The sequence below is a fragment of the Microcaecilia unicolor genome, chromosome 2 (genome assembly GCF_901765095.1).
Source record: "Microcaecilia unicolor chromosome 2, aMicUni1.1, whole genome shotgun sequence".
Lineage (NCBI taxonomy): Eukaryota > Metazoa > Chordata > Amphibia > Gymnophiona > Siphonopidae > Microcaecilia > Microcaecilia unicolor.
In genome coordinates, this window is record NC_044032.1 from 204,535,769 (window position 1) to 204,824,126 (window position 288,358).

Here is a 288,358-nt window from a genome sequence, read left to right on the forward strand (position 1 = left end):
GTCGTGCAACAAAAATCAAACAGTAAAGTATAAAGATTCAAACTTATCTTCAATTGAAAGCGTCCTGGGTCCTGACATGGACCATGCTTCACAATAAGCTTTTCAAGAGACCCAATTCTCAAAGCAGCTGTTCAAGTCCCTGAAAATATACAAAACAACTTAAGCACAGTGTGAAACTGAAAACTAGTCATTAAAAACATCTAAAACTACCTTAAAAAGTAAGTAGGATGAGACATCCTTAAGTTGATTCTACCATGTAGTTAGAGGGACACCGGAGCAACCCGGAAGTGGAAACAGCCCCCTATTTGTACTTCTTCGGGCATGTGACCACAAAATGGGTGTAAAAATAACCAATCACAACCCATAAACGACTGCACTACTATAATTATAAAAATGCCCACTACTCTACCTCCCTATCAAGACCCTTTGGTTCTGTGATATCCCAATTGTAAATCCAATGTTGTTACCCCCCTCCCCCTTTTTCCTTTGTAAGCTTCCACCACCACAAATTTCAAATACGAGTGCAGTCATTTGTTGCTTGGGATTGGCTATTTTAAAATCCGTTTAGTGGTCACGTGCACCAAGAAGTACAAATAGGGGGGCTGTTTGCACTTACGGGTTGCTCCGGTGTCCCTCTAAATATATGGTAGAATCAACTTAAGGTACTGTCTCGTCCTACTTACTTTTTTAAAGGTATGTTTAGATGCTTTTAATGACTATTTTTCAGTTTCACACTGTGCTTAAGTTATTTTGTATGTTTTCAAGCACTCCAACAACTGTTTTGAGAATTGGGTCTCTTGAAAAAGCATATTGTGAAACATGGTCCATGATGGGACCCAGGCAGTGCATTTTTTCTAGCGAAAAAGGTGCCGGTACTCAAATGCCAGGCCACCCTTCAGGGGTGGGGTGATCACTGAGGGGACCCACCCCACAATAGCCAGACCCCCCTGCAACCAGTTACAGAATTTATGACAAGGCAACTTCGGTGTGTAGAGCCTGAGCTCTTTAACTAAAACTTGGGGACCATGGGTCAATTTTAGCAGACAATGGAAAAGGTGCCGGTACTCAGTACCCCCAAGTACCCCCTCAAAAAAGGCCCTGGACCCAGGACACTTTCAATTGAAGCTAAGTTTGAAGCTTTATACTTTATTGTTTGATTTTTGTTGCATGAGAACACAAATGGTTTGACAAAAAAAGATAAAAATTCTAACACAAAGAACTGCTATGATTAGACCTTATGGACTAAGGTCCAATCATGGCACTTAAGATCTTTTGGTCTGTGTCAGTCCGAGGAAAGTTTCGTGAGCAGTTTCTTCACTAATTTTTAGTACAGTTTATCTTATAAACTGCATTGGGTTTTGGGACATTGCTACATGACAGACAGTTTAGCACTGGCAGTTTGCTTTGTATCCTTACTCAGCAACCTGTAAAGTACATGAGAACAACAGCAGTGCTGTGTGTGAGTGTGAGAACCAAGGAGGTCTTTTACAAAGGCACGCTCACGGTCGTGGTGCACGCTAAAATTGTAGGCGTGCTAAACGTTAGAGACACCAATGCATTCCTATGGGCGTCTCTAACATTTAGCGCACCCACAATTTTAGCGTGCGTTAAAAATGTGAGCACGCCTTAGTAAAATACGCCCCTAATGATTAGGATCTGTGCAATAACCCTGACCCAGGTAGAGATATATCCCTCTGTTGAAAAATTCCCGGCTACTCCACTGCCTTAGAATGTAAAATCTTTAGGTACAAGAAAGTAAATTGCCTTAAACTGCTACTTAAAAAGGGTAAGATCAACTGAATTTAATGATTAGGATTCAATCAAATCTTTTAATGTTTTATTTTATATTTGGTTTATAAATTCCAGATGCACCTGGAGATGCCTACCGTCAAAACTAGACATCCACCATCGCCCCCCCCCCCCCCCCTTGCTCTGATGGATACAAAGGGCAGGGAGAGATGAGGATAGAAGGGGGTGTGTAATGAAAGCATACCCTGCCACTGTGCTCAATCACATGATTCCTTTAGTTGGAGTGGAGTAGGATCCACACCTCCTTCAGTCAGAGCTCAAAAGGAGAGCTGAGTAAGTTCACCAGGAGCCAAGCAGCAATAAGTGACAGCCGTCAGTCATCACAGCTGCCTCCTTCAGCTGGTCATGGCAGAGCTCTACCAGCAGTTCTTTGCCCTGCTTGGTGCTCTGGTTTGTTTGTCCTTTCTGATGAGATGCCTTAAGTTTCTGAAGTATATGTTTCCACCTGCTCTGCCTCAGTCCTTCTTTCGGTCAATGGGAGCATGGGCAGGTAAATGCAAGCTTTGATCTGTTTCTCCTGCAAGGACTTAAAGGTGCTGTTTGCAAGTTTTTTTTGTCCATCTATCACATGCGTTTCTATTTCAGAGGGTGAAAGATACAAAATTAAAACTGGAACTCTTACTACTGTAATCCGTGCCCAGATTTCTTGTACACAAAAGAGAGTCAAGATCAGTAAAGTGACAGCAGTATCATCTTTTATTTCTAGTTCTTTAATGATCTGTCTTTACTAATTTCAGCTCAGTCCCTCTGGCTTTCACTAGTCCTTACGTTCGGCACAGGAGCTGCTGTGCTGTTTGTTTGTGATAGCCTCGAAGTGTTCATAGCTTTCATGGAATTGAGGAATTGCTGTGATTCTGCCAGGATCCATTCATCTGCACGCGATATTTTGTTTTGTTTTCCAGTCCTATTAGTTAGGGGACTCGGTTCAGCATCCTGGGCCCAGCTTACAGGTAACAAAACGGAAACAATTACAGGGAATAAAATTTGTTGCTGCTGTTTTTTTCTTCTTTTTAAACTGGTATTATACAACCTTTGCGATGCCCAAAGAGTTATTTAGGGATAGTAGTACCAGCTCCAGTGTAAAGGAATCACTGTTTTTGTACTACAGTATACTAGTCAATATAGTTTTTTCAGCTGTGATAAATCTTTATTCTCTTCTTTAACCCCTTGAAGTCTGCAGCATAGTAGAGTTTCAAATCCGTTCTTAGGAGCCTGCAGTCAGTTACGTTTTCAGGATATCCACAATGTTAAGGCTAAGTTCACGCAAAGCTTTCACGTGCACAGTATATCCTGAAAACGCAATATTTTCTGAGGGGGAAACTCCAGATGAAAGCTTACGGCTTTCATATCCAGTAGTTTGCTATAGCGCACTTGGAAGTTTTCTTTGATATCTTTTGCAGTTAAATATAAAAAAATGCAAGCAATGTTGCTGACTGAATTCCATGGTCTATGCCCTTCTGCAAACGCATGGGAAGAGTACGGAGCCCTAACTAGAGAATTACCAGACTTTACGAATTGCTTTCAAACACTCTCTAAACAGGAGAGACGCTGCCGGCTATTTTCAAGCTGTTTTACAAAGTGACTTTTCGCTGGAAAAAAAAAAAAACAACTAGTGCAGTTTCAATTCAAAGGAATAGATCGGCGCCACATTTCCAGGACTCTGGGCATGCATTCTGTGACTTAACGGTTCATGTAAAGATTCCACAGGGCTGTGTTGAGAGAGAGCACCTTGTACCCCGTGTTATTGGGATACAATTTATTTGCACTGCACGGTGCCATTTGAAAGAGGACAAAGCATTTTTCAGAAGTAGGGGCTGAACTTAAGTAGTTAGAAAGAACGAGTGGTACCGTGCAAAGGCCAGTCTTAAATAGGAAGCTGACAGGAATGTGCATGCAGACTTAAAAAAAAATAGAATAAAAACTCTTTCTGTTTTGATAGTCTAGGGGAAATGGACAGAAGGTCTGGAGAGAGTGTTTGGCGGTTTCTTGAACAATGAAGTGTTGGTAGCATTTGCATTTGCCAAGAACTTTTTATGTGGAAGGGAATTTGGACTAGACAACCCATATGTTATTTTGGTGCTCGTTTTACAAGCCCTATTTTGTGTGTGTGTGTGGGTGTGGGGGGGGGGGGGGGGAGGGGGGGGGGGGGGGGGGGGGGGGGGGGGGGGGGGGGGGGTTTGGACACGCATAAACTGCCATTTAGACGTCTGTATTGCATACACATCTAAAAAAGTGATTTTAGAAATCCAAAGTATGACTAGTACTTATGGCAAGGAGGGTATGGTCTGGGGACTAGGGCAGGGCAAAAAGATATTCCAAAGAGGAATGCACATTTATATCTGAGATTTACAGGAATGTGTGTTACATAAAATTGCTTGTTTTTTATAGCACCTCCCTGGTGGACAGATTAGGGGAAGTTATCCTCTTCATCCTCCAGTGTTTTTTGTCTCTCCCAAACACCATACTGAAAACTGTTATGGGGTATTGCGACAGCTTGGTGAAACATAGATTTTAAATGGCTGACATATATGTTTATACTCCAGCACATACACATGTTCTGAAGTACAGATGCATGTGCTGGTCCATGCATCTTTATGTTGGCATGTTCAACCTATTGATATTTTAGACGCTGATGCTGTAAAATGGATGCTCCTGCCGCACATAGCTGGTGTAGACGTGTTCTTTCCCGGATAAATTGTTATTAACAGAGGTACAGGGTGAAATGTATTATTGCCTCTAATAAGAAATTTTGTCACCAAGCGAGCCTTTTACAAAGGCATCTTAGTGTTTTTAGCACACGCTTAAAATAAGCGTGCGCTATATGCTAGAGATGCCCGTATATTCCTATGGGCGTGTCTAGCATTTAGTGTGTGCTAATCATTAGCGCCTGCTAAAAATGCTACTGTGCTTTTGTATCAACTTTGGAAGATTATTCCAAAGAACAGGAACCAGAAAAAATCAGCAGAACGTATCAATTCTCAGCGAGCCCTAGAAATATGAGGCATTGCCATTCTAAAATCTTGCAAAGATCTAAGAGTCCTGGCTGGTGTATAGGGCAGGGCTAAATAAGAGGGAGGCTGCTCATAATAGACTGTATGAGCCAAAGTGAGAATTTTAAAGGAAATATTTACAAAATCCTCACAGCAGTATTCTGTACATCTGTAACCTTTTAATATTGTGCTTAAGTTATTTCACCATATACCATATTCTCATAGTCCAGACAAGAAATTAGTAGTGCATGTATTAAGGTATGATGTGCCGCCTCATTAAAGCAATGCCTCACTGCTTGGAGTTGATGCAGACCAAAAAAAAAAAACTCTTTGCAAGAAATGACACCTGATTCCGAAATGTTGACACACCCACACCCAGCAACACAACATAATCAAGGATCGCACTAGACAACTTACCGCCACCATTCCCCTTGACCCAATGACGCCTGACTCACACCTACCTCATCTGACCACAATACAATTTCGTATTTGTAATCAACCGTAACGGCAAATGTCTTTACGGTACTTAGATTTACCAACCAGGAACACAAAAAGATCAGCATACACATTCTTGAATCTCCATTACCCCAGTTGCAAAGGACTTAAATATAAATCAACTTATGCATCCAGCTTCTCCTACATCAGCACGCAACCATGGAATGCACTACCAAAGGCCTTAAAAACAAAGCATGACCTAACTACCTTCCGGAAATTACTAAAGACCAACCTGTTCAAAAAGACATACCATAATGAGACATCATAAATGACCTAACATCAAAACTCTACCAGAACCAGATAAAACCGAATTCTTTACACCTGATTGCTTCAATCAATTTGTCACCAATGAACATTAACGTCCTACCCCCCTATCTCTCATGCCTGAAACGAACTGTTTATCCAACTTACTTTATAATTTACTTCAACGTTTATGAACTTTAATGTAATAATACATTGGATTTCTCATTCCGGAAATAGCGATCGCCATTATGGCATACTGTAAGCCACATTGAGCCTGCAAATAGGTGGGAAAATGTGGGATACAAATGCAATAAATAAATAAATACTTGTAAGCCACATTGAGCCTGCAAACAGGTGGGAAAATGTGGAGTATAAATGTAACAAACAAACAGACAAAAACAAATAAATAAAAGACCCCTTCAGAGAGGTACATGGTGAAATGTATTATTGCCTCTATTGTATTATTGTGGATTAAAAACTGGTTGAAGGATAGGAAACAGAGAGTGGGGTTAAATGGGCAGTATTCACAACGGAGAAGGGTAGTTAGTGGGGTTCCTCAGGGATCTGTGCTGGGACCGCTGCTTTTTAATATATTTATAAATGATTTAGAGATGGGAGTAACTAGCGAGGTAATTAAATTTGCTGATGACACAAAGTTATTCAAAGTCGTTAACTTGCGACAGGATTGTGAAAAATTAAAGAAGGACCTTTCGAGACTGGGAGACTGGGCGGCTAAATAGCAGATGACGTTTAATGTGAGCAAGTGCAAGGTGATGCATGTGGGAAAAAAGAACCCGAATTATAGCTAAGTCATGCAAGGTTCCACGTTAGGAGTTACGGACCAAGAAAGGGATCTGGGTGTCATCAATAATACACTGAAACCTTCTGCTCAGTGTGCTGCTGTGGCTCGGAAAGCGAATAGAATGTTGGGTATTATTAGGAAAGGTATGGAAAACAGGTGTGAGGATGTTATAATGCTATTATATCGCTCCATGGTGCGACCGCACCTTGAGTATTGTGTTCAATTCTGGTCGCCGCATCTCAAGAAAGATATAGTGGAATTGGAAAAGGTGCAATGAAGGGTGACTAAAATGATAGCGGGGATGGGACGACTTCCCTATGAAGAAAGACTAAGGAGGCTAGGGCTTTTCAGCTTGGAGAAGAGACGGCTGAGGGGAGACATGATAGAGGTATATAAATAATGAGTGGAGTGGAACAGGTGGATGTGAAGCGTCTGTTCACGCTTTCCAAAAATACTAGACTAGGGGCATGCGATGAAACTACAGTGTAGTAAATTTAAAACAAATCGGAGAAAATATTTCTTCACCCAACGCATAATTAAACTCTGCAATTCGTTGCCGGAGAATGTGGTGAAGGCAGTTAGCTTGGCAGAGTTTAAAAGGGGGTTAGATGGTTTCCTAAAGGACAAGTCCATAAACCGCTACTAAATGGACTTGGGAAAAATCCACAATTCCAGGAATAACATGTACAGAATGTTTGTACGTTTGGGAAGCTTGCCAGATGCCCTTGGCCTGGATTGGCTGCTGTCGTGGACAGGATGCTGGGCTCGATGGACCCTTGGTTTTTTCCCAGTGTGGCATTACTTATGTACTAATGAGATTTATGTTACTAGCAGAAGTACACAGTGCTGCATGAGAAAGGGATTACTGCATCCAATAAGATTTCCAGATAGATGGACTGCTGGGCACAGCCCAGAAACCCTTGTGTTTGCTGACAATGTAGTTCTGTATTACTATCAAATGCCACAATTACATTGGACAGGTAGATAGAAGGTTGTTGCATTGACTTTACTGTGAGAGGATGGTCCCTGCAAAGCTTCATTACATTTGCTTGCACCATGTCTAAACTGTCTATATTTAGTATTAGGTTACTATGAACACACAGTTGTGCAACATAGTAATAAAACCTTTGTAGGTGATGGCAGACAAAGAGCAATGGGCGCATCTAGTTTGTCCAGTCATTCCTGTCTACATTTTCCGAATATATTAGGAAGGCGGTAGAACTAGAGGACATGAATTGAGGTTGAAGGGGGGCAGACTCACAAGTAATATCAGGAAGTATTTTTTTCACAGAGAGGGTGGTGGATACTGTAATCCCGTTACCCTCGGTGAGTGCTACTACTACTACTACTTATCATTTCTATAGCGCTACCGGACGTAAGCAGCGCTTCACACTTGAACATGGAGAGACAGTCCCTGCTCAATAGAGCTTACAATCTGGTGGATAACTTCCAGGCCCTGCCCTCTCTGGCGTGAGCTCCCTTCTTCCACACAGTCCAAAAGCAAGACACAAAACTCCCTTCAGGATCCACAGTTTTTAATTCAGAAACCTCTTGGACAAGCCTCTTAGCAGTCCAACATAAGGCTTACAGTTCCCTTTAGAGTTCCATTTAAAAAGGTTTTTCAGTCCTTTTTCTATCCATACAGTTCAAGGCTATTTAGTCATAGTCCATAACAAAGAAATCAAACAAGAAAAATCACCTGCTCTCTGACACCTTCTCTCTCAGAGAACTGCAGGTTGGGCAGTTCACCTCCCTCTTCACAGCTACTTCACTATTAGATTGTAAGCTCTTTGAGCAGGGACTGTCTTTCTTCTTTGTTTGTGCAGCGCTGCGTACGCTTTGTAGCACTATATAAATGCTAAATAGTAGTAGTAGTAGTAGTCTGTGTCCGCCCACACTGCCCCTTTATACTTGCAAACTTTGGTCATTTGTATTCTCATAGTCCATGGGCACTTGCTCCTCCAAACTGTTCTCTTCTGTAGGGGAGTCAAGTCCTTCTTCTATGCCTTCCATCCAATCAGGTGCTTCTGCACCCTTCTCTCTTAATTCATCACTCACATCAGCTGGCCTGTACTTTCCCTCCCCTCCCTCCCAGGTGGGTGGAATCCTATATTGATTTCTTATCCATGGAAAAGGGGTTTTAACATTGCTGCTCCCTCTACTGGCCACTCTCCGGTTTAACTTCTTTTCCCTCTGTGCCCTTCCTTTCCTTCCTAAAGAAGGAATCCATGTCGTGGTTTCGGGGTTACCTTCCCTCCCATCTCCTCCCTGGCATTGTGGGTAGGGTAGTTCTATACCCCATTGATCTTCAGCATGCCTAAGTTGTCCTTCCTCACTACAATACGTGGTGGAGATGAAAATGGTAATGGAATTCAAACATGCGTGGGATAAACACAAAGGAATCCTGTTTAGAAGGAATGGATCCGCGGAATCTTAGCGGAGATTGGGTGGCAACGCCGGTAATTGGGAAGCAAAACCGGTACTGGGCAGACTTGTAAGGTCTACGCCCTGATCGTGACTGAATAGATATGGATGGGCTTCAGTGTAAATTTTAAGGGGCCTCGACATTAGCTTCAGAACTTTTAGTACAAGAACAGTGCTGGGCAGACTTCTACGGTCTGTGCCCTAAGAAAGGCAGGGACAAATCAAACTCAGGTATAAATATAAAGTATCGCATACCATGTAAAATGAGTTTATCTTGTTGGGCAGACTGGAAACTCTTTTTATTGGAAAAAAAACTAAAAACAAATAACATACAAATCAAAAACAAGCCCCTAGCTATACACGGTCCTCCTATCTATGTACACCCCCTCCCCCCTCCTCAATAGTACAGTGGAAACTGTTTATTAGAAAGACCAAAGAAAAAAAAAACGGACATGCAAATCAAACCCCAGGTTCCTAGCTAGACATGGTCTGCCTATCTATGTACACCCCCTCCTCATAATACAATGGATCAACCCCCCCCCCCCGACCCCCCACAACCCCTTCAGACACTGGCACACAATCCCCTGGGAAGCATGTCCCCTCATGGCGGCTTAAGCCTCACGTGTCTCCACCACCTCGAAGCCACCCCCACCCCTTTTTCCACCCTTTCCCACTTCGCCGCTTCCTGCACCGCCCTTACCACATCCCAGCTGACTACCTCCGCCGGCCGGACCTCCTGGTACAGGGACACCCTGCAGCGCGCCATCCAGAGGCAGTACCGCAATATCACCGAAATCAGAAAGCGTGTTACCGGATCCCGCGTCCCTCTCCACCCTCTGGGCCGTACACCCAGTCCGCATAGCTGTAGTTGCGGAAACTGGGATCTGCAGCAACGAGGAAACCCGGTCAGAGACCCTGGACTGTAAATGGGCACCTCACCAGGAAATGCTCCATCGTCTCTTCAGTTCCAGCACATTCCTCCCGTGGGCACCCTCTATCCCGCACATTGCGATATTTCAAATTTCCTCGGACGTACAGTCTACCGTGAAAGGACAGCCACGCCAGGTCTTTATACTTCACCGGGATGCGGTTCGAAGCAATCAACCGTAACCCCTGCTGCATCCATGGGGCCGGCACGTCCCTCAGCGCCAGAGGAGCTGAGAACACCTGCGCCCGTACTCTGTCCATCCAGACCCCCCGTTGTCCTGCCTTCACCTCCCCCACCGTCAGCCCCCACACCCTCACCAATTTCACTAGGGTCTTGCAATAACTCACCCCCCCCGGAGCCCCCCTTCGCAGTGCCACTACCCTCCCCCCCTCCCGCCATAGGTCCCAATATCTCGGCCACCACTGCAGGACACTCCTAGCCCACCCCGGTGGCTCCTGCCCTACCGCCCTCCCCAGATTGAACTGCAGGAACAAAGCGCTGAAAAACAGGACTGGGTTTATCATGCCCACCCCCCCCCCCCCCTCCCTCCTAGGCAGATAGGTAACATTCCGTTTTACCGGATTCGTCCTGTTGCCCCAGAGCAGCCGGAAGAACACCCCATACAAGGCCGCGTACTGGCTCTCCGGCAGCAAGCAGATGTAACTGACGAACAGAAACAAGGAACTAGTGTGCCTTGATGAGCTGTACCCGCTCCCCCATGGTCATTTTCCACCCCTTCCATCTATCCACCCTCCCCTTCACTTCTTGAGACACCTATCCCAGTTGTAGAGCCTATAATCCCCCTTCTCGAAGTATATTCCCAAGACCCGTATACGTTCCACAGCTGTAGGAAACCTACCTCCCAACTCAAATTGCAGCCCCTGATCCCCAACCCACAGGCTATTGGACTTTTGAAAATTGACCTGCGACGCTGTTGCCTGCGAGTATTCCTGGATCAGGTTCTGCAATCTACCTCCCTCCCTCGGGTCCGCTACCCACACTGTAACGTCATCTGCATACGCCATGACCCTTAACTGGTTATTGTCCCCCACCTCCACCCCTTCCAGCCCCTCCGCCCCCCCCTTCTCCAGCCGTCTTATAAAAGGGTCGATGGCGTATGCATACAACAGCGGGCTGAGTGGGCCACCCCTGTCGGACCCCTGCCCCCACCTCAAACCCCCGCCCTCTCCACCGTTAACCAGGGAAAACACCCGCATGCCGATAGAGTAGCTGTATTGCTCTATCCAGCCCTTCGGAAACCCATAGCGCTCCAGAATGCTCCATAGGACACCACCACTGCACTCTATCAAACGCTTTTTTCCTGGTCGAGTGTTACCAACAGCCTACCATGCCCTCCCACTCTACTCTACGCTTCTACCCCTCCCGCACCCACGCTGCAGCTTCCAAGACCCTCTCCCTTTACCCCACATGCTTGCGAGGCTGCTAGCAAATCCCCAGACACCTGCCTCATTCTCTGGAATAGCATTCGCGCGAAAATTTTTCGATCCGTATTAAGCAGTGCTATAGGCCGCCAGTTGGCCAGCATCGCCGGTCCTTCCCCTTACTTAGTAGGATAAGAGCCGCCTCTGTCAAGGAACTAGGCAAGGAACCCTCCAACTGGGCTGCCCCCCATACCCTCACCAGATTGGCACCAGCTGCTCCTTAAAGGCCTGGTAGAAACTCAGTTGTTAGCCCATCCGGGCCCCCGGCGAGGTCTTCCTGTGGAGCGCCCCGATGGCTTCCCTCCACCATCCTGTTCTGTCCCGTGGTCAAGAGGGCCTGAAGCTGGGGTCCCCCGTGACCTATCCCCGGGGTTCCTTCCACATAACCCTCATCTGCTCCATCTGCTCCATATCAATCTGCTGGGCTGAAAGGAACGCCGAAAAGTGGTCCCTCACTGCCCCCAGAATCCCCTCCCTGGTGTCCTGCAGGACCCCCTGTGCATCCTGCACCCCCTCCATTCACCCTGCGCGCCCTCCGCTCCCGGCAGCATGCGAAAGGGGTCCGGCTAGCACAATTTCCCGAAGTCCCGCTCATACACCAAGAGTTGTAGCGGTTGTACTGTACCTGCTCCAGGAGGCTTGGAGATCATGTATTTCTTCCTCCCTCCCCCTTGTGAAATCAATGTGTCCCTCTTTTCCTTATCGCCATGCCCAACTTTGTCCTTTCCCTCCCCTCCCTTCTCGCCTGTCTGAGAAAGATCCCCGCGTTCGCTTTTCACTGTATCCCCACCACTCCCCCATGACTGAAATGCCCCTGCACTGACACCTGATCTTCCAAAAAACCGGCGGTAGCTCCTCCCGCACCTGCTCGCTACCTAACCACTTTAATTTAGTCGCCAAACCCCCTCCCTGGCCTCTGCACTGCCGCCCGCCGACCCACCTGAAGGAGGACCATGTGGTGGTCTGAAAAGTCCACGTCCCGGTTCGTGGACCCCCCAGACAAACCCCCTTCTTTACCAGGAATCATCGCTTCTACTTTTTACACTGCCCTCGAGAAGAACGTGAACCCCTCCTGTTCCTCACAGAAGGCCACATGCGCGTCTACCAGCTCCGCCTCCCGCATGATCCCTGCCAGCCTCACCCCGTCATAGCCCACCTGTACCGATCGTCCCCACTATCCTTTATCCGCAATATGGTGTTAAAATCTCCCCCCCAGACTACTTGGCGCGAAGTGTATAGGTAGGGCTTGATCTTCCCAAGAGGAGCACCCTTTCCTTCTTGCTTTGGGGGCCCGTACACATTCACCACCCTCAGTGCTCTATCCTCCCAAATCGCATCCACAACAAGACATCTCCCCACCCCCAGCTCCACCACTCGCTGAATATTCACCCGGTGGGCCTTAATAAGATCCCCACCCCCCCATACCTCTCCCCCGCCAACCCCCACACCGAGGACCCCACTTCCAGGCCCGCCTTGCCCGCCGTGATCACCTCAATGGACCGCAGCCGAGTCTCCTGGAGCAGGAAGCAATCTGCTTGGACCCTCGCGAACCAGTCATAACGCTAAACGCCTGCTTCTTCGGAGAGGCGATGCTGGCCACATTCAGCGTGGCAAATGTCAACACTAAGCCTGCCATCCTCATTGCGAGTCACGGGTCTGCTCACTCCCAACTTCTTTCCTTATCTCCTGGGATACCCCCTTCTTACCCTGAAGCAGGTCCTCTGCTATGCGGTCTACATCATCCCCTGCCAGATCCCCCTCCCCCCACCGCAGCCGTCCTGTCTGCACCTTACCCCCCCTCCCCCTTTCTTCCTTCCTTTCTTCTTTGCTCTATCCGGACCCACCCCCTGATCCCTCCCTCTCCCCTCTTCACCCCCACCCCCTACCTCCTCCTCCGAGTCCTCCACCTCCCCCAAGTCCTCCAGATCCTCCTCTAGCTCCACTCTGTCCCCCCAAGCCTGCACTTGGGCCTTCACCACCTGCCCGGCCCCCTCAGCTTTCCTCTTACTCCCCTTTCCCCTCCCTCCCTCCCTTCCCTCTTCCTCCTCCCTCACCCCTCCCCCTCCCCCCAGAGCCTTCCCGCCCTTCTTCCTACCACCAGTACCCTCTCCAGTGCTTCCTCATATTTCCATTTGCCCTCTCCAATCCCCCCTGCCGCCCCCTCTTCCTCCATTAACTCCACCTCTTCTCCTTCCCCCTGTTCTTCCTCCTCCCTCCCAACCTCCCTATCCTCCTCCTCCTCCTCCAACACCTGAAATCTGTTTCCCCCCCCTCGTCCCCTGCAGCGACCCCTCCCTACCCACCCCTAGTTCCCCCCCCTCCGAAACTTCCCTTTCCTCTGTGGCACTTGTACCCACTCCCCCTCTCCCCCCTGCTCCACTCCTGACCCAGCCCCCTGCCGCCCCCCCTCCTGCATCCCCTCCTTCTCCCCCCCTTGCCCCTCCCTGCCTATCACCCCCTGCCCTATCCCCTCCTCCATTACCCCCCCTCCCCGTCCCTTCCCCCACATATCCCACTCGTTATGGGCCGCCCTAGGGCAGTTCCGATATGCATGGCCTAACCCGCCGCAGAGGTTGCACCTGATCGCGGTGCAGTCCTCTCTGGCGTGCTGATCCCCGCATCTTCCACACTTTACCACTGGGCATGACATGCTGAAGTGCCTAAACGAACCACATCTGAAGCACTGCCGCGGCTGCCCCTTGTAAAGCACAGTATCCTGTCACGACCGATAAAGGCAGCCGAAGGAATGTGCTGGACCACAGTGGCTCCTGTCTCAATTTGACCAGGGCTCCCCACCTCCTGCCCAAACCCTGCTTGGATCAACGGTAACTTTGTAAGGGGGGAAATCTAGCTCCGCGTACCTCTGTAGCCAGTAGGCTAAATCTGCCCCAGAGATAGACTCATTTCTCACGAGCAGGGTGACCTGCACCAGTCCGGCTTGCTGATTGGAATGGCCCTGAGGTCCCGCCACTCCCCCTTTCCCCTCACCCCCTCGTACCTTTCCCAGAATATTTCCCTCCCCCTCTGGGTCATGAAGCTCCAGTCATATTCTGGGATGTTGTGGGGTGTATACACGCGTAAAAGTCCTTGGGTATAAACCCCATCCCCATCACAGCCTCAAGACCCGATCCGAGAGGGCATTGCCCCCTCCCCTATCCATTTGAGCTGTACCACATTTCGCCGCTTAGGCAGCTGTCCACCCCTGTCCCCGCCTCCCCCCCCAACCCCTCCCTGGGCCCTCAAAACCACCCGATCTCCCCCCCCTCCCTCCTTCCCCCTCCCCATAGGCGTAGACTGGGGGGGGCGAGGGGGGGCAATGCCCCCCCAAATGACACGAGGCGCCGCCGCGCCATTAGTTAAAGAAAAACAAAAAACCACATGCAAGCACGCGCTCCTCTCCATCCGCTTGGCTTCCCTGCCCTCTCTATCTGCATCCCGCCTTCCTCTGACGTCATTTCCTTTCGGGCGGGACGCAGATCGAGAGGGCAGGGAAGCCAAGCGGAGTGAGAGGAGCGTGTACGTCTACCCCTCTCCATAGGCCGCCCGGTATAAGAGGCTTGGGGAGGCTAAGCCTCCCCAGCCAGAAGTGCAGCAAGGGCAGGGCAGACTGGACCACCCCGGGTGCAGCTCCCGCTGCCTTGAACATCTCCCTCCCTCCCTCCCGTGGACCGCGCGATCATACCGCCACCCCCCCCCCCCCCCGACTACTGCAGGTATCGCTCTCCCCCTCCGCTCCTGTCCTGTCACGTCGTCTTTGAATGTCAAGGATTCCTTCCGGTAGCATCAAAATTGGCAATGATGTAAGCGCTGCTTTCAGCCTGCCCCGGAAGCACTCTCTGTACAGTTTCCCGCGTAGGAAGGACGCTGTCCAGAGAAGGCTTCTGGGGCAGGCTGAAAGCAGCGCTTACATCATTGCCAATTCTGCTGCTACCGGAAGGAATCCTCGACGTTCAAAGACATGACAGGAGCGGAGGGGGAAAGCGATACCGAACTAGTCCGGGGGGGGGGGGTTGAGCGATGCATCATGCCACCAGCTGCTAGACCAAAGGGAAAGGGGGTGGTGAGAGGAGGATGTGAGGTGCCACATCTAAGGGGAAGAGGGAGGAAGGAAAGCAATGGCATGGAATAGGAAAAGGGGGTGGAGAAAGGAGTGAGAGTGATGGGAGCAAGAAGGGGAGGGAAATAGAAAGGTGGGATGCATGAGGACGCTGGAGGAGAGAGAGAGAAAAGTGGAAAAGTGCAGGGGAGAGCCAGGGACATGCAAAGAGCAGGGGGAGAGTCAGAGAGAGATGGGGAGAGAAAGAGGGGGACATGGAAGAGAGCAGGGGACAGGCAGAGAGAGATGGGGAGCGAAAGAGGGACATGGAAGAGAGCAGGGGAGAGCCAGAGAGAGATGGGGAGAGAAAGAGGGGACATGGAAGAGAGCAGGGAGAGCCAGAGAGAGATGAGGAGAGAAAGAGGGGACATGGAAGAGAGCAGGGGAGAGCCAGAGAGAGATGGGGAGAGAAAGAGGGGACATGGAAGAGAGCAGGGGACAGCCAGAGAGAGATGGGCGCGAAAGAGGGGACATGGAAAGAGAGCAGGGACAGCCAGAGAGAGATGGGGAGGTGAAAGAGGGGACATGGAAGAGAGCACGGGAGAGCCAGAGAGAAGATGCTGGATGGAAGGAGGAGAGAGAGAGAGATTAGTGGAAAGATGGGGAGAGAGAGAGAGAAGCTGCTGGGAAGAAACTGGGGCAGACCCTAGCTGTCAGACGGAGAAATGCTGAATGAAAGGAGGGAGAAAGAGGGAAAATGCTGGAAGGAGGGGGCAGAAAGAGGGAAGACACTGGACGTAAGGGTAGGGAGGGAAAGAGGAAAGACACTGGAAGGATGGGGATAGAGATGACATGCTGAATGGAAAAGGGTCGAGAGAGAGAACTGTTTAGAAGGAAGGGGAGATAGAGGGAGACAATGGATGGAAGGAGAGGGAGACATAGACGGAAGGATTGGAGAGGGTAATGGGTAGAAGGATGGAGAGAGAAAGAGGGATGACACTGGATGGAAGGGTAGAAGAGAAAGACATGGATGGATGGAGGGGAGGGAAGAAGGAGATGCACACGGATGGAGTAGAAGGGAGAGAGGAGAAATGCCGGACATGGATGGAGGGGAGGAAAGACAGAGGAAGTTCATGCACATGGATGGAGGGGAGACATGCTGGATTTGGATGGAGGGGAAATTGCTGAATTTAAGGGCTGGATTGGAACACTTTGAGGGCAGATGCTGAAACTGGAGAAAGGATAGGGGCAGGGCTACAGATGATAGACAGGACGCATAAGGACACAGGAGGATGGTGGACATGTTGAGAGAAAAAATATCAAATGGAAAGAAGACACTGGGACCAAAGAATAGAAAAACTAAATGATCAGACAACAAAGGTAGAAAAAAGTATTTTATTCAGAATTTATTAACTGGAATATGTCAGCTTTTGGAAATGTGCATCTGTGATATTTTGCATGTAAGTTTCAATTTTTCTAGTATTGCTGCATGCTGAGTCTGACTTCTTGAGGTAACTTTCCAGTTTTGCCTTCATATCTGTTGTGTCATGTGTTTTTCATGTGTAATCAAGGTGCAGTATTCTACTAGTGTGTAGTATTTACAGCCCTTTTTTTTTTTTGTTTCAATAGGTTGTGTACTGGTGTTTTAGAGCCCGGTGTAATTACAGTGCTGCTTTTCCACGCATAAGGTTGTAGCTCATCCTGTCCTTGGAATTAGTGCTGTTATGGTTTGCTAAGGTTATGAGTGTGTTTTTGCACAAGTTTGTGTATAGTGTTTTGCAGTGGAGAGATTGTGTATTGGCATTACTGAGGTGGCACCAAAACATCGGAAAGGGTTTTAGAGCCTAAATCATGACACACTACCTCTTGAAGGATCTATATATAGTTGTTAATAAAAGGAGCTCATTGTGAACACTATCCACCCTAAAAGGGTGTTTTGTGGCGTTACATGAGAATTGTGATATTATGATCCCTTGTTTCATATTGTTGACGGTCTGCATTTTCTATATGGGTAGTATATTGGTGTATTAGGGTCTGCCTAGTGTTATGGTACAGTAAGGTTTGAGTATGTTTTTGCACAAATATGTGCATAGTGTTTTGCAGTTGAGCGATTGTGGTTAGTATATGCTTTGAGCAACCACTTTATTCTTTGACATATGATACATATCTAATATCTAAATTTAACAAAAGGTATTGTGACTATTTTATTTTTACTTATATTTTCTGTGTTAATTGTGGCTATAAGCTCCGCCCCTGGCTCCACCCCTAACCCCGCCCCTTTAGCCTCCCCAAACAGTTGGGCCACCGACCGCCTATGCCCCTCTCTCTTCCTCCCTCCCTCCGGCGCAGGCAGCAGTCTTTTCCAGCGTTCCTGGCAGCGGTAGCATTGTACACGCTGCCTTTGGCTCTGCCCCGAAGCCTTCTCTTCAAGTTCCTGTTCCCGCATAGGTGGGAACAGGAACTTGAAGAGAAGGCTTCCGGGGCAGACCGAAGGCAGCGTGTACATCGCTACCGCTGCCAGGAACGCTGAAAAAGCTGAAGATTGTTGCCTGCACCGGAGGGAGGGAGGGAGGAAGAGAGGGGGTAAACGGAGTCACCATCTTGGACCTCGCGGGGGGGGGAGCAGAGGGAAGATGGATGGGACTGGGAGGGGTGGGAAGCAGAGGGAAGGAGCAGGAGATGGATGGGTCTGGGTGGGGTGGGAAGCAGAGGGAAGGAGCAGGAGATGGATGGGACTGGGAGAGGAGGTGAGCAGAGGGAAGGAGCAAGAGATGGATGGGACTGCGAGGGGTGGGGAGCAGAGGGATGGACCAGGAGATGGATGGGATTGGGAGAGGTCAGGCACAGCAGAGGGAAGGAGCAGAAGATGGATGGGACGGAGGGATGGTGAGCAGAGGGAAGGAACAGAAGATGGATGGGACTGGGAGGGGTGGGGAGCAGAGGAAAGGAGCAAGAGATGGATGGGACTGCGAGGGGTGGGGAGCAGAGGGATGGACCAGGAGATGGATGGGATTGGGAGAGGTCAGGCACAGCAGAGGGAAGGAGCAGAAGATGGATGGGACGGAGGGATGGTGAGCAGAGGGAAGGAACAGAAGATGGATGGGACTGGGAGGGGTGGGGAGCAGAGGGAAGGAGCAAGAGATGGATGGGACTGGGAGGGTGGGGAGCAGAGGGAAGCCTACTAGAAAGAAGACACTGCATAAAACAGAAGACACTGGGATCAAAGCGAATAGAAAAACTAAATGATCAGACAACAAAGGTAAATAAAAGTATTTTATTCATAATTTATTAATTGAAATGTGTCAGCTTTTTGAAATGTGCATCTGTGATATTTTGCCTGTAAATTTCATTTCCTTCCTCCATATTAGCATATTCATTTGCATATGTATATATGCAAATGATATGCTAATATGCTCCACCCATTCTTTGCCCCCCCAAATGAAACAGTCAAACTACGCCTATGCCCCTCCCTGGACTACTGCCGCAAAGGAATTGGACCCCAGCCCCCACCGCCCCCCCCTCCACACTTGTTCCAGCCCTTCCCTCTGCCTCCCCCCCCTTCTGTCCCTCTGCCCCTCCCCTCATCCCTCTCCCTTCCTCAATATCCACCGCCCCCTCCCCCTGCCCCGTCCCCTTCCCTCTCAGACAACATCCAGCAACAGTCATAGTCAGTTCTGCGGCTTGGGCTGCCTCCACTGATTGTCCTGGCCCATCTCCACTTCCTGAACGTCCCTGCTCGTCCCTGCCACTGCAGGCTCCAGCCTCTGGGCTAATCGCCTCCCTCTCCTCTGTCTCCTGGCGATACTCTGGCACCTGCCCAGTCAGGTCTGCAGCTGGCGATACCAGACTCCCTGCTCGCTCCGCCCCCGAACTCCCTCCAACCTCCGGCACCAGGGGTGAAGCCTCCGGAACTCCGCCGCTCCCCTTGGCTCCTCGCTCCCAGCCGTCCTGCTGGCAGGTCCGCTCCACCACCCGCTGCACATCTGTTAGACTTGCCATGTCCACTTCTGTAGTCAACGAAAGTCTCTCAACAATCGGGTTACTTCTCCCTTGCTTCTGGTGCAGTCCCTCCTGCGTTCTCCCAATGGCTGGCGCTTCCCGGGGGCATGGCTTGTCTGTTCCTGATTCCGCCACAGGCTGGCTGTTAGCACCCCCCGATTTCACCTCTTGTAATGGACAGCTGGTCAAATGAGCTCCCAGCTGCTGCCCGCTCCTATTCCTCTCTCTCCGACCCCTCTCCTGTAAACCGCCAGCTACTCCATGCTCAGGGAAGACCTCCCCTGCTCCCGGACTTCGTGGGCGGGGCTTCTCCAGATGCCATGCTGCTTCGGTTTCCACTTCAGTCATTGCAGACCCGGCCAAAAATACCGGAGTCTGCCTCTGCTGACCCTTTTCCAACAGGGCCTCCTTCACGGCAACTGTCTCTGCTGTTTGCACAACTGCAGGTAAGCCCTCTGAGACTTCGACCACCACCTCTGTAGAAAACAGGCTGCTACCTGCATCTCCCTCTGCTGCCTCCATTATCTGGAGTTTTGAAAAGTTACTGAGTTCTGTCCTCCCCTCCACAGGTAGGATCTCTACTCCAGCCCCCACCTCAGAGCCATGTCCTGCCACTGCCTCCTTATCCTCTGGCTGCTGGGTAAGTGCTCTGGACTGTGTTGCCAACTGTCTCATGTATTTTAAAGTGGGGTCACCTCTGAACCCAGACAACTCTTTTGATTCTAATGCTGCTGAAGACACTGAAGCTTGCTGCAACTGTAGTGTTCCTGAACCCCCAGACTGTGGTATCGAAGCCATCCTTTCTCGGTTAACATAGAGCTCCCTCAAAGGATTCACAGAGCCCTTTTTTAAACAGTTCAACAAGTGTTCTTTTTTCCCCAACAACTTCGATATCCGGGCTTCCTCTTTAACATACATTTGTCTGTGCTCCGCTGGGGCAAATTTACACATAGTTCTTGCCATTTTCAGACGTTTTCCTAGCTCCACTACTTCTTTTTCCACCAGCTTAATTCGTCTTACAATATTTACCACACTACTTGCTGGATCATCAGGGTCATAGCTCACTTCAAGGAACTCCTCATCTGACGATCCACTCTCCTCACTCTCACTCTCAGCTGCCTCCAGCAAAGGCTTCTAGCAAACTTCCATTGCCTCTTCCTTCTCCCTTCCTTGGAAGCGCCCTTCTGGGGCCTGTACTATCTTCCTCCCCCCTCCACTGTCTTCTCGCTTACCTTCCGCAAGCTGGGCCATGGAGGGGGAAATGCTCTGGTGGCCTCCACTGGCTGCTTCTCCCTTCGGTCCACTGGACTCCTTTCCCTACTCCCGGTAGTCAAACCAGGGAGAGAGCCACTCCTTTCGGCCTTCTGGTCCCGGGCCCCAGGAGGCCCCATAGCCTGGGACTTTCCTGAGGCCTTCTCCCCAGGGACCCTCCTCATCTTTGGGGAGGGAGCTAGGTCTCACTCCCTTTCCACTGGAAGTCAGCAGAGCTCTCTAAAACACCTCCTTCCTCCTCAGCAGACTGGATGGACCGTACAGGTCTTTATCTGCCGTTATTTACTATGCTACTATATTCCAGTTGCCAGCGTTACCACTTTTAGTAAGATACCTCTATGTATCTGGAACGGCTTTTGCTAACTGCTGTATTAGTGCTACAATCCAGCTTATAATCGAAAGAGAAAAACGCCTATATTGCGACCCAAATCGGGAGATAGACGTTTATCTCCCCAAAACGAATAAATCGGTATAATTGAAAGCCGATTTTGGACGTTTTCAACTGCACTCCGTCGCGGATGCGGACAAAGTTGATGGGGGCGTGTCAGAGGTGTGGCGAAGGCGGAACTGGAGCGTGGTTATAGGCCGAACAGGGATGGGCGCATTTCACTGATAATGGAAAAAATGTATGCGTTTTTAGCTAGAATTTAGGACACTTTTCCTGGACCCTGTTTTTTCACGAATAAGGCCCCCAAAAGTGCCCTAAATGACCAGATGACCACCGGAAGGAATCGGGGATGACCTCCCCTGACTCCCCCAGTGGTCACTCACCCCCTCCCACCACAAAAAATGATGTTTCACAACTTTTTATTTTCACCCTCAAATGTCATACCCACCTCCCTGGCAGCAGTATGCAGGTCCCTGGAGCAGTTGTTAGAGGGTGCAGTGGACTTCAGGCAGGTGGACCCAGGCCCATCCCCCCCACCTGTTACAATTGTGCTGCTTAATGCTTAGTCGTCCAACCCCCCCAAACCCACTGTACCCACATGTAGGTGCCCCCCTTCACCCCTTAGGGCTATAGTAATGGTGTAGACTTGTGGGCAGTGGGTTTTGAGGGGGATTTGGGGGGCTCAACACACAAGGGAAGGGTGCTATGCACCTGGGAGCTCTTTTACCTTTTTTTTTTTTTTGTAAAAGTGCCCCCTAGGGTGCCCGGTTGGTGTCCTGGCATGTGAGGGGGACCAGTGCACTATGAATCCTGGCCCCTCCCACGAACAAATGCCTTGGATTTATTCGTTTTTGAGCTGGGGGCTTTCATTTTCCATTATCGCTGAAAAGCAAAAACGCCCAGCTCACAAATTGTCGAATAAAACATGGACGTCTATTTTTTTCGAAAATACGGTTCGGTCCGCCCCTTCACGGGCCCGTTCTCGGAGATAAACGCCCATGGAGATAGACGTTTTCATTCAATTATGCCCCTCAATGTATTCCTATCTTAACATAAAGCTTTTCATCCATTCCATTCCTCCTTTTCCCCACTCATGATGCATTAGGCTGCAAGACACCAGTGGCGTACCAAGGGGGGTGGGGGCGGTGGGGGCGGTCTGCCCCGGGTGCACACTGCGGGGGGGGGGGGGGTGCCGTGGCGTGCGCCTGCTCCGAGTTCACTAAACTTCGTTGCTCGTTCGCTGCAGCTCCCTCTGCCCTGGAACAGGTTACTTCCTGTTCCGGGGCAGAGGGAGCTGCAGCGAAGCGAAGTTTAGCGAACTCGGAGCAGGCGCACGCGGCAGCACCCCCCCCCCCAGCGGCGTGCACCTGGGCAGGGTGTCATTTCGCTGGAGGGGGGAAGGTGTCATTTAGCGGGGGGCGGGGGGGGGGGGGTGCTGCACCCGGGGGGGTGCATTGGCGCTCCGACCCGGGTGCCATCCAGGCCAGGAACGCCACTGCAAGACACTCCAGGTCCATTTTGGAGGAGGAAAGCATATATATTGAAATGTAATATATATTTCTCAATGTATTTTTTAATCGTATTATGCAGAAATTAAATTTCTTGTGCAATATTCTTCTATGTGGTATCCAGAAAAAAAGGGGACCCCTTATAGAATTGTTTAACCATTTACCCCCCCTGTTTACTAAGCCACACTCGCATGGCAATGCTGACGCAACTCATGCAAAGTGAATAAGCTGTGTCGGCATTAGCGCACAGCAGCCGCTAGCATGGCTTAGTAAATAAGGGGGAGGGGGGTTAGTTTGACCTAGTGGAGTGGAGGAGTGGTCTAGTGGTTAAAGCACCAGTCTTGCAATCCAGAGGTGGCCGGTTCAAACTCCACCACTGCTCCTTGTGATCTTGGGCAAGTCACTTAACCCTCCATTGCCTCAGGTACAAACTTAGATTGTGAGCCCCACTGGGACAGAGAAATATCCAGGGTACCTGAATGTAACTCACCTTGAGCTACTACTGGAAAAGGTGTGAGTAAAATCTAAATAAAATATTTTGGGAGTTTTTTCTTAGTTAATTCATAATTTGTGTTCAAAGTGTCCTTCTTCAAACTTGACATATTCACAAAGTTTTTGATGCCACTGAGCTGTTGGCTCAATGAATTCTGGGGTTTCATTAATTAAGAGATCAACTGTTTTGCAAGCTCAATGCACTGTCCTGTTGAAAAATGCTCAGAAATGTCTCAAATTTCAGGCAGAAGTTTCTGCTACAGTAGGACATTTTGGGGTTATTTAGAAAAATGCTGGGGTCCTATTTTTCCAGACACCATGTATAAAGAGAGCCCATACACTTAGCTATGGGCAGATAACATTGGCATTGCTACAGAAGTGATATTAATACTAATAGTAAGGGGTGGGGGGGTGGGAAAAGCTTAATTTATTTTCAAAGGTAAAAGTATTAACCTTTAAATAATCTATGTAAAGTCAATGTTGGAGTGAATTAATTTAAGTTGATGTTGGAAATTATACATTTATTTAATTTACTGCGGGAAATGAGGGGATATGTGAGGGAGGGGGGCAATGATTGAAGATATCGAATTGCATAGGCATTAAATTAATTGGGAAATTAATTTAATATTGGATGAGAAGTTTTGGTTGAGGGTTCAGCTGATTGGGTGTTTCTCTAGAGTTGGGGGCAGGGCAAAAGAGCACGAAGGACTTGGAGTTTTTGCCAGGCAGCAGGTTGTGGTAATTTTGCAGGCAGGTAGGACGTTAGCTGTAGGAAAGATTGAGGAATTGGGAATTTTACCCACCTAGTCCCTCTCATAAGTTGTCATAGAGTGGCGGGTTGGCAAGGGATAATATTTAGTTTGTGAGATTTGTATAATTGTATAATTTTGGTAATGGGAGATTGTCACAGCAGCAGAAAACTTGAATGGACATTTTTAAGTGACCTTCATTAAAGGACAATGAATTAAGTGGATATTTGGAGTATTGTGGTGTGATCTGCTTGTGGGTGAAACCGCCATAAGCAGAAGTAAGGCCTTGACGTTACCGCAGATCTCACTTGACAAGTGGGGTATGGAGTACAGTTCATTTAATGAAATAAGTATTTGCAGCTAAAGTCTGCACCGACTAGCTTGCTAAAGGTTAAAAGGGAGTGAAGGTTGTATTGCAATATTTACAAAGAGAATTGTTATCTGTGCTGGTTATAAAATGTTACTGATTTGTTAATAAAGCTGCAGCCAAAGTATTTATCCAACAAATGAAGTTGTTATGAATTTTATTATGCGTGATTTGAGAACGGATGTACGCAAACACCAATGTTATGATTTATAGAGAGAAACAAATTATTTCAACTTCATGTGTGCATGTCTCCTTGTAAGTTGTAAATTTATGTCAGGTTTTGTGGTATTAATGCAATCTGTCTGCTCCTGTTGCTCATGATACATTTTTTTTTTTTGCATAGCTAAAGTTTCCAGAGACCAAAAAGTACAGAATTAACTGAAAACTATGATCAGTGTTCAAAACAGCAACACAGAGAAATAGCAGAGAGTGGATACATACCAGGGTAGATGAATGAAAAGTGTTTGTTTTTCTTCTATATGGAAAAATACTTTTGGTAAAATTGATCGACAATAGACAATTCTGCATGTCTAGAAAATAATGATAGAACTAGTTGAAGGTACCAGCTTCCACAGTATAAACAAAACAGAAGTTAAGCAAATTAGGGCCAGTATAAGGATACTGGGCACCTTGGGCAAACTTTCAGCCTCTTGCCCTCTTTCAATTACCTTTTGGGCTGCTAGCTTCCCCCTGCCCCTGGGATTATGACGGCAGATAAAAACCTGAATGGACCATCCGGTGTGATTAATCTCAACAATCACAACCATCCTAATTTTTCCCTTCCCGCAAAATCCTTTCAAAATGCATAATTGCTCATTAAACCTTGCCATCATTTACTATGTTACTATATGTGTGCGTGCTGTCCCTGCAGGTAAAAGCATGTGCTAATGTTCCTTTAAGTTTGTGTGGCTGTCAGGATCTATTGTTCAGCTTTAATTGCTGCTCATGTTTGCCATCCCTATGAAGCTGCCACCCTAGGCACTCACCTAGTCCTGCCTAATGGTCACGCCGGCCCTGAAGCAAATTCTCAGCAGCATGTTAATGCCTACCAGCCATGGGATTGTATCTCCTGTCAAAATACACATTTTTTTGGCATATATATCGTTTGTGCTGAGGACTCATTTTCAAAGCACTTAGACTTACAAAGTTCCATAGGTTGCCCCGTAACTTTATAAGTCAAATTGCTTTGAAAATATGCATATAAGCACCAAAACTTGTTATCAAACTTTTAATTTTCAAAAATTTTTCAAGAAATCAAGAATGCTCCAGTTTGATTCTAAGAAGCCTCCTAGTAGATTTAGGAGAGAATTATTTAAGACCTTTTATTCACCTCCAGTCTTCAAGAGCCGCTGGGGTCATATTTTCAGGCTATCCCTAATGAATATGTATAAGAGAGATTTGCATGGCTTTAACCTCCACTGTATGCAAATCTCTGCCATGCATATTCATTAAAATCTGACCTGTTGGTCAATTGGAAATTATGGAGAATTCATTTTGATCTAGGAATCTGAGATTGTTAAATTTTGCTATTGCCCAGTATCTGGCACCCCTGAAATTGTTTGAGAAATATTTGAAAGAGGTACTGATATAGTAGAATCATTAATTGTACTTACATTTATTATTTAACTAGAGGGACCAGAGAGGATGATGGTGAGAAAAATGGCATAGATTAATATTCTTCAGTGGAGAGATTGAAATTGTCAGCATTCATAGAATCTTCACAGGGTAATATTCCAATACATTCTACTCTGCTAATGTTTTTATAATCTGATATGCAGAAGAAAACGACTTTGAAATTTGGTTTTGCTAAGAAATATGTTCTTTATTATGGCCAGAAAATCACTATTTTCCCAGATGTGGCCAGATCAGCTCAGTTATGTAACAAGGCGTTCTTTGGGCTGAGGCCTTTGGTCCTGACCCTGGGTGCCTCATTCTTTCTCAAGTTTCCTTGTGAGTGTCTAGACACATTGATTAATTTTTCCAGCTGATGGTGGTTTTCTCTCCATGAGATGGACTGGATACAACATTATGGAAGGTTTGTTTTCTTTATTTTTATGTTGGGGTTTTTTTTTCTTGCACTCTCTTGGGCTTGTATATCCTTTTAAAATTACGAAAAAGGAAAAAAAAGAGAGATTTATTTTGGTGAAATCACTACTACTACTTATCATTTCTATAGCGCTACTAGCCATACACAGCGCTAAACACTTGAACATGAACAGACAGTCCCTGCTTGACAGAGCTTACAATCTAATTAGGACAGACAAACAGAACAAATAAGAGATAAGGGAATTACTAAGGTGGGGATGACAAAATAAGGGTACTGAACAAATGAGTAAGGGTTAGGAGTTAAAAGCAGCATCAAAAAGGTGGGCATTTAGCCTAAATTTGAAGACAGCCAGAGATGGAGCTTGACGTACCGGCTCAGGAAGTCTATTCCAGGCATATGGTGCAGCAAGATAAAAGGAATGGAGTCTGGAGTTAGTGGTGGAAGAGAAGGGTGCAGATAAAAGAGATTTACCCAGTAAACGGAGATCCCGAGGAGGAGTGTAGGGAGAGATGAGAGTGGAGAGGTACTGAGGAGCTGCAGAGTGAATGCATTTATAGGTCAATAAGAGGAGTTTGAACTGTGTGTTAGTGTTCTCACAGTTGAACAGTGTAACCTTTGTGTACTATATGCCACTCACTATAGGAAAATTTGGGCCCTGTTTACTAAGCCGTGTTAGAGGCGTGCTAGCATTTATAGCTCATGCTAAGCATTAATGTGTGCTAACAGTATAGCTACTACTACTACTACTTATCACTTCTATAGCGCTACAAGGCATACGCAGCGCTGTACACCATACATGAAAAGACAGTCCCTGCTCAAAGAGCTCACAATCTAAATAGGACAGACAGACAGAGCAACTAAGAGGTAAGGGAATTAAAGAGGTGGGGATAAAAGGGTATAGGGCAAGTGAGTAGTGGTTAGGAGTCAAAAGCAGCATTAAAGATGTAGATGTAGATGCCCATAATATTCCTATGGGCGTCTATATGGTTAGCATGTGCTAATTTTTAGCACATGCTAAAAATGCTAGCACACCTTAGTAAACAGGGCCCTAAAGGGTACTTTTACAAAGGCACGCTACTGTTTTTAGTGCATTCTAAAAATGAGCATGTGCTAAATGCTAGAGATGTCCATATAGTCCTATGGGTGTCTCTAATGTTTAGTGTGCACTAAAAATGCCTTTGTAAAAGACCCTCTAAATATGTGGAGGGTTAATTTTATAACAAGGCACCTACAGAGGCACTGTTTTTATAAAGATAAGTAGGTGACTACTTGTATTTAAAGAATGGTACCATATGTGGCAGAGAACGTGCTTTGAATGTAGAGGCAATCATTGACACCTTCTCACGAGCTGATTTTTTGAAGGGTGCGTACTTTATGCATGTGTGCATTGATTAAAGTATTTCATAATCTATGCATGTTCTTGCTAACTCTGCCCACACTCCACCCAAACTCCATCTCCACATAAGTACATAAGTGGTGCCATACTGGGATAGACCAAAGGTCCATCAAGCCCTATATCCTGTTTCCAACAGTGGCCAATCCAGGTCACAAGTACCTGGCAAGATCCCAAACCAGTGCAATACATTTTATACTGCTTATTCTAGAAATAGAAAAATGGATAAGTAGGTGTCACACAGTACAATGTAACATGAATTTTGGGGATGTCTCATAGATAATAGTTTGGCTGTATGTTGTGACAAAATACTTTTGTCTGTCAGCCGTAGCAGTCTTTAATCATTGACTACCCCCTCCATCCAAATTTTAATGAAAAATGAATATCATGTGAAAAGTACTTAGGGCACATACTTATAATGGTAGGAAGAAAATTATTTGAACTACCACTGATCAATCAACAAAATAACTTATCTTGTGTATCTTGTGAATATAATGAGGAGCATCCAGGAACCTTCGTTATCCCAGGGATAACGAAGGTTCCTGGATGCTCCTCATTATATTCACAAGATACACAAGATAAGTTATTTTGTTGATTGATCAGTGGTAGTTCAAATAATTTTCTTCCTACCATTATAAGTATGTGCCCTAAGTACTTTTCACATGATATTCATTTTTCATTAAAATTTGGATGGAGGGGGTAGTCAATGATTAAAGACTGCTACGGCTGACAGACAAAAGTATTTTGTCACAACATACAGCCAAACTATTATCTATGAGACATCCCCAAAATTCATGTTACATTGTACTGTGTGACACCTACTTATCCATTTTTCTACTTTTTGTACTTGGTTGTTGAGTTTTGATAACTTAATAAGTAGAACGCCTAAATTCTTTTGACAGTATTCTAGAAATAAGCAGTGGATTTTCCCAAATTCATTTTAATAATGGCTTATGGACTTTTCTTTTAGGAAGCTATCCAAATGTTTTTTAAACCCCGCTAACTGCTTTTAACACGTTCTCAGGCAATGAATTCCAGAGTTTAATTACACATTGAGTGCACACTCATTGACAAAGTACACACTATCATATAATGGTGCATAATTTTATTCCAGTTGGTATTTTATAAGAGGTTGTTTACACACATAAGTGACAATATATGTGCATGAATGACTTTATGAAATTGCCTCCTTAGTGTCAGTCTTCTGAAAGGTTTTATGCTGGTGCTGGCTTCACTCAGCTCTTGTCTTTCCAAAGCTTCTTTCAGGCACTGTCTTCTGCGACTGGATTTTTAGATCTGGGTGAACTCACTCTTTATAGTATAGGTACCAACATTTCAAAATAATTGGGAGTGCCAAACATAATACAAATTACCTCTCCTCAGACACAGTGAAGGAGCGTGCCTGATATTGGGGATGCTTAGCACTCATTGGCACCCACAGAGCTGACTCCTTTGCTTCGCAGCCTCTTTCATTTAGTTCGTAAGTCCTCAGTTCATAAGACCCAGTATGGCTATTCTTAAGGACATAAGAATAGCCATACTGAGTCAGACCAGTGGTCCATTTAGCCCCGTATCCTGTTTTCCAAACGGTGGCCAAGCCAGGTCACAAGTACCTGGCAGAAACCCAAGTAGTAGCAACATTCTATGCTACCAATCCCAGGGCAAGCAGTGGCTTCCCCATGTCTGTCTCAATAGCAAACTATGGACTTTTCTTCCAGGAACTTGTCCAAACCCTTTGAAACCCAGATAAACTAACTGCTGTTAGTACAAGATACCAAGAAATGTAGGACTGTTAAAAGAAATGTATTAGCAATATTAGTGAAGTTTATTATTCTAAATGTAATATTTTTAAAGCTTAGTTTAGAAACTAAGGAGCCCTTTTACTAAAATGTGTAAATGGGCTTAACATGTCTTAATGTGGGAGTTTCCCCAAGTGCTAAGCCCAGATTTAGAGCTCCTTTTACTAACTGTTACCGTGTGTTAGCACACCTTAGTAAAAGGACCCCTATATGTGGTAGTATTTAGAAATGACTAAATATTTTTTGAAGTCCCATGCGGAAAAATATTTCTTTTTCAGGTCCATTAGTGCATGGGACTTGCAAAATAATTAAAATGGGAGCACTTAATGCCTCCTATTTAGGAGGCACTAATCTCCTAATTCTATGAAGTCACAAAAAATTGCACGCACAAATTTGGGCGCAAGTGCAATTTAATTGAATTACGAGCCATGTAGTGCTAATAATTGGCATTTTAACAAGCAATTATTGGCACTAATTAGATTTAATTGGAACTTACACACCTAAATTTTAGGCACGAGTAAAAAAAAGAAAAGGAGGGTCATGGGTGGAACAGGGGCGTCATAGTATCTACACGTGTTGTTATAGAATAACAGGGACAGGCGCCTAATTTAGGTGCATACATTTATACCATGTTTCAGTTGCTGCAAATGGCTGTGCCTAAAGTTAGGTGGGAGTCCTGGGCATAAGCACTATTCTATAAGCCATGCCTAACTTTAAGCATGGCTTTAGAATAGCGCTTTTTTCAGCACTGATGTTTTTAGGCGTCACATATAGAATTTAGCCCTAAGTGCTCTCGTGCGCTATCCAGTTTGTGTGCGCTAATGCAAATGCACTAGCTGGATAATGCTTTCACACCCATTCCCTGTCTATGACAACCCCCCCTTCCAAACTATTTTTTTTAAATAATGCATAATTAGCTATCGCAAACTGGCAAATTGCTGCAAAATGCTTTATTGCATTTTTCAGTAAGCCTTTTTCAAGCACTATAAATGTGTTAGCAATTAATATCCTTTAATAAAAGGGCCCCAAAGTATGTTTTCATTTTCAAACCCAAATGCATGAATTGTATTTTGTATTTGAAAGTCATATTACAGAAGAAAGCACAATGCTCACAAAGGCCAGAGGACACTCAATGAAATTACATGGAAATACTTTTAAAACAAACAGGAGGAAATATTTTTTTCACTCTAAGAATAGTTAAGCTCTGGAACTCGTTGCCAGAGGATGAAGTAACGGCGATTAGCATATTTGGGTTTTAAAAAGGCTTGGACAAATTCCTGGAGGAAAAGTCCATAGTCTGTTATTGAGATGTTCATGAGGGAAGCCACTGCTTGCCCTGGAATTGGTAGCATGGAATGTTGCTACTATTTGGGTTTCTGCCAGGTACTTGTGACCTGGATTGGCCACTGTTGGAAACAGGATATTGGGCTGGATGGACCATTGGTGTGACCCAGTATGGCTATTCTTATGTTTTTTATGTTCTAAAAGAACACTGTACCACCCTGCTTAGACACCAACCCATTTAAAACTATATTAGATTTGTTTCCACTTGGATTACAAAATTCAGAAATGAAGTTTTACTGGATTATATGATGTCCACATTTAAGTTTCACTATTTAAGCCCTACAGGGAGTTATACGCTGGAAGAGGCCCCTGGAGACTCTCAGGAGCCCTGTCTCAATTTTTCTGTGACAACAAAGGGGCCTGTTTACTAAAGTGTGTTAAAGTTATGCATTTACTGCACATTATCAGAACAATTCTATGAAGTGCTTACTAAGAGATACATACTGATTACATGCATAATTCATGAGAATAATGGCATAATCATGCATATGTGTGCACATACACATGTACATGCTAGAATTGCACCTAAGCTCTATTCTGTAAATACATGTGTATCTTACATAGTGTGTAATATACAGGTAGGCATACACACATAGAATCTGGGTGGAGTACAGGGCTTTTTTTGAGGGGGCACTTGGGGGTACTGAGTACCGGCACCTTTTCCACTGTCTGCAAACCTTGACCCATGGTTACATAAGTACATAAGTACATAAGTAATGCCATACTGGGAAAAGACCAAGGGTCCATCGAGCCCAGCATCCTGTCCACGACAGCGGCCAATCCAGGCCAAGGGCACCTGGCAAGCTTCCCAAACGTACAAACATTCTATACATGTTATTCCTGGAATTTTGGAGTTTTCCAAGTCCGTTTAGTAGCGGTTTATGGACTTGTCCTTTAGGAATCCGTCCAACCCCTTTTTAAACTCTGCTAAGCTAACCGCCTTCACCACTTTCTCCGGCAACGAATTCCAGAGTTTAATTACACGTTGGGTGAAGAAAAATTTTCTCCGATTTGTTTTAAATTTACTACATTATAGTTTCATCGCATGCCCCCTAGTCCTAGTATTTTTGGAAAGCGTGAACAGACGCTTCACATCCACCTGTTCCACTCCACTCATTATTTTATATACCTCTATCATGTCTCCCCTCAGCCGTCTCTTCTCCAAGCTGTATAGCCCTAGCCTCCTTAGTCTTTCTTCATTGGGAAGTCGTCCCATCCCCGCTATCATTTTAGTCGCCCTTCCCTGCACCTTTTCCAATTCTACTATATCTTTCTTGAGATGCGGCGACCAGAATTGAACACAATACTCAAGGTGCGGTCGCACCATGGAGCGATACAACGGCATTATAACATCCTCACACCTGTTTTCCATACCTTTCCTAATAATACCCAACATTCTATTCGCTTTCTTAGCCGCAGCAGCACACTGAGCAGAAGGTTTCAGTGTGTTATCGACGACGACACCCAGATCCCTTTCTTGGTCCGTAACTCCTAACGTGGAACCTTGCATGACGTAGCTATAATTTGGTTTCTTTTTTCCCACATGCATCACCTTGCACTTGCTCACATTAAACATCATCTGCCATTTAGTCGCCCAGTCTCCCAGTCTCGTAAGGTCCTCTTGTAATTTTTCACAATCCTGTCGCGATTTAACGACTTTGAATAACTTTGTGTCATCAGCAAATTTAATTACCTCGCTAGTTACTCCCATCTCTAAATCATTTATAAATATATTAAAAAGCAGCGGTCCTAGCACGGACCCCTGAGGAACCCCACTAACTACCCTTCTCCATTGTAAATACTGCCCATTTAATCCCACTCTCTGTTTCCTATCCTTCAACCAGTTTTTAATCCACAATAGGACATTTCCTCCTATCCCATGACCCTCCAATTTCCTCTGTAGCCTTTCATGAGGTACCTTGTCAAACGCCTTTTGAAAATCCAGATACACAATATCAACTGACTCCCCTTTGTCCACATGTTTGTTCAGTCCTTCAAAGAATTGAAGTAAATTGGTCAGGCAAGATTTCCCCACACAAAAGCCATGCTGACTCGGTCTAAGTAATCCATGTCCTCGGATGTGCTCTGTAATTTTGTTTTTAATAATAGCCTCTACCATTTTCCCCGGCACCGACGTCAGACTCACCGGTCTATAATTTCCCGGATCTCCCCTGGAGCATTTTTTAAAAATGGGCGTTACATTGGCCACCTTCCAATCAGTTTTTACTCTCTCAGTTGCCCTCCTAAGTTTTTTTTTTTACCGTTCTTCTCATTTTATCATAGTCTCCTTTTTTAAAGTTAAACGCTAACGTATTTTAATGAAAGAGCTCAGGTTCTACAGACAAATTCTGCTTTGTCATAGATTCTATGACTGGTTGCAGGGGTCCTGGCTATTGTGGGGTGAGTCCCTCAATGATCACTCCACCCCTGAACGGTGGCCTGGCATTTGAGTACCGGCACCTTTTTTGCTAGACAAAATGCACTGGTGGAGTATGGTAGGAGTGCAAAGTACTAAAAGTTCTCCCAGGACAAGCAGAACATAGTTTTCTCACATGTGGGTGCCGTTATCTATGGAGCCTTGGTGCGGAGGCTGCCCAGTGTACTGATGATTCCAGAAGCCATTTTCCCGACTTGCGTGGGACCTGCAGATTTTGTCTTCATCCGTGGAACAGTGCAGATTGTCAAACTGTTCGCTTCTGAGAGAGATTTTTTGCTGTTTGCTTTCTTGCTCACTTTATCATAAGTAGCATAGGATCATTTTCTTTTATTTTTCTTGTTTTTCCCTGCCTTGTATTTCTTTATTTTTGGGGCTCTTTTTAGGTTTTCTTAATTCTTTCTGTGGCTCACAGCCCCCTTAGGCCTGAGCTCCTGGCTGTAATTTGTTCTTCAAAAACAAACAAACATATTTTTGACATTTGAGCCATTTGATTTTGCCATGGCTATTATCGCTGTCATGTCCCTGAAACCTTCCAGTGAGTTCAAGCAGTGCCCAGACTGTTCTAGGACCATACCCAGTGTACCTGAATGGAACTTGAGCTACTACTGAAAAAGGTGTGATCAAAATCCAAATAAATGTCGGTGACTGACCCACATGACATGTGCCTAACTTGTGTGGGCTCTTATCACAAGTTCTCTCAGATTTGAGAAGCTGCAGCTTCCACACCATTCCATGGTGGTTGAATCTGCTCTCAAAAGAGCTAGAAGTTCAAGGACACATGCCTCGGATCCCCCAGACAGGAATGATCACACTCTGGAGTCTTTTAGAAGGAATGTTTTTTGAGGCTTAATGCTCATTTCCTGCATCCAGCCTTACCAGCTCTACACGAGCATTTACTTGAAGAACTTGGGAGGCAGTGTGCTGAAGTTTGTGGACACTCTCTCACCGGAGCAGGCTACAGAACTTTTCCAGATAGCCATGAAGCAGGAGTGTCGAAAGCACATTGCTTGGGCCATTTTTTATACTTTTGACATGGCATCCACACTTTCCGCCATAGGTATTGGTATGCACAGACTCTCATGGCTGTGTGTCTTTTGACCTGGAACCAGCAATTCAGGAAAAGGCAGCAGACATCCCTTGCTGATGCGACAATCTTTTTGTGGACAAGGTGGAGGAGATGGCAGATCTCATAAAGAAGAGAACTGATACCATCAGGTCTTCACTCTCAGCCCACTCCTTCTACAGCATCCACTTCTTGGAGGTTTTTGGTCGCAAGCAGAAAGTGTGCCTACTACTCTCAAAGCACCTCCTTCATCCCATCCTCAGCAATAGGCCCAGTCTCCTAACTCCAGTCCTCAGCAGCAACGACCTCTAAAGTCCCAACCAGAGCTAAGTCTAAGCTCCCGTCTAAGTAGGGGACAAGTTTTTGACTGGCTCCAGCAGAACATAGTTGACATAAAAGTGCCCCTCACAGACAGTCTACCTCAGACTAGTGGGTTCTGCAAATAGTCGGGAAGGGTTACACAGTCGACTGGATCAACCTCCTCCAAACTGTTCACCAAGAACGATAAAATTCAGCTCTCAAGATCAGGAAGTGCTCGCACTCAATGTGCTTCCAGTGGACCCCCCCCCCCCCCAAGGGGAAACAAGATATGAATATATATACAAGGCTAGAAGAATGTGATAAAATATGTGGGTGTTTTAAAATTTGGCAATAGGGCAATAGGAGATGTACGTGAAATTTATGAAAGGTAAATCTGACAAGTAGGTAGAGTTACAGTGTGAACCATAGCACGATCGCTTCTTGTACCTTACCTTCCTTACCTACCTTAACTTCCTCTGATCTATGATGAACTCTATCAACCTTATTTACTTCTGTTCTTCCTTTCCCTTTCAAACTACCTGTGTTCCTCTACTTGATATGTTGTGGTTCTTCATTGAATTTGGCAAATAAGCTGTAAGCCATACTATAGGAACATGCTTGCAGCCAAGACAGTAATGAACTTCAAAATGTATTCATATATTTATAGCATTTGATTATATGCTTCAACATCAATAAAGTTCACAGGAAGTTGCAACAAAACATTTTGCAATACCACACACAAACCCACACTCGTCATGTAAATTAAAATCCTACTCCAAAGCTGATCGATCCCCAGTCTCCAAATAACCATCCGTACCTCACCAATACAACCACTCCAACAACCTACAACACTTTATCCCTGACCAAAAGATTTTGCAGAACAGTCATGCTTTGTCTGCAGGTGAAATGTCCCTTTCTAACTGAAGACTCAGGAACTAAGTTCCACATTTTAGGGCTCCACATAGGCAAAAGCCCATTGACTTACACTTTACAACTGAATTGGTAAGATATACAATTGCTGTATATAAGTCTTACTAAAGACCACGTTGACAAGAGAGGTGATTTCACCCAGCATTCAAGTGGGATTCACACTGCTGAAGTCATCTGATTGGAATCTGTTTTGGCGAGAGAGAAGCATGAAGAGACCGAAAACATTTTTGGAAGTATATTTGTTTACATTGTTTTGAACTATTTGATGGGATTTTTCAAAATCTTGTCTAATGGAATCATCAAAGCAATGAAATGAAATGCATAAGGAAAAGAAATATAATCAGTGGATGTTCTGTCAGACACCTGTCCAGTAATATTGACATAAAGGGGGCTATGCATAAAAGCTTAGAGTGCATGCTAACTAACGTCTCGGAGCCCTCACAGAATAATATATTTACAGACTGTAGGGTTACCATATGGCTCCAGAAAAAAGAGGACAGATTAAGCAATGAAAGCAATAGAAGTAAAAGAGGCAAAATAGCTCATTTTCTCACACTGCCATTGGAGGAACAGCCTGATAGACCGATAGGCTGAGAACCAGGAGAATGTATTCAAATCTCAGTATAGCTCCTTGTGACTGGCAGGTGACTTGACCCTCCATTGCCTCGGATACACACTTGACTGAAAAAAAAATACCTAATGTACCTGAATGTACACTGCTTCCGTGGTTTTCAGGCAGTGTGTAAGAAATAAAATTTAAAACACGTATATAAAAAACTTCCATTTTTTTTGAATGAGTCTTTAACGGTTTAAAAAAAAACAGTTCCTGCTTTTTTTAAAATAAACAATTTGCTTTCGTAACCTAAGGGCAGCCTCTCGGCACTAGCAAAGCGAGCAGGTGCTTGGGGAAGCACATTTTCAGGAGTGGCATTTTCAGCCATCATTTTGACAAGTAAAGTCTAAGCATGTGTATTCATATTCGGTTCATTAATGTGTTTGAAAACTTTAGTTCATGTAAAATCAATTTATGCATGTTAACTTATGAATTAACATACACACAATCAAATGCCAATGCAGAAAGCTACCGCAGGCATGGTTAATGAGCAGACTGCACACTCGTTAAGGGTTGCATGATGCAGAAAAGATTTTAGCCTATGTTTCTTTAAAGAATAGGCTCCTCTAGGTACCTATGAGGGGCATTTTCGATATGACATCTAAGTCCGACTTTGGATGTTTTGCTCAAAATGTCTAGAATCCAAATAGCAAATATAGCGATATTCGAAACAACAAAACATCTATTTTGTTTTTGAAAATGGCCACTTGCTAGATGTTTTTGTGCTCTGTGTGTTTACCTTTTTGGTCCATTTTCACAAAAAAAAAAAAAAAGTCCAAGTGAAAAAGCATAAATTCAAGCCACTGGGATGTAGGAGAAGCCAGAATTCTTAGTAGACAGGCCACACAAACATCCCAGCAGTGCAGTGGGGCACCCAAGAGACACTGCAGTGGACTTCACATAAAACCTCCTGCGTACACATCTCACCATTGCTCCCTTATATCATGTGTTATGAGAAATCCTTAAGATTGTTGAAGGCTTTAACTTGATAGTTGGATGGCTTTATGTCTATGTTTATTTTTGGGGGTTTAATATATTGCAATTAGCTGTCTTTGCAGGTCAATGAAGTTTACAATTTAACAACAATCAGTTAGAAAGGAACACCATTGATCATAAAAAGAAAGTGTATGCATCCATACCTTAAAAGGAAAGGAATCTAAGGGATAGGTAAACTAAAAGCAGGATAAACATGCTTGTAATTCTCCAGGAAACAGCAGACACACACGATGCTAAAATAGGTGCCCACAATGCTGTTCAAAACAGAGGGTCTTAAGGAGAGATTTAAATTTAGTAAGGTATTGTTCTGAGTGAAGGCAGGTGGAAAGTTATTCCAGAGCATTGCGACAAGGAAGTAGCTGATTGTCTGGTGGTCGCATGCTGGACAACACAAGGCGGCGGAAGAATCATTCGGTTTGAATTGAGAGAACAAAGGGATCAAGTAGGTGTATAAGGTATTGTATGGGCCGATAAGTAGGGAGGGGTGCCTTGATGATGAGCCTCATGAGCTAAACAGAGGACTATATTCTGAGGTTGACAGGTAACCAGTGTAAGTGGAATAAAAGTGGAGGGATGTGGTATGACTGACGAACTTTGCATAAAAACAAGCTGCTGTGTTCTATAGTATCTGTAAGCACTTGATCTGTGATTCTGGCAAACCTGCATAAATAGTGTTACAGTAATCAATGTGGGATATCATAAGAGCATGTACAAGGGTGTGGAGGGCAGCAAAGTCTAAAACATTTCTAAGTGAATAGATGCAACGGAGAGCACAGAAACCAAATTGAAGAACTTTGGAGGTTTGTTACTGAAACGTGAGACCAGATTCAATAATAATTCCTGGATAATGGAAAGACTTGACTGGTGAAATCAGCTTACCAAGGAGAAAAAGGGATATTTGAGATTGGGAGAAGGCACCAGTAATTCAGCATGCAATGGTTTTGTCTAAATTAAATTTGTTAGTTTGTAGCTAGAAAGCCAGTTAGCCACTAAAGAGACCCTGTTTAGAGAGACCATGTTTAGAGAGACCATGTTTAGAGAGTTTACACCATGAGAAGGAAGAGGATCCAGAGCACAAGTTGTGATGTGAAGAGAAGGTAGCAGAGTAGAGAACAATGTGAGAGAAAATTGAGAATTTATTCCAGGTGGATACTGTAAACAGAAAATCATGGCAACTGGAGTTTGTGCCAGTATTGGCAGTGATCTCAAGAGAAAATGAAGTGGGAACGATGACCAATGTAAAGGAGCTGCATAGTAGTTTTATTTTACTTTGAAAGTAAGTGTCAAATATGTCAGCTGAAGGAGTTGCTGAACAAGTACTGGGGGGAGGGGAGATGGGTAAGTCTCTGTACAGTGTCAAAAGTTGTTTACTGGTATTGGTTGAAGTATGTATCATACGACTATAATACATTTTCTTAGCTGATAATTGTAGGATCTGTTTCAAGATTTGACCATGGCTAGGGTTTGAGATTTTTTTTTTTGCGCCCCAGGCACTCTGCACATCTCGGTTGTTGTTTGAGGAGGTGCAGCCCTCTATGGTACCATGGTTGATTGCGAGTGGAGGTACATTTTAAAGGCATGGGTGGAGCAAAAGTGTCGAATTAGGAATAAAACCGTAGAGAAACAAAGAGGTGTACCTCACAGATGGTGTCAAAAAACGTCTTTATTACAATAATCTTCAGAAACAATAAAGGATCTCCTTTGTTTCTGAAGATTACTGTAATAAAGAAGTTTTTGGACACCATCTGCGAGAGGTTCCTCTTTGTTTCTCTACTGTTTTATTCCTGGCTGGCGTCTTCCATCCGTGGCGTTTTTTCCTTCAGTTTGTGGCAAACATTATTCCAGCTAATAGCCTGTTCATTCAGGGAAAGTAATGCAAAATCTGTGGGGAAAAAAGAGGAAAGGGAAGGGTAATCTAGAGTGTTTAGGACATTTAGCCGTCTTGAGTAGAGAGTATAGTCAGAGATTTGTGGTACTAGGTTCATAGAGTGTAGGGAAAAGTGGAGAAATAAATGATCAAACCAAGAAACATTGTGAGAAGACAAATGGTGTAGGGAAAAAGTGTTTGAATGACTAGAAATACTGTACAGAAAAAATGTCTGAATTACTAGACAAGACCAGGTCAAGAGTGTGACCTGCTTGATGAGTAGGGAAATTGATATTGGTGGAGGCCTAAGTTAATAAAAGAGAGAAGAGAAGCAGCAAGGGCTGAGATAGCCTCATCAATATGAGCATTGAAGTCAACAACAATTAGTTCTGGGAATCTTGTAGCTGCATCTGCAAGAGATTGTTGTTATTTAGATGTTATTGTACACCTTATATCATCTTGTTTTACCCTGCCTTGAGCTAAAACAGTGGCTAAGTGAGTTATAAATGTTGTAATTAATTAAATCAAATGAATGTAAATTAAATAGAATTGACTTCAGCATTGATCTTGAGGCATTCTACTACTCACCTTTCTTTTCTCTGAGAAGATCCCATTTACCATCACCCTCTGTTGCTGGTCAGTCAACAAGTTTCTATTCCAGTTCAGCACTTTGGGTCCTAACTTTAGCCCATTCTGTTTACTCATGAACTTCCTATGAGGCACCATATTAAAGCTTTTGCTGAAATCCAAGTAGACTACATCTAGCGTGTATCCTCAATACAGTTCTCTGGTCAGTTAAAGAAATCAATCAGATTTGTTTTGTACAATTCTCATTTAGTATAATCATGTTGCCTCAGATCTTGCAACCTGTTGAATTCTAGATTGTTCACTATTCTTTACTTTTCCAGTCATTGAAGTGAGGCTTACCAGCTTGTAGTTTCCACTTCTCTGTCACCATTTTTGTGAAGAGGGACTATATCTACTCTTCTCCAATCTGTGGAACCTCTTCTGTTTCCAAGGATTTATTAAACAAATCCTTAAGTGGACCCTGCCAGAACTTCTCTGCACTCCCTCCATATCCTGTGATGTATTTCATTGGGCCCTAAGGCTTTGTCTACTTTCGGTTTTTCAAGTTGTTCATAAACACTTTCTTCCGTGAATGATGCTATATCTACTCTATATACCTTTGTCAACCTGGTCTTTCTCCAGGATTTCTTCTGTGAACATAGAATAGAACTATTTGTTTAGTATGTTCACTTTTTCCTCTTCACTCTCCTTTCCCCAACATCCCTGTAAATGCCCTGTCACCTATTTTTACATCTCTAGCCTTTTTTTATCTGCTTGTGCTTTTGCCAGCTGTATTTCTGTCTTTACTTCTGTGAGTTTTGTCTAGCATTCTTTTCTATGTTCCTTTTCTTGTGATCTCTGTATTTCATGAATGTTATCTCTTTTGCCTTTATTTTTTTTCAGCCAAATGTTTGGAAAACCGTATTGTGTGCCTTTTCCTCTTGCTTTTTATTATTTTCAATGGGGGGCATAATCGAAAGGGACGCCCAAGTTTTCCTGAGGACGTCCTCGCAGGACGTCCCCAGACAGGGGCGGGGAAACCCGTATTATCAAAACAAGATGGACACCCATCTTTCGTTTCGATAATACGGTCGGGGATGCCCAAATCGTGAAATTTAGGTCGACCTTGGAGATGGTCATCCTTAGAGATGGTCGTCCTTGATTTTCAGCGATAATGGAAACCGAGAACACCCATCTCAGAAACGACCAAATCCAAGCCATATGGTCGTGGGAAGAGCCAGCATTCATAGTGCACTGGTCCCCCTCACATGCCAGGACACCAACCAAGCACCCTAGGGGGTACTGCAGTGGACTTCAGAAATTGCTCCCAGGTACATAGCTCCCTTACCTTGTGTGCTGAGCTCCCCAACCCACTCCCCACAACTGTACACCACTACCATAGCCCTTAGGGGTGAAGGGGGGGCACCTACATGTGGGTACAGTGGGTTTCTGGTGGGTTTTGAAGGGCTCACATTTACCACCACAAGTGTAACAGGTGGGGGGGGGGGGGGGGGGGATGGGCCTGGGTCCGCCTTCCTAAAGGGCACTGCACCCACTAAAACTGCTCCAGGGACCTGCATACTGCTGTCATGGAGCTGGGTGTGATATTTGAGGCTGGCATAGAGGCTGGAAAAATATTAAAAAAAAAAATTTTTTTTGAGGGTGGGAGGGGGTTAGTGACCACTGGGGGAGTAAGGGGAGGTCATCCCCGATTCCCTCCGGTGGTCATCTGGTCATTTAGGGCACATTTTTGTGGCTTGGTTGTAAAAAAAAAAGGACTAAGTAAAGTCGTCCAAGTGTTCGTCAGGGACGCCCTTCTTTTTTCCATTATCGGCTAAGGACGCCCATGTTTTAGGCACACCCCAGTCCTGCCTTCGCCAAGCCTCAGACACGCCCCCGTGAACTTTGGTCATCCCCGCGACGGAAAGCAGTTGAGGATGCCCAAAATCGGCTTTCGATTATGCCGATTTGAGCGACCCTGTGAGAAGGACGCCCATCTTGCGATTTGTGTCGAAAGATGGGCATCCTTCTCTTTCGAAAGTAAGCCTGTATATTCCATTTTAGCTCTTAAACCATACCGTGTGATGATCACTACTGCCCAGGTGGGCACCCAACTGGAAATTAGAAACACTTTCTTCATTTTTGAGCACTTCTCCTTTTGGTTCTGTCACATTTGACTGAACAGAGCACTTTGAATGGCATCCACAATCACTCTATTGCTTTCTAACTCTACATATGGGAATAGGAGCCAATACAGATAAACAAGTCTATTGGGTGAAATCCAGACTGAGCTTAGTGTAGGTGGGAAAAACAATGTTAGTTTGTGGTGAAAGTACAGATGATATAGAATCAACAGAGACCGACACAGAAGTTCCGATGAGTCAGCCTACATATACATACACACATACACATCATACTAGAGCACGATTGTAAACAGCCATACTTTGCATAGCTTTTGAAATAAAACCTGATCTTAACTTTCATGTTTTGCTAGATGGCTGGGTCAGGGGCAAATAATACAGTTCCTCACCAAGGCCGAGAAACTGTATTTTTTTGCCCCTGACGCAGCCAGGGAGTTTTTAATGAGTTAATAATGACTGCTTTCTTAAAGATCTGCTTCTCTTTTGTTCTTCATATCACTAAATATGTTAAGTGTAACCAATATGATCTGTCCATAGAGCATACTGACAGTTGACTCAGATTTAAAATCAGGTATTTTGTGGATCATGTCTCCTTGCATATAAAGACGTGTTTCTATATTACAATGTTGTACACTCAGCATCCTTTATTTTTGTTAGAACAGATCCAAACCACAAAACAGCAAAGGAACTACAGATACTAAATTCTTTTTTTTGTTTGTTTTGCAGTAGTGACTGGAGCAGGGGATGGAATTGGAAAAGCATATGTACTTGAGGTAAGAAGATGATGGAAGATTGACATGGAGAGATAGATACTGTAAGAGATATAGAACAGACCACATATGCCAGATAAAAAAATAGTAAACAATTTATGCCCAACATGGCCACGTTTCGCCTATAAGGATGCACCAGGGGCGAATAACTGTAGAACAGACATAAATAAAATAAAAATCAAATAGTACATAGTTTTAAATCATAATAAATACACTAAAATTCATACATATATTATACAAAGGTAAAGGGCCCTGTTTACTAAGCCACACAAACATTTTAGCGTGTGCTAATGCTAGAGACACCCACAGGAATATATATTGGGTGTTTCTATTGTTAGCGTGCGCCAGGGGTGTATCTACGTGGGACCTGGCCCCCCCACCGCCAAACCCTTTGACCCCCCTCCCACCACCAACCCTCCCCTGCCGTTGGGTACCTTTGCTGGCAGGGGCCCCCAACCCCCACCACCCGAAGTCCTCTTCTTCAGCGCGACCGCGTTGCTGATCTGCAAGGCTTCTGTTTCTCTGAGTCTGACGTCCTGCACGTTGTGACACAAAAGCTATGGCAAACATGTGAATGGACTCTTTAGCCATTAAAAAGAAGATGACAGTGTGTACTGAGAACTTTACAGGTGAACTGAATTTAACTTATAATTCAATGCTAAGTGTTATGAAGCACAGTAGTATTCATTCACGCTCTGTGATAATAGTGGGTGAGAAAACCAGATATGACACTCCTAGAGGGAATGAATCAAAAGCATTTCCCTCAAGAATTATGAGTAATATTGGAAAATCTACAAAAATATATACATAAAGTATATTACATAAGTACAAAAGTATTGCCACATGGGGACAGACTAAAGGTCCCTCAAGCCTAGCATCCTGTTTCCAGCAGTGGCCAATCCAGGTCACAAATACCTGGCAAGATCCTGAAAAAGTGTGGAGTGGAGGAGTGGCCTAGTGGTTAGGGTGATGGACTTTGGTCCTGGGGAGCTGAGGTACTGAGTTTGATTCCCACTTCAGGCACAGGCAGCTCCTTGTGACTATGGGCAAGTCACTTAGCCTGCCATGAGTGGGAAAGCACAGGGTACAAATGTAACAAAAAAAAGTTCAATACATTTTATGCTGCTTATCCCAGAAATAGCAGTGGATTTTCCCCAAGTCAATTTAATAATGGTCTATGGTCTTTTCCTTTAGGAAGCCATTCAAACCTTTTTTAAACCCTGCTATGTTAACCGCCTTTACCATTCTCTGGCAACAAATTCCAGAGTTTAATTACACGTTGAGTGAAGAAAGATTTCTCTGATTCGTATTAAATTTACTACTTTGTAGCTTCATCGCATGCTCCCTAGTCCTAGTACTTTTGGAAGGAGTAAGCAAACGATTCACGTCTACCCGTTCCACTCCACTCTTTATTTTATAGATCTCTATCATATCTCCCCTCAGCTGTCTTTTCTCCAAACTGAAGAGCCCTAGATGCTTCAGCCTTTCCTCATAGGGAAGTCGTCCCATCCCCTTTATCATTTTCGTTGCACTTCTCTGTACCTTTTCTAATTCCACTATATCTTTTTTGGAGATGCAATGACTGATAAACTTTAAAAAGTCTCAGATTCAAAATTCAAATAATTGAAAAAGGAACAGACTAGAAAACAAACTACAGTTCTCACAGCCTCAACAATCCTCCGCATGAGTGTTCTGAAATGGTCAGCCAAGCTTGAGGCAATCAAGCTTTTTAACCGCTGAGCTGAGGTCAAAGCAGGGGCAGACTGACAGTGATCTGGGCCCCAGGGCAATAAGGATCATTGCCCCCCCAAACTCCCCCCCCCCATCCCATCCCATCTCACTCAGACTCTACTACTACTACTACTTGACATTTCTAAAGCGCTACTAGGGTTACGCAGCGCTGTACAATTTAACATAGAAGGACAGTCCCTGCTCAAAGGAGCTTACAATCTAAAGGACAAATTTACAGACTCTGGTTCTACATTTGTTCTTTTTGTTACTATGTGCTTGTAACTCACGCTATACTTGAGTTTGCATTTAGGAAAGTACATAGTAAAATCCATCTCAAATCCCCAACACCATATGTCTACACCTGGAGCAAAAACATTTTCCCAACAGGCATCACTATGGGGTTTGCATGTATAAGCCATTAATTACATATTTACAAGCAGTGGATTTTGCAAATGTGCACATCTATGGGCAGCTAATTAAGGATCTGAGGTCCAAAATTCAAACATTTAGAAAAAGGAGATGGTTTTCAGTGATGAACAGGAAAACACAGCTACCCCCTCAAGCACTTCTCCAAAGCCCAGGGAAAAGGATGTTAACTAGGAGCAATTCTCCAAACCTCAGATGAAACAGATAAGTTACTATGAGATATACAGGCTCAATTTCGAAAGAGAAGTACGCCCATCTTTCGACATAAATCGGAAGATGGACGTCTTTCTCCCAGAGACATCCAAATTGGTATATTCGAAACCCGATTTTGGACGTCTCCAACTGCAGTCCGTTGCAAGGACGTCCAAATTTCAAGGGGATGTGTCGGAGGCGTAGCGAAGGCATGACTTGGGCGTGCCTAACACTTGGACGTCTTTGAGCCATAATCAAAAAAAGCAAGGAAGTCCCTGACGAACACTTGGACGTTTTCACCCAGACCTGTTTTTTTTTTTTTACAAATAAGGCACAAAAAGGTGCCCAAAATGACCAGATGACCACCAGAGAGAATTGGGGATAACCTCCCGTTACTCCCCCAGTGGTCACTAACACCTCCTACCCTCAAAAAACATCTTTAAAAATATTTCGTGCCAGCTTCTATGCCAGCCTCAGATGTCATACTCAGGTCCTTGATAGCGCATGAAGGTCCCAGGAGCAGTTTTAGTGGGTACTGCAGTGCACTTCAGACAGGCAGAGCCAGCCCATACCCCCCCTAACTGTTACATTTGTGAAGGAAACAGCGAGCTCTCCAAAACCCACCACAAACCCACTGTACCCATATAGGTGCCCCCTTCACCCATAAGGGCTATGGTAGTGGTGTACAGTTGTGGGTAGTGGACTTTGGGAGGCTCAGCACACAAGGTAAGGGAGCTATGTACCTGGGAGCAATTTATGAAGTCCACTGCAGTGTCCCCTAGGGTGTCAGGTTGGTGTCCTGGCATGTCAGGGAGACCAGTGCACTACGAATGCTGGCTCCTCCCACATCCAAATGGCTTCCATTAGGACGTTTTTGACATGGACGTCTTTGGTTTCGAAAATCGCCAAAGTCAGAAACGTCCAAATCTAGGGACGTACAAATTTAAGGATTTGGACGTCTCTGACGGTATTTTCGAAACGAAAAATGGACGTCCATCTTTTTTCGAATATATGGTTTTCCCCGCCCCCAGATTTGGATGTTTTGCAAAGACGTCCAAATTGCAACTTGGACGTTTCTTTCGAAAATGCCCCTCATAAGTGACTTGCAGTTGCTTTAAATTTTCCAAACTATCCCCTCTGGTTACTAAGCTGCGAGGCAATGCCAACACAGCCAGTGAAAAGGTGAGCTAAACTTGAGTCAATACAAAAAAAAGAAAAAAAGGACAGGTTCAGAGAGGTGATGAGAGTAAGCCACGGTTAAAAAAAAAAAAAAAAAAACCCTTATAGGAAGTTCAGTGGAGCACATGTACCAGGATATTGTGTTAAAGAGCTGCCAGGATTGGCCCTTTTATATAATACTGCAAAATGTGAATGGAAGACAGAAGTCTTAGAGTCCATTTACATATAAATAGCAATTTTAGAGCAGGTGCTAAATATGTAAATGAGCAAAAGCATGCTGAGATTCAAATTGGGAGTGGTTTAGGTACATGAATTGATGTATATTTCATATTTTAAAATGACAATAAAATTATAGCCCCCTGTTTACTAAGCCGCACTAGCGGCTGGCAGTGTGCTAATGCCGACACAGCCCATTCACTTTGAATGGGCTGTGTTGGCATTCCCAGGCAGCAGCTGCTAGCACGGCTTAGTAAACAAGGGGGGGGGGGGGGGGGGAGGTAAAAACATTAACAATATAAAAAGGATATCAAAATTGACATTTTGAATTAAAAGTCAATCATGATATTACATTGTTAAAATCATTAAAAATAAATTATTCTTTTATCAGGCACTTGTGGTCTGCTCTACATCTCTCACTGCTTCAGCTGTTCTTTGATGTATACCAACCACCTTTCCAATTTATGACCATAACATTTCAGAGTTCTTGATTCACAGGAATCCTATGGGACACCTTTGTGCCAGGGAATGACTTGTACTTTCTCTGGTGCAGGCCCCATTCACTGCTGATGCATTAAAATGATTCTATTTATAGACTTTCAGTTGGTGTGCCTCAGGGTTCTGTCCTTGGCCCAATCCTTTTCTCCATCTATACCTCTTCTCTCGGTGCCCTAATCGCTTCCCATGGCTTTCACTACCATCTTTATGCTGATGACTCTCAAATCTACATCTCCACCCCTGAAATCTCAACCTTAATCGAGGACAAAATCTCTGCCTGCTTATCCGATATTGCTGCCTGGATGTCTCAACGCCATCTCAAATTAAACATGGCTAAAACTGAACTTCTCATTTTCCCCCCCTAAACCCACCTCCCCTATTTCCCCTTTCTCTATCTGCTGCCTATGGATAGGGTTGCCAACTTTTTGAAAGAGAAAACCTTGACACCTACCCTGTACTCCTCCCTTATTCTGTCCCCATGCCCTGCCCCAAATCTCTTGCTTTGGTGGATCACAGGGGTGGACTGACCATTCGGGCAACCGGGCAGTGCCCGAGGGCCCAGAGGCTCTAGGAGGCCCAGAGGCTCTGTCCGGATGCAGCTATTCCCCCCCACCCAGCACCACTGTATTTTAAAAATGGTGGCCAAGACTCCCTGCAGAAGACTCATGAGACTGTTGAGACCTGTGAGACTACCATGGGAAGTCTCAGCCGCCATTTTGAAAATATGGCAGCGCCGGCAGGCAGGGGAATAGCGGCAGGAAAGAACATGCTTCCCCCCCCCCCCCCCCCCGTAGAGGCTACTAGACTACCAGGACCCCTCAGGTAGGACCGGAGCAGCGGGGTGTAGGCTACAGTGGCGGGGGGTGGGGGGTTGTCAGGCAGTGGCCAGGCGGGGGCCCAGACCACCCTCAGTGCCGGGGGGGCCCAGACCACACTCAGTCCGCCCCTGGTGGATCATCTCTTGTACTCCCACCAAAGTGGGAAATTCTCCTGCAGATCCACTGTCACCACTGCACCGTCGCATCTGCTGCTACTGCTGTTTGTCCCAACAAGAGAGTAAGGAAAGAAAAAAAAACATTTTCATCTGTACAAAGCATCTCTTGCACATCTTGTAAGCATTCTAATGCTTGTAAACATTGGAGTAAAGACAGGATGTATTAAGACTGACGAGATGTGGTATTAACATCCATATATATGCGTAGATTGCAGAGGAGGTCATTCCAGAAAGCAGGCTCTTTTTACCTCTGGGTGGAATGTCTTGTTTTTAGATTCTTTAGATGGTCATTAAAACAAAATCATTGAGACTTCCCATGCTTGTCCTGATTTGTTATTTCATGCCTGAGGTGATATTAATGTTTAAAGCATTTGAAAGCTCTTCCCACTTATTTGGTCTCACCATTATGAATTATTGTAAATCAGGGGTGTTGTTATATTGGTTCTAACCAAAATCCCACTTTGGAAACAAACCAACATTCAAGTAACATGAAAAAATGAAGAGTAGATGAAGGAGACTTTAAAATAAGGCATGCTTCCTTAGGAAAATGAGGGATCAGATAAACAAGAACACCACCCAAGGAAAGAAGCTTAAACATCAAAGGGCATCAAGGAACTGGCTGTGCTCAGATACTCTAAACAGAAATGAGGTTGGTTTGTCTAAGGGGATTATTACAGTTATGCACCAGAAAATAATAAATGTAGGTACATTTTACAGCCTGCCAAAAAATCAGAAACCTATCTCATGTGTCAAACTGGGGGAAAGCCTCGAATATTCGAAGTACATAGATGATGCATATCTAGAGTTTACTACCTGCAATTACTAGGGAAAGACTGCAACATAAACACAGTTTATTATAACGTAGACAAATATAGGGGGTCAATATTCAAAAGGCTCCTGCCCAGTTAAACCCCGCTGAGCTAGCCAGGCCCAGGTATTCAGCGGGGCCTAACTGGTTAGTGCCATTGAGTATCCCCGCTAATTGGCGTGTTTACGCTGTCAGTGTGCAAGCGGTGTGGAGGTCTGTTTTGGAATTTTAAATATTGTTATTGAAGATATTAAGCAGGAAGTATTGTGCTACTGCAATATATAGCTTTGACCCCTGACGCGAGGATGAGTGAGAAAAGCCCCAAAGTCATTAATAACCATCAGGAAGGCAAGACACCAAATACCCTTATAGAAAGAGGAAAAAAGAGTAACATCTGGAGAGCCTTGTATACCGGTGCCTGTAGTATGGTAAACAAATGTCTAGGTCTATAGGCTGCAATAATGGAAGCTGATTTGGATTTAGTGATGGTCATGTTGACATGGTTCACGGAGGACCATGACTGGGATAGAGCTGTTTGTGGCTATAATCTATTCAGGAAGGACAGGGTAAGGAAAAAGGGTGGAGGAGTGGCATTATATGTTAAGAATAATATTCAAGTAACAGAACTGCAGGACATGAATGTGGTAAGGAAGAAGTGCTGTGGGTTAAACTGCTAAGAGGGAAAGGAAAATATATTTACATTGGTGTAATATACAGATCACCTTCTTAGTCAGAAGAAATGGACATAGGCTTAATTGAAGACATCCATAAGATAGCTAGGAAAGGGGAAGTACTACTGTTAGTTGATTTTAATATGCTGGACAATTGGGGCGTCCCAGCTGTGGGGTCACCTAGAAGCAAAGGAATGTTGGATACTCTACAGAAAATTGTTTCAGCAGTGCGTAACAGAACTGAAAAGGAATGGAGCTATTCTAGGCCTAATGCCTACAAACAGGGACAGTGTTTCTGATGTTACAACGGGCGATCTTTTGGCATCTAGTGATCACCAAATGGTGTGGTTTAATTTTAAGACAAAGGAGGCGAGGGCTTAATTCGAGATTGAAGGTCTTAGATTTCAAAAGAACTAACTTTGCGAAGATGGGGGAATTTCTCAAGGAAGAATTAGTTGGTAAAACTCAAAGGTGCTATTTTAAAGTCGACAAACCTCAATGTTAGAAAATCACATAAAAGTAAGAGGAAAAGAAGGCCACTCTAGCTTTCAAATATAGTAGCTGAAAAGGTATGGGAAAAAAGATTAGCCTTCATATGTTACAAGAGGACTCACAGAAAGAGGAAGACCTGAAAAAGTAAGAGAAGCTGGAAAAGCTGTCAGGAAAGCAAAGAGGCAAATGGAAGAAAAGATAGTCGATACAGTAAAATTGGGGGACAAACGTTTTTCAGATATGTAAGTGACAGGAGGAAGTGCTATAATAGCATTGTGTGGCTCAAAGCTGAGGGACAGGAATATGTAGAAACCGATAAGGATAAAGCTGAATTGCTTAACAATTATTTCTCTTCTGTGTTTATGGATGAAAGGCTGGGGGTAGGACCTTGTTAGGAGGATCATGAGCCCTTGGACCTAGTCCGAGTCCTAGGTCATGCCTAGGCCGAGACTTAGGGCAGACCAAGCTCATGCTATATAGAGACAAAGGACTATGAAGCCCGGCACACTCAGGGAGACCAGTGAGCACCAACAGGGAAATAGATCACTTGTATGGGCCGCAAGGCCGAACTGGAACCCAAACCCACAAAAGGGAGGGGAAAAAGAACAGAGAAAATTCCCAGAAGGGACCGACACTCAGGCCGTGCACAGTGCACCACACACAGTCACCAACGAAGATCATAAGAACTAAACACACAGATACTAACAACAACCAGAATAAGGGAGGCAGCCCAAGCTGTACCACACAGCCCAAACGAATGAGCGGCCTCCACAGGGTCCAAACAAGTGCTACAGCAAGCAAAGGGAAAAAGGAGAAAACCACACAGAGAGACAGCTGTAGCCACACAGATAGGCAGCGGACAGTCCACAGAGGAACCAACAACAGATACAGTAGGTGAAGGGTCAAGGCAGACTACACAGAGAGACTGCTCAAGCTACACAGCTTAGACAAGGAGTCCTAGAAGAACCAACAACAGATACAGTAGGTAAAGAATTAAGGCAGTCTGCACAGAGAGACTTCTTAAGCAACATAGCTAAAGGAGGAGCAGTCTTCTCACAAACCAACCAACAGATACAGCAGGTAAAGGGTTAAAGAGAAACCCAAACGAAGGAAATAAGCTCCCATGGACTCACAGAGGAACCAACAACAGATACAGTAGGTGAAGGGTCAAGGCAGACTACACAGAGAGACTGCTCAAGCTACACAGCTTAGACAAGGAGTAGTCCTAGAAGAACCAACAACAGATACAGCAGGTAAAGAGTCAAGGCAGACTACACAGAGAGACTGCTCAAGCTACACAGCTTAGACAAGGAGTAGTCCTAGAAGAACCAACAACAGATAGAGCAGGTAAAGGGTTAAGGCAGACTACACAGAGAGACTGCTCAAGCTACACAGCTTAGACAAGGAGCAGTCCTAGAAAAACCAACAACAGATACAGTAGGTAAAGGGTTCAGTCAGACTGCACAGAGAGACTTCTTAAGCAACATAGCTAAAGGAGGAGCAGTCTTCTCACAAACCAACCAACAGATACAGCAGGTAAAGGGTTAAAGAGAAACCCAAATGAAGGAAATAAGCTCCCATGGACTCACTCAGCAAACATAACAGGAAAGGGTAATGGCAGAGCACAAAGAGAAGCAGAACACAGCTGGACAACAGCAAAGCAATCAGAGGGAGAAGACTCCTACAAACACAGAGCGCAAATGTTACAAGAAATGATTTATCTTGGGGAAAAGAGCTCGAGAGCACTCGCTACTGTTTATAATTTAAGAGCTGGCGCTGTATTTATAAGTTTTAGGATATTAATTTCTCCACCAATCACCAAAGGTGATAATTGCAATAAATTAAATAAATTAAGTATATATAAAAGATACCATATACTCAGAACACAAGGAGACCGTATTTTTAGCTTCAAAAAGGTTGATTTAATATACAATTGCACACGAGAGGTAGGTTTTAAGAGATCTTTACAGATAATCTGTGCTTAAGTAAGGCAAGGTAGAGTAGCAGGTCTAGATCAAAAGTTATAACTTACAAAGCAGTCTGTTGCAAAGCATTTTGTGGTCCATTGAAGAGCCATGAGGCAGGTGGACTGCAGATCAGGAGCAAGGCATCTGCAGACTCCAAGAGAGCAGCAGGTCCCAAGAGGAGGCAGGTTCCAAGAGAGCGAGCTGGGCTGTTTCCAGGCCTTTTATAATGTTAGCAGAGAAGCATGGTGTGTGCATGTCCTGGATATTTTGCAAGGCATTATGGTTAATGTAGTCTGTTCACATGACCACATTATAAGTCCTTCTGCACGTGTCTGAAAGCTGATGGGAGGGGCAGGTATACCTTTGACAAGCAAATGTCCTGTTTATGGTTTCCCCTCTGAAGTCTTTGTCTTCAATGGGCTCTCCAGACTTTCGGTCTCTTGGGTCTTTGGTTTTCGGAGATGTCCTGATGAGCGTCCAGGTACCCACCTTTTGTTCAGTCTTTTTAGGTGGGAGGGCAGAGAGAGTTATATATCTCTCTTTTGTCTTTGTTAAGTGTTTGTAATTAACTATCCCTGCTATCAGAAGTTCCCAGAAAAAGGGATGGGGAGAGAGGGGCTTGAAATGAAACTATTTTCTCTGCTGCAGTGTCAAATATATAAAAGCTGCACAAATATATTGGTGTATATATAATCCAGCAAAATATAATAAACTGATACCATTACACAAACACATACAAGGAGAAATCATACTGTGCCACATGCACAGAAACAACGTAAGCTCACAGTTAAAGGAAGTAATGCTAGAGCATTCTATGAAGGCAGAGGCAGACTTAAATAGGGTCTGGCATCTGACGTCAGCTGCCTCAGACGTCAGCCCAATCCCTGACATGACCAATCAGGAGTGAGACTCATTCGTTACCCTGCCTATCCCAGTAGGATCATAACAGACATCAGAAAGCAAATGCAAAGGATGGATGTATGATAACCAGGAACGATTCTCAGAAGACTGTGTTCATGAGGAGCTAGCTAAACTAAAAGTGGACAAAGCAATGGGACCTGATAGGACACATCCAATGGTACTCAAGGAACTTGGAGATGTTCTGGAGTCTCTCTGTTGTCGGACCTCCTCAATGCTTTTAAAGTCTGGAGTGGTCCCGGAGGACAGGAGAAGGGCAGATGTGGTCCCTCTGCCCAAGAGGGGAAGTAAGGAGAAGGTTGGGAATTACAGACTTGTTAGTCTGACCTCGGTGGTGAGTAAGCTAATGAAACGCTTCTAAAGTGTAGGATTGTGAAGTTTCTCAAATCTAATGGACTGCAGGACCCGAGGCAGCATGGCTTCACTAGAGGCAGGTCATGGCAGATGAATCTGATTAATTTCTTTGACTAGGTGACCAAATAGTTGGATGAGGGAGGGACGCTAGATGTGGTGTACTTGGATTTGAGCAAAGCCTTTGACATGGTCCCGCACAAGTGACTGATAAATAAACTGAGTGCCCTCGGTATGGGACCTAAAGTGACTGACTGGGTTTAAAAACTGGTTAAATTGGAGGAGACAGAACCTAAGAATATAAGAGTAGCCATAATGGGTCAGACCAACAGTCCATCTAGCCCAGTATCCTGTTTTCCAAACAGTAGCCAAGCCAGGTCACAAGTACCTAGAAAAAACCCAAATTGTGGCAACACTTCATACTACAAATCCCAAGGCAAGCAGTTGCTTCCCATGTCTATCTCAATAGCAGACTATGGACCTTTCCTCCAGGAATCTGTCCGAACCTTTTTTAAACCTAGATACGCTAACTGCTGTTATCACATCCTCCGGCAAAGAGTTCCAGAGTTTAACTATTCTTTGAGTGAAATAATATTTCCTCCTATTTGTTTTAAAAGTGTTTCCATGTAACTTCATCAAGTGTCCCCTAGTCTTTGTACTTTTGGAACGAGTAGAAAATTGATTTACTTCTACTTATTCTACACCACTCAGGATTTTATAGACCTTGATCATATCTCCTCTCATCTGTCTCTTTTCCAAGCTGAAAAGCCCTAACCTCTTTAGCCTTTCCTCATACAAGAGGAGTTCAATCCCTTTTATCATTTTGGTTGCTCTTCTTTGAACCTTTCCTAATTCTGCTATACAGTGGCGTAGCTAAGGTAGTTGACACCCGGGGCCAGTCATTTTTTAACACCCCCCCCCCCCCAAATCCAGTACAAGGCATACCGAGAATACAAAACACTCAGGACCTATATATAGAGCAATTATACCATACCATAAGCAGTAATTTGTATGAGTCACACAAGGAAAAGGAAAGCATCTTAAACACTACAGTGTCTTTTTCACAAACACAGATACACCCTAATCCACTATAGAATAAGTAATAATAAACTTTCTATTTAGACAAAAATTAAACTGAACCCCCGATGCCAGACTCTGTATACAATGCAACACCAAAGAAACAGAAAATGTCCCCTAGTACTGGGCAAAATATAAAGACAGCAGATGTAAATTTGAAAAAACTAACAAATACCAATCACCACTTTACAAATTAACAAATAGAAATAAAACAAATACAGAAAATAAAATACCATTTTATTGGACTAATACATTTAGCTTCCAGGGGCCAAAATCTCCTTCCTCAGGTCAATACAGTATAGTGCTGTTACAGTATCCTATCCTGACCTGAGGAAGGGGGTTTTGTTCTCTGAAAGTTAAGTCAAAATGTATTAAAATTAGTCCAATAAAAGATTACCTTTTTTACATGTTAAAGCAAAAAAATAAAAATATGTATTTTATTTACAGTTTGTTGTCTCTGGTTTCTGCTTTCCTCATCTTCTTTTCAGTCTTCCTTCCATCCAGCATCTGTCTTTGCTCCCTCTCTCTCTCTGCCATCCAGTGTCTGCCCTCTCTGCCATCCCTTCCATCCACTGTCTGCCCTCTCTCTCTGCTCCTTCCATCCACTGTCTGCTCTCTCTCTCCCTTCCATCCACATCTGTCCTCTATTTCTGCCCCTTCCATCCACCATCTGCCCCAGTCTGCCATCTCTCTCTCTCCCTTCCATCCACATCTGCCCTTTATTTCTGCCCCTTCCATCCACCATCTGCCCCAGTCTGCCATCTCTCTCTCCCTTCCATCCACATCTGCCCTCAATCTCTGCCCCTTCCATCCACCATTTGCCCCAGTCTGCCCTCTTTCTCTCTCCCCCTTCCACCCACCATCTGCCCTTTCTCTCTGCCCCTTCAATCCGTCTGCCCTCCCTCTTCCATCCATCCATCCATCCATCCATCCATCCATCCAGGGTCTGCCCTCCTTCACACTCCCCCCTTCCATCCAGGGTATGTCCCCTCTCTCTCTGCCCCCTCTTTTCAGCCCCCAGTTCCAGCCCCCTTATTCCACCTGCCCCTGGTTCCAGCCCCAGCCCACATCTCCCACCTGCCCCCCTTTTCAGCCCCACTATCCCACCAGTCCCCAGCCCTTTTCTTCCATTAGTCCAGAGCTTCAGCCCCCAGCCACTTCTCCCTGTCCCCTTTCAGTCCCCCAGTTCCAGCCCCCTTCATCCACCACATGCCTTGCATTCCCCCTTTTCAGCCCCAGACCCATTCTCCCACCTGCCCCAGGCATGGGCCCATTTTCTCTCCTTCCCCTTGTCAGACCCCAGTTCCAGCTTCAGACCCCTTCTCCCATCTGAGCACTCCCCTCTGAGCACCCCCACCCCTCCCCAATCCCCTTCTCCCCTCTGAGCGCCCATCTGGGCTCCCCCACCCTCCCCAATCCCCTTCTCCCCTCTGGGCTCCCCCACCTTCCCCTTCTCCCCTCTGAGTTCCCCTACCCTCCCCAATCAACTTCTCCCCTTTGAACACCCCTCTGGGCTCCCCCCCCCCTTCCCAATCCCCTTGTCCCCTCTGAACACCCCCACCCCTTCTCCCATCTGAGCTCCCCCACCCCTTCTCCCATCTGAGCACTCCCCTTCTCCCCTCTGAGCTCCCCCTCTCCCATCTGACCCCCCCTGACCCGGTCCCGTCCCCCCTCGTGGAGAGCTGACAGAGCCCTGTCTCCTGCCATTACCCTTCATTTTTTTTTTAATCCATTGCTGCGACGCAGGCAGCACTTCGCATCTGCCCTGCGTGTGCTGTGAAGATAGAAAATCACCTCGTTAGCGTCGGGCCTTCCCCCGTTGTGTCCTGCCTTCGAGGAAATAGGAAGTTACCTCAGAAGAGGGCGGGACACAACGGGGGAAGGCCCGACGCTAACGAGGTGATTTTCTATCTTCACAGCACACGCAGGGCAGACGCGAAGCGCTGCCTGCGTCGCTGCAATGGATTTTAAAAAAAAAACTGAAGGGGGCAGGAGACGAGGGCTGTCCGGAGCACCCCCCCACACCCGCTGACACCCGGGACGGACCGCCCCACCGCCCCGCCCTTCCTACGCCACTGCTGCTATATCTTTTTTGAGATATGGTGACCAGAACTGAATGCAGTACTCAAGGTGCAGTCACACCATGGAGCGATACAAAGGCACTATAGTATTTTTTGGTCTTATTCACCATCCCTTTCCTAATAATTCCTAGCATCCTGTTTGCTTTATTGGCTGCCGCTGCACACTGAGCAGAAGATTTCAGTGTATTATCTACAATGACACCTAGATATATTTCTTGAATGCTGACCCACAAGGTGGACCCTAGCATCAGGTAGCTATGATTTGGATTATTCTTCCCAATGTGTATCACTTTGCATTTGTCCACATTATATTTCATCTGCCATTTGGATGCCCTGTCTTCCAATTTTCTAAGGTCTTCCTGCAATATTTCACAGTCTGCTCGTGTTTTAACAATCTTGAATAGTTTTGTATCATTTGCAAATTTAATCACCTCACTCGTCATTCTAATTTCCATATCATTTATAAATATGTTAAATAGCATCGGTCCCAATAAAGATCCCTACCGGCATTTCTGGGCATGCTCAGTTCATGCATTGAACTAAGCAGGTGCAGAAGTGCTGGCACTGGAGGCTGAAGCAGCGTGTAGTTTGTTGCCATTGTCAGTTTGGGATCCAAGGTATACCCTATGTAGAACACCCTGAAAGATGTTTGGGGGAAAGTTGGACACTATCTGACTTTCTGAGAGAGAAGAATCCTTTTTTAACAGTGCCTCCACCTAGGCTAGCAAGCTGAGAGGACAACTTCATTATTTCTCTTGCCAGCTATCCCCCTCCCCTTGTTAGTGAATATTCTCTTCTATCTGAGGGGAGTTATATACTTGGAAAAGGTTTAGAGGCAAAGAAAGCCAAAAGTACTTCGGGAATTTGCACTGCTTTTTTGTGTTGTATATTTTTGTAAGGCTATAATTCTAGAAGAAGATTTTTATTATTTTCTGCTATTTTACATTTTTGCTTCAGCAAAGAGCCCCTTTTTACTAAAGTACAGTATGCAGCTAATATGAGAAATAATACAAGCTGTTAGCACAAGCACAAACTAACAGTAAATATAGAATTATCTAGGAGATAATTCTAAACAGAAGTAGTAAGTACGCTCATAAATGCTGGTATTCTAGCAATTTATGTGCATATGTGAACACGTGTGTGTAAATAATAATCCAGCGACATGCTGTTCTGTAACTATGAGCATATTTTTGCAAAGCATGATAAAAAGAAATATAGTCAACCAGAATATATAAGTACTAGTAAAAAAGGTCCGTTTCTGACACAAATGAAACGGGCGCTAGCAAGGTTTTCCTCAGCTGCCCTGCAGCCACCCATGTCCAGCGACCCTCCTCTCCCCCTGCGCCCACTGCAGCCACCCATGTCCAGCGACCCTCCTCTCTCCCCTGCCCCCCCTCCAGCCACCCATGTCCAGGGACCCCCCCTGCCTCCCCTGCAGCCACCCATGTCCAGCGACCCTCCTCTCTCCCATGCCCCCCCTCCAGCCACCCATGTCCAGCAACCCTTCTCTGGACATGGATCAGCTGTGAGGCATGTTTCCCCCCCCCCCCCCCCCCAGGTTCTGAAGTTGACATCATAATGGCTACGGTGATGTCAGCCTGATCTACGGAGCCTAGCAGACCAACTCGGAATGAGCCACGGTCCCAGGCAGCAAGTCAGAACGTTGGAGGTGAGAATTATAATATAGGATATAACATAGTATGTGTATCAGATACATATTGAAACCCATACATGGACAATGACAAAGCAATTTGTCAATCAATATACAGCGGGTCATAATAGCTAAAAGGTAATAAGAAGTGAACAAACACAGATACAAATAAAGACAAGCAAAATATTAGTAATAAAAATAATAATATAAAAATGATAAAAAACCAATAAGAATAAGACATCCCAGAATAAAAAGGATACAGGTACTGGAATACAATAAATGCAATGGGACACAGGTTATATATATGCACAAAACGTTTTACAAAGAATGCACTAATTCTAACGCTGTATTCAAGGCATGTGGACTTAATGAGTTCAAATCAAAATTGACGCGCTGTTCTCTGAGCAGTTGTATGTCTGAGTCACCCCCCTCTCCATGATGTCCTAAACTCTTTAAACACTAGAAATCTCAAATCAGAGATATTATGATTTTTGTCATGCCAGTGTTTAACCAGCGGGGCACTCAGAACCTGGTGACTAATGCAATTTCTATGTTCCATGATGCGGATCTTGATGGCGCATTTTGTCTTTCCCACATATATCATGGGGCATGGGCATACAGTAATATAAATAACTCTGCAGGTATTGCAATCAGAAGAATGTTTTAACTTGTATTCTTTATGAGTGAGTGGATGATGAAATACTATGCGTGGCAGAACGTGTTAGCAGACACTACATCGTCCACAGGGTCTATGTCCAAAAATGAGATCTTGAAAGGGATCACTTACATTATCTGGGAGTACTGATAGGACAAGCTTTTCCTTGAAATTCTTATTCCTGGAATAGGCAATGACAAGGTCTTTGTTTCTAAAGCAATTGTGGCCTTGCAGGATATGCCAATGTTTCCTTATAGTCTTTGGGTATCTTAGAGTGCAAACGAGATCAGGTTTTCTCTTCTCAGTACGCAGTTTTGTTTACACAGCATATATTTTTGGTAAGTTAAGTCTCCCTTTTTTTCCTATATAGTTTCTATGATTCTCTTTATAGTTTTGCCCAGGTGTTTAGTCCCTTTCTGAATAGTTTCACTTTCCCACTGCCTCTATACATGACACCTTTAAATACTTTTTAGACATTCCTCACATCAGATTTTTCTTTCTTTCAATTTATCCTTCATCTCTTTTTCACAGACTTACACATACTTTTTTAGTTTTGATCACATGCATACCTATATATCCATACGCAGTTTGATTTGTTATAATTACGACGGCTTCACTATTATAGTGATGTGTAAAAATGTTATTGTTTATGGCCTATAGATGGCATACAACACTCTTTGTTGGTATTAAGCTTGTTGGGCCACAGATAGTTTGTCTTATTTATTATTACTGATGATTTGTCTTTTATTGTTTATATGAAAAAAGTTATACATTTTTATTTACATGTCTCTGTTCTTTATTTGCAGTTAAGCATTTTATTTTTGATTGTTACATGTCAGTCTGCATTTCTATGTATGTATACTATTTGTGCATGACATTTTTATGTTTTTTTAGAATACTAACAAGACCCCTGATGCATTTGTTTAGTGATGCTGATACATGGACCATGTTGGGTCCTCCAGTATCAGCAGTAATAAAGAGTTTAAGCACGATCTCCAGCGTTGGACTCATCCTTTGGTCAGCATCTACTCTTGATTTCAATTACCCCAATATTGACTGGGTAAATGTAACATCAGGGCATGCTAGGGAGGTAAAATTCCTTGACAAAACAAAGGACTGCTTTATTGAGCAGCTGGTAGAGGAGCCAACAAGAGGAGGAAAAATTCTAGACCTAGTCCTTACTGGAGCACTTGACCTGGTGCAGGAGGTAATGGTGCTGGGGCCGCTTGATAACAGTGATCATAATATGATCAGATTTGATATCGGCTTTGGAATAAGTACACACAGGAAATACAATACGTTAGCATTTAACTTTATTAAAAAGGAGACTGCTAAAATGAGAAGAATAGTGAAAAAAAAACTTAGAGGAGCAGTTGCGGAGGTCAAAAATTTACATCAGGCGTGGATGCTGTTCAAAAATACCATCCTAGAAACCTAGGCCAGTAACATTCCATGTATTAAAAAAGAAGGAAGGAATGCCAAACGACAGCCGGCATGGTTAAAGAGTGAGGTGAAGGAAGCTATTAGAGATGGAAAATCCTTCATAAAATGGAAGACGGATCTGACTGAAAATAATAAGAAAAAACATAAGGAATGGCAAGTCAAATGCAAAGCGCTGATAAGGAAGGCAAAGAGGGACTTTTAAAAATGATTGTGTTGGAGGCAAAAACACATAGTAAAAACTTTTTAGGTATATTAGAAGCAAGAAGCTGGCAAAAGAATCAGTTGGACCGATAGAGGACTGAGGGGTAAAAGGGGCACTCAGGGAAGACAAAGCAATAGCGGAGAGATTAAATTAATTCTTTGCTTCGGTCTTCACCAATGAAGATTTAGGAGAGATACCGGTACCAGAAATCGTATTCAAAGCAGATGAGTCAGAAAAACTCAATGAAATCTCAATATACTTGGAAGATGTAATGGCGCAATTTAACAAATTGAAGAGTAGCAAATTGCCTGGACCAGATGGTATTCATCCCAGAGTACTGATAGAATTGAAAAATGAACTTGCATAACTATTGTTATTAATATGCAATTTATCTTTCAAATCAAACATGGTACCAGGTGGCCAATGTAATGCTGATTTTAAAAAAAAGGTTCCAGAGGTGATCCATGAAATTATAGACTGGTGAGTCTGATATTGCTGCTGGGCAAAATGGTAGAGACTATTATAAAGAACAAAATTACAGAGCATATTCAAAAACATGAATTGATGACACAAAGCCAACATGGATTTAGTGAAGGGAAATCTTGCCTCACCAGTCTATTATATTTCTTTGAAGGGGTGAACAAACATGTGGCTAAAGGTGAGCCATCGATATTGTGTATCTGGATTTTCAAAAGGCACTTGACAAAGTACCTGATGAAAGACTCCAGAGGAAATTGGAGAGTCATGGGATAGGAAGTAGTGTTCTATTGTGAATTAAAAACTGGTTAAAAGAAAACAGAGAGTAGGATTAAATGGGCAGTATTCTCAATGGAGAAGGGAAGATAGTGGGGTTCCCCAGGGGTCTGTGGTGGAACTGCTGTTTTTTAACATATTTATAAATGATCTAGATAGAGATGAGGGTAATTAGTGAAGTAATTAAATTTGATGACAACACAAAGTTATTCAAAGTTGTTAAATCACAAGAGGATTGTGAAAAATCGCAAGAGGACCTTATGAAACTGGGAGACTGGGCATCCAAATGGCAAATGACGTTTAATGTGAACAAGTGCAAAGCGATGCATGTGGGAAAGAGGAACCTGAACTATAGTTACGCAATGCAAGGTTACACATTAGGAGTCACTGGCCAGGAAAGGGATCTAGGTGTCATCGTTGATGATATGTCGAAATCCTCTGCTCAGTATGCGGCAGCGGCTAAGAGAGCATATAGAATGTTAGGTATTTTTAGGAAATGAATAGAAAACAAAAATGAGGACGTTATAGTGCCTTTGTATAACTCCATGGTGCGATCACACCTTGAATACTGTGTGCAACTCTGGTCACTGCTTATTTCTAGGAGTGGCCTAGTGGTTAGGGTGGTGGACTTTGGTCCTGAAGAACTGAGTTTTATTCCCACTTCAGGCACAGGCAGCTCCTTGTGACTCTGGGCAAGTCACTTAACCCTCCATTGCTCCATGTAAGCTGCATTGAGCCTGCTATGAGTGGGAAAAGCGCGGGGTACAAATGTAAAAAAAAAAAAGATGTGGAGGGGCATAATCGAATGGGGACGACCATCTCTAAGGGCGTCCATCTCTAAGGATGTTCTGGCGAAGGGGAGGGGAAATCTGTATTATCGAAACAAGATGGACGTCCATCTTTCGTTTTGATAATACGGTCGGGGATGCCCATATCTCAACATTTAGGTCGACCTTAGAGATGGTCGCCCTAAATGTTGAGATGGTTGACCTTAGAGATGGTCGTCCCCGGTTTTCGGCCATAATGGAAACCGAGGACGCCCATCTCAAAAATGACCAAATCCAAGCCCTTTGGTTGTGGAAGGACACAACATTCGTAGTGCACTGGTCCTTCTCACATGCCAGGACACCAACCGAGCACCCTAGGGGGCACTGCAGTGGACTTCAGAAAAAGCTCCCAGGTGCATAGCTCCCTTACCTTGGGTGCTGAGCCCCCCCAACCCCCCTAAAACCCACTCCCTACAACTGTATACCACTACCATAGCCCTAAGGAGGAAGGGGGGCACCTACATGTGGGTACAGTGGGTTTCGGGTGGGTTTTGGAGGGCTCACATTTACCACCACCACGTGTAACAGGTGGGGGGGGGTGGACCTGGGTCAGCCTGCCTGAAGTGCATTGCACCCACTAAAAACTGCTCCAGGGACTTCATACTGCTGTGATGGAGCTGGGTATGACATTTGAGGCTGGCATAGAGGCTGGAAAAAATGTTTTTTAACTTTTTTTTTAGGGTGGGAAGGGTTGGTGATCACTGGAGGAGTAAAGGGAGGTGATCGCCGATTTCCTCCGGTGGTCATCTGGTCAGTTCGGGCACCTTTTCGAGGCTTGGTCGTTAAAAAAAAGGGACCAAGTAAAGTTGACCAAATGCTCGTGAGGGACGTCCTTCTTTTTTCCATTATTGGCCGAGGACGCCCATTTCTTAACCACGCCCCTGTCCCACCTTTGGTACACTGCCAACACGCCCCCGTGAACTTTGTTTGTCCCCGTGATGGAAAGTAGTTGAGGATGCAAAAAAATCGACTTTCGATTATGCCGATTTGGGCGACCTCGGGTGAAGGACGCCCATCTCCTGCTTTGTGTCGGAAGATGGGCGTCCTTCCCTTTCGAAAATAAGCCTGTTAGTGGAATTAGAAAAGGTACGGAGAAGGGCGACAAAAACGATAGAGGGGATGGGATTACTTCCCTATTAGGAAAGGTTAAAGTGGCTAGGGCTCTTCAGCTTGGAGAAAAGACAGCTGAAGGGAGATATGATAGAGGTGCATATAATAATGAGTGGGGTGGAATGGGTAGACGTGAATTACTTTTTTACTGTTTCCAAAAATACTAGGACTGGGGGCATGCAATCAAGCTACAAAGTAGTAAATTTGAAACAAATTGGAGAAAATATTTCTTCACTGAAGTATAATTAAACTCTGGAACTCAATGCCAGGGAATGTGGTAAAAGCAGTTAGCTTAGTGAGGTTTAAAAAAGGTTTGGATAGCTTTCTAAAAGAAAAGTCCATAAATCATTATTAAGATAGACTTGGGGAAAAGCCACTGCTTATTTCTAGGATAAGCAGCATAACATGTATTGTACTGTTTTGGGATCTTGCCAGGTACTTGTAATCTGGGATTGTCCACTGTTGGAAACAGGATGTTGGGCTTGATGGACCTTTGGTCTGTCCCAGTATGGCAACAGTTATGTACTTACGTAATCAGAATATATTTTTTGTATAGTTACTTTCATGGAGAAGTGTGCTAGTTATGATCTGCATCTGGTTTTTTGGGGGGAGGGAGGGGGGGTGCTGCAGAAAGAGTTTTGCGGATGCAGAGCATGTTTACATTTAATTCATAAGAACTGCCATGTTGTATCAGACCAAAGGTCCTTGAGGATCATATATGAAGTGTGTCACGTATTCGAGCATCATCCGTCAGGTATGTCCTGACTGAAAAAGTGGTTGAGATCTACTGGTCTTGGTGAACCTTCATCTTTGTGCCTCTTTCAATTAATTTTCATCCCTTAGCTCCCCACCCCAAGAATCTGATAATTAAACTGAAAAGTCCAGCTCACCCCAATGGCACCCTTTCCAAAACAAATTTAACTGTGAACTGTGTTTCATAGTTACATGTAAATGAACTGTTTAAAAATGTCTCACCCATCTTGTAAGTAAAAAATGTGCACTGAAAGTTTAGCAGCAAGGCTTATTGTTTTAGTTTGCCTGTAGCTCTTTTTGACACCCCATATAAGCTACCACTGTTGATGACTACCTAGTTTGGCTAATGGTTAAGCTGACACTGCATTTACTGTGAGTTTATAGGCACTTCTGCACAGCTGGCACCAAAATGCCCCAGGGGTTTCTACATAAGATACCTGCATGATTTGTCTACTTCTCTTTCGTATCAGGCTGCAACTTTTTGGAACTCTGCCTCTCGATTTTAGGATGATAAGAAATTACCAGCTTTTTAGGATGTCGCTTAAAGACCTTTTTATTCAGAAAATATGTAGTATCTGTTTTTAATTGAGATATTGGTTTAACTTTTATATTATGATAGAGACATTATATATTTGTTATTGATATTAGATTGTATCATCTGAACGATGGGTTCAGTCTTTAAATCATTGTAACCCACAGTGAACTATTTTGGTATCTGCGGGCCAGGGGCGTAGCCAGACAACATATTTTGGGTAGGCATAGGGAAGAACTGGGTGGGCACCAATTGTTCTCCTCCTCCCCCAACCACCACCCCAAAAATATCTCAGCTGGTGGGAAAACGCTTGTTTCCACCTTGGCAGTCTGCAGTAGGCATGCGCTGAAAACTGAACATACGCAGGTGCCGGTATCATGAAGAGTAGCATTTTCGTTACCATCAGGAGGAAGTCTTCAGCTGGCCGAGCTTGGGATCCCACCAACTACCACTGAATGTTTGCTACTGTTGGGTGGGCCTGAGCCCTAAGTGGGTGGGCCCCGGTCTTATAGCCAGTGCTGCAGGCTATAAGACCTGTATAAAAATAATAATTTGTGCACTTACCACTTCAAAAGTAAATCTCACATATTCGATCAGGTTGCTCAAAGCTACTGAGATGTGACTTGAACCAGAATAAAGTAAATACCACCAGGGGTCACAATATAAACCTTTTTTTGAAAACACAATAACAAAACCTTTTGTGCTCAGAACTCAAAAGTGACTTATATAATGTGAATAATCACACTTGTTAGTCACTGACATCTATCACTGCACATCATAAGTTCTTCCCTCAAATTGTAATGTCCAAGTAATCATCATAACTATGAACCATTTTATAAAATCGGAAGACTTATCTGCTGAAATGCTGTTGAACTATTGTTTAATCACTGTTCCACAATATCACACACCACAGCGTATTCCTGTTGATAGATGCAGGACAATATTTGCCATAAAACCAATGCACTAATTCCCAACTCAGATCCAATTTTCACCACAACATAGTGGCTTCTTCAGAGAATAACTAAAAAATCAAAAAAATAAATAGTTCAATATCTGGCTCAATGTAATTAATCTCAAAAACAACTTATGACTTATAGGCTGTCATGCACTCTAAACTCTTCAAGATGGGCACCAGGAGGAAGAAGATGCCTCATTGTCATACATGCTCAATCCATAGCTCACAGCGGAAACCATTCAATATCTTTATTTAACCCAACAGGAGACACACAGGCAGGGCGCCCATCTTTCGACACAAATCGCAAGATGGGCGTCCTTTTCACAGGGTTGCCCAAATTGGCATAATCGAAAAGATTTTGGGCGTCCTCAACTGCTTTTCATCGTGGGGACGACCAAAGTTCACGGGGGGGTGTTGGAGGCGTAGCGAAGGCAGGACTGGGGCATGCATAACACATGGGTGTTCTCGGCCGATAATGGAAAAAAGAAGGGCTTCCCTGATGAACACTTGGACGACTTTACTTGGTCCTTTTTTTTTATGACCAAGCCACAAAAATGTGCCCTAAATGACCAGATGACCATTGGAGGGAATCGGGGATGACCTCCCCTGACTCCCCCAGTGGTCACTAACCCCCTCCCACCCTTTTTAAAAATATTTTTTCCAGCCTCTTTGCCAGCCTCAAATATCATACCCAGCTCCATGACAGCAGTATGCAGGTCCCTGGAGCAGTTTTAGTGGGTACTGCAGTGCACTTCAGGCAGGCGGATCAAGGCCCATCCCCCCTACCTGTTACACTTGTGGTGGTAAATGTGAGCCCTCCAAAACACACCAGAAACCCACTGTACCCACATCTGGGTGCCCCCTTCATCCCTAAGGGCTATGGTAGTGGTGTACAGTTGTGGGGAGTAGGTTTTGGGGGGGAGGTTTGGGGGGCTCAGCACACAAGGTAAAGGAGCTATGCACCTGGGAGCTTTTTCTGAAGTCCACTGCAGTGTCCCCTAGGGTGCCCGGTTGGTGACCTGGCATGTGAGGGGGACCAGTGCACTATGAATGCTAGCTTCTCCCATGACCAAATGGCTTGGATTTGGTCGTTTCTGAGATGGGCATCCTCGGTTTCCATTATCGCTGAAAATTGGGGACGACCATCTGTAAGGTCAACCTAAATGTTGAGATTTGGGTGTCCCCGACCATATTATCGAAACGAAAGATGGACGTCCATCTTGTTTCAATAATACGAGTTTCCCCGCCCCTTCGCGGGGACATCCTGCAAGGACGTCCTCAGGAAAACTTGGGCGCCCCTTCTGATTATGCCCCTCACAGTGTTCCACTCATATATAAATTGTGCTCCTTGTTCAAAAAAACCTGAGACAAATTACTTCCTCTGGAGTTCTGTAAAGCTAATAACACAACAAATTTTAAATCTTGCAAATGATGTTTCATCAAAAACGCCAGTGATCAACTAGTGGTGCTTCCAAATGTGTATGTCTGATGTCACTAAGATGTTCACCAGTTCAAATCTTAATTTTGCATGTAGTTTGCCCTATATAGTATTTTTCGTAAGGGCACTTAATACAATATACCACATTAGATGTGTTATAGTTGGTATACCTTTTCAAATGGAAGCATTTATTTTGTCCAGGAATCGGTAGTTCTGCTGTAATCCATGCCAAGTCACAATAAGTACATTGCACACAGGTGACATGACCTTTAAACTAACAGGAACAGTGACCAGATTAGACCCACTCACTGAACTTATTAGTTTATCTCCCAAATTCATATCCCTCTTACACGCAAAGTGCAGTGTCAACATCAGTTGGGGATGATATTGGAGAACTGGCCAATGTTTGCAAATGATATGTTTAACATCAAACCAGGGGCGTAGCCAGACAACAGATTTTGGGTGGGCTTAGGCAAGAATTGGGTGGGCACCAAGTGTTCTCCCCCCCCCCCCCCCCCAAAAAAAAAATAATTCTCAGCTGGTGGGAAAACGCTTCTTTCCACCTTGGCAGCAGGCATGCACTGAAAACTGAGCATGCACAGGTGTCGTGGAGAGTAGCGTTTTCGTTACCATCAGGGGAAAATCTTCAGCTGGTGGAGCTTGGGATTGCCACCAGTTACCACTAAACATGTGCTACTATTGGGTGGGCCTGAGCCATAAATGGGTGGGCCCTGGCCCACCCAAGCCCACCTGTGGTTACGCCACTGCATCAAAAACTCTAGTGGAGTAAGGTAGAACACATGTCAACTGCTGAGTGACATTATCAGATTTAGGTAACAACAACCATCTCCGTTCTGCATTCAGACAATGCTTGACCTGGTTGAAAAGGAGGTTTGGCATCTTCCTCCCCCTGATGCCATCTTGAAAAGATAAGAGTGTGCGACAGCCTACATAAGTACATAAGCCTGTAAGTCACAAGTTGTTTTTAAGATTACATTGACCCAGCTATTGAACTATTTAATGTTTTGATTTTTTTAGTTATCTCCCAAAGAAGCAACTATATTGTAGTGAAACTTGGATCTGAATTGGGAATTAGTGCATTGATTTTATGGCAAATATAGTCATGCATCTATCAACAGGAATAAGCTGTGGCAAGTGATATTGTGGAACAGCGATTAAACAATGGTTCAACAGTGATTCAACAGATAAGTCTTCCCATTTTTTTAAATGGTTCACAGTTTGTGAAGCTTGATTTATGATGATTACTTGGACATTACAATTTGAGGGAAGAACTTATGATGTGCAGTGATAGATGTCAGTGACTGGCAAGTGTGATTGTTCACATTATATAAGTCACGTTTGAGTTCAGAGCACATCACATTCATAAATTTTTGGAATTGTTTCAAAAAAAATTTTATATTGTGACCCCTGGTGGTATTTAATTTATATGTTATTCCAGGGACAATATTATATCATATATATTTTTGATTAAATTATATATTCCCAAATTTTTGCTTATTGAATCAGAATAAACTTCTAAATTCCCATTAGCAAATTCAAGGACCCATCTATTAAACCATTTTAGGCCCTTAATGCATGTTTAGAGTGAGAAAATGGGCTATCTGAAAATGTGTTAAAGTGTTTTGCTGTCATTCCCTCTTTTCCACATGCTAATTTCACATTAACTATTTTTATAAAAATATTTTTTGGATGGGGCGTGTCATGGTCATGGAAGAATTAACTAGCTAGTGGGTTCAGATTCCCACATGCAGAGTTGTTACACCATAAACTTTAAAAAATAAACCCTCCAATCAGTTCCTCACTGATCTGAACCACCTGACCTTCCGGTCATTCAAGCCCCACAGCTTGCTATTCTTTTATGTCGCTAATACCTCCAGAAAACACATATTTTGCTATTTTCAGCAGGTCCCCTGTTCTGCATAATATCTTCTTCACAGTAATGGAGATAAGCAACTCCCATTATGAATCCAAAACTCACATCTTAGGGCAGCCGCTACTGGGCAGAGAAACCAATATGCCACCCCAGTGCTCGTCATAGAGAGAATGAACAGTGCATAAGGGATGCAGGAATTTCTGAGGAGGTTAAGACCTAAAGGTACCAGGATGCCATGGGTGAGGGTATGGTGGTGCACAAAATACTAGAACTGGCCCTGGTATGTATTGTAGAAAGAAAAGCCAAATTAGCAGGCTAAATTAGCCTGTTTTCAGAGGTAGATGCTGGAAAATTAAGTGTACTTACCTTAAACTGTTGATGGTATTTTGTAGGACATGCGTTGTAAGGATATGTATATGTGTTCATGTCACAGCAGAGGAAAATCAGTTCAATAATGATAAGGTGAATAAGAACATTAAAGAAATGATCAGCAGTAGGTGAAAAACCAAATAAACTTTCCCATGCAAAACTGAGCATCTTGTACCAAATTTTCAACAGTTTTGTCACATCTGTCCATTCTCAAAAGTGATGGTATGACTCATTTCATTAGAGATTGCCTTCAGATAATCAATATAGGCATGGAATTCTGTAAAGTTTAACACTTTATGTAACGTCTCTTCTCCCACAGCAAGAGGTAGTAGATGCACAGCATGTGAGATTAGTCTGAATGTCAATAAAGTCATTGGTAACCAGAGGCATAGAATACTGATTAGGTTCATACCTGAAATGAAGTCCAGTTATCCAGTGGTTGCACCCATGTGAATGGTCCAGGGGATATATTACCATATTATCAAACTGCATACCAATGTTAACAACTGGGTAAATAACAATATGTTGTCCTGACCATGGGATCAAAGTATAGAGAGAGCATCCTTGTGGTGAACAGACTGGAACATTAATTGTCCACCAGTCAAGGTGAACTATAGCAAATTTAGGCTATATGGTGCTAGTCATCTGGACAAGAGATGAGGGCCAGTGACCTAACTTAGCAATGATCAGAATTTCCTTTAAGATAGTAATAAGCTTAATCTATACTAGATCACAGACAACAATAGCCCAGGAAATATTATTCTCAACCTATATTCTTCATGTGATAAGGTAACAATTTTCTGTTCTACAATAGGTGATATGATGACATTTGGATAGTTTGGAGGAAGCCTCACTAATAATATGTTGTGAAGTAAAACCCATCAGAAGCATGTTGATATGAAGATCCCATCTTATTAAGGAGCACATCTAAATCAATTGTATTAAGGGAACCAGGGCAGTTCCTGTGTCACTTAAAATTGTACCAAGTAATTCACATTTGTGTTAAAATGCTTGGATTGGAGTGTAACTGACAGCATAACAAACCAAGTACTGAGCAAATATGTATGTGGTTAGTGACAAATTGAGGGCAATTCGGATATTTCTGAATAACTAGAAACAATTTAGGAAATAGGTACCAGGTAGGCAAATGGTATTCCACATCATATATAACATCATGCAGTATATCATATTTAACCTGAAAGGGATGTCCTTCCTTAAAGGGACTGATATCAGAAAGGTAGAAGAGTATAGGAGGAGCTGAGGTGGTGGGAGGGGTGGGAGGTAAACAAAGTACATCAAAAAAGAATGAAGTCTCAGTGATGTGCTGTTGATTACTCTGAACACATGTGTAAGTAATCTTATAGGTATCTTTATCTTGACAAGAAATATTATATAGAATCAAGGCAGGAGGACCTAGAAAGTAGTGTTTGGGGGGGGGGGGGGGGTACTTTCAATTGTTGTGCTCTTTCTAGAGCAGGTATTCTCAACTCAGTCCTCGAGACAAACCTTGCCAGTCAGGTTTTCAGGATACCCACAATGAATATGCATGACATAAAATTTGCATGCATTGTCTTCATTGTATGCAAACCCATCTCATGAGATGGTCATCCACAGTTTTCGGCGATAATGGAAACCAGTGACGCCCATCTCAAAAATGACGAAAACCAAGCTATTTGGTCATGGGAGGAGCCACCATTCGTAGTGCACTGGTCCCCCTCACATGCCAGGTCACCAACCGGGCACCCTAGGGAGCACTGCAGTGGACTTCACAAATTGCTCCCAGCTGCATAGCTCCCTTATCTTCGGTGCTGAGCCCTCCAACCCCCCCCCCCAAACCCACTCCCCACAACTGTACACCACTACCATAGCCCTAAGTGGTGAAGGGAGGCACCTACATGTGGGTACAGTGGGTTTCGGGTGGGTTTTGGAGGGCTCACATTTACCACCACAAGTGTAACAGGTAGGGGGGGATGGGCCTGGTCCGCCTGCCTGAAGTGCACCGCACTCCCTAAAAATTGCTCCAGGGACCAGCATTCTGCTGTGATGGAGCTGGGTATGACATTTGAGGCTGGCATAGAGGCTGGAAAAACATGTTTTTAAAAGTTTTTTTGGGTGGGAGAGGGTTGGTGACCACTGGGGGAGTAAGGCGAGGTCATCCCCGATTCCCTCCAGTGGTCATCTGGTCAGTTCCAGCACCTTTTCGAGGCTTGGCCGTGAAAAAAATGGACCAAGTAAAGTCGGCCAAATGCTTGTCAGGGGTGCCCTTCTTTTTTCCATTATCGGCTGAGGACACCCATCTCTAAATCACGCCCCAGTCCCGCCTTCGGTACGGTGCCGACATGCCCCCATTAATTTTGGTCGTCCCCGCGAAAGAAAGCAGTGAGGACGCCCAAAATCGGCTTTTGATTATGCCGATTTGGCCGACCCTGAGAGAAGGACGCCCATCTCCCGATTTGTGTCAGAAGATGGGCATCCTTCTCCTTCGAAAATTCACCTCATAGAGTTTTAAATTTAGCCCTATATTGTATGGTAGCCAATGAAGTTTTTGCAAAAATGATGTGATGTGGTCATGTCACTTGCAACCTTCTTTGAATCTTGCTGCTGCATTCTGAATCAACTGGAGCTGGTGCAGGCCCTTTGTAGTCAGACCATTGTATAGTGCATTGCAGTAATCCAGTCTTGATGTTACCATGGCATGCACAACTGGGATAAAATTTACCTTCTCGATGTAAGGAGAGAGGCAGCGTAGCTGTCACAAATAGTAGAAGCAGCTCTTGAAGGTTGCTTGGGTTTGGGGAATCAGAGTAAGTGTTGAATCTAACTGTGTTCCAAGGTTCCTGACTTGTGATTTGAGGGGGAGTTCATACTTCCCAAAAGGGATTTTGATGTCAGGTATGTATCCATTTGTGTTAGGGACCTAGAGAAGCTTGGTTTTACTTGGGTTCAGGCAAAGTTTATTGTGTTTAGCCCATTCTTGAATTGATGTTAGATGTGTGCCAAGTGACATTTAATGCACGTAGGTCATTACCGCCCAGATTCTTTACCGCTAGGTCTGTGGTTGGCGGTAAGGTCTCAGACCCAAAATGGACGTGCGGCAATTTTGATTTTGCCACACATCCATTTTTTGCAAAAAAAAGAGGCCTTTTTTACAGGTGCGCAGAAATATGGATCGACGTGTGCCCCAAACCCGTGCCTACACTACCGCAAGCCATTTTTCATAGCGCCTTTGTAAAAGGACCCCTTAATGAAGGGACTCAGCTGCTAATATCTTCCACAGGTCCATTCAACGATGGCCAGTGTTTCGTGGTTCAATCTCTGCTATCTCAAGGATCTCAAACAGGACCATTTGTCTGGACTTTATAAATAGTCCTGTTTTAAATCCCCAAGGCAGCGGTCCTGTTCCTGGTTCCAGAGTTCCTGCTTCCTGATCCTGATCCAGTGAGGAGAATAGTTGACGCAAGAGAGTGCTAGGAAGAGGAGAGATGTCTGATTAAACCAAAAGTGTGCACGCATTTTTTAAATATTATTTTGAGAAAAAGCTTTGAGCACTCAAGCAATTAATTCCCACCTGGTACATCTGGGTGGAAAGAATTCTTGCAGCTCTGTCTCTCGAAGTAATCTTTTGCTAAGATAAAAGCAGAGTCCCAAGAAAGGGGGAAATATTACCACAATGGGTTTAAAGGGTAAAGTGAAACTTTAAAATAATTCTGTTGGTGCTTAATTGTTGAAAAAGTTTGCAAAGCCCTGTAAGTACTTCAGATTCAGAAAGGAGAGACATCTCCAACTGACTAGTCTGCAACGCAATTGCTATTTATACTTATATTTAAGGAAGTTTATATTCAGCTGAGATTGTAAGGCAAGATCTTGTTCTTCAAGAATTTTGTTTCATGCATTTTAATTATTTTAATCTAATTTCATGCAGTACATTTACTTAGTAATATTACCTACAAAAGAGAATTGTACAAACTCTTCCAGTAACAACCATACACTCCTAATAACAGCTCTGGGTAACTCAAAACAAATTTTAATGGCTGAAGAGCTGAAGGTTATTGTGTGTCTCAATTCAGGGGAAAACAACACTTGAACCACTGTGACCAATAATAACCTTTGCTGTTGCCACTGAACTGAGACAGCACCGAAACCACAAGGACTACATTACTATCCCTTATGTGACGTATCTTCAGAGAGCAAAGTCCATGCTTTATTCAGGTAATATCTGAAAACAGGGACTGATAAAACATTTATTACCCATATGGTTTCAACTGAGTGATGCTGGCTGCAACCACTAAGAGATGTTGTTGAGTGCAAATATCAAGTATGTTTATGTTTATTTGTATTTGACAAAATTGCCTTTTTAATCTGTAAATGAAGGCAATGTACAGAGGTGTGTAGGTGTGTATGGTATTAATAAACGTGATAAAAATATGGGAAGGCCTGACATGTAAATTATATATACCAAAGTTTTGATTTTGTAGGGAATTCTAGCTGAAATTGACAGCCAATGTTCACTTTTTAAGTAATGGAGTGATGTTTTGCCTTTGAAATAAACCATGACTATTATGTCAGCATCCCCATGGGTGAGGGGTTTCAACCTGTTTTGAATTTTCAGCTGAAAGGAATGCTTCAACACTAACATCTTTGATATCAGTCTCATTTGCTGCTGAAAACCCTTTCACTTTGGTTCTAGGATATTCATTATCAAGATGACCTCACCCGGCATAGCCCTTCTTTAACTTAGATCCTCCATGGCATCCTTAAAAGGCTTCAGGATTTCCACTGCCTGATACATGTCTATCCAATCCTGACACCAAAGGGGGCAATCGTTACTGCTCATGGTATCTTATATCCCACTCACAAATGCTCACCTTGGTTCTCTCCCTTAGCACAAAGGACGGAAACTGGAAAGGAGACAGAATAAAATTTCACCTGTATGAGGACATGTTAAACTGTAAGAAACATATGACAAAGTACCCCCAAGCCTTAATATCTATTGAGTCATCAGTCAGTCTCTGATGCATTTATCCTATGGATCTTTTAAATTTATAGGTATCTGGAAATTCTGTGTACAGAAAACAGAGGTAGAACTTTGCAATCTTCTCTTGACTCTGAGCTCATGTTCATGAATGATAAGGTGTTCTGGAGTTAAATTTCTTCATTTCAACACCATAATTATTGCTCTTTGCCTCTGCAGAAAACTCAAATGAATTTAAGTGTTCTCGTCTTAACTGCCAATTGCAGATATCAAGGGGGACTGGACTTTCTGTGATTCTGTATTGAACTTTGTGGCAACCCTGAACTGTGTAAAGGACTGTTTCCAGTCAGAGCAATCCACTTGCCTATGAAAGTAAAAGCTCTGGAGGGCTTGGATTCAGCATTTCACCAGTCTAGGCATAGTTCATATCACAGGCATTGACCATTCATTCACAGAAGAGACTAGAAGTGATTTAGTAAAACAGTAGTATTGCACATAGCTTTGATCTGTCAGCTTATCGCTACAATGCTTTGCTTCTCTCTTGCCAGCACCCGCTAGTGGCACAGCATAAATAAACATACAATTTAATGCTATCATAACAGTATCCACTCAACGATGTTTTCATATCTTTTCCCCTCCCACCTCTCCTCTTCCCACATTCTCTACTTTTATTCCTTGGCTCTTAGCCTTGAGGTCATCTTTGAATCCTTTCTCTTTCTCTGCTCGTATCTAAAAGTCTGCTAAAAACTGTCATTTCTTTCCCTATAACATCATCAACATTTGTCCATTTCCATCTGAACACATTCTTAAAACCCTTATCAACATTCATCACTTCCTGCCTAGACTACTGCAAACTACTCCTTACAGGCCTCCCACTGAACCATCTCTCTCTTCTTCATAGAGACTGAGAAATATGCAGATAAAGACCATATGGCCTATCTAGTCTGCCCATCCATGCCTTCTACTATCTTTTCCTCTCCATTAGAGATCCTATGTATTTGTCCCAAGCTTGCTTGAATTCAGATACAATCTTCGTCTCTACCACCTCCACTTGGAGGCCATTCCATGAATTCACCACCCTTTCCATGAATAAGTATTTCCTTGGGTTACTCCAAATCTGTTCCCTTCCATCTTCATCTTATGCCCTCTCATTACAGAACCTCATTTCAATTGAGAAAGCCTCATCTCGTGTGTATTTATGCCACAGAGTATTTAAAGATCTTTATCATATTTCCCCCTTCTTCCTTTCTTCCAAAGAATATATTGAGATCTTTAAGTCATACAAAGACCATGACCATTTTAGTAGGTGCCTCTGGACTTACTCCATCCTGTTTTTCATTTTTTTGAAGGTGCAGTTTCCAGAGTTGTACATAAATGAGGTCTCACCAGAGACTTATACAGAGGCATTATAACCTCCTTTTTTCTTCTAGCCATTACTTTCCCTATGCACCCAAACATTCTTCTAGCTTTCGCTGTTGCCTTGGCCACCATAAGATCATTACATACAATCACTTCCACAGTGGCGTTCCTAGGGGGGCTGACACCCGGGTCGGATCGCCGATAGGCCCTGCCCCCTGGGTGCAGCGTGACCCCCCCCAGCGAAAGGACACCCTCCCGGTGCACGCCGCTGGGTGGGGGGGTGTCACGCGCCTGTCTGCTTCATTCGTTTCCATGCTCCCTCTGCCCCAGAACAGGAAGTAACCTGTTCTGGGGCAGAGGGAGCACAGAATGAATGTAGCGGACAGGCGCGCGGCACCCCCCCCAGCGGCGTGCACCCGGGGTGGACCGCACCCACCGCCCCCCCCCCCCCTTGGTACGCCACTGCACTTCCAAAACTCACTTCTCTTTGGTGCATAGAAGTACTTGAACAGTACTGCTCCCTTGTGTTTTTGGAGCCCAAATGAATGAACTTGGATTTTTTAGCTGTCAGATTCTTGGCTGTCAAATTCTGGACCATTATTCAGGGTTTGCTAGGTCCCTCTTCATACTATCCACAACATCAGGGGTGTCTAGTATCATCTTGGTATCATCTGCAAAAAGGCAAACCTTACCAGATAGCTCTTCTGGAATATCGCTTACAAAAATATTTAAAAGAACCGGCCCAAGAACTGAACCTTGTGGCACACCACTGGTAACATCTCTTTCCTCGGAGTTAGCTTTATTTATCATTAAATTTTGTCACCTTCCACTCAACCAGTTCCTAACTTGGTCAGTCACTTTAGGGCCTATACCAAGGGCACTCAATTTACTTATGTCATCTATGTGGAAACATGTCAAAGGCTTTGCTAAAATCAAAGTGCAACACATCTAGCACTCTCCCTCGATCCAACTCTCTGGCTACCTAGTCAAAGAAATTATCTGACAAGACCTGCTTGTAGTGAAACCATGCTGCCTTGGGTCCTGCAATCCATTGGATTCCAGAAACCTCATTATTTTCTGTTTTAGAAATGTTTCCCTTAATTTACTTACCAGAGAGGTCAGACTGATCGGCCTGTAGTTCCCATCCTCCTCCTTCTTTCCACTTTTGTGGAGAGAGAGACCTCATTCACCCTTCTCAAGTCTTCTGGGACCACTCCTGATGTTAAAGAAGCATTGAAATGTCAGCCAGCAGCAGTGGCATACCAAGGGGGGGCGGTGGGGGCGGTCCGCCCCGGGTGCACGCCGCTGTGGGGGTGCCGTGGCACACGCCCGTGGGCTCCGACTTTGCTAACTTCCCTCGTTTGCTACAGCTCCCTCTGCCCCGGAACAGGTTACTTCCTGTTCCGGGGCAGACGGAGCTGCAGCGAACAAGGGAAGTTAGCAAAGTCGGAGCCCACAGGCGCGTGCTGCAGCACCTCCCCCAGCAGCGTGCACCCGGGGGGGTGTCATTTCATGGGGGGTGGTGTAATTTCGGGGGGGGGGGGGGCACACTGCACCCGGGGGGGGGGGGGCGCATCGGCGATCCGCCCCAAGTGCAATCCAAGCTAGGAACGCCACTGGCCAGCAGAGCCACCAGAACTTTCTTAAGTTCCTTTAGTACCCATGGATGTACCATATGGCCCCATCGCTTTGTCCACCTTTAGCTAGCTCCTCGCAAACACAGCCCTCTGAAAATTGTTCAGGGTCTACCACACTTCCATTCCTATTTGTGTTTGTCTTCTGTGGTCTTGCTCCCAGCCTTTAATCTGTGAACACAAAACAGAAATATTTGTTAAGCAATTCTGCCTTATCCTTATCAGCTTCTACATTTTCCTCCCCTTCACTCCTCAGCCTTAAATGCGACTTTTGCACTTCCTCCTATCACATATCTAAAAAATGTCTTGTTCCCCCTTTTACTATATTGACTACTTTCCTTGTACATGATTGCTTTCCTGTCTACTTTAGCAGCTTCTCTTTGCTTTTCCAGATATTGTTGCCTGTCTTTCTCTTTCTTTGATCTGTTGTAGTTTATGAAGGCTAATCTCTTTTTCCTTTCCTTTTCAGCTACAACTTTTTAAGAACCAAAGTGGCCTTAATTTCCTCTTTCTTTCTTTCATTTACTTTCTTTACAGAAAGTTCACAATTCTTCTGTACAGTTTATTTTCCACTAATGTGCTTACTATCACATAACCCCTTGTCAAGCCTCTTAAGACTTGTTTAACTTTAAAGCCTCAATATCTTGCAGTATAACCTTGGCACACCAGCGCACACCTAAAGTCTCTATTATTTTCTGAAGTTTCCTTTATTGAATAAAACAGATAATTTACTCACAGTCAGATGTTCAGAAGTATGGCCCCAGGGCACAGAGACTCCGTAATTCTGAGAGCTGTAGCAGTGGTTGGAGGTAGAAATCTGAAGAGAAGCAGTTTTATTGCAGAGGTGAGAAATAGCTAAACAGATAGAAGTGGCTCACAGCTGGGTGACTGGAGTGTGCAATATCTCGTTAGGGAGATATTTTCAAGGTAAAAAAACAAGTTCGTTCCAGGGAGTTTGGAGCAGAACAGTGCTGCATGAAGCAAGATGGAGAATGCCTCATGGTGAGAGGGACAGGGAGGTCAAGAAGGCTCACACAGGTCCAGGGAGGAGGAGGTAAAGGCCAATGGGAACAGAGCTTGCCACCGGGTGGCAAGGGTGGTCCTAGAGGACTGCCCTCGATTGGAGGGAAAGGTCATACCTGGCTGACCTCTCAGGACAGAGATAGTAAGAATGACCAGGAAATGATAGCAGTTAGACAAAGGAGCCAAGCTTGGCTGAGAAAGAGAGGAAGTCTAGGCAGCAGCACAACCAATAGTACAGTTCTTATACAGATAGGCAAGTGTGGCTGCATCGCCTGTGAACTAAATTACACACAATGCATTGCTCACGTATCTTTGCAGTGAGAACTGCAGCAATGAAAGTCCTTAGAAATGAGAATAACAGTAAAGGCATTAAACACATTTTAGGATCACATTATAAACTAGTGCGAGGCTGTCAGAGGACAGAACACCCCTCTTCTTAAGTCACTTTTTTGGCTCCCTATCCATTTTCAGATTTATTCTGTAGCTCCTCGATATCTCTCCTATCTTTCCCTATACTCATCTACAGGATAACCTATCTGTACCCTTCTCTTCAACTTCCAACTCCAGACTCTGTTCCTTCTGTATTGCTTTGCTGTATCCCTGGAACAGACTTCCTGAGTCAGTACTTCACGCTCTGTCTCTGGCCCAGACATTTTCAACCCAGTTCTTGGGACACACCCAGCCAGTTGGGATTTTCAGGATATCTGACTGGTTGGGTGTGCCCCAAGGACTGGGTTGAAAACCTCTGCTCTGTTGCTTTTCAAATCCAGGCTAAAAACCCACCTTTTGAAGATTTTAACTCAAACCCATATTCATCTGTTTGTTACCCATGTTATTTTAATCATTCCCATAATAAATTAAATTCTCTAGTCTCTTATTTGTCCTGCTCATCTGTCTTGAATAGATTGTAAGCTCTGTCAAACAGGGACTGCCTCTTCTGTACAGTGCTGTGTACATATAGTAGCACTGTAGAAATGAATAGTAGGAGTAGTTATGATTAGACTTTACTTCCACAGTCATCGGTCTCTTTCAGCACTGATAGACAGCTTTAGATTCTTTTCTGTCCTGTGAAGTGTTATGGTTATCTCAAAATCCCAACTTCCCTGAGGAAACTCACAGAGACACTGATTCAGTAAAACTTCTTCATTCTCTGTCTAGTAAATTTAAAAAACAAAATGCCAGCAATGGTATTAAATATATATGGGTAAATATTCAAAGTGATTTAATGGCTCCTGGCTGGTTAAATCACCTGCTCAGGGCTTACCAATCATTTTCAGCAGTACTTAAGCGGTTAGCACTGTTGAAAATGTCCAGTTAGCGTGTATGTCAAAACCAGCTATTTGGGGTGGAGTCTGCACCCCAACATTCAGCATTTAACTGGCTAAGGTAATCTTATAAATAGGACTGCAAAAAGTCAGTCCTATCTTTATGTGGTGCCCCATAGCCAGTTAAGTACTGAAATTGTACTTAACTGGCTATGCATTAGCTGGTTCCACAAATCTGGAAATTCACAGCTGAAGCCTGGGCATGGCCCGCCATTGAATTTCCAGGCATAACTCCAGTGGCAGTCAGCAAAGCACCGAGAGGTCCTTTTACTAATCCACAGCAAAAAGTTGCCTGCAGTAGTGTGAACGCATGTTTTTGGTGCGCACCAGGCCAGTTTTGACCGCGTCTGGGAAAAAGGGCTTTCTTCAATTGACTGGGTAATGGGCCTCTGGTAAAATTGAAACCAGCGTGGGCCTATTTATGGCCTGAGCCCTTAACGCCATCCATTGATCTAGCGGTAAGGGTTCATACTGTACACTGCCGATTAGCTCCGGAAATGCTGCTTGTGGTAGGAAATAAAAAAAAAAAACATTTGTCCCAGCGGTATGGGTGCGCACCAAATCTGAAATTATTGCCAGGGGATACGCTAGCCTGGTGGTAGTCTCGTTGTGGTGCACCCTGCACACGCATACAGCCTATCACACCTTTGTAAAAGGGCCCTTTTGTGCTTCCTGCTGAATATTGGGTCCTTAATATACATTCAGGGTTGCTATCTACCTAAGCAGTGGTGCTGAATATACGTATCCAACGGTGAGTACCACTGATGTATGGATAACCAGTGATATTCAGCCACCACTTGTACAAATATACATTTAGGACAACTTTTTTGCTATTTCAACATGTATCTGTATAGCTATATGGAAAGTGGTTGAAAATTGCTGGCTATCTGCAGACATAGGTGGAATGCCACGCTCAGGGCTGGCGTTAGGCATGGGCAAACAGGGCAATAGCCCTGTAGCCCCATGTTAAAGGGGTCCCCAAACCTGCCTGAAGTTGAAAAAGATATGACCTGCAAGCAAGCTTTGGGGCATCCTTCCTAGCATCTGCCCTGGGCCCCATCATGACTAGCACCGGCCCAGGCCCAGGCCCATGCTCTCCTCTGGCACTATCCAGATGCTGGTTGCATGGTCTATGAGTAGTTTCAGTGGCATTACTTATATAGTGCTGCTGAAAATTCAGGTATATGTAAGAGCTTTTGAATAACTGGTCTAATGTTGTAGGTATCTACCAAAGGTTTTGCAGAATTGTTTGATGGTACCAGAATTATAATGGAGGAAGACAATGGAATACATTATGGGCCAGATTCTGTAAATGGCATCTAGACACATCCAAAAAAAGTGCTTAGTACTATTCTATATAATGCTCCTAAATGTGATGTATAGAATAGTGCATAGGGCCAGGGAAGGTACCTACATTTAGGGCCATTTACTCCACTGAAAACGTAGTGTAAATACCCGCACCTCAATGTAGGTGTGTTTCCCCTGAATTCTATAACAACGCACATAAATTTGAGTAACACTTCAACATGCCCGCACTCCTCCCATGGCTGCGCCCCCTTTTCAGTTATGCACATTAGAAATTACGCACACCTCTTTTTAGAATACGCCTAAAAATAAGTGCATGTAAATTCCAATTATTGCCAATTAGTGATGGTAATTGGTTGTTATCGGCCAATTATCATCACTGATTGGCTCGATACTCAATTATGTAGCGTGTATGAATTGGGCGCATGTCTAATTTAACTTATGTTATTCACCGCACCTTATATAGAATCCCCCGGGGTATGGGCTTATTGACTATGTAGAATATGCATATTGTTATTGCAGCTGTGGTTGTATTAATTTTAAATCTTAAAATGTCTTTCCCAGCTGGCAAAACATGGACTGAATATTGTAATGATCAGCAGAACACTTGAAAAAATGCAGAAGGTTGCTTTTGAGATTGGTAAGTTTTCAACATGCAATCTGAAAACGTATTATTAGAAAATGATTTTTCCAGACTTTCTGCCTCGGCAGACTGTTAGGGTTACAATGTCTGGCCTCCAGCATTGAATATCTGGGTTAGTATTGTTGGAATGTATTGTATTTTTACATGCATTGCCTGTCACCTATTATTTCTCTGTGATTACTCTGTGACCTCTGATGTGAATTACTTAGAGAGGTCACACAGCTATGCAACTTCCTGTGGGGGTCAGATGCAGCACATGCAGCACATGGAGCACATGGAGCTCATGATCTCTCCTAACCTGAGAGGATCTATGGTGGTGTGAGCATCCATTACCATCTAAGCACATGGAAGGAGCTGATAATACAAATGTATAGTAATATGTATATATAAGCCTGTCTGATTATAATCTAACTACAAACTGTGAGTAAACAGATGTTTTGTTACTTCAACTTTAAAGTGACTCAGCAGTGAATTATTCAGGGGTGAATGAGAGAGAGATGAAGAAAGAAATTAACATTTCTAAAGCTGAAGCTGTGTGTACTAAAATCTGCTAATTATTTACTACAAATAATCCAACAAAAGGGTTATGGGCCCAGGGTCCAGGAATTGAAAAGAAGAGAAATATTACCAGGCAGAAAAAAAGGCCACATTTTTCTCTTAAGTTTTAAAGGAAAGATTCAGTCTGTCTCTCTCTCCCCCCACACAGCAGACAGAAGGCTAAGAAAATGGCTGAGGGAAGAAATTCACCATTGTTCTATTCTCTCAAGGTGCCTAAATTAACTGAGTTTAATTATCAGCAGTGGGAATTAAGATTCATATGTTTCCTTCGAGCAAAAAGATTAGATATATGCTTAGACCAAGACAGAACAGCTGAAAATATGGCTGAATGGGACAATGCAAACTATTATGTGAAGTGCATGCTTTTGGAAGCTCTCTCAGAGAAACAAGCCATATTAGTGGAGGGAAAAGATACACCAAAGGACATTTTATATAAACTGAGAACTATGTATGCAACTACATATGCAAAGCAGCAACCAATTTGGTTGGCAGAGTTGAATGAAACCAAATTAAGGGATAAAAGTAAATGTAATGATCACATTATGCATCTTATGTCTTCATTTCAAAAGTTAGAACTTTCAGGAATTCCCATGTGTGATGCATTGAAAAGAGCATTTCTTTTTACCTCACTATCAAAGAAGTTTGATGTTTTTAGGTCTGTAAATGAGGCCATTGAAGGGCAATCTTTTGAACAGGCAACATCAAAACTAAGGCAGGAATGCATAATAAATGATTCTGAGGAGATGTGTTCTCAAAGCAAGTCAGAGAGAAATGAAACAAATTTCTTGGCAAAGAACAGAGGAAGGCGGAGCTATGGGAAAACTCCACCCAAGGGCAAGCTGATTTGCTACTCATGTGGAAAGGAGGGACATGTATCTAAATGGTGTAAGGAAACACAAAACACTCCCTCTAGCTCACCTAAGCCAATGGAACTAAAGAATTTTCAAACCAGGAAATGTATGAAGGACAAAGATAAACACAAGGGCTTTCTAATGGCAGAAAAATCTTTGACTATGGTAAATAATAATTCAAATGAAAGTACTTGGATTTTGGATTCGGGGAGCACATGCCATTTAACCAATTGTAAGGATTTCTTTCAGGAATGTGTCCAGAGGAAGGTATTCTTAAAACTGCAAACGCAGGGACTGCTCAGATCCAAGCAAAAGGTATTGGATTCTTAAAATGCAAAGTGTCTAATGAAGTTAAAGAAATTCCTGTAAGTGATGTCTTGTATATTCCCCAAGCAGTTTGCAATATGCTTAGTGTATCTACATTAGATAAGAAGGGATTTGTGATTCATTTTGAAAACAGTAAGTGCACAATCTCTAAAAATGATGAAGTGTATGCTGAAGCTTTTATGCATAATGATGTTTATAAACTGAGCATTTCAGGTGAAGCCTCACATATGGCGCAAGTAAGGAAGAATGCTGGTAAAATGGAGAAATGCATAGACTGTGTCACTCAAAAGGGTGTGAGACCCTCATTTCCTGCATACACAGGAAATAGGAGTAATAAAGTGCTGGACTTAATACACAGTGACTTATGTGGACCGTTTAATATCCCATCATTGGGAAATAACAGATTTGTGCTAATATTCTTGGATGATTTCTCTAGATATTGTGTGGCCTATTTGCTGAAAGAAAAAAGTCAAGTCACAGACATGCTGAAGAAATACGTAGCCATGGTGAGCAATAAATTTGAAAGAAAACCAAAGGTTCTTCAGACCGACAATGGTGGTGAGTTCACTTCACAAAGCATGCGCACATTTCTAGAACAAGAAGGCATTCAGCATATCACAACAGTAGCTTATACACCAGAGCAAAATTCTGTTGCAGAGAGAAAATTTAGGTCACTTGTGGAAATGACCAGATGTATGCTGTCAGATAGCAATCTCCCTAAAAGACTATGGGGGGAAGCCATTCTCACAGCAGTGTACCTACAAAACAGAATGCCAACTAAAGGCGCTGAGCGCACACCACATGAGACATGGCATGGTAGGAAGCCAAACCTGTCACACATAAGAACATTTGGAAGTACAGCATATGCTCATGTACCAAAGCAAAGAAGGCATAAGCTGGATTCCACAACAGAAAGGGGCATTTTAGTTGGCTATGCTCCAGGACACAAAGGATATAGAATTTTGAATCTGAAAACTGGCATTGTTGGCATAAGACATGTTACATATTTTGATGAAAACAAAAGGGTTGATAAAGGCTGGATTATCCCAGATGAGCCTTATCATCCAGAATATGAAACTAGAACCATAATAGACATGCCAGTGTATATAAATGCCATACCAAGGCAGATGTCTGAAAGCAACTCATCTGTACCTAACGAGGAACAGGCAGAGGAAGCAGACACAGAAAGGATCATTGAAGAAGACAGTACAGTTGGAGAAGGGGAATCAATTGGAGAAGAACTCTCAGATTTAGAGGATGCGGAAAGGTCAGACCAACCTGTTGTCAGACGCTCATCCAGGGAAAACAAAGGTGTTCCACCCCCAAGACTGTCTTACCTAACAAAGTCAGCAGAAGCTCAAGAGCCCTTAACATGGGATGAGATTGAGAAATGCCAGCAGAAGAAGCTGCTGAATGGCATAAAGCTGCACAAGAAGAAATTGATGCATTGGATAAAATAATACTTGGATTCTTACAAAATTACCTCCTGGCAAGAAAGCTATAGGATGCAAATGGGTATTCAAGTTAAAAGGAATGCACAAGGAAAAGTGGAAAGGTATAAAGCAAGATTAGTCGCAAAGGGATATCTTCAAAAATATGGAGAAGATTTTGATGAAGTGTTTGCACCTGTAGTGAAACACACGACAATTAGAACACTTCTGAGCATTGCAGTCTCAAAAGGCATGCAAGTCAACCACATTGATGTGAAAACAGCGTTTCTTCACGGAGATATAACTGAAGACTTGTACATGGAACAGCCAACAGGTTTCATAAATACAAAACAAAGACAGCTAGTGTGTAAATTAAACAAAGGTCTTTATGGATTAAAGCAAAGTGCAGAATGTTGGAATGAAAAATTGCATGAAATATTGACAAATTTAGGTTTTAAGCAAGGTGAAGCAGATAAATGCTTGTACACTAGGTGCACAAATGGACAATATGCATACATTTTAGCTTTTGTTGATGATCTGCTCATTGCAAGCAAAAGTGAGCAAGAGTACAAGGACATTGTAAAGTGTTTAAACCACAATGTTGAGATAAAAGAACTTGGTAATGTGTCATACTATCTTGGTATAGAAATTGAGAAACAAAATGATGGTTCTTATCTTCTAAGCCAGAAGCAGAAAATAAATGAGCTTATTGAAAGTTTAGGTATGCAAGATGCCCAAGTTGTAAGCACTCCCATGATCACTGATTTTCTGAAGGATGAAACAGTAAGAGAACCTTTACCAGATAACATCCAATATAGATCAGCCATAGGTAAACTTTTATATCTAGCTACCACATACAGGGCTGATATAGCAAATGCAGTAGGAATTTTGAGCAGAAGGGTCAGCTCACCTACCAAATCAGATTGGACTGCAGTTAAAAGGATGGTAAGGTATTTAAAGGGTACCATTGATTGTAAATTAAAGATTTCAGCCAATAGTAATCCAAAACTAATATGTTACTGTGATTCAGATTGGGCAGGGGATCATTCTGATTATAAATCCACAAGTGGATATGTGTTTATGTATGGAAATGTACAAATTTCATGGGCCAGTCATAAACAAAGTATTGTGAGTCTGTCTTCTACAGAAGCTGAATATGTGGCTGTATCGGAAGCGTGCAGAGAACTGATGTGGATTGAAAAACTTTTGCTGGATTTTGGAATAGCTGAAAAGAGACCAATCCAGATAATGGAAGATAATCAGAGCTGCATCCGACTGTCACAGAATGACAAGGTTCAGTCACGCACCAAGCACATCGCAACGAAATACCACAACGTGCGAGAGTTGGCGAAAGAAGGGGTCATCAGTCTACACTATTGTCACACCAGTGAGATGACAGCTGACATCATGACCAAACCGTTACCCAGAGAACATTTTGTGAATCTGCGTATAAAGCTTGGACTTTGTATGAATAAATAATTGCATGACAGTTATGCATGAGAAGGGGTTTGTTGGAATGTATTGTATTTTTACATGCATTGCCTGTCACCTATTATTTCTCTGTGATTACTCTGTGACCTCTGATGTGAATTACTTAGAGAGGTCACACAGCTATGCAACTTCCTGTGGGGGTCAGATGCAGCACATGCAGCACATGGAGCACATGGAGCTCATGATCTCTCCTAACCTGAGAGGATCTATGGTGGTGTGAGCATCCATTACCATCTAAGCACATGGAAGGAGCTGATAATACAAATGTATAGTAATATGTATATATAAGCCTGTCTGATTATAATCTAACTACAAACTGTGAGTAAACAGATGTTTTGTTACTTCAACTTTAAAGTGACTCAGCAGTGAATTATTCAGGGGTGAATGAGAGAGAGATGAAGAAAGAAATTAACATTTCTAAAGCTGAAGCTGTGTGTACTAAAATCTGCTAATTATTTACTACAAATAATCCAACAAGTATGGCAATCCGGATGTTAACCAGGCATCGGCCAATATTGAGACTGATGCCCGGCCAACTTGGTGGATAATGTTAGGACAAAAGTAGAGGTTGACAAATGCGCAAACCAATAGGGAGATGATATCAAAAACCAGTTTATTCAGAATATTCATATCAAGGACCCTATTGGTTTGCGCATTTGTCAACCTCTACTTTTGCTGTTTTGCTTTGACTTTCTGTGGAGGCTTCTCCTGTCTTCTTGGATTTGGATAATGTTAGGACAACATTTTTGCTAGTTAGAGCTGATATTCGGCAGCACTACCCAATTAAGTACCACAGAATATCAGCAGCTGACCCATTAGGGTTTAAGCAGACAGGAGTCTGTCCTGCCCAATTAAAATCCTTTGAATACTGACTCATTATTGTTTTCAGAAAAAATATAATATATTTGTAACTTTATAGAAAAAAGAGCCAAAAATATATTTAAATGATTATTTGATATATTACCTCTTGAGCACAAGTTGAGGTGGTTCATGCCTAATTGTACAAGTACTTGCACTGTCCCTAATGGGCTCACAATCTAAGTGGTATATTGTACCTGGGGTACTGAAAGGCTAAGGGGTCCTTTTACGAAGCTACGCACACCCAACACGTGCCAAAATGGAGTTACCGCCCGACTACCATGTGGCTCTTGCAGTAATTTATTTTTAGCACGCGTCCGCTATGTGTGTCTGAAAAATATTTTTTATTTTCTGACGCGCGTAACAGATGCACACCAAGTGGCATTTGGCGGGCATAGGTCATTACTGCCTGGTTACTGCGTGAGTCTTTACCACTAGGTCAATGGCTGATGATAAGGTCTCAGACCCAAAATGGACGTGTAGCAATTTTCATTTTGTCACACATCCATTTTCGACAAAAATTTTAAAAAGGCCTTTTTTACAGGCACGCTAAAAAATGGATCGGCGTGCGCCCAAAACCCGCTCCTACACTACTGCAAGCCATTTTTTAGCAAGCCTCTGTAAAAGGACCCCTAAATGACTTACCCAGGGTCACAGAGCTGCAGAGGGAATTGAAACCGGTTCCCTAGGATCTCAACCCACTGCTGACTGGTAGGCAGCAATGGGGATCAAACCCAGTTCCTCAGGTCTGCAACCTGCTACACTAACCATTAGGCCACTTCTCAACTCCATGCAACATTTACTGCAATAAAACATCTGAAAAGTGACTTCAAAATTATTTATGTGGGCAATATCTTTAATAAATAGCTTCTGGGTACTTTTTGAATGTTGACTTGACTAAACTAAAATATTTTAAGCCCTCTTTGTCACTTCATACTACCTCCAAAAATAACAAGCCCGGATGATACATGGATTCTTGCTGGCAAGGAGATCTACCCTCAGCTCCACTCAGTTCGAGGCTAATTGAATTTCAATTTATGTTTCAGTTATGGCATCAAAACCATTTCAAAATCCTTTTTCTGTCCAATTTCGACTGAAAGGTTATTTTAATTTTCGGCTATGTTTTTGGTTTGATCATGTTTTTGGTAAAAGGCAAAAAGTTGTGCTTTATCCCATTTGTCTCCTTCCTCCCCCTCCCCTAAAACAGGAGTTGCCCCTCCTTTTGAAACCCCCCCCCCCCCCCCCCCCCCCCCGAATGCCTCCTGGCCACCTCTAGGCTCCCTAGGGCCTCTCTTACAATCCCTGGTGGTCTAGGGGTATAGTTGTGGCAGGAGCGATCCCCAGTTACACCTGCCCATTCCAGATCTGCTCCCAAAATTGCTGCTGTGACTGGGGCATCACTCCTGCCTTGAGTACACCACTAGACCAGCAGGGATCGTGAGGTAGTCTGGGGAGAGGAATCTATCCCCCTTTTTTTTGTACTGTGGATGCAAGTAATGCAATTATGATCTTGTACAATAGTTTATATGATAAATAGAGTGCTCCAAATAAATGCTTTTGATACAAAATGTTAGCTGGAATTTAAGTCTTAAATTTGAGACAATAAGCTCCTTAGGAATTAGCCTCTCTATGGAGTTATGACATCATCTGTCACTCTGAGTGTAATGTAAAGTCAGCCACTGTGAAAGGAACATGGTTTTTAGTTTCAGTTTTCATTAGCTGTGGTCCATGTGTGTGGAGGCTATTTTGCTTTGAGGTGAAATATAGTCTTTCATTATTTAACAAACCCATAAGAAAAAGACAAACCACCCTACATGAAGTCAACATTAAAGTCAAACCAAGTAGGAATGGCATAAAAATGGCAATGTCTGCCAATTGACAAAAAAGGTACAATAGGTCAAACCAGAGTTTCTCCAACTGCTGTGTAGTCCACCAGAGAGCAATGCAACCAAGCAGATGGACCCAACACGTATCCGTGTTTTGGCATGAATGCCTGCCTCAGTGTCATGGTGTCTAAATATCACAAGTAAAATACATAGACATGACTTAATAAAAAATGATATCACATTAAAAATATATACTTAAATGTCCATAGGCGATTAAGACATCATAAAAGACCTATAGTGTATATGCACCGGTTTGACCTATTTTACCTTTCTTGTGAATTGGAGGGCATTGCCATTTTTATTGGTCTTTTGATTAAACTTTTATTTTGATGTTTTACTTCTAGTGCATCTTCTTTTGTTGGAAACCTGTAGTCCATCCCTACTTGATTTGACTTTGGTGCTTTCATTATTCGTATTGTGGCTTAGATACTGTCCAGCTTATAATTGAAAAAGAAAAACGTCTATATTGCGACCCAAATCGGGAGGTAGACGTTTATCTCACAAAAACGAATAAAGCGGTATAATCGAAAGCCGAATTTGGACGTTTTCAACTGCACTCCGTCGCGGATGCGAACAAAGTTGATGGGGGCGTGTCGAAGGCGGGGTGAAGGCAGAACTGGGGCGTGGTTATCGGCCGATCAGAGATGGGCGCCTTTCGCCGATAATGGAAAAAAATATGCGTTTTTAGCGAGAATTTAGGGCACTTTTCCTGGACCCTGTTTTTCCACGAATAAGGCCCCAAAAAGTGCCCTAAATGACCAGATGACCACTGGAGGTAATCAGGGATGACCTCCCCTGACTCCCCCAGTGGTCACAAACCCCCTCCCACCACAAAATATGCCGTTTCACAACTTTTTATTTTCACCCTCAAATGTCATACCCACCTCCCTGGCAGCAGTATGCAGGACACTGGAGCAGTTATTAGGGGGTGCAGTGGACTTCAGGCAGGTGGACCCAGGCCCATCCCCCCCTACCTGTTACAATTGTGCTGCTTAATGCTTAGTCGTCCAACCCCCCCAAACCCACTGTACCCACATGTAGGTGCCCCCCTTCACCCCTTAGGGCTATAGTAATGGTGTAGACTTGTGGGCAGTGGGTTTTGAGGGGGATTTGGGGGGCTCAACACCCAAGGGAAGGGTGCTATGCACCTGGGAGCTCTTTTACCTTTTTTTTTGTTTTTGTAAAAGTGCCCCCTAGGGTGCCTGGTTGGTGTCCTGGCATGTGAGGTGGACCAGTGCACTACGACTCCTGGCCCCTCCCACGAACAAATGCCTTGGATTTATTCGTTTTTGAGCTGGGCGCTTTCATTTTCCATTATCACTGAAAAACAAAAACGCCCAGCTCACAAATTGTCGAATAAAACATGGACGTCTATTTTTTTCGAAAATACGGTTCGGTCCGCCCCTTCACGGACCCGTTCTCGGGGATAAACGCCCATGGAGATAGACGTTTTTGTTCAATTATGCCCCTCTGTGAGTGTTTAACAGAGAGATCCAGACCGCAAGCTCTGACAATCCCCAATGGTTCACATTCACACAACCAACTTTGAGTTTTCGAAACCGAGTGATGACTTTCGGCTGCAGTTTTGGTTTCTGGCAGGAATATCCATGGTGACAGTGGCAGTCGTCAACTCACCTTCTCTGGCATCAAGTGCTTTGTCTCTACAATTTGCCTGACTTCACAAATGTGTGTTTCCTGCTCTGCAGAGCTCAGGGAATTGATCTGAGCCATGGGACTACTGAGTCCCCGCAACCTGCCAATAGAAAATTTTCTAAAGAAATCCTTCTGGTTTCTCTTCAGATAAATCTCTGCTTCTCAATAAATTGATTTAGAAGTTTTCACCTTATGTATCATTTAGATTATTGCATAAGCATTTTTGCCCTCATTTTTCAAATTCAGTAAATCAACAAATGGATGAAATTATAAGGGAGATCAGAATGTTAGAGCAGCTTATGTTTATCATGTTATGTTTTAGGAATTATAAGACATAGATAGCACCTTCAAGAGAGAAAGGCATTGGGATGGTATTAGTTGCTTGCTATAGTTTTATATACATTTGATTTATACTTAAATAATTTTATTCTAATGTAATGCATTTGTGATTTATTAGGCATTTACCAATTTTTGAATTATTATTACTTTTATGTATGATTGATGCATGTGGATAATAATTTTGCAATAGGGCCTCTATCTTAAGCTTATTTAAACCACGGTGGGGGGAATTAGCATCTACCTGTACAGGAATGCGCTGACCACCCTTACACACAACCTCCTACCCTTCTGGGGATAACCTTACTTACCCATTATTATTCCAAGAATGACTTAGCACCAAAGAGAAAAAGGAATTAGGAGGCACTGCTAGGAAAGGAACTGCTTGTTATATTACTATCATGCTTTATCATTATCATGTCACCCAAGATATTTTTTGCAATACTAAATGTCTATTTTCTTATATATTTCCACTATTCATGATGTATTGTAAGCTACATTGATCCTGCAAAGAGGTGGGAAAATGTGGGATACAAATGCAATAAATAAAATAAATACCGTATTTTTCAGACTATAAGACGTACTTTTTTCTTCCAAATTTGGGAGGAAAATGGGGGGTGCGTCTTATAGTCCGAATGTAGCCTCCCTCCCTCCGTTACAGGCACCTCCCTCCCTCCGTTACAGGCATCTCCCTCCCTCCCTCCCTCCCTCTGTTACAGGCACCCGTCTCTCCTTCCGTTGGAATTTTAAAACTCCTCACCTCGTCGGTGTGACTCGCGGTAGCAGCAGCGCTTCAGCGTGCATGTCGCTTTTCACTCAGCCTTCTCTCTCTCAGCTCTCTGGTCCCGCCCTTGTGGGCAGGACCAGAGAGCTGAGAGAGAGAAGGCTGGCTGAGTGAAGAGCGACGTGCACGCTGAAGCGCTGCTGCTACCGTGAGTCATACCAATGAGGTGAGGAGTTTTAAAATTCCAACGGAGGGAGGGAGAGAGCCTGTAACGGAGGGAGGGAGGGAGCCTCTAACGGAGGGAGATGCCTGTAACGGAGGGAGGGAGGGAGCCTCTAACGGAGGGAGATGCCTGTAACGGAGGGAGGGAGGTGCCTGTAACGGAGGGAGGGGGGCCTGTAACTATTTTTTGGACTATAAGATGCACTTTTTTTTTCCTCCAAATTTGGGAGGAAAACCTAGGTGCGTCTTATGGTCCGGTGCATCTTATGGTCCAAAAAATACGGTAAATATGAGCAATATTAATATAGATACGAAAAGAGACAGAGCCAACAAACAGGTTAAGAAGTTAGGTGGGGGAGTCTGCTACTAACCAACTCCTCAGCTAGAGAAGAATCTACTCCCCTTTCTGCTTAATTTCTCAGTTATATTTATATGTTACAAAAACATTTGTACATGACTTAGGCTGTACTGGACTTCCCCTTTTATCCTGCCACCTGTATACCAAATAAGGACTGTGCTTTTGTTTCATGGAGAAGTTCCTACCACCTTCACACTCTTCAACTGTCACTTTCCAAACAGGTACTTTCCATGGTTCAAAAAAACAGGTGCTTACCAAGGTTAAAAAAAAAAAAGACAGGTGCAACCTTTGCCATTGCTAAGGAGGTCAAAGCTTCCCACCAACCATCACAAAAAGTTCCCTTCTTGCTCACTCTCCTTTGTCCGGTTCTTCAGGTCTTTGAGTTGTCAAACCTTCTAGGCTTCATTAGGCCTTATCTATATACTATTTTTCTTTATAGAATACTAGTGTAACTGGCTGAAAGCACAGCCTAGGGTTGGTTTAAATGCCCTCATGTAGATGGTCCTTATCAATACCCAACTCCAATCAAACCTACCAATGTCTTTTATATAACACATTAAGGGTTCTGAGTATTGGGATCCATCAGATAATCATGTCTCCACCATTCAGGTTATATACTTAAGCCAGGTATTTCTTTATGGTGGGCATGTATTCGTCATTGATCCATGTTTTTCAACATTTTAACTTTCAACTGTAATCTTCAATATTCAATCTTATAACATCTTATGTACTTAGCTTAAAAGAGCTTTCACTGTTCTTTTTTTTCTTTTTCTTTTATGGATTCTTGTTTTCACAAGTAATCATTCATCTCGGAGACATCTTTAATCCTTAAAGATGTCTCCGAGATGAATGATTCCTTGTGAAAACAAGAATCCATAGAAGAAAGAAAGAACAGTGAAATCTCTTTTCTAAGTTCATAAGATGTTATAGGATTGAATATTGAAGATTACAGTTGAAAGTTAAAATGTTGAAAAACATGGATCAATGACGAATACATGCCCACCATAAAGAAATACCTGGCTTAAGTATATAACCTGAATGGTGGAGACATGATTATCTGATGGATCCAATACTCAGAACCCTTAATGTGTTATATAAAAGACATTGGTAGGTTTGATTGGAGTTGGGTATTGATAAGGATTAATTAATGATAACCCCCTCCATTATGGTTGAAACGATACTGATTAAATTGGACAACTCATGTAGATGGTGGCATATAATTTATAATTTATGCAGTTACATATATACTCCACCTCTGTTCCACCCAAACTCTGCTCGTGCAGACACCCTAAATAAAAGCATACATCTTGTAAACAACGCCCATACTTTTATGCTGGTCTGTATAAGAGGTCATTTATGCATACAAAAGCCCACTTACACACACAAATGACTAAAATACTGCCACTGATGTGCATTCTTTGTGCCTAAAACTCGGTGAGTCCTTGCAATTACCGCCTTAATAGTCCTGATTTTAAATTTACATAGCAAAGTAAGAAGAAATCAAGAGCTGCAGATTCCATCAGACTGGTATATATTGATCCACGAACTAATCAACTTCCGCAAACTATTGAAGAATCATCTCTTTGATAAAACTTACTGTAAGGATCAAAACACATGAGGCCGACACTCAATGTTCAGAAACACACCAATACATTCTCTTCTGAATTCTCATCCCCCGTAATTTAATCACATTTATACCTTCTCACAGAAAAATGTTATACTAAAAGTTCTCTTGCTAATGTTCTTGTTGTCTCTCTCCACTGTTCCATTGTTCTCTTCCTTTGTCCTATTCCCAATGATACTTTGACTTTGTCTTCACATACTCTCACAATGTAATCCATAACTGAGTTGTAACAAATTGTACTTCCATCATTTTACAATGTATTGTAAGTCACACTGAGCCCGCAAATAGGTGGGAAAATGTGGGATACAAATGCAATAAATAAATAAATAAAATAAATTAGATAGTTAATATACTGGCATGCAAGGGGGTAACAAATTCAATCTGTATATATAACGTAAAAAGATGGAAAGGAACTCTGTTTTGAGACAGGAAATACAGGAAGAAAAGATGAAAAAGGGATGCATGTAACATCTGCATTCTAACTGACCACAACGCAGAGTATGGACACTGAATCATGAGTTACCAAAGACCATTGTGAACAAAATGTTCCACATTAGGAATCACCACTCGAGAAAAGGATCTGTCATCATTTATGATACATTGAAATCCTCTGCTCAGATTGCTCTCTAACACACCAAAATTAGAACGTTCTCCTCCCTTTAGAAAAATCCTAAAATCCAACAGCTGTTTCTGACATGTTGGAAACTCTCTGTCCTTCACTCCTTCTCCTGTCCATGACCTAAGAATCAAGGGATGAAACAGCAATGGAAATCTTGAGACTTGTTTTCTTTATGCTGCAATACTAAGGGCCTAGCCTGCAAAACCCCTTCCATAACATGATACAAATGGTAAAATAAAATTACAAAGAGCAGAATAAAACAGGGAACATTCCTATATTCAAGCTTCTTATTTTAGAGAAGTTTTCAGTGAGAAACTTTGCATTTAGCAGCTATCTACATTGAGAAAAACAGTTCAAAGTCAAACTTAATTTAATGCTGGCATTTATAATCTGCTTAACCACCAAGTTCAAGGCAGAGTACAATCACCGTGTTCTAAGCAGGTACTCTCTCTCTCTCTGTCCTAGAGGGCAAACAATCCTAAGGCAATAGAAAGTTGAGGGGTCCTTTTACAAAGTAGCGGTAAACCCAAAACATTCCTTTTGTCTTGCTGCACCTCACGCCTGGAATAGACTTCCCGAACCTGTGCGTCTAGCCCTGTCTTTGGCGAGTTTTCAAGTCCAAACTTAAAGCCCACCTCTTTACGACTGCTTTTAACTCCTAACCACTATTCACTTGCCCTGTCCTTATCCTTACCTATTTATTCCCTTACCCTTATTTGTTCTGTCTGTTTATCTGTCTTATCTAGATTGTAAGCTCTTTGAGCAGGGACTGTCTTTTTGTGTATGGTGTACAGCGCTGCGTATGCCTTGTAGCGCTATAGAAATGATAAATAGTAGTAGTAGTAGTACATAGCCTGCTGTCTCAGGCATCTGTACTGATCCATTAGGAGGTCAGTATGTTCCTGTCAGAGGCAGAGGCGTAGCTACGGGTGGGCCTGGATGGGCCCAGGCCCACCCAGTTTTGTCTCAGGCCCATCCTCACCTTCTCCCACCCCCCGCCGTAGCGCTGCCTCCTCTCCTGCACTTCGCGGTCTCTGTCTCCCACCCTCGCGGCAGCGCTTTCAATTTTCTATCAGTGCTACCTGCCTGACAGCTGACAGACGCGGCGCGACATCCTCCTGCTCCGGGGCCTTCCCTCTGCCGCGTTGATTCAACTTCCTCTTTACGCAGGGTGGATTGCACGCGGCAGAGGGAAGGTCCCGGAGCAGGACGTCGTTGCGCCACGTCTGTCAGCTGTCAGGCAGGCAGGCCCGATAGAGCGCTGCCGCGGGGCTGGGAGACGGAGACCATGAAGTGCAGGAGAGGAGGCAGCGCCACAGTGGGAGAAGGTGAGTGGAGGCAGCATCGATAACTTTAAATGTGCTGCACGCGTGTGTGTGTGGGGGGGGGGGCGGGGGGTTGTAGTGCCCACCCATCCAACCCGCTGGCCCACCCAAAAATTGTCTTCTGGCTATGCCACTGGTCAGAGGGTAAGATTGCCATTTCCACGCATGTCATGTCCTGGAAATAAGATGCTGTGGTCCCACTATGAATAGCAAGGTAGCATTGTGAGACATCTGTCAGGAATCTGCCACTCAACCTCCCTCTTCTTCTCCCTTCTTACCCCTTGTCTCCATACAGACAAAAGACTTTAGTATGGCAAACTTTGCTACAGATGGTTCTCTTACAAGCCTCTCACAGAACAGCTCCAACAGAGCATCAATGTATGCTCAGTATACCTTTGTCCCCAACCCACCACACCCAGGAGACCCATTAAACAGTGTTGTTTCCCAAAACACACATTTCCAAATGGGATGGATCTACAGATATAGCCAGCTATTAAGATCGGCCTAGACAAATGTCTGTGTTTGAGTGTTCTGACCAAGTGAAAGACATGGCTTGCAAAAGAGGAACTATTTCACAACCTAGAAAACAACATAGGAAAGCTGTCCTGTTCAACATGAGCTGACAAACCCATGATTGTTAGTGCCCACTTATTGGCACCAAAAAAAATGCATGCTAAGCTCCTGAAAATTGGAGGGTGGCCAATGTAACACTGATTTTTAAAAAAGGAATCTGGAGGTGATCCGGGAAATTACAGACCGGTAAGCCTGTGGTAAGCCTGACTTCAGTGCCAGGCAAAATAGTGGAAACTATTATAAAGAATAAAATTACAGAACAAATAGATAAACTTGGTTTAATGGGACAGAGTCAGAATGGGTTCAGCCAAGGGAAGGCTTGCCTCACCAATTTGTTTCATTTGTTTGAAGGAGTGAATGTACATGTCTTTAAAGGTGAGCCGGTTGATGTAGTGTATCTAGATTTTCAGAAAGCTTTTGACAAAGTTCCTCATGAGAGAGAGTCATGGGATAGGTAACAATGCTCTGTTGTGGATTAGAAATTGTTTATTGGACAGAAAACAGAGGGTAGGGTTAAATGGCCATTTTTCTCAAAGAGGGTGAACAGTGGAAGCCACAGGGATCTATACTGGGATTGGTGCTATTTAACATATTTATAAATGATCTGGAAATTGGAACAATAAGTGACACACAATTATTCAAAGTTGTTAAAATGCATGTGTGACTGTGAAAAATTGTAGGAAGCCCTAAGGAAATAGGAAGGCTGGGTATCCAAATGGCAGATGAAATTTAATGTGGACAAATACAAAATGATGCACATGGGAAGAATAATCTGAATCATAGCTACCTGGTGCTAGGGTATACCTTGGGAGTCAGCACGCAAGAAAAAGATCTAGGTGTCATTGTAGACAATATGCTGAAATCTTCTGCCCAGTGTGTAGCAGTGGCCAAAAAAGCAAACAGGATGCTAGGAATTATTAGGAAAGGGATGGTAAATAAGACCAAAAATACTATTATGTGTTTGTATCGCTCCATGGTGTGATCGCACCTTGAGTATTGCGTTCAGTTTTGGTCACCGTATCTCAAAAAATATATAGCGGAATTAGAAAAGGTTCAAAGAAGAGTGACCAAAATGATAAAGGGGATGGAACTCCTCTCATATGAGGAAAGGCTAAAGAGGTTAGGGCTCTTCAGTTTGGAAAAGAGACGGATGAGGGGAGATATGATTGAGGTCTACAAAATCCTGAGTGGTATAGAATGAGTAGAAGTAAATCGATTTTTTACACATTCCAAAGGTACAAAGACTAGGGGACATGGAAGTTACATGGAAATACTTTTAAAACAAATAGGAGGAAATAATTTTTTCACTCAATAAATAGTTAAGCTCTTGAACTCTTTGCCAGAGAATGTGGTAACAGTAGTTACCTGTTTGATTTTTTGACCGCCGCAGCACACTGAGCAGAAGATTTCAGCGTATTATCTACAACACCTAGATCTTTTTCTTGAGTGCTGACCCCCAAGTTGGACCCTAGCATCAGGTATGTATGATTCGGATTATTCTTTCCAATGTGCTTCACCCTGTATTGTCCACATTAAATTTCATTTGCTATTTGGATGCCCAGTCTTCCAATTTCCTAAGGTCTTCCTGCAATATTTCACAGTCTGCATATGTTTTAACAATCTTGAATAGTTTTGTATCATTTGAAAATTTAATCACCTCACTCGTCATTCTGATTTCCATATCATTTATAAATATGTTAAATATCATCGGTCCCAATACAGAGCCCTATGACACTCCAATGTTCACCTTTCTCCATTGAGAGAAATGACCATTTAACCCTACCCTCTATTTTCTGTCCAATAGCCAATTCCTAATCCACACCAGAACTTTACCTCCTATCTCATGACTCTTTAATTTTCTCAAGAGTCTCTCATGAGGAACTTTATCAAAAGCTTTCTGAAAATCTAGATACACTACATCAACTGGCTCACCTTTATCCACATATTTATTCATGCCTTCAAAAAATGAAGCAAATTGGTGAGGTAAGACTTCCCTTGGCTGAACCCATGCTGACTCTGTCCTATTAAACCATATTTGTGTATGTGTTCTGTAATTTTATTCTTTATAATAGCTTCCACTATTTTTCCCAGCACCGACGTCAGGCTTACCAGTCTGTAATTTCCTGGATCACCCCTAGAACCCTTTTTAAAAATCAGCTTCACATTGGCCACCCTCCAATCTTCAGGTACTATGGACGGTTACATATTACTAACAGCAGATCAGCAATTTCATGCTTGAGTTTTTTGAGTACCCTTTGATATATGCCATCTGGTCCAGGCGATTTACTACTCTTAATTTGTCAATTTGTCAATTTGGCTCAGTACATCTTTCAGGCTCACTGATATTTCTTTCAGTTCCTTCGCATCATCACCCTTGAAATCCATTTCTGATATAGGCAGATCTCTTACATTTTCTTCCGTAAAGACGGAAGGAAGCAAAGAATTCATTAAGTTACCCCGCAATGACCTTGTCCTCCCTGAGTGCCCCTTTTGCTCCTTCATGATCTAACAATCCGAGGGGTTCCCTCGCAGGCTTTCTGCTTCTCATGTACCTGAAAAATTGTTACTGTGAATTTTAGCCTCTGTGGCAAGTTTATCTTCATATTCTCTTTTAACCTTCTTTATTAATGCTTTGCATCTGACTTGCCAGTGCTTATGTTGCTTCTTATTTTCTTCATTTGGATCCTTTTTCCATTCTTTGAAGGATAATCATTTGGATGTAACAGCCTCTTTTACTTCACCTTTTAGCCATGCTGGCTGTTGTTTTCTCTTCTTTCACCTTTGCAAATACGTGGAATGCATCTGGACTGGGCTTCCACGATGGCATTTTTGAATAATGTCTATGCCTGATTTAGTGTCCTAACCTTAGCATCCAATCCTTTTTAACCATTTTCCTCATTTTGTTATAGTTGCCCTTTCAAAAATTAAATACAGCTACAGTAGATTTCCTTTACAGGTTCATCCCAGATAGTAGCTCAAACTCCTCTTCAATCAGTCCACAACTCTGCTGCACGACTCATTTTCCGCCAAAGTCGCTATGCTCACATTAGCCCCCTCCTTGTCACTTCATTGGCTCCCTATCTGTTTCCGTATTCAGTTCAAGCTTCTCTTATTGACCTATAAGTGTATTCACTCTGCTGCTCCCCAGTACCTCTCCACTCTCGCCTCTCCCTACGCCCCCCCTCATGTACTTTGTTCTGTAGATAAATCTCTCTTATCCATCCCCTTCTCCTCTACTGCTAATTCTAGACTCCGTTCCTTTTGTCTTGCTGCACCCCAAGCTTGGAATAGACTTCCCGAGCCTGTGCGTCTAGCCCCTCTTTGGCCGTTTTCAAGTCCAAACTTAAAGCCCACCTCTTTACCACTGCTTTTGACTCCTAACCAATACTCAATTGCCCTATCCTTCAACTTCACCTATTATTCCCTTACTCTTAATTGTTCTGTCTGTTTACCTGTCCTATCTAGATTACAAGCTCTTTGAGCAGGGACTGTCTTTTTTGTGTATGGTGTACAGCGCTGCGTATGCCTTGTAGCGCTATAGAAATGATAAATAGTAGTAGTAGTAGTAGTTAAGAGAATTAAAAAATGCATGGCATAAACACAAAGGAATCCTGTATGGAAAGAGAATGGAATCAAACAAACTTAGCGGTGTATACATGGCAACTCCAGCAACTGGGAAGCAAAGCCAGTGCCAGGCAGACTTCTACGGTCTCTTCCCCGATCATGGCCAGACAGATTTGGATGGGCTGGAGTTGGACTTTGATGACAGCTTCAGTAGTTAGGGAACTTGCCAGGTATTTGTGACCTGGATTGGCCACTGTTGGAAACAGGATGCTGGGCTTGATGGACCTTTGGTCTGTCCCAGTATGGCAATACTTATGTACTTATCTACTAAGGCCAGTGCTGGGCAGTCTTCTATAGTCTGTGCTCTAAAAATGTCAAGGACAAATCAAGATCAAGTATGCATATGTAGTATCACATCATACCTTATGCTGTAAGTTTATCTTGTTGAGCAGACTGGATGGACCATACAGGTCTTTATCTATGTTATTATTTTATGTTACTCTGATCTATTGTGACTGAAGAGGAGGTCCTGTGTGCCATGCTGCCAGTGAGAATAGAAATGGATTTCGATACCTTGATGTAACATGTTTAGAATAGTAATATAAGTTGGAAAATTAACTTTTATATCAAATCCCATCACCTCTTAAAAGCAAAAGGTAAGAGCAATTCTTGGTGCTACGAAGAGGTTTTTCTTATTTATTTTTAAATTTTATTTTAACTGTATTTTTAAAAAACCTAAGGAAACATTTGTTTTCACAGTCTGTGAGCAATTGAAAGTATTTATTGAAGGAAGGTCTATGGAGGGGCCTCCCTGAGGATGTATTTGGGAGATCACAAGGCTGAAAACACAATAAAGGATTAATTTTGTTAGCTGGTATGAGAAGAACTGTGTCTAGGGCTTGATTTCCTTGCTGTGTTTTCATTTCTTTTAATCATGTCTTTTCTCTCACCAGTTTGTGGGCTAATAGTTACTATAATGTATGTGTGAAGTGATGGGGTCTGTGGTGTCCTTTTTCTAAGCTTTTTGAAGCTGTAATAATTGCTCAGAATTTCAGTTAAAAAAACAAACCGTTCCACAGGAAAGCCGTACGATTATAAATTTAATCAGAGCTCTAAAACTATGCCCGTGCTTGCTAAAATACATTGGGATTATTTACCATAGCTACTTCTGTCTCCAGTACCAGAATGGGAACAGGTGGTTCTCTGCAGACAAGCAGCTTTAAAACTGTCATGTTAGCATAGAGAGAGTTACTACAGAAATAAGACATTGCTTGTCTAATCACAGAGGAAAGACAAAGAAGACTAGGTGCCTATGTTTGATGTTCTCATCACAGGCAATCATTGGAATTCTTTAGATAAGTAATATAAGTAGGTAAATGAAATATAAAAGTTTACCAGAAAAAGATTATTATGATAATTGACCATGATGGGACCATATTACATTTTTGCAGTTAACCTATATTAACTGCAAATGTTAACGTGTGATAACCAAAAATATCCATGGCAACTTCTGGAGGCTTTGTTGGGGCATGGGGGAAGGCAACCACGCTGCTAAAGCAAGCACCTTGGGGACTGTAGTAAAATACTACTACATAGGTTGTAGTTTTTGCAAAATACGGCCACTAGGTTGATCTATGGTCTTGGAAAATATGATAGGGTGACATATTTACTGAAGGAGTTACAGCGGCTTCCAATTAATTTAAGAATACAGTTTAAAATTATTTTTGTGGTGTATAAATCTCTCTATATGGTGAGTGCTCTGTTAAGCTGATTAATTATTTGGACTTCCCTTCTTTTAGGGGCCCTTTTAGAAAGGTGCAGGAGGGCTAATGTGCGGGTAGCGTGTGCCCAATCGGTACTACCGCTGGGGTAGCGTGTGCGCTCAGTGATAATTCTGAGTTTGGTGCGTGCCAAATCCCACGGTAAAAAAAATAATTGTCTATTTTCTGCTGTGGGGAGCATTCCTGGCGGTAACCGGCAGTGCACCCACATTGGCGTGCTGCATGGTTACAGCTAGGTGAATGGGCGGTAAGGGCTCAGGCCATAAATAGGCACATGCTAGTTTTAATATGAGCGCAGGCCCATTTCCCGGCCCATTAAAAATAGCCTTTTTCCCAGCCACAGTAAAAAATGGCCCTGCGCGCCCCTAAAAGACGCGCCCACACTACTGCAGTCCACTTTTTATCGCAGCTTTGTAAAAGCACCCCTTACTTTGGTAAGATCTGGGTGCTGTTTAAAATGAAATTATCTACTTTTAAGGGTGTTTTTACAAAATCAATACAGGAATCGTCTTGTTCATGCCAATGTGTAAAACTGCGGAATAACTTAACTTTAATTATTAGGAGATCACTGATCTACTCTACGTTTAGAAGAGTATTAAAAACATTATATTTTGGTGAGAATGGATACTTAAGAAAGTTATAAGATCACTAATTAGGACTTCACTTATTAAGTTTTGTATTTTTCCTTGATTGGAATTAAAGCTGTTAACCGCCTATGTCCAGTTCTCTGGTCACCTAGTCAAAGAAATCAATCAGATCTTTTGACAACTTTTTGCTTTGGTAAAATCATATTGCCTCAGATCTTGCAACCCACTGGATTCTAGGGAGTTCACTATCCTTTCCTTCAGCAGTACCTCTGTTCTTTTTCCAAACACTGAAGTGAGGCTCGCTGGGCCGTAGTTCCCACTCCTTCTCTGTCACCATTTTCTGAAGAGAAACCACATCCAATCTTTTCCAATCCCATGGAACCTCTCTCATCTCCATGGATTTTTTAAGCAAATCTCTAAGAGGACCCACCATAACCTCTCTGAGCTCCCTCAATATCTTGTGATATCACGTATCTCAGCTAGCCCCAAGGCTTTGTCCACTTTCAGTTTTTTTATTATTATTATTATTACATTTGTATCCCACATTTCCCCACCTATTTGCAGGCTCAATGTGGCTTACATAATACCGTGAAGGCGTTCACCAAGTCCGGTAGGGAGACAGATACAAGGTGATGTTGTGGTAGAATAAGGTACTTATGTTTCAGGTACTATGGGGCAGGGGCGTATCTGGACTCCGGCGGTAGGGGGGGCCAGAGCCAGAGGGAGGGGGCACATTTTAGCGCGCCCCCCCCCCCCCGCCGCCACCGCCACCAATGACTTAGTCTCTCCACCCCCCTCCCGCCGCCAACCCTCCCCCGCTGCCGTTCTTACTTTTGCTGGCGGGGGACCCCAACCCCCGCCAGCCGAGGTCTGCTTCCACCTGCCGCTGCCTTCAAAACTTCTTCTTCAGCCGGCGGGGGACCCCAAACCCCCGCCAGCCGCCCCGCGCTGTTTAAAATTCATCTTCGGCCTCCGTGGCCGTGCTGCTGGGATAGGCGGCGCTGTTGAAATCCACTTCGGAGTTGACGTCGTTGTACGTTGTACGTGCTGCGACGTCAGACTCCGAAGTGGATTTCAACAGCGCCGCCTATCCCAGCAGCACGGCCACGGAGGCCGAAGATGAATTTTAAACAGCGCGGGGCGGCTGGCGGGGGTTTGGGGTCCCCCGCCGGCTGAAGAAGAAGTTTTGAAGGCAGCGGCAGGTGGAAGCAGACCTCGGCTGGCGGGGGTTGGGGTCCCCCGCCAGCAAAAGTAAGAACGGCAGCGGGGGAGGGTTGATGGCGGTAGGGGGGGCCAGGGCAAAATCTGCGGGGGCCCAGGCCCCTGAGGCCCCACGCAGATACGCCCCTGCTATGGGGTTGAAGAGAGAAAGGTTGTGTGGAGGGGCATAATCGAACGGAAACGCCTATCTCCATGGGCGTTTATCTCCGAGAATGGGTCTGTGAAGGGGCGGGCCGAACCGTATTTTCGAAAAAATGGACGTTTTTGAGCTGGCCGTTTGTTTTTTTTAGCGATAATGGAAACTAAAAACGCCCAGCTCAAAAACGTCCTAACCTGAGCCATTTGGTCGTGGGAGGGGCCACGATTCGTAGTACACTCGCCCCCCTGATATGCCAGGACACCAACTGGGCACCCTACGTCAGTGCGGTGGACTTCAGAAAAAGCTCCCACATGCATAGCTCCCTTACCAAGGGTGCTGAACACCCAACCCCCTCCCCCCAAACCCACAAATGTACAACACTACTATAGCTCTTAGGGGTGAAGGGGGCACCTACATGTGGGTACAGTGGATTTTGGAGGCCTCCCATTTACCAGCACAAGTGTTACAGGTGGGGGGGGGGATGGGCCTGGGGCCACCTGGCTGAAGTGCACTGCGGTACCCACTAAAAGTGCTCCAGGGACCTGCATACAGTCAGGCCTCTAGGACTGGTTGCTGCTATATAACCTTGGCACACCAGTTGACACCTGAAGACTAATCTCTATGAAAACGTCCTTTATTGGAATAACCGCCTTTACTCACAGTTAACTGCAGATCAGAGGTTGTGCCCCACTGGCAACGAGTCTCCCTGGTACTGAGATGAGCAGTAGGTCAGAACTGGCAGAATGCTGTACAATGCTCTCATTCAGCCACATTCAAGGGAAGAACTAAATTGTCTAACGTGGCTAATGCAGGAAAGGGAACTAAAACTGGCTTACAAAAATGGCCACTACCGCATGGACTACAACAGGAAACACAACAGGGCACACTCTGACCTAGTAGGCAGGGGGAAAAGCACCATGGGAGAAGAGCCTACCAACTACCAACATTATGAGACTGTAACACAAGCTAATGAAATCACAGAGCCCAATACCCTACACCAGTGGCGTAGCCAGAAGTCAATTTTTGGGTGGGCCAACAGGTTGGATGGGTGGGCACTAGACAGTGGTTTGCTGGTAAATGTTTAACAACAGGCTCTCTCCCCGGTCCACCTCTGCGCCCCCCCCCCCCTCAAAATTGCAGAGCTGGCTATAGCCGGGGAGAGAGCCTGGGGGGGGGGGGGGAGGCAATGCATTACTCTCTCCAGGAAAAAAAAAATTAAATGATCCCAGGTTCCAATCTAATTCATGTTTAATGTGGGATAATATGCCATAAATAAGTAAATAAATAAATATAAACTTTTAATGTTGAGCATCTGATTCTCAAAGTGGACATATTCCAAACACTATAATGAAAATAAAATGATTTTTTTCTACCGTTGTTGTCTGGTGACTTTGTTTTTCTGATCACGCTGGCCCAGTATCTGATTCTGCTGCTATCTGTCCTCTTAACTCCGTTTCCAGGCCTTCCTTTCCATTTATTTCTTTACTTTCTGCCTTTCTTCTTCATTTCTTGCCCTACATCTGTAAGTAAAAGTTGGGTCCTCTGCAGACTTGACTGTCCAGTGGATCCAGCTTCTGCCTATTTTCTCCATCCATGAGCTGTTTTTCTCCTCTCTTCCTTTCCCCTCATATATCCTTCCTCTCTCTTCCCTTCCCTCCATCCATGTCAGCATTTCTTCTCTCTCCCTTTCCCTCCATCCATGTGCATCTCCTTCCTCTGTCACCCCTCCCCTCCATCCATGTCCAGAATTTCTTCTTTCTCCCCTCCATCCATGTGCATCTCCTTCCTGTCTTCCCTTCCTTCCCCTCCATCCATGTCCAACAATTCTCTCCCTGCCCTCCCCTCCATCCACCCATGTCCAGCAACCATCCTCTCTCCATTGCCCTTCCTTCCATCCATGTCCAGCAACTCTTTTCTACCCTCCCCTCCATCCACCTATGTCCAACAACTCTCCTCTCCCCTGCCCTCCCCTCTATCCACCCATGTCCAGCAACTCCCCTGCCCTCCATTCATCTATCCATCCATATCCAGCAATTCTCCTCTCTCTCCTGCCCCCTCCATCCATCCATATCCAGAAATTCTCCTCTCTCCTCTGCCCTCCCCTCCATGTCCAGCAATTTCTCCTCTCTCCCTGGTCCTTGTCCTCCCATCCATGTCCATCGATGCTCCTCTCTCCCCTTTGACCATCTCCCTCTCATTCCCTCTCCAGCACTCCCATTCTCCCCTCTGTCTCTCCCTTACCCAGTCTCCTAAATTCCTCCCCCATCTTTCACCCACTTCATTAGTCCCCCATTCCCCATACTCTGTACTTACCACCCCTCCCAGTCCCATCTATCTCCTGCTCCTTCCTTCTGCTCACCACCCCTCCCAGTCCCATCCTTCCCTCTGCTCACCAACCCTCCCAGTCCCATCCATCTTCTGCTCCTTCCCTCAGCTCACTACCCCTCCCAGTCCCATCCTTCCCTCTGCTCACCACCCTCTGCTGAATAAAGAAGACAACGTGGATGCAGGCAGCACAGCAGCTCACTGGTTTGCTTGCTGTGCTTTAAGTGAATGGCAACGGCTGCGCAGGGGAGTAGAAACAGAGATTATAAATCAATGGCTTCCTTCTGTAGTCGCAGTGGCAAACTGGCAGGCGGCAGCAATAAAAGCATAAAGCAGCGAAGCTATTCGATTCCGTCCTTCGCTTTCCATTTCCTGCCCTCTCAGCGTCCCGCCCGCCCGAAAGGAAATGATATCAAAGGAAGGCGGGACGCTGAGAGGGCAGGAAACGGAAAGCGAAGGACGGAATCGAAGAGCTTCGCTGCTTTATGCTTTTATTGCCGCCGCCCGCCAGTTCGCCGCTGCTGCCAGTCTGGAGAGATCAGCTGGGTGGGCGGGCCTGAGCTGAAATTGGGTGGGCCTGGGCCCATCCAGGCCCACCCGTAGCTACGCCCCTGCCCTACACCCACCACAATGCAATGCTGATGTGACCCTGTACTGCACCCGACAGCTACATCTGACCCAGGAAAGGCTGTGACAGGGTCGAACACATTCTGCTGTCATGGAGGTGGGTACGGCATTTGAGGCTGGCATACAGGCTGGGAAAAAAGTTTTTAAAGTGGGGTTATTTTTGGTGGGAGGGGGTTAGTGACCACTGGGGGAGTCCGGGGAGGTCATCCCCGATTCCCTCCAGTGGTCATCTGGGCAATTGGGGCACTTTTTTGGGACTTGTTCGTGAAAAAAAAGGGTAAAAAAAAAGTGACCCAAAATCACGGTAAAAACGCCTTTTTTTCGATTATCAGCTAAAGACGCCCATCTCTCCTCGGTTGATAACCACACCCCAGTTCCGCCTCCACCACGCCTCCGACACGCCCCCGTCAACTTTATTCGTTTCCGCGATGGAGTGCAGTTGGAAACGCCCAAAATCGGCTTTCGATTATACCGATTTGGGCGCCTTTGCGAGACAAACATCTATCTCCTGATTTAGGTCGCACTATAGGTGTTTTTCTCTTTCGAAAATAAGCTGGATAGTGTCCAATATTTTTGCTGTGTTACAGAGTTTAGGCATTTATGTTGGGTCAGTAGGGTATGCCTTTTTGAACAGGTTGGTTTTTAGTGATTTCCTGAAATGTAAATGGTCGTATATTGTTTTCACTGCTTTTGGCAGTGTGTTCCATAGTTGTGTGCTTATATAGGAGAAGCTGGATGCATAGGTTGCTTTGTATTTGAGTCCTTTGCAGTTTGGATAGTGGAGGTTTAGGTATGTTCGTGATGATCAAAAACACATTCTTCCATAAATGGTGTGATATCTACTTCATTCCCATATATACCTTTGTCAGCTCACAATGGTCCTTGCCAAGGATTTTCATCTGTGAACACTGAACAGAAGTATTTATTTAGCATGTCTGATTTTCCCTCATCACTCTCAACGTTGTTATCAGCATCTTTCAGTCTTATATTTCCATTGTTAGTTTCTTCCTTTGTCCATATACCTGTGCAAGGTCTTGTCACCTATCTTTACATCTCTAGCCATTTTTTTTGTTACATTTGTACCCCGCGCTTTCCCACTCATGGCAGGCTCAATGCGGCTTACATGGGGCAATGGAGGGTTAAGTGATTTGCCCAGAGTCACAAGGAGCTGCCTGTGCCTGAAGTGGGAATCAAACTCAGTTCCCCAGGACCCCAGGACCAAAGTCCACCACCCTAACCACTAGGCCACTTGTCTTCTGCCTGTGCTTTTGCCAGTTATGTTTTTCTCTTTGCTTCTTTGAATTTAATCTGGTATATTTCTCTGCATTCCTCTCCATATGTTCTTCTGTATTTCATGAATGCCAACTCATCTGCCTTTATTTTTTTCAGCCATGTGTTTGGAAAGCCATAACAGTTTCCTTTTCCTCTTGCTTTTATTTCCTTTTCTTATGTATAAACATCTGATGCCATTTTTATAGCTATTTTAAGATTGGGCCACAGTTTTTTCACTTTTCTTATATCCTCCCATCCAGTGAGCTCATTCTTCATTTTCTTCCCTGTAAACCCCCATTACTAGACCTAATGAGAAACCAGAGTCACTGGGGGGAAGGAGTGAGCTAAGAGAGTGAGAAGTCCAGCCCTAAGGGGAGTGTTTATGGGAACGTTGCTGAGGGAAATGTTCCTGCTTGTTGAATTACAGTAAGGGAGAAATTTGGAGTTAATAAATATTGTCATTGGGGAAAGCACATTGGTTGCCTCTATTCCTGCCAGGACCCGTCAGAACCCGTATGGAGAGGGGGTGTTCCTGGATGGGTTCAATAAACTAAGGCTGATCTAAGTGGAGGTTTCTGCCAATACATTCATTAACCGTGAAGTGGAGGATTGCTCCAGATGAGAAGCAGGGGAATCCAACCTGGGAGTAGAGACAGGGAAGGGGCCTGTTCAGATCCAAAGGGAGTAGCCTTTGGTGTACCTCTCCAGGCTATTCTCTTTGACTCTGAACAGCTCAATTTAACAGTTCACTTTGGAAGAAAGTGGGCAGACTGGGAGGTTTGACTCATAGAGGAGATCGCTTGCAGGTCCAGTGCTGCAGGCACAGCTGTCACAACTCGGAAGGTGAGCCTTTGGGCTGAATCTGGGTTGGTGCTACCTGGTCAACCCAAGGGTTAGCCAGGCCCAGACTGACAGCAGGCAAGTCACCGGGGCTAGGCACATGACAGGTAGGACTAGGCACTAATCTCAGCAGGAACTGGAGACAAGGCACAGCTGGGACTGAAGGCTTGGCTGGAGTTGGAGATAGGGCTAGGCAAGGAGGTTGGACACAAGACAGGCATGGCAAGGCTGGAGATAAGGCAAGCAAGGCTGACTGGAGACAGACTAGACAGGCAAGCTGGACTGGAGACAGACAAAGCAGGCAAGCTGGACTGGAGGCAAGTCAGGCAAACTGAACTGGAGACAGGCAAGGCAGGCAAGATAGACTGGAGGCAAGGCTTGCAAGCTGGACTGGAGACAGACTACGTTGGCAAGTTGGACTGGAGATGGATAAGGCAGGCAAGCTGGACTGGAGACAAATGAGGCAGGCAAGCTGGAGACAGATGAAACCAAAGATAAAAGAGCAAGCACAGCATTATTAAAATCAGGTGCCCGATGTGGCCACATTTCGCTTCCCAGAGGCTACGTCAGGGGCTTAACATTCCACTAGCAGGGACCCTAAAGACACATATACCTGATAGCAGCTGAAAGCAGAAATCTATAGCTGCAAAGTCAATCTTCAGTGACTGAAACACATGGGCCGTCTCTTATGTCGGACATAGAAGAAGGATACTATTTCAAAGGACCCAGGAAGACACACATTGACCTGTATTGGTGGAGTTTTTATTTTTGCACCAACTGGTTCTGTATGCCCCTGACGCAGCCTGTACTCTAGGCGAAACATGGCCATCTCAGGCATCTGATTGTGAATCCTGGGAGCATCAACATAACTCATTAAAGACTGTGTTTTCTTCAACAAGGTCTGCTTCTTTTCTTTTATTAATGTTGCCCAATTTGCCAGCTTTCCTAATTTCTGTAAATATTTCTTCATTTATCTATTTGATCTGTCCCAGATGGTAGTACAGTCCTACCAGTATACTCTTTCCTTTCACACATGGAATTTCTATCTACAAGGATTCCATGCTGCTATCTGTTTCATGTAGAATATTAATTTTGTTTGACTCAATTACCTCTTTAACATAAAGCGCAACCCCCCTCCAATTTGATCCACTTTAACACAGTGACCCACTGATTGTCCTCCTTCCACCAGGTCTCTGAGATGCCTATTATATCTACCTCTTCATTTAGTGCTCTATACTTTAACTCTCCCATTTTATTTTTTAAGCTTCTAGCATTTGTATATAGACACTTCAAATTGTGTTTTTTTCCTAGCATCTACAGGTTGCTTTGAAGTTGATGGGGATAATTTGCATCCTTTACTCTGGTCTCTCATTAAACACACCTGGCTTTCTTTCATCATTATTGCAACCTGTCTATTGGGATTCCCTAAAGACCCTGTTTCAATAGTATGCTTCAAGGATACTCCATACTGAACCATGTGCTCCTGGACAATGTTAGACACACTTTATCCATTTATTAGCACTACATCCAGCATCACTCCTTCTCTCAATGTAATGAAGGGAGTTTGTGTTGCTGATTCTGATATGATACCAGAATTCGAGTAACATTTTTTTGCATGTTGAATTGTAAAGGGAAACATTCTGGGGGGAAGTTATCAATCTGTGTTAGGGCTTTATGTCATGCTATTTGCACTTAACATGATTTAAAGGGCCCTAACACAGTCCAAGCCCCTCCATTCCCCCACCCACCCCACTTATAAAGTAGCGCTTTTCACCCCAAAGGGCTAACTTTTGAACACTGGTGGTCCAAAAAGAGTAAAGGAGTCTTCTGGCAAGAGTGATGCCCAGTCTGGTGCTGGCCACAAAATGGTGTCCGTAGTAGTAGTTGCATGAGACTAACAATAGGTGTGCCATTTTACAGCTAGTGCCAGACTGGGCAGGAGTGACTGGGCATTGCTGCAGCCCTAAGAATCACCCTGGACCACAAATGCTCAAAAGATAGCCCTTTGGCGGGGAGGGATACCTTATAAGTGAAGGGGAGGGGGGACTGTAGGGGGGGGGGCAGGAATTGACCCAGGGAGGGACTTGAGACGGGGGTAGGAGGTAACTATATAACAGGGGGCATTCTGCTTTGCCAGCCCTGGAGCATCAGGCCGCAATGTTGTGGCCCGATGTTCCCAGGCTGCTGGAATAGCGCTGCCTGCGAGATCTTTTACTGCACCATGATAACTTCTTCTCTCTACCTCTGTTCTGTACTCATTGTTGAGAGAGTTTTATTGGTTAATATGAGAATGCTATCCAATCACAACGCATGAAGACAACAGAAAATACATCAAAAATATCAATACCAAAATACTGCTGAAACCTTTTTTGAGATATTCAAGTAGCCATCAAGCAAATAATAAAAAAAAACCATAAAAAATGTAAGTTCAAATAAATATCTATTTATCAAAAGATGTTTAACATTTTTAATTTTATAATTTTATATTTAAATTAGCATCTCCAGAGCTCATTCCTTACATGCATAACAGCAAGATCAAGGCTCATATATTCAAATCATTGGTCCACTGACTCAATCGAATAACATAATGAGACCAGGTGGGGAAAACAACCGTTAAGGCAAAAGTTCATCAAGCAGTGGCCAAAAAACTCCAAACATGCAAAAACTATGCAGCCACTCAAACACTAGTAAAAAAAAAAATTAAAAAAAAAATATATATATATATATATATATACTTTTTTTTTTTAATATATCCAAGAGTCATCTTAAACAAACAGTAATACAATAGCTTGAAAAACATTTTATTCCCTTTATCAGGCACTTATCTGTACTAATCACACAGGGCAGATCTCCCGGTATCCTTAAAGGCCGCTAAGCACCAAAGAACCCACAAATCTCATGCACATGCAGCCTAATCCTCTAGAAGCAAAACCTTCTTCATATATCACGTGGAGGGGTATAATCGAATGCGAACGCCTATCTCAATGGGCGTCTATGTCCAAAAACGGGTACGTGAAGAGGCGGGACAGACCGTATTTTTGAAAAAATGGATGTTTTTCAGCTGGGCGTTTGATTTTTTTAGCGATAATGGAAACTAAAAACGCCCAGCTCAAAAACATCCAAATCTGAGCCATTTGGTCGTGGGAGGGGCCACGATTCGTAGTACACTCGCCCCCCTGACATGCCAGGACACCAACTGGGCACACTAGAGGTCAGTGCGGTGGACTTCAGACAACGCTCCCACATGCATAGCTCCCTTACCACGGGTGCTGAGCACCCAAACCCCCTCCCCCAAAACCCACTACCCACAAATGTACCAAACTACCATAGCTCTTAGGGGTGAAGGGGGCACCTACATGTGGGTACAGTGGGTTTTGGAGGCCTCCCATTTACCAGCACAAGTGTTACAGGTAGGGGGGGGATGGACCTGGGTCCACCTGGCTGAAGTGCACTGCAGTACCCACTAAAATTGCTCCAGGGACCTGCATACACGCAGGCCTCTAGGACTTGTTGCTGCTATATAACATTGGCACACCAGTTGACACCTGAAGACTAATCTCTCCGAAAATGTCCTTTATTGGAATAAGCACGCTTACTCACCGTTAACTGCAGATCAGAGGTTGTGCCCCACTGGCAACGAGTCTCCCTGGTACTGAGATGAGCAGTAGGTCCGAGCTGGCAGAATGGTGTACAATGCCCTCTTTCAGCCACATTCAAGGTAAGACCTAAGTTCTGTAATGTGGCTAACACGTGAAAGGGATCGAAAACTGGCTTACAAAAATGGCCACTACCTCATGGACTACCGGAAACAAAACAGGGCACACTCTTACCAAGTAAGCAGGGGGAAAAGCACCATGGGTGTAGAGCCTACCAACTACCAACATTGTGAGCATTTGCCACAAGCTAGTGGAATCACGGAGCCCAATACCCTACACCCACCACAATGCATTGCTGATGTGACTCTGCAGTGCGCATAACAGAAAAGGTGTCACACTCACCCGAGAGCCACATCAGAACCAGGGAAAGGCTGTCACAGGATAGAACACATTCTGCTGTCATGGAGGTGGGTACGGCATTTGAGGCTGGCATATAGGCTAGAAAAAACGTTTTTAAAGTGGGGTCTTTTTGGTGGGAGGGGGTTAGTGACCCGATTCCCTCCAGTGGTCATATGGCCAGTTGGGCCACTTTTTTGAGACCTGTTCGTGAAAAAAAAGGGTCCAAAAAAGTGACCCAAAATCGCGGTATAAACACCTTTTTTTTCGATTATCAGCTAAAGACGTCCATCTCTCCTCGGCCGATAACCACGCCCCAGTTCCGCCTTCACCATGCCTCCAACACGCCCCTGTCAACTTTACCCGTTTCCGCGACGGATTGCAGTTGGAAACGCCCAAAATCGGCTTTCGATTATACCGATTTGGGCGCCCACGGGAGAAAGACGCCCATCTCCCGATTTGGGTCGCAATATAGGCGTTTTTCTCTTTCGATTATAAGCAGGAAAGTCTTCAGTTATTCCATCTTCCAGTGAAAAACGTCCAAAATTCCAATGCGCCTTTTGATTAGCATATAGCTACTTCTCTATGTCCCCAGAATACCATATCTGGAAAGAATGTTGCAGAAGTATATACAGTTGTCAAATTACAAAGGGTCATCGTCTTCCTTATATTATTTATATGTGCTATATTTTATCACTCCAGAGGAAACCACAGGAAGACAGGTGAAGATTATACAGGCAGACTTCACCAAGAATGATATATATGAGAATATTGAAGATAACATTAAGGGCTTGGAAGTTGGAATTCTGGGTAAGCTAATTGCATAATCTTTTTGCTTTGACAAACTAATTTCTGGTTGTTTTTTCTGGTTACATTACATACTGAAAATGGGTATTAATGTAAACATGACTTTCTAAAAAATAATGGTGATGATATTCAATGTCGTTTAAGCAGGCAGGAGAGACTCCTGCCCATTTGAACCTCATTCAGTGGGCCATTCCTGGATATCAGTGGCACTTAACCTCATAGTGCCCCAGAATATTCCCTCTGACCCTTGTGGCACTATCCGGTTTGTGCTGGAGAGTCTGTGGGTGAAATTGGGGAGGAGCTGGCAGTTATGTAGCCATATTCTCTTTGTTCTCAAGCCTGAAAGATGTATAGTCAAGCAACCAAGTTTTATTTTAGTCCAAAATGATCAGTAGTCTGAAAGTCTGAAATGATCAGTAGAATATTTGATCAAACTATATTTGTTATTCCTAAAGTATTGACTATATTTTTCCTTTTGTAGTCAACAATGTTGGAATGCTTCCATATCCTGTTCCATGCTACTTTCTCAATGGACCTGATAGTGATACGGTACAGCTAACTTGAGGTTTCTTGTTATTTTTGTTCTGTACTATAACAAGTCAGATGCTCATTTTACACATTGTTGTTTGGCTTTATAAAGGTTTGAATTTGAAAGTTTTAATACAACCAAATTATCGTCTATTAAGAATTATTATCATTATTATATCATTATTGACACAATATATTTTGACAACCACAGAGTAACAGCATCCCTATTACTAAAGTGTGTAAGGCAACACAGAAATTAGTATACACTGTCAGCGCCCTTCCATGCTAACAGTGAACACAGTATTTGATATGTAGAGGCAGATTTTAGAAAATATGTGGAGGAAGATTCATACATCCAGGTTAGGAAGTGTAGAATTTTCATAGTATTTTATAAAAGACTCTGCCAAATATAGAGCCTCTTATAAAACTGGTGCAGGACTGCATGTGTATGTCTCTCCATGTGATGCAGGAGTTGCGATTTTGAAAAGCTGCATGTGGAGAAAAAAGATGGAGAACCCTCCCGCATATATGTCGGAGCAGCTTTTTAAAGTTGCTGTTCCCCATAGCCCAGTCAGCAGTACCTTGTTCACCCACCCAAACATACCCTCCAACTGCAATTCTCTTTGAAATCTCTGCCCTCCTCCACCCTCACCCTTGAAGAATTTGATCCCCCTCTCTCAAGAAGTACCCCATTCAACTCCCTTGCATAAAGATCCCCTCAAACTCACCCCCTTCCTCCCCATGGCATAAGAGCACCTTGGCAGACCCCATATCTTTGAGGCCCCCTAGTAGATCCTTCCCCCATCCCCCCCCCCCTTACCAAGGGGTCTAGAATGTACTAAAGTCACTTGACTCCAATGGAAAAAAAAGTTAAGCTGCAAAGGTTAGAAATTGGTGTAATTGGCAGGATTTGAGCCTACGTGGGGAGATCCCAATCTCACAATATTACTGCTAGGAGTCAGGCTGCTAAATATGGGGATTTGTTCAATTGGTGGTGGTTAGGAGGATAGGGTGCTTTGTGGAGATCAAGGAGATGATATCAGAGAAGGGGCTGGGGTAGTCAGAACTCAGCCTTTATACTTGCCCTTCAAGCAGGCACTTAAGCATGCTTCAGGACAGGTGTAATTGTCAACATTTTTTTTCACGTTGACGTAGATTCCCCTTGTAAGATGGGGAATCCATGTTAGGCTTGCCCTTACCATGGCTCCTTTCGTGGTCAACATAGTGAGTACCATGTATAAATGGCACCCATCCTGAAATAGTGTACCTAAAGGTCCATGCCAAAATCCAAGCCTATTCTATAACAATACACATAACTTAATTGGCTTAACAAGCTAATTAATATTGGTAGCATCTCTTAACCACAATTAAAATTTACATACACAACTCGCTAAGTGCATTCTGTAATGTAACATAGTAGATGACGGCAGAAAAAGACCTGCACGGTCCATCCAGTCTGCCCAAGATAAACTCATGTGTATACCTTACCTTGATTTGTACCTGTCTTTCTCAGGGCACAGACCGTATAAGTCTGCCCAGCAGTTTTTCCTGCCACCCAACCACCTGTCCTGCCTTCCATCACCGGCTCTGGCACAGACCGTATAAAAAAGTCTGCCCTCCCCTATCCTCGCCTCCCAACCACCAACCCCTCTTCCCCCCACCTGCTCTGCCACCCAATTGTAGCTAAGCTTCTGAGGATCCATTCCTTCTGCATAGGATTCCTTTATGCACATCCCATGCATGTTTGAATTCCGTTACTGTTTTCATCGCCACCACCTCCCGCGGGAGGACATTCCAAGCATCCACCACCCTCTCCGTGAAAAAATACTTCCTGACATCTTTTCTGAGTCTGCCTCCATTCAATCTCATTTCATGTCCTCTCGTTCTACCGCCTTCCCATCTCCGGAAAAGATTTGTTTGCGGATTAATACCTTTCAAATATTTGAACGTCTGTATCATATCGCCCCTGTTCCTCCTTTCCTCCAGGGTATACATGTTCAGGTCAGCAAGTCTCTCTTCATACGTTTTGGAACGCAAATCCCATACCATCCTCGTAGCTTTTCTTTGCACCGCTTCCATTTTTTTGACATCCTTCGCAAGGTACGGCCTCCAAAACTGAACACAGTACTCCAGGTGGGGCCTCACCAACGTCTTATACAGGGGCATTAAAACCTCCCTTCTTCTGCTGGTCACACCTCTCCCTATACAGCCTAGCAATCTTCTAGCTACGGCCACCGCCTTGTCACACTGTTTCGTCGCCTTCAGGTCCTCGGATACTATCACCCCAAGATCCCTCTCCCCGTCCGTGCCAATCAGACTCTCCCCGCCTAGCACATACGTCTCCCTTGGATTTCTACTCCCTAAGTGCATCACTTTGCATTTCTTCGCATTGAATTTTAATTGCCAAACGTTAGACCATTCTTCTAGCTTCTTCAGATCTTTTTTCATGTTTTCCACTCCCTCCGGGGTGTCCACTCTGTTGCAAATCTTGGTGTCATCCGCAAAAAGGCAAACTTTACCTCGTAACCCTTCGGGAATGTCACTCACAAATATATTGAACAGAATCGGCCCCAGCACCGATCCCTGAGGCACTCCACTACTCACCTAACTTCTAACGTGCGCTTGCTATAAGGGGCGTGGTTATAGGTGGGGAAATGGGTGTGTCATGGGCATTCTGAAATTTACGCACATAGTTATAGACTATGGTCCAGTGCGCCTAAACCTACATGCCAGGATTTATGCCACATTTTTGTTGGTGTAAATGGAGACGTAGTTTTAGGCGCTGAGATATCAACTAAGCATATTCTATATACCAGGAGCATAGCCAGACTTCAGCGGGAGGGAGGTCCACAGCCCGAGGTGAGGGGCACATTTTAGCCCCCCTGGTGCCGCCAACCCCCCCATTTTTAATCCCCCGACATTTTTTACCTCCCCGCCGCCACCACCACCTTTGACCCCCCCCCCAGCGCCAACCCTTTCAACCTCCTCTTCCTGCCGCCGCCAACCCTCCCCCGCCACCGGGTACCTTTGCTGGCAGGGGTCCCCAACCCCCGCCAGCCGAATTCCTCTTCTCTGGCTCGGCCGCGTTGCTGATCTGCAAGGGCAGGCTTCTGTTTCTGTGAGTCTAACGTCCTGTGTGGCCACGTTGCTGATCTGCAAGGGCAGGCTTCTGTTTCTGTGAGTCTGACATCCTGCTGGACTTCGGCTGGCGGGGGTTGGGGACCCAAGCCAGCAAAGGTCCCCGACGGCAATGGCGGCGGCAGCAGGGGAAGATTGGCGGTGGGAGGGGGGGTCAAAGGGGTTGATAGCGGGGGAGGGCCAGGGCCAAATCTATGGGGGCCCATGCCCCCGTGGCCCCACGTAACTACGCCCCTGCTATATACCATGCCTAAATCAATGTGCCGCTTATAGAATACGCATAGTCGGCTTTGATTTCCATGCTGATTTTTTAGGCGCCATATATATGGAATCTCTCCCATAGTCCAATTTATACATGTAAATGGGTGCCATGTGCAAATGTCACCTATTCTGAAATAGCAGTTAAACATATAGTCCAATCTATACATATAGTCCAATGTATACATATGCTTTAAAATAAAGGACTTAGCTTGCATTAATTTCCGCATTAACTGACAAACATGAATTGGGGCAAGGAGAAGGTGAAGACTTCATGTGCAGTATGGCATTGTTATGTCACTGCTAATACAACAGATGTCACAGAATATTTAACACGGTATTAAGTGCAACTGTATAATCTGCAGTGCAGTGAATATGCCATAAGTGTATTGTCTCTGTGTTAACTGTATGGGTAGATGCTGGGCACATTCACAGGAGATAAAGCATAGGCTTTACAATTAATGCACATTAATTTTGGCCATTGATATTTGTTAATAAAAAAAATGTATAAAATTGGGTCTAAGACTCTTATTAACTGGAGTCTTTAAATTGTAGTCTGTTGTATTTATGATATATATATATGATGTTTGTGAATGTATAATTTTTTATGTTCTTTACAGAATGTCATCAATTGCAACATCACCTCTGCCACTAAGGTGAAGTATACACCAAACACACAGCTTGAGAAGAATTAATTAAACTGAAAGGGATGTATGTCCAGATAAATTAGTGCAAACCCATGCAGGATTTTCACATGTAAAGCTACATAGATAGACAAGCCCCCAGATATTTAGTATTATGCACGGCCAGGAATGGCTCTTGGCCGGTTAAATAGTGCTTATCTAGCTAACCGCTAATATTCAGTGGGAAATAGCTGGTTTTAGACTTGTGGTTAGCATTAAGCGGCTAACCGGATATATTGCGCAATGATAGCCAGTTAGTGCTGATATTCAGTGTTGGGTTACGCGGTTAAATTGGGCCGTGTAAATAGCAGTCCTATCATTAACCACTGGGAACTTAACTGGTTAATGCTGAATATTTATTTATTTATTTATTTGTTGCATTTGTATCCCACATTTTCCCACCTATTTGCAGGTTCAATGTGGCTTACATAGTACCGTGATGGCGAGCGCCAATTCCGGTATGAGAAATACAGAGTGGTAGTTGTTTTAAAGTGCAAGAGTTACAGAATGGATTAAGTACTACTACTTCTATAAATCACTTTTATAGCGCTACCAGTCGTACGCAGCGCTTTACAATTGAACATGAAGACGAAAGACAGTCTCTGCTCAAAAGAGCTTACAATCTAAATCAGGACAAACAGACAGGACTAAAAAGGATAAGGGAAGGACAGACAGAAGGACACATAAGGATAAGATAAAAGTTACAAGTCAGGAGTCGAAAGCAGCATCAAACAGGTAGGCCTTTAGCCCGGATTTGAAGGCTGCGAGGGATGGAGCTAGACGTAATGGCTCAGGAAGCCTATTCCAGGCATAAGGTGCAGCGAGATAGAAGGAGCGGAGTCTGGAGTTAGCGATGGAGGAGAAGGGTGCAATTAGGAAAGATTTGCCCAGTGAACGGAGTTTTAGGGAAGGAGTGTAGGGAGAGATGAGAGTGGAGAGGTAGTGAGGGGCTGCAGAGTGAATGCACTTATAGGTCAACAAGAGGAGCTTGAATTGTATACGGAAATGGATAGGGAGCCAGTGAAGTGATTTAAGGAGAGGGGTGATATGGGCATAACGACTTTAAGTGGTTAAAAGGAAAAATTAAGTGTACTAGGAAGTGGTTGATGAAGAAACCCAAGTGTGTGCAGTTCCAGTGCTTACTTTGTGAATTCTCCTGTAGGGAATGGACCATATTGGCTTAACTGGTTAAGTTCCGGCGGTCAAAAATGAAACCAGATATTCAATGCAGGTCACCGGAAATGGCCTGACATTGAATATCCCGCCAGCTGAATATCAGCCCCATGATCTCAAAAAATTCATTAATGAATGAAGTCACTCACAAATTGTTGACATCTAAGTCATTTTCATTTTTATCTTTCTGACATTCATCAAGGAGGCTTATTGGAGGGAATAAAATATATTTGCTCAAACATGCAGATATTCTCACAACAGAATAGCAATACAGTTTGTAACATGTCTGCTTGAATGTCATTTCCTGGTTAATTGTTTTTTACAAAAGAAAATATTTCCACTTTTTATCCCCTCTGGCAACCCCCCCCCCCCCCCCCCCCCCCCCACCTCTGTTAGGTTTTCAGACAAATCCTGCCTCCCCCACCCACCCCCAAACTGTATTCATTTTGAGCATTCCTCCACATTGAGCCTGCAAATAGGTGGGAAAATGTGGGGTATATATGTAACAAATAAATAAATGCAGGCTTCCCACACTAAAAGGCATCCCTACAGAGGTGGTTGAATGGGGTGGCAAGTTCCACTCACATTACTGGTGCCTGCTCCCATAGGAGCCAACTTTTCAAAATTATTGGGGGTGCTAAACCCAATGAAAATAATCCCTCCCTGGACACATACAAGGAACTTTCGTAATATTGGGGGTGCTCAAGCACCCACAGCACCCACAGAGTCAGCTCCAATGCCTACTCCCCTGATCTGCTAGCATTTTGTACTTTCCTCCTCAGGAATGCAGGCTTTCCCATTGTAAGAGGTACTACTCCCACAGGGAAGGAGGTGGCCAAGTGGTTAGAACACTAGAAGTGCCATTCTGGGGTAGTAAGCTCAAATCCCATTGCTAGCTCATATCCCCCACAGGCTTTCCCATCCCAAGAGGCGCTGCCAAGCAGGGGAGGAAGCAGCCTCATGGTTTGAAAATCCTATACTGCCCTAGGGCCAACCAGCCAGCCACCACATTCATGGACATAGCTTGTGCACAGTACCATGTATACCTTCCTCCCTGGGGGAAGGCTTGGAGCCATATGAAACAGCTAGTCTCCCTCAGGCCCCTCCATATCCAAGATAGGATCCACTATGGCCTAGGAGGACAAAGCACCCCATCCCTTGCAGAGAAACAGCCTAGCCAATGTTATTGGCTGTCTTCTGCACAAACCACATCTGCAAATGACATCAAATCAGTTTCTATACAGTGCACAGAAATTTTTGTGATTGTACATATAGCGCAGAACAAAGGTAAGCGTGTTCTATTAACAGCACAGATTTTTAGACAGATTACATGACACACAAAACCATGACGCTAAGTACAATTCTATAAAGGCCACACAACCTTTACAAAATCACACTTAGCATGCTTATAGTTGGCGCCAATTTTTTGGCGCAATATACAGAATATGTGCCTAATTCTATATAGGGTGCTCAAAATTATATGCGCAAATTTGGATGTGGACTTAATTTGCATGCACAATTAAATTGATAAATGTGCCAATTAGAACTCATAATTGGGCAATAAAAATCAATCATCAGCACTAAATGGCATTAAATTAGATTTGTACGTGCATCTTAGGCACTGTGATCCATGAGTTCCTGGAATTTGCATGCAGTGTTGCAGAATAAGGGAGATCCACACCTAATTTACACCAGGTTTCAGTTTCAGTTGATGTAAATCAGTGGTGTAGCCATGGGGGCCTGGGCCCCCCCAATTTGGGTTTGGGCCTCCAAAATTTGCTAGTTTGGCAGGAATGGGTCCCCCAGCCCTGCCAGCAGAAGCTTTCTTACAGCGATATTTGCCGTCACGCTGCCTGCCCTGCCTCCCCCTCCCTCATGCGCATGCTGAGTTTTAATGAAATTGAGCATGTGCAAGCTTCACTCATGCTGAATTTCACTAAAACCAAGCATGCACGCCAGAGCAGGAAAGCAGGGCAGGCAGCATGGCAGCAAATATCACCGCAGGAGGGATCCACACCAGCCCAGATATGTGGGGTTGCGATGGGGGTGGAGACTGGTGGGGAGGCAGGCCAAAATGTGCCCCCCAACTTTGGACTCAGGCACCCCCAAAAATCGAAGTCTGGCTATGCCTCTGATGTAAATCCTCGTGCCCAAAATTGGAGGCAATTCTGAGCACCGTTTATACATAGCACTCAGTGCTAATTTTTATGTGTCGGTTTTTCAGTGCTATGTACAGAATTTAGTCCTTAATGGACATACAGTGCAGAGGATGGTTAATTCTAGCAAGTAAAAATAACATATATGCCTTTTTTATGATTTGTTCCCTCTCTTTATGAATAATTATCTCATAGGTAGAATACTGAAGTGAATAAATACTATTACTTCGTTGTTATGATATATTATGAATTTTAGATGGATGTCGTGTGTATTTTCTTATGAGTTTTTTTATAGAACATAGAAAAATATAGGCAGATAAAGGCCATATGGCCTATCCAGCCTGCCATCCATGCCATCTGCTCTCCCTATCACTGCCTTAGAGACCCTATGTACTTGTCCCAGGTGCTCTTAAATTCAGATACTGTTTTCATCTCCACCACTTCCACTGGGAGGCCATTTCATAAATTCACCACCCTTTCCATGAAGAAATATTTTCTCAGGTTACTTCTGAGTCTATCCTTTTTCACCTTCATCCTATGCCAGCTCATTCCAGAGCTTCCTTTCAATTGAAAGAAACTTGCTTCCCGTGCATATCTATCTATCTATCTATCTATCTATCTATCTATCTATCTATCTATCTATCTATCTATCTATCTATCTATCTATCTATCTATCTATCTATCTATCTATCTATCTATCTATCTCAGTTATACCCCTGATGAAGAAAATTTTGAAATATGGCCTTGTTGGGTGGTTCTTGTGTATGAATTAATAAAGATTTCCTTAGCATTCTTACCAAACCAGTCCAGAATTTCTGTATGCTGGCCATCGGATAAAACATTCACAGGTTCTAGACTTGTCTGGTAGGACTAAAGGAAAGAAAATTAGCAGGTAAGATATCATTTTCCCTTATGAACCTTTCCTCTGAGTCCTCCACTTTGGTCTTGTTCCAAAGTGTAGGTTTGGAAACTTCAAGCAGTCAACTACTGGTTTTCCAAAATATCTACCATCATAAAAAGGTTTATTTCTGGGGATATTTAGCACTGTAGTGGATGAATATTGATTTTGCCTGGCAGCCAAAGAGAATATCAGACCACTTGGGAGATGAAAAAAGCATATATATTACATTATTATATTCCATTCAGCCCCATTATGACCTGCAGCACTTAGTTATTCACATACAGTGCAATTATTCACCTTCCAGAACTTCATCTCGGACATATTTGCTTATGGCAAGATGAGGAGTAACTTTGTGAGCATCCTTTGTTGCCACATACATCCCATAATATTCTACACACCTTAGCCCTTTTATATTTTTATAGGAGAAAAATATAAACTTAGGGGCCTGTTCATTAAAGTGCATTAAGCACTTAGGGGTCCTTTTACTAAGCCATGGTTAAAAGCGGCCTGTGGTAGTGCGAGCACTTCTTTTGGATGCACGCTGGGCCATATTTTACGTCATCTAGGAAAAAGGACCTTTTTTTTTAAAGGGGCGGTAAAATGGACGTGTGCTAAAATTGAACCCAGTGCGCGTCCATTTTCAGCCTGAGACCTTACCGCCATCCATTGACCTAGCGGTAAGGACATGCATGTTACCTGTGCGGTACACATGCAGGCACACTCCAACTGCCGTTTATTGCCGGGTAAGCAGCTCATGGTAGAAAATAGAAAATGATTTTCTACTGTGGGATTTGGCATGTGCCAAATTCAGAATTGCCGCCCAACTCACACTCTAGCCGGGTGGTAGTGCCGATTTGGCACGCGCTGTATGCACGTAGGCCCTTATGCAGCTTAGTAAAAGGGCCCCTTAATGCATGTCTGGCTACCACACAACTGTGATAAGGGTTTTTAAGGTAGTTTTAACTGTTTCCGCACATTAAACCATGCTACTGAATTTTTCTGTCAGAGGTTGTGGCATGGGCGGAGAGTGGGTGTGGAAGCAGTAGCCAGTTAACGCTTTACATTTAGCGTGTGCTAACTGGTTAATGCACAATTAATGGGGGACCACTTACCACCTCCTAAACAGGAGGCACAAAGTGCTTCTGTATTAACAGTGTGTTGGTCCCGCACACTAACAGCTGAGGGGCTGAGACGGCTGAGGGGAGACATGATAGAGGTATATAAAATAATGAGTGGAGTGGAACAGGTGGATGTGAAGCATCTGTTCACGCTTTCCAAAAATACTAGGACTCGGGGGCATGCGATGAAACTACAGTGTAGTAAATTTAAAGCAAATCGGAGAAATGTTTTCTTCACCCAAAGCATAATTAAACTCTGGAATTCGTTGTCGGAGAACGTGGTGAAGGCGGTTAGCTTGGCAGAGTTTAAAAAGGGGTTAGACGGTTTCCTAAAGGACAAGTCCATAAACCACTACTAAATGGACTTGGGAAAAATCCACAATTCCAGGAATAACATGTATAGAATGTTTGTACGTTTGGGAAGCTTGCCAGGTGCCCTTGGCCTGGATTGGCCGCTGTCATGGACAGGATGCTGGGCTTGATGGACCCTTGGTCTTTTCCCAGTGTGACATTACTTATGTACTTAGCCTAAATGTGAAAATATTGGGAATGCTCCCCCTTGATGCAGCATTAGTTTGGGGTTTGCCACGTGTTAAAATCCTGCATTATAGCTTGTTTAGCCCAGAATTTAACACACTTTAATATAAGGGCCCCCTTAATTTGTCTTTCCTTATATGCAAAACTGTAAAAGCTGAGCTATGCTTTCATGGTTATTAAAAAAAAAATAATATATATATATATATATATATATATATATATATATATTGTTTTCTTCTTTTTTATTTGAAATGAAAATGAACCAGTCTAAAATTGAAGGATAACTGCAAAGATCATGTCTTATGACTCCATGACCTATTTATGGAGATCAAATTGGGGAGAGGGGATTTAGAAAACAAATATTTGTCCATATAACTCCCAAAGTTGCCCTCTCAAGTCAGTGAAGATGGATCCCCATGTTTCTTTTCTGTTTGAGTGCTGCCTTTTGTCCCATTTAATTCTATAGATTCACACTGAATAAATGTTCAAGAGTTTATGTAAATGAGACAGTATGAAGTGTGGGCAAGCATTTTTGGTCCTTTTTCCTTCAGTAGCTCTGACATCATGCACCATGCACTCTCTTTTCCTTGTCTATAGAGCAGCTGATATCATCAGTGTGTCTAATTGGGATAATGAGCTAAACATGTAAGGTTTGGCCCCATTAAAGTCAGGACTGGAGTATTAACAGTAATAATAAAACAAGGAAAAATCATACTCCTTTATGTATAGGTCACTTCAATCATTAGAAAAGACAAATTCTAATGCATATTAAAAAGAAAATTGGAAAGAAAAAGCCTCAGAGAACTCTTCTCTGAGGCTTTTTTTTTCCAATTTTCTTTTCTTGGGGAAAAAATCCTTCTGTTTCTTACTTTTTTTTCCCCTTTTTTTCTATTTTCATGCAATGATTATATGCTCAACAATGTTACCAAATATGGAGGGGCATTTTCAAAAGGATGTCCAAGTCAGAATAGAGATATCCAGCTCCCAATCACTGGCTCCCAACCAAAGAACGCATTGCATTCAAAATCTGCACCTGGGTTCACAAAATTATCTCTGGGAAAGCCCCGGGATACATGACTGATTTAATCGACCTACCAACTAGAAACACATTCGAATCATCACGAACATACCTAAATCTGCACTACCCAAGCTGCAAAGGCCTTAAATACAAATCAACCTATGCATCCAGTTTTTCCTACATCAGCACACAACTATGGAACGTATTACCAAAAGCCTTAAAAACGATGTACAACCACCTAAACTTCCGGAAAACTCTAAAAACCAACCTGTTTAAAAAGACATACCCTACTGATCCAACTTAAATGCCTGATCTCGGCAACACAGCAAACTGAAGCACGCTATGGAGCCAACACAACTCCACCACCATATGATTCCCTAATGTGACTGTGCCACATGAACTTGATCTTACCCCTATTCACTATGTATTTGTTCACATCGGAGTCAGCAAATGCTTCTCCGGTACTATGTAAGCCACATTGAGCCTGCAAATAGGTGGGAAAATGTGGGATACAAATGTAACAAATAAATAAAAATAAATAAAATAACGTCCAAAACGGATGGTCATCTGACATATATTTTCTAACAGAAATATACCAGGATTTCATGTTCGAAAGTATATGAGATTGACGTCCATATACTAAGGACATCCAACATGAACAGCCATTTTACAAACTGGAACATCCAACATATGAATGGCAAAAAAGCAGGGACAATGATGTCTGTCTGGCAGCAATTTTAGAATAGTCACATACAGAGCAGAGGAAGCGCTTAGTGGTTAGTGCAGTAAACATTAAACTAGGGGACCCAAGTTCTAATCCCACATTGACTGTTTTATTTTGTAATTGTGAGCCCTTCAGGAACATAAAAATACCTACTGTACCTAAATATATAAGCCACCTTCAAGCCTGATGGCTATTGAAGTGGTGTACATTCAGGAACAGTATGCATTTTCTGTTCCTGGAGGGCTCACAATTACAAAATCAAAGATTCAAAGTAGAATTTGAACCTGTATCTCTTGGTTTATAGTAGAGTTATACCGAATATTCATATTTGAACCGATTCAGCCCCAAATAGTGTGCCAAATACGTTTTTTGTATTTGGCCGAATAGTGATTTAAATTCAAATACGAATACTTGCACAATAAAAAGCGAATGCCCATTTGGTTTCAATTCTGTCCTGACTTCCCTTTGCACTTCTGGTTCCTTTGTTGACTGGAGATCTGTTGGTGATTCCTAATCTCTTTAAAACCACGTGAAAGTGCCTTACTCTTCAACAGTTTCTTCAGCTTCTACTGCTTCTACAAGATATGAAATATTTCCTCCTTTACTCCCAGCCGCGTGACCCATACAGCTGCACATTACAATGCTTTGAGCCAATGAAGGAGAGAGGCAGGATTGCCTCCTCCAACTTTATTAACACACAGCTTCATGATGTACAATGGCCCGGTGCACCAATGAGGTTAGAGGGGGCAGTCCTATCTCTCTCCTCTCCTTCATTGGCTCAGAGCATTGATGTGCAGCTGTATGGGTCTATTGGCTCAGAGTATTGCAATTTAGAAGTGTTTAAATTTAAATGCGATGAACAAAAGAAATCTGGTATGGAAATACATTACGATTATGGATGAAGATCCAAGCAAAGTGATCTGCGGCATGTGCGGAGCAACAATTTAACATGGTGTTGGTCAGTCTAAAAATGTCATGATCACTGCTTTAAATAACCACTTAAAGCACAAACATCATGAGAAATTTAAATCTATGTTGACGAAGCATGATACTATGGTCATCCAAATCCCAGTCAGGAAAAATGAAAACCAACAAAGTGTAAGAGATTTGATTTTAAACAATAAACAGTGGATGATAAATAGCCCAAAGGTCCAAAAGATTCATGAAGCCATAAATGAAATGATAGCTGTAGATTTCTAGCCTTTCTCTATTGTTGATGATATTGGCTTTGAGAAGTTAGTAGTGGCTTTAGAATCTAAATATAAATTGCCATCAAGGAAATATTTTTCAGAAAAGGTCTTCCCATCATTGTATTAATGGATCAAAGGTAGCATTCAAGTAACCTGTTCCGGGGCAGAGAGAGCAGGGAACCAGCGGAGCCGACACCCCCCCCAGCGGCATGCACCCGGGGCGGACCGCCCCACCGCCCCCCTTCCTACGCCACTGGTGTCATGCCTTAATCCCTCCAGTGGCCAGCTGCTCAATCAGAGCACCTTTTTGTACCCTAGACATGAATGAAACGGGTCTAACTAGCATATTTAGACTTGGACATTTCTTCCCATTCAATTATCGCTGTTGGATGTCCTGATTTTTGGCCCTCCCTAGTTCTGCCCAAAACACATCCACAACACATCCCCTTGTTATTTGGATGTAGAGCAGAATTGAGCATCCCCTTACTGCCTTTGCAAAATCGGGATTTGGACATTTCAAGCACATGGACATCCATTTGGGCATTCTGAGATGTCCACATGCTTCAAAAATAAGCACCATAATAACATTTTGCTTAAAGATCACTCAGGTCTCCCTCCAACAGCTATTCATCACACCGCTGCTTCAGGGAAGAGTTTTTACACATTAACTTCTGACTGTGCAATCTTTTCACTTTACATCATACAAAATGAGCACTGGCAATTTGATAGAGGCAGATCAGAACTAATTATGTTGAAGAAGAGATATCCCTGAAGCAGATGTTAATCATAACATGATATCACATTGGAAGATGGTTAGAAGTCTATGCAAGATACGTTTTAGTTTAGCATTTGGTATGATGTCAAGTGAAAAGACCGCATACTGTATATGAAATAAGATGAAGATACTGCACAGATACAGGTAGACTGATGATGATACAGAGCTTGGAATGACATGAAGGATTTATCTGTCTTTCACAGTGCTTTTTATGAGGGGGTACTTGGGGGTACTGAGTACCGGCACCTTTTCCATGGTCTGCTAAAATTGACCCACGGATCCCAAATTTTAACGAAAGAGCTCAGGCTCTACACACCAATTCTGCATTGTCATAGATTCTCTAACTGGTTGCAAGGGACCTGGCTATTGTGGGGTGGGTCCCTCAGTAATCACCCCACTCCTGAAGGGCAGCCTAGCATTTGAGTACTGGCACCTTTTTTGCTAGAAAAAACACACCCAGTTTGATGGTCAATCATTTTTTAAATGATTGAAAAAATAGAGTGGAGAGCGCCTTTACAAAATAAGTTAGGTCTTGAACATTCCTCATAGGCAGCTTGTTAGAAAATCAAGCCCTGTCTGTCCAGTTTTGCAATACCTCTCCTAATCTAAGTCCAGACTCACAATCTGGGCTTGTTTGTTAGGGTTACTTGCCCAAAATGTACTGCTAGCTCTTTATATTATCTAGGAACCATGGTTTGTGGCAACAGAATTTCTTGATGCAATGTGCTATACAGTGCTTTAACTGTTAGCTGGTAATTCACATTTTCTTGTAGATGACGAGGATCATTTTAAAACAAATGGAACAGAGGTGAGTTATTGTTTTTCAATTTTACTCTTGTTCTAGTTCTTGTAGTAGTACTAGATTTTAACCAATGCATGAATACTAATTTATTTAGTAACGTCTAGAATTTCTGTCATGCTGAAGTTCCACAGTGGAGTAGATGACAATATGCTTTATTTCTTCTGTTTACCTTGAATACGTTTTAATAAAGACTTCATAAAGCATAACACAAAAAGTCAGATATTTCTTATTCTTATACCAATTACTTGCATGAATTTAAGACTAGTTATTTCACTTTCAGGCGAAAGGGACTGATTCTAAACATTTCTTCTGGTGTGGGAATTTTCCCTTGTCCACTATATACACTCTATTCTGCCTCTAAAGTAAGTTTTTAATTTGCTATTGATGTATACGTATATAGGTCCACTGTAGCTAAGGGGTTCTCAACCCAGTCCTCAAGGGACACCCAGTCAGTCAGATTTTCAGGATACCCACAGTGAATATGTATGATAGAAATTTGCATCCAATACCTCCATTGTATGTAAGTCTATCTCATGCATATTCATTGGGGGTATCCTGAAAATCTGACTGGCTGGGTGTGTCCTGAGGACTGACTTGCAGACCCCTGGTCTAGCTAGCTAATCTAGGCAAGCACATTTGCTGCCTCAATCTGTAATTTAATAGTCAAGCCTCTGGGTAACTAACTATATAGCCCTACTTCATCTAAGTGGTCCAAAAACTGCCATAGTTTGACTTCTGCATGAAATGGTTTCACTGAAGAAACAATTTTATTTGCAAGTTCAATGGAGCAATAAACAGAATTCAGACTGTTTGAGTTCAATTCATGTACAAAGGATATACAATTTTAGATTTCAAAAATGGCATTGATATCTGCCTCGTTTTCAGAACTATAACTAGCCCATGGTTGAATAAAGGCTATACAACAATGCCCAATCAAATTGGTTAGCTCTAGTAACTAGATACAGCTGAAACAACTCCAAAGTAGTCTATTGGGCTCATTATCGTGCCAGCCTCTATGCAAGCCTCAGATGTCAAACTCAGGTTCATGACAGAGCATGCAGGTCCCTGAAGCAGTCTTAGTGGGCACTGCACTGCACTTCAGACAGGCGGACCCAGGCCCATACCGAACCTGTCCTGTTACATTTGTGGAGGGAACAGCGAGCTCTCCAAACCCACCACAAACCCACTGTACCCATATATAGGTGTCCCCCTTCACCCGTAAGGGCTATGGTAGAGGTGTACAGTTGTGGGTAGTGGGTTTGGGGGGGGGGGTGCTCAGCACACAAGGTAAGGGAGCTATGTTCCTGGGAGCAGTTTATGAAGTTCACTGCAGTGTCCCCCAGGGTACCCGGTTGCTGTCCTGGCATGGTAGGGGGACCAGTGCGCTACAAATGCTGGCTCCTCCCACGACCAAATAGCTTGCATTTGGCCATTTTTGACATGGACGTCTTTGGTTTCAAAAATCGCCGAATGTCAGAAATGTCCATTTCTAGGGACGACCAAATCTAGGGACGTCCAAATTTAAGGATTTGGACGTCTCTGGCGGTATTTTTGAAACAAAAGATGGATGTCCATCTTGTTTCGAAAATACGGGTTTCCCCACCCCTGAATTTCATCATTTTGCAAGGACATCCCTTTTGAAAATGCCCCTCCACGATTTTCATTTCCATTGTAGAGGCATAATGGTTACAGAGGATTCAGTCCCATCATGCAATTGCATGCTACTCACCAGGCCTATTTCACAGATTGGTAGCAATAAAATTAATCTCTTCCTGAATCCTTAAGCTTGATGCTTCCATGAAAATGGTTTGTAGTTGTTAATTGTGGCAATGGCACAGAGCTGGCCTCTCATTGTCAGCCAACTGTTTCCAGTTTCCTTCTGGATTAGGGTTCAAATAGCACATTTATCTACAGACCAAACCAAAGTTTCTCCCACCACTGAAAATATTGTTCAGAATTTCATCTAAAAATATGAGAAGCTCTCTGATTCCATTGGTGGTATACATTAGTCCGACTGTAAGAATATTTCTGAATGCAGTAGCTTATTTAATGAAAGTGATGGTAAGCCAAAACATATCAGAATTTAAGCATGTATGTGACTGATATAGTGGGTAGTAGCAGAGCCGAGGGGCAGTGACATATTGAAAGGACTGGATGATGATTAGAAGTTCTGGGTGTTTGACTATGGAAGACCGAGAAAGCAGTTCTGTAAAACAGCAGCTATTTTTAGCTGCCAAGAAAAGGCTAATTTGAAGCCTGTTCTATAAAAGAAAGTAGACACTCAATGGGTTTGATTCCCACTGTGGCTTCTTGTGATCCTAGGCACAGGGCCACAGAGAGACAGAGCCGGGCATAGGCCAAGGCCGCTGCCCCCCCCCCCCCATTCAGGCTGCCGCTGCTGCTGCCCCTCCCATTCAGGCTGCCATTATGCCCCCTGCCCCTTCCCCCAACCTTCCAGTGTCTACTTCTTCCTTGGTCTGTCGATCTCCTGCTCCTGTGTGCCAGGACCGGGTTATCGCATTAAAGCAATCACCTGGGTTCCAACACACAGGAGCAGGAAAGAGACAGATCCCGGTACAGGGCCCCCCTTGGAGGCCAGGCCCGGGAATTACCCCCCCCCCCCCCTCGGTGGAGCAACTCATTTAACCCTCCATTGCCCTGGTACAAAAAGTCCCCAAACTTTGGATTATGAGCCCACTAGGGACAGAGAAAATACTGCATATAGCAGTTGCGTAGCTACGTGGGGCCTGGGGAGCCTGGGCCCCTGTAGATTTGGCCCTGGACCCCCCCTCCCAACGACCCTCTCGACCCCCGCTGAGGTCCTCTTCTTCTCGCAAAAGGCTTCCTTCTGTTTCTGACGTCCTGCGAGAAGAAGAGGACCTCATCGGGCGGGGGATGGGGTCCCACACCAGCAAAGGTAGGCGACGGCGGGTTGGCGGCGGGGGGGGCAAAGTTGGTGATGGCGGGGTCAGCAATGGTGGGGTCAGCAATGGCGGGCGGGGGGAGGGGGGTATCGGCAATGGCGGGGGGGATCGGCGGCAGGGGGGGCAAAGTTGGTGATGGCGGGGTCAGCAATGGTGGGGTCAGCAATGGCGGGCGGGGGGGAGGGGGGTATCGGCAATGGCGGGGGGGATCGGCGGCGCTGGGGGGGGATAAATGTGCCCCCTCACCTCGGGCTTTAGACCCCCCTCCCGCCGAAGTCTGGCTACACCGCTGGCATACAATATATGTAAACCGCTTTGGTTGTACCCATAGAAAGGCGGTATATCAAAATCCATGACACAATCTAAAATGTAAAATTACTTTGGTTGCACCACAGAAAGGTGGTACAGTATATCAGATCCATAGCCCTTTACTCCTTTTTGTTGTCAGATATTATGATATTACATTATTCCTTCTTGCACCTGTTTTCTTCTAACTCTAATATTCTGGGCCTGACACACAAAAACAGCATCAGATAATATTAACTCTTCTGTTTCTGGTTACTTCTGAATCAATATGTTTCTTAAAATGGCTGCTTCTGTCACATGTTCAAATACTTGTGTCCTCCTAAGATGCTGCATTGCAGAGCCTTTTCTAAAATACTACTGGAATTGAACATGTCCTGACTTAAATGGCTCAGGTCCAATCTTTGCAACCTATGTGAAATGCTGCTCCATATATCTTTTTCATAGCCCTTTCCTGAACCTTTCAATGTCCTTATGAAGGTATATAATCCAGAAATGAACACAGCACTCACTGTTAATATGGAATTATAAATTATTTACTGAGTGTGCATCCAATTTAAGTTAACTTCAAATGAGAATAAAGGAGATTAAGATTATGTGTGTTTTTCAAATTATGAGTTACAGTTTCTTATTCATTTTTTCTTTGATTATAACTATTTTACTTTTTGTTATACCAGGCTTATCTTGTTTCATTTTCTAAAGCACTTCAAGCAGAATACAAATCAAAAGGAATTATCATACAGGTAAATATTCATGTTATTGTTTACCGTTAACGTATCTTAAAGATGTCAGGGAATTCTGAAACACCAACTCCATGCAAAATGACTTAGGGGTCCTTTTACTAAGCTGCGGTAATTTCTTGATGTGTGCACGGAAACTGCACACTAAAAAATATTTTTTATTTTATTCCAGAAGCTCAAAAAAACCCCAGAATACTTCTGTCTGCATCTTGTCGCATACTCATCAGTACAACCATGTTACACCTCTGTTTAAACGTTTCCATTGGCTTCCTATTCAGTATCAAATCCTTCATAAAGCCCTCATCATCGCTTATAAGACCTGCATGCTGGATCACCATCCTACCTGGCCAACCTCATTATTCCCTATCATTGTTCACAAACGCTCTGTTCATTGTTTGATAATCATCTTTCTCTTCCACCTCTCTACTGTACCAGATTGGAGTCTACCTGTCATTCTGCTTTCTTTCCTTGGTTCCCTCCCTCTGGAACTCTATCCCTGTGAACCACAAGGTAACCGAACACAAAAATTCCCATGAAGTAAGAGCAAGGCACCAAAGAGCAGGACGTGGAAGAAGGCTCAAACAGACGATTGGATAAACAAGCTAAATTTAATCGAAAGTCTTTATTTATTTATTTTAAAAAACGTATATACCACCTATAACTAGGTGGTTTCCATGAAAAGATTCATATTCAACCATAAATACAAATACATTATTCAAACAGCAGACTCGTGTATAATTACCAAAACGCAGGAACAAACAGTCTTGAGTAGCAATGGTAAAAACAACTTTCAAATGGTTCAAGACGGCACAGCGTTTCGGCACAATAGTGCCTGCTTCAGGAGTCTTACACTGATGAGTCCTACAATAAAAGACTGGACAGCAGCGTAAAATGATGTATAGGGGTCTTGAAAAAGACTCTTCTGTCATTACCTACTCGTACTTTGGAGGCCAGCAGACAGAAGCTGTAAATCCTTCTTCTACTTCCCGCTCTTTGGTGCCTCACTCGTTCCCTGTGGACATTTGGTCTGCTCAGTCATATCTCTATTTCTGAGCACTTCTGAAGGCCCATTTGTTTTCTCTGGTCTTTCCATAAATGACATGGATCTGGCTGCAGAACTTATTAGATTTATAGAATTTATTAGACTTGTAGATACTTTAAGGTTTTATCTATTTCCTATCTATTTCCTTCTTTCTCTCTTTTTCGTTTCCTCTCCTTTCCTGTCTTATATCGTAGTTCCCGTCCCTTTTCTTGATAGCATGTGTACAGCTTTGATTTTGGTTTGAAAGGCAGTATATTAAAAACCATAATAAACATAGACATGTCTGGGGGACAGACACTGGGTGTTGCTGCAGTGCAGCAACATTAGCACGTGCAGATGTATGAGAAGCTGGTCGTGTATGTGGATTTGTACTTTAGCCCTTTGCAGCAGTGGCGTTCCTAGGGGGGCGGACACCCGGGGCGGCGCCCCGCCCCCCGGGTGCAGCACCCCCCCCCCGATGCAGCGCGGAACCCCTTCCAGGTGCCGCAGCGTGCGCCTGCTCAGAGTTCCCTGACTTTGCGCGTTCGCTGGAGCTCCCTCTGACCCGGAACAGGAAGTAACCTGTTCCAGGGCAGAGGGAGCTGCAGCGAACACGCGAAGTCAGCGAACTCAGAGCAGGCGCGCGCTGTGGCACCCCCCCAGCGGCGTGCACCCAGGGCGGACCGCCCCCACCGCCCCCCCCCCTTGGTACGCCACTGCTTTGCAGTTAGGATAGTGGAGATTGAGGTATGTGTGTGATGATCTCTTTGCGTACCTCATAGGCAGGTCTATAAGGTCTGACATATAGGTCGGGGCTTCCCCACAAATGATTTCAGAGCAGAGGAGGGGTTTCTAAATCTATTCCCATTTTGAGAGGGGTCACACAGGGGTCTGCTTTATTATGCCACAGAACGGTGGTATATCAAACCCACACCCATTTAAGAACTAGCCAGATTTGTCCCATTATAGATTCCAAGATCTAGCTCACCAGTACTAGGAAACAACAGGGCAGTTAAAAATGGTTGTTCTGCGCAAGGCTTCCTCATGCTTTCTAAATCTCTAATACTGCTCTAGGTGGCTTACAGCTTAAACCAGTTCAGCAGGTTAAATTTTAATGGATCCATCCCAAATCAGGTAAACAAAAGAAAAAGGCAAACACTTAGCTTTTGACTGAGTTGAAGATTCAAATGTGTATATAAAGTCAATCACACTGCTACATTTTTATACTACACGGGATTATAGTGTTGTAACAGTACTTTGTATATTATAGGAGAGAGGTTCTTATTTTTGTTTAGATTTACAGCCTAAACCATACATGTGGGATTTGCTAGGCCAATGTGGTTCAAACTGCTGTATGGCTGCAGTGCACTGGCTGATTTGAAGGTGGTAAGAGGTCCCTGTGCAAGTTTTGAGGGAATGTCCATAGGATACCAAATTATCACACAAAGCTGTTATATAACATGTTTATCTATGTGAGCAATGTATACAACATGTTTTCTTTTACTCTTTATTTCTGTTATTTTTCAGGTGTTATCCCCCTATGGTGTTTCAACTGCAATGACAAGATACAAACAAACTGATATATTAACAAAGAATGCAAACGATTTTGTAAGAGAATCGTTGAATTATGTCACCCTTGGGGATGAGACCTTTGGTTGCTTAGCTCATGAAATTTTGGTAAATACTTTTTGCATCTGATAATAGTAACTCTCATCATAACAGCAGAAATAGTATAGTGTATAACAAAAATATTCTGCTTAAACAGTGACACTGTTCATTTTTCTACTGTCATTTAAATTTCTGGAGCTCTTCTTTTCTAAAAAGGGATACTAAACACAAAATGATTTGATTCAGGAGAAAGTTTTATAATAATGGTAATAATGTCCAAAAAAGACAGTTCATTGTATCCAGATTTCCAAAGCTGTTTACAATTACTGCATTAATGTAATCTGGTCCTTGAAGCCCACCCAACAGATCTAATCTTGAGACAATTCTCCACAGTTATGTATGACATATATTATGATGGGAAATTGCATACATTTAAAGCATAGTTCTATAACAAGCCATTTACATTGACATCTTAATTGTATACACCCCCCCCCCCAAAAAAAAAAAATGCCAAGAAGTACCTAAATTGAAGTTCTATAAATACTGCTCAAATGGCAAAGTATGAAGGCAAATTGGCAGCTACTTAGACACTATTTTAGACAGACACCTATGGGGCTCATTTTGAAAAGAGAAAAATATCCAGAAAGTGGCATAAAGCACCATCTGGACATTTTCTCACAAAAATGTTGAAAGTGATATTTTCAAAACCAATCTATAGACATTTTCCTATTAAGTCCGTCAGAAGTGCATTCAAATCACAAGGAGGCGTGTCAGGGACGTGTTAAGAGTGGGATCTGGACATTCCTAACACTTGGAAGTTTTTCTGCCATAATGGAACAAAACAGAAACATCCAGGGATAAAAGTTGGGCGTTTTGTTCCAAACCTGTTTTATTAATGAATAAGCTACAAAAAAGTGCCCTAAATGAAAAGATGACCACTGCAGGAATAAAGGAATGACACCTTCTTACTCCTTCAGTGGTCACTGACTTCCTCCCCCCCCCCCCCCCCCCAAGATAGGAAAGAAACAGTACATACCAGCCTCCAAGTTAGCCTCAGATGTTATGACCAGTTCTATTAGAGCAGCAAGCAGTCCCTGGAGTAGCCTAGTGGTCAGTGCAGTGCACTGTAGAGAAGGTGACCCAGGCCTATAATCCACTCTAACTACTACACTTACGGTGGAAAGTGTCAGCCCCCTCCAAAACCCACCAAAAACCAACTGTACCCACATATAGGTGACACCTGCAGCCATAAGGGCTATTTTAGTGGTGTATAGTCAGGTACAGTAGTTTTTTTTGTGGGGTTTGAAGGGCTTACCATACAATATAAGAGGACAAGGGTGAGATATGTACCTAGGACCTTTAATGTGCAATCCACTGCAGTGCCACCTAGGGTGCCCCAGTGCTCTGCTGGGATGCCTGTGTGGCCAGTCTACTAGGAATGCCGGCTCCTCCTACATCCCCATGGCTTGATTTTGTGCATTTTTTGATTGGACTTTTTTGTTTTGAAAATAGTCTAAAAGATAGATGCACTAACACACAACATCGTCTAGGAAATGGCCATTTTCAAAGAAGAAAGATAGGCGTTTTTCTGGTTTGAAAATGGTCATTTTCACTACTTGATTTTTGGACATTTTCAGCAAAACATCCAAAGTTGGCTATAGATGTCATATCGAAAATACCCCTCCACGGGACATATTTGCTAAGCAGTGCTAAGCAGATAGCACAGGTGTTACCATGTGTTAAACATTAGTGCACATCCATGCTAACATTTAACATGCATTCAAATAGCCAGAGCAGTAAAAATCCTGCACTAGCTGCTTAACGCCTAAATGGGCAGTGCCCGGGTGTGACTGAGGCAGAGTGGAGGAGTGGTTGTCAGTGGTAATGCTGCCACATAAATGGGAGGCAGTATATGCAGTAAAGCTTTTGGCTATCTGACAGTACAGCTGCATTGGGTTGTTCCTCCTTTCCATGCCCCCCTCCCCTCCAGTCTCTTTATCTGTCCTCTGATCATGAGCCCCAACCTGACCCTCCCCAATAATCAAGATCCCCCAACTGAACCCCCCACCTCTATGACCAAGATCTCCTAGCAGTAGTCTTGGAGTACTATCGCTAGGGTTCAGATGCTGTCATTTTGAATCTGGAGCCAGGCCAGGCAAGAATGGAGAAGTCAGTGCTCCTGCCTAGGCCCACTACTTCATCATGGATGGCTCCTGTGTAAGCTCTGGTAGTCTGGGAGGGGAGTGGTGCTTTATTAGGGGGGCTGGATGCTCCTGCATTGTCAAGCACTGCAAATAATGCAGTTCCTGTGCAGTCAACATCTGCCCTGTGTGGTATATGGAGGGCATGCTCACTGCATTTAACGCACATGCTTTGCATTTACTGCACCTTAACGTTTGCAGTTAGAGTATGGTAAGTGCAAGACCTTATCACACTTCAGTAAACATGCCCCATGTGTTGTTATAAAATACTAACATAAGCAGCAGAAATTGAGAGCAGCTATAAATGTTTGCACAAGGATTTTTAAAAGTATGGGTGTAAATTAGCATATTTTAGAGTCTACATGGGTACTTGATAGCTGCACTCACTCTCCACCCAATCTCCTCTGCTGCACACTTCCATCAGCAAAGTACGTGCTATCATGGGCAATGCATGTAGTTTAAGAAGGTTTGAATTTTATAATTTAGGCCATTTACATACATATGTGGCCACATAGACATGAAAATAACTTTATAAAATTACCCTCATATGTCATCAATGTACTGCAATATATAAAAATCTATCTTCAAGTCAATATTCAATTTTTAAAAATTGGAGCAGCTCCATTATAGATGTCTAAATTATAACTGGGCATCTCCATTTAGGAACTCTGAGGTTGCATGGTAGAAACTTATTCTATAAGGTAATCTAGGTGCCAAGGTTCTGTTATAGAATATTGGCATACCTTGGTATTGGCTTATCTAACATTTAGACACTTGCAAATGTACCAGTCAGAAGGCTGACAGAAGTGAGGGTGCCTAAATGTGGCAGGGATATTCTGTAAGTTGCATGTATAAGTGGGAGCCCTGCTCATGCTTCACCCGTGTATGCTCCCTTGCAAACACATGCTATATATGTTAAGTGGGTATTCACAGAATAGCACTTAAGCATCTTGCTAGCACTTAAATGGGTATATATGCACATACACACATACAAGTACTAATATGCTAAATATTTATGCTTGTAACATGCACATACATGTGGACATCTAGGTTATAGAATTGCCCTTTGTATGTCCGAAATTATATAGCTGAAAAGGGGTTGGGGCATTCTGGGGCAGCACCAGTTAGATATGTGGAGGATAATTCTATAAGAGGGTACCCACTATGGATGCCAGTAACATGCACATACATGTGGACATATAGAATTGCCCTTTATATGTCCGAAATTATATAGCTGAAAAGGTTTGGGGGGCATTCTGGGGCAGCACCAGTTAGATATGTGGAGGATAATTCTATAACAGGGTACCCACTATGGATGCTAGTGGTGGTCAGTGATTCACTTCTGAGGGGTACAGAGGCGTCTGTCTGCTGACCAAACATGATGTCCCTGGAGGTGTGCTGTCTGCCAGGTGCCAAAATTTGAGATGTTAAAGAGAGCTTGCCGAGACTCATTAAGCCAGCTGACCATTAGCTGATGCTGCTCATCCATGTTGGCACAAATGATACTGCTAGGTACTCCTCCAAATATATCAAAAGTGACTTCATGGCTCTGGAAAGGAAGGTGAAGCAGATAGATGAGCAGGTAGTGTTCTTGTCAATCCTGTCAAAGGAAGCTCACATCCTGGAGATGAATACATGGCTGTGCAGATGGTGTTACTGAGACCATTTCAGCTTCTTGGAGCATGGGATAATTTTCCAAAGGCTGCTCAGCAGAGAGGGTGTCCATCTGTCAAAGAAGGGAAAAAGTGTCTTCAGCAGCAGACTAGCAAACCTGGGCTTTAAACTAGAATTGTTAGGACTGGGTGATCAAACCCCCTAGATGCCACCTCAGTAAATGAAACAAATACCTCTACACAAATGGGGAAAGGCGGCATCCGGAAGCAGTGCACACTAATGCCTGTATTATAGGGAATAAGATTCTGGATCCAGATGCTGTGATGGAAGAGACTGATTTTTATTTAGTGGTGATCAGAGACATGGTTCACGGAGAACCATGACTGGCATGTAGTTATATCGGCTATAAGCTGTTCAGGAAAGACAGAGTAGGAAAAAAAGAGAGGGGGGATGGCATTAAATCTTAAAGATAATATTAAAACAACAGAATTTCAGGACTTCCAGGGTAAGTGGGTAAATGGGGTACTGTTGGTGGATCAACTCAATGTGTAATTAAACTCTGGAATTTGTTGCCAGAGAATGTCGTAAAGGCGGTTAGCTTAGCATAGTTTAAAAAAGGTTTGTACAGCTTCCTAAAGGAAAAGTACATAGACCGTTATTAAATTGGACTTGGGGAAAATCCACTATTTCTGGGATAAGCAGTATAAAATGTTTTGTACTTTTTTGGGATCTTGCCAGGTATTTGTGACCTGGATTGGCCACCGTTGGAAACAGGATGCTGGGCTTGATGGACCTTTGGTCTGTCCCAGTATGGCAATACTTATGTACTTATCTGGAAAGAGGGAATGGAAAATGTATTTACATTGGTATGATATTCAGACAAAAAAAGTAGATGGAGATTTAATTGAAGACATTCAAAATTTAGTGGTGAAAGAGGAAATGCTACTAATAGGCAATTTTAACATGCCAGATGCTACTACTTCTACTACATAACATTTCTAGAGCGCTACTAGGGTTACGCAGCGCTGTACAGTTTAACAAAGAAGGAGCGTCCCTGCTCAAAGGAGCTTACAATCTAAAGGACGAAATGTCAAGTTGGGGCAGTCTAGATTTCCTGAATAGATGTATAGTGGTTAGGTGCCGAAGGCGACATTGAAGAGGTGGGCTTTGAGCAAGGATTTGAAGATGGGCAGGGAGGGGGCCTGGCGTATGGACTCAGGGAGTTTGTTCCAGGCGTGGGGTGAGGCGAGGCAGAAAGGGCGGAGCCTGGAGTTGGCAGTGGTGGAGAAAGGAGGGATTTGTCTTGAGAGCGGAGGTTGCGGGTAGGAACGTAAGGGGAGATGAGGGTAGAAAGGTAAGGAGGGGCTGCAGATCGAGTGCATTTGTAGGTTAGTAGGAGAAGCTTGAACTGTATGCGGTACCTGATTGGAAGCCAGTGAAGTGACTTGAGGAGAGGGGTGATATGAGTATATCGGTCCAGGCGGAAGATAAGACGTGCAGCAGAGTTCTGACCGGACTGAAGGGGGGATAGATGGCTAAGTGGAAGGCCAGTGAGGAGTAGGTTGCAGTAGTCAAGGTGAGAGGTAATGAGAGAGTGGATGAGAGTTCGGGTGGTGTGCTCAGAGAGGAAAGGGCGAATTTTGCTAATGTTATAGAGGAAGAAGCGGCAGGTCTTGGTTATCTGCTGGATATGCGCAGAGAAGGAGAGGGAGGAGTTGAAGATGACTCCGAGGTTGCGGGCAGATGAGACAGGGACGATGAGGGTGTTATCAACTGAGATAGAGTGTGGAGGGAGAGGAAAAGTGGGTTTGGGAGGGAAGATAATAAGCTCGGTCTTGGCCATGTTCAGTTTCATGTGGTGGTTGGATATCCAGGCAGCAATGTCGGATAAGCAGGCTGATACTTTGGCCTGGGTTTCCGCAGTGATGTCTGGTGTGGAGAGATAAAGCTGGGTGTCGTCAGCATAAAGATGATATTGGAAACCATGAGATGAGATCAGGGAGCCCAGGGAAGAGGTGTAGATTGAAAAGAGAAGGGGTCCAAGGACAGATCCCTGAGGAACTCCAACAGAGAGCGGGATGGGGGTGGAGGAAGAACCATGAGCATGTACTCTGAAGGTACGGTGGGAGAGATGAGAACCAGGAGAGGACAGAGCCCTGGAACCCAAATGAGGACAGTGTGGCAAGAAGTAAATTGTGATTGACAGTGTCAAAAGCGGTGGATAGGTCGAGGAGGATGAGGATGGAGTAGTGACCTTTGGATTTGGCAAGGAAGAGGTCATTGCAGACTTTAGAAAGTGCCGTTTCTGTCGAGTGTAAGGGGCGAAAGCCGGACTGAAGCAGATCGAGGATGGCATGAGAGGAGAGAAAATCAAGGCAACGGCTGTGAACGGCGCGTTCAAGTATCTTGGAGAGGAAGGGTAGGACGGAAATGGGGCGGTAGTTGGAGGGACAGGTAGGGTCAAGTGATGGTTTTTTGAGGAGTGGTGTGACTACAGCATGCTTGAAGGTGTCAGGGACAGTTGCAGTGGAGAGAGAGAGGTTGAGGATATGACAGATGGGGGGGTGACAGTAGGAGAGATGGTGTTAAGTAAGTTGGTGGGGATGGGGTCAGAAGAACAGGTGGTGCATTTCGAGGAGGAAAGAAGATGGGCGGTTTCCTCTTCGGTGATATCAGGAAACGAGGAGAAGGAGGCCTGGGTTGGTTGGTTGAGGGAGTGGGTTATAGGGTGAAGAGGAGGAGATGATTTGGTGGTGAATTCAAGGTTGATCTTCTGCACCTTGTCGCGGAAGTAGTCAGCCAGTGATTGAGGAGAGAGTGAGGGGGGTTGGGAGCGGAGGGCACTTTGAGGAGGGAGTTAAGGGTGGCGAAGAGACGACGAGGGTTAGAGCTGAGGGAATTAGTCAATTGGGTGTAATAGTCCTGTTTGGCGAGGAATAGGGAGGACTGGAAGGAGGATAGCATGAATTTGTAATGAATGAAATCAGTATGGGTGTGAGATTTCCTCCAGAGGTGTTCAGCCGATCGGGCGCAGGAGCGAAGGTATCTGGTGCAAGGGGTCAGCCAGGGATGGGGATTAGTACGCCTTGTGAGACGGGAGATGGATGGTGCAAGGGAGTCCAGAGCAGAGGAGAGAGTGGCATTGTAAGTGGAGACAGCCTTGTCGACAGACTCGGAGGACATGATGGAAGGGAGGAGATTAGAGATACTAGAAGATAAGGTGGGAGGGTCGACAGCCTGGAGATTCCTGGAAGTAGTGGTTAGTGTTGGGCGGGACTGAGGGGGAGGGTGATGAAGTGTGAAGGTGATCAGGTAATGGTCAGAGAGAGGAAGAGCTGAGGCACAGAAATTGGAGGGTGAGCATGTAGAGGAGAGGACGAGGTCAAGACAGTGGCCAGATTGGTAAGTAGGGGTGGTGGAGCTCAGTTGGAGGTTGAAGGAGGAGGTTAGAGTGAGGAACTGAGAAGTGTATGAGTTGGATGGGTTGTCAGTGTGTATGTTAAAGTCTCCAAGAATGAGGGATGGGGATGAGGGCTCAAGAAAAACAGAGAGCCAGACATCGAAGTCGGTAAGGAAGGAAGAGAGGGACTTATCAGGGGGGTGGTAAATGACTGCAACTCTGAGTGGCAGCGGGTAGAATAGCCGGATGGAGTGAACTTCAAAGGATGAGAAGCAGTGAGACTGAGGTAGGAGGAGAGGTTAAAAACTGCAGGAGGGAAAAAGTAGTAACCCGCCACCACGGCCAGCTGGGCGGGGAGAATGGCAGAAAAGATAACCTCCATGACATAGGGCCGCGACTGAGGCAGAGTCGTCAGGGGTGAGCCAGGTTTCAGTTAGGGTGAGCAGTTGAAGGGAACGGGAGATGAAGAGATCATGGGTGAAGGAAAGTTTGTTGCAGACCGAGCAGGCATTCCACAGGGCACACGAGAAGGGGAGGGAGGAGGGGGGGAGGAGGGGAATAGAGATGAGATTGGAGACATTGCGGAAACGTCTGCATGAATGAGACGAGGACGAGGACAGGTGTGGGGGACCAGGGTTGGGATTGATGTCTCCCGCGGATAGCAGGAGAAGGAGCAAGAGAGTGCGGAGGAGGGTGGGGGAGGTAGGGCGACGAAGGCGACAAAGACGGGATGCGCTTAGGAGGAATGGGGAAGGGTTCATGGCAGGAAGGAGGTGTTGAAGGTTGAGAGCTAGGAAGGAGGAGGAGGACAGTAGAGATGGTGAGGTGATGGGGGACGGGGGTGGGTAGGGTATTGCAGTAGTGAGCAGGACGGGAGAGGACATGGATGGGCAGTGAGTTCGTGCGGTATATAGCGGTGGGGGAGGGGGGAAAGATTAGAAAGGGACAGAGCAAGGAAGATAATGTGTATGGATCCATAAGTAGTGACTGAGGTGTTTATGGGTGGTAGATAGAGGGGCTGGCGGCAGGTAGGTAGGTTGATGGGGGCAAGCAGGCAGGTAGGTTGCTGGGCTGGGGGGCAGGCAGGTAGATGGGCTGGGAGACAGGCAGTTGAAGGGTGAGCAGTCAGTCAGGAGAGTGATGGGCTGGTAGGTAGATGGGCTGGCAGGTAGATGGGCTGGGGGGCAGGCAGGTTGAAGGGTGAGCAGTCAGTCAGGAGGGGGAGGCAGGTGGATAATTGTGCAGGCTAGGAGGCAGGCAGGTTGTTGATGGGCAGACAAGCGGGCAAGTTGATGGGCTGACAAGCAGGCAGGTTGGTTGATTGGCTAGCAGGCAGGTTGAAGGGTGAGCAGTCAGTCAGGAGGGGGAGGCAGGTAGGTAGTTGTGCAGGCTAGGAAGCAGGCAGGTTGTTGATGGGCAGACAAGCGGGCAAGTTGATGGGCTGACAAGCAGGCATAAGCACTGGCAACATAGATCCAAAGCACTGATAAAGAAGGCTAAAAGAAAATATGAGGAAAAACTGGGTGTATCCTGGCAAAGGGGAAAACACATCCTAAAACTTCAAAAATAAATGTTTGACTTGCACATTCTGTTCTGGGGTTAGGTATTCCCCTAGGTTCACCCTTTGTTCTTTCTTCAACCCGGCTGTATCCAGTCCTAGGTTTTCCTCTTCTTCTTGGGTCTCTATCATCAACCCTTTTGAATTATCCAGGACTTCAACAAGTTTACATGAAAAACCTGACTTTGTTTAACTTTTTGGCTGACCTCATAATCTACTGGACCCACCCTTCACTTTAACATATAGGGTCCCTTTCACATAGCCAATAATTTGTTAGCAGAGGTGGTTAGCAGTACTAGCACCCTATCTTGAGGCTTAAATTCTCACTGCCTAACATTCTTGTCATAATAAGCTTTTTGCTGGGCCTGGCTCCTAGTCTGGATGTCCACCTCCCTCTATGATGGGACATATACCCTGTCACAAATAGTTAAGCTCTGGAACTCGTTGCTTGAGGATGGGTAACCGGTTAGCATATCTGTGTTTTAAAAAGGTTTGGACACGTTCCTGGAGGAAAAGTCCATAGTCTGCTATTGAGATAGACATGGAGGAAGCCTCTTCTTGCCTTGGGACTGGTAGCATGGAATTTTGCTACTATTAGGGTTTCTGCCAGGTACTTGTAATCTGGATTGTCCACTGTTGGAAGCAGAATACTGGGCTAGATGAACCACTGGTCTGACACAGCATGTTCTTAGTGGTGTGCTACAAGATTCAGTTTTTGATCTGATTCTTTTAAACATTTTTGTAAGAGATATCGCAGACAATCTGTCTGATAAGGTTTGCTTCTTGGCAAGATGATACCAAAATCTGCAATAGACAACTCTGAAGGTGTGAATAACGTGAGGAGGGACCTAGCAAAGCTTGAAGAATGGTCTAGAATGTGGTCCATTTTTTAAAAATTATTTATTCACATTTACTCTAAATTTACAAGATTACTCTTGAACAAGAAATGTAAAAAGTATGAAGAATCTTTCAATAACAATATTCAAATTCTTACATCCTTAGACTACAATAAATTGAGAAGGGGGAGGCCCAATATACTTAGGAGTAGAAATAAAAGAAAAACAATAGCAAAGAAAGGTTTAATAGGATATCCTTGAATATTAATCAAATACAAACATAATTAGATAATCTTCTTCGTACATAGAAAGGCCTTCAGTTGTTCAGGGGCAAAACAAAACACACTTTGATTGTCCATATCTGACTCTACACTTACATGGAAATGCCAACAGGAAAGTGGCTCCTACATTTTTCACCTCTTGTCTAATTGCAAGAAAAGCTTTTCTTCTTTCATGGGTGACCTTGGCAACATCTGGGTGCATCTACAGTCTCTGACCGTAAAACAGATCCTGAGGGTGTCTAAAATATTGCATCATTATTGAATTAACATCTTGTTCAAAAATCATAAACACTAATAAGGTATATCTTTATGTTAATTCAGTAAATGATTCTTCAAAAATAGCTGAAATATTTTTCAAATCCAAAGATGAATCAGGCTCTCAGCCTATTACCTCACTCTGGATAGTCTTTATAGCAACTGGCAAATAATAAATGTTATTTGTAGGTGGCAAACCTTCTGGGGAAAACTTCAATATATCCACAAGATATTTCTTAAAAAGATCAAGACAGGGAGCACCAAAAGACTTTTGAAAATTTCAAATATGAAGTTTAAGTCTTCTATTGTAATTTTCCAATTGATCAATCTGTCGACGAACTGCCAGTTTATCTACAATTGCTGTATTTTTAAAGTCCTGAAGAAATGTTATTTTTTCTGAATCTGTTCTACTTGAGTTGTAAAATCAGATTTTAATGTTTCACAGTCTTATTCAAGGCATCAAACTTTCCCACTAATGCAATTACCTCTGCCGTTGTTTTGCCAAGCATGGAGTTAAGATCTTGTAACACCCTCCATATCAATTCCAAAGTTACTACTGTGGGAGCATCTACCTAGTCTCCTTTGATTTTCCTTCTCAGTGATCCACACTTTGATCCCCCACCCTCACTAGGCATGCCTGATGCTGCTCCAGTAGCAGAACATGCCTCAACAACCAGCACTGACATGGCTGCTGGACACAGCGGGATGTTTCCAGCTGGAGGAGACAAAGATGTTCCGTGCTGCAAAGAAATGAATGCTCCTTTGCCCAAGTCCAAAGCAGGAATATATCTTCAAGGACCCAATAGTGTAGTGGTCCATCTTTTGCTGACTCGAGGGCATGACAAGGCAGGTGGGGGAACAACCTTGATGACCCCCTTCCTCTTCATGTGTGGCATAATCAGACAACTTCAGGAAAGCAGAAGTAAGAATACTAATTTGAATGATCTTCTCACACTCAGCATCAGGAACCTACCGCTATCTTGATCCTCCCCCCTTGGCAGTTAACATATAGGGGGAGATTCTATATATGGGGCCTAAAAAATCAGCACTGAAATCACTGCTGACTAAGGGTATTCTATAATCGGTAGATTTAGGCACACTGGGCCATATTCTATAACTAGGCATGTAAATTTCAGAACACCCACTAAATACCCATTTTCCCACCTATAACCACTCCCCTTTATGCCTGCATGAGTTAGAAGTTCAGTGCATATCATTACAGAATATGCTTAGCAACTTGTGTGCCTAAATTCTAATCAGTGCCAATTAGTGCTCATTATTGCATGTTAGGCTTGTTAAGTTATGTGCATTGTTATAGAATCTACACTGATTTTGGCGCAGATCTCTAGGCGCACTAAATAGAATCCGGGAGATAATGTTAAAAAATGCAGGTTCATGCATTTGGGCTAGAAAAAACTGAGGGAGAGGTATAGTCTAGAGAGTTTAGTGTAGAAGAGAGGAGTGAGACTTGGGTGTGATTGTATGTGATGATCTTAAGGTGGCCAAACCAGTAGAAAAGGCAATGGCCAAAGCTGGAGAGATGTAGAGAGAGGAATAGCCAGCTGGAAAAAAGAGGTGATAATGCCTCTGTATAAGTCTATCTCTGATGAGACCTCATTTAAAACACAATTCTGGAGCCTGCACCTTCTAAAAGATTTAAAGGGAAAGGGAACTTGATACACTGCCTTTCTGTGGTATTTTGCAACTACATTCAAAGTGGTTTACATATATATAGGTACTTATTTTGTACCTGGGGCAATGGAGGGTTAAGTGACTTGCCCACAGTCACAAGGAACTACAGTGGGAATTGAACCCAGTTCCCCAGGATCAAAGTCTGCTGCACTAACCACTAGGCTACTCCTCCACTATGAAGAATATTCAAAGGGTGGCTACTAAAATGATCAGTGGTCTTTCTCATACAGGAGTATGGGGACAGACTTAACGATCCCAATTATGTATACTTTGGAGGAAAGGCAGGAGAGAGGGGGAGAATGAAAGAGACATTTAAATAGCTCTGTGGCATAAATGCACAGGAGGCAAGTCTCTTTCAGTTGAAAGGAAACTCTGGAAAGAGAGGGCATAGGATGAAAATGAAAAGGGGCTAGATTTAGGAGTAATATTGAAAGAAATATTAGTGAATCACCTGGACTGGATGGCATACATCCAAGGGTACGCAAAAGACTCAAGCACGTAATTGCTGATCTGCTGTTAGTAATATGTAACCTGTCATTAAAATCATCTGTAGTATCTGAAGATTGGAGGGTGGCCAATGTGACGCCAATTTTTAAAAAGGGATCTAGAGGTGATCTGGGAAATTATAGACCGGTAAGCCTGATGTCGGTGCCGGGCAAAATAGTGGAAACTATTATAAAGAATAAAATTATGGAACACGTAGATAAACATGGTTTAATGGGACAGAGTCAGCATGGGTTCAGCTGAGGGAAATCTCACTTCACCAACTTCCTTCATTTCTTTGAAGGCATGAATTAACATGTGGATAAAGGTGAGCCGGTTAATGTAGTGTATCTAGTTTTTCAGAAAGCTTTTGATAAAGTTCCACATGAGAGACTACTGAGAAAAATAAACAGTCATGGGATAGGAGGCAAGATTCTGGTGTGGATTAGGAATTGGTTATTGGACAGAAAACAGGGGGTAGGGTTAAATGTTCATTTTTCTCTCAGTGGAGGAGAGTGAACAGTGGAGTATGGCAGGGATCTGTACTGGGACCGGTACTATTTAACATATTTATAAACAGTGGTGTGCTGGAGCCGGTTGTTAAATTTTCTTCCAGCTTGCGAGCCGGTTGTTGAAAATAGCGAGCCGGCTCTGGCTCTCCTCCCTCCCTCCGGATTCGCCTCACCAACCGCTTGTTCTTTGAATTCTTCAGGGCAGGCAGTCTTGCCTGCCTGCTTCCAGCGCTGACTGTCCCCTACTGCCGATTCGCGCTTTAAAAATGGCTGCCGAGACTTCCAGAGGTGGCCTCGCGAGACTTCTGCTGAAGTCTCGGTGGCCATTTTGAAGCGCGAATCGGCAGCGGGGGATTAAGTCAGCGCTGGAAGCGGGCAGGCAAGACTGCCTGCCCCGAAGAATTCAAAGAACAAGCGGTCGGTGAGGGGCCGGATCAGGAGGGAGGGAGAAGAATTCACCAAACAACTCGGGAGGGGGTGGCAGGGGGGAAAAGGGAGTCACTGCTGGGCATGGGTGGATGGAGGAGGTTGCTGGGTATGGGTGCATGCAGGGGAGAGGAGGGTCACTGCTGGACATGGGTGCATGCAGGGCAGGGGAGAGGAGGGTCACTGCTGGACATGGGTGGATGGAGCCTGGAGGACAGGGGAAATGAGGGTCAGTGATGGACATGGGTGCATGCAGGGCAGGGGAGAGAAGGGTCACTGCTGGACATGGGTGGATGGAGGACAGGGGAAAGGAGGGTCACTGCTGGACATGGGTGCATGCAGGGCAGGGGAGAGGAGGGTCACTGCTGGACATGGGTGCATGCAGGGCAGAGGAGAGGAGGGGAGAGAGAAGAAATGCTGGACATGGATGGAGGGGAGAGAAGAGTGAGGAAGGAGATGAGATGAGGGAAAAGGAAGAGAGGAGAAAAACTGCACATGGATGAAGAAAATAGGCAGAAGCTGAGGACCAGAAATGAAGAAGAAAGGAGGAAAGAAAAGAAATAAATGGAAAGAAAGCCCTGGAAACGGAGTTAAGAGGACAGATAGCAGCAGAATCAGATACTGGGCCAGCATGATCAGAAAAACAGTCTCCAGGCAACAAAGGTAGAAAAAAATCATTTTATTTTCATTATAGTGTTTGGAATATGTTCACTTTGAGAATCAGGTGCTCAACATTAAAAGTTTATATTTATTTACGGCATTTTATCGCACATTAAACATGAATTAGATTGGAACCTGGGATCATTTAATTTTTTTTCCTGGAGGAATGCATTGCCACACACCCCCAGGCTCTCTCCCCGGCCATAGCCAGCTCTGCAATTTGGGGGGGCGCAGAGGGGGACGGGGGGGTGGGGGGCGCAGAGGGGGACGGGGGGGGGGGGGGGGCGCAGAGGGGGACTGGGGGGCGCAGAGGGGGACCATGGAGAGAGCCTGTTGTTAAACATTTACCAGCACACCACTGTTTATAAATGATATGTAAGTCGGAACAAGTGAGGTGATCAAATTTGCAGATGATACAAAACTATTCAAGGTTGTTAAAACACATGTGGACTGTGAAATATTGCAGGAAGCCATAGTAAATTGGAAGACTGGGCGTCCAAATGGCAGATGAAATTTAATGTGGTCAAATGTAAGGTGATGCACATTGGAAAGAATAGTCCAAATCACAGTTTTATGATGCTAGGGTCCACCTTGGAGGTCAGCGCTCAAGAAAAAGATTTGGGTGTCATCACAGAATATGCTGAAATCTTCTACTCAGAAAAAAAAAAAAAAAAAAAAATCTTCTACTCAGTGTGCGGCGGCAGCCAAAAAAGCAAACAGGATGCTAGGAATTATTAGGAAAGGGATAGTGAATAAGACCAAAAATACTATAATGCCTTTGTATCGCTCCATAGTGCGTCCGCACCTTGAGTTCAGTTCTTTTTTTTATTTATTTATTTATTAATTTTAACATAAATTTACAAGAATAATCTTGTTTACAGAAACACAGGTGAATAATGGTACAATATATTCTCAATTCCCAATCCTTAATAGAATATTAACAGAATTATAATGAAGAAAACAATATAAGAAGAAGTGAAAATGAGAATAAAAAAAAATATATAAATTTCTTAAGGAAACATTTTATTGCGTTTAGTTCTGGTCACCGTATCTCAAAAAAGATATAGCGGAATTAGAAAAGGTTCAAAGAAGAGCAACTGAAATGATAAAAGGGATGAAACTCCTCGCGTGTGAGGAAAGGCTAAAGAGGTTAGGGGTCTTCAGCTTTGGAAAAGAGACAGATGAGGGGAGATGTGATTAAGGTCTATAAAATCTTGAGTGGTGTAGAACGAGTAGAAGTAAATCGATTTTTTACTCGTTCCAAAAGTACAAAGACTAGGGGACACTCAAGGAAGTTACATGGACATACTTTTAAAACAAATAGGAAGAAATATTTTTTCACTCAACGAATAGTTAAGCTCTGGAACTCTTTGCCGGAGGAGGTGGTAATGGTGGTTAGCGTATCTGGGTTTAAAAAAGGTTTGGACAAGTTCCTCAAGGAAAAGTCCATTTTCAGGGAAAAAAAAGAGTTTTTTTTAACAGGCGCGCTGAAAAATGATTCTGCACACTCCCAAAACCCGTGCTTACACTACCGCAAGCCATTTTTCTGTGCACCTTTGTAAAAGGACCCCATAGTTACCCTGGCTGGTTGAATGCTGAATATGGCTACTTAACTGGCCAGGTGCTGACTCCACCTCTGGAATGGCCCCAAAATAGCTGTTTTTTACGTAGGCAATAACCAGTTAAATGCTGCTGAAAATTTGCGGATAGTCTCAAACAAGCGATGTAATCAGTCAGTGGGTGTTTCTGGCTGGTTAAATCATTTTGAATATTGTCCATATTTAATCATGTAGCTTGGGTCTTTAATATTTAATTGCCTAAGTTATTACTGGAGGCAATATGAGACAAGGTGCCTTCCCTAAGGTCAAAAGGAGAAGCAAAACCAAGATTTGAATATGCACTATCATAGTGTTGCTTGTAAACCTATATTCTGCATCCACAGATGCCTCCCCTCTCCCAACAGGGTGTAGATCAGAAACAGGCATTTCTGTACAGAATTCACCAATCCAAAAAAGTTGTCTGATTCTGGTATCATCTCAGGAACAGCTTATATACTGTAAACTGTCTCCAGTACCAGGCATATTATGAAGTAATCCAAAACTTTGTAAAAGTAACTGAGGATCTATAGAGCAAAAACTACCTTTTTATAACCACACTAACTCCAAAACTCATAGTGAGGACCTAGGAAAAAGCAGACCATGAATATTGCAGCGCAATATTCAGAACATCTATTCAGAAAATTGAACACATCCGATTACCCAGATCCTTACATAGAAAGTCCATATTAACGGAATACCCAGAAAATCCTATAAAAAGAAGGGGAAATGGGGAAGAAGGAAGTCTGAAATAGACCAGGCTGACCAGGAACAAACGAGGAGACTTCAGATGCTGGTAAAATGTTTATTGGTGAAGCCTCAACACAGTGCAGTGTTTCAGCAGTGAGCCTGTTTCAGGAGTCTTTATAAAACATATGTAAAACAATCACATGGGCAATAAACGTTGGTTCAAAAGACTCCTGAAGCAGGGTCACTGCCCAAACATGGCGCTGTGTCGAGTCTTCACCCATAAATGTTTTACCAGCATCTGAAGTCTCCTCATTTGTTTCTGGTCAGCCTGGTCTATTTCCCACTCCCTTCTTTTTTCCTGTTACTATATTGTGGGATCTTGGTGTTCCTCCGTCTTGACGGACCTTCACTGAAGAAGGAACTCCATCATTGCACTAACTCATTGATTCCCAAACCTGGTCCTGAAGGCACCCCAAGCCAGTCAGGTTTTCACGATATCCAAAATGAATATTCATGAGAGAAATGTGCATGCAGTGGAGGCAGTGCAGGCAAATCTCTCTCATGAATATTCATTGTGGATATCCTGAACACTTGACTGGCTGGGGTACCTCCAGGACCAGGTTTCGAAACCACTCATGCAGCATCCCAGCTGGTTTGTACTTGAGTGACTGAGGTATAATCATGTCTGTAAAGCATTACTGAGAAGGGATACCAGGTATACCTAATGAATTGAACACATTTAGGTACTCGTGTAGATGTGTAGTAAAGAGTTTAATTTAAAGAGATCATTACCATTAACAAAATGCTTCTACATTTTATACCTTTAGGGCTTTGTCTTAAAACTCATTCCATTATGGATATTACATAGTGACAGACTTCAAAAGAAATTTCTGGAACAATTTTCAGATATCGGAAGAAACCCAAAGAACACCTAAACATATGTCACTCTTTAACAGTCAGGTAATGACTCTCTTATATGGCTCAACCAATGAATAAGCATTGTAAGTAGGGTTGCTAATCATAAAGATATACAAACTAATTCAATGAATCAACATTTTTCTAAATACACCAAATTAGTTTGTGAGATTTTTTTAAAACATTCTCATGCAGACGTATGCCACTCATAGAATCCATATGAAATTTCTGCAAATGTTTGGTTATTTCCCAGATTGCTGGGGAATTGTAATTGAAATTTTCCCAATAAATTATTAAAAAATATCTCCAGCCAGCTAGCACCATTTTTTCCTGTTGGGTTCATCCTGGCTCTCTTTTTAATACTGGACTAATCACTGTCAACAAATAAAATTCACAGTGAGACACCACTGGTGGAGGCTGGGGCTAGGTTTAAATTACTTACAGGATCATCTGTGGTGTTGCACCATTGTACCTATGAGAGATTGTGCACCTCTTGCATGGTAGTTTCCTCTTGCATGGTAGTTTGACTAGCAGCAGAAAAACTCACGATCGTATGCTATTATTACATTTTCCAGCAGTTCAATTAATCAGATCTAAAAAGCTGTGTAACTCTTCTCTTCATTATCTGGAACTCTTTACCTTTAGTATTATATATGCTCGGGAACTATCAGGTATTTTGTAAAGTTCTCAAAACGATCTGCTTCCACAAACATTTGGATTGATTAGGCGTATTTATGTCTTTTATAATTATGACCACATTATTTCATTTATGATAGTTTGTAATTCTTGAGGTTATGTCTCATCATTTTGATTTGTGCTTCGCAATGAACTATGCATTGGTATTTGCGAACAATAAGTCCTGTATAACATAACACCGGGCAATCATTACTTTAGATATGTGCTGGGACCGCTGCTTTTTAACATATTTATAAATGACCTAGAGATGGGAATAACTAGTGAGGTAATTAAATTTGCTGATGACACAAAGTTGTTCAAAGTCGTTAAATCGTGGGAGGATTATGAAAAATTACAAGAGGACCTTACGAGATTGGGAGACTGGGCGTCTAAATGGCAGATGGCGTTTAACATGAGCAAGTGCAAAGTGATGCATGTGGGAAAGAGGAAACCGAATTATAGCTACGTCATGCAAGGTTCCACGCTAGGAGTCACAGACCAAGAAAGGGTTCTAGGTGTCGTCTTTGATGATACGTTGAAACCTTCTGCTCAGTGTGCTGCTGCGGCTAAGAAAGCAAATAGAATGTTAGGTATTATTAGGAAAGGAATGGAAAACAAAAATGAGGATGTTATAATGCCTTTGTATCGCTCCATGGTGCGACCACACCTCAAATATTGTGTTCAATTCTGGTTGCCGCATCTCAAAAAAGATATAGTGGAATTAGAAAAGGTGCAGAGAAGGGCGACGAAAATGATAAAGAGGTTGGGACGACTTCCCTATGAGGAAAGGCTAAAGCGGCTAGGGCTCTTCAGCTTGGAGAAAAGGCAGCTGAGGGGAGATATGATAGAGGTCTATAAAATAATGAGTGGAGTTGAACGGGTAGATGTGAAGCATCTGTTTATGCTTTCCAAAAATACTAGGACTAGGGGGTATGCGATGAAGCTACAATGTAGTAAATTTAAAACGAATCGGAGAAGATGTTTCTTCACTCAACGTGTAATTAAACTCTGGAATTTGTTGCCAGAGAAGGTGGTAAAGGCGGTTAGCCTAGCAGATTTAAAAAAAAGGTTTGGACGGCTTCCTAAAGGAAAAGTCTATAGACCGTTATTAAATGGACTTGGGGAAAATCCACTATTTCTGGGATAAGCAGTATAAAATGTTTTGTACTTTTTTGGGATCTTGCCAGGTATTTGTGACCTGGATTGGCCACTGTTGGAAACAGGATGCTGGGCTTGATGGACCTTCGGTCTGTCCCGGTAGCAATTTCTTCAAATGAGTTAGTTTTGCATGTACCATGACAGGAATGAACCTTTCCCAGTATGGCAATACTTATGTACTTATATGTATTTTTACAGGTGGGGAAGGTGCAACTTCCTGCTTCGTTATTTTATTTAATCATTCATGTGTCTGGTTTTGATCAACAGATGGTTCCTGGAGTAACACTTTATATTTCCTGCTGTACTTATGCAGTTGCCACTTGCTGTTTCTCCCGTGCTGAGCCAATTGCTTGAAGTGCTTTTCTTTTTCTTTGCAAAATCTTTTGCTTCCTTCCCTTTTGGAATGGATGGATTTTCACCCATTCCTTCTACTCGTCGGAAAACTTGTCCAAGCTTAATAATGAAACTGGATTCTGGAAATTTATAACTAGTAATAATATTAAAAACAAAAGACTGATTTGCTATTTTTCATCACTTTAAAGTATGTACTTTGACCTTTAACTTATTATATTTTCAAGCTCCATATTATGGGGCCCTTTTACTAAGCAGTGCTAAAAAGTGCCTTGATTTTAACCACAGAAAGGCACTATATCAAATCTCACCCCCTTTCCCTTTCCCTATTTCCAATTTGTTCTGTTGTTCAGGAACAGGACTTTTCAACTGTGGCTTCCCTTTTCAGGAATTCTTTGCCAGAGAAAGTTTGGTTAAAAACAGGTTGAGTTGTAGGAAGGATGTCTTTTAAAGAAATTTTATTCTGAAATTAGATTAGGTAGATCTTTCGAGGTTGGTTTGTTTTATTGTATACTTTGTTGAAGTTGCTTGAAATTTTGTTTTGTGGTATTATGGGTAGCAGGGTTTAAAAAAGGTTTGGACAGATTCCTAAAAGAAAAGTCCATAAGCCATTATTAAGATGGACTTGGGAAAATACAATACTTATTCCAGGGATAAGTAGCATAAAATCTGTTTTACTCTTTTGGGATCTTGTCAGGTACTTATCACCTTGATTGGTCACTGTTAGAAACAGGATACTGGGCTTGATGGACCTTCGGTCTGTCCCGGGAGCAATTTCTTCAAATGGGTTAGTTTTGCATGTACCATGACAGGAATGAATCTCACTATTACATCGTATATAAACCGCTTCCACAATCTAAGACAAGATCTATAATTTGATTGGTGCAAATATCGTTCTTCAAAAGCAGCCATGTAGAGACATGCTATGGTTGGGGCTTGCTGATGTGGCACATTAGTATATAAAGCTACTATACCTAGCGTTGCTAAAATAATAGTTTGACCTTGTTCAATAACCATATCTGCCAAAATCTGGATAAAATGGGTAGAATCACTTAAATAAGAGGAATCAGATTATGGAAGGTAATTGTGACCTGGATTAGCCACTGGCGAAAACACAGTACTGGGCTGGATGGACCATCAGTCTGACCCATGATGGCTATTTTTATGTTCTTTTGTGTATTGGGCCACTAACACAGGAGAGCTTCCCTAAAATGGGTCAACATTGTTAAAAAGACACATGGTCTAAGGGGTCCCTCTTCCCTCTTCCATCAGCAAAGAAAATCCTCCAAAGACACCCCTAACCCCCCCATACCCCACAACCCCAGAAAACACATAAACCCCCAAGTGCTTAAGCCCCACCCCCACCCCTGTCGAGGGCATGGAATCACACTTGAACATGAAGAGACAGTCCCTGCTCGACAGAGCTTACAATCTAATTAGGACAGACAAACAGGACAAACAAGAGATAAGGGAATATTAAAGTGGGGATGATAAAATAAGGCTTCTGAAAAAGTGAATAAGGGTTAGGAGTTAAAAGCAGCATCAAAAAGGTGGGTTTTTAGCTTAGATTTGAAGACAGCCTGAGATAGAGCTTGACGTACCGGTTCAGGAAGTCTATTCCAGGCATATGGTGCAGCAAGATAAAAGGAACGGAGTCTGGAGTTAGCAGTGGAGGAGAAGGGTGCAGATAAGAGAGATTTACCCAGTGAATGGAGTTCCCGGGGAGGAATGTAGGGAGAGATGAGAATGGAGAGGTAGTGAGGAGCTGCAGAGTGAATGCACTTATAGGTAAATAAGAGGAGTTTGAACTGTATGCGGAAATGGATTGGAAGCCAGTGAAGTGACTTGAGGAGAGGGCTAATATGAGCATAACGACACTGGCAGAATATTAGTCGTGCAGCAGAATTTTGAACAGATTGAAGAGGAGAGAGATGGCTAAGTGGGAGACCTGTGAGAAGCAAGTTGCAATAGTCTAAGTGAGAGGTGATAAGGGTTCTGGTAGTGTGCTCAGAAAGGAAAGGGCGAATTTTCTCCCTATAAAACTGTGAAGAATCCAGCAGAATACTTCAGCAAGTTCATAAATAAAACAAAATATTTTATCTGGTCTTTGATTAATGCTTTTTCTTTCTTTCTAGCTTTGGCAAGATGGCTTTGAAGACAATGAAGCTGTGCTGAACAACCACTAGAATACTTAATTCAGAGAACATTTCTGGATACAAAGTGCTTCCTCAAATTAGTCATTGTATTTTAGTTAGGAATATAATAGATTATTTTTAATTGTATCTTAATGATGTTTTCAGTGTATATACCTTCCCCTTGAAAAGATAATTATGAATAAAAAAATAAAAGAAAGTTGAATAATATGCAGCCAATTATTTATGGAACTTGCTGCTGGAGGATGTAGTAGCAGCAGTCAGTGTATCTAGGTTTAAAAAATGTTCGGACAAATTCCTGGAGGAATGGACATGGAGATGGACATGGGGGAAGCCACTTCTTGCCCTGGGATTGGGGGGCTCAGCACACAAGGTATGGGAGCTATGTACCTGGGAGCAATTTCTGAAGTCCACTGCAGTGCCCGGTTGGTGTCCTGGCATGTGAGGGGGACCAGTGCACTACGAATGCTGGCTCCTCCCACAACCAAATGGCTTGGATTTGGTCATTTCTGAGATGGGCTTCCTCAGTTTCCATTATCGCCGAAAACCGGGGATGACCATCTCTAAGGACGATCATCTCTAAGGTCGACCTAAATGTTGAGATTTGGGCATCCCCGACCGTATTATCGAAACGAAAGATGGCCGCACATCTTATTTCGATAATACGGGTTTCCATGCCCCTTTGCAGGGACCTCCCGCGGGGACGTCCTCAGGAAAACTTGGGTGCCCCGTTCGATTATGCCCCTCTTTGTAAACCTATCAGACTTGGAAGCTAAGGTAATCATCTTGCTCATTAGTCAGCTAGGATGAGAGCAGTGGTGTGCTGGAGCCGGCTAGCACCGGCTCGCAAGAGCCGGTTGTTAAATTTTCTTCCGGCTTGCGAGCCGGTTGTTGAAAATAGCGAGCCGGCTCTGGCTCTCCTCCCTCCCTCCGGATCCGCCTCACCGCCCGCTTGTTTTTTGAATTCTTTGGGGCAGGCAGTCTTGCCTGCCCGCTTCCAGCGCTGACTGTCCTCCCTTGCCGATTCGCCCTTTAAAAATGGCCGCCGAGACTTCCAGAGGCGGCCTCGCAAGACTTCGGCTGAAGTCTCAGCGGCCATTTTGAAGCACGAGTCGGCAAGGGAGGACAGTCGGCGCTGGAAGCAGGCAGGCAAGACTGCCTGCCCCGAAGAATTAAAAAAAAAAGCGGGCGGTGAGGGACCGGATCGGGAGGGAGGGTGGGAGGGAGGAGAAGAATTCACGAAATAACTCAGGAGGGGGTGGCAGGGGGGAAAAGGGAGTCGCTGCTGGGCATGGGTGGATGGAGGAGGTCCCTGGGTATGGGTGCATGTAGGGCAGGGGAGAGGAGGGTACACTGCTGGACATGGGTGCATGCAGGGCAGGGGAAAGGAGGGTCACTGCTGGACATGGGTGCATGCAGGGGAGAGGAGGGTCACTGCTGGACATCTGAGTGCATCCAGGGCAGGGCAGAGGAGGGTCACTGGGTCTGGGTGCATGCAGGGCAGGGGAGAGGAGGGTACACTGCTGGACATGGGTGCATGCAGGGCAGGGGAAAGGAGGGTCACTGCTGGACATGGGTGCATGCAGGGGAGAGGAGGGTCACTGCTGGACATCTGGGTGCTTGCAGGGCAGGGCAGAGGAGGGTCACTGGGTATGGGTGCATGCAGGGCAGGGGAGAGGAGGGTACACTGCTGGACATGGGTGCATGCAGGGCAGGGGATAGGAGGGTCACTGCTGGACATCGGTGCATGCAGGGCAGAGGAGGGTCACTGCTGGACATCTGGGTGCATGCAGGGCAGAGGAGGGTCGCTGGGTATGGGTGCATGCAGGGCAGGGGAGTGGAGGGTCACTGCTGGACATGGGTGCATGCAGGGCAGGGGAGAGGAGGGTACACTGCTGGACATAGGTGCATGCAGGGCAGGGGAAAGGAGGGTCACTGCTGGACATGGGTGCATGCAGGGGAGAGAAGGGTCACTGCTGGACATCTTGGTGCATGCAGGGCAGGGCAGAGGAGGATCGCTGGGTATGGGTGCATGCAGGGCAGGGGAGAGGAGGGGAGAGAGAAGAAATGCTGGACATGGATGGAGGGGAGAGAAGAGTGAGGAAGGAGATGAGATGAGGGAAAAGGAAGAGAGGAGAAAAACTGCATATGGATGAAGAAAATAGGCAGAAGCTGAGGACCAGAAATGAAGAAGAAAGAAGGAAAGAAATAAATGGAAAGGAAGCCCTGGAAACGGAGTTAAGAGGACAGATAGCAGCAGAATCGGATACTGGGCCAGCATGATCAGAAAAACAGTCACCAGACAACAAAGGTAGAAAAAAAATCATTTTATTTTCATTATAGTGTTTGGAATATGTTCACTTTGAGAATCAGGTGCTCAACATTAAAAGTTTATATTTATTTACTTATTTATGGCATTTTATCCCACATTAAACATGAATTAGATTGGAACCTGGGATCATTTAATTTTTTTTCCTGGAGAGAGTAATGCATTGCCCCCCCCCCCCCCCACCCCCCAGCTATAGCCAGCTCTGCAATTTTGGGGGGGCGCCGAGGTGGACGGGGAAGAGAGCCTGTTGTTAAAAATTTACCAGCACACCACTGGATGAGAGGTACACTGTGAATATTTTGAAATAATGAATTCTGGATTTAGCATAATCCTTCTGAGAGCCCAAATAGTTGCTAACATACCCCTAAGAAAGCACAGAGCAAGGGACATAATCATTCTGCTCTTGTTTCAAAGACTTTTCAGGGTACCCTGACCTAATATTTGATAAGCAGTTTACCCACAAAGCTTCATGGCTTTGCACACCTGACCACAATTCATCCTTCCCTGGAAGAATATCAACGTTCCAGTCTTTGGCTTGAAAGACTGCTGATGCTGAAGACTGCACCACAGTGGTGGTACTTGAGCTCATTGTATTCCCTATTTTATAGAACTGGCAGAGGCTGGGGGCATCTTATAGACTAAACCGATTTACTGAGACATGAGTTTTTGAGGACCAGATGCATGAAATGAAGTTAAGGACATGGGTATATACTACTACTACTACAGGGCAGATGCATGGGGGAGGGAGAGGGATACAAAGACAAAAATACTGGAAAATATAGGGTAGGGTGTGCAAAGGGAGAGATAATGGTTGCATAGATCAGTTACCTGACAGCTGTGGTGGGCGAGAGAACAAAGATGGAATGATATCAGAGTAGTTACGTTTATTCACACCTGTAGTATGAATGAAAACTCCGTTCTACTGGCCACTTTCAATAGACAGAAAAGCTGAACAGAGATTTAATGCAAGACATAGATAAGTGCAATCCATATGGTAATGTGGAGTGGAATTTTAGAAAGGATGTCCAACTCAGAATATGGACATCCAAGTTTTTACATGATATATGGATGTCCATTTCGTGTGTATTTTAGAACATGATCTACCAACCTTCAGCCTTTTCTAAAATACATGAAAAATGGATGTCCATGTGTTGGCTACATCCAGCATGAAAATCCATTTTACAAACTGAAAAGTCTACACTATGGATTGGGCAAAACAAGGGGCATGGACATCTTTGTGTCAGCAGAGGAACATCCATATTATAAAATGACCTCACAAAATCCATATGGAGGAGTAACCTAATGATTAAAGCTGCCAAGTGAGCATGAAGACAGTAAACCAGAGGTCACAATTTCAAATCCCAGTGTAGCCCTTTCTAAATTTCTTTTCTTTTGTTTTTGTTTTAAATTGTGAGCCCTCCAGGGATGGAAAGATACTTACTGTGACTTTCCTTATTCCCTTCAGTGGACAACTGCTCATTCAGAGCACCTTTCTGTAACCTGGATGTGCCAAGTACTAGATCTACATACAGACAGCCATCTTTTTGGACATGGATGTCCCTTCCCTTTCTGCAATCAGAGTTGGACATCCATCTTTTGGCCTCTTCCTAGTTCCACCCAAAATACGCCCAGACCACGCACCTTTTAGACATCCATATCTTGGCTTTATAAAATCAGGATATGGACGTCCATGAGATATGGCCATCTAAGCGCCAGTTTTCAGACTACAAAACAGGAACTGAGCTTCTAAAATAATCACCATAGCAACACAATAGATGATGGCAGATAAAATCCAATTGACCCATCCCATCTATGCATCCAATTTGATTTACAGCTGCCAGTCGTAGAACTTTGACCATTTGCAGTATATTACTTGTTACCACATTTTCTTGTCTTTTCTTTTCCTTTGCTTCTCTACCATCTTGGCTATTTGAGCAAGCAAAATTGTTTATCTGTAACAGGTGTTCTCCAAGGACAGCAGGATATCAGTCCTCACATGTGGATGACTTCATCAGATGAAGCCCAGGAAGGTGAAATGTAAACAAACCAACAGAGCTTTCAAGAATAGTTTACTGAGGGCATCCAGGATCATTGAGCAGGGCCACCATCTTTCCAACACTTTTTAAGAAGTAGCACTTTATTTATTTTCATGTATTTATTTGTTGCATTTGTATCCCACATTTCCCACCTCTTTGCAGGCTCAGTGTGGCTTACAATGCATCATGAGTAGTGGAAATATATGAGAAAGTATACATTTAGTGATAACAGAATGATTTTGGGTAACATGATAATGATAGAACATGATAGTTTTTTAACAAGCAAACATAATAAGAAATATATAAGAATTATATAAGAAAATATACATTTAGTAACAGCAAAAGGATCTTGGGTAGCATGATAATGAAAAACATGTTAATATTTTGACAGGTAGATATTATGGAGGCAGTTCTGGAAATGTGTAGAGGAGTTCATATTTGTTGATCATTGTTGTATGCCTTGTTAAAGAGATGAGTCTTCAGTAGAATTCGGAAGTAAGCTAGTTCATAGATCGTTTTTAAATTGCACTGCAGCGCATTCCAGAATTGTGTGCTCAGGTAGGAAAAGGTTGACGCATGGTTAGTTTGTGTTTGAGACCTTTACAGTTTGGGAAGTGAAGATTCAGGAATGTACGGGATGATTTTTTAGCATTCCTGGGTGGTAGGTCTATCAGATCTGACATGTAGGCTGGTGCGTCTCCTTGAATAATGTTATGAACTAGGGTGCATATTTTGAACGTAATACGTTCTTTGAGTGGGAGCCAGTGCATCTTTTTTCGTAGGGGTTTAGCACTTTCGTATTTTGTTTTACCAAATATGAGTCTAGCTGCAGTGTTCTGAGCTGTCTGAAGTTTCCTGATTATTTGCTCTTTGCAGCCAGCTTAGAGTGCATTGCAGTAATCTAGATGGCTGAGTACCATTGATTGTACCAGGTTGCGGAAGAAGATTCTTGGGAAGAAAGGTCTTACTCTTTTTAATTTCCAATTTGAATGGAACATCTTCTTGGTTGTGTTTTTCACGTGACTCTCAAGTGTTAGGTGTCGATCGATGGTAACTCCAAGAATTTTTAGGGTGTCCGAAATTGGGAGATTCAGTTTTGGTGTGTCAATGGTGGTGAATTTGCTCGTATTGTGTTGTGAGGTATTAGGCATTGGGTTTTTTCTGCATTGAGTTTCAGCTTGAATGCATCCGCCCATGTGTGCATGATATGTAGGCTTTGGTTGATGTCATTGGACATTTCCTTTAGATCTTGTTTGAATGGAATGTAGATCGTTACGTCGTCTGCATATATGTATGGATTAAGGTTCTGGTTTGATAGTAGTTTCGCCAAGGGTATCATCATTAAGTTGAATAGAGTCGGTGAGAGGGGGGATCCCTGTGGAACTCCGCATTCAGGTATCCATGTAGCTGATGTAGTTGAATTAGATGTCACTTGGTATGATCATGTGGTTAGGAACCCTTTGAACCAGTTGAGAACATTTCCTCCAATTCCGAAATACTCGAGGATATGTAATAGTATTCCATGACCAACCATATCGAAGGCGCTAGACATGTCAAATTGTAGCAGTAGTATGTTCTTGCCAGTTGCAATCAATTGTTTAAATTTGTTCATGCTGTGGTTAGACCGAAATCCTGACTGGGAGTCGTGTAGTATTGAGAATTTGTTTAAGTAGTTTGTGAGTTGTTTGGTTACCATCCCTTCCGTTAGTTTGGTTATTAAAGGTATGGATGCTACTGGTCTGTAGTTGGTTAGTTCACTGGCACTCTTCTTTGCATCTTTGGGTTTAGGAGTGAGTAGAATGTTTCCTCTTTCCTTCAGGAAGAGTTCAGTTTGTAGCATATAGTTTATGTGATTCGTGAGGTCTATTATAAATTGATGAAGGGCAGATGTCATAAAGTTGTTTGGGCATATATCTAATTTGCAATGAGATTTGGCAAATCTTTTGAGCGTTTGGGAGATAAGATCCTCCGATAATATCTCGATATTGGTCCAGGTTCTGTCTGCTGGATTTACATCTGGGTCTGGATCTAGACAGTCAAGCAGTGCGGCATAATGGGTGGTGCTGACTGGTATTTTAAGTCACAGTTGTACGATTTTCTCATTGAAGTATTTCGCGAGATTGTCTGCTTCTGGTGTGTCTTTGTTATTGGTTGTGATTGATGTGGTATCTAGTAGTTTGTTCACGAGTTGGAAGAGTTTGTGTGTGTCCTTGTAGTTCGGTCCAATTTCATTTTTATAAAATAATATTTTGGTTTGCCTTATGGTGTACTTATATTTTCTTTGAAGTTGTTTCCAGGCGTTAAGTGTTGGGTCATCTTTCTTTTTATTCCACGCATGCTCTGACCTTCTGACTTGTGTTTTGAGTTTTTTCAGTTCTTCGGTGAACCATGGTGTTGATTTCTTCCTGTGTGAGGTTCTGGTTTGAATTGGGGCATTGTTGTCTAGTATTGTTCTGCATCTATTGTCCCATTCTTGGAGGAATTGGTTTGTGTCTGCTTTTGTTGTCCATCCGTTCTGGTAGATCTGTTGCCAGAATATTACCGGGTCTATTTTTCCTCTCGTGGTGTAGGTTTTTCGTTCTTGTTTATTAATTGTGTCTTTCGTTCGCCATTGGAAGGAGATCTATGCTTTATAGTGGTCTGACCACGGTGCGGGTGTCCATCTTATATCTATTAGTAAAAGGTTTGAGTTTGGATCGAATTTGTGTGTGATAATGTCTAGTGTGTGTCATTTTATGTGTTTCGGTTGTGTATTTGGTACATGAAGATCCCATATTTGTAGGAACTCTTAGCATTCTTGGGTGTTTGTTGAGGTAAGATCTTCAAGGTGCAGGTTGATATCTCCTGTTATGATAAGGTTTGAGGTAGAAATACAAATGTTCGAGATGAAGTCCATAAAGTGTGTTTGGGAGTCTTGCCAGTTGCCTGGCGGTCTGTAGAGTAGGATTGCGTTGAGGTGTTCCTGGAAGTTTGGGTGACTGATTCTTACCGAGGCACTTTCCAGTTGTGGTAGGATGGATTCAGCTGTGGTTGTGATGGTGAATTCGGATTTGTAAATTATGGCTATTCCACCTCCTCTTTTTCCGTTTCTTATCCAGTGGGTAATTTTGAATCCTGGTGGGCATAGATCTAGGATTATGGGGTCTTTAAGGTCATGGATCCAGGTTTCAGTAATGAATAGAAGGTCAAGGTTGTCTGTAGTAATCCAGCCTGTTATAGTCTCTGTTTTGTTTACTACTGATCTGGCTTTTACGTACCCTATTTGGACTGAATGGTAAGGCTCAGTTTGGGGCTTAGATGTGTTGATTTTTATTAATTGCCTGTTTTCTTGGTGTCTGGTTTTGTTGTTTCCTTTTTTCCTTTCCTGTTGGTTATGTCCGTGTGTATTTGTTCTTCCTTTTAGTTGATTGTTGTTCTTTTGGTCTGATGAGTGGTAAATAGGTTGTCTATAGGGTTTGTGTATTGTGGGTAGATTGTTGTTTAGATTGGGGGTGGTCCATGCATGATGGATTAGGGGGAGGAAGTAAATTATCATGAGTAGTTTGTTGGTGTTCAGGTTGGTTGTGGTTCGTAATGCTTGGTTGTGCTTGAGGGAATTAGTGAATGAAATTTTGTATGAACGTTAGGCAGTGTCAGTATTGGCAATGTCCACATCAAACATTATTAACAAATAAGTGGTGAGTAGATGTAGTTATAAGCGTTATCTACATTGAGCAGTCTTATCATCAATCAGTGATGACATTAGCAATATTAACATTTAAGCATATTAAGATAGGACAAGATAAGATTCTCACTTATAATCCGTGTTGTAGTTCTTAACTATGGCATAATTCGGACTAGTATAATGCATCTAATGCTTAAAGAGCGATCAAAGCAATAGAGCAAAATAAAGCAGGCAAACAAACTCACAACAGCCTATCTAATTCATTTTAGCAAAATAAAACAAAACAGAATGAAAACAAAACAAAATAAAACAAACAAGCAAAATGGCAGGTTGTCTGGTGGTAGCAGCTCTCATCGGGTTTTAAACAGGAAGGCAGTTCTGGATCTTTCTGTTTACATTGCTCTATTTAGCCGTTATCTCCAATGCACACAAAACAAAACAAACAAACAAATCAAAGCAAGCGAAATCGCAGGCAGCCTAACGACGGCAGCTCTCATCGAGTCTCTGGATCGATGGTATGGGCTAGTCCTGGTTGGAAAGTCCACTCACCCGATCTGGCTTCGGCTCGACCATGCAAGCAGGTCGCATCTGTGTGGGTCCTCGGCATGGCACTGAGGCGCTGAAAGAGCTGTGGAGGCAGCAATCAAAATCACTTCCCTGCTTTCCGCTGCCTTGATCTCCAACCGGTCGTCTCGCTGGTCAGTGAGAGAATCAAGCCCGTGGTGTTTCGGGTTGTGTTCCGGCCTGGCTTGTGGGCGGTCTCCTCCCCTAGGGCCACTCCGGTTTGGGATCCGAACAAGGGTGTTCGGTTCCGGCTTGACTTTTCCACGCGTCTATTCCTCAATCTGGTCAACGGGTCACCGCCTCCTCGTGGTTGGTCCAGCCGAGGGTAATTCGGCCTTCACAGTTGCCGCTGTTCAACCCATGAGGCCGGGTGGTAAACGTGGGCGCTTCGGGCAGGCCAAAGCACTTTAGGCTTCGCGCTGCACCCCAGGCCCCTTCCGGGCCGTTCTCCGCTTGGGCAATGGGCGCCGATGGTGGCCCTCTCGGCAGGCTGCTCGCGTGCCTCGTGATCACCGGCCTCCCCTGCTCCACTGTTCGCCCGGAAACTTGGGCTCCAAAGTGTGCAGTGTCCGCCAGGCAAGCTCTCCATGGTCCTGCGAGCTTGACTCGGGGGGGGGGGGGTGTCTGCGGTACCGTTTTCGAACTGCTCCGGTCCGCTGTCTGTACGCTGCTCTTCTCCCCAATTAGATCGGATGGTCGCCGGCTGTAGTCGTTGGTTTGGAGTTCTCCAGTGGTGTCCGGAGGAGCTCCTCACAGCGCATCCTATCTGTCGGCCATCTTTTGCATTTAAAATGCAACATAAAGCTGTTGCTTTGAGGAATGATATAGCCGTAGCAGGAAAGAACAGCAGAAAAGAGTAGGGTCTAATAGCAGTGACTCTATTATTAACCTCCATCCCCAGCCCCTGCCAGCAGTTACAATACAGACCATACCTCGGACACAGAGTAAGGCTACAGTGGAGGAAATGGGATGGTGTCCCCCTGCATCCAAAGTGATTACATGGTACATAAGTAAAATGACTGCTTTAGATGACCAACTTCTGCAGGTTGTGGAGAATGTGGGGTTTACGTGGCTTAGCTTTAAGTTTTAAAGTGTCCAGCAGGAGGACATTCAGTAGCTCTTCACACTTGGTGGGCACCAGCAGTGGTAGGCTGCACACTGGGTAGGCACTGGACATTGGCAGCAGGCAGGCAGATACTGTGGCAGTGGCAGATAAAATTCCACAAAGTTCTGTTGCAAATGCACACCAATTCCGCATGTGTACAGAGTATGCACTCTACTGAAAGAGTGCACACGCTTAATGACATTGATCCCTAAAGGAAAATGAAAACACTAAACAAATGATGCAGCAAATGACACAGGAAACAGAACAAATCAGAACTGTTTGGACTCTTTCTAGCTATTACTAGAAAGAGCTAACTCCTAGGGCAAGTGGCTGGGTTTTGTAAGGACTGATATCCTGCTGCTTTAATAGGTAAACAACCTTTCTTCTCTGAGGAAAGCCAGGAGAGTCATGGGATCGGAGGTAGGGTATTACTATGGATTAAGAGCTGGTTGAAAGATAGGAAGCAAAGAGTAGGGTTGAATGGTCAGTATTCTCAGTGGAGAAGGGTAGTTAGTGGGGTCCCGCAGGGGTCTGTGTTGGGACCGCTGCTTTTTAACATATTTATAAATGACCTAGAGATGGGAATAACTAGTGAGGTAATTAAATTCGCAGATGACACAAAATTATTCAGGGTCGTCAAGTCGCAGGAGTGTGAAAGATTACAGGAGGACCTCGCGAGACTGGGGGATTGGGTATCCAAGTGGCAGATGAAGTTCAATGTTGACAAGTGCAAAGTGATGCATGTGGGTAAGAGGAACCCGAATTACAGCTATGTCATGCAAGGTTCCGCGTTAGGAGTTACGGACCTAGAAAGGGATCTGGGAGTCATCGTTGATAAGACGTTAAAAACGTCTGCCCAGTGTGCTGCTGCGCTAAGAAAGCGCACAGAATGTTGAGTATTATCAGGAAAGAGATGGAAAACAAACACGAGGATGTTATAATGCCGTTGTATCACTCCATGGTGCGACTGGTCGCCGCATCTAAAAAAAGATATAAAGGAATTAGAAAAGGTGCAGAGAAGGGCGACGAAAATGATAAAGGGAATGGAACGACTTCCCTATGAGGAAAGGCTGAGAAGGTTAGGGCTCTTCAGCTTGGAGAAAAGGCGGCTGAGGGGTGATATGATAGAAGTCTACAAGATAATGAGTGGAGTAGAGCAGACAGATGTGAAGCATTTGTTTACACTTTCAAACAACAAAACCAGGGGACACAAGATGAAGCTAGATTATGGTAGATTTAAAACAAATAGGAGAAAGTTTTTCTTTACTCAGTGTGTAGTTAGACTCTGGAACTCGTTGCCGGAGAATGTAGTGACAGCAGCTGGCCTTACGGAATTTAAAGGGGGTTTGGACAGATTCCTGAGGGAAAAATCCATTGAACATTATTAATATTTTTTTTTTGGGAGGGGGGTTGCCGGGTTCTTGAAGCCTGGATTGGCCACTGTCAGAGACAGGATGCTGGGCTTGATGGACCCTTGGTCTTTTCCCAGTATGGCAGTGCTTATGTGCTTATGACCTCATCGCACTGCACACTCAGGGCTGGAAGCACCATGGCATCTATATTCTGCAGTTGGTTAGCATGTTGAAAGACTCTGAGGGGCATAATCGAACGGGGCACCCAAGTTTTCCAGAGGGTGTCCTCGCAGGATGTCCCCGCGAAGGGCCATGGAAACCCATATTATCGAAACAAGAAGGGCGTCCATCTTTCGTTTCGATAATACGGTCGGGGACGCACAAATCTTAACATTTAGGTCGATCTTAGAGATGGTCGTCCCCAGTTTTCGGCGATAATGGAAACTGAGGACGCCCATCTCAAAAATGACCAAATCCAAGTCATTTGGTCATGGGAGGAGTCAGCATTCGTAGTGCACTGGTCCCCCTGACATGCCAGGACACCAACTGAGCACCCTAGGGGGCACTGCAGTGGACTAACTGATGCACTAACTGAATGGAAAAAGGCATGCAGTGGTCACTAACCACCTCCCACCCCGAAAAAAACCAACTTTAAAAACTTTTGTCTTTTCTTTTTAGAGTATGGGTGAAGGATGTCCTTCGCTATGACTCTGTCCCTGCGATGGCAGTTGAGGATGTCCTCCATGCCTGCTATGCTTCTGACACCCCCTTTATTTATTTGGATCACAAGTAGAAGCAGTGGGATTTGAACTGGCCACCTCTGAATGGCAAGACCAGTGCTCTAACCACTAGGCCACTCCTCCACGCCATGCCACTCACTCCACTCCCTTGAAATTTGACCGTCCCTGTGTGGAGGGGGGGGCAGTTGAGGACGTCCAAAATGTTTGAAAAAACGACGTCCACGCCTTTTTTATGCCTCTGCTGATGCACACATACCTCCCCCCCCAGGGACCTGCATACTGCCCCCACCCCCACAGGGATGGCCAAATTTCAAGGGAGTGGAATGGAGTGGAGTAGAGGAGTAAAAGGGCCCCTTAATCTCATTCTGCTCTGACCTTATGAAAGGATCATAGCACTCAAAAACTAGTGACAAACAGCTTTTTTTGGTGCTACTGTTAGGGCAGCTTAATTGACCAACATTTTTTGTTAGATCACAGCAATGCAAAATAATCATTGCAATCAGTATAATGCCCCCCCCCCCCCCCTAGCCTATAGCATAATCCCAAATTTCGTTTGTAGAAAGCTTGAGAAAAGAGCCAGGTGTTCACGGTCTTTCTAAACAACAAATATGACTCCATAAGCAAACTTAAGTATGAATTGTGTTGTAACAAAAGAAGAATCTCATCCAGTAATCTTTGTTCTAGTGAATATAAGCAACTGTTTGTATGTGCAACATAAAAAAGGACCTTCATATGACACAGAGAAACGTAATTTGGCATAATCTTGCCTCTTTGACAACTCAGTAAGTTAAAACAAACAAATCCACCACTATAAACACCCCAGGCTACACCCTTCCTGTTTCAGATAGCCTGAAAATTCTCGGAGTTACAATCAAGCGAAAAATACAACAAAGAAAATGTTCCATTCAATGTGGAAACTCAAAAGAATAAAAACCTTTCTTCCCAAGGGAAATATTCCGCAGCCTGTTATAATCAATGGTGCTAAGCCACCTAGATTACTGCAATGCAATCTATGCCGGATGCAAAGAACAAATCATTAAGAAACTCCAAACTGCCCAAAGCACCGCAGCCAGACTGTCACTAATGAACTTTAACGCAATACCACTTTATTTCTCATTCTGGAAATGAACTCTCTATACCTGACTGCTTAAATTACTAACAGTTCATTTTTGAAAGTGATCGCCGGCCATCTTCCGACACAAATCGGGAGATGGCCGGCAATCTCTTGAACCCGGCCAAATCGGTATAATCGAAAGCCGATTTTGGCCGGGTTCAACTGCTTTCCGTCGTGGAGCCGGCGAAACATCAAGGGGGCGTGTTGGTAGGGTAGTGAAGGCAGGACGGTGGCGGGACGAGGGCATGCTCACGAGGTGGCCGGCTTCGCCCGATAACGGGGAAAAAAGCCAGGCTTGATGAGCATTTCTCCGGCTATACTTGGTCCCTTTTTTTTCGCAACCAAGCTTCAAAAAGGAGCCCCAACTGACCAAATGACCACCGGAGGGAATCGGGGATGACCTCCCCTTACTCCCCCAGTGATCACTAACCCCTTCCCACCTAAAAAAAAAAAAACAAAAAAAACCCTTTTTTGCCAGCCTCAAATGTCATACCCAGCTCCCTGATAGCAGTATGCAAGTCTCTGGAGCAGTTTTTAGTGGGTGCAGTGCACTTCAGACAAGTGGACCCAGGCCCATCCCCCCCTACCTGTTACACTTGTGGTGGTAAATGGGAGCCCTCCAAAACCCACCCAAAACCCACTGTACCCACATGTAGGTGCCCCCCTTCACCCCTTAGGGCTATAGTAATGGTGTAGACTTGTGGGCAGTGGGTTTTGAGGGGGATTTGGGGGGCTCAACACACAAGGGAAGGGTGCTATGCACCTGGGAGCTCTTTTACCTTTTTTTTTGTTTTTGTAAAAGTGCCCCCTAGGGTGCCCGGTTGGTGTCCTGGCATGTGAGGGGGACCAGTGCACTACGACTCCTGGCCCCTCCCACGAACAAATGCCTTGGATTTATTCGTTTTTGAGCTGGGTGGTGTAGACTTGTGGGTAGTGGGCTTTGGGGGGGATTTTGGGGGCTAAACAACCAAGGGAAGGGAGCTATGCACCTGGGAGCTATTTTTATTTTTTTAATTTTTAGAAGTGCCCCCTAGGGTGCACGGTTGGTGTCCTGGCATGTGAGGGGGGCCAATGCACTACAAATGCTGGCTCCTCCCACAACCAAATGCCTTGGATTTGGCTGGGTTTGAGATCGCCAGCATTATTTTCCGTTATGGCCGAAAACCGATGCCAGCCATCTCAAACCCAGCGAACTCTGACATTTGGCCGGGCCCAACCATATTAGCGAAGAAAAAGATGGCCGGCCATCTTTTTTGAAAATACGCCTAGATTTAGGCACAGTATATAGAATATGCTTAGTTGGTATCCTAGTGCCTAAAAGTATGCGCCTCAATTTACAACAACGAAAACATGGCATAAATCCACGCACGTATATTTAGGCACAAAGGGACATATTCTATAACAGTGTGCGTAAATTTTGGAATGCCCATTTCTCCACCTATAACCATACCCCTCTTTGCCTGCACACATTAAATTTAGACGCAGTGTGTTATAGAATACGCTTATGGAGTTATGCGCATAAATTCTAATTATTGCCAATTAGTGCTCATTATTGCTTAAGTGCTGTTAACAACACTGATTGGCTTGTTAAGCCAATTAAGGTACATGCGCTGTTATAGAACATGCCTGGATTTTGGCGCAGAATGCTAAGCACGCTATACAGAATCCGGGGGTAAGTGTGAGTGAATTTTATATTAGCAATTACACACATAATTGCCATTATAGAATACTAGTAAGAATACAAGACTGAGAACTTGACTATGAGAATGTTCAGTATGTTAAAGGAAGTTCTCTTCTGTACTTTCTATACTCTAGGTTTTTAAGGAGGAAAATGCTTCTGCTGTTCAGTATATTATCCACCTTATAATTGAAAGAGAAAAACGCCTAGATTTCGACCCAAATCGGGAGATAGACGTTTATCTCACAAAAACGAATAAATCGGTATATTGGAAAGCAGATTTTGGACGTTTTCAACTGCACTCCATCGCGGAAGCGTACAAAGTTGATGGGGGCGTGTCGGAGGCGTGGTGAAGGCGGGACTGGGGCGTGGTTACCACCCGAACAGAGATGGGCGCCTTTCGCCGATAATGGAAAAAAGTATGCGTTTGTAGCTAGAATTTAGGGCACTTTTCCTGGACCCTGTTTTTTCACGAATAAGGCCCAAAAAAGTGCCCTAAATGACCAGATTACCCCCAGTGGGAATCGGGGATGACCTCTCCTGACTCCCCCAGTGGTCACTAACCCCCTCCCACCACAAAAAAATGATGTTTCACAACTTTTTATTTTCACCCTCAAATGTCATACTCACCTCCCTGGCAGCAGTATGCAGGTCCCTGGAGCAGTTGTTAGGGGGTGCAGTGGACTTCAGGCAGGTGGACCCAGGCCCATCCCCCCCCCCCCACCTGTTACAATTGTGCTGCTTAATGCTTAGTCTGCCACTTTCGTTTCCAAATGACAGTTTAGTTTTGGCGCCTTTTTTATTTTAAAGGAACGCTATGCTCTCCTAACCAATTGGAGAGCTTGGGGATTGATCAGCTGATTCCTTGCTTTTAGTGACATGGAAGTAATACTTAATTAGTTATTTAAAGGAATATCTTCCACTCAATCCTATTGTTCAAGCCTTCAGGCTGTCAGGCTTGGAACATATATATCTATCTTTCTTCTAATTGCGATAGTTTGCAATCTCTGTCTCCACCTCTCTGTGTTTTGTGTACGTGAACCAGGACAACGCATTTATAGTCTACAAATTTGTGATTTATTTATTTATTGCATTTGTATCCCACATTTTCCCACCTCTTTGCAGGCTCAATATGGCTTACGGTACAACATGGATGGTGAAAATATATTAGAAAATATACATTTAGTGTAACAGAAGGATCTTAAGCAGCATGATAATGATAAAACATAATAGTAGGATAACAAGCAGATAGTGATTATATTGTATACTATCCTGCTTATAATCGAAAGAGAAAAACGCCTATATTGCGACCCAAATCGGGAGATGGGCGTCTTTCTCCCGTGGGCGCCCAAATCGGTATAATCAAAACCCGATTTTGGGCGTTTCCAACTGCAATCCGTAGCAGAAACGGGTAAAGTTGACGGGGACGAGTCGGAGGCGTGGTGAAGGTGGAACTGGGGCGTGGTTATCGGCCGAGGAGAGATGGGCGTCTTTAGCTAAAAATAAAAAAAAAAAGGCGTTTTTACTGCGATTTTGGGTCACTTTTTTTTTTACCCTTTTTTTTCACAAACAAGTCCCAAAAAAGTGCCCCAACTGACCAGATGACCACTGGAGGGATTGGGGGATGACCTCCCCGGACTCCCTCAGTGGTCACTAACCCCCTCCCACCAAAAACCCCCCACTTTACAAACTTTTTTCCCAGCCTGTATGCCAGCCTCAAATGCCGTACCCACCTCCATGACAGCAGAATGTGTTCTATCCTCTGACAGCCTTTCCCTGGTTCTGATGTGGCTCTCAGGTGAGTGTGACACCTTTTCTGTTAAGGGCACTGCAGAGTCACATCAGCAATGCATTGTGGTGGGTGTAGGGTATTGGGCTCCGTGATTCCACTAGCTTGTGCCACATGCTCACGATGTTGGTAGTTGATAGGCTCTGCTCCCATGGTGCTTTTCCCTCTGCTGGGTCAGAGTGTGCCCTGTTTTGTTTCCGGTAGTCCATGAGGTAGTGGCCATTTTTGTAAGCCAGTTTTACTTCCCTTTCCTGTGTTAGCCACGTTACAGAACTTAGTTCTTACCTTGAATGTGGCTGAAAGAGAGCATCGTACAGCATTCTGCCAGCTCTGACCTACTGCTAATCTCAGTACCAGGGAGACTCGTTGCCAGTGGGGCACAACCTCTGATCTGCAGTTAACTGTGAGTAAGCGTGCTTATTCCAATAAAGGACGTTTTCGGAGAGATTAGTCTTCAGGTGTCAACTGGTGTGCCAATGTTATATAGCAGCAACAAGTTCTAGAGGCCTGCGTGTATGCAGGTCCCTGGAGCACTTTTAGTGGGTACCGCAGTGCACTTCAGCCAGGTGGACCCAGGCCCATCCCCCCCTACCTGTAACACTTGTGCTGGTAAATGGGAGGCCTCCAAAACCCACTGTACCCACATGAAGGTGCCCCCTTCACCCCTAAGAGCTATGGTAGTGTTGTACATTTGTGGGTAGTGGGTTTTGGGGGAGGGGGATTGGGTGCTCAGCACCTGTGGTAAGGGAGCTATGCATGTGGGAGCGTTGTCTGAAGTCCACCGCACTGACCTCTAGGGTGCCCAGTTGGTGTCCTGGCATGTCAGGGGGGCCAGTGTACTACGAATCGTGGCCCCTCCCATGACCAAATGGCTCGGATTAGGACGTTTTTGAGCTGGGCGTTTTTAGTTTCCATTATCGCTAAAAAAAACAAACGCCCAGCTGAAAAACGTCCATTTTTTTGAAAATACGGTCTGTCCCGCCTCTTCACGTACCCGTTTTCGGACATAGATGCCCATGGAGATAGGCGTTCGTGTTCGATTATGCCCCTCCACGTTACACTATCGGTGCTTCTGTTTTTTTGTATTTTAAATTGTGTTTATGTTCAGTCAATCTTTGTTTTAAGGGTCTGATGGTTTTACCCACATAAATTTTTGGGCATGGGCAAATTTGAACGTAAACCACATGTGTGCTGTTACAGTTAGTTTCTAATTGGATCATATAATGTTTTTAAACTATTGGATTGGATAATCATTTTGTTGACCACATATTAATACAGTATTTACAAGATCCACAGGGTCTATGTACCTGGTTTTTCTTTAGGTATATCTTCTTGTTTCCCGGTTGGAGTTTGAAAAATTTCTCTGTTTTTCTTTCACGAGAAAGCTATTCTCAATGTGTGTTCTTTAAATGTTGGGTGATTTTGTAGGACTCTCCAATGTCTTTTAAGTATTTTTACTATTTGTCCTGTCCCTTGGGTGTAATACACATGTTTATATGGTCATGTCTTTCATGGTTTGTTTCGTAGTGATCAATAGGTTCTCTCTATGGTTGTGCTTAGCCCTAGTATATGTTTGTTTTAATATCTTTTCCAGATATCCTCTTGTTTTTAGTTTTTCTGTTAGTTGTTTTGAATGTTGTTTAAATTTTTGGATTTCAGAACATATTCGTCTGAATCATAAATATTGGGAATATGGTAGACTTTGCTTTACTGCTAAAGGGTGATTGCTTTGATTGTGCAGTAAACAATTTCTGTCCGTTTCTTTGGTGTAAACTTCTGTTATAAACTTCTGGTGTCATTGAAGTACTAATACATCCAAGAAGTTTTTATTTTTTGTCTGGAGTATTGCATTGTGAATTTTATATTGGCGTCTTTTTGATTAAGCCAGTTATGGAATGTAAGGAGTTGTTGTTCATCTCCTGTCCATAATAAGAATATGTCGTCAATATATCTGACTCAATATTTAGCACACTCTCTCTTCTTTCTACTGGATTTATCTTCAAATCATAACACTTCTTAATATCCAGTTAATATTTTTTCAACTTCACTTCTTCACTTAGTATATCTCCAACTCTACCCAATCAATTTGTTATTCTATAAATCATCAATTATACCTAATTCATCAGCCGTTTCGGTGGTCTTTTACACAAGTGACCTCAGTGATGTATGCCATCCACCACCTTTTCAGGATTTACGCGGCGGTTTCTAGAACATCTACCTCTTCACTGGTCAACTTTTATAGAAAGCATTAACCTTCTTATATATATATATATAGAGAGAGAGAGAGAGAGAGAGCGAGAGAGAGAGAGAGAGAGAGAGAGAGAGAGAGAGAGAACTTTTTCCCAGTGACTTTTATGTTACTTATCTTTTAGAACTTTCTGTTGTTGGAGCCAGGGGTGTTACTGTCCGACATGTTTCGCTCACTTCTTAACAGCAAAGATGGCGGCAGCGTTCTTCTATCTCATTTAAATATCTTTCGCTACCTGGCGTCATATTCATAGAAGATCCCCCCCCCCAGGGAACTCCCATTCATCATATTAAAGACGACCAAGCTAATTCTGCATTAAGCCCCATAGGGGCAACTGTTTGCAACCAGTATATGTACCATTGTTCTCTAAAGTTTAGAAATTTTGCATCAGAACCACCCTCTCTCTTTTTTTCTACATATTCTACAATTCTCCAACAGATATCCTCCGCTGAGTGCTGTTTTTGCAACCATTGATCTACTAATGGTGCTTGTATATTTTGAATGTTGATTTGGGATTAATGTTCATTTAGCCGCACTTTTATAGGGCGCGCACTCCTTCCAATATAAGTAAGATCACAGGGGCACATAATCGCATAAATCACATTATGACTATTACAATCTGTCTCTGTTCTGCTTTTTATAATTCTATCTCTCATTGGGGGAGCCTATGTGTTTCCTATAATTGCTAAAGAGCACCATTGACAGTGCCCACATCTCTTTTGATATCCTCTCTCCCGATTCTTATTATCATAACTCATAAATTTATTCTTCCCCAAATATTCACCCAATGTTTTACCTCTGGTGTACGATATTAATGGTAACTCTACAAAACAAGGGTATAACTGAAGAATATGCCAGTGACTCTTTATAGTTTGAACAATTTTCTGACTCATATCATTAAATGGTAAAACACATGTGAGGCAATCTTTATCTTCTCTTTTACCCTCTTGTAGCAGAAGAGGTCTTTGAGCAAAACGTGCTCTCAGATACGCTCTCTTGATAGCAGATCTCGGATATCCTCTTTCTAAGAATCTATTTTTCAACTCTAATGCATGTTGCTTAAATTCATTCAAAGAGGTACAAACTCTTCTAGCCCTCAGGAACTGACTTACAGGTAAATTGTATTTCAAATGGTGCGGATGGAAACTCCCAAACTGGAGCAAGGTATTTCTACTCACTGGCTTTCTATATAAAGATGTATGCAGTCTATCTCCTTCTTTATAGATCCATAGATCTAAAAACTCAATTGCTACAGTATTTGTAGACATAGTAAACGAGATGTTTATATCCAATCAGTTAAGCCATCTTAAAAACTCTTCCAACGCTGATTTCGACCCAGTCCATATGAAGAAAACATCATCCAAAAAAATGTTTCCATAAACGTACTGATTTAAATTGTTGAGCTGGATATATCAATCTTGACTCCATTTGTGCGATGTATAGAGTGGTGACAGAGGGGGCTAGCGTCAGCCCCATCGCTACACCTTGAGTCTGGAGATAGAACTTGTCATTGAACCAAAAATAGTTATTACATATAACCAATTCAGCCAGTGAGAGTATAAATTCTGAAGATATCCTCTGGGCACCCATCCGAGCCTCCAAAGTATCTTTAATAACTTGTAAAGCCCCTGACTGGGGAATCTTCGTGTATAGTGACACGATATCTAAAGTCACCAACCACATATCTGCCGTTATAGGTTCAAGCTGTTCTAGTTGTCTCAAGAAATGGGATGAGTCTTTGATATATGAAGCCTTCTCAGATACTTGATAGTTGATAAAAAAATAAATTATTTTAAGGCAAAAAAGATAGAATACCTAGGAATAACACAGAAGAAGAAAGTATGATATAGATCCTTGTGAAAAAGAAATTCCATTGCTTTGCTTTGAGTCATCAGCACACAGCCCACAAATTCCAATGACTATCCGCCTTTTTGTGCTCTGAGCTGCACCAAAAAACAAAACAAACAAACTGATACATAGAAAAATTCATATGCTACTACTTTAAACATATATTCTTATAAACTCTAAGATAAAGAAAGTCACAACCAATAACTATTTCAGCGGCAGAAACAGCATACACTATAGCATGTACACTATACAAATCTGGCAATGGGTTTGTCTTTAATTTACTGTGCTGAGGAACCATTTAAAATCAGAGCAGTTGTACAGTTGCCAATATGGTATTGAGTAGTTTATCAGCTCTAGCAAACTACATTAAATTTAAAAAAATGGAAAAAAATTGTTTATGTGCCAGAATAGGGTTTAGTAATTTTCTTTTTACAGTCTTATGCTCCTGCTTTCCCTGCATTCTTTAGGACTACCAGAAGAGAGCACTGTGGTCATTCTGCTTAGCCAAGTCACTATTCTAGATATTCTTCCATCTTTGGCTCTTACACAGTGTGATGAAAGGTGCTGTAATCCACAGAGTCCTTTGTAAGTGCTTGCAGAAGTGTGAATGTACTTGTGATAAAGCAATCACTGAGAAGAGAGAGCGTAAAATCATTTAAACTGGCACTGAGAACTCTAAGCAAACTGAAAATATTATGCTAAGTAAATAGCACAGTTGCACAATGGGTAAAATGATATTTCAGCTAGTTGGGTAAAAATAATTAAAGACTTCAACCGTTACAGAGAAATCTAAATCAAAATAGTTGCAGGGGGAAGTCCTGTGGTTTCATTTGAGGTAGAGGAGATCTAGGTGTAGGCAGAAGCGTAGCTAGGTGGGGCACAGGGGGAGCAGTTGCTCCCCCAAACAGCTGTCTATCTCTCCCGCCCGCATGGTCACTTTTTACTTCCCTGAAGCCTTCTATGCCAGCATCGGGGCCTCTCCTCAGGCGCGTCCCACCTCTGTGGAAAACAGGAAGTTGCAATAAAGTAAGCGGGACGCTGGCAGAAGGCTGACTGTGAATCGCCGATGCGGTGCTGCGCAGGAGGGAGAAGGCTTCAGGGAAGTAAAAAGTGATCATGCGGACGGGAGAGATGGGCAGAAGAGAAGGTGAAAGATGCAATGCTCGGGGGGGGAGGGGCTGGAGAAGGGAGAAAGCTGGCCAGGGAGGGGGGGGGGGCTGGAGAAGAGAGAAAGCTGCCTGGGGGGCTGGAGAAGGAAGAAAGCTGCCCTGGGGAGAGGGGGGGGGGATTTAATTGACAGGAGAGGAAGCTGGAGGAGTAAAGAAATAACAGTTGAGTATCACTAAAACAGCGTAAAAAATTATTGTTGCTGGTAGAATATGGTAATACTAGGGCCCAGCTAAGGAATAAGTTATTTTGAGTTAGTCTTCACGGGACCAAACTTGCTTTCCTTGTGCCATCACTATCCAGCAGGATAGGCAGTGCCTTAAAATGTGGAGGATAAAGGATTTAAAAAAAATATTTATATCACACATTATCCCAAGCAAAGTCAGATTCAGTGTGGCTTACATTTGAAAATACAGTGAGACAGAATAATAGAATGTAGTTATATCATGGGAATAAATAGATACAAAGTAGATGACGGCAGAAAAAGACCTGCACAGTCCATCCAGTCTACCCAACAAGATGAACTCATGTGTATACCTTACCTTGATTTGTACCTGTCTTTCTCAGGGCACAGACTGTATAAGTCTGCCCAGCACTATCCCCTCCTCCCAACCACCAGCCCCGCCTCCCACCATCGGCTCTGGCACAGACCGTATAAGTCTGCCCAGCACTATTCCCTGCCTCCCACCACCGGCTCTGGCACAGACCGTATAAGTCTGCCCACCAAACCGTATAAGTGTGAAACATTTAACACAGTTGAGATTAGCATATATACCCAACTGGGCATTTAAAAGTTTGTCCTTTATTGATACCACATGTTCAGAAATCAAAGCCATAAGTATAGACAGTTATTCAAAGATTATCACATGGGAGGGGAAGGTGATAGGGACACAAAGAGGGCACTACTGGAAAGGGGAGGAGGAGATAGGGACAGAGAGGGGCACCACTGGAAGGGGGATATGGTGACAATGGTGAAAAATGGGTGAGATGGGGACAAAGAGGTAATGCTGGAAAAAGGGGGAAGATGGGGATAGAAGACAATGTTAGAAAAAAGGAGAGGTGGGGACACCAGGACGGCAGATGCTAGAAAGTGGGAGATGAGGAGACCAGGTAGGCTTGTGCTGAAAAAGGGGGGAGATGGGGACATAGAAAGGACAGATGCTGAACTTGGGGGTAGGATAGGGACAAGGGACACAGAAGGGAGATGCTGGACAGAACAAATAGTGGTGCAGAGGAAAAAAGGATGGTGCACTTGGAGACAGAAGAAATGTCGGATGGGCAAGAGACCCTGTAAAGGCAGAAGAAACAGTGAAAAACAGAAAAGAGACAGCGGGACCAAAGCAAAAGAGAAAATAAATTGTTCAAACAACAGTAGAGGGGTCCGAGTGCATTTTCTTAAGTCATTTTGGATGTACTGCAGCACAGATTTTGATGGGTAGAATCAGGGACTGCAAATCCCACATGAATTTGGGATGTGAGTTCACACTAGGACTGGTTGAAAAATCTCCCTTCTGGAACTGGATCACTTGGCAGCTCTATACACAGCTATTTGATAGTGGGGACATAAAACGAAAGATCAGTGCCAAACAGATGTACAGAACGAAAGGAAGAAGACAAGAAGCGAGAGAAGAAATGGAAAGGTCAACCTGGAAAAGTATTTGTAAGGCTGACTCATGGAACATGGAAAAAAGACTATTCCCAGACAACAAAAGTAGAAAAAATATTTTTATTTAATACTTTGTAAGCACTGAGATGCACCTGCTTTGTAAAATGTACATTTTTTCTATTTTTATTTTGCAAAGTATGGGAGAAAATGCATTTCTGTCTCTTTTTTTTTTTACCAGTATTGGTATCCGTTCACAGGATAAATCCCTCCTCTCAGTACCCTTCTCCACCACCGCCAACTCCAGGCTCCGCTCATTCTGCCTCGCCTCACCCTATGCTTGGAACAACCTTCCTGAACCCTTACGCCAAGCCCCCTCCCTGCCCGTCTTCAAGTCTTTGCTTAAAGCCCACCTCTTCAATGCTGCGTTCGGCACCTAACCCTTACCGTTCAGTGAATCCAGACTGCCCCAATTTGACTGCCCCTATCGTACCGACCGTTCACTTGTCTATTAGATTGTAAGCTCTTTGAGCAGGGACTGTCTCTCTTTGTTAAATTGTACAGCGCTGCGTAACCCTAGTAGCGCTCTAGAAATGTTAAGTAGTAGTAGTAGTAGTATTGCACTGGTCTGGCTTCCTTGGGCAGGGGATCTCTATTTCAATTTTTGTTGTTGGTTTTTTTTTTTTTGGAGGGGGAGGGGTTGTGGCTCCCTATTCTGCATTAGATTGGTAGCATGAGAATGTTGTCACAGTTTGGGTTTCTACTTGTGCTTGTGCCCTGGGTTGGCCACTGTTGGAAGCTGGATACTGGGCTAGATGGACCTTTGGTCTGACCCAGTATGGCTACTCATGTTATATAGATGAGGGTCTGCTCATGTTCTGCATGTGCGACTGAGGTGAAGAATTCTGCTAGCATGTAGTGTCTGTGTAGGAATATGTAACAGTGCAGCTTGTTCCAGTTTCCCAATAGTAGGTATATTGGTGCTCCAGAGCCCAGTGTAATATATATACAACACTGTCTTCTGATAGGTGGTTTAGGGCTGATACGGTGCGGTAAGTTTTGTGCTCTAGGGCAGTCCTGGAGTACCCCCTTGCCAGTCAGGTTTTCAGGATATCCACAATAAATATGCATGACATTGATTTGCATATACTGCCTCCATTACATGCAAATCTTTTTCATGCAGATTCATTGTGGATAGCCTGAAAACCTGAATGGCAAGGGAGTACTCCAGGACCACCTAGGGAAACACGTCTCTCGGTCCCACTGTAATATTTATAGCATTATCTTTTCATAGGTGGGTTAGGGCTGTTTTGGTGTGGTAAGTTTTCAGTGTAGGTTGTGGGTGTCTTTTTGCAGGGGTTTGTGTTATTTCACAAAGTGTCTAGCCCTATTTGAAAGTAGGCTGTGGGGCAAGGGCCACCAAAGGTCACCCAAGATAAAAATGCTCAAGACTAGGGTTCTTCACATCCTGTAGAGTTGCCACACAAACAAAAGCCCATATGATTTAAACAAGGTGTTTAGCAGTGGAAGGACTGGGTGTGCTATTCCTGAGGTGATGGTCACGATTTGAATATTTTTATTTGAAGTTAAGAAGACAGGTTGCTTGCTCTGGCCAGTTCAGGGACCTCTTCTGCTTCCTGCCTATTGATGTAACTTACTGTTTCCTTGTAGGCAGGATGCAACAGAGACAGCCTATATTAATCATTGCCCGCCACAGCCCCTGAGCAACAACACTGACACTGCTCTCTAGCTGACACCAGCCGGCGCCTATTTTATAAAAGTCTGCTCCCCCTGAGATCAAAACCTGGCTATGCCTCTGCCTAGCATCCTTCAGTCTGACTCAGTATGGCAATGGTTATGTTCTTATGTATGATGCTACTACTATATCTCACATGAAATCAAATACAGAAATCCTTCTCATGTTTATTTTTGATACTATTTTATTTTCTATTTTTATTTTGTTTGGATCTCTTAAGTTTCTTTATTTCAAAAATAAAAAAATTAAGGACCCTGTTTACTAAGCCACTCTAGTGCTTTTAGCATTTTTTTTGTTACATTTGTACCCTGTGCTTTCCTACTCATGGGAGGCTCAATGCGGCTTAGATAGGGCAATGGAGGGTTAAGTGACTTGCCCAGAGTCACGAGGAGCTGCCTGTGCCTGAAGTGGGAATTGAACTCAGTTCCTCAGGACCAAAGTCCACCACCCTAACCACTAGGCCACTCCTGTGCTAAGCATTAAAGTCACCCATATGTGACACCCAAATCTCAACATTTAGGTTGACCTTAGAGATGGTTGTCCTCGGTTTTCAGCAATAATGAAAACCGAGGACGCCCATCTCAGAAACGACCAAATCCAAGCCATTTGGTCGTGGGAGGAGCTAGCATTCGTAGTGCACTGGTCCCCCTGACATGCCAGGGCACCCTAGGAGGCACTGCAGTGGATTTCAGAAATTGCTCCAAGGTGCATAGCTCCCTTACCTTGTGTGCTGAGCCCCCCAACTCCCCCCAAAACCCACTCCCCACAACAGTACAACACTACCATAGCCCTAAGGGGTGAAGGGGGGTACCTACATGTGGGTACAGTGGGTTTGTGGCAGGTTTTGAAGGGCTGACATTTAGTAACGGGGGGGGGGGGGGGGATGGGTCTGGGTCCACCTGCCTGAAGTGCACTTCAGTACCCACTAAAACTGCTCCAGGGACCTGCATACTGCTGTCAGGGTGCTGGGTATGACATTTGAGGCTGGCAAAAAATATTTTTTAAGTTTTTTTTTAGGGTGGGAGGGGGTTAGTGACCACTGAGGGAGTAAGGGGAGGTCATCCCTGATTCCCTCTGGTGGTCATCTGGTCAGTTCGGGCACCTTTTTGAGACTTGGTCGCAAGAAAAAATGGACCAAGTATAGTCGGCCAAGTGTTCGTCAGGGACACCCTTCTTTTTTCCATTATCAGCCGAGGACGCCCTTGTGTTAAGCATGCCACAGTCCCGCCTTCACTACGCTTCCGACACACCCCTGGGAACTTTGGTCATCCCCACGATGGAAAGCAGTTGGGGACGCCCAAAATCGGCTTTTGATTATGCCAATTTGGGCGACCCTGGGAGAAGGACGCCCATCTTCCGATTTGTGTCGAAAGATGGGCGTCCTCTTTCGCAAATAAGCCTGTTAGTGTTTAGCGCATGCTAATCATTAGCATACACTAAAACACTAGTGCACCCTTAGCGCAGCTTAGTAAACAGGGCCCTAAATGTATCTTCCATTTGACTAGCATTTGCTGTAGGAGCTAAGCCCTCCTTCCCTAGGGTCAAGAGACTATAATGAATATTCTCACATAAGAATGAGGTTTTAGCTCTGACAAGCTAGTCAAATGGAGGGTAAATTTATAACAGGCTGCTTATCTATGGAGGTCATGTGGAGGGGCATTTTCGAAAGAAACGTCCAAGTTGCGATTTGGACATCTTTGCAAAATGTCAAATTCCAGGGGAGGGGAAAACTGTATTTTTGAAAAAAGATGGACATCCATCTTTCATTTCAAAAATACCGTCAGAGACGTCCAAATCCTTAAATTTGGACGTCCCTAGATTTGGACGTCCTTGGAACTGGACATTTCTGACATTTGGCGATTTTCGAAACCAAAGACGGCCATGTCAAAAATGTCCAAATGCAAGCCATTTGGATGTGGGAGCCAGCATTTGTAGTGCACTGGTCCCCCTGACATGCCAGGACACCAATCGGGCACCCTAGGGGGCACTGCAGCGGACTTCATAAATTGCTCCCAGGAACATAGCTCCCTTACCTTGTATGCTGAGCCCCCCAACCCCCCAAAACCCACTACCCACAACTGTACACCAGTACCATAGCCCTTAGGGGTGAAGGGGGCACCTATATATGGGTACAGTGGGTTTGTGGTGGGTTTTGGAGAGCTCGCTGTTTCCTCCACAAATGTAACAGATAGGGGGTATGGGCCTGGGTCTGCCTGTCTAAAGTGCACTGCAGTACCCACTAAAACTGCTCCTGGGACCTTCATTGCACTGTCATGGATCTGAATATGACATCTGAGGCTGGCATAGAGGCTGGCACGAAATATTTTTAAAGATGTTTTTTGAGGGTGGGAGGAGGTTAGAGACCACTTGGGGAGTAACAGGAGGTCATCCCCGATTCCCTCCAGTGGTCATCTGGTCATTTCGGGCTCTTGTTGTGCCTTATTCATAAAAAAAACACATCTGGGTGAAAACTTCTAAGTGTTCATCCGTGACGTCCTTGCTTTTTTTGATTATGGGTCAAAGACGTCCAAGTGTTAGGCACGCCTAAGTCCCGCCTTCGCTACGCCTCTGACACGCCCCCTTAAAATTTGGGCGTCCTTGCGAAGGACTGCAGATGGAGACGTTCAAAATCGGGTTTCGATTATACCAATTTGGACGTCTCTGTGAGAAGGTCATCCATCTTCCATTTTATGTGGAAAGATGGACGTCCTTCTCTTTTGAAAATGAGCCTGATAGGCACTTATTTTTTCCCTATTATATATCGACACATTGATTCCTATGCCGCTTATTTTTGATGCATATGGACATCTCAAAAGGGCCTGATGGATGTCCATTGCCTGAAACGCCGAAATAACGATTTTGCTAAACCAAATTAGGGAACGTTCAACTGTGCAAGGTGTCCCAATTTGGATGTTCCCTGAATGGGTGTTCTGGGGGGGCCTGTCATGGGCAGTATTATGATCTGGACGCTGGAATGTGATAACAGATAGCAGGCTGATGTCCAGAGATGGAACTGAGGAAATCCATCCCTAGACCTGATATAAAAGCGAATAAGTGAAGCTGCAACTTGTCTTTTCTGACCCGTCTGTGCTGTGGCTGACAGGAGAGTGGGGAGTTGGATTGTGGCTTGCTTGCTGTCTCTGTGTGCCCCAGTATGAAACATATGAACCCTACAATAGCCTGTCCTGCCTGGTGTGTTGTTTCTCTCCCTTCAACTATCGCCTACACCTGCTGCCCATTAAGCCCCCCTTCCCCTTTTGGTGTGTCCCACCCCTACCAGTCACTCACTGCTCCCAACCTAGCACACCTCCCATTGTAGCTCTTGACTTACCTGTACTGTTTCATGTTTTCCCTCTGTACAGTGCCTCTGTGTTTGTGCAGTCCCTGCCTGTCAATGTGCTGTCCAGGTGCTGGGTGAATGTGTGCTGTATGCCTGTGCTGGTTAAGTGTCTCTCTAAGTGGCGGTTAGTCCTGTAGTAGGTGGTCGTGTGCACACTGATGTTAGAGGTTTGCACCTGTGGTGGTGGGATAGCTGCATAATCAACATTACTCAGCTGAATGAGTAATACATGCATTGATGGATGTGGCTGAGAGTTGTGAGAGGAGGGCTAGGAGAATCGAAGAATATTCAAGCCAAGGGCCCAGTTCATGGACCTTAGTGATGAGTAGTGCATTACAAAGTAACGTTTTGATAGGGCTGCCATATCTGTCAGCAACTAGAACCTCTCCTTCAGGCCAGGACACGCAAGAGCAATCCTGTGCCAGGCCACTTCAAGATCACAGCCTCCCTTGCCTTTCTCCTACTGGAACCTTTCAGTCTGTGTTGGCAGTCACTGCAGGCATCACCCAGCCTGCTGTCTTACACTCCTTATCCCAGTTACAAGATACCTTCCTCACGCACAGCTCTGAATACATATCCTTCCACAGTACTGTACAGGACATCCAAGACACCATGACCCACTTTTACAATGTGGATCTCTTCCTCCCGGTCCTAGGGGTAATTAACTGCATCCACATGGCCCTCAGACCCCCAAGAGCAAGTGAGGCCACCTATAGAAACAGAAAGACATTTCATTTTATGAACAAGCATGTGGTGTGTAATGCACAAGGGAAATAATAGATGCCTGTACACAATATGCAGGATCCAACCATGACTCCTACATTCTACAGCACTCTGGAATCTACCAGCTCTTTGATGGAGATGAAATCACATGCGGCTGGCTCCTAGGTAAGCATGACAGTGATTTTCCCTCCCTACCCCAAATCCCTGCTCCCCCTACCTTCCCAAAGTTTTCCACAGATGCACCTAGCACCCAGAAGCCCTCTGCTCCAGATCCTCACCAAGGTGTCCATAGCTGGCGATACATACCCTTGTCTTTGACCTTTGCTCCCTCCCTCACAGGTGAGAGATAGGTACCCCAAATGCACCTGTCCGATGACCCCTATTGTGCACTCCCAAAATGCAGCAGAGGATGCATCTCATCAAACCACTCACTCAATAATTGAACAGACCATTGACAATCTTAAAAGCAGGTTCCACTGCCTCAACAGCTCTTGGGGGGGAGGGAGTGGAAACTGCTGTACACCCCTGAAAAGATTTTTTGGCTGCCGCCGCACACTAGGCACAAGATTTCAACATATCTACAATGACACCTAGATCTTTTTCTTGAGTGCTGACCTCCAAGGTGGACCCCTAGCATCAGGTAATTATGATTCAAATTATTCTTTCCAATGTGCATCACCTTGCATTTGTCTACATTAAATTTCATCTGTCATTTGGATGCCCAGTCTTCCAATTTCCTAAGGTCGTCCTGCAATATTTTACAGTCGCACATATTTTAACAATCTTGAATAGTTTTGTGTCATCTGCAAACTTTATCACCTCATTCGTCGTTCCGATTTCTATATCATTTATAAATATGTTAAATAGCACCAGTCCCAGTACAGATCCCTGTGGCACACCACTATTCACCCTCCTCCATTGACAGAAATGACCATTTAACCCTACCCTCTATTTTCTGTCCAATAACCAATTCCTAATCCACACCAGAACCTTGCCTCCTATCCCACGGCTCTTTAATTTTCTCAGGAGTCTCTCATGATGAACTGTATCAAAAGCTTTCTGAAAATCTAGATACACTACATCAACCGGCTCACCTTTATCCACTTTATGTGAGCACGTAAAGTACCCGCTCGCCACCCAAATTCTTCTCCTGAACACATCTATTCTAAAGTCACATACAAATGTGCATCTAATTACACCGCATGTACTATTAAGTATGAAGTAATTTTAAGGCCTTTTTATATGCACATACTGGCATATTTGGGTGAAAAATCCTTTTGAACAATTACCTCCAAAATGTATTGTTATTCCAACAAAAAGATATCATCTTATATATTTTTTTCTTTTGCTTTTATTAGCAGTTCTTTCTGTCACAGACAGCGTCAACTAGCTTGCTGTCATTATTCTGTTCTGTACAGGCAAATGAAAATTTACCCTGCTGGTCCATAAAAAGGGTGTACAGGCCAAAACATTTTGTTTTGCTTTAGGCTCCTGTGTCATTTATGGAATTTTTATTTCATTTTTTTTCCATTTCAGGGCTAGAGTTATCACTAGTGTGCCCTATTGCTCAATAGTGTGCATTATTGATAAATAACACGCATTACTGAGCAATAAAGTATACTATTAAACAATAGCACGTCTGAATGCACACCACTGATGGCACAGAAAAATGTTAAATATCAGGGGTTTCCACATTTCAGGTTACAAAGTACATAAATTAACATGAACAAATAAACATGAGGCAACAAACTTTCAAAATATCCAAAAAAAAAAGCATGAAACATGCAGTTTGCTAACAAGATGGGTAACTCAGGCAATGGGGAACTATGAAAAATCTCACAATTTAAACAAATGAGGCCTCAAAACTCAAAGAGCAATGGTCTGACCAAAAGTGTCAGTCTATCCCCAAAGAGGTTCCCAGATATTATCATTGGAATTTGTTCACGTAGTGCAGCACTTGGAGGAGTGGCCTAGTGGTTAGGGTGGTGGACTTTGGTCCTGAGAAACTGAGTTTGATTCTCACTTCAGGTACAGGCAGCTCCTTGTGACTCTGGGCAAGTCACTTAACCCTCCATTGCCCCATGTAAGCCACATTGAGCCTGCCATGAGTGGGAAAGCACAGGGTACAAATGTAACAAAAAAAAAAAAGAGAGTTCCTTATGCACTGGAACAGTAGCAATTTGAGGATCTGGTTTTGGGAAAGGATACCTCTTTAGTCAAGCTAAGTACTTGTGGGACTTTATTTTAATAGAAGTCATGAACTACCAGTGGTGTGTTGGAACTTTGGGGATTTGATGTTGACGTTTTTGTTTTTTGATGACTAAAGCAGAGTGTATGAGTTTGGCTATTTTTCTCCATTTTTTTAGTTAGCAACTTTTTTCTCCATTTGTGGAGTTTTTTTGTTGCTCTCTTTTTTTCTGGAGATAGATAATTCAATGAGGCCAAAGATAATATCTGGGAATCCCTTTGAGGATAGACTGACGTTTGGTCAGACCATTCCTCTTTGAGTTTTGAGGCCTCCAGTGGCGTTACTAGGGTGGCTGACACCCAGGGCGAATCGCCGATGCGCCCCCCCCCACCCCCAGCGAAAGGACACCCCCCCGGGTGCATTTTTACCTGCTGGGGGGGGGGGTGGGGGTGCCGCGCGCCTGTCGGCTTCACTCGTTCCCTGCTCCCTCTGCCCCGGAACAGGAAGTAACCTGTTCCAGGGCAGAGGGAGCAGAGAACGAGCAGAGCCGACAGGCGCGCAGCACCCCCCCCCCAGCGGTGTGCACCCGGGGCAGACCGCCCCCACCGCCCCCTCTTTGCTACGCCACTGGAGGCCTCATTTGTTTAAATTGTGAGATTTTTCATAGTTCCCCACAGTCTGGGTTAGCCATCTTGTTCGCAAACTGCATGTCTGATGCTTTTTTAGGGATAAATTAACATGAGAAATGTCATTCACATTTTCCATGGCATTTCAAACAAATGCACTTCCCTGTTCTTAACATGTCCATGACACAGCTGTGAGAATTTTTTAATCCTTACATAAAAACTGACCTTAAGGACATTTCCAAGAAAAGGTAATTTACGTCACTGTCTTGTTTGTGTTTTATGCTTATATTTTATCTGTCTCTGATTATCTTGTAAACCACCTTGATGGTTTAGTTTGACGGGCGCTTAAGCAAATTCAATAAATTAAACTAAACATTTCAAACCCATCCACATATTGTGCTCATCACTGTGAGCACTGAAGAGATGCTGACATTTAAAATAACATTAGTTTGTTGTGATTATGTAACTGTTCTCTCTAGGATAACCTAGATGAAGGTCAAAAAACAAAACAAACAGAAAAACCTGTGCCTCTAAAGCAAATTCTGAAACAATGAGAATATTACTTCTTGATCCCAAATATAATGATCAGCTCAGAATAATTGAATTGGACTACTGCCAGCACTAAGAATTGTTCAGCTTTACTTCCTCTTACCTGCTACCTTCCAAGCAATCTGCTGCAATTGGGTGGAAGATCATTGCAGAGTTCCTGGAGGTGGATCTACCGAGGAAGGGTGGGCATCTACTGATGACATCACATATCAGACCCATAATTGCCCAGTAGGATGCCAGTAGAGGTGAGAATTGGACTACTGTCAGCACTAAGAACTGTTCAGCTTTACTTCCTCTTACCTGCTACCTTCCAAAAAGCCTGCAACATTTTGGTGGAAGATCACTGCAGAGGTCCTGGAAGTGGAGCTACTGAGGAAGGGTGGGCGCCTATTGATGACATCACATACCTGACCCATAATTGCCTGGTTGGACGTCGACAGCGGCTCATGCCCCTTAGGGACCCACAAGGGGAGCCACAAATCCTTGAAACATGCACAGAGATATATCTGTTTCTGTGCCAAATATTTACCATTATTTGCGAACAATTGCTGTAGCCCAGTGTTTGTTTTATTGTCATCTCATCATTCCTCAGGCCTTTCACAACAGGTCATCTTGTGAGTGTTCCTGCCTGTTGTTTCTGACCTAATCTGACCATCACCCTTTCCTTGCCTGACTTGTTCCCAGGTCTGCCTTTCAGCCTGTCTCCTGATCTGCCTTGTCTCACCTTGCCTCCTAACTAGCCCAGCCTACCTCGTCTCCAGCTCCAAGCCCTGTCTGCCCCATCTCCAGCTCCAAGCCCTGCCTGCCTCATCCCCATCTGCCTGACTTGCCTTGTCTCCTGTCTGATCCTGCCTTGCCTAGCCTTTGCCTACTTCTGTGCCTAGTTCAGGTGATTCACCTGCCGCCATGGGCGTAGTTTGGGGGGCGAGGGGGGCATTACCCCCCCAAATGCAGGATCATGGTCCCTACTTCCCGCTCTTGGTCCCTACTTCCCGCCCTCCTCTCCCTGACAGCCCTCTTCTCCGTTCCTTCCTGCCTCCCCCCCCACGCATTTAAATCTTTTATTTTCAGCAGCGACGACAGTGAAGAGCAGAACAGCAAGCAGGCTCACCTCCAGATTTTCCCTTCCCTCACAGTCAGTGTCCCGTCCTTGTGGAAACAGGAAATACGTCATCAAGGAAGGTGGGACACTGTCTGTGAGGGAAGGGAAAGGCTGGAGGCGAGCCTGCTTGCTGTTCTGTTCTTCACTGTCCTCGCTGCTGAAAATAAAAGGTTTAAACGCACGAGGGGGGCAGGAAGGAACAGAGAGGCAGAGGAGGGCTGTCGGGGAGAGAGGCAAAATCACTGGACATGGAGGGGAGGGAAGGGGCAGAGGAGAATCGCTGGAAGGGAAGTGGACAGAAATTGCTGGACATGGAGGGGAAGGCAGAGGAGTGAGGAGAATTGCTGGACGGATGGAATGGAGGGGGCAGAGGGAGAGGATATTTGCTGGATATGGATGGAGGAGAGGGCAGACGAGAATAGAGTTGCTGGACATTGATGGAGAGGAGGGAACTAGAACTCAGGGACTGAAAAGGGGGAGCTGGGGAAGTCACTGGACATGGATGGGGGGAGGGTGGGGGTCAAAGGAGAATTGTTGGACATAGGGGGAGGGCAGAGGAGAATCGCTGGACAGGGAGGGGAGGGGAGGGAGAGAAGAGAAATCGCTGGACATGGAGAGGAGGGGAGGGCAGGGGAGAGAGGATAATTGCTGGACATAGATGGAGGGGGCAGGGGAGAGAGGAAATTTGCTGGATATGGATGGATGAAGGGGAGGGCAGGGGAGAGAGGAGAGTTGCTGGACATGGATGGAGGGGAGGGAAGAGGAAGGAGATGCACATGGATGGAGGGGAGGGCAGGGGAGAGAAGAGAAATCGCTGGACATGGAGGGGAGGGCAGGAGAGAGAGGAGAATTGCTGGACAAGGATGGATGGATGAAGGGGGCAGGAGAGAGAGGAAATTTGTATATGGATGGATGGAGGAGAAGGCAGGGGGTTGCTGGACATGGATGGATGGAGGGGAGGGAAGAGAGGAGAAATGCTGGACATGGATGGAGTGGAGGGCAGGGAAGAGTGGAGAAATGTCTGACAAGGATGGAGGGAAGGAAAGACAAAGGAGATGCACACGGATGGAGGGGAAGGGAGGGAGGAGAAATGCTGGATATGGATGGAGGAAAAACTGCTGAATTTAAGGGCTGGATTGGAACACTTTGAGGGCAGATACTGAGAAACTTGAGGAAGGATAGGGACAGGGCTACAGATGGTAGACAGGACGCATAAGGACACAGGAGGATGGTGGACATGGTGAGAGAAAAAAATATCAAATGGAAAAAAGACACTGCATAAAACAGAAGACACTGGGACCAAAGCGAATAGAAAAACTAAATAATCAGACAACAAAGGTAGAAAAAAGTATTTTATTCAGAATTTATTAATTGGAATATGTCAGCTATTGGAAATATGCATCTGTGATATTTTGCATGTAAGTTTCAATTTTATTTTATTTTTTAAATCATTTATTTATAATTTTTCATTTTACAAGGGTCACTTGCAAACAGTAATACAGAGATGACTGCACATTAATACAAGGTAAGAAGAAAACAATCCCAACGAGATATATGGATTATATACAATCTTTCTCTTTCTTAGACCACAAAGTGAAGAACAATAGGGAGAGTGAGATAAGACAAGGAGATCAATTAAACAGAAAAAAGAAAACATGGTATTAACCTGATTATCCCCAGATATTACTCATCTAATTCATTATTCCACATTGATCATCTGGTTGGCTTCTTCAAGACCAAATACGGTGTATAGTCAATTCATTTCATTGAGAACATACTTATTGTCCAGATTTTATTTAGAAATAATACATCTGATTACATTATCTCTCTTTTAAAAACCAGAAATTATTTAACAATACATATACTTAAGTCTCTAATTCAAATCCCACTGATTAAAGCAATTCTAGTTTTCACAGGCTTCACTCCTTTCGAAGTAATAATTAAGGAAATATTTCTGAGGAAAACTTTAGGAGTCAAACCTGGAACTCTGGGAAAAACAATAATCTCGACATTAATCATCCACAATAACATCCACCTTATCATTCAAAGTTTCTGGTCCATTATCATTTTCAGGATCATAACCACTTCTAGCTTGTGTAGAACTTCATTTATTATATCAATTTTTCACTCTCAAAGGGTTCAGTCAAATTGTCTATGATATAATAAATGAAGTTCTACACAAGCTAGATTATATCTGAAACAAAGTTATTTACTACTGCCATCAGGTCCCAAAGCGCCTTCCAGATGGCATTCAATGTAACCTCCAAGGAAGCCAAAAACTCCAAGGTGATTTCTCTTGAGGTGTTTAGGAGTGGTTCCGCCAATTCGGGTTCTGCTGTAAATGTCCTCTGTTTCAGCATATGCCTCTAACTCACTCCTCCATTCCTTTGGACATGGTGGTTGAATAATTTGGGAGCAATGGAGTTGTTTTTCCAGGTACAAGAGCGTTGACGCTCCTTCGCCGGCGCTAATCAAAGGACTCGCCAACCCTTTCATCTGTGGGCAGTTCGATGCGCAGCGGTCCCGCACTTGCTGCTCAGGGGACAAAACACTGGCTATCAGCGGCTGACCACTTTTTATTCCCACGTGCACAAGGTACACGCTAGACTGGATTATATTTTGCTCCCCTCGTCACTATTACTGTCAGCACGAGCTTCGGGGATAGATCAGGGTACAGTTTCAGACCCTAATCTGGTGTGGATTGATTTAGGATTTGGCCAGGACTCCCGACAAACAGGGTGACGTATGAACCCCACATTATATCAAGACGCTAACTTTCATACGTTCCCGGGAGAGGCATGGACCCAATTTATACAAGAGAACAATCCCCAGGACATTGACCCTATAATATTTTGGGAAGCAGGTAAGGTAGTCATTAGGGGAAGGATTATAGAATTCTCTAGTTGGCAGAGACGAGAGAGGGATGGGAAACTACTCCGGCTGCTCAAACAGCTGCAGGTGGCCAGAAGAGAGGTTTTGCATGGAACTATGTTAGGCGCCAGGGAGAATTACTGGAAGATAAAGAGACGCGTTAATGAAGTGCTTAATCAAAGGCTCTGCGAGACATCCAGCGTTATAAGTATAATTTACATAGGTGGGGGAATAAAGAAGGGAAGCTTTTAGCCACTTCAGTCCGGACCTGCGCGGCTAAAAAGCATATTGCCCGTATAAAATCTAAGGCTGGCAACATGCTGACCAAGCAGGGAGAGATACAGGAAGGTTTTGTGGACTTCTATAAATCTTTATATGATAAGGGGGTGTGTGATGGGCAGAAGCGGGAAGCCTTTTTCCAAAATCTACATTTACCAATCCTTATTATTTATTTATTTATTGCATTTGTATCCCACATTTTCCCACCTATTTGCAGGCTCAATGTGGCTTACAGAGTTTTGTTATGACATAGTCATTCCAAGATGTCAGATACAATTAGTAATGTAAAAAGATTAAGTAAGGGAAGAGAGAAGGAAGGTGTTAGGCAGGATAGTATAAAAGGTGGACTTTAATAACTGGGTGGGTTGGTGAGGTAATTTTGTAAGGCTATTTTGTAAGGCAAAACAGCTGGCCACTCTCAATGCCCCTTTTGGTGGTAAGGAAATACAGCAAGCGATTAAAAGGCTAAAGCTGGCTAAAGCGCCGGGCCCAGATGGGCTGGGCTCAGAATATTATAAGATTCTGGGACCCCATCTAATTGGCCCCTTTGGAGACTTATGTCAGGCCCTATGTAATCCGGCTCAGCAGACAGGATCCTTAGCTCATGCCACCATTGTGGTACTCCCCAAGCCTGGAAGAGACGCGGAACAACTGGGTTCATACTGCCCTATATCACTACTAAATCAGGACATCAAACTCTTTCAGTGGCGTTCCTAGCATGGATGGCACCCGGGGCGGATCGCCGATGCCTCCCCCCCGGGTGCAGCGCGCCCCCCCCCCCACCTGCGAAATGACACCTTCCCCCCTCCCCGGCGAAATGACACCCCCCGGGTGCACGTTGCTGGGGGGGGGGGGTGCCACGGCGCGTGCCTGTGGGCTCCGACTTCGCGAACTTCGCTCGTTCGCTGCAGCTCCCTCTGCCCCAGAACAGGAAGTAACCTGTTCCGGGGCAGAGGGAGCTGCAGCAAACGAGCGAAGTTCATGAAGTTGGAGCCCACAGGCTTGAGCCGTGGCACCCCCCAGCGGCATGCACCCGGGGCGGACCGCCCCCACCGCCCGCCCCTTGGTATGCGACTGAACTCTTTGCTAGTATTATGGCGTCTAGACTTGGGAAAGTGCTGCCAGGACTGCGCAGATCAGACGGGCTTTGTCCCTGGTAGATATGCGTCCACCAATATTCTACGAGCTCTGCGGGCCATACATGTGAAGGGGGGGTCTCCTGGGGGATGTAATTATTACTAGCTTGGACACTGAAAAGGCCTTTGACAAGATCCTCTGGGACTATTTATTCTGGGTACTGCCTGAATTTGGAGTGATGGGAGAATTCCTGGCTGGCATCCGGGTCCTATATAAATGCCCTACAGCACAGATTTTAATAAATGGAAGCCTTACTTCTACATTTCAGCTAGAAATGCTATTTGTCCTCACATTAGAGCCCCTAGCTAGTAAAATAAGTCAGATTAGTGAGCTGAAAGGAGTGCAAATTGGGCCAGAATGAATACAAAGTCAATCTTTTCACAGATGATATGTTGATAGTCTTGGAGCAAGCGTCCCAGGGGATCCCCATCTTGATAGAACTCATTCAACATTTTGGCACTTTCTCGGGGTTAAAAATAAAATTTGAAAAGTCAAAGGCTATGGCTCTCTCTATTAACTGTTCATGTCTGGTCCAGTCCTTGGGGCAGTGGCATGGCAGTATGACGCAAATGGCTGAATGGGAGAGCAGGCACCTGCCAGCTCGGTTGCAGAAGTCACTCCCGGAATATGAGGACCTTGGGAAGCGATGTGCGAAGCTGATACCTCTAGACCATGGTGACTCTGGTCCACCTTCTGCCTAGTTGCCCAATCTTTAACGCTCTAGCACCCGGACATGGGGTGGGGCAGGGGGGGTAGTTATTTTGGGGGGAAGGGGAGGGATGTTAGGAGGTTGGGAGGCTTTATTCTGTTTGGTTGTAATATAGAAAAATGACAAGTGGCTCTTCCAGACTTAGTAGTACAGTTTGAGATGTATCGTATGATGTACTATTTTGTGACAGGGCTTGTGCTTTGTTTCAACTTCTGCATTATCTTGTTCTGGTGCCTTTTGAGCATTGTTGGTTATTTGCTGCTTGTGAATAAACACATTTTCAAACAAAAAAAATCAAACATGGTACCTGAAGAGCGGAGGGTGGCCAATGTAACACCAATTTTTTTCAAAGGGTTCAAAAGGCGATTCAGGAAATTATAGACCGTGAGCCTGATGTTGGTGCCAGGCAAAATGGTACAGATTATTATAAACAACAAAATTACAGAGCATATACATAAGCATGAATTAATGAGACAAATAGGCACATTTTCGAAAGAGAAGGACATCCATCTTTGGCATAAATCGGAACTTGGACGTCCATCTCTCAGAAACGTCCAAATTGGTATAATCGAAACCTGTTTGGACATCTCCAACTGAAGTCCGTCGCAAGGACATCCAAATTTCAAGGGGGCGTATCGGAGGCGTGGTGAAGGCAGGACTTGGGTGCTCCTAAGACTTGAACGTCTTTGACCCATAATCGAAAAAAGCGAAGACGTCCCTGATGAACACTTGGATGTTTTCACCCGGATGTGTTTTTATTATGAATAAGGTACAAAAAGGTGCCCGAAATGACCAGATGACCACTGGAGGGAATTGAGGATCACTTCCCCTTACTCCCCCAGTGGTCACTAACCCCCTCCCACCCTCAAAAAACATCATTAAAAATATTTTTTTGCCAGCTTCAGCTGTCATACTCAGGTTCATGACAGCGCATGCAGGTTCCTGGAGCAGTTTTAGTGGGTGCAGTGCACTTCAGAGAGGCGGACCCAGGCCCATACCCCCCCCCTACATTTGTGCAGAAAACAGCGAGCCCTCCAAAACCCACCAGAAACCCTCTGTACCCATATATAGGTGCCCCCTTCACCTGTAAGGGCTATGGTAGTGGTGTACAGTTGGGGGTAGTGGGTTTTGGGGGGCTCAGCACACAAGGTAAGGGAGGAATGTACTTTGGAGAACTTTTTTTTGGTTTCAACAACTTTTATTGATGATTTAGCATATTATCATTGGCAACAAGTTCCACCAATAAACTGGTTGTTAGTACATATTGAACAAAGGCAAGGTGGTATTCCATCATCAAAGTTTTAACATTTTCTCCCCTCCCCAACTTAAGCTATTAAACCCCCCTCCCAGATTATACACATATCGATTTGGTTGAAATAATTTGGTAATCCCTCAAAACATCCAACAGATAACAACCATACAATGTCAAATTACTCTCCTTCCCCCACATCCCCCAATTATACTCTCCATGAAACAACAGAATAAGAAGAGAGAGTTATACATCAACCAAGTTCTACCAATACACAACTAAGCATTTCGTGTCTCACCCACCCCACTCCCCCGTCTCCTCCCCTTCTGGAATTACAACCTTACAAGTGTGGTATAACATAAAATAGAGACACACATGCCCTACTAAGAGAGAGAGCAAACTGCCAACCCCAACTTCTTCAATCTGCTCCCCCATGTCCTATATTCAACTTAAATCAGGTATTAAATCTAATAAGAAATCCCCACCCCGCCCCCCAACTAACGCCTGTCGTATCCCTTCATTCCCCATCGCTCAATCAATCCTTGTGAGGATCTTGGAGCATTTTATGAAGTCCACTGTAGTGCCCCCTAGGGTGCCCGGTTAGTGTCCTGGCATGTTAGGGGGACCAGTGCACTACAAATGCTGGCTCCTCCCATGTCCAAATGGCTTGCATTTGGATGTTTTAGACATGGACGTCTTTAGTTTCAAAAATCACCAAAAGTCAAAGAGGTCCATGTCTAGGGACGTCCAAATCCAAGGACGTCCTTGGTATTTTCGAAACGAAAGATGGACGTCCATCTTTTTTCGAAAATATGCTTTTCCCTGCCTCCGGATTTGGATGTTTTACAAAGACGTCCAAATCCCAACTTGGATGTTTCTTTCAAAAATGCCCCTCAAAGTCAACATGATTTTAGTGAAGGGAAATATTGCCCCACAAATTTATTACATTTCTTTGAAGGAGTGAACAAACATGTGAATAAAGTGAGCTGGTTGATATTGTGTATCTGGATTTTCAAAAGACATTTGACAAAGTACCTCTTGAAAGACTCCAGAGGAAATTGTAGAGTCATGGGATAGGAGGTAGTGTTCCATTGTGGATTAAAAGCTGATTAAAAGATAGAAAACAGAAAGTAGGGTTAAATGGTCAGTATTCTCAATGGAGAAGGGTTGATAGTGGGGTTCCCCAGGGGTCTGTTAAGAATGCCCCACACTTTTCTAAAGAACTTATTTTTCTATTTACCACAAAATAACCTCTTCTACCATAAATAGCATATCTACTTCAGATAGTTCTTTTGGTCCATCTACTGAAGTACTTTCACAATATTTCTTCAACAAGATTCAAAATCTTGTAAATTCCTTCTCAGTCCCAGATCCCTCTTTGGGCTCACCTGCTATATCCCCTCCTTTGTTATCTCCACAGACATCAGTCCAGGACTTAGCTCCTTCCTTCGGACCCATTTCTTGGTCCTCCATCCAGGTGCAGACACTTCACTCTATAACTCAGACGATCTCGAAAATGTGCCCAACTTTTTGTTTTCTTGATTCCTTAGCACCCTCTTGGTTTACTGTTCCAGAGCAGGATCTCCTTCCTAAGGTCCTCATGATTATTAATACTAGTATCTCTATCGGGCAGGTCCCTTCCTCATGGAAATTAGCAATTGTGCACCCAATACTTTAAAAACTATCCCTTGACCCCCTTGTTCCTGCCCACTATCGTCCAGTATCCAACTTCAGTTTTCTTTCCAAAGTACTTGAAAAACTTTTTTTTGATGGAGCTGGTGTCTTTTGTGGATAAGATCTTTGCCCTTCATCCTAGACAATCAGGTTTTAGGCCCCATTTTAGCACCGAGACTGTCCTTACTGCTGTTTTAAATAAAATCTACTCACACTGGGACAAACACATGGTTGTCCTTGCAATTTCACTTAACCTTTTTGTTGCCTTTGACTTGGTAAATCACAGGCTTTTACATTCACACTTATCATCCTTGAGCATTTCACTGGCTTTTGCATTCACACTTATCATTGGGCATTTCAGGCTCAGTGTTATCATGGTTTACCTCCTTTCTCTCGAATTGTTCCTTTCAGGTTTCACATGTACCATCAGCTGGCTCTCCGCATTCTCTTTCCAGCGGTGTCCCCCAAGGGTCAGTCCTGTCTCTACTCCTTTTCAATTTGTTTCTGAGTCCCCTTGCCTTCCTCATCCAGTATTCTGGCATATCCTTCTAATTTTATGCTGACAACATATTACTTCTTTTCCCCACTCAGTCATACAATCCCACAATGGCCCCTCTCAAAGATTGCTTAGCACTTATCTCCAACTGGTTAAATGATAACAAATTAGTATTAAACAAGGATAAAACTATTGTATGCTGGTTTAGCCCAGGTATGACCATCCTGGTCTCTACTTTGAATCTATTTTGTTTGCCCAGTCACCCAGTCAGTTCTTTTTGCTATCTTGGAATTATTCTTGACTCCAATCTCTCTTTTACACCACAAATCTCCAGCTTATATAAGTCTTGTTTTTTCTTCCTTCACCAACTCCAGTCAATTTGTAGGTACTTTGATCAATCTACATTCCATTCCCTTGTTCTTTTTCTTCTTGTTACTAGATTGGATTACTGCAATATCACACATGTAGGCTACTAAATCAGCTCTGAAAAAAATTAAATCAGTCTAGAATATAGCAATTAGGCTCATTTGTTACGCACACAAGTTTGATCATGTCTCTCCTCTACTTCAAAAGTTCCATTGGTTACCCATTGAACAACGCATTATCTTTAAGTTACTTACCCTTACTTTCAAAGCTCACAAAATGGCCTGCCAGATTATCTTGCTATTTTTACCATTCCATATTCTCCTATCCATCTGCTCCACGCCATCAACGACCACTGATTTGTGCTGCCCAACCCTAAGTCAGCACAAGTAGAATTTACCTGTCAACAGGCTTTCTTTTTCACTGACCCTTTCTTTTGAAACTCTACCTCTCTCACTTTGGGCTGAACTGTCACTTAAGATTTTTAAGATTATGCTAAAAACAAGGCTTTTTAAACAGGCTTTCTCTTTGGACTGATCTACTGTTTTAGGACGCTTTCGTAGACTGTCACCGTCTACCCCCTCCTCTCTCTTCCCTTCATTCCGCACTACCTACCTGTCTGCTTCCCTATTCCATCCCTCTTTTTCCCTTCTTCTCACCCTTTACTATCCTGACTTGTTATGAATGCCTTGTTATGACTGTTACTGCTTTCCTTTTCTATCATGACATTTGTAGTTCCTTTCATTGCTTTTACTTATTTGTTTTATTGATTGCAAACTGCCCAGTTCTACTACTCAGTATGGTCAGTATAGCAAGTTTTAATAAACTATAAACTATAAAGAATGGAGGGCCCACTTAATCCAGACAGAAGCTGTACTGGATAACTTAAAGACAGCTGGATTGACAGCAAATCTGAAGAAATGTTTCCTGGGAGGACAAGAGGTCCAGTACCTGGGGTACTCTGTTGGGAAATGGCAAGTGAGACCCCAAGTCTGGAAGGTGGTACCACAGTACAAGAAGCAGGTGTGAGCCTTCATAAGAATATAAGAACATAAGTATTGCCATACTGGGACAGACTGAAGGTCTATTAAGCCCAGCATCCTGTTTACAACAGTGGCCAATCCAGGTTACAAGTACCCGGCAAGATCCAAAACAATATGATACATTTTATGCTGTTAATCCTGGAAATAAGCAATGGATTTTCCCCAGGTCCATTTTAATAATGGCTTATGGACTTTTCTTTTAGGAAGCAATCCAAACCTTTTTTAAACCCCGCTAAGCAAACTGCCTTTACTACATTCTATGGCAAAGAATTCCAGAGTTTAATTGCACATTGAGAGAAAAAATATTTTCTCCAATTCGTTTTAAATTTACTACTTTGTAGCTTCATTGAATGCCCCCTAGTCCTAGTATTTTTTTTAGAAAGAGTAAACAAGCGATTCACGTCTACCCATTCCATTCCACTCCACTCATTATTTTATAGACCTCTGTCATATCTCCCCTCATCTGTCTTTTCTCCATACTGAAGAGCCCTAGCTGCTTTAGCATTTCCTCATAGGGAAGTTGTCCCATCCGCTTTATCATTTTCGTTGCCCTTCTCTGTACTTTTTCTAATTCCACTATATCTTTTTTGAGATGCGGTGACCAAAATTGCACACAATATTCGAGGTGCTGTCGCACCATGGAGCGATACAAAGGCATTATAACGTCCTTATTTATGTTTGGTTTCAACATATCATTAACGATGACACCTAGATCCTTTTCCTGGTTGGTGACTCCTAATGTGGAACCTTGCATCAAATAGCTATAGTTCGGGTTTCTGTTTCCCACATGCATCACTTCCTAGGACATGTTGAATATTATCACCGCTTCATTCCAGGGTTTGCTAAGAAGGCAGAGTCACTGACCCACTTTTTGCAAAAGAAGGCCCCCTGAGAAGATGCATTGGACATCAGAACTGGACACTGCTTTCCAGAACCTGAAGAAGGCCCTCTGCTCTGAGCTGGTGCTGGTCAATCCGGACTTCAGCTGGCCCTTTGTAGTACAAACGGATGCATTGGAAGTCAGGCTTGAGGCAGTCCTAGCCCAAGAAGTAGATGGCAAAGAACACCCTGTAGCCTACATCAGCTGGAAGCTGTTTCCTAGGGAGCAAAACTATGCTATGATTGAAAAGGAAGACCTAGCTGTCAATTGGGCCTTGTTGACGTTCCAGTATTACCTGCTGGGTCAACACATCTTGCTCATAATGGACAACGAACCCCTCACGTAGATGGCTCTAGGCCCGCCCTTGTTCACTTTACCACAGTAACCTATAATAGCCTCAACTGAATTTAACATTCTCTGTTTTTCATATAAAATATTGTTGGCAACTGTCCAGAATATTTTGTTTCTTTCATTAAACCTAGGATAAATTTGTTCTTGCAACAAGTAATACACATCAACAAACTTGAGATAACTTCTTTTTCTATTGCTCACTTAAAATCATCCAATAAATTTTTATTTCACTTTGTTGTCCCAGGTTGTGGAATGAGCTTCTAACTGAAATTTTGAAGTTTCATGGATTTTTAAAGAAATGGTTATTTATCAAGTTTTTTTGGTTCTAGTTGATTTGTAGCTTATTAGTTTTTAACATCATAATGAATTTTAGGCTGATAATTTTTGTGAAATTTTATTGTGTAAGCCACATTGAGCCTGCAACTAGTGGGAAAATGTGGGGTATAAATGTGTTAAATAAATAAATAAACGATCTTCAGCTGATTGGTAATATACAGTATATAAAAAGGTTTATTATTATTATTATTAATTATTATTATTTATTTATTACTGTAACTTACCAAAGTTGGAGGAAATGCTACGTAATCATCTGCTGTGTGGCCTGCATAATGATACCATAAAGACCCAACTGTTTGCAAAGGAACTGCTACATTCCAGTGTTTAAGAAGAAGCAGTAATAAGATCTCCAGGCTATTGATTGTATGTTTATTTTAATTATGTATGTATTTTTTGTAACCTGCTTTGGGTAAAGCAGGATATACTTTTTAAAAACAAATTAAACTTTGTCATATTCTAGTCTGTGGATAAGGCAGTTCTGTGTTGCAACACCATCACCATCTGTTGCTTTGGACATTCTGCCTCACCCCACCCTTGTCCTGGAAGGTGTACCAAACCTCAGTCTTGGTTCATCTCCAGAGTTTACCTCCTACATTTCTTCCACCCAGTCTGCTGGGTACTTGTGGCTAAAATTCCATTCCTATGCCAACTTCCTATATTTCAAACTTATGCTCTCCTCCTTGGATCTGGATTTTGGATAAAAGTATTTGTCATTCCTAATCTGAGCACATATTAAGGTATGGAGGAAGGTTTACACGCTTAGGGCCTGATTTATTACCTATGTTAATGCCATTAATGGGTTATGGCATGTTAAATCCACACTAATAACACTAATGCAAATTATGTACTTACAGAACAATATTTAAACTCCATGGTCAGCGTTTCTTTTACAGACCAAAAAAGCAACACTGGGCCTTCAAGATAGAGATAATAGCCGTCCTTTATTCTGAAAAAGACCCGACACGGGCCGTGTTTCGGCACACAAGCGCCTGCCTCAGGGGTCTTTTTCAGAATAAAGGACGGCTATTATCTCTATCTTGAACATAGTAACATAGTAGATGACGGCAGAAAAAGACCTGCATGGTCCATCCAGTCTGCCCAAGATAAACTCATATGTGTATACCTTACCTTGAATTTGTACCTGTCTTTTTCAGGGCACAGACCGTATAAGTCTGCCCAGCAGTATTTCCCGCCTCCCAACCACCAGTCCCGCCTCCCATCACCGGCTCTGGTACAGACCATATAAGTCTGCCCTCCCCTATCCTAGCCTCCCAACCACCAACCCCTCTTCCCCCCACCTGAAGGCCCAGTGTTGCTTTTTTTGGTCTGTGTTGTATACTTGTATGCTGTATTACCCTCTCTTTTGTGACAGCGTTTCTTTTAAACATCAGCCAGGGCATTTAAACATATACCTGGATATTCAGTGCTGGCCTGCTACCTGGACATGATGTACAGTGCTGTGTATGCCTTGTAGCGCTATAGAAATGATAAGTAGATAGATAGATATTCTGCTGACTGTACAAATAATGGCAATACACAGCACCAGTTTCCGGATCATTATTTGGATTATTTAGGACAGCTGGATCCCAGAGCTGAATATCACCACCATCCAGGTATTTTGAGGTTCTGCCAAGGCTCCGCCTCAGACTACTCTGGTGCTATTGATGTGCATTAATATGTGTTAACACATTTATGCAGGTTAGTAATTCAGGGACCCTTTTACTAAGATGCGTAGGAGCCTACCCGCACCCAACGTGTGTCAATTTTGAGTTACCGCCCGGCTCCCACGTGGCCCTTGACGTAATTTCATTTTTGACGCACGTCCACTAGGCGCACCAGAAAATATTTTTATTTTCTGGTGCGTGGGCGGTAATCGGCATTTTCCACACATAGACCATTACCACCTGGTTATCGTGTGAGACCTTACCACTAGGTCAATGGCTGACAATAAGACTGTCTCAGACCCAAAAATGGACGCGCAGCAATTTTTATTTTGCCGCACGTCCATTTTCGGCAAAAATTTTAAAAAGGCATTTTTTACAGCTGAAAAATGATTCTGCGCACACCCAAAACACACGTCTACACCACCGCAGGCCATTTTTCAGCGCACCTTTGTAAAAGGGCCCCTCAAGTTCTACGGTGACAATTCTATAAAGTAACACTAGACGTAGACGCCAATTATGTGCATCAAGGGCACCATGAAATTGACTATTAGGTGCCCATGTACACTAGGTACTATTCAATAAGGAAGTGCCTCAGTGCCATATGCCTAACTGCAAGGGAGGCGTGTACACATGGGTGGAGCATGGGCAGGCTCCCAGTTACATGAGTAGTTTATAGAATACTATTGTAACCCCCGGCCTCCTATGGTACCCTGTGCCAACTAGGGTTGTACTGAATGTTTGTATTTGATTCGATTTGGCCGACTAGTGATTTAAATTAGTCCGGGGCTCTACTGAGCTAATCCTACTGAAATAAACACTTGATCTCTGATTTCACATTGCTCACCTGGTTAGCAATGATTTTCATTCCCCTAACTGGATAAGTGCCTGAGTACCAGTATGAATAACATTCCAAGCTTTTCACATTGGGCTCCCTCCTTACCTGTCGTCTCTTGCTGTCCCTTATGCTCCTGTGTCTGGATTTAGTCTGGCATTGAACATCTGGGTTGAACTTAACCAGCGGTGATCAGTACCTTTAAAAACATTGACCACTGCCTGTTGAATATTGGAGGGATATTTTTTTATTTTCAAAACTAAGCTTGTTTTGATGGGGCAAGGTCCTCGCAGAGGCAGCAGGTATTCTTGTACTTTTCCTTTCAGAAATAGGAAAGGGAGATGGGATTTGATATACCCCCTTTCTGTGGTTACAATGAAAGTACATAAGTACATAAGTAATGCCACACTGGGAAAAGACCAAAGGTACATCGAGCCCAGCATTCTGTCCACGACAGCGGCCAATCCAGGCCAAGGGCGCCTAGCGAGCTTCCCAAACGTACAGACATTCTATACATGTTATTCCTGGAATTGTGGATTTTTCCCAAGTCCATTTAGTAGTGGTTTATGGGCTTGTCCTTTAGGAAACCGTCTAACCCCTTTTTAAACTCTGCTAAGCTAACCGCCTTCACCACGTTCTCCGGCAACGAATTGCAGAGTTTAATTATGCGTTGAGTGAAGAAATATTTTCTCCGATTTGTTTTAAATTTACTACACTGTAGTTTCATTGCATGCCCCCTAGTCCTAGTATTTTTGGAAAGTGTGAACAGACGCTTCACATCCACCTGTTCCACTCCACTCATTATTTTATATACCTCTATCATGTCTCCCCTCAGCCGTCTCTTCTCCAAGCTGAAAAGCCCTAGCCTCCTTAGTCTTTCTTCATAGGGAAGTTGTCCCATCCCCGCTATCATTTTAGTCGCCCTTCGCTGCACCTTTTCCAATTCTACTATATCTTTCTTGAGATGCGGCGTTCAGAATTGAACACAATACTCAAGGTGCAGTCGCACCATGGAGCGATACAACGGCATTATAGCATCCTCACACCTGTTTTCCAAAGTAGTTTGCTTATTATATAAAGGTACTTATTTTGTACCTGGGGCAATGGAACATTAAGAGGCCCTTTTACAAAGGCGTGGTATGTTCTACGTGCATGCAGCACACACCAAAATGAGACTACCATCAGGCTAGTGCACCCCCTGGTGGTAATTTTGGATTTGGCATGCATTCATACCACCCGGACAAATTATTCTTTTATTTCCTACCTCGCGCATGCGTTCCCAGTGTTAATCAGCAGTTAGCGCATGGCAACCAGTCACCATGCGTGTAGCATGTGAGCCCTTACTGCTAGATCACTGGGTGGCATTGAGGGCTCAGGCTGTAAATAGACGTGCACTGGTTTCAATTTTACTGCAGGCCCTTTTCCTGGCCCATTAAAAAAAGGGGAGGAGCTCGATTGGGCAGCATCTGACGTCAGGAGTTATAAAGCTACCGCCATGTTGACATTCACTGAAAGCTGATAGATTGAGCAAGATAAGTGAGGAGAACATCACTACTAAATATTGGGTCGCCGCGATACTACTAGATGGTAACACCTATGCTGTTTTTTATAGATATCGAAATGCAGACATCACGGTACCCTGAAGCAGAAGTCAAAACTCAGCTGGAGTCGGGCCATGGCTGTTAGATATATCGATGAAGCAGCTACAAGATAAGCTATCCCTACACATTTACAAATTTGAGTGTTAGGAGTCACACTATTAAAATCTGTGATGATTAGGTAGACGCTCCCTTAGGTTGAAGTCCAACAAAGGAGTTTTCTATCTGTATTTGAGGCTTTTTCCTCCAATTTAACACCAGAATAGTAGAACATAAGAGAGTGTATTGATTTAGGAATCATTGAAAAAAAAGCCCTTTTTCCCAGATGCAGTAAAAACTGGCCCAGCGTGCACCAAAAATATGCGCCTACACTACCGCAGGCCACTTTTTGCCATGGCTTAATAAAAAGGCCCTTAAGTGACTTGCCCAGAGTCACAAGAAACTGCAGTGGGAATCAAACCCAGTTCCCCTGGTTTTTAGATCCCTACACTAACCATTAGGCTAATCCTCCACAAGTCTGTGGGTGAATGTAAATATGGAGTTTCCAAGTATGCCAGCTGTTTTAAAATTTGCCTGAAAACGATCTATGACTCCCCATGCCAATCTCTTATTATTAATGTGGTTAAGGAACCTTTTTTAAATTCGTTTTGCTATTTTAGTAATATTTCCTTCATTGTTAATTGTAACTTGCCTGATTCCCCTTATGTTCTTTGTTATATGCTCTAGGGTTTAATAAAGCTCTTTCTGTCCTTTTCAAAGGCCCTCTTATTTTCAGATATGTTTTTCTGAACTTACGAGTTTAGCCACATAGGATTTATTTATGTTTATTTTTATGAGTTAATGCATTGGTAAAAACACATGCATATGAAAACAGAATCAAAATAAGCTTCAAACCCAGCTTTATTGGGTAGGAAAGAAATGGAGAGAGGGGAAAATATTTTATGGGACAATGCCACCCTTCCCCCAGGACACTTGCAAGCAGCCTCAGCGCTTCTTGCATCCTCACTGTCCTTGTTAGGATGTGCAAACACAAGCTGTCAATCGCTTTCAAGAAGTCAATGTGGGTGGGCTGCTGCAAAGATACTGCCTCACCCCTTTCAGGAACTGCCCTCTGTCCCTATGCTTTTGCTGGCTAGATGTTTGTTATTTAAATAAATAAACCGGTTAATGTCTTCGGGGCTAGCTATGAATGCCTTTGCCTTTCCTTGCTCCCAGCTGAAAAGAAAAAAAAATCCACAAAATTAAACAAGACAGAGTTCAAGGAGAGCGGGAATGAGTGTTGCCACCCACTAAGCTTAACCTTCACCTAATCACTGAAGACATTTGTTTCAGTGTAGGCCCGGCATCCCATATGCTCTCATTTTTACAATCAGACAGGGCACTGCACAAAGGTGACTTTAAAGTATTGTTCTCCAAGCAAGAAGGGAATTGTATGAGACTGCCACTGACTGTGCCAGGTGATGTTTCCCTCTTCCCTCAACAGATGGTAATTGTTATTCTCTTCGGCGTGCACTCTCTGCATGTGCTAGAACTGATCCTGCCACAGTAAGAGTAACTCAAGTCTTTTTGGTATAGAAGCAAAAAGGCAATAGTGCATTAATCATATTCATTTCCATTCGCTGAGATTCATGTTAGTCTTTGAAGGACTGGCATGGAAACCCGTTCACATTTTGCCAAATTCCAATTGCCATTTAAAGCTATTTAACTGAAAATAAAACGTGTGTGTGTGTGTGTGTGTGTGTGTGGGGGGGGGGGGGGGGTTCTGTTTTTTTTAAACACTGCAAGATTTCCTATGCAAAATTTGTTTTTAAACGTTTACTCTCTTTCATAGATAGAAACACTTACCTTTCAAAAACACTTTTTTTTTAATAAGATGTATATATTCTCTCTTTTCCTATTTGTGCCTAATTTTATTAGCACTGATAATTTTTCTCTTAATACCTTGTTCACATACTGTACACACTGAACCACATAGCCAGACCTGTCGTATTAGGTGGGCCAAGACTTAACATGTCTGAGCTCTTCCAAAATTCTCCGTCACCCACCCCTCATTTGTCTTACATCTCTCTCCCTCTTCTCCACCCCCAAATGTACATATGCCCCTTCCCTGCCCTAGCAACATCCTCTCTCTTTGAACCCCATCCTCCTTCCCTGCTCTACCTCAGAAGTGTCACCTATGGCAGCAGCAATTCATATCTGTTGACTATGCTGGCCAGTGTTGCCAGGTGGAAAATTTTTTTCCCACCCAATCCAGCACAAAAACCGCCCAAAACCCGCCCAAACTCAAACCCCGCCCCTGACATCCCCACCCCCGCGTCATCACCCCGCCCCCGCCGTCATCAACCCCGCCCCCGCCGTCACCGGCCCCGCCTCCCCCATCACCGGCCCCGCCTCCCCCGTCATCGGCCCCGCCTCCTACGTCACTAACCCCGCCCCCGCGGCCGAAAAAGCCGCACAAAAAACCGCCCTGAAGCCCAAAAAAAGCCCAAAAAACCACAACCCGCCGCGGGCAAAAATTTCCCGCGGCGGGTCGTGGAAAACCGCCCAATTGGGCGGTAAAACCGCCCACCTGGCAACACTGATGCTGGCCCCACAGGCTTTTCTCTGCCATGTCCCATGAGAAAGAAAACAGGAAGTGATGCTATTGAGGGCAGAATGAGGCCTGTAGTGACTTAGTTATCACTGCGTTATGGTAATTTAACTTGTTTTAGTGCCCTTTAACATGCGTTATGGAGCAAATAATGTGACTTAGAAGTGTAGATATCAACATGGGCTATCATTTAGATGGGTTACTTGATGACTAATTCATTATTTTAATACAGGTCCTATTAATAAAATAACATGTCATAAGGGTAGCCCATGTTGATAACTCTCCCCCCCCCCCCCCACCTCCATTCCAGTAACTAAAAATGTTTTAAAATTTTTCATCCCCCACCCACCTCCCTTTGTTGTCTAGGTATTTTTTTTTCTAATCTGATTTTTGCCCACTTCCCATCCAGTTACCCTTTGGCAGGCCCTGGGTAACTGGATGCAAGGACTATTGGGCTCCTTCCCGTTAACAGAAAGAACTGCTGAAAAGATGTTAAACACATCATGTATACCATGGCCGCTGACTAAAGGTCATAGGAGCAAATATCTCCGTGGACTCGAAGACCCTGTGGGCGACTAACAGGGAATCGGCTGGATCGACCTAGCCGTCGGACCCAGAAGAGGACGAGGAGGCTGGATGGGTCATCCGGACGGGCGAGCTCATCCAAAGGGAGAAGCGGAGACCACCTCCCAATCATCCGCCCAGGTCAGGGACAGTGAGTCAACAGTGGCCTCCTCTCCCCCCGGAACGACGACGCTACCCCGGTTTGACTAAAGGCCCTGGGAGTGATCAGTTCCGTGGACCCAAGGACCCTGCAGGTGATGACAGGGAACCTGACCATTCTACGGGGCCGTCAGACCCAGACGCTGTGCAGGTCTGATCCTCGGCACCCCACCTTACCTTCGGCCTGCCACAAGTAAGGAGGAGCACCCACTGGCGCCCATCCATGCCGCTGATTCCACAGACCACCTTGCGCCACCTAGCCAGCAGCATATTGTGAAAAGCGCCGGCCGGCCGCTAGATCGGAGCTGTAGGAGACGAACAGTGCAAGTGCGTCGCACATGCGGCTATTGAGTCGTTGGAGGGCTGACCAGACCACGGTTCCCGGTGGCTGCCTGGTTAACCCGACCCAGATCGGAAAGGCGTGCGACCAGTCGGCTGCCCCAGGTCACACGAGCCAACGATGGTTTCGAGAGGGACCCGTCCACTGGAAGGAAAAGTTGAGTCTGGATAGCGTGCTCTCCACCCGGATCGCTGCCGGCACGTGGCCACGATGAGCTGATATGTCAGGTCGGCTCCAACCTTGCTGAGTCCCTGTGCTGCTTTTCAGGAGCAGAGGGCATAGGACCTGTCCTAGGAAGTCACCTAGCAGAACTTAGGCTCACAACACTGCCAAGGATCAGAGCAGCACCAAAGATTGCCATTAATGATACTACCACTAAGAACAACAAAGCAACCAAAGTGGAGGAAAAACCTATCAACTGGCAGAATTGCACATTAAAGACTCCCAGTAAATCCAAATTAGTGGATTTCCATCCTTAGACCTTACTGGCCTCACCACAAAATAACCGGAACTGGTCCATCGATTGTATGAATGTAGAAATATACAATTATATTAGAGGGACATTGGGACAACACTCATAAAATATTAAACGTTCTAACGCTCTACTCTAAGCGAACCGAAACCACAATAAACACCGTCAAACTACTCCTAGTAATCTACTCCTTATCGCTATATAGAAATGATAAGTAGTAGTAGTAGTAGTAGTAATCCACCTAACACTTACCACCCCACTCGCAGAAGGTAACACGATACCCATACTGCACAATCACCAAAGACTAAACAGATACACCACACCTCACCATACCGACAACAACCAACATGAAGAAAGAACACAAACAAATGGACACCTTCAACAGAAGGGAAAGAAAGGTCATAAAAAACCCACACAAATTAAGAAATGACAACTGACAAAAGTCCCCATAACACCAATTACAGAAGACCCATACCAAAAAATTCAAGTAGGTTAGGTTAATGCCAGATCAATAGTAAACAAAACAACAATAGTAATAGACTGGATCATGTCAGCTAAACTTGATCTACTCTTCATCACTGAAACCTGGATCCATAATCAAGAGGACCCAATCATCCTAAATCTATGCCCTCCAGGATATAAAATCACTCACTGGACCAGAAAGGAAAAGACAGGAGGAGGAATAGTGCTTATACACTGATCCCATTTCACCATTGAAATCACTGGCAAATCCATAACAACCCAACTCGAAATAGCCTCAATCAGAATCCAACATAAAACCCTGCTTGACCACCTAAACTTATCCTGTTCTACAGACCACCATGCAATTGGAACGATAGCCAGTCAAACTTCATGGACTTCATATCAAATACTTGCGTATCCAACTCCAATATACTAGTATTAGGAGACATAAACCTTCATCTAGAAGACCCAAACTCTGTCAACACACGAGAATGCAAGGACTTCCTTCATTTATGTGATCTTAAATGGCCACACATGCAAATAACCCATGCGAAAGGGCACACACCCGACCTCATCTCACATAAACTGTCCACAGACCAGAACCTATTAATAACAGAAACTAAATGGACAGAAACACCATGGACTGACCATTACAAACTAAACCTATCCCTAAAATGGCGGAAAAGGGGTTCTCTCCACACACGAGAACATACAACCTACACCACGAGAGGCCAAATAGACTGGGAAACATTCTGGAAACAGATATACAACAATGATTGGACAGCACAAACGGACTCCACATACTACCTCTCAGAATGGGACAAAAGATGTAAACACATACTAGACGAAATAGCACCCTTACGAACAAGAACCTCACGCAGACATAACTCAATACCATGGTTCAATGAAGAACTGAAAAAATTAAAAACATAATCCAGGAAATTGGAAAGCGCATGGAAAAAAATAAAAGATGAACATACACTTAACGCATGGAAACAATTACAAAGGAAATACAAATACGCAATAAGACAGACCAAAAGGTCATACTACAAAATTAAGATAGGGCCAGACTACAAAGATACAAAGAAACATCATCTTGTAAACAAACTGCTAGACACAACGCCGGCCACCATGCCGGCCACCACGCCGGACATCCCATCTGCAGAGAACCTCGCTAAATACTTCAATGAAAAAATTTCAAACCTACGCAAAACTCTACCTCAGGACAACATGAACACCGAAAACTTCATCAATGGTCTGCACCCAACCCCTGGTGAATACCCAGCGGACCGAATCTGGTCAAATTTCACTCTCCTCACCGCCGACACAGTCACCCTGGCGATTAACAGATACTCCAACAGTCACTGTCAATTGGATACCTGTCCTAACTACCTAATAAAATCCGCCCCCCACTACTTCATAACAGACCTCACATCCCACTTAAATTTCATGCTTCAACAAGGTATTTTCCCAAAAGGAAAAGGCAACATCCTACTCACCCCAATACCAAAAAAGACACCAAGAAAAAAACCAAATGACATTACCAACTACCAACCAGTAGCATCTACCCAATTGGTAGTCAAACTAATGGAAGGTTTGGTAACCAAACAACTAAATGATTGCATAAACAAATTCACAATACTACATGAATCTCAATCAGGATTCCGCCCTCTACACAGTACTGAAACAGAACTACTTACTCTCCTAACTAAATTCAAGCAGGAAATAGGAATAGGTAAAAGTATACTTCTCCTCCAATTCGACATGTCCAGTGCATTCGACATGGTCAAGCATAATATATTACTAAGACTCCTAGATTACTTCGGAATCAGCAGAAATACACTCAAATGGATCAAGGGTTTCCTAACCACCAGAACATATCAAGTGAAATCTAGCACAAACATATCATCATTGTGGAAACCAGACTGCGGAAACTGCAAGGATCACCATTATCACCGATCCTTTTCAACCTCATGATGACCCCACTAGCCAAATCCTTATCCACTCAAGGCCTCAACCAGAGGCGTATCTGGACTCCGGCGGTAGGGGGGGCCAGAGCCAGAGGGAGGGGGCACATTTTAGCCCCCCCCCCCCGGCTCCACCGACCCCCCGCCGCCACCACCACCACCACCACCGACCCCCCCCCCGCCGCCATTGAAAGACCCCCTCCGCCATTGAAAGACCCCCCCGCCACCAACGACTCTCTCCACCCCCCCTCCCACCGCCAACCCTCCCCCGCTGCCGTCGCTTACCTTTGCTGGCGGGGAACCCCAACCCCCCCCCCCCCGCTAGCCGAGGTCCTCGCTTCCTTTGCAGGCTGCAAGTTGCAAAGCATCCTGTTCTTCTGAGTCTGACGTCCTGCACGTACAACGCACACGACGTCAGACTCAGTTTCAAATTCTGAGTCTGACGTCCTGCACGTCAGACTCGGAAGAACAGGAAGCTTTGCAGCTTGCAGGCAGCCTGCTGCAACAGAAGAGAGGACCTCGGCTGGCGGGGGTTGGGGTCCCACGCCAGCAAAGATCGGTGACGGTAGGGGGGTCTAGGCTAAAATCTGCGAGGGCCCAGGCCCCTGTGGCCCCACGCAGATACGTACCTGGCCTGAACCCATTCATATATGCTGATGATGTCACAATATATATCCCTTACAAACAAGATCTGGCAGAAATCAACAATGAAATCAAGCTCAGCTTGAACATAATGGATTCATGGGCAAATGCATTCCAACTAAAACTCAATACAGATAAATCACACTGTCTCATCATCTTATCCCAATACAACACATATAAACCCAAAAAACCTAAACAACCCAGGTCACACCCTCCCTATCTCAGACAGCCTGAAAATTCTTGGAGTAACAATTGACCGGAACCTCTCTAGAGAACCAAGCAAAATCTACCATAAAGAAAATGTTTCACTCAATGTGGAAACTCAAACGCGTGAAACCATTCTTCCCGAGGGCTATATTTCGCAACTTGATACAATCAATGGTACTAAGCCATGCAGACTACTGCAATGGAATTTATGCGGGATGCAAAGAACAAATTACAAAGAAACTTCAGACCACCCAAAACACAGCAGCCAGGCTTATATTTGGAAAAACACATTTTGATAGCGCCAAACCCCTCCGAGAAAAACTGCACTGGCTCCCAATCAAAGAACGCATTGCTTTCAAAATCTGCACCCTGGTTCATAGACCTGCCAACCAGAAACATAAGAAGATCAGCACGAACGTACCTAAATCTCCACTACCCAAGCAGCAAAGGACTCAAATACAATCAACTTATGCATCCAACTTTTCCTATTTTAGCGCACAACTATGGAACGCACTGCCAAAAACAGTAAAAACAACGTACAACCACCTAAGTTTCCGGAAAGAACTAAAAACCGACCCAACATAAAAACCTAAGTTCCTGCAACACAGCAAAACCAAAGACTGTAATGGACATACCCTAACTCTCATTCTTCCTCTCTAAGTTCCCCCAAATTTCTACCACACATGAACCTTCTTCTACCACAATAACACCTTGTATTTGTTCGTACCGGAACTGGCGAACGCCGTTGTGGTACTATTTAAGCCACATTGAGCCTGCAAATAGGTGGTAAAATGTGGGATACAAATGTGACAAATAAATAAATAAATAAAATATTGATCTTCTCCTAAGTTCTCTCTGTCTCTGGGTTTCCTTTTCAACTTCTTCTCTTACCTCATGCCTTCTTCCCTTCCTTCTTTACAGCTGTCTGATTTTTCTGTTTTGCTGCCATCTTTCTTATGTTGCTTATTTCATTCCTATATCCTTTTTTCATGTTTTCCATTGGTTCTTTATCCTACCTTTATTCTTCAATTCTCTTCTCCCTTCTTTCTCCATACCTCCTTGTTCCTCTGTTTCTCACACACACCTCATATATTGCCTTCCTTCAACTCATATCATGAATCTCGTACCTCTTTTTCTCATCCATCTTCTTTTCCACCCCTCCTCCTCTCACCCTCAACTCTCTTGCTCTCAGCATCCTCCTTCTACCATTATCTCTTCTTCTTCTCCTTCCTCCTCTTTCATCCCTCCCACCACTCTCTCATCTCTGCCCTTTCTGCCCTTTACACTCACATGTTCTTCAATTTCCCTTTCCTTTTGCTTTGGTAGACTGCATGGGCCAATGGGTCTTTACATGCTATCATCTGTTATCTTGACCCTTGTAAGGAGAAACAGAACCATTCAAATTATAGGTGGATATGTTAAGATTTATCATCTTGACAGTGTGTCTTTAAAATGCAGTAAAACAAAAGTTATTAAACAATATAAATAACCATGATAAATGAATGAATACCATTAAGGAAATAATGTCCTGTTGGAAAATTCAAAGGCTTAAAACTGGTAGATCGTGAAAACTAACCTGATTTTATACCTCTTTAGTTGGAAGAGTTTGGGTATGTGTTCCAGTGATAACCTGCACAGAGCACCCAGTCCTGCCTCTGCACTCAGTTGGAAACTTTTTCTGATCTAAAACTACCTCAAAACACTATAAGGAGCAAATTGTTTACCATAAATATATAAAAGCATTAAATCCTGGTCCTTGACAAGGAACACAAAGGGCCTCTGTCTTCCTTTTCTCCTTCCTTCCGTCCTCTAATCTTTCCATTCTCTTTCACCCCTCCCTCATGCTCTCTTGCTCCAATTCTTCCTCTCCTGTCCTTTCTTTTATTCACATTTCTCCCACTTTGAAACCTCTCACCAGTCTCCTTTGTGCTCACCCTTTTCAACCTCCCCCACCCTACCCCTCTCTCCTACACTTCTCCCATCCTTTATCTATCAGCATCACACCATGCCACCATGTTCTACCTACTCATTACTGGTCTTCTCTATACTGGTTCCTGCACTCCTCCTCTACACCTGTGGTCCTCTCTCCACCTGCTTTCATTGGCTAGCATTTTCTTTCACTGCAGTCCCATCCCCACCATAATATGCCTTCATACCCGTGCTGTGCCTCCCCCCACAGAGCTATCAAGAAGAGCAGTGTATCTGGCACCTTGCACAGCATCATCATCCAGTCTAGAGGTATTTATTTGTTGCATTTGTATCCCACATTTTCCCACCTATTTGCAGGCTCAATGTGGCTTACATTATTCCGTAGTGGCGACTGCCATTTCCAGGATGAGAAATACAAAGTGGTATTGCATTAAAGTTCATAGTGAGAGAGTAAATTAAGCAGTCAAGTATGGAGAGTTCATTTCCGGTATGAGAAATAAAGTGGCGTTGCGCTAAAGTTCACTTGTGACAAATAGATGAAGCAGTTAAGAATAGAGAGTTCGGTTTTGTCCAGTTCTGGTATAAGTTTCGTTGTCTGGTATTTAGGATGGATCATTGTGGAATGCCTTTTTGAACAGGTTGGTTTTTAGTGATTTTCGGAAGTTTGTTAGGTCACGCATTGTTTTTATGACATTTAGTAGTGCATTCCATAGTTATGTGCTTATGTAGGAGAAGCTGGATGCATATGTTGATTTATATTTTAGTCCTTTGCAGCAGGGGTAGTGGAGATTCAGGAATGTGTGTGCTGACCTTTTTGTGTTCCTGGTTGATAAGTCTATGAGGTCTGACATGTTGACCGTGCCTCGCCGTGAATGATTTTATGAACTAGGGTGCAGATTTTGAACACAATACGTTCTTTAAGTGGGAGCCAGTGTAGTTTTTTTTCTTAGGGGTTTGGCACTTTCATATTTCATTTTTCCAAATATGAGTCTGGCTGCTGTGTTTTGGGCAGTTTGGAGTTTCTTAATAATTTGTTCTTTGCATCCGGCATAGATTGCATTGCAGTAATCTAGGTGGTTTAGCACCATTGATTGTACCAGGCTTCAGAATATTTCCCTTGGGAAGAAAGGTTTTACTCTTTTGAGTTTCCACATTAAGTGGAACATTTTCTTTGTTGTATTTTTCGCATGGCTTTCTATTGTGAGATTTCAGTCAATTGTAACTCCGAGAATTTTCAGGCTATCTGAAACAGGAAGAGTGTAGTCTGGGGTGTTTATAGTGGTGGGTTTGTTCGTATTATATTGTGATGAGAGGATGAGACGTGTTTTTTCTGCGTTAAGTTTTAATTGAAATGCATTTACCCATGAGTTCATGATTTGGAGACTGTGTTTGATTTCATTTGTGATTTCTGTTAGATCATGTTTGAACGGGATGTAGATCGTGACATCGTCTGCGTATATGTAAGGATTAAGGCCTTGGTTGGATAGCGACTTGGCTAGAGGTGTCATCATTAGGTTGAAAAGGGTCGGTGATAGCAGTGATCCTTGGGGTACTCCGCATTCTGGTTTCCATGGTGATGATGTATTCGAATTTGATATCACTTGGTATGTTCTTGCGGTTAGGAAGCCTTTGATCCAACTAAGTACGCTTCCTCCAATCCTGAAATATTCTAGGATGTTTAATAGTATTTTGTGGTTTACCATGTCGAACGCGCTGGACATGTCGAATTGTAGGAGAAGTACACTATTGCCAGTTGCAATTGCTTGCTTGAATTTGGTTAAGAGAGTGATTAGTACTGTTTTGGTGCTGTGGTTGGATTGAAATCCTGATTGTGATTCATGTAGTATTGAGAATTAGTTTAAGTAGTCGGTAAGCTGCTTGGTTACCATACTTTCCATTAGTTTGACTGCCAGAGGGATAGATGCTACTGGGCGGTAATTGGTTATGTCGTTTGCTTTTTTTCTTTGAATCTTTAGGTATTGGGGTGAGTAGTATGTTTCCTTTATCCTTAGGGAAGAGTCCATGTTGTAACATGTAGTTTAGGTGTGATGTGAGGTCTGCTATGAAGCGTTGAGGGGCGGATTTTATTAAGTTGTTGGGACAAATATCCAGTTTGCAGTGGGATTTGGCGAACCTGTTAATCGCTTGGGTGATGGTTTCATTGGTAAGTAGAGCAAAGTTTGTCCAGATTCGGTCAGCTGGATATTCATCGGGGATTGGGTCCAGACAGTCAATGAATTTTTCGTGGTCGGTGGTATTGAGTGGTAGCGTGATTCGTAATTTTATAATTTTCTTGTTGAAGTATTTAGCAAGGTTGTCTGCTGATGGGGTATCTGTGTTGGTTGTGGTAACCAGTGTGGTATCTAGTAGTTTGTTCACGATCTGGAAACGTTTATGCGTGTCTTTGTAGTCTGGCCCTATTTTAGTTTTGTAGTATGACCTTTTGGTTTGTCTTATTGCATATTTGTATTTTCTTTGCGTTTGTTTCCATGCGTTATGTGTGTGTTCATCTTTTATTTTATTCCATGCTCGTTCAAGCCTCCTAACTTGTGTTTTTAGTTTTTTCAGTTCTTCATTGAACCATGGTATCGAGTTTTGTCTTTGTGAGGTTCTTGTTTGTAATGGTGCTCTTTTGTCTAATATGTTTCTGCATCTGTTGTCCCAATCTAGAAGATAGTGTTTCGAGACCATTTGTGCTTTGCATTTGTTCTTGTAGATCTGTTGCCAGAAAGTTACAGGGTTGATTTGGCCTCTCGTGGTGTAGGTTTTGCATTCTTGATTGTGGTATGAGCCTTTTTTTCGCCATTGTAGGTAGGGATAGGTTTAATTTGTGGTGGTCTGACCATGGTAAGTCTGTCCATTTTATATCTGTTGATATTAGGTTTATGTTTGAGGACAGTTTGTATGTGATGAGGTCGAGTGTGTCCTTTGACATGGGCTGCTTGCATATTTGGCCGGTTGAGGTCCCACAGTCGGAGAAAATCTTTGCATTCACGTGCACTGGTTGAGTTAGGGTCTTCTAGGTGTAGGTTTATGTCCCCTATTATAAGTAGATTGGAGTTAGATACACAGGTATTCGATATGAAATCCATGAAGTGTGGTTGGCATTCATGCCAGTTACCTGGTGGTCTATAAAACAGGACAATGTTTAGGTGGTCAAGCAAGGTTGTATGGTGGATTCTAACTGAGGCGATTTCAAGTTGGGGTGTTATGGACTCAGCTGTTGTTGTTACGGTGAAGTGGGATCTATGGATTAGTGCTATGCCTCCTCCTCTTTTTTCTTTTCTTGTCCAGTGAGTGATTTTGTAGCCTGGGGGGCATAGATCTAAAAGTATGGGGTCCTTATAATCGTGGATCCAGGTTTCACTGATGAATAGTAGGTCGAGGTTGTCTGCCGTGATCCAGTCTGTTATTATTGTTGTTTTGTTGACTACTGATTTGGCGTTTATGTATCCTACTTGAATTGTTTGGTAGGGGTCAGCTAGGTTTGAAGTTGTATTAATTTTTGTTAGTTGTCTATTCTCTTGTAGTGTGGGTCTATTGTGTCCTTTCTTTCCTTTGTATTGATTTTGTCTGTGTATGGTAGTTCTTCCATTGTTTTGGTTGTTGTTATTTTGGTGAGATGTATTGTATCTGGGTAGTCTGTTGAACTTGTGTATTGTGGGTATATTGTTGGTATCTGTGAGAGGGGTGGTTAGTGTGTGGTGAATTAGGGATAGGGAATAAATTATTAGGAGCAGTTTGGCAGTGTTCATTTTGGTGTTAGTTCGCTTTGGGCTGTTAGATGATCGGATATGATGGTTGTGTTGTTGGTCCTTGTTCATAGGATGGTGTCTATGCGGTCTAGCTTTGATGGTCTATGGTAATGGTCAGCGGGTTGATTGGTTAAAAATGACTGGTTTACTCACAGTTAGGTGTGCGGTCCTAGAGCTGTATCAATGGTCATGGGTAGTGGTCTCCGGAGCAATGGTTGTGGTCCAGGATGGGCATACAGCTGGAGCAGGTAGGGGCAGCCCGGGGTGTTCAGAAATGGTGCTCCAGGTGCAGAGACTGGACTATGATTATAGGAACCCATGCAACTCATACTGCGAGATGGTCTCCATGTGGCTCAGAAAGCTGACACTGTGGAAAAGGCATCAGGGGAGAGAGATATGTGTATTTCCCTTGCCGGCTTTGCTGCCACTGCCTGACTGTTCATTCAGTCAATGGAAAGTCAGCACTGAGTGAATCAAAACATTTGGAGGTCTCTACCCTTCCTCTGCCACTGAGGAAATGCGTGAGAGGAGAAGGCCTTAGAGTGTGAGCTAGAGAATGGAGCTGAATGCATGTGTCACATGCCTAATGCATGTGACTTGGTATGTTTGGTGAACTGAAGAATGGGACTTAATGTCTGCACTGGCTCCCCATTAGAGAACGAGTAGCCTTTAAAATATGCACACTAATTCACAGGATAATCTTCGGTGAAGTCCCAGAATATTTGCTTGGGTTAGTTGACTTACCACCCAGAAACAGAGTCAGTACCTCAAGATCATATCTGAATTTACACTACCCAGACTGTAATGGCCTTAAATACAAATCAATTTACGCCACCAACTTTACATACAATAGGCACTCAATTATGGAATGCTCTACCCAAACAAGTAAAATCTACCCAGAACTACCTTAACTTCCGAAAATTGTTGAAATCAGTATTGTTTAAGAAGGCTTATTCCCCAGGTTTAACTTAACTGAATTAACTATTACTATAAATACAGATCCAAGGACAATAATTACCTGTTATTATCTCTTGCCTTTTTGATGTTTAATTGTTATTTTATGTCTTTTTCTCAATTTGTATAATTGTTCTTCTTGTACTGTAGCTTGCACTGCAGACTTTGTAAGCCACTTTGAGCCTGCGATCAGTGGGAAAATGTGGGATATAAATGTAATAATAAATAAATAAATGTGTGTTTCACACACTAATGCATGTGACTTGGTGTGTCTGGAGCCCTCCTCTGTCCACCTCGAAGACCATGTGTCAGAGCTGTTGTTCCGACCTGCGCTTGACCCCACTCCATGTCAAAATAACAGAGGTAATTGTGACGTAGCAGTCCCTGCATGCACTGTGATTAAGCAGGCCTGAAAGAATGCTACAGATAAAGTTGGCACAAACATGGCCAAAAGCAGGCCCAGCTGGCTGTGGCAATAAGGCAGCTAACATACAACTTACAGGATACAGTAGTAGTTCAGGAATCCACCTGAGAAAGTCCTTCTGTCCTGAAAGTACCTCCTCACAGATGCTTAACAGAGCCCACATAGCAGCAGCAATAAAGCTAACACTCACACAAAGCGGGCCAGACAATTCATACATCTATAAAACCAGAGAGCAATTTGAGGGAGAAAGCCTATAAGTCAGCACATTAAGGACATAGGATAGGAGCTGAGAGACACTGAAAAGCCAGTCTAATTGTGGCTCTATCCTGAAGCTTTATCTACTGTTTCTACTTGTAGACTCCTACAGTTCCTTAGAAGACATCATTAGCCAGGAAAGTATTTATGACCAGCTGATATTATATGTGTTTTATGAATGTACAACCCCCCAAAAGGCTAATAGACTTAAACCTCACACCAAACCAACCAATTATACATCTTAAATTTGGGTCATTGTGAATATGGAGGAAAAGACTTCATTAATGCTTACACCTAAATAACATTTTCTTCAGGCATATAACTGATTACCATCATCAGTCAAAAACCTCATCCTTCCTTTCAGCAGATACAGATATTGTTGAGCTAAGCTAAGTTATCCCATTTGCATATGTTTGAAAACATTATTGAGTGAATATAAAGAAAACTGATATGTATTGAAAGGATTGGGACTTGATAATCCACCTTTCTGTTTTTTGGGTTTTTTTGCAATCACATTCAAAGCAGTTTACATAGTGCATGCAGGTATTTAGGTGTACCAGGGGCAATGGAGGGTTAAGTGACTTGTCCAGAGTTGCAAGGAGCTGTAGTGGGAATTGAATCCAGTTACCTGGGATCAAAGGCTGCTGTGCTAACCACTAGGCTACTCCTCCATTTACATATATAGTTTTATTGTGTGCCCCCTAGTCCTAGTATTTTTGGTAAGAGTAAACAAGCAATTCAACTCTACCTGTTCCACACCACTCATTATTTTATAGACCTCTATCATATCTCCCCTCAGCCATCTTTTCTCCAAGCTGAACAGCCCCAGTCACTTTAGCCTTTCCTCATAGGGAAATCGTCCCATCCCTTTTACCAATTTTGTCGCCCTCCTCTGTACCTTTTCTAATTCCATTATATCTTTTTTGAGATTTTGTGACCAGAATTGCATCAATATTCGAAGTGCAGTTGTACCATGGAGCCATACAAAAGCATTATAACATCCTCATTTTTGTTTTCCATTCATTTCCTAATAATACCTAACATTCTATTTTCTTTCTTAGCCGCAGCAGCACACTGAGCAGCAGGTTTCAACATATCATCAACGACGACACCTAGATCCCTTTCTTGGTCCGTGACTCCTTCATTAAAGATTTTTTCTGAATAGTATCCTTAACTGTTATTATTAGTTAAGTGAACTGGAAGAGGTCAGAATTATGGGCTGCGCTAGTGTAGGCACGTGTTTTGGGTGCGCACAGATTCATTTTTCGGTGCACCTGTAAAAAAGGCCTTTTTTAACATTTTTGCCAAAAACGGACGTGCAACAAAATAAAAATTGGCGAGCATCTTTTTTGGGTCTGAGACCTTACCACCACCCATTGACTTAGCGGTAAGCTCTCACGTGTTAATCGGGCAGTAATCATCTACGTGCGTAGAATGACAATTACCGCTTAGTTTCTGCCGTGATCCAGAAAATAAAAATGATTTTCCGGCGCACGTAGCAGACGCACGTGAAAATGAAATTATCACCTGGGCCACACGGTAGCCGGGCAGTGACTCCGAATTGATGCATATTGGGTGTGCGTAGGCGCCAATGCGGTTTAATAAAAGGGACCTTATGAAAATGATTATGTATTGACACTTGCTTGTTTGCTAACTTATGTGATTTTATTATGTATGTTGATCTGCTTAGTTTTTTTAGGCAGAATATACATTTTTTAAATAAATTAATGCTATAGAAATGAAAAAATGAAGCAGTTTCAGGTAGGTGCTACAGATACGAAGCTGAACTCCAGTGGCATTTTCAGCACATGTTTAAGTATGAATACTAAAGCTAAATTTTCCTTCACACAACTTTGATTTGTTGTTGTTGTCACAGTAAATAATGCCAGCAATGAATAAAGCTGTGTTCCATTCTGTGATGTTCTCGTAAACAATAAGGCTCTAGTCTTACCAATGTTGATTCTGCTGTAGCCAGTTGGAGATTGTTCTCAGTTTGGCATCTAGAACTGACAGCTCCTGGGTTTGGCAGGAATCTAGGAGGCCTGGATCTGAATGTCATCCGCATAGATGTAAGGGGTTAATTCCAGTGACTGTATGAGAATGGCAAGTGGTGACAAGAATATATTAAACAAAATTGGGGCCAGAAGAGAACCTCGGGGTATCCCACAAGTAAGTGAATAGATTCTGAGGTATTGTCCTGCCATGGGACATGATATGAAAAGATAAGGATGAAACCATTGCTATGCACTATCAAAATGCATTTCTCTCTTAGAGGCCCTTTTACTAAGCTGCGGTAAAAATGGCCCTGCGCTAGTGGTGGGGGCCAGTTTTGCCGCACGCTGAGGCCCTTTTTACCACAGTGGATAAAAAGGCCAAAAAAGACATGGCCATGCAGTAAGAATGCTCTTACTGCATGGCCATGCGGGGGTGGAGGGGGGAGCATTTACCACTACTGATTGAGGTGGTGGTAAGGGCTCCTGCGTTAACCCAGAAATAACCGGGTAGCGCACAACGGTAGTGCTGAAAATGCCACACACTGGGGGTGGAACTACCACCTGTACCCGCATTGGGCTGGCAGTAGCTCCAGATTGGCCTGCAGTAAGCCTGTGGTAGGCTTACTGCCGCTTAGTAAAACAGCCACTTAGTCTGCTCAGCAAGAGCTGATGATCTAAGAGATTAAAAGCGGCTGATAAATGAAGATATAGGAGGAGGATGGACTCTATCATGGTCTAAAGCAGTCTGAATAGTAGTTAACATACCGATAAGGGAAGTTTCCATATTATTGTGTTGATGTTATATGGAAAGAAGCGACAAATTTTAGCAGTCTGTTGGATATCTGCAGAGAATGAGAGGAGTCAAAGATGACCTCAAGGTTATAAGCTGAGGAAGCAAAGAAGATGAGTGCTATCTACATAAAATGAGAATGAGGGAAGAGGAGATTTGGAGGAAAGGTAAGACACTCAGTCTTGGCCATGTTCGGTTTCAGATGGTGATGGGACATCCAGGCAGCAATGTCAGACAAGCAGGCTGAGACTTTGGCCTGGATTCCTGGTGACATTTTTGGTGTGGCAAGGTAGATATGGGAATCATCAGCATAAAGGAGGTTCTCTAATAGTTGGGCTTTTTTTGTTTGTTTGTTTGTTTGTCTCTTTTGTAATGCTGTGTACATTTCTGATCCTTAATTAAAAAAAAAATTAAAGATGTTACTGAAAACCATGGGAAGAGATCAGAGCACCAAGGGAATAATTATATAGAGAGAAGAGAAAGTCCCAAAATAGATCCCTGAGGTATACCAACTGATAGTGTGATAGTAATGAAAGAGAATACACCAGAGCATACACTGCAAATGCAATGGTTGAGATAAGAAGAAAACCAAGGCAGAAAAGAGCCCTGAAATTCAAGTGAGGACAGCATATTAAGGAATAGCTGTTGATCAACACTGTCAAAAACAGCAGATAAGGGAGTATCTGCAGTGAAGAATTGCCAAACTGTTACCATCCAACTGCCGTTCTATGAATGCTGTCAGGCAGTGTAGTTCCTAGGAACATGCACTGATAATGGGAGCTATTTCCAAAAGTGTGCTTTAAGTCTTCTAGAATCAGGAAAGTACAGATGAATTTGATCATGTGATCTCAATTGTCTAGTTTGTGTACGAAACGAAATGAAGTAGGCCACGTAAAAAAAGCACAGATACATTTATAATTTTAAATACCAGACAGCCAATCTTAATGAATATTCTTGCTTTAATATGAAGCCAACGTAGTTCAAAATATAAGGAGAAATCCTATCATATTTAATAAGGCCATAAATAAGTCTGGCTGCCATGTTCTATAAAAGTTGGACCTATAGACTACTGTCTAAATGACATAAAATAAAAGTGTGAGTTAAAATTTTAGGGGTCCTTTTACAAAGGCGTGCTGAAAAATGGCTTGTGGTAGTGTGGGTGCGGGTTTTGGGCACATGCCAATCCATTTTTCAGCGAGCCTGTGAAAAAGGCCCTTTTTTTGCCAAAAATGGACGTGCGGCAAAATTAAAATTGCTGTGCGTCCATTTTGGTTCTGAGACCTTACCACCAGCCATTGACTTGGCGGTAAAGAATCCGGGCAGTAATGACCTACGCACGTCAAATGTCACTTGGCACATGTCCATTACGCGCATCCAAAAATAAAAAATATTTTTTCAGACGCACGCTAAAAATGAAATTACCACAAGAGCCACATGGTAGTTGGGCGGTAACTCTTTCACGGCTTAGTAAAAGAACCCCTTAAATTGGTGTTGATGAAAATATTTTATGTATTTTACCATAATTGGCACAATTTCCACAACACTTTCTTAACCATAAAACTGATGTGAAGTTCCCAGGTTAGCACAGGATCCAAAATAACTTTCAGCATCTTTAGAGTGGATTCAAAATGAAGATGGTATTATCAATATTGAGGAATGAGAAAGGGCTTTGCTGTTCAGAAGTCTCCAGGACAACCTGAAATTCTGCCCAGGCTCTACTTTAGGACTACCCCAGAACTACCAGAATAGATACCGGGCAGTTAGAAAGGATTTCAGTGGCATTATTGGGATAATACAGTTGAAAATCCAGGCATGGCTACAGTAAGTAGGAGTTATCTGGGTAGAAGTGCTCCTACCTGGACAAGTTCCAATAAATATTGACCCAAATGTCCTTTCCCTGGGTGATGACTCCCAATACAGACCCAGCATTGTGTACCCATACTTTGGATCACGTTTCCCTATTTGCAGCAATTTCTACTGTCCATGATACATTTTTTTCTACCATTTAGATGCCCAATTCCCAAGTTTTATAAGGTCTACCGACTATCAGAGTAACAACATTCCATTCAGAATCTCAAATAGTAGTAACATTTGAGTGGAGGAGTGGCCTAGTGGTTAAAGCACCGGTCTTGCAATCCAGAGGTGGCCAGTTCAAATCCTGCTGCTGCACCTTGTGATCTTGGGCAAGTCACTTAACCCTCCATTGCTTCAGGTGCAAACCTAGATTGTGAGCCTTCCTGTGACAGAAAAATATCCAGTATACCTGAATGTAACGCACCTTGAGCTACTACTGAAAAAGGTGTGAGCAAAATCTAAATAAATAAATGTGCATTCATCAATGTGCAATTGGTTGCTATAGGTACCTAAAAATTAAAAGTGAATCCAAATAGTTTGTATATGCATACTATGGGGTCCTTTTACTAAGCTGCAGGAAAAAGGGCCCTGCGTTGGTGGCGGGCGGCCCTTTTCCCATGTGCCAGGGCCCTTTTCCCAGCAGCAGCAGAACCCGAAGAAAAAAAAGAAATAGCCACGCGGTGGGAGTTATCGCATCGTGTGGCCATGTGGTGGGAAGCCATTACCGCCACCCACTGAGGAGGCAAGAAGAGCTCCGGTGCTGAGCGGTAACTGGGTGGTGTGCGGCAATACCCGGTTACCACCGGGTTACCACCAAGCTAGCCATTTCCCCCCAGAAATGGCACACAATCGGGATGGGAGTATTGCCGGTGGCCGCGTTGGGCCGGCGGTAGTCTTGAAAGAGCGAGTGGTAAGCCTGCGTTGGGCTTACCGGCGATCTGTAAAAGGGCCCCTATGTGCCTGTAAATTAACATGAGCACAATTAATTTGCATGTAAAAACATTATTGCATACATACGACTAGACAATAAATGGTGCTCAAAAAACAGGGCTGAAAAAATTCAGCTTGCAGCATTATTCTATAAATGGTGTTCTGAATTGGGCGCCGTTTATAAAACAGCGCTTAGAGTCAATTTCTGCATCAAACTTTGGGTATAAGGATTTACATCAACTGAAACCTGGTGTAAATCCTGGCACTAATTTAGGTGCAGATCCCGGTATTCAGTAGTACTGCATGCATCTTTCGTGATAGGAGTTAGTGTCCTATTGTGGATTAAAAACTGGTTAAAGGATAGAAAACAGAGAGTAGGGTTAAATGGTCAGTATTCTCAATGGAGAAGGGTAGATAGTGGGGTTCCTCAGGGGTCTGTGCTGGGACTGCTGCTTTTTAACACATTTATAAATGATTTAGAGATTGGAGTAACTAGTGAGGTATTCAAAGTCGTTAAATCACAAGAGGATTGTGAAAAATTATAAGAGGACCTTACAAGACTGGGCGTCTAAATGGCAGATGACGTTTAATGTGAGCCAGTGCAAAGTGATGCATGTGGGAAAGAGGAACTCAAACTATAGCAACATAATGCAAGGTTCCACGTTAGGAGTCACCGACTAAGAAAGGGGTCTCAGCGTCATTCATGATACGTTGAAATGCTTTGCTCAGTGTGTTGTATTGGCTAAGAAAGCAAATAGAATGCTAGGTATTATTAGGAAAAGAATGGAAAACAAAAGTAAGGACGTTATAATGCCTTTGTATCAGTTCATGGTGCGACCGTACCTCAAATATTGTGTTCAATTCGGTCGCTGCATCTCAAAAAAAATATAGTGAAATTAAAAAAGGCACAGAGAAGGGCAATGAAAATGATAAAGCGGATGGGATGACTTCTCTATGAGGAAAGGCTGAATTGTCTAGGGCTCTTCAGCTTGGAAAAGAGATGGCTGAGGGGAGATATGATAGAAGTCTACAAAATAATGAGTGGAGTGGAACGGGTAGACGTGAATCATTTGTTTACTCTTTCAAAACATACTAGTACTAGGAGGCATGCAATGAAGCTACAAAGTAGTAAATTTAATACGGATCAGAGAAAATCTTTCTTGAATCAATGTGTAATTAAGCTCTGGAATTCGTTGCCAGAGAATGTGGTAAAGGTGGTTAGCTTAGCGGGGTTTAAAAAGGGTCTGGACAGCTTCCTAAAGGAAAAGTCCATAGACCATTATTAAATTGATTTGGGGAAACTCCACTGCTTATTTCTGGGATAAGCATCATAAGACATATTGAGCTTTTCTGGGATCTTGCCAGGTATTTGTGACCTGAATTGGCCACTGTTGGAAACAGGATACTGGGCTTGATGGACCTTTGGTCTGTCCCGGTGTGGCAATACTTATGTACTTATGATTCCTGTTTCTTTTTTTTAAAAATATCATAAAAGCCTGATCACAGTACAGATACCTGGAGTATTCCACTTGACTGACATGGTTCTGATGTCTAGAGTCTTATTGCCCCAAAAGCCGTCAAGTTCAATATGGGTAACAATATCTCAAACTGGAACATACTTCAGAGAATAACAATACAAAATATACAACAGACAAAACAGTTGATCATAAACCCAAACCCAGAAGATTTGTTTTACATAAAATGTCTTAAGCAGCCTTCTAAACTGTCGATAATTTTCTGTCTAAGAGGTAATGAATTTCAGCATAATGCTGCTTGATATACAAAAGAAGCTTGAAATATTCTCTTAGCTGTAACTTCTCAAACTGATGCATTTTACTTGATTTTATTTTAATTTTGAATGTATGATTCTTATATTGATTGTGCCTTTCCTATCTTTTTGCTGGAGTCCCTTTCCCTTTACTTATTTTTTTTTGTGTGTGTAAACTGACTAGATTTGTTTTTCAAATTAGGCGGTATATAAAATCACATAGTAAACATAAACACTATTCACCTTTCTTCATTGTTTTCTATCTTTTAACTAGTTATTAATCTACGATGTAATAATTGCCTCATATCCTATGACCTTTCAATTTCCTCAGGAGCTTCTCATGAAAAGCACTCTGAATTGGTTTACCCTTATCCACATGTTTATTAACTCTTGAAAAATAATTAAGCCTGAAACAAACACAGAAACAAAGAAAATTATGATAAAAACCATAAATCCTAACCAGCCTGCCAATCCACATCAACTACTAAGCTCTACAGTCTCTTCCTGTCTCTCACAGATCCTCTATGCTAGACTTCCTTCTGATAAATTTGTTTTGACTCCGAGCCATTAGGTCATATTTATCCAGTTCAGTAAATTTATTTTTCAGAATACAGTAGCTTCTACCATTTTGCCTTGCATCAATGTCAGGCTTCCTGGACTACAGCTTCCTAGATCCCACCAATCATCGGATACCTTAACCATTTTTAATAATAAGTTACAGATGGCTACTAATCAGTTTATAATTTCACCTATGAGTTCTTTCAATACCCATGGGTGTATACCATCTGGTACAGGTAATTTGCTACTCTTTAGTTTGCTTCACTCATATACCCCCTAATTCTGTATTACTATATTACTTCTTCCATGTCCATTGTTATTTTCTTCAATTCCTTTGCAGCCTGGGTATATTCTTATCATTGTCTCCAGTAGAGAGTGAAGCAACTAATTAATTTAGGGGGCCTTTTACAAAGCCATGCTAGCATTTTTAGCTCATGGTAAAAATCAGCTGGCGGTAAACGCTCAGATGCCCATGGGAATATAATGGGCGTCTCAGCATTTACCGCCTGCTGAAAACGTTAGCACAGCTTTGAAAAAGGCCCCCTATGTTTTTCTGCTGTGGCTTTATTCTCCCTGAGTGCCCCTTTTACCCCTTTGTCATTTAACTCCCTCTCAGGCTCCCTGCTTCTATTATACACACATTTGTTTTTACTATGAGTTTTGCCTCTATGGGAAACTTCTTTTCAAGTTCTCTGTTTTTATGCCTAACTTTCCAGTGTTTATGCTCTTTTCTATTTTCACCATTTGGATCTGCTTTCCATTTTTTGAAAGTCATCCTTTTAGCTTTAATAGCCTCTTTTAATCATGTTGGCTTTTGTTTAGTCTTTCATTGACCTTTTCTAATATATGGAATACATCCAGTCTGTGCTTCCAAGATAGGTCAATATTCAGCTGCAACAGTCAGCGTTGTTTTAAACACTAGGCCACACTGCTCATAAAATATCCAGATGTTCAGTGCCATCATGGGGGAAATTGGATATATGGCGCCAAACAAATCATCACTGATAAAAGTGCTATTCTATAAGCCACGCTTAAAGTTAGGAGTGGTTTATAGAATAGTGCTTAGGCATTGGTGTCCTGTGTAAATTTAGGTGCTGTCATTTGTACCAGTGAAAATGTGGTGCAAATGACCATGCCTAAATTTATGCACAGTGTCCCAATTATGCTCATAACTCAAAACCATGCCTAGGCTCTGCCTCAAAACACCTATGACCCTCCCATTTCTGCGGCTCCTTTCTTGGGCCACTTGTAAAATGTAGGCATGGATCCTGCACCTAAATTTACATGTGTACTTAACAATTAAATCTAATTAATGTCAATAATTGCTCATTAAAAAGCTAATTATTGGCACTAATTGGCTCATTATTCAATTAAATTCCGTGCACAAATTTGGAGCGTACCCAATTTTGCGTATGTGATTTTTGACAGAATTAGGGGGTATATGAGTAGTGGCTAGTGTTAAATATTTGGAGAAAGCAGTCAGCATCAGAACTTATTCGGATAACTGTGATATTCAGTTCACCATGTGGATAACTGATCTGGAAAACGTAAAAGAGCTTTTGTGCTCTCTTAAACTATCCACATAAGTTATCTGCATGGAAGACTGGATATCACCACTATCTGGACAGGTTCCAGGACCACCCTAGCTCTGTCCATGCTCCGCTCTGGCACTATCTAGATAGCACCATGATGCTCTGTAAGGATATTCAGAGACTCAGATCTGGATTACAGGTGCTGTTATCTGGATAAGTGCTTTTGAATAGTGACCCAAGTATTTTTAAGCATTATCCACACCTTATGTGACATTTTAACTTTTGCAACTGTTTTTTTTAAATAGTTTTTCTGTAATCTCATTTTTTTTATTCTTTAGTGTACTTCCTCTCATTTATGTATAATAGAAACAGGGAGCCTGAGAGGGAGATAAATGACAAAGGGGTAAAAGGGGCACTCAGAGAGGATAAGGCCACAGCACGATAAATTTGATTGTGTTATTTGGTCTCTATTGCAATGCGGCATCACCACTTCTTGCACCAGATCATACATTCCCGTAAGGATTAGCTATAAAGTAGTTTCACTGTTTGCTGGTTCCCAGATCAACTGCTCCATGAAGCAGACGCTTATGCATCCACAAACTATCCTTTGCTAGCATATCCTGATGAGACGTATATTCTATCTATATTGGTATTATTATCTCCGATTATTATTTTGTTACCAAATTTGTTAGGCAGTAAAATGCTATCTTATAATGCTGTCCAGGTATATGGTAGTCCACCCCCTCCACAATACTCTTCACATTATTTTCTACCACATGAGAAACTGCGCATGCCAACTTTGGAACTACCACCAGGCTCCTGCACTACCCCAGTGGTAGGGCCAATTTGGTGCACGTTATCCATGTGGTAGCCCTACCACACCTTTGTAAAAGGGCCCCTTGGTGCAGTACATTCCAATACCCCAGTGCTATTGTTTAAACTTTTGCCATTCACATATAGGCAATTTAAAGTATGTTTTTTTATTTGTATTCACAACGCTAGCTAAAGTTGATGTGTCTCTACCTGTTATTTATTTAAATGCATCTGGGCTACTTTAGGCGTCATTTTACTAAAGGGTTGCCGCATTACAACCTGGAACTACCGCCGGCCCAATGCAGGAGCCGGCGGTAGTTCTACCCCCAGCAGGCGGCATTTCCAGTGCTAGCAAAAATATTTGAAAAATATTTCCATAGGGGGCTACCCGGCAGTAATCAGACACGTGCTACCCACTTACCATCATATTAGCATGGGAGCCCTTTCCGGTAAGTGCTCCTTCCAAATGGCCCCATGGCAAATGCAAACTTACTGCAAGGCCATTTCTTATTTTGGCCTTTTTACCCACTGTGGTAAAAGGGATCCTGGCGCACAGCAAAAATGGCTGCTGCCACTAGCACAGGGTGCCTTTTACTGCCGCTTAGTGAAAGGGCCCCTTAGCCTTTACCACAACCTCTCTATTGGGGTATTCAGACACCAGTGTTTTGCCAGTATGTTTTGAAGATAGCTTGCTCTGATCCATGCAGTCCCGAGTGAGTGACTGTCAGCCTTCTCCCATGATCTTATTTGGGAACTTCCTTGTCTTCTTTTTAAAGTTTATCCAGACTGAACACAGGAGAATTAAGATTCATTAAAGAACTGGGAAACTGCAGTACAACCTGAAACTCTGATTTACCCCATGGTGCACAACATGAAACACAAACTGTTGGCAATTTGTTACCTAACTCACAAAATATTTGTGAATGTGTGTGCTCATACTTTGGAAAAGTCCACCATGGACTTATAAGATCTTGTGTATTTTCTCTTCACACCCATCACTGCACGCTTAGGGCCAGATTCTATATATGGCGCCAAAAAAGTGCTATTCTATAAGCCACACTTAAAATTAGGTACAGTTTACAGAATAGCGCTTACGCCCAGGAATCACTCCTAATTTTAGGTATAGCCGTTTGCACCATCTGTATTCAATTACAACCCACGTAAATGTTAAGAATGCCCCTGTTCTGCCCATGCTGCTCCCATTTCTGCACCCCCCCCCCCTTTTTCAGATTGTGCATAAATTCTAGGTGCAGATCCTACATCTAAATTTATATATGGAAATGCCAATTAAGACTAATTAGTGCCAATAATTGCTTGATAAAACACCAATTATTGGCGCTAATTAGCTCATTATTCAATTACGTAATTTTTGGTGACTTTTATAGAATTTGGGGGGGGGGGTAGTGTCGATTGACTGAGCATCATTACTTGACATGGCGTCAAAATTTCAAAATCCAATCAACTTCAGTATATTGTGAAGCAATGCTAAAATTAGCATTGCTTCACAATACAATGAAGTTGATTGGATTCTGAAATTTTGACACCATGTCAAGTAATGATGTTCAGTAAATGGACACTAAACTCCCAAATTCTATAAATGGCACTGAAATTGTGCATGCAAATTTGGGCATGTGCCCAATTTGCGTGCACCATTTAATTTAATGACAAGTCAATTAGCACTAACAATTGAGTGCTAAAGATCAATTATTGGCACTAACTGCCATTAATTAAAATTTACATGTGCATTTTTAGTTGCAGGGATCCACAAGTAAATTTTATGATTGGCTCCCAAAAGGGGGCATGGCCATGGGATGATCTTGGACGGTTCAGGGGCATTCCTAAAATTTATGCGTGCTGTTATAGAATAAGGGGGATCCGTGCCTAATTTAGAGGTATTTTTACAAAAGTACACTAGCAAAAATAAGCATAAGCTAAATGCTAGAGATGCCCATATATTCCTATGATAATTCTAAATGCACTACTTCACATTCAGTCACATGAAGGGGACAAATCGATCACTCACACATATATGCCCAACTTCTATCTAAAGAAGTTGGGCATATATTCCTATGGGCATCTCTAGCATTTAGCGCGCGCGCTAATCATTAACATGCATTAAAAACACTACCACGCCTTTGTTAGAGAACCCCGTAGGCAGTAGGGTTTACACCAGGGTTTACTTGGTGCAAATCCTCATGTCTAAAGTTCACCGATCCCGGCAATGTGCTATTCTAGAAACAGTACTTAATGTTCCGCGTTTCATAGAATATCGCTTAGCATTTTTTTTTTGGCGCTGATTTTTTGGTACTATTTATAAAATTTGGTCTTAAATGTGCAGTAATTATAAGGATGTGAAGAGAAAATACCCACAGTGGTGTCTTCCAAAGTATAAGCAGACACATTCAGAAATATTTTATGAGTTTGACAACAAATTGTCAACAGTTGGTATTTCATGTTGTGCATTGTGGGATGAATTTGAGTTTGTTTTTAAAGGTTAGCACTGATGTTCTGGTAAGGATTTATGGGTGTATTTGTTAAAACACAAACTATGAATAAGAACAGAAATGATAAAGCTCCTGAAACAACCACACCAACAAATCTTTGAAACTACAGACTTTTTGCAGGTCTCATTTTGTGTCATTTTGAACTCACATGGGCAACTAGCAAAGCTAAGGGAAAGCTGGACCAGCAATGACAATACAAAGAAAACATACTCCGCTTGGTACATGGTGATGCTCTTTATTGCTATGAGGCCAGAATAGTTATGATGACAGTGAAGAAGCAATGTGAGACCTTCAAAATGCTCTGCTTTGGAAGTCTTCTGCATATACCCTATACCAGGACCCTATACCAGGGGTGTCCAACCTCAGCCTTCACCAGGTCAGATTTTCAGGATTTTCCTAATGAATATGCATGAAATCTATTTGCATACAATGGAAGCAGTGCATGCAAATAGATCTCATGCATATTCATTGGGGAAGTCCTGAAAACCTGATTGTATTGCGGCCCTCGAGGACCAAGGCTGGACAACCCTGCCCTATACTGAACACACGAGTGAAATCAGCAAGAAATTAGTAAATGCAAATCCCTACTCAAGATCAGAAAATAAAGAAAGATGTAATGGTTTGGCACGTAACAAGAAGGCCACAAGCTCTTAGTAACCACACCTTATATGGGGCTGCAAATAGTAGAAGGAACAGAGCAAGACCTAAGACATGAGGGACCATTAGCATTAATGGAGGTCCAAGAAAGAAGAAGGCAGGCGAATCTCCAATATGGAAACAATAGTAAGACAAGGCTTGATGAAAAACAGTAGTAGAATTTATTAGTAAGCTAATGAGTTAAAACCACACCCTTTATTAGCTTACCAATAAATTCTACTGCTGTTTTTCATCAGGTCTGCTCTTACAATTCTTTCCACTAGCATTAATGGCTGGATGGGACTAAAATTGACTGATTATATAAGGATTGCAAATGAGGAAGAAGAATGGAGGAAAATCATTGCAGCCTTCAAAGATGTTCCAGTGAAAGATATAGCCACATGAGAAGGCCAGAAAGGGGAAGACTAGGATGCTTTTTCAGGCATTCTGAGTTCTAATCTAACATATGAGCTTTAAAAGCAATCATTTGTAGGTTTATACTAGATCAGAGCACACAAACTAGGCTCCAGAAGGTATATGGAGATTCATAATATAATAGATTAAGAATGGGTACTCCATATGTCTAGAGACCATGCTAGAATTTGGAATGCACAGAGCAGGTACCAAGGCTCCTGGCTCCTATCTAGTTTTGGGTACTACTCCACATATATCACGAGCAATTATTTAAGTGTCTGTCTCTAGAAAATGTGTATTTATAGGTAGGATGTAAGGAAAGGTCAAGAATACCACTTACTCTAGTCCTGACAACCTTTCAGACTGAAGAGAAGCTAGGAAGGCAGACTTTAAAACAAGGAACCAGTTATTCCTCTAGATAGCAAAGAAAACCTATGCTCTCCCCTGTCTCTATCAAATGCTCTTCCTACTTTTCTATAAGCAAAGTAAATTAAACAGCTGCTCCTTACAATTCCCCTTCTTCAAGTTATCTCTTGTCAGCTTCCTTGGTTGGTTGCCAGACTCCCGATTTGTTCCAATTCTCACTTCATTTCACACTGCTTTCGTGAATCCTGCCCCTCGCTTTGCTAAAGGATGTCATCCAAACAGTGAACAGTCAACAATGCAAATAGCAGCCACACAAAAGGCAAGCCAGTCGGTCCATATGGGAACCTCTTTTGCTCCACAGACCTCTTGCCAGCCACCTTCCAACTGCATTGTTTTCTAGAGAAGGCTCATAATATATCCTGAAACAGATGTCTGTGTTTTTTCCTCAGAGAAATGAAAGCTTACGCTATACTGCTTACATATTACATAATATGCTTCATGCCAAATATTCCCAAATAAACTGGTAGATAAATGCAATCAAGGGAAACAGATGCAAACAAAAGTATAAATCAGGATTGCTTTTGGTTTTCTATTACTTGCTATGTTGCACTCAACCTGTCTGCAGAATTACTATTTTAATTTTCTTTTTTTTCTTTTAATTTTTGATCCAGTAGTTTCTTTCTCCTTTGTACTTGTACTATTGGTTGGATTTTGAAATACTACTACTACTACTACTATTTAGCATTTCTATAGCACTACAAGGCGTACGCAGCGCTGCACAAACATAGAAGAAAGACAGTCCCTGCTCAAAGAGCTTACAATCTAATAGACAAAAAATAAATAAAGTAAGCAAATCAAATCAATTAATGTGAACAGGAAGGAAGAGAGGAGGGTAGGTGGAGGCGAGTGGTTACAAGTGGTTACGAGTCAAAAGCAATGTTAAAGAGGTGGGCTTTCAGTCTAGATTTAAAGGTGGCCAAGGATGGGGCAAGACGTAGGGGCTCAGGAAGTTTATTCCAGGCGTAGGGTGCAGCGAGACAGAAGGCGCGAAGTCTGGAGTTGGCAGTAGTGGAGAAGGGAACAGATAAGAAGGATTTATCCATGGAGCGGAGTGCACGGGAAGGGGTGTAGGGAAGGACGAGTGTGGAGAGATACTGGGGAGCAGCAGAGTGAGTACATTTATAGGTTAGTAGAAGAAGTTTGAACAGGATGCGAAAACGGATAGGGAGCCAGTGAAGGGTCTTGAGGAGAGGGGTAGTATGAGTAAAGCGACCCTGGTGGAAGACGAGACGGGCAGCAGAGTTTTGAACCGACTGGAGGGGGGAGAGGTGACTAAGTGGGAGGCCAGCAAGAAGCAGATTGCAGTAGTCTAAACGAGAGGTGACAAGGGTGTGGATGAGGGTTTTGGTAGAGTGCTCGGAAAGAAAGGGGCGGATTTTACGGATGTTGTAAAGAAAGAAACGACAGGTCTTGGCAATCTGCTGGATATGAGCAGAGAAGGAGAGAGAAGAGTCAAAGATGACCCCAAGGTTTCGAGCTGAGGAGATAGGGAGAATGAGAGAGCCATCAACAGAAATAGAAAACGGGGGGAGCGGGGAGGTGGGTTTGGGGGGGAAATGGCCTACCGAAATGGGCTTTTTTTACTAGTTTGTTATAAAATCAGTGTGTCATTTGGAGGGGCTGGTTATAGGGATACCCTAGCACTGATATATTTGTACAGATAAAAAGAGGGATACCTGTGTGGCCAGCGGGTTGGGGGGGGGTGCTACAAAAACCTTCTTGGACACGAATGGTGCTGTGAACTGAACAAGTTCGAGACCAACTGGTGTAGAAGGACCCTAACCCTTCTGATTCACAAGTATCAGTGGGAAAAGTCTAGGTCCTAGTTTCTTTCCATGATAATTGCACAGTAACATAGGGGCCTATGTACAGAGCTCCAATGCTGCATGAATCTGCATTAGGGGCATAATTTTAATATGGATTTTTCACACATAAAGCCAGAGTTTCGCCAGAGGCTGCATCAGGGCCTATGATTGAATTGGTGAGGTTTTTTTTTGGTTTTTTTTTAATTCAAATACTCTTAAAAACATTCATACATTGATGATAAATGTTTTCAAGTTTGGCAGGGACAGGAGGGTAACAGAAGAAGTGGTTTATTACAAGTTACCCACGTGAAGTCTTGCAATTTGAGTAATGTTTTAACTGATAGTTTTCTCCTGCTACAGGGTGTTCAAAATATTTTGTTTTCAGATTGACTGGACAAACGGAACAATTTAAGCATGGGTAATGACCCCTTACTCTATCCTTATAAAGTGGGACTGGTAATGCTGATGGTGACAAAAAATCCTTCAAATTCTTATTTCTTTTGTATGCTATCAACAATTCTTTATTTGCAAAAGATGGAATGTTCTGGATCAATGGCCAATGAGATCTTAATATTTTAATGATATCAGAAGATAGATAATCATAATATAAAGTGCAAATAACTTTTTGGTCATTACTTTTCTTCTCCTTATTCTGCAAAAGGTCTTTTCTTTGTACCTGTTTTGCTCTTACTATATCTTTTTCAATATATTTTACAGGATTGCCTCTTTGCGTAAATCTATAAGCCATTTCTCCTATTTGCCCTTTACAATCACGATCCTCTGAACATAATTTTTTTACTCTTAAAAATTGGCTGTAAGGAAGATTACACTTTAAGACATGACTATGACAGCTATCAAAATGTAGGAATTTGTTCTTATCAGTAGGTTTTCTATATAGTGAAGTAATAAATCTACCAGATTCTAACTGAATTTTAATATCTAAAAATGAAATTTCCTTTCTACTGAAATTAACCTGAAATTTCAAATTGCTATCTCTTGTGTTAAGCCATTTGAAAAAAATCCATCAACCGTGATTCACTACCAGTCCAGACCACAAAAATATCATCAATGTATCTTCGCCAAAGCATAATATTCTCTATGAAATTATTATTTTGCAAGAATTTCTCAAAATATGCCATAAACAGATTAGCTAATGAAGGTGCTACCGTTGCACCCATGGCGGTACCTTTTATTTGTTTGTAAAAAGTACTTTCAAAAAAGTAATAGTTATCTTTCAATGCTATAGTGATAAGTTCCTTGATAAACTCAGTAGGTATCCTTCTAAACACACACCTATTGGATAGTGCTTTCCTAATCACATCTAGAGCTTCATCCTGGGGAATATTAGTGTAGAGAGACTCCACATCAAATGTAACCAGAATGATATCTTTATTTTTAATTTGTAGATGTTCTAATATGTTAATGATGTGTGTGGAGTCTCTAATGTATGAGGGAATAGATGGAACGAGAGGTCTTAAAAATACATCAGTAAATTTGGAAAGTGGTTCCAAAAGAGAGCCTATGCCTGACACAATTGGAGGCATATTTTCAAAGCACTTAGCCTTCAAACGTTCCATAGGTTTCTATGGAACTTTGGAAGGCTAAGTGCTTTGAAAATGAGCCCCTTGGTCTCCCTGGAGGGTTAATCAAAGATTTATGAATCTTTGGGAGTATATAAATGGTCGAGATGCGTGGGTGTTCTACTTTACGAAAAATACCTTCTTTGGTTGTCAAAAAAAACAGCTTCAAGCCCAATATCAATGAGGGAATCAATCCTATGTTTTAAATTACTGGTTGGATCTTTAGATAAAGGTAAATACAAATTTTTGTCTTTTAATTGTCTCTTAATTTCTTCAATGTATTGATCTTTATCCAATAGCACAACCACACCCCCTTTATCAATTGCTTTCGTCTCATTTTTAGTGATATTAAAGAATGGATGTTTATTCCTATTTTCCAAAATCTCAATGTCCCTAATAACCATTTGTTGAAAAGCTTGTATCATGGGATTGATTTGGGCAGGGGGCATCCAAACACTATTTTTCATAATTACAGATTCATTCTTTTCGTGTACATGTTTATCCGAAAAAAAATCCATAATTCTTAATTTCCTGGTTAATTTAAATAAACCGATGCGTGTGTTGAATGCTATTGTGCTGTTGGAACAAAAGACAGCCCTTTATTGAGAATTGAAAGCTCATGTTCATTTAATTCCCTTGTAGATAAATTCATAATATTGTCATGTAATGAAGCTGGGTGTCTAACATTTTTTATTTCCAATAATCTTCTATTTGTCTCATTTGTTGATTCATAGTTTTTCTGTTTACAAATTGTCTGTTCACTGAATTGCCTCGACCTCTCCTTTCACCTCTCCCTCGTCCCCTTCCTGTATAATAAGGTAACCTCCCTCTTTGTTCTTTCGGTGGTACTGATGAATCTGTTGTTGAACCCTTTTTCCAAAATTTCCCTAGCTGAAAAACCTGCTTTGAAAGGTTAGGTCTAGGAAGTGAGGTATATAAAGGTGCTGATGGATCAAATACTTCCTCATTATCACTTCTTATTCTTTTGGATTTACGTTCAATGATAGGACTCTTCTGCAAAGTGTTACTCTGTTTGTTAAATTTATCAGCATAACTTATGTTTCTATTTCTAAATTTCTAAATTGTCTATTCCTATTATCTCTCCGCTGCCATGGGTACACATTATTATACTTAAAATCTGTTTTATCGCTCTTATATTTATCATATTTTATGCTCTTCACATCTTTCTTGAATCGTTCTAATTGCAAATTAAAATCTTCAAACAGATCTTTAAAGCATAAGTCATTTTCTCTTAAGGAGACCAATTCTTTATCAAGATCTTCTTTTAATTTTTCCGTTTTCTTGTTCGCTGTTTGTATGATCAAAATCATTAAGTCCAGAGAGCACTTATTAAGGATTGCTTCCCATTTAAGCAAAAAGTCCGCATCTTCATTGTACATCTTGGGTTCTTTATTAATTCTTAGTCCTCTCGGGATCATTTTATTGCGACAATATTCCAACAATGTGAGAGAATGTAATTCAGTTCGGACTAAACGTTTGTTGAGTTTAATGGCCTCCTCCCAATGGTCCATCTGGTTAAATGCATTAGAACTTTTCTCAAAAAAAAAACAATCTTTCGGTACAATCATGGAACAGGAGGGTAACAGAAGAAGTGGTTTATTACAAGTTACCCACTTGTGAAGTCTTTCACTTTGGCGTGATACGCATTTAGAAGATCTTCTAAATGCGTATCACGCCAAAGTGAAAGACTTCACAAGTGGGTAACTTGTAATCAACCACTTCTTCTGTTACCCTCCTGTTCCATGATATGTTGGGGTGCTGGTGCACTTCTGCCTAGTCCAGTTTATAGTCTGTAATTCTTGCCTGATTCTAGTTTAGTCTTTGTGTAGCTTTGTGTTTTGTATTGCTTGTTTACTGTATTGCTTGTTTCCCAGTCTTGTTTCTTGTTTGTATGTCCTTGTCTAGTTCTTGGTTGTCTGTGTTTCTTGTTCAGTGGCTGCCTGGCAGCTTTCAGTTCTGTCTCTTGTCTATCAGTGTTTGTTCCCTGTTTCAGTGGCTGCTTGCAGCTTTCAGTTCTGTCCCTTGGCTGTCTGAGAGTCCTAGTCTAGTATTCTGCCTAGCCTCCCTGTGTATTCTAGTCCCTGTGTGTATCCTGCTGGTTCCAGTTCCGGCCTGTCCGGCAAGTCCTGCCGGCCACCTGCACCCAGGGGCTCAACTCCTGGGGAAGGGTGGCCAGGTGCAGGTGAAGTCTAGCTATCCTTGTCTGAGTTCTGTCTTATTCCTGTGTGGGGTGGTTTTGCCTGCCACTTCCGCTCCTTGGCAGTGGCCCAAGGGCTCACGATCTTAGTTCCTGCCTTTGGAAAGCCTGACAACTCCCTACATCCTCATCTGATCTCTTCAGTCATCTCAGCAACACTGTTTAACAGCACCATCTTTCCATTACATTAGAGCTGATATTATCCGGGCATGCATTTACAGTGTAATGACCTCCACCTTTTGGCGTTCCCTGCTCTTGACATCGAGGGGGCTTTTTACTAAGCCACGGCAAAAAGTGTCCTGCGTACTGTGGGCGCGTGTTTTTGGCTCACTCTGGGCCAGTTTTTACCGCATCTGGGAAAAAGATTTTTTTTTTCAATGGCTGGGAAAAAGGCCTGCGGTAAAATTGAAACCAGTGCACACCTATTTACGGTCTGAGCCCTTAATGTCACCCATTGATCTAGCGGTAATGGCTCACATGCTACACATGCAGTGACCAGTCAGCATGAGCCAACTGCCGATTAATGCCAGACACAGCACATAGTAGGAAATAAAAAACTAATTTGTCCCGGCAGTATGGGTGCATGCCAAATCCGAAATTTCCGCCAGGGGGGGCGTGCTAGCCTGGTGGTAGTCTCATTTTGGTGCACACTGCACAGGCGTAGAGCCTACCGTGCCTTTGTAAAAGGGCACCTAAGATCGGAACCTTCATATAGTACATTTAAATCAGATCACTTAGGGTTACAGAGGATGGGCAGACTGGATGAGCCATTTGGCCTTTATTTGCCATCATGTTTCTATGTTTCTAACTAAAAACATTCCAGATTCAGGATTTTTTTTCCCTCTTAATGTCTCAGTGATTTTCCCCTGCTATGCCCGTCCCCAGGAATCAGACATCTAAACACCAGCTACCCTCCTGAATGTCTGGATGATACCATTCCGAAAGTGGTGAACTGGATAAGAAACTAGTTGACCGACAGGTGGCAGAGCAGTGGAGTTCCTCAGGAGTCGGTGCTGGAGCCTATTCTGTTTAATATATTTGTGGGAGATATTGCTGAAGGGTTGTAAGGAAATGTGTGCCTTTTTGCAGATGACACAAAAATAGCCAATAGAGTGTATACCCTGGAGGGAGTAGAAACGATGAGAAGGGATCTCCGAACGTTAGAAGAATGGTCGAGGGTCTGGCAGTTAAAATTTAATACCCAAAACTATATCTCAGAACTTATGCATTTAACTATAAGCTCAAACTAGCTACAAATACACCTCACAAAGTGATAATATTAATGTGCTCAGTCCGTACCCATTCCAACCATTATCTCCCCAAGAGGAATATGTGGCAGTGTCACAGATGGAGTAAAAATTTAATGCCAAGAAGTGTAGAGTGATGCGATTGGGGTGCAGAAACCCAAAAGAGAGATACCGGATAGGAGGGGAGAGATTAGTAAGCTTGACTCAGGAGAGAGACCTTGGGGTGTTGGTGTCGGAGGATCTGAAGGTGAAGAAACAATGGGACAAGGTAATGGCCATGGCCAGAAGGATGCTAGGCTGCATAGAGAGGGGCATAACCAGCAGAAGAAAGGAGGTGTTGATGCCCCTCTACAAGTCGTTGGTGAGGCCCCACTTGGAGTATTGTGTTCAGTTTTGGAGGCCGTATCTTGCTAAAGATGTAAAAAGACTAGAAGCGGTACAAAGAAAAGCTACGAAAATGGTATGGGATTTGCGTTGCAAACCGTACGAGGAGAGACTTGCTGACCTGAACATGTATACCTTGGAGGAAAGGAGAAACAGGGGTGACATGATACAGACATTCAAATATTTGAAAGATAATCCACAAATGAACCTTTTCTGGAGATGGGAAGCAGTAGAACTAGAGGACATGAATTGAGGTTGAAGGGGGGCAGACTCAGGACTAATGTCAGGAAGTATTTTTTCACAGAGAGGGTGATGGATATGTGGAATGCCCTCCCACGGGAGGTGGTGGAGATGAAAACGGTAATGGAATTCAAACATGCGTGGAATAAACACAAAGGAATCCTGTTTAGAAGGAATGGTTCCACGGAATCTTAGCAGAGATTGGGTGTTGACGCCAGTAATTGGAAACAAAATGGGAGCTGGGCAGACTTCTACGGTCTATGCCCTGATCGTGACTGAATAGATAGGGATGGGTTGGAGTGTAAATTTTAAGGGGCTTCGATGTTAGCTTCAGAACTTAGTACAAGAACAGTACTGGGCAGACTTCTACGGTCTGTGCCCTGAGAAAAGCAAGGACAAATCAAACTCGGGTATACATATAAAGTATCACATACCATGTAAAATGAGTTTATCTTGTTGGGCAGACTAGATGGACCGTACAGGTCTTTATCTGCCATCATTTACTATGTTACTACTATGTTACCATGTTTCCTCTATTCTTTTCCACTTTTCTGCTTATTCTCTAGCTCTTTCCTATCACTGATATAGTTCTTTTCCTTGTGCCCCTCCTCATAATTTTGACTCTGCACACTGCTCATATAGTAGGCTCTAGGTTGCTATATCAAGATTAAATAAAATTTGAAATTTGGAACTAGACTGAGTGTTTCTCAACTGAGAAAAGAAAATGGGTCACCTTGTTTACTATACTTCTGAATCTAGAGTCCATGCTGGTTGTGAATTTCTTGGTAAAGTCAGTAAGGACTTCCTTCACCGTGTCTATAGTTTGGTTAACCAATTCCGCTTCAGTCCATTCCTCATCATCACTGGAAAATAAGCCATCTGCGCTGCACTGATTCACTTTGGCATTTGGAGCAAGGAATGTTCTTATTTTTAGAATTTTATTCAGCCCAAATGTCTGGGACTGATTTCTAGTATGAGGCCTTGGACATAAATTAAGTGAAAGTGGATAAACTGGTAGCTTATGAAAATAAAGAAGGAGCATGTGGAAAGCTCAACTGAATCACTGCAGTTAGCTCTAGTGCAAGAGATGAAGGGCAGTGCAAGTGAAAGAAGGGAAGAAGTGGAGGGGAGGGGAGAGTACATAGGAGGAAGGGGGGAATGCACAGCTAGGGGAAAGAGTGCAAGGGGGCAGCTCTGAGGTAGGGTGGGAGGATGAAAGAGAGGGAGAGTGCAAGAGGGAGGGAAAGGGGAGGAGGAAAGGAGGAAGAGGGAGGGAGGGAATACAAGAGAACAAGAGACAGTGCAAGAGGGAGGGGAAGAGGGTAAGAATATAGTAGATAATAACATGGGGAATAGGGAGAAAGGGGGGGAGCACGCAACACTCACCTAGACACAGACACAGACACCCCCCCCCCCCCCCCCGCCCCCCAGATACAGGCCTTTCTGCTGAGTTTCTACAGGTTTTTAGTGCCCATAAGTGAAGAAAAAGGTCACTTGAAATTAAAAGAATTGCATTTTTCTTGGCAGTCTGTCTTCAGGGAAACAAAAGAAATAGACTCAGAAGTGGATGTCATCTGCCAATGTCTATTGAAAATACAGTTGCCTTGCAGCCATTCTTCCAGGGGAGCCATCTACAGCTGTTTGTGGGTGGTACTGAGAACAAAACATACATTGCAAGAAATCTAAAACATGTAAACACGCTAACAGAAATCGGCAGGAGGATGTGAGAAACTTGAAAATTAACAACAAATGCTGGGAGGGAAAGGCCAGAGTAAATGTGCTTGGATGGTTTTCTCAACGTGAAGCTTAATCTAATAGTTTCCAAAAACATATGGTGCAGTAAACACAAGATGGGCAGGCAAGCTCAAGACCCTTGGCAATTTCCCATTTTTATTTTTACAACCCTAGTTTCTTTTTCTCTAAAAAATTTCCCTTTCCTTTTTTCTCTCAGATCCCCCCACCTCACAGCTTCCTAAACCATGTGCAAAGCTGGGTATATTGTAAACAAGGAAAAGGGCCTCAACCAAAGAAGCAAAAAAAAAAAAAAAAAAGAACCACTTAAAAAAGTCAGACTCCAGCTGGCAACAAACTATGGGCATGTTTGAACTGAAGTATAAACACTCAAAGATATACTTATGCTGATTTATTTACAATTTGAAACACTTTCCTTCACAGAATATTGCAGAGTTTCCATGTGCTGCATGCAGAGATTAAGTAGTGGGTTACATTTTTCGTTTGAAAAGACCTCTGGGATATAGTACAGATTCGGCTTGAAGTGGCCCTCCTCAGTGATTAAAGACCTCACACACGTAGAATGTTAGAAGAAAGGAACATGTTCCATTTATCTGTCAACCTTTCTACAACTGGGGAAATATTATTCTTTTACACTGCTTTGCCCAATACAAACAGAAATGTTGGGTGTGGTTTTATAGATCAAAAGTTCCAGTTCATTTGAGGTTCTAGACTGGTAAGATCCCCTGGGTCAATATTATCCACAGTAAAATGTCACAATGTTCATGGAGAGGAGATAACTTTCCCCAGTGCCACATTTCAGTGGGAACTAGTGTCTCAAGTTCATAAGCAGGTACCATGCTAAATTCTCTTTCCCCTTTCTCCTATGTGTCTGAATTAGCTAAGGCTTGAACTATATAGGGACCTATTAAATAAAACTTGCACTGAAAAAGGTAATTTTCAAAAGCCACTTGATTGTGTAAATGCTATTTGCAAAGGTTAATACATTTTCTAAAAACTGCCCAGCAGATTAAAATTAGTGCCTTGTTTCATGATGCCTATTCTACTACCCACATTTTTGTGGCGGTGTTTCCACTATCCAGGGCAATGTTAGGTTAAAAGAGGTTCCTACTCAGATAATTCCTGCTGACTGGGCCATACACAGATTTTCAGTGGCACTTACTTAGACAGTGCCACTGAATATCAGGGCAGACCACCATGGCTCTATCTGGTTAGTGTTGGGGTGGTCCAGGAATGGAGTCAGTATGGACCTGGAAATTTTCCAGACACCACTGGACCACCCCATTCACTGTTGGTGCCTAGCCAGGCATGTTGGACCACATAAATTGCTATTCTAACTATGCCTAGATAATTATCTGGATATGGCACTGTATTCATATAACTTATGGATTCATTTATGTAGAAATGTATTACCCACACAATCTACCATTCTTGACAGGGAACGTGTGTATATACATAATACATAAAACATCAATTCACTAAGGGCCCCTTTTACAAAGGCTCAGTAGCGCTAGCATGCTGGGAGCATGCGCCAAATTGGCCCTTAGGATCTCAGTGGTAATTCATGTGCTCGCACTTTCCCGTGGTAGAAAATAATTGTCTATTTTCTACAGTGGAGGGAATTCCAGCACGGCCACGTTGCTGCACGATGCCCAATTACTGCAGGGTTAGTGCATGAGCTCTTACCACCAAGTAAATGTCCAGGCACTGAATTTGGACTTAGCACCTGGCCATTATTGCTGAAAATAGAAATGTGGCGTTTTGGCAGACGTGCTAAGAGGTGGCCTGAGCTAAAAGTAGTGCAGGCACATGTAGAGCACCTTTGTTAAAGGGCCCCTAAAAAGCCATACTAGACATAAAGACAGGCTACAAAGACACTACAACATAATACATCTTCCAGTAACATCTACCAGAATAAAAATCATTTCAAAAATTCAAGAAAAGTCTTCCTAAAAAGAAAAGTCTTTAAACATTTTTTTTTTAATCATTGATGCTCTTCGTAGCTCTAAACTGTTCAGAAAGCTCATTCCATAACCTTGCCACAGTTATATAAAAAATAGAAGCTGGGTGCTGGATGCTGCCAAAGACTCAGATATATATTTATTTATTAGGATTTATTTACCACCTTTTTGAAGGAATTCACTCAAGGCGGTGTACAGTAAGAATAGATCAAACATGAGCAATAGACAATTACAGCAGTAATTTCACGCCTTCACTGTTATTGAGTAAATTTATGTGTACGTTTTATAAAATACTTCATACATCGCATCTCCCCCCAAGTTCCGCTCAACTCCTCCCCCAGGAATGTATCTGCCTACCTTTTATGTACATAAGTCCTGGTATAATTTGATAAGATGCCTTTTCTGCAAGTAAAACAGTTTACCCATGTAAACTCCATTATACAATTACTCCCTTAGGGGGTCTTTTACAAAGCAGTGGTAAGCCCAATGCGGGTTACCGTACGCTAAATCTGAACTACCGCTGGCCCAACACAGCTGTCGGTGGTAGTTCTGGGTCGAGCATATGCTATTTCCAGTGCTTTGGAAATTTTGCATGTTTTTCTAGCACAGTGATAGCCCGACGGTAATTGGGCATCGCCGTGCGCTGGCCATTTACCACTGGATTACTGTGGGAGCCCTTACCACCACCTCAATGGGTGGCGGATAGTGTGCCTCACCGCATGGCCACGTGGTACCTGTTCTGGTGTATGTGATAATATTTGAATAATTGTCTATACTTACGGCTATGATTTCTGAACATGCAGCATCATTACAGGACAGACTTTTAAATGCCCAGTTGGGTATATATGCTAATCTCAACTTTGTTAAATGTTTCAGACATATCCATCTATTTGCTCCCATGCTATAACTGAATTCTATTATTCTATCTCACTGTATTTTCAAATGTAAGTCACGTTGAACCCAAGTTTGCTTGGGAAAATGTACAATATAAATATATATATTTTTAAATCCTTTATCCTTCACCTTTTGAGATACTGCCTATCCAGCTGGATGATGATGACACAAGGAAAGCAGTGAAGACTAAATCAAAATAACCTGTTCCTTAGCTGGGCCCTAATGTTACCATATTGAAAATGCGACCATACCATGCCTCTGTGGTTCTGTTCCACTAATAAGTTAAACGATTAACTGACTTAAATGAAAGGATTATATTTCAACAGTTTTTATTGATGACAAATCAAAAAGTACAAATCCACCTTAACACAGCAGCATCAATACAATTGTATAAAGCTCAGTGGAACAACATTTGAAGCATACAACATTACGTACAGCCATCAAATTTTGCAATATAGCACTTATCCCTCACTCCCCCCAAACCGTGTTCTGTATTTAACAACTGTTGTTATGGATGCAAACGCATGACTAGCAATTCCTTATTAAACAATAAAAGTCTGATAACAAATAATTCTATCATAACCCATAAACTTTTATATTAAACTCCAATAACTGTGTCTCATGTTTTGCTCTGTGTATTATTGCCTTGTTTAACTCCCAACAGTGTTTACAGACGAGACTTCTGAATATGTTTCTTCAAAGGAGTCTTCTCCAAGCTATTATTACATGTAACTCTTCAATATACATAGAATATTACCTTTCCAAAACTATATCCCCTTCCCCCCTCCCCCACCTCCCTCCCCCACCTCCCTCCCCTCTATTCTCTTAAACCAACTTTTTACTTCATGGCGTTCCTCTACCTCTCCCCGCAGTATAATTATCAGAGTGTAGGTTAACGTGTCCCGTTTCCCTTGGCACTTTACACCATTCTCTGAGGCTGACTTCCCTAACTATGCATACTCCAACTAACCACCCCCACTCCCAAAATATTTAGCCTCCCCCTCCTTCCTTCAGGTTAATTCCCAACTGCGTATGCCTTACCCAGTAGGAGATCCATGCTCTTGTCTAAAAGTTCGTAGGCCCCCCTTTTATTTAATACCACCCCTCTCCAAGAGGGAATTAACCTGTGACCTACGAGAGTCTCCAAATAATTATGAAGCCTTTTCCAAAAGATTTTCACTTTGTCACAACTCCAAAATGCGTGCAAAAATGTGTTTCTCCCTCGTCTGCATTTTACACACTGAGCCTCCGGTGCCCAACCAGCTCTTGCTGCTTGTGTTTGTGCTATGTATCCCCTGTGTATTATCCTGTACTGACTCTCCTGCAGCTCCACCCCTCCCACTTGTCTGGGGATATCTTTTATCAATTTTGAAAAATTTACTCCCTTCAGTTCATACCCCAGATCTTTGCTCCATGCCTCTGTTAGTGCTCCATAGTTTCGGGGCGGGCAGAGCGACAGCAGAGCCTGATGCAAACTGGATATAGACACCTGACCATGTGCGTCCCCTTTTAAGAAGTCTCGAAGTTTTTGTCCCAATTTTGAGCCCAAAGCCTCTTGGTCTAAGCTATGCCAATAATGATGTATAAATGAAAGGATTATATAAACTTTGGATGCATGACTAGGGACACAAACATAACACTTATTTATTCCATATCACAATTCCTCCTATACAGCCACAAAACAACTTTTAGGGTGGATAGTGCTCACAATGAGCTCCTTTTATTATCGACCAGTTAGAGATAAGAGTTTACAGTTTCGGCACAGTATAAGTCATCACAAGAACAAAATATAAGAAAACCAATGGACTGCATTAGGGGCTTATAGCCCATTTAGTTATATTTAAACAAAAAGAGATCTGCATGAAACAAAATATTTATTTTTATTTTGACTTAAAAAACCATTTGCCCCTGAAACATGTTCAAAACACAATAATCCATTTGTGTATCTAAAATGTAAACTTCTATAAAACAGATGAAGATGTGATTCCATGTGCCTCAGTGAAAGGAGAGTTTAATTTTACTTCTATTTAATTTCAAGATATTCCATCTTTATAATACCAGGCTTCCCAAAGCAGATTACAATAACAATTAAGATGAACCTGTAGGTGCAAAACAGATACACTCTGTTTGGGGTGTTATTGGGTTGTAAGTTAAAACAAAAATGGGTCCCAACTAGATTAGCATTGGTTAGGGAAGCGTCAGAAGTACATAAGTACATAAGTAGTGCCATACTGGGAAAGACCAAAGGTCCATCTAGCCCAGCATCCTGTCACCGACAGTGGCCAATCCAGGTCAAGGGCACCTGGCACGCTCCCCAAACGTAAAAACATTCCAGACAAGTTATACCTAAAAATGCGGAATTTTTCCAAGTCCATTTAATAGCGGTCTATGGACTTGTCCTTTAGGAATCTATCTAACCCCTTTTTAAACTCCGTCAAGCTAACCGCCCGTACCATGTTCTCCGGCAACGAATTCCAGAGTCTAATTACACGTTGGGTGAAGAAAAATTTTCTCCGATTCGTTTTAAATTTACCACACTGTAGCTTCAACTCATGCCCTCTAGTCCTAGTATTTTTGGATAGCGTGAACAGTCGCTTCACATCCACCCGATCCATTCCACTCATTATTTTATACACTTCTATCATATCTCCCCTCAGCCGTCTCTTCTCCAAGCTGAAAAGCCCTAGCCTTCTCAGCCTCTCTTCATAGGAAAGTCGTCCCATCCCCACTATCATTTTCGTCGCCCTTCGCTGTACCTTTTCCAATTCCAATTCTTTAGATCCAAGCCTACTGTGCCAAAATAATAAAAGAAACTAACTCCACACCCAAATATTATAAAAATAGGGTCTTATTTATTTACAGTAGCAGCAAATGATATATAGTGAACAGGAATAAAGACAAAGACAACCTATTACAGAGATAGCTTGGAGTAAAGGTATTTAAAACCCCTAGCTAGACTCTAAAGTATAAAGAGTCACTCTAACCCCAGGGCGCTATGCAAGGATGCTTTGCACACATACAACCTGATGTAGTCCTAACTTCAGATGTCAGCGTATTCTTCAGATGTCAGTCTGGTCCAATACAAATCTTGCCCCTCGGATGTGATGTTGGCACAAGGCAGCTAACCCTGGCAAGAGCTGCCTTTTATGGAGAAATCGGGAGCCTTATCTCTCTTACTGACATATATTCTATCCTTGAAGAACATAAACAAGTAGCTCCAAGTGTCCTGCATTGATGTCAATTCTGGTAACAACTTGCTGCATTTACGTCCATTCTGATAACAACCTGCGTCAATACTGATAACAGCTTGATTGTCTTGGAACATCGTGACCTTATCAGCAGCTTCTGTCCAGTAAACAAGAGTTGTTATTCTTCTGGATGTCTCCACAATGTCTTAGAGGTTTTATAGAGGAAATGTCTGAATTTGCTCTTTATAATCAGGTTCTTATTGCTGGATAGTACCATGTATGTACGACCATGTATGTCATGTAGGTTCATATAGTCACATGGATGGCAATGCATAGTGCTTATAGTGGTACAGTAGTGCTCCAGTAGCTTTGCTCCTACAAACCTATCAGGAAACAGGGTATCCTCACTGAAATTTGGCCATCTGTATTGTATAGAACAGTGTAGAAAAATGAGCACAAAATACAGCGTTTATAACTGCTGTTTCTACCAGCTACAATAATTTTTTAAGCTGTTTTAGTGATATTCAATTTTTATTTCATATTTATATCTAGATATGGGAAACTTTCAATTAAATTAAAAAGCTGTCAAATAAGTTAAAAAAAACTTTTCTTCTTCACCTTTTAAAGGCACTTCTTATCCAAATGGTACAACTTTAGACTTTTTACAGATGGACCAGACATAGGCAATCCAATATTTCTAACAAGCTTTTACTATTGTTTTCAATAGCATTTGCTATTGTTTTGGGCGTACTAAAACAGCAGCAAGCTCCACCTACTGGCTTCAACTCATAAAGGGGTCCTTTTACTAAGCTGTGGCAAAAGGGGGCCTGCGCTGGCATCAGCACGTTTTTGATGCGTGCTGAGGGCCTCTTTTACCGAAACAAGTAAAAAAGTTGTTTTGGTTTTTTTAATGGCCATGCGGCAAGTGAAGCTTGGACTTTCCACCCCTTAGTAAAAGACCCCCATAATGGACTAGATAGGATCACCCCTACTCCTGTTTTCTTCAACCTCCTTGAGTGTGAAGCCCAGCCCCAAGGAGAGAGTGTTTGTGGGAAAGTGCTGAGGGAAATGTTCCTGTTTGTTAAGTGCAGTGTTTTTTTGTGCTGGTACGTGCCGGTACAGCGTACCAGCACCTTTTTTGTGAGGTTCAGCTCACCTGCCCGCTCACCTCTGTTCATGCACCTGTGCTCCCCGCCCTCCCTCAGCTCCTTGACTTTCCTTGAAATCTTTAATTTACCCGAAGTCGCGGCAGACTGGCAGTAAAAACCGCTGGCAGGCAGGCTTGCCTCCTCATCGCTTCCCTTCCCTCTCAGTGCGCCACGCCTTCCTCTAATGTAATTTCCTTTCCACGAGGGCGGGACGTGCTGAGAGGGAAGGGAAGCGATGAGGAGGCAAGCCTGCCTGCCTGTCAGCTGTTTTTACTGCCAGTTCGCCATGACTTCATGTAAATTAAAGATTTCAAGGAAAGTCGGGGAGCTGAGGGAGGGCGGGGGGGCTGGGGTTTGAATGAATCGCTGGACATGGAGGGGATGGAGGACAGGGGAGAGAGGAGAATTGCTGGACCTGGAGGAGAGGGAGAAAGGAGAATCACTGGACATGGATTTGAGAGAAAGGCAGGGAAGAGAGAATTGCTGGACATGGATAGGAGGAGAGGGCAGGGGAGAGAGGAGACATGTTGGACATGGATGGGAGGGGTGGGGAGAGGAGAATCGCTGGACATGGATGGCAGGAGAGGACAGGAGGCAGAGGAGAATCACTGGACATGGATGAGAGGGGAGGTCAGGGGAGAGAGACTCGCTGGACATGGATGGCAGGGGAGGACAGGGGGCAGAGGAGAATCACTGGACATGGATGAGAGGGGAGGGCAGGACAGAGAGGAGACATGCTGGACATGGATGGGAGGGGAAGGGAGAGAGGAGAATCACTGGACATGGATGGGAGGGGAAGGCAGGGGAGATAGGAGAATCGCTGGACATGGAGGGGAGGGCAGGGGAGAGAGGAGAATCGCTGGACATGGATGGCAGGTGAGGACAGGGAGCAGAGGAGAATTGCTGCATATGAATGAGAGGGGAGGGGAGAGAGGAGACATACTGGACATGGATGGGAGGTCAGTGAAGAGAGATTCGCTGGACATGGATGGAAGGGGATGGCAGGGTAGAAAGGAGAATCGTTGGACATGGATGAGGGGGAGGGAAGGGGAGAGGAGAATTGCTGGACATGGTTGGCAGGGGAGGACAGAGGATAGAGGAGAATCGCTGGATATGAATGAAGGGGAGGGAAGACAGGAAGGAGATGCACATGGATGGGAGGGCAGCAGTGAAAGGCAAGCAGGCACAGTGCTTCAGCCTGCCTTCCCTTCTGTCTCAGCTCTGCCTCTGGTCTCACCCTCATTTCCTGTTTCCGGAAGGGCGGGACCAGAGGCAGAGCTGAGAGAGAAAGGAAGGCAGGCTGAAGTGCTGTGCCTGCTTGCCTTTCACTGCTGCCACTGGATCCCGAGATAAGAACTTTTAAATTCAGGCCAACACTTAGGAAGGTGAGGGGCAGGCAGAGGACTGGGAGAAGAGGGCGGGCAATGCAGGTTGGGCTGGCACTCGGAGAGGAGAGAGAGAGAGGGAGGGAGGGGGTCTGGAACTCGGAGAAGAGAGGGGGGCATGGAACTCAGAGGGGAGGGCCTGGAACTCAGAGGAGAGGGGGGCCTGGAACTCGGAGGACAGGGGGGAGGGAGGGGGCGATTCTTCCGCGATTCCATCCTCACCTCCAATGTTCTGTGGCTGGTTGGTTCTGGTTTCCTTCCCTCTCACTGATCCGCCCTCTGACGTCATCACGTTCAGACGTGAGGGTGGACCAATGGGAATTGTGTTACGAACTCAGGCATTCAGATGTAGAACGTTGGAGGTGCAAATTATTATATAGGAGATAGATAGATAGATAGATAGATAGATAGATAGATAGATAGATAGATAGATAGATAGATAGATAGATAATATATGATATTTTTCATATATATATGTTTTTAGATTTTTATATATATGTATTTATGTTTGCCATTGTAGGATTGTGTTTGACTCCTGAGGTAGGCGCTTCTTGCACCGTAACACAGGACTGTAGTGAGTCTATTTCAGTCATACCCACATACCTACAAGAGTACTTTTTGCTTTATTGTTATTAAGTTATGCACCCTTGAGTTAGAATTTCATTGGTCATCCCCCAATTTGGGCCTTCTTGGTGTCACATACATGACTTTATTTACTGACTAAAGCTAATTGAACAAAAAGCCTTGGCTACCTAACTTGCAGGAATTTAAATGAGGGTTAAGAGATACTTTCAGGCTCATTTTCAAAAGAGGACGCCCATCTTTCGACACAAATCGGAAGATGGGCGTCTTTCTCACAGGGTCGACCAAATCGGTATAATTGAAAGCCGATTTTGGTTATCCCAAACTGCTTTCCGTCGCAGGGACTATCAAAGTTCAAGGGGACTTATCGGAGGTGTAGCGAAGGCGGGACTTATGCGTGCCTAACACATGGACGTTCTCGACCCAAAATGGAAAAAAAAGGGCGTCCCTGACGAGCACTTGGACGACTTTACCTGGTCCTATTTTTCTTAAGACCAAGGCACAAAAAGGTGCCTGAACTGACCAGATGACCACCGGAGAGAATCGGGGATGACCTCCCCTTACTCCCCCAGTGGTCACTAACCCCCTCCGACTCTCAAAATATATCTTTCAAAATATTTTTTGCCAGCCTCAGATGTCATACTCAGGTCCGTGACAGCAATATGCAGGTCCCTGGAGCAGTTTTAGTGGGTGCAGTGCACGTCAGGCGGGCGGACCCAGGCCCATCCCCCTCCTTACCTGTTACGTTTGTAGAGGAAACAGCAAGCCCTCCAAAACCCACCACAAACCCACTGTACCCACAACTAGGTGCCTCCCTTCACCCATAAGGGCTATGGTAGTGGTGTACAGTTGGGAGTAGTGGGTTCAGCACACAATGTAAGGGAGCTGTGTTCCTGGGAGCACTTTATGAAGTCCACTGCAGTGCCCCCAAGGGTGCCCGGTTGGTGACCTGGTATGTCAGGGGGACCAGTGCACTACAAATGCTGCCTCCTCCCACGACCAAAGGGCTTGCATTGAGTCATTTCTGAGATGGGCGTCCTTGGTTTCCATTATCGCCGAAAATCAGAAACGACCAAGTCTAAGGATGACCATCTCTAGGGATGATCTAAATTTCAAGATTTGGGTGTCTCCTACTGTATTATCGAAACAAAAGATGGACGTCCATCTTTATCGATAATACGGGTTTCCCCGCCCCTCCATCGGGACGTTTTGCGAGGACATCCTCAACAAAACTTGAGCGTTCCTTTCGATTATGCCCCTCTTTGTCTCTCCATTCCTATCATGGCTATTACTCCATGGAGGCTGGGTGGCATTTGCTCTTCCTCCTAGTAGGAATCTAAATAAATAGACATCAAAGCCCCCTACTAAAGTATTGCAGAGCTTATTTGATATCCAGTTTTACCCTCATAACTCCACATCTAAGGAGTTTCTGTGTTTATTTCATGTTGTTATGTAATGGCTCTACTGGCTGCTTGGGCTTCACTTCAATAGTATTTTTGAATGCTCTCTAAGGCTCATAAGCCATTGAAATACACCACACACAAAAGGACTGAATTAACATGAGTTAAAATCTTTTGAGTATTAATCCCAAATGTCAAACCTTTTGTGTTGTCATTACTTTTGTCTTCTTTAGATTTAGTCACAATCCCATTCTTTCACTTTCTTTTTTTTTTTTTTTAAACTTTGATCAGGAGGACCATTAAGGAGGGGAGTTATCCACCTCGGTTACCATTAAGATGGGTTATCTTACTGTTAACCCAAGTTATTAGTAACTAGGTTTCATTGCATAAAATGAGACTGAGCTAAAATGAATTAGTGGTAAAATAACCCATCTTAATGGTTGCCCATGTTGATAACTTCCCCCCTAAATCTTCTTCTCTTTATGCTGTATGTGTAGTTCAGCATATTAAAGGTTATTAATGTTCCTCCCTTTTACTTTGAATCCATGTTCATCAGCTTCTCTCATAATGTATTCAGCATACAAGTTAAACAGCTTTATCTTACTCCATTGTTAACTGTTTCACTATGTTCTGTCTTGACTGTTGCTTTTTGTCCAGTCATAAGATGTCCAGACACACCCATTGTCCACATTTTAGTATGATCAACACAATTGAAGGCCTTGGTTCCAGCCTTTATTGAATAATCTTTAGCTTTATCTTGCTGGTGTGTGATACTAAGGAGATCGAACGATAATTTGCACACTATTCTAGGTCCCCTTTCTTGGAAATTGAAAGACAAAAATGCATTTACTGTAAACAATCTTTTATTAAATGTGCCTATATTTATTGGAGTTCACTTTTTAGCAGGATGAAAGAAACATGCAATGCCACTAGTGCTATTGTCACTAACTTTTCTTTTTTTTAATTTTACAACGTTATACTGTAGATTGTATCTAAGACAAAAGGGCATTAGAGCTGTCCCCTGAAAGGGTTGTTTTATTTGCAATGATTAATATATTTGTGCCCACAAATTTTTATTATTGGCTTTCCCAGAGGACTTGGGACAAATGAAACATTAGAAAAAAATAAACTGGGATTATGTTTTATGCTGTCTCCATCTCCTTGTTATAGAATAGCAGAATGGAGCTTTAGAGAACTTTCTCTCCCCTTTCCATCTACAGCTCCTGAAAGGTTGCTTTCTTTCAAGGGGGAATGTCTCCAAATGTGTTTCTTCCTCCTGCTCTCCCCTCTCCAATGAAGTCTGTGTTTTGTGTTTCATAGGGTTTCAGTTCATGCTCTTGTTTTCTTTCTGGATTCTATAGGCTACCTGTCCTGAGGAAACTCCAGCCAGTCATGTTTTCAGAATATCCACATGAATATTCATGAGATTGATGTGAATATACTGCCTCCTTGGTATGGAAATCTCTCTCATGCATATTCATTATGGATATCTTGGAAAAACTGACTAGTTAGGGCAGTGCCTTAGCGAGGGCGGCTGGCACCCGGGGCGGGTCACCGCCGCGCCCCCCCCCCCCCCCCGTGTACAGCACGGCGCCCCCCCCTGTTGGCAAATGGCGCCCCCCTCCGGCACGCACCCTCCCCCCCGCCAGAACGCATTGTAGCTTACTTTGGCAGCGAGGGGCGGGCAGGAGGGCCGATCCACCCCCGAGCCTACGTCGCTGGGAGCTGCGTCGGCTCCATTGGTTCCTTGCTCTCTCTGCCCCGGAACAGGAAGTAACCTGTTCCGGGGCAGAGGGAGCAAGGACCCAATGGAGACGACACCCCCCCAGCAGCGTGCACCCGGGGCGGACTGCCCCACCGCCCCCCCTTCCTATGCCACTGGGTTAGGGTTCCCCCAGGACAGGTTTGGAAACCCCTGCTATAGGCAGACTAAGGGCCCTGTTTATAAAGGTGTGCTAGCATTTTTAGCACCTGCTAAAAATTAGCGCATGCTAACCGTATAGACCAGTGGTTCCCAAACCTGGTCCAGGAGGCACCTCAGCCAGTCTGGTTTTTAGGATATCCACAATGAGCCTCCACTGCATCTCTCTCATGAATATTCATTGTGGATATACTGAAAACCTGACTGGCTGAGGTGCCTCCAGGATCAGGTTTGGGAACCACTGGTGTAGACGCTTATAGGAATATTATGGGCATCTATACAGTTAGCGAGTGCTAAACACACTAGTTCACCTTTGTAAACAGGGCCCTCAAGGTTTCTCTATTGGGTGGCTAATGAAAATTCAGGATGTAGCCTTTTAGACTGTGGTTCTAAGTCCTTGAAGACCAGCCGGCCAGTTTGGTTTTCAGGCTATCTATAATGAATACATATGGGATGCTTGTATAAAATAGAGGTATATATCTCTGTGGGAGTACTATCTTAATTATTTTTATACATAATTTGATATATTTATTTGTACATTGTTTTATATGTGTAATAATGTATGTTTATCTACATATTTTATAGATCTGTATACCCCTGATGCAGATGAATATCAAAAGGCAACTTCATTGGGTGTGTTCTTTATTAATAAAGTATTCTGTATGGCATGATACTTTGGTGTAACTTGTTTGACTTGTCCTGGATTTCTGTGGTTGAGCCCTGCATTGCTGGGTTTGCTGCAAATATTGATTGCATGTTGCTAGAGTCAAGCCATCTGCCTGACAATGGAAAGGGCACTTTGGGAACCGTGCCAGCCTAATTAGAAAAGGTCAATGCCTGGTTTCCTGTAGGGGCTTTTGTGTAGCAGTTACTTTCTTGGGGTCAAAAACGTAGTGATTATAGGTCTTCTGCTAATTGAGATAAACAGCTTTCAAATTTTTTCAAACAAAGCCAACTTGGATATGCAACTGTTTTATCTTGACCTTTCATAGTACAGGATATTTTGACAGGTGATATCAGTTCAATTTACTTTTTGTTGGTCTGCAAGTCAAACGCTTGCATAACTTTCTATAAACAAATGAACTGAGTTAAACTCTACACAAACTGGAAAGAGTTTAGAGTTACTGCAGCATACTAGAAGCATGCTGAAGCTGTCAAAACTCATTCCTGCAGTACCAAATGTCTGTAAAGGTACAATACGTCTCTCATCCTAGAGAAAGAATGAGACCTCATACAGGGCTGGCTTAACCACACAAACTACATATTTTCCCTGCAAGCAGATGGTTCTTTGAGGAGCCCTTTTACTAAAGCACGTAGGTGCCTATGTGCGTATAACACGCGTCAAATAGAGCAGAAATTTGGGTATTATTAGGAAAGGTATGGAAAACAGGTGTGAGGATATTATAATGCCGTTGTATCGCTCCATGGTGCGACCGCACCTTGAGTATTCTGTTCAATTCTGGTTGCCGCATCTCAAGAAAGATATAGTAGAATTGGAAAAGCTGCAGCGAAGAGCGACTAAAATGATAGCGGGGATGGGACAACTTCCCTATGAAGAAAGACTAAGGAGGCTAGGGCTTTTCAGCTTGGAGAAGAGATGGCTGAGGGGAGACATGATAGAGGTATATAAAATGAGTGGAGTGGAACAGGTGGATGTGAAGCGTCTGTTCACGCTTTCCAAAAATACTAGGATTAGGGGGCATGCGATGAAACTACAGTATAGTAAATTTAAAACAAATCGGAGAAACGTTTTCTTCACCCAACGCATAATTAAACTCTGGAATTCATTGCCAGAGAACGTGGTGAAAGTGGTTAGCTTAGCAGAGTTTAAAACGGGGCTAGACAGTTTCCTAAAGGACAAGTCCATAAACCACTACTAAATGGACTTGAGAAAAATCCACAATTCCAGGAATAACATGTATAGAATGTTTGTACGTTTGGGAAGCTCACCAGGTGCCCTTGGCCTGGATTGGCCGCTGTCGTGGACAGGATGCTGGGCTCGATGGACCCTTGGTCTTTTCCCAGTGTGGCATTACTTATGTACAAATTGGAACTACCGCCTGGCTACTGAGTGCCCCAGGTGATAATTCCATTTTTGACGTGCATCCAAAACACACGGTAGAAATTTTCTACCACATGGCTAATCAGCAGTGTACGTACACTGACAATTACCTCCCGGTTAACATGTGAGACCTTACCACTAAGTCAATGGGTGGCAGTAAGATCTCATGCCGAAAATGGACACGTACTGTTTTTAATTTTTCCGCACATCCATTTTCGGCCACAAAAAAGGCCTTTTTTGCAGGTGTGCTGAAAATGGACCTTCGCACGTCCAAAACATGCACCTACACCAGCACAGGCCATTTTTTGGCGTGCCTTAGTAATAGGGCCCTTGAGTTTGTGTAGCAGAAAGAACTTATTGTTTTGTTTTAACTGCAACTGCTCTTTGCCATCCACCCAGGAGTGTCACAAACTGTGAAAGCGTCCTGTGTAACATGCCCTCAAGCACTTTCACTCCATCCACTAGGGATGCGCAGCAAGGGAAGCCAATGGATAGGATGCAAGTTTAGTGCCCCAGATTCTCTTGTAACTTATGTAGTCACACATAGCTAGCCATAGCCCTGCACCCACCCAAAAGATAAGGCCCTAGTAGACCACCTAGTTTACCTAATGGCTATGCTGACCCGCAGACCACCTAGTTTACCTAAGGCTATGCTGACCCTACATGTAGTCACTTCCTTCTTCAAGGATAGGAGAGGTGTTATACCTTACAGACATTCAGTACGGTGAGGTTTTTAGGCCATCCAACCTTTATTTTTGCATCTTTACAGGATCATTCTAGGAGGAAGGTGTTAGGCTGGGGTGATTTTGATTGTTGTTTTTAATTATCAAAAAAATCATGGAAGGGGGACTAATGGCCTGAAAGTTAATTGAGTAGAAGAGGGCAAAAGGCTGAAAGTTTGCTTTGCACACCTGACTTTTCTAGAGCCCCCAGCTTTCTGACTTCTTAGCAGATAGCCTGAGAGGTCTGATGCCTTCAACAAGTCCAAAAAATAATCCAAATCCCCTGTCCCATAAATAAATCCTATATATTGTGAAAGCATATCCACATTATCAAGATCAATTCCTATTTAAAATCCAATCACACAAGTATTTATTTATTTATTTATTGCATTTGTATCCCACATTTTCCCACCTTTTTGCGGGCTCAGTGTGGCTCACTCTTCTATTACCACCTTCAATTCTTCCAGCAATTTGATGAGTCCCATGCCCCCAAGGGCCCAGATAGTACTTCTTTATGGTAACCAGGTAAAAAAAAAAGTATAACTTCCTAAAGCCACCATGACCAGACTATCTAGTTTCAGTAGTTTATCTTTTTCTCAGCTTGTCCCATGGGATATAGGGGTCCTTTTACAAAGGCGCGCTGAAAAATGGCTTACGGTAGTGTAGGCACGGGTTTTGGGTGCACACCAATCCAATTTTTAGTGCGCCTGTAAAAAAGGCCTTTTTAAAAAATTTTCACAAAAATGGATGTGCGAAATTAAAATTGACTCACGCCCATTTGGGGTCTGAGAGCTTAACGCCAGCCATTGACCTAGCAGTAAAGACTCACGCGGTAATGACCTACATGTGCCAAATGCTACTTGGCATGCATCCTTTACATGCGCCCGAAAATAAAAATAATTTTCAGACATGCGTATTGGACACACGCCAAAAATGAAATTACCGCAAGAGCCACGTGGTAGTCGGGCAGTAACTCCATTTTGGCATGCGTTGGGTGCGTTTAGACGCTTATGCGGCTTAGTAAAAGGACCCCATAGTTCTGTAACCCCAAGTATATCTGCTGGCCATTTTCACCCTACAGGGGTTGTTGAAGTTACACAGTGTATTGCTATAAATCTCTTATGGCAATGTTTTCAACTTCCTACACTATTTCAAAATTGTCATTGATACATGACCTCATGGATGGAGTAAGCTTTTACAGCAGCTTCAGAGCTTGGGAAGTAAGACCAATGCCAGGCAGACATCTACAATCTGGATCCTGTAAATGGCAAAGACAGATCAGGATCAAGGCTGGAGTGGGCTTCAATGGCAAATCTAGTAGTTGGGAAGTAGGACTGATGCTGGACAGACTTCTACAGTCTGTGCCCAACATTGGCAGGGAGAGATAGATTAAGTATGCCAGTGTTTAATCATGAAGAAGTGGAATCTATGCAGCTGGTTTCTTCATTCCCAATAATAATAATTAAACGGTGAGGTTTTTTTTGCCATCCAACCTTCATTTTTGGCACTTTTTAATATAAGGATTAAAATATATTTCATCTGCATCACAGTAGGCAAAGTATAATGCCTGTTTCATTTTCATCATTTGATAGTTCTTTTGTCACGGCACCATTTCATTAGGATATATTTTTGATTCTTTACATTTACTACATATAATTTCACACACTCTCACTCACTGTATGATGTATATAAGAACACTTTGTACCTAAACCAGTCTGGCACTATAAAATATCACCTTTCCAACACTTTATACTTAAGTACCTGATGGTTCACTAGTGACACGATGGCTCACATACACCTCAGGCTATCCAATATGCATGTTCACATAATATATATGTATTGGTTCTTTTAAGTTTCCTTTTGTGATGTCAGTTCTTTCATTGTATTTGGTTTACAGTATATGATTTTTAATTATATTTATGTTTAATATAGACCCCTGACGCAGGTGCTTTGTGCTGAAACACAGCCCGTGTCGGGTCAATGGTACAAGATTGATGCACAAGACACATGTTTTGCGAATAAGGATTTGTCTCACTTGTGAAGGCTCCTAATACTTTTTATTTTGCTTTTTGAACCTATGCAGAGTGCCAGATACAAATCTGGCCACCTCGTTGGGCAGTCTGGATGGACCATGTTGGTCTTTATCTGCCAACACTGACTATGTTACTATGACCACTTGTTTTCTAAATCCTATGCCTTCTACATGGATTAAGCTTCCTTTTCATGGTTTATTACCCTTGGCTCTTGCTATGGTGAATCATAGTCTTGTTTCTGGAGTAGTTCTGCACTGCTGGAAACAATCTGTGGTTCATCCTATATTGAAAAAAAACTGAGATGAATCCGTAAATTTTTCAGGAAACATGATTTTCGATTTTTGGTTCAAGCACTAATGTTGTCCCAAATTGATTACTGTAATGTCATTGATTTGAATTGTCCAAAAGCAGAGACTAAAAGGTTGAAAACTTTCCAAAATACTGCCATATGATTGATATTTTCTCTATCTAAAACAGACAGAATTACCCCCTATTTAATTTACCTCCATTGGTTGCCAGTTGAGGCTACAGTTCTGTTTAAGTTTCATTGTCTTTTGTTTAAGATCTTATATGGCCAATACGCTGCTATATATGCACCCTTTGGTTCAAATCTCTCCACCTTTAAAAGCTCTGAAGTAAAGAGCCCAGTCAACTTTTGATTTTCCTAGCTTTAAAGGAAAAAGAAATAAGGGAATGTTTAATTCTATATGGGCATTTCAAGCTGCTGAACACTTCCCAGTAGTCTGTATCAGATTAATGATTATTATACTTTCAGGAAAGGTTTTAAATCCTTTTTATAGCAGACATTTGTTTAGATTTTTAGATTATTGTTTTAATCATCTATACCGTATATTCATGGCAGGATTGTTTCCAGTTAATATTTTTGTAAATCGAAGGGAACCAATTTGGAGGTATTTGCGATGTAGAAATACTAGATTATGTTATGTTACTGATCCAGATCTCATGGTTTTGCCTTGATGCAGTGGCTGGTTGGCTTTCTGAGCATTGATTAGTATTTAGTTTTGAGAAGATTGCTGTGTGCTGGACTCCAGGCCATCCTGTTCACCCTTCTATGGTCCCAGTTTTGTTTGGTTCTCCCACAAAGGTAGTTTATTCTTTTAAATAACTGGGGGTGATGATTGACTACCAGCATCTTTTACTGAGCCAGGCCTTCAGGGAGGGGGTGGCAGGGGGAGTAAATTTTACCTGACCCACCCTCCAAGGGATGCTCAGCCAACAACTAAATGAAGCACTACCAACACAGTAAACAAAAAAAAAAAATTCTACAACCTTTATGAGTGCACCAAGTGACAGGACATCTGGATAGTTGGCAATACTGTTTCTGAATGGCTCTTAGGAAAGTGAGATTCAATGAAAGGTTTTATTGCAGGATTAGCCGTTCTTTGCAAGGAGAAATAAAATAATCATATTGAAATCCAGGTAGTCCATACAGTTTCTTACGAGAGCAGGACATTTTTATATGATTTGCTTTATTTTCCATTCACTTTTAACTTTCCTGGAATCTAAGCTGTTGTACTGCGTCCAACTTTTACCATGTTGGGGTAGTTTGTATTTAATTACTTTTAGGGCTGCATTTCGATTAAAATTGTAATCGTGATTAATTGCACAATTAAAGTGTGCTATTTATTTATTTTTCTACTGCAGCTCCTTGTGGCTCTGGGTAAGCCACTTAACCCTACTTTGCCCAGAGTCGCAAGCAGCGGCAGTGGAATAAATAAATAAATAACATACCTTTAATCATGCAATTATAAATTCAAATCAAAATGCAGTCCTAAATAAGTTTAAAAGTAAAAAGTAATAAAAACATAAAAACTACAAAATACAAATTGACAATTTACAAATTAAAGAATCTAAAACAGAATAGCTATAAACAGTTTTCATAGTCTACTTCAGAACTGCAGCCCTATTACTTGACCTGACAATCACAAATGCTTTTGTGACAAGTCATTACTTCACTGACTACTGAAACTCAGTTCTTAAGATTTTGGAGTGAAATATTCTGAGCTGTGCTTTGGTTAGTTTTAAGGGGAAAAATTAGTTATCAGTAGAGTTCCATGAACACTGCGTTGAACTCCTCTTAATTTAGTCTGCAAACTATTTTATTTTCATCCCAAAATACAGTCTCTTCAGAGCTTAGGATTTTATTTGCAATAACAAAGGTTAAAGAAATAGACAAACATGTGCTACAAGCAGGTATAAGTAAAGATGATACACACATGCCAAGTACATCAACTACAGTACCAGTAAGGGAAGAAACAAAAACTCAAGTGTCATTTGAAAGTGAGTTAACAAAGTCTGGTTGATGAAGGACAAGCTGAAGCTGCTATTTTGCTGAATATAAGCATTAAAATGTCTGATGCAGAAACTCTTACAAAAGAAATTCCCACTAACCAGGAAATAGAAGAAACAGTAGAGAGATTCTCAGCCTCTCCCCCATCTTTTTCAATTCCCCAGAGATTTGGAAAATCGGCAGTTCCCAACGTCATTCCTTGAAATCAAACTACAATAAGGGGAAATTATACCACAGGACTGGTTAGTGTGGAGTTCAGCAAAGCAAACAATTGTACTGTTTTCCTTGTCACCTTTTCTAAACTCATCAATTTCTGGCTACCACAAAAACCTCAAATGGAAGAAGCTGTACAAGAAAGTTCCAGAACTTCAGGAAAGTTCAGAACACAAAAAAATGCTGTTATGTAGTGCACACTAGATTCTGGTCTAAAACCTAGTTGAAACATCAAGCATCATTTGCAGAAAGGTATAGAGATTGAAGCATATTTGTGTTAACAGATACTTCAGTGACTTCTTGATGTTACATTTTTCTTAGCAGAGAGAGGTCTGGCATTTAGAGGAGACACCAAAACCACAGTTCAAACTACATGTAGCAACAATCTGATATACCAGCACTTAAAAGAAGTGGTGAAAAAAGACCTCAGAGTCAAGGCTCAAGCTTATACAGCAGACAAGCGAGAGCACAACAAACCATCATAGGTCAGCACTTAAAACTGTGGTTCCGTGAACAATGGGATAGCAAAGACTCAGCAGTTCAGGATTGCTTGCCATTGAGGCTGGTAAGAAGACCCATCACCTTTGACACTGTCATAGAAACATATGCCAACAAAACAACTTGCAAAGCATTCCTCCACTAGAATACAACCACAGCCTATCTTCACATAAGTATGCAAATTGCCTAAGAATTTTATATGTGACCCCCCCGTGAAAAGTGCCTCTGTCCCAGGCAGTAAGTGGGAGGATTTCACGGGGCTCACTGTGGCAATGGGAATGGAGCCACTATCCTTGTGGGTGGAGATGGAGAAGCCCAGCCCTAATGGGCAGGGTGAGGAGGAAAAAAAAGGGGTTGTGTTTGGGGAAACAAAGTCTTTGGTTGCCCGCCCCCGCCAAGACCTTGAGCACTAGGAGAGAAGTCCTTGAGCAAAGGAGGTTATTCAATCTGTGAGGACTCGTGGATTGAATCCCCTGTCCAAGGGCAAAGGGTGCCTGCAGTTGTTTCTTCGGTGTGGGTTGCCTTAAGGAAAGGAAGGCCTGGTGGGAAAGGAAACCACAGGCAGGGAGGAATGGGAGTGGAAGAGCCTCATTCATGGCGGGATGCTGCCAACACATAGAAATGACCCTAAGCTAGGATGGGCAAGAGAAAAATGGAACTTTACCAGATCTTGACTTGAGACCTCTATATGCATCTGGATTGTACATATTAGACTGTGTTTTTTATGCACTTTTCAAGTTGGTTGTTCGGTAAAGAAAAGTTGAAGTTACTTACCAAGATTGCTGGTCATCTTTTCTGAGAGTGAACTTTTGAATATTCCAGGGGGAAAGAGCCCTTTGGCCTGTTGGGATTTAGCCTGGCCCCAGCCTGCGTCCAACTCAACTGAAGTACAGCCTGCTTTCTGGACCCTGGGCCCAGGTACCTGGCCAGGGAGCTTAACTGGTGGCCCTGACTGAGGGGTAAACCAGGGTTACATATATAATTATTATAATATATTACATTATATATATTATCAAAACTTTACTTTCGATTGCGACTGAAGGTGCGGCAGGGAGGGGGGCCCTTAATATTGTTTGCCCCGGACCTGGCTTTGTCCCAATCTCCAGTTTTTCTTCAGTTACGCTCAACTCGTTGGATTTTTTTTCCCTGATGATTCCACTCTTTATTCATTTCTTGATGCTTTGTTGATTTTTCATATTGACTATTGTGACATTATTTATGCAGGAACTTCCATACCGAATCTAATCTGAAACTTTTACAAACACTTCAGAATACAGCAATATGTTTTCTTAGCAGAGCTTGTAGATGTGAAGGGGCATTTTTTACAATATATCTAAATCTGATTTTGAACATTTTGCTGAAAACGTGCAAAAATCAAGTGCCAAACGTAATGATTTTGAAACAAAAAAAAATGATATCTTTTTGTTTCAAAAATGTCCATTTCTAGATGTTTTGTGTTCAGTGCGTTTTCCTTTTGTGACCATTTCGGGGGAGGGGGGGAGGGGAGAGAACGTCCAAGGGAAAAACACAACAAAAAAACCAAACAAACATTGGGACATATGGGGGATCAGCATTCTTAGTAGGCTGGCTACACAGACATCCCAGAAGAGCAGTGGGGCACCCTAGGGGACATTGTAGTAGACTTCACATTAGAGACCTGCAGGGGAACGGGGTTTGCGGGAATCCCACGGGGACGGAAGCAGTTCTGTGGGGATCCCATGGGGACGAAAGCAGTTCCTGTGGGGTTCCCGTGGGGACGGAAACAGTGCCTGTGAGGTTCTCGTGAAGCGTATGCTGCACTTGCACCAGCCTCTCACCTACTGAGTACCAAGTTCTTTGTGTTGTCTTCTCCTCCTCCTCATCCTCCTTGCTTTAACAGCACAGATGTGGAAAGTCTCCATTAAGGAGGTGGTAGAGATACAAATGGAGATGAAATTAAAAAAGGCGTGGGATGAACACAGAGGATCTCTAATTAGAAAATGGAAGTTATAAAAAACCTAAACAGTTGCCCAAGATCACAAGGAACAGCAGAGGGATTTGAACCAGGCTTCCCTAGTTGTTAGCACAATGCACTAACTACAAGGCTGTGCAGTCCAAAGACCTAGAACAGGAAAGAAAATACTCAAAAACAAAGAGTATATTTTTGTTCTTTGGAATTTGTTTGTGTTTTGTCTAAAGGTCTCTTTATGAATTTTGCCAGAATTTGAACACATGCTGGCCTTCAGATTGCTACAGGCCTTGTAAATTTGTTATCTGCTTGTAATAAACCTGTTTTCCATGTATGTGAATTCTGGGACTTTCCATTTAACTTACTATAAGTAGCCAGAGCTACTATTGTTTCAGAGGATACATGAATAAAGAGGTATAGACATAGAAGTGTGGAAAATTGCTTTTCTTGCCTTGCCTTTCAGCTTGCATGTTCACTGTTTTTGTTTTAGTTTTTTCCTATAAAGGGCCAAATCACCCAAGCAACACTGGAATGTCTGAAAAGGGATAATGAGTTTCCTGCTTAGGGACATTAATATGCTGTATTTTGGAGCAGAGTGTGCCTAAAATGCTCCATTATATTCTCATTATTGCTCTTCTACCCCTCAAACATGGACATCCAGCAATCTGACAATTTTTTTAACCGATATATCAAGACATCACAATACACCATGATGGTTCAAAAGAATGGTTTATTAAAGGACCCTTAACCTTACAGTATAACCAGTGCGTCTTTTCTAGCAAAAAAGGTGCCGGTACTCAAATGCTAGGCCACTCTCCAGGAGTGGGGTAATCACTGAGGGACCCACCCAACATTAGCCAGGCCCCCTGAAACCAGTCACAGAATCTATGACAAGGCAGAATTGGTGTGTAGAGCCTGAGCTCTTTCATGGGTTAATTTTACGGACAGTAGAAAAGGTGCCGGTATTCAGTACTCCCAAGTACCCCCTCAAAAAAAAAGCCATGAGTATAACATTCTTTGAATATTCAAAACATCTAAAACATTTAAATGATACCTCTGTTTGCTATCTCATTTTGCTGTAGTTGTTCTTAGCCATAGGAGAAAGAAATAGCTCTGTATCTTCTTTCTCCTCATTCAGCTTACAGTTGTACCAACATCTGGCACATCAGATGTGTGTTTCTCATTTTATTTCTGAGTTGGTTACTTCCTCTCCACCCTCTGAACAAACTCACTTGATCTTCTGCAATAGCTTGCAGATTCAAGTACAGCTCCTCTGCTTGGGGATCAGTTTAGCCAGCTGGTTCTGGGCAGACTGTTAATGGCACTGTTTCAAAGGTTACTGGGTGATTAGGGACAATCAGCATTCTTAAGGTCAAGAACCTATTCAGCTTTAATTATTGTAATTGCTATTTTTAGTTTCTGAATGGGGTAAAGCAATTTTGAAATGCAGCAGAGAACACTAAGTCTTCCTCCCCTTATAGATTTCAGCTTCTGCTCTTCTGGGTGGCCAGAAGGAGGTCCACAAATTCTGTAAAGATAGCTATTAAATCTCCACATTAATTTGAATCAAATGACTAGTTTGCTTTAATATACTGTCATCGACCAACATTTGCTTATTTCCGATCTGACGAAGAAGGGTAACCTTCGAAATCTAATCAAGAAATATATTAAGTTATGTCCAATAAAAAAGGTATCATCTTATTTTCTTTTCCATGTTTTATTTTATTTTATTTCTATTGATTACCTTTAAAAGTGGACTAACACGGCTACCACACCTCTCTACTTTAAGAACTGAAAGTAAATAATAGCCCTACCAAGTCTCCTGTAATTAGCAGGAGATTTCCGCTTTGGTGGGTCATCCCTTGAAACTCCAACTGAGGGGCAGAGTGCAGTTCTGTGTATCTTTCCTCCCCCCCCCCCCCCCCCCCCACACACACACATGGTACAGCATTTCCTCTTCTTGCCACCCCCTCTGGTCTACCCCCTCTCCTCAAACCTTCCTATTGTGGCTCTTTTGTAGTTTTTGCTGCAACAGCATCAGAACTGTAAAGAAGAGCAATGCACATGGAGTCTCATACAGAAGCATATAACAAGTTGCTTCTGAGTCCCACCCTATGATGCCCACTTCCTGTTGCCATGTGGGCAAGACCCAGCAATGACTTCCATGTGCTGGAGGGTGAGACCCTGTGGTGCATTGCTCTTCTTTATAGTGCTGATACTGTCACAGCAAAAAGAAGGAGCCAGGATAGGAATGTTAGAGGGGAGGAGGCGGACAATAGGAGGGTGGCAAGAAGGAGGTATGCTGGACCATAAGGGGAAGAAGGAGAGGAAAGATGCATGTTGGACCATGTTGGAGAGGGGAAGGCGGAGGAAAGATGACAAATGCAGGACATAAGGAAGGAGACAGTGAGAAAGATGCTGTACGAGAAGAGATACCATACCATTTGGGGGGGGGGGGGGGGAGAGGAGGGGAGAGGAGGAGAGAGGGGAGGTTAAGATTTTATGGTCCGGAATATATCAAAAATATGGTGGTCAGATTTGAAATCACCATTCTGCTGGAGCATCTCAAAATTGCTATTCAGTTGCATGGCTGCATGCATCACCAACTTAAAAAAAACCTATGACCCTGGAAGACTTTGCAGTCAGCCTGGAGGATTTAAACCAGTGTCAGATGATATATTCCTCAAAATACTGATCCTCAATAGCTGTAATGTGCCTCCACTTAAGCAGCGGTAAGAACAGCCTCAGGCAGCAAGGACATTATCAGCAAGGTCCCATGATCAACATAACAACATAAGAATAACCATACTGGATCAGACCAATGGTCCATCTAGCCCAATATCCTGCTTCCAACAGTGGACAATTCAGGTCACAAGTACCTGGCAGTAATCCAAATAGTAGCAACATTCCATGCTAAGAAATCCCAGGGCAAGTAGTGGCTTCCCCGTGTTTGTCTCAATAACAGACTAAGGACTTTTCCTCCAGGAACTTGTCTAAACCTTTTTTAAACCCAGATACACTAACCGCTGATACCACATCCTCTGGCAAAGAGTTCCAAAGCTTAACTAATCATTCAGTGATTTGTTTTAAAAATATTTCCATGTAACTTCCTCAAGTGTGCCTTAGTCTTTACTTTTTGAATGAGTAAAACACTGATTTACTAAAGGTTAGCGCATGTTATTTGTCAAAGGAAACATTTTATTCCCATAGGCCCTGCTGAAGATAACTTGCACTAATCTTTAGTAAAAGATCCCCTTAGTGGCCATGTTATATACAGCAACAAGCAGACCAACTTATAAAGTAAAAACTTTTAATTTTACAACTGCTCGACATGGCTAAGTTTTGCCAAACTGTTGGACCAAACAAACATTAAAATACTTTCAGCTTTCAAATTAACCCCCCCTGTTTACAATGCCATGTTAGCAGCTGCCACGCGGCATTGCCAACACAGCCAATTCAAAGTGGACAGTACTGCACCTCCAGCCACTAACGCAGCTTAGTAAACAGGGGCAAATCCAGAATATAACTTAAAATCACATTGAATAAACATGCATATCAGAAAAAAAAAATAATGTACATCTTAATTATAATGAGTGGTGGAGTTACATTTGTGTGATACGGAGATATGAGACAATTTTGGCCCATAGGTTTCATAGGGTAAAGTCTGTTTTAAGGACTTGGGCTCATTTAGACATCTTTTGTCAAGAACCGCATAGCACTACTTGATTTATGTATCTCGAATGTTTATTGAAAGGTGTTGTCCTGGAGCGCTGATAATGTTGCTCTGCACGTGGAGTGTTTTTGTTTGCTTTTGTGTTTACTTTTCTGTCTTATGTTTTGAAAAACCTTTAATAAAAATATGGAAAAAAAAAATATATATATATATATTTCACATGCAAGCACAGTGACATAATTGTGAACAGTGAAAAAAACGAATGCATTTAAAATACATAAAAGATGTGCAAAAATGAAAAAATATGGAAGTGGATCACTTACCCTCATCAATTATGCATGGCATACTGCTTTTCAAAATACTTAAAAATGTTTCAAATTAAATCATCAGGGCATGCTTGTAAAAAAGTGAACAGAATTATGATATAATCTTATTTAAGAACATAGATGATTACTGAAAGGACACATACCTAAAAAGGGATTATTAAATACTTCTCCTTAGTTAGAATTGTGCATCCAAGACTTCCTTTTATAAAAATGAGATGATTCAAACAGATAATATAGAACAACTCATAAATATAAAAATAAAATGGATAAAATAAGAGCACAAAGCAGTTGTACTTACTACAGTCAACTCTTGAATGACAATTAACAGCAAAAATGCTGCTCTAAGGCAGGCAATCAGTTAGCACCCAGTAAAGTACTGGTCTGATGAGTGCAGGAATGCCCACTCATTGCCCTCAGACATGCCTCCGCCAAGAAAAAAAAATGTTAGCACGCAGATCTGGAAATTACCAAATGACACCTGAGCACATCCTGTGGTAAGCCATTTTAAGTTACGGCAAATGTGTGCCAGCACAACTACTGGTGAATTTTTGTGATATTTTATGGAATTGTATCTTGTGAGAGTGTCTTTGAGGGACCAAAGTAGAAAACAAGGAACTTGGGATATCCAGACCAGGACCCATGTGAGGAGGAACAATACCATGAGCTAGTTAGCCTGATTACAATAGAAGTGGACTTTAAATGGGACTTTGATTTAAAGGAATTAGATTATATTATTTTCTTTGAAGCATTTTTTCCTTCATAGAACCACCAAAATTCATCTTTCTCTCTAAGCATTTTAAAATTTCAGAGATTTCATCAAGATAAAAGCAAATTTTATTAAAAAGCATACAGGCTACGAATTTGCTCTTTGGAGTTGTGAACAGCTAACTTGTGACACATGACAAGTCAGGCATTCTACCTCCCTCCTGTTTACCAGAACTTACCTGAACTGAAAGTAACCTCCATAGTACAGACTAACTCAACCTTTATTTGGGACTACAATTCCATAGATATCCTTAAAACCTGACTAGGGTGGGCGAGTCTTGAGAATGGATTGAAAACCACTGATCTAGTATAAAATAAAGGGTTGGGGGTCACTTACTAATGATAGTATCATTAGCATGCACCAACCATTATGCATTATGTGCTATAGGACTCATTTTGGGGTCCTTTTACAAAGGCACGCTAATGATTACTGCACGCAAAATAATAAGATGCCCATTATATTTCTATGATAGTAATATATAGGCATACATCTAATTAAAGATGCGAAGGTAGTGTATAATCAATTACTTCCAATATACTCAGCTTCAATTATACCCTCATTATAACTAAACACTCAAAGGCGCTTGTTATAAGATCATCAGATTAATGTACCAACCTCTAAAATGGCTATTGTGAGCCAAGCATTTTAAAGAGAGGTGGTATCGAAATTCTCATCAATCCCAATTCTTTGAATTTGTTTACTTATTTTTTTCATTCTGACATTTATATATATCATTTATCTCAGTCTCTCCAATTCTATCTTTAAGTTCAGAGTTAGTACTTAGCTTTTCAGCAACATTAGATGATGTGCAGTGGAGACCCAATATCACCGACATAGATCCATGTTTCGCATAGTGCTGTTTCAAGGTAGTCTCCTGCAAAATGAATCATAATGGAACACTTAAAGTACATTCATTTTTAAGTTTTAATGCCCCGATGTACAATCAAAAGAGAACTACTTTAACCTATGTTTTAAGCAGGGGCGTATCTGGACTCTGGCGGTAGGGGGGGGGGCCAGAGCCAGAGAGAGGGGGCACATTTTAGCCCCCCCCCAATGACCCCCCTCCCGCCGCCACTGCCGCCATTGCCAGAACCTCCCCACCAACGACTCTCCACCCTCCCCCCCGCTGCCGTTGTTTACCTTTGCTGGCGGGGGACCCCAACCCCCACCAGCCGACCCGACATCTTTAAAGTTCTTCTTCGGCCTCCGTGGCCGTGCTGTAGTTGACTGTTCAATCCAGTTCGGAGTCTGACGTCCCAGCACGTTGTACGTGCAGGACAATGTGCTGGGACGTCAGACTCCGAACTGGATTGAACAGTCAACTACAGCACGGCCACGGAGGCCGAAAAAGAACTTTAAAGATGTTGGGTCGGCTGGCGGGGGTTGGGGTCCCCCGCCAGCTGAAGAAATATCTTTAAAGGCGGCAAGCGGACCTCAGCTGGCGGGGGGTTGGGGTCCCCCGCCAGCAAAGGTAAACAACGGCAGCGGGGAGGGTTGACGGCGGTAGGTGGGTCCAGGGCAAAATCTGCAGGGGCCCCACGCAGATACGCCCCTGGTTTTAAGCAGCGGTTTTAAACATGGCCGCCGATCATTTCAAAAGGAGGTTATATAGGCGTAGTATAGATACATCATCTTCAGCGTCACTTAATCTTCCGGACCAAACAGCTGATTATAATAGCATCTAGCAATTGTTGCATCAATTAAATCAAGATGTACAGCTCTTATTAATTCAGATGAGCGTCATCCAATCAATTTCACGATTGAGGCCAAGTGGCTCTATAGAATTCAATGTAAAAATCCAATACTGCTCCCTATAATTCAGTAGTTTTTCCAAATCACCACCCTCCCATCTCTCTTGCACCTGATCAATTATCCGCCACTGTATATTATATTTCTATGGGCATCTTATCATTTAGCATGCACTAACTGTCAGCACACCTTAGTAAAAGGGCCCCTTTATGCAATAAGTTGTGCGGCCAATAACGCACAATATCAGCGTTAGCATGTGCCAATCATGAACAAACAACTCCCAAATGTTATATCATTTTCTTGGGTCGTAGTATTTTTATTAAATTTAAAAATAGAATAACAGAAGACAATTCAGTGGAACAGTACAACAGCGTACAAATTGCAAAAAATCATGTAAAGGACAGAAGAGAGAGAGAGTGGAGAGGAAGAAAAGAAAAAAGAAAACCACTTCTCATCAAGCATCTCTAAAGTAGGACAATAACAAAGACCACTTCTCCTTATAAGTGATATAGCGACATGACTTTTTAGCCAGAAAGGTATCATATTTATAAGTCTGAAATACCAAATTCCACCATTCTTGATATGTGACTTGACCCAGGGTCTTCCAGTGCCCCCAAACTACTTTTAAGGCTAAAGTGAGCAAAGTATTAACAAGTAAGCATTCATTATGGCTTAAGGAAGAGCGAAAACATTGGTCTCTGAGCAACACATATTTATACAGCATAGGACCATGGAAATGAAATATATCCGTTAAAGTGAACCAGACATCAGTCCAAAATGATTGAAGGCATACACAGTCAAAAACAAGGTGTCTGATAGTACCCCGTTGAGCATGACAAGACCAACATAAACTGGGAATGGACGGATTAATGGATTAGTTCTGCTTCACATTTTTTTTTTGCCAATATTTGTATCTAAGCCATGGATCCTTTCTGCAGTACACTCCCTTATTGTCCTGTACACATCCACAAAACTGAGGGACTTTTTTTTTTTTTAATCTCAGTAATGCAATATTTTTAATCTCTTTCTTTACCATGTTTTGGTTAAGTTTGCGACTGCTCTAACAGACTCACACCAATATTTTTCCATACGTTTGTAACAGCAACTCATTAGTCAAATTGCTAGCATGTGAAGTCATGTGGAAAAAGTGATTTACTGTAAGACATAACATTTCCTTCATGTCAACATGAGACCTGGAGCTGTATTCATCCCAGCTCAAGCCACAGTCAAAGCAACATTCCAACATACACTGGGGAAAGAATTAGTGAAAATGTGTTGTAGAAAGCAGTTTTCACTTGATTTGTCATTGTCCCGCAACATGCCATCACTAAGTACTGCACATAAGGAACAGTTGTTCCAGAGCATCTAACAAAAATATTAAAATAGAAGAAGGTGCATGCAGTGTAAGAAAAATATCCACACCTAGTCATTATAAAACTTGGCATTAGGCAAAACTACTACCATTAGCGGTCAATCTTTCACAAAGTGTCAGTTTCTGTGAGGTCTTGGCTCCATGATACCACCAAAAAACTATGAGTATATTCAAGTAATGAAGTAGAAATACCCAGCACTATATAATATATTCTGCATGGTTCATAAAAGTGAACTCAAAAACCAATTCACATATCTCCTGCACCATCTGCTTGCCACTGTCACAGACAGAAGACCAGGTTATAGAGACTTTTGTTCTCACCCACTATGGCCAGTATTCTCAATGGAGAAGGGTAGTGGGGTTCCCCAGGGTCTGTGCTTGGACTGTTGCTTTTTAACATATTTATAAATGGTCTAGAGATGGGAGTAACTAGTGAGGAAATTAAATTTGCTGACGACACAAAGTTATTCAAAGTTATTAAATTGCAAGAGGATTGTGAAAAATTACAAGAGGACCTCACGAGACTAGAAGACTGGGCGTCTAAATGGCAGATGACGCTTAATGTGAGCAAGTGCAAAGTGATTCATGTGGGAAAGAGGAACCCGAATTACAGCTACATAATGAAAGGTTCCATGTTAGGAGCCACCGACCAAGAAAGAGATCTAGGTGTCATCGTTGACGATACGTTGAAACCCTCTGCTCAGTGTGCTGCGATGGCTAAAAAAGCAAGTAGAATGTTAGGTATTAATAGGAAAGGAATGGAAAACAAAAATGAGGATGTTATAATGCCTTTGCATCGGTCCATGATGTGACCGCACCTCGAATATTGTGTTCAATTCTGGTCACCGCATCTCAAAATATAAAGATATAGTGGAATTTAAAAAGTACAGAGAAGGGCGATGAAAATGATAAAGGGGATGGGATGACTTCCCTGTGAGGAAAGGCTAAAGCAGCTAGGGCTGTTCAGTCTGGAGAAAAGATGGCTGATGGGAAATATGATAGAGGTCTATAAAATAATGAGTGGAGTGGAACGGGTAGACATGAATCGTTTGTTTACTCTTTCCAAAAATACTAGGACTAGGGGACATGCGATGAAGCTACAAAGTAGTAAATTTTATACAAATCAGAGAAAATGTTTCTTCACTCAACAAGTAATTAAACTCTGGAATTCATTGCCAGAGAATGTGGTAAAAGCAGTTAGCTTAGCAGGGTTCAAAAAAGGTTTGGATGGCTTCCTAAAGGAAAAGTCCATAGACCATTATTAAAACGACTTGGGGAAAATCAACTGCTTATTTCTGGGATAAGCAGCATAAAATGTATTGAACTTTTTGGGGATCTTGCCAAGTATTTGTGACCTGGACTGGCCCCTGTTGGGAACAGGATGCTGGGCTTGATGGACCTTTGATCTGTCCCAGTGTGGCAATACTTATGTACTTATGTAGGTCTTGTCTCACCAATTTGCTTCACTTCTTTGAAGGCATGAATAAACATATTGATAAAGGTGAGCTGCTTGATGAAGTGTTTCCTGATTTTCAAAAAGCTTTTGCCAAGTTCCTCATGAGAGACTCCTGAAAGGAGGGTGAATAGTGGAGTGATGCTGGGATCAGTACTGGGCCTGTTTTATTTAACGCAATTATAAATGATATGGATATCGGAACAACAAGTGAGGTAATTAAATCTGCAGAAGGCACAAAACTATTCAAGGTTGTTAAAACACATGCAGACTGTGAAAAAGTGCAGGAAGACCTTAGGAAATTGGAAGATTGGGCATTCAAAAGGCAGATGAAATTTAATGTGGACAAATGCAAAGTGATGCACGTTGGAAAGAATTATCCAAATCATAGTTACCTGATGTTAGGGTCCACCTTGCAAGTCAGCACTCAAGAAAAAGATCTAGGTGTCATTGTAGATAATGCGCTTAAATCTTCTGTCCAGTGTGCGGTGGCAGTCAAAAAAGCAAACGGGATGCTAGGAATTATTAGGAAAGGGATGGTAAATAAGACCAAAAATAATATAATGTCTCTGTATTACTCCATGGTGCAACCTCACCTTGAGTATTGCATTCAGTTCTGGTTGTTGTGCCTCAAAAATGATATAGCAGAATTAGAAAAGATTCAAAGAAGAGCAACCAAAATGATAAAGGGTTTCTGTCAGGTACTTGTGACCTCAATAGGCCATTGTTGGAATCAGGATACTGGGTTAGATGGACCACTGGTCTGACCCAGCATGGTTATTGTTATGTTCTTGATAAAATCCATAAGCAATATATCTCCTTCAGGAGTGGCATGACTGAATTTTCAAGTGCCTGTGATCATTCACCCAAAACATTTTGGATCAGTTGTAACCATCAAATACCCTTAATTCACAGTCCCTGAAATAAGGCATTGCAATAGTCAAGATGATTCATCACCAGTGTGCCTATAAGGATAGAGATAATATCTTATCTAATATGCTTAAGACTAAGTGAATAATTTTCAGAATGAAAAAGCAGTTTCTGACTATATCCATTAGGTGGAAGAGGAAGTGGAAGTGAAAGTGTAATTCATACTCCAAAGTAGTATGTAAAATTGTGATGGAATTGACCAAAGGAAAAATAGAGCCAACAAGCTCTAGTGTGTCAGAAAGTATCACTTTCTCTGTCCTAGAGAAAGCACCTTTGATTTATCAGGATTAAGTTTTAGCTTTTTAGAGTGTAGCTATTCTGCTACCTTGGCAAGCCTATTGTTTATGGACACAATATCCCTCTGGAGATCAATTGTGGTCAGAATCTGCATTAAAAAAATTATGTTGATGTTAATTCCACAGTTTACATCAAGCAGGCCAACAGAGCCATGAAGATATTAAATAATATAGGAACCAAGACTGATCCCTGGGGAACCCACCAAAGGAGGGGAAATAGGGCTAAGAGAGTATTCTGCCAAAGTACTGTACAGGATCTATTATTCAAATAAGAGCAGAATCATTCCAGAATTTTTCCAGAAAGGCCAATGTCAATCAATCTGTTAAGAAATATAGTATGATCCACCAGGTCAAATATTGCAGAAAGATCCAGCAAAATAAGGAGACTTCCTTAAGTCCTGCCCGTTGCTCTTTTGTTTGCCAGGTTGTCTTTCAGGCTTATTTTCGAAAGAGAAGGGCGCCCATCTTCCGACACAAATCGGGAGATGGGCGTCCTTCTCTCAGGGTCGCCCAAATCAGCATAATCGAAAGCCGATTTTGGGCGCCCTCAACTGCTTTCCGTCGTGGGGACGACCAAAGTTCCCGGGGGCATGTTGGAGGCGTAGCGAAGGCGGGACTTGGGCGTGCTTAACACATGGGCATCCTCGGCCGATAATGGAAAAAAGAAGGGCGACCCTGACGAGCACTTGGCTGACTTTACTTGGTCCATTTTTTTTCACAACCAAGCCTCAAAAAGGTGCCCGAACTGACCAGATGACCACCGGAGGGAATCGGGGATGACCTCCCCTTACTCCCTCAGTGGTCACCAAAACCCTCCCACCCAAAAAAAAACTTTAAAAATGTTTTTTTCCAGCCTCAAATGTCATACCCAACTCCCTGACAGCAGTAATCAGGTCCGTGGAGCAGTTTTAGTAGGTGCAGTGCACTTCATCCAGGCGGACCCAGGCCCATCCCCCCTACCTGTTACACTTGTGGTGGTAAATGGGAGCCCTTCAAAACCCACCCGAAACCCACTGTACCCACATATAGGTGCCCCCCTTCACCCCTTAGGGCTATGGTAGTGGTGTACAGTTCTGGGGAGTGGGTTTTGGGGGGGTTGGGGGGCTCAGAACCCAAGGTAAGGGAGCTATGCACCTGGGAGCAATTTGTGAAGTCCACTGAAGTGCCCCCTAGGGTGCCCGGTTGGTGTCCTGGCATGTGAGGGGGACCAGTGCACTACGAATGCTGGTGCCTCCCACAAACAAATGGCTTGGATTTGGTCATTTCTGAAATGGGCGTCCTATCACCGAAAACCGGGGACGACCATCTCTAAGAATGACCTAAGGACGACCATCTCTAAGGTCGACCTAAATGTTGGGATTTGGGCGTCCCCAACTGTATTATCGAAACGAAAGATGGACGCCCATCTTGTTTCGATAATATGGGTTTCCCCGCCCCTTCGCTGGGACGTCCTTACAGATGGGCGTCCCCGTTCGATTATGCCCCTCCATGTCTCACAAGCACCATTTTGGTGGTAGCTAAGTTTATCCAAGGCAGCCAGGGAAAGAAACATTTTCACACTTCATTCTCCAATAATATTAGACATGCAAGATACCACACAGCCACTTTAATCCTCTTTTGGGCCAAAGATCTCTATACATAAATGTCATCTCAGCTGATTAGTCTGGGTACACCAAGAATTTCCTGCCTTTAAACAGCACCTGGCCCATCTATTTAACCTCCCAAACAATGAATTATCTGTCCTGGAAGTGCAAGAGCCAGAAGATGAAGACACACAGTAGGTTCAGGGGCATAGATCCCTATGATCCTTTTCTGTTTGTTTATTTATTTATTTATTTGTAGCATTTATACCCCGCTCTTTCCCCGCTCGATAGCAGGTTCAATGCGGCTCATGAGATGGGTGTAGAATATTTGAAAAACATGTTTTAAAAAATCATTTATCAAAGTCCTTGGATCTGATGCCTCCTCCACTTTAGGGATTACAAATATACAAACGTTGAAGCATGTGTTCTGGTTCTCTTGGTATTTTACCTTTTCCTTTAAAGCATTCACTTGCCTCTGCGATTTCTTTTTCTCAAGCTGGGCCCCAGCTTGTTGATTCTCCACTCACTTGACATGATTCTCTGCCTCAATAAGACTATCCTCCATGAATGCAAACTTCTTCTCATAGTAAAATAGTATTTTCCCCATCCCCTGGCAGTCAGCAGTGGGTTGAGATCCTGGGGAACCAAGTTCAATTCCCTCTGCAGCTCCATATGACCCTGGGCTAGTCACGTAAGCCCTCCATTGCTCCAGGTACAATATATAACTTAGATTATGAGCCCATTAGGGACAGTGCAAAGTACCTATAATAGAAACTGTAAACCACATAGTCGCGTCAGGGATCACTTGCGGTATCATGTGCTGAAAATAATTCATTTCTTTTTTAGATTTCTTAATCAATTTTAGTAAGACTGTTAGTCCACCCTCTGCCAACACTGCACTCTTCTACCTCATTCACTGCCAAGGAAACAGATGAACTGTGGGAAGCAATGGTGGCAACATTTTGTGTGGGCAAATCTGCTTTCTCCACATAATTGTTTATACTTCTCACAGTTTTATACCAGATCTACTTTGGCATCTTCAACTTGACAAAAATAGGACTTTGGAGTGATTTTCCCTCAAACCAATATTTCTGCTAGCAGCGGAAATGGTACGCGCTGGGGGTGAAACTACTGCCAGCACCCTCATTGAGTCGGCAGTAGTTCCGTGTTGCCACATGGCAATCCTTTAGTAAAAGAGCCCCTAAGTAAATAATCCTCCACTGTCATCACTGAATGACTGCTCTTCATGATGAAGGCTAGGCTGAATGAGCACCTCAGTGTGTGAAAAGCAAAGAGAAGAACAATGCCTGATCTCTGCGACACAACAACACTAAAGTTCGTAATGGTCATTAAACAACTTATTCCGTTGTACGATTCCTGTATGTGGTCCTACCACATGAACCTTATCTTACCAGAACAAAACCTCGTATTTGTTTACTCCGGAGTCTGCAACAACTCTCTAGCACTATGTAAGTCACACTGAGCCTGCAAATAGGTGGGAAAATGTGGGGTACAAATGTAAGAAATAAAAAAATGAAAAAATAAATCTTATGTGACAGGAAAAGTGGAACAGAGAGGTGGAGGAGGATGACACAGTTTGTCATGACACTCGTGCTGCTTTAGAGGCCGCCGCTTTTTTCCACATTTCTGTATTGTGGCTTAATCGTGTGATGTTAAATCAGACTTATGCCTGATACCTAACTTAAGTGAAAATTAGAAAACTAAATTTAAAAAAAAAAGAACACACATCCCAAATCACTAGACTTTCTTGTCATCTTTGCAAGTTATTTAACTCTCCATTGTTTCATGTACAGACTTAGACTGTAAGCCCTCCAGGGACAGGAAAGACACCTAACTCTACCTGACTGTAACTCATCCTGAGCTACAACTCATGTTCGGGGAGTCAAGATATGAGAGTGCTAAACCCCTACGAGAAGGGTTACACTGGCTCCCACTTGGGGAACGCGTCACGTTCAAGATATGTTCCCTAGATCATAGGGTCATCCGCGGAGATGCCCCGGCCTACATGTCAGACCTTATGGACTTACCGACCAGGAATGCCAGAGGATCATCCCGAGCATTCCTTGATCTTCATTTCCCCAGCTGTGGGGGTCTAAAATACAGGCTAGCGCATGCATCAAACTTTTCCTACTTGAGTGCCCAGTTATGGAACGCATTGCCGCGTAACCTAAAAACGATCAATGAACTGACTAACTTTCGTAGATTTTTGAGGACCCGTCTCTTCAATAAGGCATACCACGAAGATCAACAAATGTAATTGTACACATCTCTTCCTACGTATATTCAGAAATGTTTTCATAATATCTGCTTGTTTTAAACTTCTACTATGATATTTATTCTCTTATATGAGCACGCAACTCTGGAACACACTACCACGCAACCTGAAAACGATCTACGAACTAACTGACTTCCGCAAACGATTAAAGACTTATCTCTTTGAGAAAATTTATTGCAAGGATCAAAACACATGAAGTCCATACACACTAACAGAAATGCATCAATACACTTTCTTCTAAATTCTCTTACCCCGAATACTCCACCCACATATAAAATTGCTATACCTTAAGGTTTTCGTGCTATTGTTCTATCGCCCTATCTTTTCCCCATTGTAACATTCTATAGTTTCTACGCTCCAAATGTTGTTTTGACTTGACTTTGTCTTCCCATAACTCCTCATAATGTAACCCATAATTGTACTGTAACACATTGTATTTCCATCATTCACAATGTATTGTAAGCCACACTGAGCCCGCAAATAGGTGGGAAAATGTGGAATACAAATGCAATAAAATAAATAAATAAATAAAATATTTTCTAATCTGTATACCACCAATAACGATACATTGTAAGCCACATTGAGCCTGCAAAAAGGTGGGAAAATGTGGGATACAAATGCAATAAATAATAATAATAATAACAATAACTGAAAAGGCAATGAGCTAAGTCCAAAATCCTTTCCCTTCCCTTCTTTTCAGAATCTGAAATCCTAGACTCTGTGGGGCCCTTTTACTAAGCCACGGTAAAAAGTGATCTGCGGCAGTGTAGGTGCGTGTATTAGGCACACATCTGGCCAGTTTTTATCACATCTGAAAAAAAGGTTTGGTTTTTTTTTTATGTGACAGGAAAAGGGCATGCGGTAAAACAGAAACCAGGGTGCATCTAAAACTGGCCTGAGCCCTTAACACCACCCATTAATCTAGCAGTAATGGCTCACATGCTACACACACAGAAACCGGTCAGCACACGCCAACTGCCAATTACCGCCATATACGGCACACGTTAGAGGAAATAAATACGCACGCTGCATGTGCGTAGAGCCTACCACGGCTTAGTAAAAAGGCCCCTGTATGAATTACGTTGAATTGGTCCAGAGCCAGCCTGATGGTCCAGATGGTTCAGACCTGGCATACTCAAATCCGAGTCAGGTCTTTCAATGCCTGGTTTGAGGTTTGGGGTGCTGCAGAAACAATATTTACAGCCCCTGGATAAAGGGAATCATGGTCATTACCTCAGGGTACTATCTGGTAGCCAGATTCAGTGATTATGCCTACAAGGTTCTTGTAGCAGTCCTAATGCATGGCTCCAGGACTGACACTGCAATGACCAGACTAGGGAAATGAGAGGGAGGTGGGGGAGTCACTATTAAATAGAATACATTTCTGGGTAGCTGAAAATGAGGCCTCATGGCTCCAGCTCTGTTTCCAGTAGAGCTGAGTGAACCAAAAAAGCTGGATAGGTTCATCTCTGGTGAAAATGCTGTTTTCTGGTGTACTTTATCTATTTCACTGCATCCAGGAATGTGTGCTCAGATTTATGAAGCATTATAAGCATCACAGAGACTTTGCAGGCTTTGCTTTATTATCATGAACAACATTTTTCAGTGTTTTCGTTTTCTCATGTGATAAAATTTAGCCTCATGTCATAAAAAAAAGACTATTTGCAAGGCTGTGCAAGTTTGATTACAAAAAGGAAATTCCAAGCTTTCCTCTTAAATCTCAGTTTTATTTTCTTTACTTTATTATGTCTTGTTCATATTTCCCTGATGCCAGCACTTTGCTGAATCATAACCATTGTGGGACTTTGCTGATTCTATTAGAATTTATTTTTTTTAATATAACCATTTTATGTAGTGTATTTTATTAGGGCTTATTTAATTACATTATTGATGGTTTATGATTTATTAGAATTTGATATACCAAGACCATGTTTAATTAAATGAGTTAAAAGTTTAAGAAAAGAATTCTATTGTGTATAGGAAAGAGAAATTAGTATAAAATGTAGGTGTGTGTGGGGGGGGGGGGGGGGGGGAGAGTAACAATTGGGGTATGGAGTACAGTACAGGTAGCATCAATGGGACTACAACTCATGGAGGCCCAACATGCACCTATGCTTGCACACCATCCCCATATTCCAGTAGTTCCCAAACCTGGTCCTGGAGGCACCCCAGCCAGTCAGGTTTTCAGGATAGCCACAATGAATGTTCATGAGAGATCTGCATGCACTGCCTCCACTGCATGCAAATCTCTCTCATGAATCTTCATTGTGGATATCCTGAAAACCTGACTGGCTGGGGTGCCTCCAGGACCAGGTTTGTAAACCACTGCCATATTTCTTTTGAAAAAAAGGTACATCTTTACAGTTCTGAACTTTGGATAGGACAGCTCAATATGCGGTGGGGGGAGGGAGGGAATTCCAAAGTACAGATACCACACAAAAAAAAAGCAGATTGGTGTGTGAATTCCAGCTGGGCATGAGAGACTGGGGAACGAAGTAGACGGCCATTGTGTAAAGAACAAAGGGTTTGTTCTGGTATGTGTGGGATTGTGAATGATGAAAGCTATGAAGGAGTGCCAAAGTAAACAGTATCTTGGATTCAGTAGCCAATGATGCTTAATTACAATGTGGTCAAATTTCGAGGCATGTGCAAAGATTTGTATGGTCGTATGGTATTCGTATTTTGTATGGTCTGTATACATTTGATGGAGTACTGAGCATTGGTGTGGCCAGACAACCAACTTTGGGCCTGAAACCAAAGTGAGTGGACACAAACGTTTCTCTGCCCCACCCTACCCCCATCTCAAAATATAAATACTTTAGCTAATGAGGATCCATAAGCTCTGTGAGCTAAAGTTTTCCTCCAAATGTGACCTGAACTCCCTTTTACCAAGCTTGGCAGGCAGCAGCAATGTCCCTGAGCCACCAATGCCAGCACTCCACACTTGCTTAGTTGTCAGTGGCTCAAGGCTGCTGCTGCTGCTGACTGCAGAGCGGAAGGGAGTTCTGGCCATCTTTGGAGGAGACACTCAGCTTTCGATGCTTGGGGATCTCCATCAGCTAGAGCAAGGGTCTAGGCCAGTGTTAGACATGCTAGGCCCAGGTCAGAAAATAAATGGGGGGCCCCCTGATTTCCTCTCTTCCCTGCCTCACCTCCGGTCTCCCCACCTGCCATTACTATTAAATCAACAGACCCTCATCAAAAACTGAACAAGGGATCACAAATTAGAAAAAAAATATGTAGACAAACATTGAACTGGAAACCCCAAGAAGTTAAACTTGACATGTACTGCAACATTGGAGAAATAAAAATAGAAATGCATTTCCTTTTCTACTGAACACAATACAAAGACATCTGCTATGTACATTTCCCAAAACTAACATATTCCATTTAAAACATTCAAAATAAAATACTTTTTTCTACCTTAGTTGTCTGGACATTTTATTGTTCCATTCTGTTTGTACCAGTTTCTGTCCTGTCTGTCATCTGCTAATTCTCCTTCAAGTGGCTGCTATCCATTTGTCTTTTCTCCTCTCTCCTGTCTTGTTCCATTCCCTCACTATATTTGTCTCTGACTTATTGATCATTCTTTTTTAGCTCTTTCTTCTCCTGTTTGCTTTTCTGTATCTGTCCACTCAAATGTCACCCTCATTTCTCACTTTCTCCTCCTTTTTACTTTTCAGCTACCTATCAAATTTCCATCTCATTCACTAGCTCTCTCATTGCCCATCTCACTCCTGCCCCAGCCTTCCATTCCTTTTCATCTTTAATCTACTCTCCATTACCATATTTCTACCCCCAGTAATCACTATCTTCCTCTCATTCATTTCATTGCCACACACCTCCTCCCCTTCTGGCCTTTCCTACATGGTTTTCCACCATTTCCATCATCTTTTTTCCCTCAACTCTTGTAGCCCAACATCTGCTCCCTCTTTCTTCCCTCCTCACCCTCATAGACTGACATCTCCCTGTCCCTTCTCTCTTCCCTCTTGCTCCCTCCCCTGTGGTCCAGCATTTCTCCATCTTTCTTCCTTCACTCCCATTGTTCAGCATCTCTCCCGCACTCCCTTCTGCCCATGGATCCAACATCTCCCTCTTCCTCTCTCTTCTCCACCCCAGGTTCACCATCTCGCCCTCTCTCCCATTGTCCACCATCTCTCTCACTCTCCATCCCTTGTGCCCTGGGTCCAACATCTTCCTCCCCCATGTAGCATATCTCCTTCCCTCCCTCACCCCACTGCCATGTCCAATATTTCTCCTCTCTTGCCCCTCTCTCCTCCTTCATGTAGCATCTTTTCCTCCCTTCCTTCCACACCCATATTCAACAATTCTTCCTCTCTCACCCATCTTCCTCTCCCCTGCAGCATCTCTCCTTCTCTTCCCATCCCACATCCAACAATTTTCCCTCTCTCTTCCCCCACTCCATGCAGCATCTATTTTCTTCCTTCCCCTCCACCCAACAATTCTCCCTCTATCTTGCTTTCCTCTCTTCCATTGTCTAGCATTTCTATGGTTCTTCCCCCATCTACCTTAATAAGCATCTCTCTCTAGAAAGGGTCCCTGGAAGCAGCAGTGATTCCCACAAACTGGTATTGAGGCAAACCTGCGTAGATCATGTTACAATAATCCAGTCAGGAAATAATAAGAGCATAAAGAATGGCCATTTGTGAATCTTGATCAAGAAAGGAGCACACAGAGCAAAACAGACGGAGGACAAAGAAACAGAATCTGGCAAGAGCTGAGATTTGGGGTTCAAAGGATAAATTCTGGTCAATGAATACCCCTAAAAGTATTTGAATGAGGAAACAATATGGACTAGAAAGGAATTAATAGTTAGTCTGAGGGAAGGAGATAGGAGGCATCCATTGACCCAAGAGGCTACAGTTTTAGAGGCATTAAAGACATAGTCAGTTTTCAGAGAACCAGTTAGTGATAGCATCAAGCCAGGAATAAACTGGTGTGTAATTGAGGGGCATAATGAATCAGTATAGCGGATGAGTATCATCTGCGTAGTAATAGGTGTAGAGGCCATGACCTTAGATTAAAGTAGCAAGTGGGCTTAAAAAGAGGATAAGAAGCAGAGGAGGACAGGGAGGAGAGCAGAGAGAAGACAGAAAATGACCTATTGTGAAGAAATAAGTGAAACCAGTTGTACACGGTACTAATTATACTAACAGAACATAGTCTGGCAAGGAGCAGCAAATGATACCTTCCTTTGCTTTTATTTAAAAAAACCCTTCCTGATTTTTTTTTAAATATTTGCTGTTCATTGCTGCTACTTATTTCTATTGCACAACTAGATGTATGCTATGCTGTGCACATACAAATATTTCAAAATATACTTCACTCAAATTATTTGCTTTAAGCTGTACTGCACCCCCCCCCCTTTTTTAATCCATATTGTGCTGTACACATATACACAACAGATAGTCTGTGCTCTGTAGAGGTTACAGTCTAGTCAATCAGACAAACAGGATAAATAAGAGAAGTAAAGAATTTCATATATTATGAGAAATGGTTAAAAACATATGTATAAATATAAAAGCAGCCTCAAAATGGTGGGCTTTTTGGCTGAGTTTGAATAAGGCCAGACATGGGGCATGACACACCAACTCAGGAAGTCCATTCCAGACCCACAGCACAGAATGAGAGACAGAATGAAACGTGGGGTGGTTTGAGGGCACAAATAACAGTGATTTACCTATTGAATGGTGTTCCCAAGATGGGGGGGGGGGGGGGGGGGGGGGGGAGAGAAATAAGAGAGAAGAAGTAATGAAGAGCTGTAACATGAATGCATTTGTAGATGATTAAGAGAAGCTTCAAAGGTATATGATAATAAATGGGAGACAATTAAGTGACTTGAGAAGAGGGGTACTGTGAGTGTAACAATACTGGTAGAAGATAGGTCATGAAACTGAACTTTAAATAGATTGAAAAAGAGAGAGATGGTTCAGTGGAAGACCTGTGAACAGCAGGTTCCAGTCTTCTAAGCAGGAGGTGATAAGAACGTAGATAAAGATTATGCTAGTATGTTCAGAAAAGAAGGGACGATTGTGGCAATGTTAGAAAGAAAGAAATGATTTTAGCAGTATGTTTGCAATGTGTAGAGAAGGATATTGAGAAGTCAAAGATGACCCCAAGGTTATCAGAGAAATAGAGAAAATTGAAAGGCAGGCGATGGTTTTATGGTAAAAAATAAGAAGCTCTGTCTTGGCCATGTTAAATTTCAGATTGCAGTGGGACATCCAGGCAGCAATGTTAGAAAAGCAGGATGAGATTTGGGAGTGGATTCCTGGTGAAATTTCTGCTTTAGAGAGGTAGATCTGGGCATCATTATCATACAGGTGGTACTGAAAACCATGTGAGGAGATCAGAGCACCAAAGAAATGACTACCAAGAAAGAAGAGAAGAGGTCCCAAGACAGAGCCCTTAGGTATACCAATAGATAATGGGATAGAACTGGAGGAGGATCCACAAGGGCATACACTAAGTGTGCGATGGGAGAGAGAAGAAAAGCAAGACAGCACAGTCCTGAAATCCAAGGGAGGACAGAGTATCAAAGAGTAGGTGATAATCAACAGTACTGAAACTAGTGAATAGATCAAAAAATGAGGAGGACTGAGTAAATGCCGTTGGATCTGGCTCATACTAGGAACATTGTGAAAAGAGCTTTTTTTTTTTTTTTTTTTTTTTTAAAAGATTCACCTTTTGCATTTTTAAAAAACTGTTCTGTAGTAATGCTGATTTTTTAAATAGCATTTTGGGCTCTATTTCTACCAGGCCTGGACTACTGTAATATAAGTTTTGTGAGTCTAGCATCAAATATGTTTAGGAACACTACAGCTTGTCAAAATCTAGTAGCCAGGGTACTGACTGGTGTTCAGTGAAGAAAAAATGTACCGCTCAGGCTGTTTAATATATATTGGCTTACCCATACATTTTGGATAAAGTTTAAATTTAACATGTTATATGATTTGTTTGCATTCTATCGCGAGTCTTTGCTTCAGAGACTTTAGGCTGCACTACCAGTTCATAAGTCACTGCAAGGTCAGTTTTTCCATCTGTTAAGTTAGCTGAAAGAGCTACAATACTTGCTTATGTTGTTTCAGTTATTGTACCAAGTACATAGAACACATGATCATCAAATCATAGATTCTGACATTTCCATGTTCAGAAAGTAAGTGAAATCATGGTTATTTTCACAGCTATTTGACAGACAAGCTGATGGGTTTTTATCAAGTGTATTCCTGACTGCTTAATTTTATCAGGATATGACAATGTATATTGTATTTTGATGTTTTAAATATTCAATGTATCTCTTTCAAAATAATATTGGAGCCCCCTGCTTTAGAGTTTATCCTATCTTACCAATTTAAGGAGGTCGTTATAAAGGTACGTTAACAGCCTTAATGTGTGCTATTTTATTTTACATTTTGTTCCTGTGTGTTTGCTAGGACTCACGTTCTGCTGTTGTTGTCTCATTTCAGATCACTGGTGCCTAAGTTGCTGCTACCACTACTGCTGCCAACTCAAATCATGTGACCTGATGTCACAGGTATACCGGAAGCCCTGAATTCCTATTTTACTAAGCTACCAGTGCCAGTGGCATCTGGCGTTGAAGGAGTGTGACTCCTTGGGTGAGGGGGAGAACTCCGGGTCCAAACTTTGTTTTATTTTCTCTCCTAAGTTTTTGCGATTACTCTGCATTTCTTTTGTTCTGCAATGGTTCCTTTTAATTTGTCCCATCTGAATGATCAGCACCCAAGCCTGGACTTTTCTGGAAATGCCTTCCCTATTCCAACTCACTGGGGGCACCATCCAGCATTTTTTCCTGTCTCCTGTCCCCCTCTTCCCAAACTCTAGTCTCTCTCTCCCCCTCTGTCCTGAACTTAATCTGCCCCCTCTGCCCAACCCCACTTTTGCCTTGGCTTACTCAATTGTAGATCTTTGCACACAAAGACAGAGCAGGTCTGTGACTTATTCTTTTCTTTTCATTTGGATGGCTTATGTCTTGTTGAAACTTGGTTAAGAGAAGGCGAGGAATCTTACTTATTATATCAAAGTCTTCCTGCCAATATTACGGCTTTTCATCATAGTCCGATATCACAGGATGGAAGTGGAGTAGCAATTTATTTACCTGCTTCCTTTAAAGTTGATCTTTCATCTCTTGGATTTTCCTTATTTGGAGTTATTAGTTGTATGCATTTCAGCTCCATATTCCTTGACTATTTGCTGTTGTTAATTTCCCCCATCTGCTTCACAGGGTGACTTGGACACCCTTTTACAATCTTTGGCTGACATTTCAGTATGCTTCCCCAGTTTACTGATAGTAGGTGACTTCAACATCTATTTGGATAATGTACCCCTGTAACGCTCAGCTACTTTTCTTTCTTTTCTTAATGACATTAACTTGTCCCAGCATGTCCAGGTTCCTACTCACTCTGCAGATCATACTCTCGACTTAATTATTGCTCCCCTCAGTGATTCTTTTTCTATGCTGTCTCCATCTGCTGTGGCATTACCCTGGAACCATCATTTTCTTGTATTTCTGCTACGGCTGAATCTTATTGCTAACAGAAAAGTACTACCTATACTTCACGTTTCCTTTCTGTTGATCTGGTAACTCCATTAGGTCATTCATTTCTAGGGAATTTCCTTGATATAGTTTTAGAAGATGCTACAACCACTTGGAATACTGTGCTGTTTGCTCATTTTTCTCCCTCTCCCCAATCTCTTGCAGTTGTTTTTTAATGGTCAAAAACAACTCAAACTGTGGTACCATA

General features: G+C 43.1%; 1 protein-coding gene across 3 annotated transcripts; it reads left to right on the forward strand.

The window, feature by feature from the left end:
* The first annotated feature begins 2,032 nt into the window (after window positions 1-2,032).
* On the forward strand, window positions 2,033-155,887 carry HSD17B3 (hydroxysteroid 17-beta dehydrogenase 3). 3 transcript variants are annotated; one of them, XM_030193643.1, is made up of 12 exons: window positions 2,033-2,299; window positions 42,168-42,214; window positions 80,577-80,652; window positions 112,541-112,648; window positions 113,127-113,194; window positions 117,190-117,225; window positions 127,618-127,652; window positions 127,927-128,008; window positions 131,551-131,616; window positions 134,162-134,311; window positions 151,273-151,405; window positions 155,680-155,887. In XM_030193643.1, the coding sequence occupies exons 1-11, from the start codon at window positions 2,155-2,157 to the stop codon at window positions 151,378-151,380; spliced, it is 921 nt and encodes a 306-aa protein (XP_030049503.1). In that variant the 5' UTR covers window positions 2,033-2,154; the 3' UTR covers window positions 151,381-151,405; window positions 155,680-155,887. The 3 variants fall into 3 exon arrangements, with proteins under 3 accessions (XP_030049503.1, XP_030049505.1, XP_030049504.1); XM_030193644.1 differs by lacking the exon at window positions 2,033-2,299 and adding an exon at window positions 2,624-2,759; XM_030193645.1 differs by lacking the exon at window positions 151,273-151,405.
* The last annotated feature ends 132,471 nt before the right edge of the window (window positions 155,888-288,358 follow it).

Bases quoted from the DNA above. Each gene is read 5' to 3' on its own strand.
- HSD17B3 (XM_030193643.1), top strand. From the start codon at position 2,155: ATGGCAGAGCTCTACCAGCAGTTCTTTGCCCTGCTTGGTGCTCTGGTT. The intron at 42,215-80,576 runs GTAAGAAGATGA...TGTCTTTCCCAG, and splicing joins GAAAAGCATATGTACTTGAG to CTGGCAAAACATGGACTGAA. The intron at 112,649-113,126 runs GTAAGCTAATTG...TTCCTTTTGTAG, and splicing joins CTTGGAAGTTGGAATTCTGG to TCAACAATGTTGGAATGCTT.